At 29.8% G+C, this 285,682-nt stretch overlaps 4 protein-coding genes and 1 long non-coding RNA gene across 7 annotated transcripts; 3 read left to right on the forward strand and 2 right to left on the reverse strand.

Moving 5' to 3' along the window:
- The first annotated feature begins 23,597 nt into the window (after positions 1-23,597).
- Positions 23,598-28,811, forward strand: LOC147801262 (uncharacterized). Its single transcript, XM_087154465.1, has one exon. The coding sequence runs from the start codon at positions 23,598-23,600 to the stop codon at positions 28,809-28,811; it is 5,214 nt and encodes a 1,737-aa protein (XP_087010591.1).
- A 21,691-nt stretch (positions 28,812-50,502) lies between these two features.
- Positions 50,503-83,334, reverse strand: LOC107452637 (protein TRC8 homolog). Its single transcript, XM_016069179.5, has 2 exons — positions 82,963-83,334; positions 50,503-52,292 (listed from the first exon to the last, which is right to left on the reverse strand). The coding sequence occupies exons 1-2, from the start codon at positions 83,189-83,191 to the stop codon at positions 50,734-50,736; spliced, it is 1,788 nt and encodes a 595-aa protein (XP_015924665.1). The 5' UTR covers positions 83,192-83,334; the 3' UTR covers positions 50,503-50,733.
- Positions 83,335-100,350: 17,016 nt separating this feature from the next.
- On the forward strand, positions 100,351-136,172 carry LOC107452621 (F-actin-capping protein subunit alpha). Of its 2 annotated transcripts, none has more exons than XM_087155215.1 (9): positions 100,351-100,774; positions 105,286-105,349; positions 106,003-106,054; positions 106,239-106,302; positions 110,251-110,537; positions 110,710-110,794; positions 120,420-120,491; positions 124,349-124,411; positions 135,592-136,172. In XM_087155215.1, the coding sequence occupies exons 1-9, from the start codon at positions 100,736-100,738 to the stop codon at positions 135,733-135,735; spliced, it is 870 nt and encodes a 289-aa protein (XP_087011341.1). In that variant the 5' UTR covers positions 100,351-100,735; the 3' UTR covers positions 135,736-136,172. The 2 variants fall into 2 exon arrangements, with proteins under 2 accessions (XP_087011341.1, XP_087011342.1); XM_087155216.1 differs by lacking the exon at positions 135,592-136,172 and adding an exon at positions 131,316-131,457 and having other exon boundaries at positions 100,624-100,774.
- Positions 136,173-145,123: 8,951 nt separating this feature from the next.
- Positions 145,124-221,875, reverse strand: LOC107452624 (uncharacterized). Of its 2 annotated transcripts, none has more exons than XM_087155017.1 (2): positions 221,801-221,875; positions 145,124-145,490 (listed from the first exon to the last, which is right to left on the reverse strand). In XM_087155017.1, exons 1-2 carry the CDS (start codon positions 221,862-221,864, stop codon positions 145,189-145,191), a joined length of 366 nt encoding a protein of 121 aa, XP_087011143.1. In that variant the 5' UTR covers positions 221,865-221,875; the 3' UTR covers positions 145,124-145,188. The 2 variants fall into 2 exon arrangements, with proteins under 2 accessions (XP_087011143.1, XP_015924647.1); XM_016069161.4 differs by lacking the exon at positions 221,801-221,875 and adding an exon at positions 154,220-154,401.
- Positions 156,036-161,951, forward strand: LOC147801263 (uncharacterized). The gene is made up of 2 exons (XR_015430322.1): positions 156,036-156,491; positions 160,996-161,951. It is a non-coding gene; the product is annotated as an uncharacterized LOC147801263 (long non-coding RNA).
- Positions 221,876-285,682: the final 63,807 nt, after the last annotated feature.

The raw sequence follows: 285,682 nt of genomic DNA on the forward strand, positions 1-285,682 counted from the left end.
GAAGTTTGCCTTCGTGGAGGACTTTTTGATGGAGCTAACCCACATTTGCGTTACATGGAGAGGAAGACCACGAGAACTTCCCACGATCAGCCTAACGGCAAGGGGACTCTAACCCATGATTCGTCTACCACTGAGGATATTTCACGTCAACACTGTGGTCGGTGCAAGTCGGATGCGGCATTCGTATCGACTGGGATTCAAACCCGGTTCGCCTCATTGGAAGGCGAACGCTCTATCCCCTGAGCCATCGCAGCTCAAACGATGGTACTTCTCTGTTCCGGAGATATCTGGTGACGAGTTAGAATAAAAAGTTTGACATACAGGGCTGCCGGAATTTAGCCAGGCCGAAAAACGCCAGTCGGTTTATTTTAATTTAAATCCCTTAAAAAAGACCGGCTAAAATTAAAAAATTCAGCTTTTATTCGAACCAATATTTTTCAAAAACTGTAATACTATAAAAAGAAATATTAAATTGTTAAGTTAATTTCTACGTTTTCGTGATTGTTTGTTAACCCTTTGACGCAGAATTTTCATTAATCATATTTTTAATACTTTTTTCCATCATTTTGTATTCATTTAGGTCAAAAAAAGAAAAAAATATTATATTTAGCATTTTAATAATTTATGGTTATAATAGAGCGCATGAAACGCTGGTGTCTTTTTCTGAGTTTAAATCTTCCAAAGACGACTCACTTCGAAACAATGATTTTTAAAATTTGCACTTATTTGCAGCTATTTAGATATACGAGTAACAGTTATTCTTATAACTTATTATTATAACTTTTTGATGAAATAACCCGTATTTGAGTTATATGGAGAGGAAAAACCACAGAAACCTCTTACGGTTAGCCCAATGAAAAGTTTATTTTATCTAATGATCCATGTACCACTTAGAATATTTCACGTCAGTGCTGCGGTTGGTTGATGCAAGTCGGGTGTAGAATTCGTATTAACCAGCCACAGCTTGGATTCAAACCTGAGTCACATTATTAGAAGATGAACGCTCTATCCCCTGAGCAATGCCAGAATGTGCATAATGCCAGAATGTTCGGTTAATTTTTACTACTACAGCTATTTACTATCTTGATTTTCCAGGATCATCAATTCCATTCAATTTTACTGCTTTCATTCTCATTCATTCTAATTCTCATCCACTCTAAATATTTACAAAACGTGCATTTTGTTTTGAAACATTACGTTCATTAAATTTTTAATTATTTTATTATTAATTTTTTAATTATTGCATAATGAGTTACCATAATCATAATAAGGAAGGAGATATTTTATTGTTTCTGGAATAGACCAACCGTGAGTTAAAGTCATAAAAAATTCTATAAGACCATATAAAGGCTATGAAGTAACGCTGGACAGCAACACATAAAATCATTTAAAGAACATGAACCGAAGAAACTAAATAAAATGAGACAGAAAAAGCTTACGTGCTTATTCTCATTCATCTCTTTCCTTCTCATTCATTCTAATTCTCATTCTCTCTGAATATTTCTAAAACATTCATTTTGTTTAAGAACAATATACCCATTAAATTTTTAAATATGTTTGAATTATTGCATAATGAGTTATCCTAATCATAAGAATGAGGGAAATATTTTACAGTAGCTGTTACAAACCAACAACAGCCTGTTAAAACCATAAAAAAACTTAAGAAAGACATAAAAACCCTAAAGCAGCGATGGAAGGGAACGCAAGAAACCATTCGAAACACATGGGCTCATGAAGCTAAAGGAGATAATGCACGAAAAGCTCATGTACTCATGCTCTTTTATCTCTTTTATTCTTAATCATTCGAATTCTCATTTACGCTTTATATTTTTAAAATGTTCTTTTTAATTTAGAACAATATGTCTATTAAATTTTCAAATTATTTTTTAGTTGTTGCATGATAAGTTGCCTCGATCATACACAGAGAAAAAAATTCTGATAAAATTAACGTACTTGGTAAAGACATTTCTGATTTAAAAAAAATAACACAATTCTAGAAATAATACCAAAGTATACGGTATTTAAACCATCCATATGGTAACGATTTACCGGATATTTTGTTTTCCAAAATTATAGTTTCCGCGCGTGTATACTTATTCGCACGTGTATTAAAAATATGAAACTGAAAAGCATATTTAATCAAATGAATGGTCTCTATGCTGTGGAGTGGATATATTTTCTAAATAAGTCTTTCACAGAACGGATATAAATTAATACTTTAATCTTCGTTCCCGTAGGTCCTCATAGATTAAAAGAGTAACATAATATGTGCATTTGCAACGAAATAGCTCAAGGAAAAGCATTATATTAAAAATTCATTTCAATTTCCCGAACATAAAGTGAAATTTAAGCTTATTTGCTATTAATTTTCGTAGTACCCGCACCGCACTCCGTGATCATTTTACCCGCTTGCGTTTTCGAAGAATTCACTGCGTGGCATTTATTAAAAAGCAACATTTAAACGAAAACAACCCAAAGGCTGCTTATTCGAGGTAAAGAGCTTGTAAATATCCTTTAGCTGGAATTAATGCTTCAGAAATATTCTAATTTTAAATTTATGAAATGAATTATATTTCTCGAAATTTTTAAGTCAGGAGGAAAAGTAACTTGGCTCCAATTACTTTTAATTTCAAAACACAAAATATTTGCTAAGACATCCCCAGGCAGACATGCATCAGCACACTTTTGAAAAACGAAACTACTTTAGACGCCAGTAAAATTTCAATTTACTTTAAAGTATTGATTACTTTTATAATTAGTAAGAAAATGTTTTTTGGAACATGGAGAACACAATTCTGGTAAAATACTGTACTAGGAATTTTCCTCATTTCCTCATTCACTGTACCTTTCTTTTTTCTAGAAAGCATCCAATTATTTTAAAATTAATATTTCAATGTGTATAATATTTCAATGTATGTTCAATGTCACTCTTTGTTTGAAAATGTCTAATTTTAACATAGATACCTTTTTGGTAAATTAAAACTTCCTCTCTCCCTTTCCAAATAATATCGTCTTTAATGAAATTCCTTTAATTGCATTCAGGTTTAACATTAATAAAAGATGCGAGTTATCAATTATTTATGCATTTATTACTATTGTATTCACACTATTACTTTCATTTCAATGGAGTTTTTATGAAATGAGAAAAAAATTAACTAATGTTTAATACGTGTGTTAATTAAAAACACGCTTAACATCTTCCTTCTTTCTCCATCTTGAAGTGATAACATTATATCTGAACAGCTCATAACCTCTTTTACATTACAATGATGTATAAATGTTTATCCAGAAATAAATAACTGCGAATTAGAAGAAATTATTGTTTGAAAGTGAGCCATATTTGGAAGATTTTACCTTTAACGCAGAAAAAGACGCCAGTGTTTCATGCTGTATATCATAACTATAAAGTTTTAACATCTTCCTTACACTTAACATCTTCCTTGCATTCAATAATTATCAAACGATGTATACACCATTTCTCCATCTTGAAGTGATAACAATATATTTGAACAGCTCATAACCTCTTTTACATTACAATGATGTATAACTGTTTATCTCAGAACTAAATAACTGCAAATAAGGGCAAATTTGAAAAAATTATTGTTTGAAAGTGAGCCATGTTAGGGAGATTTTACCTTTAACGCAGAAAAAGACGCCAGTGTTTCTTGCTGTATTTCATAACTACAAAATATTAAAATGCTGAATATAATTTTTTCACTTATTTTGATCTAAATTAATATAAAATAATAGAAGAAAGTATAAAAAATATGTTTAACAAAAATTTTGCTTCAAAAGGTTAAAGAGCATTTGCTAAATATTCATTTTTAATTAATGCTTTATATTTAAGCTTTTTATCATTTTCTTCACTCAGAATTATATTTATGAATAGAATTTTTTTTCGTACTTCTTATAATGATTTTTCACTTTTTTTTATGGTGAAAAATAGCACAACTATTCGTATTGAGGAACGGGCTTTTGCAATTTTGTGATAATTATCATTTGTATTTTTAAATTATCATAAATATTTTTACTTACTATTACAAAAATTTAAACTTTTCCCAGATATAAAGGAATATAAACAACTTGATAAGCACACATTATGATTTTATTACTATTTATTTAATTAAAGAATTTAAAATAGTTTAGTGGTAAAAGATCAAAAATAACTCAATTTATTCACTGAATTATTATATATCTTAGTAATGAAAGGTATTTCGATATGTTTTGAGTTGAATATAATGGAAGTAAATTATGCGTATAATATTATTTAGTTGAAACAGAATATTATAATTATATTTAAGCATTTGTAATGGGAAGTATGGTATGTTAAAATAGTTATTTGTCTTAGAAACATTGCATGTCAGATGAGACCTGTTTTAATGCAGTCAGGATTGTTAGGAACACATCTATTCTTATTCGTAAATGTGTGCTTATTTATCCTAAAATAGAATAATGACTAAAATTTTATATAATAAATGATATACTGAACAATGAAATGTAAAATAATGGGTTAAATTATATAAATCATCGATAAAAGCCATTTTCGTTGGAACAATTTTCTCCTAAGAGCTGTAAATAATTCTTCATTGAAATATGGAGAAAGGTACCGGCACGCAGGGTATTAGTACTTTTTACCGTAAAAGCAATCTTTACTGGAATATGTAATGGAACAAAAAATCTGATAAACCATAATTTTTACAGTAATAATTGCCATACAGTCACTGAATCACTCTAATTAAATAAATATTACTGTAAAAACCACTGTATAATATTTTGTGGTAAAATGGATTTTACGGTAAAATAGGTTTTACTGATGGTACACCAGAAGTACTGTAATTTGACCCGGATTTTTTAGAGGGTGATATAGTTTTCCTTTTTTTTTTCCTTTCAATATGTTGATTTGAATGTCTAGTATTGAATGGAAATAACTGATTTTGAAATATTACATTAAGTAAATGAATTCGTAAAGATTATAAAACATCAGCATAGTTGTTTTAATTTTAGTCATTCGTGTTACTTATTTTTTTGAAAATTATGAATTACAAGAAATATTGAAAAAAATAGAAACAATACAAAAAATTAGTTTTATTACATTTAAATTAAATTAAATTTCCTTAAAATAGTTTTCAGAAAAAGCGTTAGAAATCAAGGTAATGAAGACAACTTGCTTTTAGCTGAATTCATAAAATATTTATTGGTGTTACGTTCTTGTTATTTTTAGATGTTTTATATCAAGATTCTTTAAGAATTGTAGGTGACTTTTATAATTAGTGGCTTAAAATTATACTTAAACATTTTTAACATTGTTTCCTCTTCCGATTAATAACTTTTAGAAAGCATATTTCGTCGAAGTCAAAAAGTTTTACATAATTTTTGAGTATTATTTATTATTTAAGAAATAAACTAAGTAATAAAAATAAGAAGTATAACAAAAGTCTGAAGAAATAATATTTTTCTCCATACATAAATATTTAAGTTAGTTGACGAAGTATGCAATACAGATTTTTATGGATGATTGGACGAAATAACGCTGATTTTGGATCTTATGAATATTTATACACCATTTTTTAAAGCATTTTTATGGATTTTCAACATAAGAAACTTTATTATTCTTTCCTATTGATTAGTATAACAGTTTTCCTTGTATAGTATATTGAGACATTTGATTCCATTTATATGAATATCATATTTGTAATAGAAATAATCAAAAATAGTCTATTCTTCTATATTGTCTATTTTTAGGGGGGGGGGAGTGTCAGGGAACCATAACCATCCATCAGGGAATACTGAACATAATTTTTTTCTTTTTTTCCTTGAGACTGTGAACGTTCCCACCAATAGGCTAGTTGGCTGTAGATTTTTTTTAAATGGGAGAATATTATGTAATTTTAAAGAATTAAATATTAAGTCTAATCTATAAATTGAGTTAACACAGAATCATTTAAAAGTTTTCTCTCAATGAATAGCAAAAATATTTACGTAATAAACACATTTAGTCGATAACAAGTGTAAAATCGAGTTTGTACAAGACTCAAATATGATAACATTAAAAAAAAAAATCTCACCAATCATTATCTAACACATTTCGTGACCAGCATAGATGATGATACATCAAAATCGTTGTCGATGTAATTTAGAATATTTAGAATAATGTTTGATAAATTACTTTCGAAAGTATAACTCGGACATAAAACATGAGTGCCAAAATTGCATCTTTTTAAAATATTTTCCGAAAAGAGGCAGATGACAGTAAAAACCGACAGAAAGGTTCCATTAGCGAAATAGAAAGGTATGGTCGGAGATAAGGGAAAAAAACATAATAAAGAGATCATTGTTAAGTATGTAACGAATGAATGATGGTTAGTTTTGATCTACAGAATCCATTAAATTTATGTGCATATTTTATTCGTAACAAGTTGAATGTTATTTTCTTCACTGGAATGTTGAATATTATTTTCTTCTGAATATTATACACTTCCTTGAATAATTAAAAAAGCGCCATGTGGATTTATTATATGCAATATATTATTCGAATTTGCTCCAGGAAAGCCCTAAATAAATTTAATTCATTATTAAGAATTAAAAAAAAAATGATTTCATGAGATACATGTACCAAAATTAGACAAAATCATTAAACGGTTTTAAAGACACTTTTATAGTAAGGTGACTTAGTATCTTACCTTACTTTTATAGTAAGGTGTCTTATACCCAAATCTTTAAGAGCAGAAAAATATATGTAAGGGCACGAATCAGGAATTTTTGCGAAGCCATAACTGTCCACTGCGTGCGTCCAGAAAATGTTTCTCAATGCAACCAATTTCATTACTCGATAAAATCTCTACTAATTGTTTTTAAATTTAATCTGTACATCTAGAATTGCATTCTCTGCAGGATTATTTCAGTTTAGTGCTTAGTGTTGTTGTTAAAAAAATTTCTGGAGATTTTATATGCAAATCTTAAATTTGGAAAAAAAAAAAAACGCCTTCTTATAAAAATTGATTGATTAGAAAGCTGGTACATGAAAAAACTATTATTTGCATTTGCAGAGTGAGTTTTAAGTCACGCACATCAAAGTTTAACGGTCCGTAAAAGTACCAGTTTAGGAATTCATACATAAGTAAAGTATCACAGAGACTAATGACTTTTATTTTTTGCAGAGAAACCTTAGATTTTACAATAAATGTTCATCATGACGCCTTTTTTTACTATTTACAGGGAATGAAATCGAAAATTGTAGTGCATTTTTGCTGAATTAGAAGCCATTAAACTTTAATGTGAGCGACTTTAAATTCACCACACTGTAAAAAATTTATGTAATTTTTACAGTAACTTTTGATGTATTAACTACAGCACCGGTGTTGTAATGATAGATGCAAGCATTTTTAGGTGTGAAATCGGTTATTTCTTGTCACGTGAGCCAGATAACCAATCGAAACTTTCATTTTCGACATTTCGAAATTGTTTGCTGCCATTTTCGTTTGATTTTAAAATATTCGACTTGATTAGTTTGTGTAAGCAAAATGTTAATTTATGAAGCTGAAAACTTTTTAAAAAGAATCATCTGCTAATTTGAATAGATCTATAGAAGAACGTACTTAGGAATAGAGTTGAGCAAAACGAATCATCAAAGGGATTCTGATTCGAATCAGTCATTTTAATCATAGTGAGTATAGTAGTCAAAAAACACTATCTGTTTTGTAAAACACTACATATTTTGTAAAAAAAAAACTCAAATAAAACAACATTAAAAAAAATGAAATGAACACTAGAATACATGAACTAAAGCGGTCAGGAATCTTTTAGAAAAATAAGGGGGGGGGGAGGTTTCATTTTTCTTCTCTGGGGGAGGTGAGGCTTTCCGACCCATTAGTATATAACTTACTGTCACTCTTTTTATCGTAAACAACCGAAGTTCTTTCTTTTTTTTCTTTCAGCCTCCCAGCTCTCAAGAACATTAAATTTCGAGAGGGGGGTTGATCGACATACTAATTTAGATGACAGTAGATATTTTAATGTTGTTTTTTACTTCAATTGATTTGCTTTTATTTTTTTCTGAAAGTACTGTTTCCAAACAAAAAGGGTGATTCGCACTTTTTGTCTTTAATTTAATTTTATTCTAATTTATTTTTGTTCTTATGCTATACTTTTGTCTTTTAGTGTTCTAATGTCACGTTTTATATTCAAAAACATTTACATTTCCACTCTTAGCATATCTGCAATAATTTTGTGAATATGCAATTGATATATATATATATATATATATATATATATATATATATATATATATATATATATATATATATATATATATATATTAAATCAAAAATGGGGTGTGAGAAAAATTTAAGTGAAATACGCCGTATGAGCTAAAATGAAGCTGTGAGAGAGCCGAATTCGAATCAAGTGACTCACTGATTCGAATGATGTGATTTTGATTAGTGATTAAAGTCAAGGGGCTCAAATCAGTCATTCGAGTCAAACGATTTTTCAGATCAGTGATGCAAATCAAATGATTTGGATCACTGATCTGAATCAAATGATTTGGATCAATGATTCAAATTATGCGATTCGGATCATTATTCGAATCAAGTGATTTCAGCTCAATGATTCAAATTATGTTATTCGAATCACTGATTCTTATGAAGTGATTCAGATCACTGATTCAAAAAATGCAACTGGGATCAATATTCGAATCAAGTGTTTCAGATCACTGATTCGAATCAATTGATTCAAATCATGTATTTGGGATCACTGATTCTTATGAAGTGATATGGATCACTGAATCAAATAATACTATTCGGATCACTATACGAATCAGGTGATTCAGATCAGTGATTCAAATCATACGACTCGATTCACTATTCAGATCAATGTATTCAAATCACTGATGTAAATCATATTATTCGAATAACTGATTCTAATGAAATGATTGAGATCACTGATTTGAACAATGCAACTCGGATCAATATTCCAATCAAGGGATTCATATCAGACATTCGAATCATATGTTTTGAATCAATATCCGAATCAATTGATTCAGATCATTTCTAATCATGCGATTCGTATCAATGATTGAGTCACTGATTCCTATGAAGTGATTCGGTACACTGATTCGAATCATGCGATTTGGATCATTATTCGAATCAAGTGATTCAGATCTCAAATTCGAATCAATTGATTCAAATCATATGCTGCGGATCACTAATTCTTATGAATTATTCGGATCACTCATTCGACTCCCGTGATTAGGATCACTATTCGAATCAATTTATTCAGATCAGTGATTCGAATCATGCGATTCAGATCACTATTTGAATCACGTGATTGAGATCACTGATTTGAATCATGTGATTCGGATCAATGATTTGAATTAAGTGACTCGGATAAGTCATCTCAATCAAACGATTTGGGTCATTGATTCAATTTACGTGATTCAAATCGTCATTCAATTCAAGTGATTCGGATCACTAACTTAAATCAAGTGGTTCAGAACAGTGATTCAAATCAAGTGATTCGGGTCAGTAATTTAAATCAAGTGATTTGGATCAGTGATTTAAATCAAGTGATTTGGATCAAGAATTCGAATCATGTGAATCGGATCAGTGATTTGAACCAAGCGATTCAGTTCTCAATTCAAATCGAGTAATTTGGATCACTAATTCGAAGATCATGACTTAACGTCTTAACTGCGAATCACGTGGTTTGAATCAAATGCTTCAAAACAACATTCAGCTTAGATTCTAAGTACTGTTGAACTAACTGCACTCATTTTTCCCTTACCAAATGTCTATAGAAAAAAAAGTTTTATTTTTTCTTATTAATAAATTTTTCAAGCATATAAATATAATTATCATATATTTCATATAATTATATTGTATATGTTGTTAAATGCTATAAATACTTTTCACTAAGGTAATTTTTAAGAGACTACAAAAGGAATCCATTATTTTATTTTTTTATTTATCTGAATTAATCGAATTGTTTGATAGGAAATTCTTAAGACCTTAATAATGAATGCGCAAGAATCTCTAAGGATATACACGAAATTTTTAACCATATATGACATAGCATCACTGTGAAACAAAACTGAAAATTTAACAACCTTTAATTCATTATAATTTAAATCTACTCCGATAAAATCAACAGATTCGATCAATCCTGATTCGAACCGCAATTGATCCGAATCATTGATTCGGATTGCTGATTCGAATCACTGATCGAGTTTTTTAAAAATAATAATGATTCTTTTTAAGAAAGCATAAGCGGTGTTACAAAAAAGTTATGCCCATTCTTTCGTGTGAAGCCGGTTTAAAAGTTCGGCAGGGAAAAATATTGTAAAAAATTCGCCAAGTGTCTGACAGATGTTTAAAATTAATCAGACGTAAGCAATTTAATCAAACTCCGCAAGGACATGCAAAATAACAATTTCGAAAAAATACGGCGACATCATTCTTCACTTGACTCAAAACAATTTTATTGAATTTTCGGTTTTTCGTATGAACGAAGCTTTTTATGATGTTTTAAAAATATTTCATGACACATATAATTATTTTTAAAATGTTTGACTTTCATTCTTTCCTTTAAAACAAATTTCAAATTTATACCGTGGTGAAAGGAATTATTAAAAATTCGTAAACTGTCAGCCAAACGATATAAATCAATTTAGACACACTTAACAAATTAAGTATACCCGGTAAGAAAGTGAAGAATAACAATTTCGTATTCAAGTAATGATTACATATTTTTATAAATGGTGATGTTGTCGCCGTCACCTACCTGTGTCCTACTTTAGGGGTCGTTCAAATATTACGTACACACCCGTCGGGAGGAGGGTGTGGTTTGCTTATTTTTTGCTGACAAAGGAGGAAGAGGGTATGAGCTATGCTTGCGTAAGACATTAAAATCCCCTTATTTTCAAAATTTTATTAAAAAGTAAAATTTTAAAAAATCAGCAACAAAAAATTACGCATGAAAACATTTAAAATGTGGAACAAAAGTTGAATTCGAAAAAGTAAGAAACTGGGAAAAAGAGTTTCTGAGGTGAACAATTTTATACACAAAATATTCTTAAGAAATATTCTACTAAAAGTTTTATAAATTGAATAAAACGAAACATTTGTTTAATGCAAAGTTACATCTTTTTTATTAGAATTTAATCCTAAAACTAGATAACTACAGTCAAGGTTAAAGCGAAAACCAGGGGGGGAAGGGACTTTCTCACATAAGCATGGGGGGGGGGGATTGTGATTAGCATATTTTTGCTGACAAGCGGAAGTAAAAAATTTGGCAAAAATATGTTTAGGTAATATTTGAATGACCCTTTATGCTGTTTCGGGAAAGGGGAAAAAAAAGGGTTCTCGAAGTATTCTTAATATTTCCCGATATATATTGGTAAGTTTCATTTTGGGGGGGGGGGGAGGGGTATTTAGGAAAATTGATTGGGTAATGTAATAGTGATATCCCACAATGATTAATCCTATTTCCAGGGCCTGGTATAGAAATGAAGAGCCCTAGGCACAGAACTGTCAGGGGCCCTCTGATCTCTAATTTAAACAAAATTTACCTATTGTTTAAATCATGAAGTGGTTTTAAATTATTTATAACAAAAGTAAATAACGATATATCAGTAAATTTGATTCAATCTTTGTTAACTCATAATTCTGATTGAAAATTCTTAAGGAAAAATACAAAAAGAAATTGTTTGTAACATTTAGGAGGCCCCCAAAAAAGAGGAGGTCCAAGACCCGGGCTCTCAGGCCTTTAATAAATCAGGCACTGCCAGCTTCTTTTCTCTTCAATAAATTTAAAAAACAGTTTAAAAACACCGAAAAGTTCAAAAACTTTCAAAGCGTTTATATTAAAATGTTTATATCGAAACATAGTTGATACGAACCTGTGTTCTGTCAAAAACTTATCAAAATATGAAAGAATTTAAAGTCAGCTGAACGCTGTAACGTATTCTGTTGTTTCGTTCGTTTATTATTGATTATGAAAAAAAATAAGGATTTGATAAAATCGCGTTTAAATTTTATTTAACCAATATAAAATCAGTGTACAATGCGCATAAAAATACGGATAACTTTTGATCTAATGATTAGATATTCTCATTCTGGGACACAATCTTAATGGTTCGATGGGTCTCAAATATCCTTGTTAATTTGTGCAGACGATATTTTAAATTACGAAATCAGACACAAAACGCACTTTCTCTGAATAAACATACCCTTTTTCCGACGGACTCGATTTTCACACTTAAAATATAGCGGGTAGCCGTAATTTGGGAAATATGGTCATAACAGGGTCAGGAGTGCGGACCAAAGTTTGGGCCCCTTAAGGCGAATTATATTTTTTACGTATTTTGTTATATCTCGAGAACTTTTCAAGAGAATTGAAAAAAAAAATTTACAATTATAAAATTCTTTTATACAAAGATAATTAATTCCATGCAAAAAGTAACTTTTAGTAAATATTTATCATTTTTTATTATTTTATATAATAATAGCAGAAAAATTTTTTTTATTGTAAAGTACACAATTTTTTACATCGTCTTAAAGAATTTAATTTACATAACCGAATACAAAATTTGAGCGAAATCGGCTGAATAGTTCTTTAGAAATCGAATTTTAAAGCTATGTTTTTTTTACAAAAAAAAAAAAAAAAAAAAAAAAAAAAAATCGATTTTTTAGGAACAATTCAATCCATCTCGCTCGAATTTTGTATTTTTCCATTTAAAATTGCATTCTTTAACATGATGTAAAAGATTGTATACCTTACAATTCAATTTTTTTCTCAACTATTATAAAATAAAAGAATAAAAAGTAATAAATATTTATTAAAAGTTACGGAATATTATTTTTGGATAAACGAATTTTATAATTGTGTTAAAAAAATTTCAATTCTCTTAAAAAGTTCTGGAGATATGGGGAAATATGTAAAAAGTAAAATTAACATTAAGGAGTACAAACTTTGAACCACTCTTTTCAACAAACTATTGGAAACATATTTTTGATTGAGGCTACCCTTAATATTTTGGGGGTCAGAAATCTAAATCAGCCAAAAAGAGGGTCGTTTATTCAAAGAAAGTAAGTTTTGTGTCTGATTTCATAACTTAAAATATTTGCGTTAGCATCCCATGAAACCTTTAAGATTGAGTCCAAGAACGTAAATATCCGATGATTAGATCAAAAGTTATTCAGGGTGTTCCGCTTTTTATTTTACACACTTTACACCGTTTCGGATTGAAACTCTAAACCATATATTTTACCTATTTCTTAACATTTCTATGTAAATTGGAAATAAGTAAAAGGCCAGTAAAACAGTCGAAATAATAATAAATGAACAGCCAGAAATTAAAAGATAAATTGCATTCACCTTAAATATCTTAGGAGAAAAACAATAAGACGAAACCAAAATTAATCAACCAGCACTATTTTTTATTGAATCAATAAATAGAAATCAAACAACGTATATTGCACTATTAACTACAAAAGAAAAATATTAACGTCTAAGAAAAAGGATTAGCCTCCTCAGGGACTGTCTTATATCTTGCATCTAATAGATTTTGAAACAGGATAAACAAATAAAGAAATACACTTCACTCGATTACTCCTTACGAAACATTACTGACTTATCGATCCCTTTTTTATTATTCCCATAAACGTTAGATGCCATTGGTCGCTATCGTCAAAGCAATTATGTATACATGAAAAGCAAAGATAAGAATAGAATATTTACTATGATCATATGAAATATTTGCCAAAAAATCACGTCCAATTTATATATTTTTAGAAATATTATGAATGTTAAGTTATATTGCATGAAAAGTGATTTTTATTATGTTTATTTATTATAAGTATTAATGTTATTATGAAATATAGATAATTTAAATACTTGCAATCGTAGATCGGTTTCGTACTTTTAATTATATATCTACAATACTTGCTATAACAGATGTGTAATACTTGTAATAGTAGATTTATGTTATTATAAATCTGTAATAATAGTAATCGTAAATCTGAATCGAAAATCATGATTTCTTATAATCAGGATTAAGCTTGCGATTGGTGACTATGATTAGTTATATTTTACTGTTTCATCTTGTAAAAAAAGTTTTGCAAAGGGCAAAAATATTTCGCGAGAATAAAATTTGTTAAGCGCAAAATAATGTACTATTTCCTTCATAAAAAACATGAATAACAAAAAAGGATCTAGCAAAAGAATAGCAAACAATTGGTCAAAGTAAAACCAAACAATATCTCAAATGACTAGACTATTTGTGTTTTCTTTTTTACGTTACTGTTCTTTAATTAATACAGTAGCATAGAGATATACCTTTTATTCCTGACATACTCAGTTTTAAATGTAATATTTTTACTCCTTTACTTACTACAGATAAATGTAATTTAAAAAAAAAAAAATATTTAAAAAAATTTTTTTTTTAATATTTATTTTGATCAGTGAGCCAGTTGTAAGAATGTATAATATGTGATGAGGTGAGTCAAAAGTTCAAGTCTGGGGTATATCACATCTTTTCTTTCCTTGAAAAAACTGTTATAAAAAAATATATTTTAGACTCGCCGTAGGATAGTTTTTTGCAAAATAGCATATAACTATGCAAACATCAAATTTATTTTCTGCTTGTCTTAATCTTTTTCACACCAAGAATATTTATGTTCTTAAATGTGAAAAAAAAACTCCATATTTGCCAGAAAAATAGGTTTTGAAAGTTGAAATTTTCTATTTAATTCTTTTTAAGAAAATTATCTTACAATATATATATAAATATATATATATATATATATATATAAATATTACATTTAAACTTTTTGACAAAAGAAATGATTTTAAATTTCCAGTTAAAAAATGCATAGATTTCAACTCTAACTTAGCCAATAAGGTTTTTTCTAATATTATTGCCAATCAAATTCATAGATTTTACAGGAATAATTCTAACTATAACGAGTTTTTATTAGATACTGATATATATAAAAACGATTTAATTAATAGCCATTTTCCTAGTTCATTTCTTAATTTCTATTTTAAAAAAATCTTAAAAAACTTGGTACATTAATTTTTAATTTTTATTTAATTTTTCTGTTTTAAGAATAAGCTCTGATTTTTTCAAGGTAGGAACTAACTATGATAAACTATTCCTAAAGCCACTGGACGGAATAGTTTGGATGTATGACCTTTTATACTGGATTAGTTAAATATTTTTTAGTTACTTTTTAATATTTGTAGCCTCTTAAAATTAATTTAATTTTAATTGTCCAGTATAATAAACAGTTTATTTATTTATTTATTTATTTATTTAATTATTTATTATTTTTGTATAAGTGGAATGGGCTCTGGTTCGTAAAGAACCACCCCAAATGAATGCAGGTGATACGTGTATACTTTAAAATTATGTAAGGTTGTATGAATGAAGAATAAAACCTATAAACAGTTTTCTATTCCTGTATGCAGGCTCTGATTTTTAAATAAGTCACCCTATGAAAGATGGATACGTGTATTCTGTAAAATTATGTTAGAATTTATGAATGAAGGATAAGTCTATAAACGGCTTTCTATCCTGACAGACTGACTTTTAAATTAATTTCCCTATAAATGATTTTTTTATTTTTTTTTTATTTTTTTTAAGACTGCTAATTTATTCAATCCGTTAAACATTTTATTATTATTTCAATTTTATTACCTTTTTACTAATTGTTTCTCATAGATGGCAGCACTAATATTTTACCTAAACATTTTTTTCCTCTTCTTCGATCAAATGTTTTTTTTAATTTTATTATATTCGATTCAAGCTATAAGCAATATTTTACATCTTCGCGATTTTTGTTAACTGTTTTATTATTGTACTTTTAAACCTAAACCGCGTTTTAATTCACGCCGGTAAGTTTGATTTCCTTTTACATTTTTCTTTTATTTCATGATTTTTTACAACATAAGGTTTTTTGCGATATCGACACATATAAAGAATAATTTTTATCTTAGGATAATTATTCTTTATTCAGAAATATCGCATTTATAGCAATAGATTTGTCTTGACAACGACTATTTGCTTTTACCATTCTTGTTTCTCTACCATTTAGTTTTTATTTTATTCATGTTTTTCATGTTAATTTGTGTGTATATATATATATATATATATATATATATATATATATATATATATATATATAACGAAAAAGTTATTCATTAGTATATCGGCAATAATTAATATGATGGATACTGTAACGTATTCAGGGCATACTTTGAAGCCATAGCAGACTCAAATTTGATGTTTTATATGCTTTAAAAAAACCATAGAAGAATTTCTCGTTTTTAATCACTTTCTACAAATGATAAAGATTAATCTACATTCAAATTTCAAGTAATGGAAATTATTAAGGGGACATGAACCTCCTTCTCCCCCTCAACACTATGCTTATGCATAGGTGGCTCGAAAATCATAAAATATAAATTTTTTTTAAATGGATGTAGACGAAGTGAATGGTCAGACATATCTCATTACGAGTCTGTAGTCTGTCGTGTTTATAGGTTAAACGCATTTTACATGAAACTATATCAGATGTATTTTCCAAATTATCCTATGTATGCCTAAAAATATTTACAGAATGTTTCCAAAAAATTTTTTTTAACTTAGACCAAAACATGTCATATAAGTTATTAGATGGAAAACGTCATATGGCGGGTATTTATTTCATGAAAAATTTAGAAAGGTCTTTAAGAGTAATATTTTGTATTTAACGAAGGAGTTACTCAGCGTAAATAACACCCCGCAACCCAGGGGCCGCACGAGGTTTGAGGGCGCACAATCCAGAAATAATGCACTATGATAGGGGTCAGGTCTGGATTACCCATTAGGCCAGACTAGGCCATGGCCTGGGACCCCAATAGGGGCCCCTTAAAATGGATTTTTTGAAGATAAATTTTAAAAAATTAAGAAAAACAATGATTTTTCAAAATGTTATGATTATTTTTTAGTTCTAATTTAATAAAATAAAGTAAAATTTAATTTATTATTATTTATTTTAATTTTAAATATGCTTTCTTAAATAAAAATATACATAAATACTTTTATACTTGAATAAATAAAAAATATACGAGAAAAAAATTTAATCTAAGGGCCCCAAAAATTTGATGGCCTAGGGCCCCCCCGCGTACGCTTAATCCGGCCCTGATAGGGGTGCACAATTTGAGGCCCGCAGCTGCATCTGAATATGATAAAAAAAATTATTATAATTTTTTTTTTTGGAAAATAAAAAATATCGGAAAATATAAGAAATTTAAAAATATAGGAATTGCGCATTTTTTAATCAAACAAATTTAAATCAATGCAGTTTTTCGATGACTTTTTTTCTGTTGTTATTGCAGCGAATTTCAAAAGTTTTAAAAATCCCAATACTTTTACTTCGACAAAATTATGATAAGTGAATTTCGAATTTTTGTAATCACTTTTAAAGCTTTTTATTTGTGTCCAGTTTATAGGTAATGTGACTTTTTCATCTGGTCTTAGGCGGTAATTTCAAGTGTCGGATTTCAAAGTGTTTTTTAAAATGCCGATCTCTTTTAAAGCATACCTTATAACCACTTGCGAGTTTCTAATTGTGCAAATAGTAACCACTTTTGACGGGCGTTATTTGTGTAAATATTATCGTACTATTTTCTAATTATTCTCTTTCTCTAAGTACTCTCTTTCTCTAGGTACTATTTTCTAATTATTCTCTTTCTCTAAGTACTCTCTTTCTCTAGGTACTATTTCTGTATCGTTTCTCAAAGTACGTATATCTAAGTTTAACTCGTAACTACATGTTGACTTATACTTGAATTTTTAAGTATCGTATCGTTTCTCTAATTATTTTTATTATTGTTTTTTCCGCACTTATTGCTACGCATTTCCACACGATGCCGTTAATCCCGATATTTTTAATATGTATTAATACAACACTATACCAGGCGTCTCTTAAAAAAAATTATGCTTTGAATTTCTGATCTACCAACTTAAAGTCTTTCTCACACTTCCGCACTTTAAGTAAATTTTTTTGAGTAATCAAACCATTTTCTGGACTACAAACTTCCTACGTTTTGGAGGACAAATTTTTCTGGTGATAAGGAAAATTATGTTTTTTTTTTTTCCATTTCATATATATATTTTTTATAACCGACGTAGAGCAGCCGACCCAAATCTGAGTTTACGACTATCAATATTCAACTCCGTATCATTGTATTTTCGAACTCACCCTAGAAGACAAGGGTACTCCTGGACCAAGTATTGGTACAAACTGGACTATGTGTAGGACTTTTTTATAGAAATACCCTGTATTTGCGTTACAAGGAGAGGAAAATCACGAAAACTTCCTACGGTTGGCCCGATGACATGGGCATTATAACTCATCCTTCTATCAATGAGGATATTTTATGTCAGTACTGTGGTCGGTGCGAACCGGGAGCAGAATTCGTATCGACCAACCAATGCTGTGATTCGAACCTGGATCATCTCATTGGAAGGCGAGCGCTCTGTCCGCTGAACCACCTAGGCTCAAGTGTTTGTTTTATTGCATGATCCTTTGTTTTGTAAATTTGATTTAAAGTTATTCTCCACAACAGTTTTTGTAAATGATTTAAAACTTTATAAGAAACGCCATTTTGTTCCAGTTCTCACGTGACGAGGCTATTTAAAAGTTACCTCCACCGTCGCCACTGTTTCAGAAAAGTTTCGTCAAGCTTGCTTCCTTACTCTCAAAACTCAAAAACTATTTGATGAATTAATGTGAAATTTTGCATATTTCTAGAGAAAAGTTTAGGGAAGATTCTGATGTCAAAATTGTATTGATGCGATTGAATCACTTTATTTCAAAGTTAAATTTTTTTCTTCCATTGCGTAATTCAGTTTTGAGAACAATATTTACAAGGGGATTATGATTTTTTTTAAACCACAAATTCTTGCGTTTTAAAATAAACGAACTTCTCACTTTGTTTAAATTTCGTATTAGCCTTGGAGTAATTAAATTGTAGGACATGTGAAATTAGCGAACACAGCTATCTAAAAAGAATTGGGCAAGCAGTCACAAGAATCGGTGAGCAGGAGGAGTAGCCTCAAATATAATATAAATAATACATTGGTGTTTGAGTTAGTTTATGTCAATGTTTTTTTTTTCCCTCTGTTCAACCGAGTTAAGTGAAAACTATTTTCGGCAGAATAATGAACTTTGACTGTTACGTACTCAGGAATCTTACTTCGTTTAAATTTCGAATTAGTTTTGAAGTAATTAAATTATAAAGTTGCATTTTTTAGTAAAGAATCTTGGTGAGAAAAAGACATTTTCATTACTTGAAAGTAATTTATTTTTCACCTTATTTAATTTTCTGAATATGAATTGATACAACTTTTCAAATGAATTTGATTTGATAACAGATGGGAAGATTGTTTAATGCTTTAGGTTTGAAAAAAATTATGATAATTTATTCATATCAACAAAAATTAATTATGATAAACCCTAAACCATTTTTCTTGGAACAGTTCAGCATATCGCGCCTTGAGATTTTTTCCAAGATACAACATTTGCATAATTTTTTAACATACTGAAGGTTGCAATGGAATGTCTTTCCAATAGAGTGGTTTTTCTTAACACGAGGGAATTCTTTTTTCGTCAACTCTTTCACGGGACCCCTAAAAAAGGCACCGTTTGGTATAAAAGTAATAATAAAAAGTAGTCAACTCCACTGGCGTCATAACCACGGGGGTCCGAGGGATTCAAAAGCATCTATCTCCCCAATACTTGGGAATTAGAGTCCATTATTTTGAGAAAATATTATCTAGATCTTTATTTATATCTTTTACTCTTTACCTATATCTATATTTTTGTACTTTTCATCTCTCCTTTACTCTCCCCCTTTTTACATAGTGCAACTAATTATATTATTATCAAAAGAAAATTAATTAAAAATAAAATACACAAAAAATGCGCTGCATTAAAAAATAAAACAAGTCTTTAGAGAACTACAAGAATTGTCGCTGTTATCCTTTCCTTCAATAAGCAAAAAAACGTTCTTGGAACAATTCTTTCTCTCCATGCACTTAAGTGATTAAGATTGATTCTAATGCATCCCTTAACATTCAACATCACCCAGGAAGAGTCATTTGATACCTCAAAAATAGCCGCCTCAGTTTACGTTATGGGGAAACGTCCTTTGCATTTTCAAATAGTCTTTATCGTATTTCTGGAATCCTATATGTCATCTTTTAAAAATATCGGATATCGACGGAGCCATCTCTTTGTTGGCTATCTATTTATAATTATCTTAAGCAGGTAATTATCTAGAATTTGTAGGGAAAAAGAAGTATTAACCTTTTAGGGAATTAAGTAGGGGGAGACTCTTGATATTTCCTATTTTTTGGTGATTATGCCAGGGAACTTTCTCTGACATTCTAAATCTTCTCTTACAAAGCACTCACATTTCTTTTCCGCCATCATTTAAATGAGCTATTTCCAGCCATTAAATCATAGCTAAAAAGGCAGAAGACTAATATATCCCCTATATTAGTCCCTGCATTAAGTAAAGTTTATCTTTTGATTACAAGAACTCATTAAATGAATCTATTTCTTGAGAGGTAAGCAAATGTTTGTATTAAATTACGTTATGCATTTATAATTGTCTGCTTATGTACTGTCAGAATTATTTTATATTTTATAATTTATATACCTAATTTATTTATATAGTACATTAGTTCATGATTTTACCTATCATTGTTTGCGCAAAAATATACATTTAGCGAATGGAGCCTGTTCTTATTTTCTTATTTTATATTTATGAAATTAATTAATTTTTAGGATTTTTCAATAACTTTCTTTTCATTCATAAATAAAGTGTCGCGTTTAATTTTGTAAAAAATTTGCATATAATTTAATAAACAATTTTGTATGTATGTATAAAAACCTACCTCTATTCGTTTTTCTTAAACTTGTACATCTCGACAAAAAAATAAATAAATAAGAAATATATTTTTGAGGAAAAAGAATGTGTAGCTTTACGAACATAGCTAATTTCTGATTTCCCTTTATCCGAATTAGGTAAGATCAAGCATTCGTATAAATGCAATTAAAAATTAGAGCCCTAGTGTTTATTTTTCTTCAATTTTAAGAAAATGCGTAGTTGAGAGTTAAGAGTCTTAATCGTCTTGTTAAATACTATACTATATATATTAATTTATATACATAATTTCATTCGAATAAATATTTTATTACTTTTAATTGCTGTTCAACGAGCCAATTGAATCGGCCCGTTTATAAATAAATTCATATAGTAGTTACTTTATGAAGTTTTTTTTCCAGGATCTTTCCTTCAAGTGCTCTTTTTTCGGCTACCCTCAAAACTAATTATTAATTAATATCAATTTGTACGGTTTTAGCCATTTCTATGGTACAAATCATCTTATAATCTCTGAATAAATTTTCAGTATTTCATATATTCATACCATCATTCAAGTATAATCAAACATAGAATACAAAAATATGAAAAGTTCAAAAGTAAAAAAGATGAAATTTATGACATTTTTTTAAAAAAAACACAATACTTTATTAAAAATGTACTAAAAAAGAAGAAATAATCATTTAGTGAGGAAAAAACTAGAAAGTAAAAACAGAAGTTGTAAATGAATAAATTTTTTGTTGTTGTCAAAATGCTGTTACTATACACTATTCCGAGTTTTCTGCCTATATACTAGCAGAAATTTGACTAATTGAACTCTGTTTTTTTTTCTTCTTTTTTGTCTACTGTAATTAAAAAATATATATTTTTATTAAGAAAGTAATTTAGTTATATGCTGGACTAGCAGGCCTAGCTTTCAAGGCCCTTTTTGGGGATAAATGTATTTCTTCAACTACAGTAGTTTACAAGCTCACAACAACTCAACTTTTATAGATATTAATGCAATAATTCTATTTACAGCTTATTCTATTGATTCCCTTTTGGAATCACATCTTAACATTGCACAACCACATCTGCATTAACCGAAAAAACTCTCCATACCAGTTCAATTTTTTTATTTACCTACTAGCTGAATACCAGTTCTTCACACAGGGTAGAAAACAGAATGCTAAATAACCAATAAATCGATATTAAACAGCAAATATAGTTTGTCTACGGTAAGAACTCCCCTCGCCACAAAGTCTGAAGCCGTCTACTGGTATGGAAACAAGAATAGCGCATTTCTGGGAGGGTAGCGTCCCTTCACTCTAGGGAATTTCCTTAAAAAAAATTCCCTTTCTTTCGCTAATCCGAGTCAAAACCTGTCTTAAACAATGACCCCACACCCCTACTTGAAAGAGTTATACCTTGTTACCATGGTCACCGCCACGGGTCCAGGCAAATGGCTAGGGGAGTTCTTACTTTAGACAAACTATATATACCGAAACAATAAATAAAGTTAAAATAATCTATTTTCTTATATATTAATATTTGTTGCCCTTTCCGATGACTTTACGTAATTAAATTAAGCAATTTTTTTAAGAAGTTCAATTAAACAAAATAAAGATTAATAGTAGGGGAGAGTGGGGTCAATTGTAACAGGGTACGATTGTAACAGAGCAAAAATTTCGAGTGTCGGGTTCTAGATTTGGTTCCTAGGTGGTGCACAAGATGTATTTAATAAATCTAAATGTACACCCGTGCTGGCAACCATTTTTATGTACTTTTAAAAGAGTTGCATCACAAAAGATATTTTCACGCTACGTAAGTACTTTTTTTGGTATTAGAATATTATATTATAACAAAGTAATCTTGTTTAAACAAATAAAAATTATTAACCGAATATGTAAGTGGGCACCTTTATTAACATTTTTAAAAAAAAGATTAGTTTTGCTAATTAACTAGCATTGTTTTTAACAAATGAAGCTGAAATGGCGTCTTGGGGACTGTTCACGCCTTGCCTTGCTACTTAATAGATGGCGCTGTTAATATACATATACATTTTTTGCTTCTCTTCTTCTTTTTAATAAATACAGTCCATGTCGTCGTGAAGTGTGGTGCTTTTGTTTCTTGTGTAGAGATTTTCTTGTGTGTGTACAAAACATTTTTGGTCCGACATGAGCTCGGAGGTGTTAGTCAGTGACTAGGGAATGTGTTTTGTGAATTTAAAATTGTGATAGAGGTCAGTGAAGTGTCCTTTTAAAAAATAAAATGAAAATCGTGATTTCACATGTGTTGCGTAGGAAGTTAAAATTTATGGCTTATTAATTAGATTCTGAAAAGGTAGTGGTGTTAGTTTGTTGTGATTTTCAGGGTAAGTGGAATTTCGATTAGTTGTAATTTGAGAATTGTGTTGCTTTGTTTTATTGAATTGAATTAGTTGTGCTTTCGTTTCTGCCTAGTTTGGTTTATATCTCTTTTTTGTTTTATTCGATTGTGTTTTTTGTTTCTTTCGGTCTGTGTTGAGTGTTTTTGATATGTATTGCCTTAGTAGAGTTGCTTTCGTTTTGTGTGTTGTTTACATTGTTAAGTAATTTCGTTTAGTAATTGCTTTCGATTTGGGTGTGGAGTTTAAGTGATAGCATTTCTAATTTGAAAGTGTTGTTTTTGCAGTGACGGATATTAATATGGCACTTAAATTGAATTTTAAAAAAGATGAGTTGATTATGATTGCTCAGGAATTAGGTTTAATAATTCCAGATAATCCTAAAATAGTAGATTTAAAGCTCTTAATTGAAAATAGTGATATAGTTAAAACTGATATTGAGTTCGTACGTGATTTAATTGGGCATGTTTTAGAAGAAAAAAAGGAAAAGTTAGAAAAAGCTAAACGAGAATCGGAACAGGAAATAGAATTAGAAAAATTAAAGTTAGCTCAATTAGAAAAACAGTTAGAGTTGGCGAAAATTAGTGGTAACCTAGCTAATGCATCTCAGACTACAGTGAATGGCGAAACAGATTCAGATAGTTTGGAAAGTTTAATCAAAAGTGTTAAGGTTTTAACAATTTCAGTGCCGGCTAAGTCAGAATCGTTTAATTTATTTTTCAATTCGTTAGAAAAAGCATTCGAAAATAAATCAGTGCCTAATAAATATAAAGCCGAAATTCTGTTAAATCTTTTAGGAGATAGAGTTAATAATTTATTAGTGTATGTTAGTCAGGGAGATTTGTGTGATTACGAAAAGTTAAAAAATTTGGTTTTAAAAGAATTTGAACCTACTCCCCAAGAATGCCTGAATAATTTTAAAAGGGCTAGAAAATTACCGTCTGAAAGTTATGTCCAGTTTGCTTCTAGACTATGTGCATCCTTTGACTATTACTGCCAAATACGTAAAGTTACAGATTTTAAATCTTTATGCGATCTTATTGTTTCTGATAAAATTTTCGAAACCCTTGATCGGGAATTAATGACTCACATTGGGATTAAGCAAGGTGAAACCTTTTTCTTACCTCACCAACTTGGACGTGAATGTGATATTTACTTATCATCGAGAGGTAAAGGTACAAATGAGTTAATCAATCGGAATAGTGCTGGTGAAATAAAACGCGTGGGAGGAAATAAATTTCAGAAGTATTCCCCTTTGCGTGCTGACAAAAATATATCTAAAGTGTTTGTTGCAGAGACTAATAATTCGAAGTGTGTTCTGTGCAGAAATATACATCCCCTCGCTACCTGCCCCCAATTTAAGACTATGTCAGTATATGAGAGAATTGAGGTATTGAAAGGGAATAATCTTTGTTTTCGTTGTTTCGCACCCCACAGGTTAAGTGAATGCCCTTCAAAGAAAAACTGTTTCTGCTCTAAGCCTCATCATACGATGATTCATTTCCCGCGTGAATATTTTAATCATCCCACTTCTCAATTCAAATTAGATGCCCCAGCTTTCGTTCCAAGGAAGAAAGAGGAAACTTCGGAAGTGACATCGCAACCGCAAATTGTAGCGACTAGCCTTGAGAAAAACAAACCTAAAAACGTACTTCTGAGTACAGTTCGCGCACATGTTAAAAATAAATTTTCTGAATGGATTGAAGTTAGATGTTTGCTGGATGTTGGGTCTCAATCATGTTTGTGTACTAAGGCGTGCGCGCAGAGGTTGCAATTAAAATTGGAGAAAATAAATACCGTGGTTTCGTGTGTTAATGATGCAACTATGGTAGTGAACAATTGTGTTAGAACTTTAGTGGCAAATAAGGATAAGAGTTTTGTTAGAGAATTATCGATGCTAGTGGTTGACAAAATTACTGATCTCATTCCAAATAGAATAATTGATGTGGATGTTAATGTTTCAGAGTTCGTCTCATTAGCTGATAATAATTTTAACAAACCTGAGAAAATTGATATGTTATTAGGTGCAGAGGTGTTTTACGAATTGTTGAGGCCAGAACGATTTTATGCTCAAAATTCCAAATTGTTGTTGCAAAATACTGTGTTTGGTTTTGTCGTGAGTGGCAGCGTTGATCAGGTAGAAGATGTTGGTCATGTTCATTGTGGGTTGATTCTTGACGATGACTTGAATAAAACTTTAAAACGATTTTGGGAAATTGAAAATGTCGAAGTAGAAATTGCAAAGGATACAGAGGCGTCTTTTTGTGAGGATCATTTTGTAAGCACCCATAGAAGAAATGCCGATGGTAGATATGTAGTTGCAATGCCCTTGAGTAAGGATCCGTCATGTCTTGGACAGTCTAAGAACATAGCTTTGAGGCAACTTAATTGTTTGTGGAAGCGTTTGTCTAGGGACTCAGAGTATTTGTCGTTATATACGGATTTCTTGCGTGAGTATGAGGAACTGGACCATTTGGAAAAGGTGATTGAAGAAAGTGAGCCGCCCACACATTACTACATACCACACCATGGAATATTACGCCCTGATAAATTGACTACAAGGATGAGAGTCGTCTTCAATGCTTCATCTCCTACTACAACAGGCTTAAGTTTGAATGACATTTTAATGAAAGGTGAAGTAAAGGAAGATGTGTTTGAAACAATTTCTCGTTTTAGAAGGCACAAATATGCCTTTACTACGGACATAAAAAAGATGTATAGACAAATCTTGATAGATCCAGATCAAAGAGACCTTCAGAGAATAGTGTGGAAGCCTGGACTCGATGCTGAAGTTTCAGTTTACAGATTGAAAACAGTAACTTACGGAATGTCCAATGCCCCCTTCCTTGCAATAAGAACTCTGCAACAACTGGCCGAAGATGAAAAATATAGATATCCTTTGGCTTCGGAAGCTCTTCTGCATGACACCTACATGGATGATGTTGTAAGCGGAGCCCAGAATCTAGAAACTGCCCGTCAATTACAACTCCAATTGCGAGATTCTCTGCAGTCATGCGGAATGAAACTTCACAAGTGGTCTTCGAATTCTAATCAGTTGTGGAATAGTTCATCTTCATCTGATGTCGAGCACTCATTTTCTATCGATAATGACTTATCGGTCAAAGCTCTGGGCATCAGCTGGAAGCCATTCGAAGATAAGTTTGTTTATAAGGTGTCAACTGCAGTAAAATCATCGTACACAAAGCGTGAAGTTCTCAGCGTGATAGCTAAATTATACGACCCTCTTGGTTTTTTAGCACCAGTCTTGACAAGAGCTAAAATCCTATTACAGCGATTGTGGCAGCAAAAACTAGATTGGGATGAAGTTCTGCCAAATCCAATGAGCGAGGATTGGAATGACTTTGTGACAACTTTAAAGTGCATCGAGGATGTGAAAATTGATAGATTCATTCTATCGGACAAATTTCAACGAATTGTCTTTCAGGGATTTGCAGATGCATCTGAAGCAGCCTATGGAGCTGTAGTCTATCTTCAATGCTTCACTTCAACGCATAGTGCTAAAGTGACTATTCTCGCAAGCAAATCACGTGTATCACCAATTCGAGTGATTTCGATTCCCCGTCTTGAACTGTGTGCCTGTGTTCTTTTAGCCCAGCTTGTACAAAAATTACGTGCATCTTTACGATTAGAAATTAGTGAAACGGTACTTCATACTGATTCTACGATTGCATTAGCGTGGTTAAATACACCTGCGAACCACCTGAAGACATTTATCGCTAATCGTGTGTCCAAGGTTCAAACCTTGACAGAAAACTGTCACTGGGCCCACGTGCCGTCATCTCTTAATCCTGCCGACCTTGTTTCCCGTGGGTTAAGCCCTCGTGATATTCACTATCAAAAAATTTGGTGGAATGGCCCACCATTTCTGGAACAAGGTGAGTTATTCAATGAGCAAACAAGCTCACCCATGACGAACGAATATGACTACTCTTGTGAACTAAAGACAGGTGTTGATTCTGATACTCCAGTTTTTAATGTTTGTATTTCAACTAACTATAAGTTATCTCTTTTATATGATTTATTAAGTGTAAGTAATAACTATGTGAAAATTCTTCGTATATTTAGTTATGTGTTAAGATTTGTAATTAATGTTAAGCAATCTAATTTAAAGGAATCTGGACCTCTTAGTGTTTCAGAGTTAGACCAAGCTGAAAAGAGTCTGATCAGAATGGTCCAAGAAGAGGTGTTTTTAAATGATATTCAAGGTTTAAAACAACAGAAGGTTGTTCCCCCTAAGAGCAAATTAAAAAATCTAAATCCCTTCCTTGATAGTGATAGAATATTGAGAGTAGATGGACGACTGGGTAATTCAGATTTACCTTATGATGCTAAATATCCTGTAATTTTACCCCATAAACATAAATTGACAAATCTAATAATAGTGCATTGTCACATTAAAAATCTTCATACTGGGGCATCTTCCCTTCTGCACTTAGTTAGAGAAAGGTTTTGGCCTTTGGGTGGTCGCTCTCTTTGCAGAAAATTAGTGCGCGAGTGTATTGTGTGCTTTAAAGCAAAACCAATTGCGATGACTCAACTAATGGGTAGTCTTCCCAGAGACAGAGTAGTTCCAAATTTTCCCTTTAATTGCTCTGGAGTTGATTTCTGTGGTCCTTTTATGATCAAATATCGAAATCAGAGAAAAGGTGTGCTCCATAAAATGTATTTATGTATATTTGTATGTTTTGTAACAAAGGCTCTTCATATAGAGATGGTATCGGATCTAACTTCGGAGGCTTTTATTGCCACTCTTAAAAGGTTTTTTGCTCGCCGTGGTAAGAGTTCTAAATTGTATTCCGATAACGGTAAAAATTTTGTTGGCGCAAATAGGGAAATTAATAAGCTTTTGAGATTAGTTAAGCAGCCAGAAGAAGAGCTCTCTGCCTTTTTGTCTAGTGAAGGTATAGAATGGAAATTCATTCCGCCGAGAGCGCCTTCCTTTGGTGGCTTGTGGGAGGCTGCCGTAAAGTCTGTAAAATACCATCTTAAGAGAGTTGTTGGCAAAGCATTTTTGACCTATGAAGAGTTTTTAACTGTCTGTATTCAAATCGAGGGAATTTTAAACTCCCGACCCTTGTGCCCTTTATCGAGCACTGTGGACGATTTAAATGCTCTTACACCAGCTCATTTTCTGATAGGCAGATCAATGAACTCGATTGTTGAACCTAACCTAACCATGTCAAAGGAAGGTACACTCAGGAGATGGCAAAACGTGACAAAATTAGTACAGCTTATTTGGAATAAGTGGTACCGAGGATATTTAAGTGATTTACAACAACGTAATAAGTGGCAGTTCAAAAAGTGTAATATTAAAATTGGTGATTTAGTGATCCTCATCGAAGATAATATGCCTACCTTTAAATGGCCCTTGGGTAGAATCGTAGAGATATTTAGTGGTACTGATAATTTAATCAGGGTCGTTAAGGTTAAAACTCAATATGGAGAGTACAAGCGAGCCATCTCGCGAGTGTGTCTTCTTCCTATGCCAAATTAACCTTATTTTATTGTGAAATATATTTTTTCAATTTATTTTGATTGTTGTTGAATGTTAATAACATGTCAACGGGGGGTGAATGTTCACGCCTTGCCTTGCTACTTAATAGATGGCGCTGTTAATATACATATACATTTTTTGCTTCTCTTCTTCTTTTTAATAAATACAGTCCATGTCGTCGTGAAGTGTGGTGCTTTTGTTTCTTGTGTAGAGATTTTCTTGTGTGTGTACAAAACAGGGACGATTGTAACAATAAGTAAAGGGATGAATGTAACAGCTGAAAATAAATAATCTTATGTTTACAAACCATTACTTAACTCTTCCAGAACCACCAATAGTTTCCTATGTCATTTATATTATGTTGCATGTGCATTACTTTATTTGTAACCTTTCACAGCATAACCCCTTAAAGTTAAAAGTTTAACCCTTTAGGTCTCTGCTCATTATTATTTTTACTCCTAAAATATCACTACTATTTTGATCAATAAAAAAATATATCGCAACTATGATAATATGTATAATTAACTATATTTTAGTTGAAATTATGAACTGTTACAATTGACCCCGTAAGTGGGGACAATTGTAACAAGTGCACGACTGTCAAAAATTGTTAATAACTAATACAGTAGGGAACCGATTATCCGGAACGATCAGGACCATCGCTATTCCGGATAACTGATTTTTCCGGTTTTCTGAATCGCTACAAAAAGCCGTTTTTTTATTGTTAAACCCAACTAAAAATGGAAAAATATTTAGAAATAATCTTAAAAAGAAGAAAAAACGATGAAGTAATACACTAATAATTATTTCTAAAATGATGGTAAGGTAAACATCTTTCAAAAAAGAAAGAAAAATCCTAAAATCTCATGAGGAAAAAAAAAATTTTTTTTTTTAAAATAGCGGGAAAATTTATCGAATTTCTTTCCGGTTTTCTGGTTTTCCGGTTTTCTGATTTCCGGATAACGGGTTCTGTACTGTATAATAACATTTAAAATAAGGTATTTATTTTTTTTTCTAGTAGAGGATGGTCTACTTTACTCGTCTGTCAATTAATACTAATAATATATAGGATTTTTTGTTAGTTAAAAATAGTTAAGTAAAAAATGTTACAATTGACCCCACTCTCCCCTACATAGCTGCTGGCATGCTGCTATAACTCAAAAAACTGGGTTGGCTGTTCAATGGTGGTTATAAAATCTAACTTGATTTAAAATTTTCAATTCCGTTTATCTTAATAGTGATTCTTCATATTTTCATATAGTTTTTTCCTGCTCTTAAATAGTAGTTTGCAACCCTTAGTTTACATTTTTTTAAACTTAATTCGTAAAGAAAAATATGATTCTAAAATTATGTATGACGTAGACCACGGAACACTCTGCGTTGTATCAAGACGTTTCCGTTTTCATAATTATGCAATGAATATTTGTAAAAGATATTGACTTGATCGTTAAATATAATTATTTTATGTCTGATGTCATGTTTTTGTTATATATTATTAAGAAAAAGTTACTTTTATCACTCTATGTGTGTGTGTACTTTACAATTTTTTACAGTAAAAATTTTAATAAGGACAAGGTTAATTTTTTTTTCTCAAGTAACAGTCCAAGTATGGTCCCCCTAAATAAATTTTATCTAACGACGCCCATGGTCAGCTCCATAAAATAACATTCAGACCCGGCTCCAGAGCGTTAAAGCTTGAAAAAAAAAAAAACATGTTTTTTCTCAAAAAATTTCACAGTTTTTGCTATAAAATTCGAACAGGTGAATGTCGAAACAAAAATTTAGACTCATTTTATAGATAATGTTTCGAACTTTATATTTTATCATTTAAATTTGTTAGTGAAACGAGTAGATCAAAAGATACAAGAGTTCTTCTATAATCCACCAAGTAAAATCAATTTTTTAGAGTGTTGAAAAGATGTATTCAGAGCGCAAAATTAAAAACGGACCACTCTGAATAACTTTTGATCTACAGATCGGATATTCACGTTATAGGTCTAAATCTTAATGGTTTGAGGGAGAGATCTCAAATATGTTAATGAGTTAGTGTGGAAGATATATTAAGTTAGGAAATCAGACACAAAAAAGTACTTTCTCTGAATAAATATGCCTTTTTTTTCCTACGGATTTAGACTTCTGACCCCCGAAATATGGGGGGGGGGGTAGCAGCAGTCTGGAAAATACGGTCCACATAGTGTGGACTGTAGAGCGGTCCAAAGTTTAGACATCTTGATATTAATTTTATTTTTTGCATATTTCGCATTATCTCGAGAACTTTTCAAGCGAATTGAAATTTTTTTGCATATATTTATAAAATTCGTTTATCCAAATATAATTCCATGCAAAAATTGATTTTAATAAATATTTATTATTTTATTTAGAAATAGTCGAAAAAACTTTGAATTGGGAGGTATACAATTTTTTACATCATTTTAAAGAATGTAATTTTTCTTGGCAAAATGCAAGATTTCAATAAAATCGGTAGAATAGTTCCTGAGAAATCGAATTTCTTGTTTGCCAAAAATTTTCAATTCGCTTGGAATGTTCTCGATATATGGCGAAATCTGCAACCTCAGTGGGTAAATACCGTTTGGTAACTTTAAGCAGTATATTGCTATAAAATCTCGAAATTCAGTTACTTCACACTTTTATTTTACTGTCTTAAACCTAACGTTAACAATGCTCGTACGATACAGTTCTTATCCACAAAAAAAAAATTTGGAGTATAGTTATCACTATTTTTAGTGATGAGGTAAACTAAAATATTTTACAGTGAATGCAATCACATTTTTTATTTACTTTTCAAGTTTTATTTATTTATTTATTCATATTTTGTTTGTTTGTTTACCGACAACATATATTTCCATGCGCATTGGAATCACTTTAATGGCTCCGTTTCAAAAACATTTCGTTTAAAAAACAAATGCAAAAAGCATTTGTTTATATTATATTTGCACTAATTCTTCTAAAGCACTAATTCTAAAAGGTATTATATTTGCACTAATTCTTTCAAAAAATTGTTATTTTGTCAATTTTTCAAAACTTTTTTTTTTTTTTTTGCAATATAACTACAGTTTGGTATTAAAAATATATTTACTTTACCTCAACACCAAAAATAGTGGCAACTATGCACCAAAATGTTTTGCATTGGGCGAAAAACCATGCTAATTTTCATAAATGATAAATTCCTTGTTTTATACAAAAAATATCTCATTTTAATTAATGCATATTTAAAAAGCAAAATACATTTTAAAAAAATATATTATTCTTTCAGCTTCAAATGTGTCCCGCAGTAGACTGATCGTTAAGACACGGTTCCCAGCAGATCTTCGAAGTCAAGTATCACTGGCTGCGGTCAGTGTGCGGATGGGTAACCACTTAGATTAGTCTGCGTAGGGACCGAGGGTGTGCGATATTGGTCCTCGTTAAACTGTTCTACCGTAAAGTGCTCGACTTCGCGTGCAGGTGGTCAGGCTACCGAAGCGGGGGTGCCATCCCCTCTGCAGAGGATCAAAATTGTGATGGCATGTTTTCGGATCATCCTCAGGGATGCTTCCCAGACTGTCGCCACTAGCCCATTGTGCAACTCTTGTGTGACGTAAATGAACTACAACAACAACAGCTTCAAATGTAATTTAAAATCAGAAAGATAAGATTTACCAGATACTTGTTTGCGATTCAACAACTAACGGTGGACAATGAACAACTAATCAAATTTTCATTTTGTGACGTAGCTAAGTTAGCTGTTAACCGAGCTTCAACTAAAAATATAAATATTTACTTCACAAAAGTTACTTCTTTGCTCTGAATGTTAACAAAAATCAGTTCTGAAATGTGCGAAGAGATTTTCTATTCCTCATAAAAACGCAAAGCAATGCTCGTTACTTAATAGAACCGGTTAAAACTCTTTCTTTGCTTTAGAGATCGTCTTTCTTATGAGGCAAACATAAACACCAAACCAAGACAGTTAGAGGCTCCCTCCAGTTGGCATTGAGCATTAGTCATCTAAGGGGAAAAGTTTGCATAGTTCCTAGATTGAACTTTTAAGCTTTTTTATTGATAACATAAGGATACGGGAAGGCTTACAGTCCAAAAAATTTTGATTTTAGGGGGGGGGGGAGAAAACAAAGATATCAACAAAGCATATTAAAAATACCTTGCTATATTTAAAAATCTATTACGAGTGGAAGAATTCTCAAAGCAAAATTAGTCTAAAATCTACCGAAGTTGCAAGTTGTTGTTGTAGTTCATTTACGTCGCACTAGAGCTGCACAATGGGCTATTGGCGACGGTTTGGGAAACATCCCTGAGGAGGATCCGAAGACATGCCATCACAATTTTGATCGTCTGCAGAGGGGATGGCACCCCCGCTTCGGTAGCCCGACGACCTGCACGCGAGTCGAGCACTTTACGGTAGAACAGTTTAAGGAGGACCAATACCGCACACCCTCGGTCCCTAAGCAGACTGATCCAAGTGGTCACCCACCCACACACTGACCGCAGCCAGTGATGCTTGATTTCGGTGATCTGCTGGGAACCGTGTCTTAACGATCAGTCCACTGCGGGACTCGAAGTTGCAGAGATACGTGATTGGTAACCAAAAGAATTTTGGTCCAACCTTGATGTTTGCTTGAGGTAGTAAAAAACTGACGTTTCTAAAGCACACAATTGGACTCAGAAGTTAAAAATATAAGTAATGCAAACACTACTTAAACTCTACTTCTTCCGTGTTGACAGTCCGTGAAGAACTTGCGTTTTATTAAAGTAATTGTAGGGGGAAAAATTGCTTTATCTTTCTTGTTATCGTCCCATATCAATTCTGAAATCAATTTTTGATTTAAAAACAGAATCAAATATAAGCCTTTAACTTGAAATTTTCCAAGATTTAAGGTAATTTCACCTAAAGTTAGCAAAAATCAGTGAGAAAAAAAGAAAAGAGAGAGAGAGAGATTGATGAGCAACTGTCCAAATAAAAAAAATTAATGGCACGGAAAATGTTATATAGCAACTGTTTTTAGACTGTAATGCAACTGTTTTTAGTCTATTGCGCAGCCTAAAATATATCTTACTGGAGGAGACTATAAAGAATTCTTGTAATTGTATTTGATATTTTATAAAATTTGTCTCACGAAACAAGACATTCTTCAGAGATTAAAATAATAATAATAATAATAATAATAATATTTCAGCAGTCGATGGTTTTTTAAAATTCAGAAATGAGTTTTCGGAGATAGGTTTTCAGGAGTATCTGCTTTTTTTCTTTACTACCATCTACTATTTAAAAGTTGAAATAAATACTTGAAATGCTGCATTAGCTTCGTATCAAGAACGAAAAGTAGCCAAGGAGTCTGTCAATTAGTTTGTAAAAAATAGAGGCAGGAATATTAAAAGTAGCAATACCAAAGTTTTTAGATCATTTGTGAAACATAAATTCTCGACTAGTCTTTTTTTTTTTTTTTTTTGCGGAAATTTTTAAAAAGAAAGGAAAATACCTTCAAAATTATTGTCACATGAGGAACATGAAATGGATAAGGAATATAGTAAGGAAACTAAAATAATTGTTACTCTTTCTTAATTCATAGATTTGAATCAGTAATTTTTTTTCTCCAAAAGTTAGGAAGCATTAAATATACTCGGAGTATTAAATTTGCTATTTTTAATTAGTTTATAGTTCCATGATTTGTATCAATGAATTTGATTTATCTGAAATAATTTCACTTTTCTCATAAATTTGTTAATTTTTTCAATTTGACATTTTATGTTTATCCTGTTTTATAAAATTATTATTTATGGCTTCTTATTTTAACCATTTTACGATAGCTACCAATTGCACGCAAATTTTCACTTTGATTAAAAAAAATTTTTTTCGGGTGTTTATAAATACATCTTTTATCCTTTTATCTATTCACTTGACAACGACGTTTAATTTATAAAAATTTTAGCTGAATGCATTATCTACAAAATAATCCCAGGCTTGTTTTTCTGCAGCTATTTCATAGTGTTAAATGTTCCATTTTTTTGAGGAAAAAAAAAGTGTTTTTCTCCTTCAAACTTGGTTCTAAATATTATTTATTTATTTTTTAATCTTAAACTTTCATAATATTAGTTTTATAGCAAATAGCACCTTTTCAGAAGGCGCCATCAAAGAAATTTGAAATTTCGTTCCTCACAACCAACCTAGTATTCCAATCTGTTGCAATATTTTAATGCTGAAAACGATATTTTCCATAAGTATATTTCGGTATAATGTATTATCTCTCTATTATTATTTTTTTAATTATGTACACTCTATAACAAAAAAATCGACGTACCAAGAAGGAGTTGTCCGATTGAAACGAAAATTGGTGGATAGGAAGACAATGTACAAAATAGTAAATGATTAAAATTTCAGATTAATTGAATGATTTATTGCAGAGTTACAGTAGCAAGTTCAATAAGGTGTTGACCCGCCTCTAGCCTGGATACAAGCTGACACACGGCGTGGTGTAGACCGATAAAGCTCCCGGATGGTCTCTTGCGGTATTTCCTGCCAAATTCGATCCAATTGTCGAACGAGGTCATCAACATTCCGTGCCAGATGCAATCGCCTTCCCATCATATCCCAGACATGCTCGATGGGAGAGAGATCTGGTGATCTGGCAGGCCAAGGAAGAGTTTGACAAGCTTGCAGACAGTTCATAGCAACACGTGCCTATGTGGTCTGGCATTGTCCTGCTGAAAAACCAGTCCAGGGCGCTGCAAAAGGCACGGTAGCAAAACAAGTATTAGGATGTCGTCGACTTACCGCTGTACAGTAAGTGTACCTCTAATGACGACCAAAGGGGTCCGGCTTTCAAAGGAAATGGCACCCCAGATCATAATGCCTTGTTGAGGCCCGGTGTGGCGCCATAGTGAAGGCAGGATCCCCCATCTGCCCTGTGCTTCTCCAAACACGTCTTCGATGATCGTCAGGACACAATTGGAAGCGGGATTCGTCGCTAAAGACTATACGTCCCCAGTCGGCATCATTCCAGCCTGATCGAGCGTCGATTTTGCGCGTCTTAGTGCGTTCTTGGTGCGTCGATTTTTTTGTTATAGAGTGTATTTTACTTTACATATTTTGAAATTTTAAGTTAGCTTTTTTTGTCTCATAATCAAATAACATTCTTCAGTTTACCTAACCTTTAATAAAGCTCCTATTTTGTTAATCAACAATTAATCAGATGTTTCATTTTCGTTCTCCTTTTTCACTAATAAAAAAAATAATATCTAATTAACATATTGGAAACGTGAATTCTGAAGAACTTAGTGTCTATCTTGGTGCTAGAATAAATGCTGTACGATATGTGCCATAAATGCTCACTGATCTCAATTGTATATTGGCTGTTTTTATGTATTAGCTGTAAAACCGGGACATCTTATCTTTGAGAAATAAATCTAAAATATCATTTGAAAATTTTTTTTCTTCAAATTTTCAGTCTTAAAATAATAAAATGCTGGTGTGTTGGCTATAAAATTGGTTCAAATAAAATTGCCCTTGGTTCAACAAGTTTGAAATTTCTAGTTTAAGTAACTAGGATTTTTTTAACTTTAAATTATTTATGTTGGAAAACTGTGTAACAGAGGAAAACATGTGTATTTAAAAGATGCTTTTAAACTGAAAATTCAAACTAAGAAAGAAACATAAAAATGAAGCGCAGGGCAAGTTTAGGATTTTTGGTTTCAAGGAGGTGCTGTTATCAAAAGGTAATAAGTAGGACTCCATGCGATTCACCTATGATATCGTATGTCAGTGCTATTCGCACATGCACTAGCAGTTCGTTTTACATTTAGTTTTGAAACATTCACACGTGCGTCTAGAGAAATTGCATTCATTGTGAAATTACCTTGTATTGCTAAACCACGGGAGCCATATTTATTTAATGAGTAACTACGAGAGTAGAATGTAAGTGTTTCCGTTGCGTAATTTATTTCTTCTATTTGATTCACTGATCAGTTCTGTATATCTAGTGATTTTGTTATCAAGGTAATGGCACATGCATATTAACATTACAATTACAGTTAGCTAACTGTAATTGTACAAACTTTAAACACATACTAGTATATGCTTGAAGTTTGCTTAATCGCCTTTTGCTTAGTGTTGTTAAACGTTCTTTTGCTTATATTTCTCGAGTGACCTTACCTTTTAAATCTGAACAATCACCTATTCAGCTTATATTTAATTTGTAAGACAATAACTGTGATTTTTATTTAAATTTAAAGTAATTGTTACGAGAAGAAAATGTTCTTTTAGTTTAAACATGGATAAAAGTTAAAGCATTACCATTTTTGTCACATTTATAGTATCTTATCCATCTTGTCTAGCAAGCTTGGTGTTAAGGGGTTTGATCCCTTAAAACCTGCTCTTTTTTTCAAAATTAATTTTCCTTACCACCCCTCTCTGTCCTATACTTGAGGCTGGTTGGTGTACTTCATATAATCTTCTTTTATGAATAAACAAATAGTTATTGTGTATTTCAAAATGCGAAAGTAGAATGTATTCTCAGAAATATTTTCATATTTTTCTTAATTTATTGTTTTATACATTTAAAATATCTTTTAAACTAAGTATCCCATTCTACCTTATCTCATTCCCCTCATAATATATAACAACTAGTGCACTGTAAAATAGTAAACGACTATACATGTGATATATAATATTTCTATTATGCGCATTTATCCTGCATAATAGCTTTATTATGTTATATATTCGTCGCCATGTGTATATCAATGTTTTTAGTTGTTTCGCATTAGCATTACAATTTTGTTATCAGCAAGACCTTTCTTATTAGTTTTATTAACTGTCACTAGGTGGTGTCTTCAGCGAATACAGTTTTCGATAGCAATGCAAAGTATTGTAATCGTTAACGCTGTGGGTGGGGATTAAAGTTTGACGTATATCCGTTGCAGAATTATGCTTTCAGTAGAAGGCGAATAAGAAATCTCTATTGGTTTCACGGCATTACTTCCGTTGACGTTTATGTTTTATATTTTGGTGAAGAGTGATCTATTAGCTGTTTGTATGTTTTGGTTCTTGTTTGGAAATAACATACTTACATTGGTTTTGTTCTTGTCGCGTTTATTTATAAATACATGCCTGATGTTTTGACTAAATACATCTTTATAGCCATTTTCATTGTACCATCGTATTACTGTATTCTACATTTGGCGTCGTCCATTTTATGTGATTTGCGCAAGTGTACATTTTCATATTTTTATTGTTTCTAATCGTATTTGTTGTTAAAGACATTTAAAATGTGCTCAACTGAGTGCTATTATATTAATTCTCAATAGTGCAAATATTATTGTTCTTTCTAAAATATTAAAACATATTTTTCTCTTCAATATCGATTTACTTTATTCTCAACAATTGAATTAATTTTTTTAAGAGTAAAAAAAATGCAGAAAATTGTTATTTTTGGATATTGAATGCATTGTTTTTGTGTGACATGTGGTTACTTGTTTTGATTTAATATAGGTTTCTGTCAACATTTAAATTTCTTTATCCACTTGTGACAGTTTTCTGTTAAAGTGCATATGAATTTCTTCTATTCAATGAACACTGTTTATATGGAAGTTTCATTGCACTCTAATTTTATCATACTTTCCCATGTTTTTCCTATTTATAAATTGGTTCACTTTACGCAATTTTTCGTTACTTGCTTATCAAAATGTCATCTATTACATTTTTCAAATAGAGTACACTACTCACTACATTAACAATTCATACCCGTAATTGTTCCAGATAATAAAGTTTATTTAAAATTTTTTTTAATATTTATTATCATAAAGTTAATCGAAATATTAATAGTTTATCAATATTTCATGTGTTTATGTTTGCACATAGAAATTATAAGTAATACTTAAAAGAGTAGGTGGAGAAAAAGTGATTTAACCTCCAATAATGATATGATGGAATTGTGTTTATTTTATTTATCAAAGGGATATTAAAATAGTGATTGATAACTAACCAAACAGTTTAACTTTTTCTAAACTTTCCAAAAATTCATTTTTGTTTAACGCAGGATATTTTGTTCCCAATATATCCTGGGTTAAACCAATATGAATGTGACAGTTGGCAATTTTATTTTGCAATATAATATAGCTCTGCAATATAGTCTTGTGTTGTGGTCTTCAATTAAGGGCTCCCAATGGTGTTTTAGTGTCTCATTCAGTTTAAAACAACCATTCAAAAAGAAAATGAAAAAAGCAGTTGAATAGTGATAGTTATTTAATATAGCTAACTGAGCATAATTTGTGGATGATGCCTTAAAAAATTATGGATGCTTTAAAAAAGGTAATAGGATGGAGAGAATTCTTTCCTGTAACTGGTAGAGCAAAACAAGTAAATGTTTTTTTTTTGTTGCTTTTTTTACTAATTAGTTTGTTCAGTATTTATTGCGATTGAAATAAGGATATTAATTCGACAAAGAAAATTATGGAAAACATAGCGTGAGAATTGCAAGCACAAATTTTTCACACATTAATGTTTTTTTTTTATTATTATTGAAGCAAAAGCAATGTTAAATATTACATCAAAACTGAAATTGCATTTATGTTTAAAAAAAATAATATTATACTTATGAAATAATATTATACTTTCATAATGCCAAGATAAATACATAATTTGATGCATAGGTTTTAGTTTGCAAAATAAAATAAGTTATCATTTAAAAAGATAATAGTGAGGTTTTTTCGAGGAAAATTTATGCAGAACATTTACTTTAATTATGAAAAGTCTTATTTTAGAACATAAAAGGCATTTTAATATGAAGAGCATGAAGCATTTAAGACTTTTTAATAAAATGGTATTTATTAATTTTTTTCTATTTTCGATTTTTGCTTGCACTGAAGTTTAACATATCTGTTTAACTTACCTTTAGTTTAACATACCTTTAAACATATCTGTAAAGATGGTTTTGATTCTTTCTACGTAATATACTTCATTGCCACAATAATCTTTGTAGAGAATAGAATCTATGGAAATATTAGTTGAATAGATTAGGTGAATATCTGAAATTTTTTCTTTTAATTTTCTGAAGTGTCTGTTCGTGGTATTTGGGGGAAAAAATGCCTTTTACATTGTCTAAATATGGATATTGTGCTTGACTTTCAACATTAAGTTAAGTCGGTTGCTCTGAGTGCATCACACTTATTTGTTGGTCACATTCTCATTGACTCGCATAAAACTTCATTTATGCATTGTTTTATCTAATTCAGATTAGGCTTATTTTAAAATCGTTAATTAAATTTAAACTTATTTAACTTTTTACCTGATTTAGTATGCCTTTTTTTTCTTCCAGATATATTTGTTGGAAGTTAATGTGAAAGCTCTTGGGAAACAATGTTGTAAGAGTTAACAAACATTTTATCTCGAGGGCTTATGCATTAAACTTTCTTGATCATCTTATACAACTGAAGAATGTATTTTAAGCCAATGATGAAAGTATTTTGTGTATCAACTGAAAAGTTAAGATGCATGTATTGGTAATTATTTTTATGCTTTTTTTTTATTAGTTTTTTTTGTATGATTATTGATGGTACGCCTGCATTCAAACACGGCCAAACTTGTTTATTTTTTGTATGCTACTTATATTTTACGAATTTCTTTTGAAATATAAATTTGGATTTTTAATACTTCTCGTAATGTTAAACATGCCTGTTTTTATTTTCTTTTAAATCAAATTAAAAAAAAGTTATACACAATGTCTTCAATTTGAAGTTAAATATATCCGTCACTATTAGATTAATATGGGAAAATTTAATGCATATTCACCTTTTATTCTTTGTATGTGCAACAATTCTTAAAACTTATAATAATTTATTTTGAATTTTAATTCTTGTTATCCATGTTTCCCTAAATAAATTTGTATAGTTATACATAGATTAATGATGTATATTTTTATTATTTTCAATTTAATGAATATTTTGCTTAATGAATGAAAAAAATATTACATAGTGAAATTTTAATTAAAAAAATATTTGTTAAAATTTTTTCAATTTGTTAAATTTTCATTGCAGATATGCTATTGTTAATGATTTGAGATCAATGAGTGATTTGTAGTATAAGTTCATATGAAATTTAATTACAAGTTTATTAGTTTTTTATAATTTTTTTTTGTGCAAATTTTGTTATTTTATTTTCACTTATTTAAAAATGATTTATTAAGTGGCTTGGGAATTAAAACTATTTTGTAATTACTTTGTACAATATGTAAAGAATCAAACAAGGATAACTATAAAACTTCAAAGAATCAAACAAGGATAACTATACTTATCCTGTAAGGAACATATTCTTTCACTATAGTTGAAGAATATCCAAAATAAATATATGAAATTGATTTGACTTTTTTCAAACTTTTTTTTCTGTTATAGTGCTTACTGGAATGAACTTGGGGTTTTAAGAATTTTCTCACCTTTTGTTTCGTATCAAAAGTTAAGAATTTTTTTTTCTGTTTTATTGGGATGACCCCACTTACAAATTAGCAAAGATTGAAATCTAGGTTCATTTTTTATATTAGCAAAGAAGAGAAAACAATTTTTATAAAAATGTCTGTGACATATTTTAATAAATAGAACTAATTTTAAAACTCTTCTATTGTTGTACATAATAAGTTTTTATTCTGATTATTCACTTTTAATATTATTTAAAAAGAAAAAAACTGCTTGTTCTGTGGTCATCATTATAAAAAGATTTGACTGTATATTAAGTTTCTTTAGTTGTACTATGGCAAATCAAGTAGTTAATGGATTAATAAATTTAAAAAAAACATTAAAAATATATATAAATAATACTCATATTGGCTTTTTATTTTATAGTTGTAAAATCCTTTGCATGATGGGACAATTTCCTTCAAAACGAGTCCATACTTAGCAAAAGACATTACCATAAAAAATATTTTTACTTAGAAATCCTTTTAAGTTTTTCTAATTAAATTAATAGCATAAAAATTCTTTCATTTTTGCCTATTCTTTTATTTAACACATATTTTAAAAATCATTTAACTTTATCACTAATTTGTATACCTAACTTATAATTTATAAATATATTAAGAGTTTTTAATTCTTTAAAGGCTTTTCTTAACAAGTTTTTAGGGGTTGTCCATTAACGTGTTATAAAATAAGTCACAACTCTAAGGAGTGATAGAACTTGCTAAAATAAACAACTCCCTTGCACAATGTGGGGTTTAAGAGTCGGAGACATTTTTGATTTTGTTGAAATTTTCAGGATTTGTCCTTTATGTAAAACTATTAAAGACTGGTTTAAATATTCTTGCAATTTTTTCCCCCTCATGATTTTGGTGGCTCAAAACTGAAAATCCTTTGGAATTTTGTGATGAACACATCTATTTACAAGTGATAATACTTTTTATGAAATGTAAGTTTTTGGACAATTTACACTTTTATTCGATTTTAACGATGGTTTTATCTGTAATGTCAAAAACCCAAACTACAGTAGGGGACCATCACTATTCCGGATAACTGATTTTTCCGGTTTTCTGAATCGCTACAAAAAGACGTTTTTTTTTTATTGTTAAACCCACCTAAAAAAAAAATATTTGGAAATAATCTTAAAAAGAAGAAAAAACGATGAAGTAATACACTAATGACTATATCCGAAATGATGGCAAGGTAAACATTTTTCAAAAAAGAAAGAAAAATCCTAAAGTCTTATGAGGAAAAAAAAATTTTTTTTAATGGCGGGAAAAAAATTAACTCATCAACAAACATTTGTATTTTTTGTAAACTAAGTTCAGTTAACTAATTATTCCATAATACTGTAAAACCTCTCTTGGGAGCGACTCCTCTTTACTTCACAGTAAAATGTTTGTTAATGGAGGTTGGTCATTCTTGGGGGTTACCTCCATTGACTTCAAAGTGTTATTGAGCGTGCATGATTTTTCATTAACTATTTTAATTTTAGTCATAGTCATTTCCTTGCCACATGCCGCTTGTGTTGGCGTCGTGAAAATCTGATTGATGAATAAATTTTAGCATCAATAAAAATGATCCCGACTGATATAATTATCAATAAAAAAGCATTTACCAATTATGAATGATAGAACTATTCTAAGTAAATGAACAGTTGTTTTCTGTTTAAGTTTGCATTTAATTTTATATCATAAAAATTAGTTAGCTTTAAAAAAAGAGAATAGGTTTGCTTGTTTGAGATGCTTAGTTTTTCTTAAAATTTAATTTTTCAACTCTAAAAATTAATCATTAATAGCATCGTTTTTAGTGCTCTCTGACTGCAACATGAGGCTGTATATATCCTTCAGAGATGGTAAAAAAAAGCTCTCAAAATTAAAGCCTCACTCAAATATTTTAAATGCTTTTTAATCTACTTAAATTGCTTTAACATTTTTTGTTTTGATATTTTTTTGTTTCCTTAATTTACCTTTTACGCTTTTGGTCCGAAAGATCGCCTAGCCACTGACAGGTTTTTATGGTCTCCCTTGAAGGTTTTCTGTTACACAAAGTCTATGAAAAAAATTCCGTGCCTCCCAAAAATGGTCATAAATAAGGGAGGTCATTACATAGAGGTGGTATTTCTTGGAGGTTTCTATGTATAATTTACATTAGTTCACTAATGTTGGAAATATTCATGTACATATAAGCAGGAGTGCAATTCTTCTGTGAAATCTTTAAAAAAAATATGATTTAGGTTCAATATGAATATTGAGGTTAGCACCCACTGCTGAAGCCAGTTTTAATCTCTATCTAGAATTTCCTGAGAGCGAGCAGGAATGGAGAGAAAACATCCTCTAGTCAAGTAATATGTTTCCAGAGTAATTTTTTACTCTGAATCAAATTAAATTGTGCCCAAGTCCATTAAAAAAAAAAACTTGCGGTCCATTTTAAAAAGAAAAAACATGCTTTCAAAACACAAAGGGTAATTCAAGAAAACTGTTTGGTCAAAATAAAAAATTCAATAAAGACTGATAATAAAGAGCAAAATAAATCATATTGAAAACATTGTATTGAATTCAATATATTGAATACATTGTATTGAAACATTGCATTGAATAAGTGACCTCCAGCTGCAATCCAGGCTTCCCATTTGCAACCAAGTGTGTCATGGTATTTCACTACGTCTGGTATTTCATTGATGGTATTCATTAGTATTTCGCTAATGTCTGCTTTTGTGGTGCCAATTTGACTGAAAATGTTCATGTTCTGTGGATAATTGATTAGCATCTAATAAATAGTTCTTTTCAGATGTCTGCAGTGCGAAAGAATTCCTGGCAGGATATATGTTTGGGCCGAGGAGATGGACCTACCATGGTCAATCTTTCTGCTTGTAAAGGCAATGTTGAGGTAGTTTTACCAAGCAGTTTTTCTCTCGCAATGTACTCTTTGCTAACTTGCTTTCATTCTTTTTACTTTCAGGAATTTTATAAAATTAAAAGCAAGCTGTTACTGCCATATTTCTTACAAGTGTCAAAATTGTACAAAGAGCTATTAATTTACATATTTATAAGAATTATGCTAAAATTCTATGTGCAGGAGATTATGACCTTTTACAAAATGTTTAGCTTTAGAAGTTATTTAAATGCATTCAACTTAATAAAAAATTGTCAAAGACGTTTAGTTTTTATTGTAAAAATAACTTGTGGCATCAATTATTTACTTTAATACTTTTTAAGTTTTATGAATTTTTAAAAATTGAGAACTGAGTGTTAAAGCCATAAAGAAAAAACCCATATATTTAGGAGAAAATGAATTTTTAGAAAACATTCAATTTTTAAGCCCAGGAACAAAATTAATATCTAATGTTCTTTAACAAATTTGTTGCACACAGAGCTTCAATTTACACATTTCTGTAAGTTATACCTAAATTTTTAGGATAAAAAAATATATAATGTATATTCAGGGGATAATGACTTTTTAGAGAAAGCTTAATTTTTAAACCTAGGAGCAGAAAAAATATCTAATGTGTAGTAATATTTTTTTGGAAGAAGACTTGATAATTACAAATATTCCACTTGTGTTATTTTTAATATACAAATTATTACCAATTTTTTAAAAAATGATGTATAATTTTATAATAATAAAAAAATAAAATTTGTTTAATATCTAATTTGTATAAAAGTGTACACAATGAAACAAAAATGATTCTTGACTTGGACATGAATTATTCTGTGGTGAAGAACCTGTAGGTAGTTTTGTTCTGCGGGGGTCTAGTTTATTCTTCAATGTACATTGAAATTTTTAAAATTTATTCTACTTATGTAATCTTTAATTTATGTCTCTAATATATATGATGTCTGTGAAATGTAGTTCCATTTCAAGTTGAATTGTAGTTCCATTTAAAATTGAATTTGTGTGTGTGTGTGTGTGTGAAACGTACTAAATAATTAAAAAAGAAATATTGTTTTATAGCACACAGAAGTATTTTTTTAAACAATATTTGGAATTAAGTAACTCTCTTTAACATGTTAGTTTTTATAATGTGTAACTTTTTGTTCTTAACTTTGTTAAGCTTCAACATTTTAGACTCTTGGATAAAATATCAATGTATGTAAAGTCAGATCAAAATAATAATAAATAAATAAAAAAGAAAACAAAAAAAGTTTTTTTCTTTCATAGTGTTCTAAAAAATACATTTTTTGGTCATTGTTTCTAAAGTTTGCTTCCTGCAAATGAAATGTAGGATCTTTCCCTGTATCTTGCTCTTTTCTTAGGGATCATCTTTTATCCCATAGTTTAGATCTTTTTGAAATTAATTCCTCCTAATATAAAAGTCTTATTTTATAATAGATAATTTTATTGTATTATTAAAGAAATATAGTTGCATGTTAAAAATTATTAACTGTTAATTTTTCTTATGTTCTAAGCTTTGAATATATTTTCTTCTAGATTCTGAAATATTCAAGTTGGGTTCAATGTCAAAGCTCTTGGGAAATTATGTTCTTTATTTGCGTAACATGTTTTCTCCAGAGCTTATCCATTGAAGTCTAATCTTTCCTCTTTTGGTGTGAAGTTTGAGAAGTTGATCTGTGGAAGTTGAAAAGAGTGTTGAGAAATTATGCTCTTTGTGTTACATGATTTGTCCAGAGATTATCTATTGAAGTCTAATCTGTTCTTATTTGAGGTAAATTGAAGAGGTTAAAGTTTTTGATCAATTTCTTCTGTGATATGTTATTATTTTGTTTATGCAAAATGTGCATAAGGAAATCTTTGCAAAAAATAAATGTTTTTAATTGATTTTTGAGAGTTAAATTTACAATAGATATTTTTATTAAAATTTCGGATGTATTTAATTATTTGAGATAATATATATAAACCAAATTAGAAATCAGAATCACAAGTGACCATTTCTCACTTAAAAAGTTTCGTGTGTGATACACCTTGTTGCTGTTAACAACTCCATTATGACAATTGGTTGAACAATGGTAGGCAAGTGAATTACTTCAACTTTTAATGTTGGACAACTCTTTTACTTATCAGCTTTTGCATTTCAACTTTTTTATAAAGATTTTTTAGTTAAATCTATAATAAACTCTGGCTTTTTTTTGGAACCTCTGTTTTTAGTGTAAAGTTAATCAAGCATTACTCTTTTAGAAAGTACTGAGTAGCATAAACATACTGAACTCTATATTGGCCTTGGATAAGAAAAAGTGTAGAGTAGACCTCAAGTCTTTCTGATACAAAACAGATTAGATTACTGATTAAAGTATTTCATCAGGAATTGCTGAACTGGATTCTTTTTTATGTGTCTTGAGTCTGTTTATTTTAATACTTAGTTACTAATTGTAAAATTTTAACCATACTAATAAAAAGATAATTTCTCATGAAATAGTAGGAATTTCTTCTAAAATAGTATGCAAGTCATGGATCATTGTAAGAATTTCGGCAAGTTTGGGATTTGTTTGTGGTATTTAGTATCTCAATATTTTGATGCAATGTTACTGCAACCTAGTTAGAGTAGCTTAGGTGATTCTTTTAGTAAAAAAAAAGAAGCTCCTATTTAAAATTCATAAAGCCTCTAATATTTCTAGAAATCGAAATAATATCTAAAGTATAATACCAAATAAATATTAAATCTTATCTTGTACTCTAATGGTTTAGTTTTAATTTTTTTTAAACCCCGTATATTTTCTCAATTTAAATATGTATGCATTTTTTAAAGTTTCATTTTGTGAGAATTGAATTTTTTTTAGAATTTATATTTTTCCTCTGATATGTATATATTAATTCTCTGCAAATATACAAATTTTTTTGATATTAAAAAAATAAATAAATAATTTTAATATCATATTAATTTTGAAAATTTAGCTCTAGAATACTAACACTTATATAGAAATTATCTTATTCGCCAGCTAAAATGAGATAAAGGAAGCGTCTGATAAGTTGTCAAAATAACCCAACCAAAGACTTAAAAATTCTACAACCTGAAGATATGCAAGGCATTGGACTCGCTCAAAGCAAGATTAAGGGTACAACAACTGCTGTTACAACGAAAAAGAACAAAATTGTTAATAAAAGAAAACAAATTCTTATACTATCATTTATGTCTACAATGCCAAAAATTAAATTTTCCATTATGTTTAATAAAGTGCATTTTATTTTTTCTCTCAAATTTTTTTTTATTTTTATAAATTGTTTTTCCTTTTATCAATATTAGCTTTAATTTTTTATTGTTTTCAACATTTATTAAGGTATGCATTTTCTGTTGTGTACATTTTTTTAATTGTATAAAACTTTTTGTAGATGGAACATGGTAAATGACAATTAAGTCACTTAATAAAATTTTAGTCCTTATTTCTGCTACTATTTTCATGTTTCAGGCTACTAAAAGCAATTATTTTGTTCCTTTTTTTCTGTGGCAACATACATTTCTGTTTTTTCTGTTATAATGAATATTCATGAGCTCAACTGGTTGTTTTTTTTTCTTTTGCAATGATAAGTTTTATAACATTGAAAATACTAGCCCCAGAACCTTTTTGGAACATTCATGCTTGACTCATATGTTTTTTATTTATATATTTACCTTATTTATTAGAATTAATGTGAAACGCATTTAACTTTAAGGTTTTTATCCATAATCATATAAAAAGCACTGCAATGTTTTTATTTTGTTTTAATACATCAAATTTATTAATGAAAATTTAAATTTTTGTCTCATATTAATAATGACTAATCCTGCATTATTAGTTATCTTTTGTTTTTAAATTGAAAGCATTCAGAGTGCTTGACTCTCCTAATAGTTAATTTGTCCAGATGATTTTGATTAATTCAATAAGAAAAATTCCAGAATGACTTTAAATCAAGGATGCTCGTTGAGTATTTAATCTCCCCTTTTCTGCAGATCCACTTAAAATTATAAACTTTTTCCAAGGCCTCCTATAAATGAAAGTTTTGTCATTAAGAAGTTGTGCATATATATTGCACTAAAACTTTTCCTTGAAGCAATTTTATGTTCAGAAGTAGAAAACATTTAATTTCTTGATTAACTTACTTCATATAAGATTGCACGAGTTTTGGGTTCAATGAAGACTAACTTCTTAATTTTTTTAAAAATATTATTTAAAAATTGTGTTACTGAAATAAAAAAATTTTTAAAAAAAATCTTAAAACTTAGCCATTAAGAACTGATTTTCAGAGACCACTCAGAAAAAAGTATTAACTCGTAGTTGACTCAAAAACTGATTCCCGATCATATTCAAATTTGGCACATATCTATATTGAACTGTGGTTGAATTAAGAAAAAAAAGTTTTTTAAAAAAATGAGATTTTAATTCTTGACAAAGATTTATAAAGTACAGCTTGTGGTACAATTAAACCTTCTAATATTGCCTTGAAAAAAAAATTTCCTCTTTAACTACTAGTCATTTACACCTAATAAAAATATGCATAGCTTCAGTTTGAGGTTTTTTTTTAGTGGTTAACTTGAGAGAAAACTCATATTTTTTTATTTTTGCTCTCCTCAATTCAAACCTGATAAAAAGAGTTACCAATTACTCTCTAGAGCAGGGGTCCCCAACCTTTTTGTACCCAAGAGCAAGTACCAGAATATTGGTTGGATAACGGGCACCATTTATATTTTCAAGATAAATTTATAGTTAGTAGACATAGGCAATACGACGCACTACATAAGGGCCATTTAGGCCTCAGATGCCCAGTTCTACAACAACGATCGTTGAACGACGCACTACATACTATGCACAAAAAATTTAACTTGAAAAATTAATTTTACATATGAATATAATTAATGTATTAATATTCTTGTGCAAAATAAATGATTACTAAATGGTTGCAAAACATACGAAATATAAAAATTATTTATAAACATATAAAATAAAGTCAGTGTGATCTTTGGCATTGTATTTCACTGGCAAGCGCTTCATTACTGGGAGAAAATGATGAAATAAATGCTTTGTGCTTATATCTGGGGGATGGAGGTCGTTTACCTGGCGATTTCTATTTTGGATGTGTTTATCACCAATATTGAAAAAGCAAAACAAAAAATTTGCTTAGCATTTTAGAGGAAAATGGAAAACTGAAATAATTTATCGTTGGGCACAAGCAGCGAGCGCACCTAGACCGATCGACGGGCGCCATGGTGCCCGCGGGCATAGGGTTGGGGACTTTCATTCCAATTGACCTAAAATTTTGAAAATCTAGGCTTGACATGTTATGCTGCAGGTAAAAATTTATTTTGTGAAAATTTAAAACTATTTAACGAATGCATAGTAACAAGTTTTTCTTGTTGATGTATTATCATATAACAAAATTCTAAATTTATCCTTTAAGTGGCAGTTTTTTTTTCCGGTGCAGTATTTAACAAACTCTACAGACAATGTTTCATATGCTAATGTTCATACAAAATTTGTTAGTTTATTGATACTTACATAATTCACTGAATTTTTAAGCAAGCTGAAAAAGCTTGTAATTAATTATTTATTCATATCATTCATTTGAATATTTAGCAAACTTTATATCCCATCATATATAAATCGGTTATCTTAAAACAATCTAAACTTTTCTATTTTTTGAAAATCTCTAATTATGTGTATTGAAGTTTGTAAATCTTATTTTCTTACTATACATAGTGTGTAATTTATCATTATGCTTAAAACTTTCCCAATAAATACTTACCTCTTGACAAAATCGTTTTCTGACATTCAACGAACCTGAAATTGGATCAAAATATTTAACTCGCAATATTCAAGGAAAGTTTCCTACCTGGGGTAACTTACTTAGTAAAGTTGTAAACAGTAAAATTCAGTTTCTTTTTAAAAAGAGTATAATTTAAATTAAAAGGTATGACAAAATTTTAAAATTCATTGTTGTGAATAAAAGTTTTATCCATAGTTCATCAAGTATGTTTAAAGTTTTCAGAAAATCTAGAAAGAAAAAAAATGTAAAAGGGTAATTTCCTAAGCTTTTTCCCTTTTTTTATTTTCTAAGCAGTCTTGAAGAAACAGAAATTATTAAAAGAATCATTAGATTTTAAAAAGCCATTGATAATTGCTTTTGTCCTATTTAAAAAGTACAATCTTTTTATCTATTATTTAAACCAATAAAAAGTATTTCTTAAAAGGGAGGGAAAATGGAATAGATGGCTGAATAGCAGGCAGAATGTTATTTTTGATTTCGATAATTATTTAAGCAATAGCTGGAAAAATATGAAAAAAATCAATGTTAATGAATGTAGTTAAATTGCACATTCAGTTTAATAATTCTTTATTTGTACATAAATACAGGTTTACTTATTTTACATATCACAGGCTTGTGGAATTATTTTCCATCATGATAAATAACTTAGATAAAGCTTATACTTTTCTTTTGCATGGCATATTATCTATGGAACTATCACAGAGTTTGAGATATTAATGTGATGCAAATGATGGGTGAAAAATGTTTATAGGTCTAGTAGAACCTTTCAAAATGATACCAATTAACAGCGTAAATTATTGCCCTTACATAAGGAAGAATGACAAAGTGGACAGCTATTTTGCACATTTAACCACTTCCTAAGACAAATTCCATGAAAGAAATGATTACAGTGGGTTATACGTGCTGAATTCAACTCCTGAAAACAAATGGCACATACATCTTTCTTTTTCAGAAGTTGTTCTCTGGTTGCTATTTGAAGGAAATTTATTCTTTTCAGAGCAGAATTGCGCAATACATATGATTCCCATCCTTTTTTACCTTGTATCCAAATATTGAAATAAGCATGCAGACACATCATACAAGCACGGATCATCCCAGTTGATTCAAATAAAAATATCCATAATCCATTCAGAAGCAGATAGATTCCAATCAAAAATTCTGTGACTTTTATTGTTACTTTCAAATAATAAATATAATCGTCTAAGTTTTCCCATAAACCATTTTTATATGCATCAATAGTAAAAAGTGTATAAATTGTTAATGAGACACTTGATTTAATAATAAGTTCAATCATGAAAGAGGTAATAGCATATATCCAAGTACTTGAATTCTGCGTATTCCACTGATATTTTAAAATAATCGCGGAGGAAATTATCAAAATAGCCGACGTTACTAAAGCTCTTATATGGTCTCCAATGGAAGGATTTTTAGAAGCGCTTAAAGATATCAACATTGGGTTTACAATGTTGTATACAAAGTGAAGTAAAGCAGTGAAGAGAAGGCACAAATTCCGAATAATACGATTATACCTTTCATTTGGATCCAAACTTGTAACACCTGATTGTATTGAAAGAATAAGAAACAGAAGTGCTGTTACTCCACCAATATTTTTTTCCTTTGGATCATTGACCCTAAGAAAAACTTGAATTTGTTCACCTGAAAATTGGCACATAAAAGAAATTATGCTTGTCATCCCAAACAGGGTTATAATATTTTCGCTTCCATGTAGTATAATCCCCTTAAATAGATCACTAATTGAAAGTGATGCGAATCCACTTTCGTGGAGTGTATTAATAATATATTCCGATAGTCTTATGAGCCAATAGGCTCTAAATACTTGTGGTATATGAAGATTAAGCCAGTGAGTCTCAATCATTGTATAGAGACCATAGTTTTCAACTACACTGTGACACCAAGTAACACCTTTATATATGGTTTCACAAACTTGCAAACCATGTAACCATACACTATACGCTAAAAGAATTCCACATACAATAGCTGATAATAATGGTGTGAATTTTACAATTGGCAGAGGTACTGATAATGTGCAAGTCAACAAGGGTGCAAAGAAAAACACCCACACTACAGAATGTGGCAGTATATTTGCCGTATTAGTAAATGAAAATACAATGGCCAATATTAGTAGTAAAACATGATTTGATATGGCCTCTAAGCAGATAGTGTTTGGTTGAGATTGTTTCAGCCTTCTAGTTTTTAAATTAACAAGACTCGTATTAAGTTCATACGCTGTTACTATTATAAATACTGATGCCACTCTAATGTAAATTAAAATGAGTTGTTTTGTGCTGAAGAGGAAGACCAACAATGCTGTGAAGAAAACTGAAAGGAAAAATGCATAATATATATTATAATAGGTTACACAAAAGTTATTCAAGCACATTAAAATACTTTTTTTATGAGTGAGTTGTAAAGCTATAAAGGATATTCTTTGTTGCCAGTTTTTAAAGCACTAACAATAGTACTGTTTTTATAGTATCACGAAGATCAGTCTGAAAATTCATAAACTTTTTAAAAAATAAAAATTTGTTAAACAGTATTTTCAATTTTTTAAATTAAATTAATAGGATACTTCATTGTTTCTTTTCATCGTTTTTTTTCATTCGGCATTAATTTGGTTAAACTTGAATTAGGAACTAAGGATCAAAAACTAATCAAAGATTTTATGATTTTTTAAATCTGTTTTAATACGAGTGAATAATTCACTCTTATTAAAACAGGTTTTAGCTTACTAAATATTGATTAATAAAATTATGACTTATAAATTATACATAGTAAAAAAATATCAATGAAACATTAATTCTAGCTAAAAAACTTATTGATGAATTTATAACCATTGCTTATTAATTATTAAAGAATTACGAATTACTGTAATTGTCTTTGATTGTAAATCTCTAAAAAGTGTTTGAAATTATTTTTACAAATTTCAATTATAGCATTTTAAGAGAAGTGGAAAATGCAATTAAAAAAATAATTTTTTTTTTTTGAAATTCCATTTATGATGAAAATTTTTAATAAAAGAAAATGTCTGTTAAAGGGGATACTCTTTATTATTTAAGAGATACATTATTATAAACTTAAAAGCTATTACTGAACCAAGAGATATTAATTTTAAACTTTTCAATGAACTTAAATATTTCTTTGATATAATATAATAATAAATATTTCTTAAATATTACTCATTAAAAAGTAGTAATTTATATCATGAAGGTAGAGGTCCTATTCGTGAACGGCTCATTGAACATCTACTTTCATGCACAAATTTAACATTTCAATCTAATATATTGTGTAAGTAAAAATATATCGGGAGGAGTGGATACCTTGATTATGCGAAAATCAGTTCTGTTTTCTAGCGGACAAACTTTACTGGTAAGACATGACTTCACTTACTTTACTAGTCAAGAAGAAGGACCTGCCATATTGGCGTGTTGTTTCACATTAATTCACGGCATCTGTGTATCTTCCTAAGTTTATTTTTCTATGTCAACTTTCTAATGTTTTCTTGTTTTTAAGCTATTCTTATTTATTGGTCATTAGTGGTATAAAATTTAATTTTAATCCAGTTTATTATAAATTTACAAAAGATTTATACCCTAACAAAAGATAAGGATTTCGTTCAATTGTTCCACTGCTCTGTTTCGTTGCAATAACCCCTGCACTAGGGGGCAATGTGAGTCTATGCTGGTCCACGAAAGCTGCAGTACAGTGGAGAAAGAAGACAACTACATCCAAGGTTGAACAAAGGTGTTGGGTTTTACGGGACAAAATTGATTGCGGACCCCTTTTCCAAAGCATAAAAAGCCTTATTTTTATACTTATTATAACCGCAGTTCAACAGCCGACCCAATTTTTTGGGTTTACGACTGTTAATGTTCAACTCCATAGCCTTGTGATTTTGAACCCAATTCAGAAGACAAGGTAGCTGCTGGATCAAGAATTGGAAGAAATTTGCATTCGTGGAGGACTTTTTAATGGAACTAACCCGCATTTGCGTTACATGGAGAGGAAAACTACGAAAATAACCCGTTAGTCTGACGACAAGGGGACTCTAACCCATTATTCATCTACCACTGAGGATATTTTACGTCAGCACTGTGATCGGTGCGAGCCGAATGCGGAATTCGTATCAACCAGCCATCGCTGGGATTCGAACCCGGTTCACCACATTGGAAGGCGAACTCTCTATCCCCTTAGCCTACGGCTCTATTTTCATACTTTGACTACAGAACTAATTTCCATACAATCGACGTACCCGGTCTTACCCTCACTCTCGCCAATATTTTTGTATGAAAAACTTCTATCGCCTAATAAGCTTTCGTTTATAAAAATGTCTTATGAATTTTGTTTCGATTCAAAACCTTTTTTGGGATAAGTAAAAAGACCTTAATGAATAAATTATATAATTTTTGAAATTTCTAAACAGGCATTACCTCTTGAATTACGAAACCGAACACAAAATTACATTTACATTTGTTAAACACACGTTTCTTTTGATAAATTCAAACATGGATCCTTCAAAATGGGATTTGCTTATTGTTATATAATTTTTGATACATCAAGTAATAGATAAATACTACTTCTGAAGCTACTTATGCAAAAATAACCCCTCTTAAAATTTTTTCGTTAGCACGTAAATGTGGAATTCGTCCGTAAACCCCCCCCAAAAAAATACTTAATTTTTTAGTTCTCTTTAAATACTATTCATCACTGTACAGTGTATCACAGCGAAGTAACAAATAAAAAGCATTTTGTATTCGTTAAGTAACTGATATGAAAAGTATTTTGATATCAGTTACTTATCGTTTAACAGCACAATAAAATTCCAAATTATCCATGCACTTTTTTAAAATTTAAATCTTAACAATCTTTCTAAAAACATGTCCCGCATCTCTTAAAGCAACAAGCATGAAAAAATATTGAACAACAGAATAAGATTAGTAACAACATGATGTTAATGACACATTATTAAATATTTTTCCATTCTTTATCATTATTGTCTTACCTCACATTACATAAGTTAACGCTGAACGCACATAGAAAAATTACACACTTTATTACAATTTTCCTGTCATATTTCAAAAAATTATTACTTTGATTAAATATTTGCTTCAAGGAAATCGTTTTACAAATGATTATTTTCTACTTAACAGTCACGTTGTAGGTATGATATAGCCACAACTGGCTCTTGAACTAAGAGCTTCTAATGAATAAGGTGAGTGAATAATGTGTTTACTTATACAATTCAGTGAGTGACAGTGGTGTCACGGCCCATAGCATACAATTAACCACTTTGGACACTGAAATTTAAACTTCATTCCAATTATTTCTATCATGAAATTAAATTTTTTAACTGGCAAATTTTTAGTTCAAGTAGATATTTTATGAAGACTAAGGAAGCATAGTGAAACCTGTTAAGTTGATCTCTATTCTCTATTATCATGAACTGAATTTATCCTATACAATAAAAGAGTGCGAAACCTTTCGTAACAAATAGGCTTGTAAGTACTGATAACAAAATAAATTTAAATGAATATAATTTTAAATTTTCGCATAGATATTCTTGTATAATGAATACGATACTTCCAGAAATTATTTATAGTAAATACCAAGTAAAATGTAAATATTTCTTTCTTCTTTGAATTAATTAGTTTAATATGAAATTTATATAATAAATTATAGTTCATTCTGGTAATTAATATAATATCTTAAAATGCATGGGGTATATGATAGATAAAGTTTTAAAGTCTTGTTTAAAAAATTTATTTACATCTATCATTAATTTAATTGGTAGATATAAGAAATATATACGAACATAAATAACATGTTATACTTTATAAGAAAAGAATAACAATATAGGAAACGATAGGGGAAAAAACAGTATTGACTTATTCCAGTTGACCAGTAAAAGCAATACTACGCAAGTGGAAATTTTTTTTTTTGTTGTTCGTAAAACTGGTAAAAAATTTTTTGTACCGTAACAATTTATTTTTATTTTTTTGCACGAAATTTAAGGAACCTTGGATATTTTCACGTCGTTGATTTTAAGTCTGCAATCGGTTTCTTTTTCCAATCTACTGTTTTTTTTTTCTTTAATAAAATTTTAGGTCTATTTTTTGTCGAATTGTACAAGTTTAAAAACTTAATATAGAACAGGAGGTCGCTTAAATATTGCAACTGACTTCTAGGGGAATTAGGACATATTATCAGGATTAAAAATGTTTAGGAACCCATCCCCGGAAATGTCGTTATACATCACAAGGGGCACTCTCCTATTATGAACTGTATGCTTTTGAACAGGTTTTAATAGGAAAGTGCCCCTAGCGGTGACAGGGCCGTAACTACGCCGGGGCCCCGACGGTCAAGGGGGCCCCATATGAAGAGACCAAATCATGTTTTTTTTTTTTTCAAAATAAAGCACTATAATTATATATATGTAGGAAAGAAATTGTGTTAAGATAGAGTTGATGAAAATTTTCCTTTTTGTAATTGCGTACCTACTATAACATAAAGGGAAGGGTAAAAAACAGTAAAACACCTTTTCACAAAATGTTTCCCTTTCTTAAAAGAACAAACACGCTTTGCAGAGAAGGGGAAAGGCCACAGCTGCATGTAGTTGATTGCGTCAGACCCAGTGGCGTGCCAACCAGGGGGAGGCAGAGGGCCCCTCTAAAATTTAGATGACGGGGCAAACGATGCGTTTCGCCCCTCCTGAAATTTAGACACTCACAAAAATAAAGTCAAGTAAAATCAGTAATTTAAAAAATAAAAAAACGTTTCAATTTTGAAGCTATTTTTGAAATAGAAAACTTTATATTCCTCTAACATTTATGTGCCTTGCCTCTTTTGATATTTAGTTATTCGCCAAGACGAAGTCTAGTAAAATAGGTAATTTTAGAGGAAAAAAAAGCTATTCTTTTTCAGCTTTGAAGATATACATCAAGTTATTCTGTTATGGGCGATTAATATGTTTTTTGACTTTTGGAAAAGTAAAGTAAAAGTAGAAAAAGTATTTTATTTCCAATTTTTACTCTATTTTCTTCCAAAATAGTAATGAGGGGGCGAACATAGTGTTTCGCCCCTTCTGAAATTTCAAAGTGCTCAAAAATAATAAAAATTGGTAACTAAAAAAAAATGTCATCTTTGAATCTATTTTCCAAATAGAAAGCTTTATTTAAAGCTTCTGAAATAAAAGTGAGGGGGCGAAAAATTTGCTTCTCATCTTCTGAAATTTAGACATTAATAGAATAAAATCAAGTAAAGTTGAAAATTTTAGAAGAAAAAAATTGTTTTGTTTCATAACTTCGATGATATTTTCCAAATTGAAAACTTCACTTTCCTCTTAAATTATAGTAAGGGGATAGAAAACTTTAATTTCTTCTGATATAAAGTAAGTGGGGCTAAAATTTTGTATCTTCAGAAATTTAGACATTTGAAATAATAAAGTCCAGTAAAATTGTTTAAAAAAAAAAAAAAAAAAAAAGAAAAGAAAAAAAAAAAAGAAAGGAAAAGAAAAAAAAAAAAAAACTTTGAAGCTATTTTTAAAAAAGAAAATTTTATTTTCTTCTTAAAGTGAGGGGGTGAAAAATATACTTCACCCCTTCTGAATATCAGACATTCGCAAGAATAAAGTCGAGTAAAATTTATATTTAACTCTTATTTTCGACTTTAAAGCTATTTTCCAAATCGAAAACTTTAGCCTCCCCTTCTGAAAATTTGACATTCGCTACAATAAAGTAAAACAGAATTGAGAATTTCAGAAAAAGAAACTACTTTTTTTCCCAATTTAATAGCTATTTTTCAAATTGAAATAGAAATCCCCCCCCCCCAAGAAAAATGCTTCGGTTTTGCTTAAATTTTTTTCTACATATTACAACTCTTAATTTATTAAAAAAATTTAAAACAAAAACACGAAAAGAGAAGAAGAGCACATCATAAAAAAACATAACAAGTGTTTAGAAAACTAAAATAAGCACCACTGTTTTTCATCCTGAAAAATGTCTTCTACACTGAGACTAATAGATATATTTGAAAGCATCTTTTGACTGTGGGTGGTATGAAGGTGTTAAAACCTTCATATCCCCCACAGAGTTGATCCACAGTTATCTGACTCCTCAAAAAATAGCCATCTCCTTTTACACCATGGGAAAATGACCTTTTCCTTCTTTAAATAGCCTAAATCATTTTTATGACCCTGGGCCCTTTTGTGCTTTTATAAAATGTCATATATTTACAGTACCATCTATATGTCCCTTAAGTTGTCTGAAACTAGCAATTATCTAGATGTTCTAGGAAAACGGATGTAAGCTTTTAAGGGATCCAAGGGGATGAATCTTGTTAACATTTACTTAGGTCATTTTGTCAAGAGATTTTTTCTGAGACAAACGCAAAACGTTCCAGTTAAATTCCAGTTTTAACTCATTTAATTGCGTCATTTAAATTAACCATTTTTAATTCAGATATAAATTCTGTTACCTTTTATTTGGTCAATTTTTGAAATTAAAATTTAACTTCAATTAAGAGTTTTTAAAATTATTTGCAACTTCATTTTATCAAACATAAATCGTGATATCAATAATTCCCATTCTTAATAAAAATTTTCTTTGGAAAACAAGAAAATCAAATGTAAATTTATTTATAAGGAGGTAAGTAAATGTTTGCATTAACTCATTTAATACATTTAAATTTTATATTTATATACTGTTAGAATTCTTTTATAAGAATGGTAACATAAAAATTGCTTTTCTTTATGTTCGTATATAAAATTTAATTTGTATAGTACTTTTATTGATAAATTTACTGTTTATTGTGTGCATGAATTTTGTTCTTATTTTATATTTTTTAAATTATTAAGACCTTTAAATTTTTTAAATTGGAACTTCGAATTTTTAGGGTTTTCAACAACTTTGTTTTCATTAAAAAATGAAATGCAATCTTTATTTTATATAAAAAAAAAATCATATTTAATTTAATAAAAAAACGCATTTAATTTACTAAAAAAGCTATGAACATCAGCTTAGAAATCCGTAGCAATTAAAATTCATTGCCATGACAAACCATTAAAAAGAATTTTTTTTTTAATTAGCAAATATGCTTTGACTTTTTCTCATTTTTCTTTCATTAAAGAAAAAAAAAATTTACCCTTTGTCATAATTTTGCCACATATCGTTGGCTCAAAACTAAAACGACACTTCTGCACTATCTTCTCATGTTATTTGAATGAGAAGTGAGTGCAAAAGTGTCATTTTAGTTTTGAACAATCGATATGATTACAAGGCGTCATGAATACATAGGCCAAATATTCAAGAACGAATTCTTTTCAAAATATAGCTATATTTTCTAGGGACCTGTCCATATTGGAGTAAAGCAACTTTGTTTTTTGTTAATCGATGTATATAGAGAAAGAATTTCTGTATATTTTTTCAATTAGGACTTTTTAAAATGTGGATATATGTGCCGATAGAAAAAAAAGTCTATAATTTCCTTCAGTTTCCATAACGCAATCAAAAACTTTTAGTTTTGAAACTAAAAAATAATTTTCATTATTATAATGGTTTTGTCTTGAAAAGACCTTTCTAACGGTATAGTAACCGGATTCAGCAGGTTTATAAAATTGTTATTTTATGATTAGCATTATATTTAGAGGAAAAGGAAGCTACTGTGGACATGCGAGACAAGAGGAGACAACATGAATAGCTTCCCCCCCCCCCTAGTCATATTTCCTCAGTGAGATGCCGTAAATTGGTAACATTAACATGCAGTGAACAAAAAACGTACCACCCTGAATAACTTTTGATTTAATGATCGGATCTTCACGTTCTAGGACTCCATCTTAATAATTCGAGGGTGTGACTTCAAATATGCAAATTAATTAGTGCACGATATTTTATTTTAAGTTGCGCAATCAGACACAGAAACATACTTTCCCTGAATAAATATAACTTTTGTTCAACAGATTCGATTTTCTAACCCTCGTAATATAGGAGGTAGCTGTAATCTGGGAAATATGGTCCCAATAGTTGGGTCGGGTGGGGTATCCAAAGTTTGGACCCCCAAATGTTAAGGGAATTGAAAAATTTTTGCACACTATTATAAAATTCTTTTATCTAAAGATAATTAATTCCATGCAAAAAATAACTTTTAGTAAATATTTATTATTTTTTATTTAATAATAGTCTGATGTTGTTGATCATTTACGTCGCACTAGTGCTACACAATAGGCTATTGGCGACGGTCTGGGAAACATCCCTTGAGGTTTGATCCTCTGCAGAGGGGGGCACCCTCGCTTCGGTAGCCCGGCGACCAGCACGCGAAGTCGAGCACTTTACGGTAGAACAGTTTAACGAGGACCAATACCGCACACCCTCGGTCCCTACGCAGATTGATTCAAATGGTCACCCACTCGCACACTGATCGCAGCCAGTGATGCTTAACTTTAGTGATCTGCTGGGAACCGTGTCTTAACGATCAGTCCACATCCGGACAATAATAGTATGAAAACTTTTGAATCGTAAGGCATACAGTTTTTTTTTTTTTTTTGTATCATTTTAAAGTATCTAATTCCACATGGAAAATACAAAATTTGAGCGAAATTGGTTGATTAGTTCTTGAGAAATTGAGTTTTATAAATACGACTTTTTTAAAATTTTATTTCTCAGGATTAATCGATTTCGCTGAAATTTTGTATTTTGCCATGTGGAAAACTTACAATGTTTTGTTATCCAATTTATATTCGAACAAATAACTTGTTTTCATAAACATATTCGCTAACATATTACATAAATAGCGAAAATGACGATTAGAGATGGAGTACTGAAAATTTTTGAAAGGGCCTCCGCCAAAAATTTTTGCCCCAGGGCCCCGAGGGGTGAAGTTACGGCACTGAGCGGTGATGATGACATTTTCGGGCATGGGTTCCTGTGCACTTTTAATCCTGATGTGTCCTAACTCCCCTAGAAGTTTGTCGCAACATTATAAATAACGTTTTAGAAATTGTACATTTCAACAAAAAATGGGTTAAAAAATGCAATTTTAAAAAAATTCTGTAGCTTTACGAGCAACACTAATTTCAGATTTGAAATTTCCAGACCCAATTAGGCAAGATCAAGTATTTGTATAAATGCAACAAAAAAAATTTGTTCTCCATTATAATTATGTATATATTCACCATAGAATAATTTTCTCTACATTTACACCAGAAAAAGAATTTGAGAATGTGAATTCAGATTTTTTTAAAACATGTATATACTATTTTTAAATTTTTGCTTTTATGTTAATTTTTTTAAAATCGCTCATGAGACTGTCCTCCTTCTTTCAGGGAGCGTTAGCCCCCATGATTTAATTTCATTGACCTCTTCTGATTCAGGATTCGTGTAAACAGTGTGTTGTTTTATACGTTTTTCGTTTTAGTAAGCGGAAATTAGAGAAGAATGTAATTGTAATTATGTAGTTGTTTATTATAAGTGTTTTTCAAAGTAGTTGGTAAATGTGTTGATAGATGGCGCAAAAAAAGAGTAAGGATTCCAGTCAGACGCTTGACTAGTAAAAAAGAAATAAAAATAAACAAAGCAAAACTGATTTTCTGGTCGATTGGGTCAAAATTTGCTTTTTTCGTATTTATTTATTTTTAAACTTTATTTATTTATAAATTTTTTTCTTTTGTCTGGTTGATCAGATATGGATTTGGATTTGAAGGATTTATTTTAGTTGCATAACTTCCGTTTTTGTAAACTTCTGTTCTTGGACAAACTTGCCTTCATGGGAGACTATTTTCAATGTTATCAAACTCACATTTACGTTACATGAAAAACACTACGAAAATCTGCTTAGTTAGCTCGACATCTGATTATAATGTGTGACTTTTTTGCTCCTATTACTTCAAAACTGAGTATTTTTCTTGGAAAAAAAAAGTTGGTCTAATAAATGTTGATTTAAGCAAAATCTCTGTTATGATTTCATTATCAGAAGATTATGGCTGCAAAAGGAAAAGTTAATTATTGGTCCTTTTAACTAAAATAAACCCATTAATCTTAAAGATAAAATTATGTATACAATCATTAAATTGTGTGACATCGAGTAACAATAACTAAAATAAAATCTTACAATTTTATTAGTAGAAGTTGAGAAATTCTTGAAATTTAGGGCACTCCCTCCCCCAACTCTAAATGGCATTTTTTAATAATTTGCTTACGTACTAATTTTTTTTTAAAAAACTATTTTCAAAGCATTATTTTCTAGTCTCATCTTAGTCATTTATTTACAAGGATAGTGGGCTGTGGTTGCCCAGTGGTTAGGGAATCGGATTCCGGTCCGGAGTAGCCGGGATTCAATCATCGACTCCGCTAAGAACCACCGAGTACATGCGATATATGTGCTCGTAAAATCTGTGGACTCGAAAGTCACTGAGCAGTACCATGGGTACAGAGATCTGGAGAAAATTTCCTTCCCCTCCAGATCTGTGTCTAAATTGACGAAGTGGCCTCACAAAAATTGTGATGGCATGTCTTCAGATCATCCTCAGAGATGTTTTGGACCGTCACCAATAGTCCATTATGCAGCTCTAGTGTGACGTAAATAAAGTACTACTACTACATTACTTATAAGTACATATACTTCCATTTAAACTTTACATCAACTTTCAGAAAAGGATAGCTAATTTCTTTTTTCTATGGGAAAATGTTCACAACATCAAATTGCACTGCTTTATTTATCCTTATCTTGATAGTTAAAGGGGGTGGGGCATAGGCGTAGATAGGATTTATGAAGAGCTCCCGGAGACGTCAAGTCAGTTTTTGTTTCCCTTATAATATGGTGTGTGATTTAAAAAAGGGATTTTCAGAGATATTATGAGTTTCAGATAATGTTAAGACTTAAATCAATCGCACTTAGTATTTTTTCTTTCTTTTTTAACATTGAATAAAATTGTGTAACTATATATAATGATTTTCAAGACAGCTATGAAGTTATCGAATGATTTTCATTCGATAACTTCATAAATTTTCATACGTTTTGATTTAGAATTTAACAGTGTATGTTAGGAATGTGTATTTTTTATTGCATTTAGATGTTTTTGATAACGTGCATTGTTTTTTACAAAGACCTTTTTCGCTCAACCTATCGCAAATTTGTTTAAGAAAAGTAATAATAAAAAACTGCGTGCAAAGCAAACTACAATATTAATAGATCCTTTTCTATTTTTCGGTAAATCGAATAAAGATTTGAAGAAACTATGGGGCATTTAGCAAATAAAACTGTAGATATATAAAAGAGAAAAGCATTTTACCGAGGAATTCAACTTTAACTATTTTTCATGAATTTGGCTCCCCTCTAGGGCTGCACCCGGGAACAATTGTCCTCTCTTACCCCTCGCTTACTACGATACTGGTAGGGGGTCACTTTTGAGTGATAATATGGGATATTTATATTTAAAAGGAAGTGGAAGATGACTTATTTGTTTGAATTTCGATCATAAATGCGCATGAAAAATTTCCTAAATTTCGAGAGTTTTTTTTTAGAATTGAAATTTAAGGAAAGCTATGCAAGATGCCATAAAACTATCAAAATTTAAAATAATATGAGACTAAGAATTAAGAAAATAATAAACATGTTTTTAGTTGCAAATATTTGAAAAATTATTTGTTGAATAAATTAAAAAAATAAATAAGAAAATATGACGTATTAAAAAAAAAAACGTTCAATTCTGTTTCAGAAAAAAAAAAATTGCTTTATCTAAGAAAATGCTTAGAGAAAAAAAGATCGAGCTTTAAATGCGTGCTGCCACTTATAAAATTTAAAAAATATATATATAATTAAAAATAATTTATGCGAACTAGTATTTGACATAATAATTCCTGTCAAATCTAACAGACATTATTTGTCGAAGGAGTGGCGAAGGTGACTAAACCTTTTTATTAAATTTTGACAAACAAACTGAAGGTGAATATTTACTCCACTCGGCAGTATCTTTCGAAACCTGTTGAAGGCCTGTTAGAGCTCGGACAACTTTTCAGTCCTACTCATTCTGTCAACGAAATGTAATACCACCACAAAGACAAATTGAAAGATTATGCATTCTAATTCTTCATAATTTATAAATTCTTTTCACCGTTAACCCTGCAGATGGTCTTGTCAGCGTATGAGCCCTTATCTTCTAGAGCTCACCATTTTAAAAGAGGTCATCCACAACCAATTCGTAATTAGAAATTTTGGGGTGTATTACATTCAGAGTTGGGATTTTACCTTACCCGAAAAAAAAACCACCTGAAAAAAACCGAAGTCGGGTTTTTCAAAATAACATTTTATTATTAACAATCAGTTCAAGATATTAAGTTTATAATAGGTTAAAATACTAACTCCACACATATAAATATTTATATTTCCATTATTTCTAAATTCTTCTGTATTTTTTATATTCTACTGTATTTATATATTCTATTGTACTGTGTTGTTCTTGTTACTAATGCCACTGGCCAATATCAGCAATCTTGCTTGGAATCAGGCCCATTTTTAATGCAGAGAGTGTGTTACTTGTTTCTCAGTGGCGCCATCTATGGCCAAGAATAAGATTTCAGCCACACTCATGTCACAGACCGTTTTACAAGGCAGATCCAATCTCCATTCATTCAACCACAGATCGCAATTTTGACCTAACCCAGAGAACGATCAATCTCCAATTCAGTACCTCTAGTTGTATGAATTTATTTTGGGAACTTGGAGGACTTTTCGACCCAGACAGATATAACGTGCACCAGTCACCATTTAATACAAGAGAATTCTCGAGATTTGAACTCCTGTTCTCACGAACACGAGCCTAACGTCCTACCAACCAGGTTATCGCGACCCCTGCTATACTGTATAATTTTTATTAACTTTTTTAAAAACAACAACTCATAATTAGAAATTTAGTACAACTGAAAGTGTTGTTATAGCAAAATACCAGTATATGATGTTTTTAGTATCACAATTCAAGGAAATAGGAAATTGATTTATTTATAAAAATATATTTTAAATACTATTTTCCCAGAGATCTTTTAATAGTTTTAAATGTCACTCTGAAAATATAGTTAAACTAACACAAATTAAATTAATGGTATTCATTAATGCAACAAGACGCACTAAAACTACAAAAAAAAAAAAAAAAAATGAAAAAATAAACCTAATTAGCTTTGGAGGAAAAAAAAAACGAAAAAATAAGCCTAATTAGCTTTGGAAGAAAAATAGACTCCAGAAAAAAACCATTCTGTAAAATCCCGGTTTTTTTACAACTCTGATTATATTTCTTTCCTCGAAACAACAGGATTGAAAAGTTGTCTTTCTCGTCAGGAAACTTGTACTAAGATTCTAACTTTTTTTCTTCTTCCTTAATTTTGTTCTAACTTTTTGGCTATCTCCTTTAGTATATTAGTTAAGATTATTTTAATTTTAATTTAGTGAAATATTTCTTTTTTTTTTATTATACATTATTGCATTTTATTGATTTCTTATTAGCAATTTCATCTCTACATTTGAATTCATGCACTTTGTTGTGAATACGAATCATTTAAAAAAAGAAAAAAAAGAAATGGAGTTTCTTAAACTATTTAAAAAATAATCTTTAATAAATACTATTTGTTTGTAAGTAAGTTTATATTTAATTCAATTATATATGATTTATGTAATGGCTAGAACTAGATTAGATTTCAAGTACTAGTTTATTTCATAATTTTCTCTATGGTTTTGATTGTTGTTATATTTATTATAAAATAACTATTACATAAATAAAAAGATACTAATTTTTACAGAAGTTAAAATCTGTTAAAAAAAAGTTAAAGGTTTAAAAAGATTATAATTGTTTAAGAAAATTGGTTACATTTGTTAAGAATGGTTAATTTGTTAAGAATTTGTTTTCATTCAACATCTTAATAAATATGCAATAATTAAAAATGCAGGTTGACAACTGAAAATTTTTGCTCCGATTTAAATATTTTTAACTTAATATATATAAAATTAAAATATTTCAGTTAATTAAGAAAGAATAAAAATGAAGTTGTTATTAAATAAACGAAATGAAAGAAAACCCGATGCAAACAATAGTTTGAAGTAATTATTTATTATTTTTTATTATTTTATTTAATAATATCGAGGAAAATTTGAATTGAAAGGTATGCATTTTTTTACATCATTTGAGAGAACGTAATTTTAAATGATGAAATACAAATTTTGAGTAAAATTGGTCGAAGAGCTCCTGAGAAATCAAATTTTAAAAATACGTCTTTTTCAAAATGCGATTTTTCAAGGAATTTTTAACCGATTTTGCTGAAATTTTGTATTTTACCATTTAAAAGTGTATTCTTTAAAATGATGTAAAAATTGTGATACCTTACAATTCAAATGTTTTCGACTACTATTAAATAAAATAATAAAAACAATAACTATTTTCTAAAAGTTATATTACGCATATATATTATATTATGTTCTCCTGACCACATTTCTGCTCCCTATATATTTGGGGGTCAAAAATCTGAATCCTTCGAAAAACAGGTATGTTTATTCGAAGAAAACACGTTTTTGTGCCTGATTTCGCAACTTAAAATATCGTTAGTCCTAATTAATTAGCATATTTGAGTTCACTCCCTGGAATCTTAAGGATTGAGTCTTAAGAACGTGAAGATCAGAGTAATAGATCAAAAGTTATTCAGGGGGGTCCGTTTATTTTTAAAAATGCCAAAAAAAGTCATAGAAATAAAAACAGTTCAAATAGATTTTGCAATGCACCCTCTTGATTAGAACTACAAGTCTGTTATTCAAAGTTTTATAAGAATATTAAGGCCAAATATAAAGACGTTATATTTTCCTACAGCAAATTACAACACGATTTAATTTTTAAAATTGCTTACTTAGAATAAATGACAAAAAACGAAAACGAAACGAATCGCGGAGTAATCTATCTTGATAGTATGTAGATTATTCGAATAAAACTAAATATAAGGTAGATTAAAATATCTAGTTAGATCATACAGAAAAAGTGAGCATGCATACAAATTAGCATACGCTCATACGAAAAATTATAAAATATTTTACTAGTTTAGTCATATATAACTAACTCAAAAAACAAATTGAAATAGAAAATGTATAGAAACGATACTAAATGTTCCCGAAATGAAACAATACATTATATAATAGGAAGACAAGGAAAATCATTGAAAATTCAATGCTAATGTAATGTTATCGAAATAATTACCTATCATAAAGAAAATTATGCAAAAAATTTGAATAATTGTCCAGGGAGATAGTTACTGCTTTCAATTATTAAGCAAAAATACTACGCATAAGAAGTCTAGGCATGATTTAAATATCAATGAAGCAAATTGTACATCTGGATTTCATAAATGAGGTATTCTTTACAACTGTACGGCATATGAAACACAACAAATATTAAAAACAATTTCTGTACTCATAGTAGTCAACAACAGTAATTCATTCAGATCTAAGGGAAAAATATAATAGCGATTTCTTGAAAGGGTTATTTTACTTTTTTGTTCAATATATTAATAAAACCTAAAATTGAATTTTGATATTTTTATTTAATTAAGTACCGTAAAGAATAATTTTATGGTTAAAATTTTTTTCTTTAATTATTAAAACCTATAATAAAGAAAGTACATTTTTATATCATGTTAATCTACGCAAATATAATTCATTTTATGTTTTAAAATCTAAAGAATAAAATAAATTGGTTGAATCGTTTTTGAGAAATAGCAATTTTTTAAATCCCTTCCGAGGTCTAGGAGGGCTCACTGCTGCTAAAGTTTTTAGGTAACACTAGTATCACCTCATACAAGCTACAAAAGAATATAGATAAAGATAATGTTGGATTCCTTTTAAGTTTTAAAAGGGTTTTCACTCATATTTTCTGTTGGATTGTAAGTACAGTTTAAGCGCAGAAAATCCAAATAAGAGATATACTATATACTCTACATTTTAAAAAATTTCTGATCAAGTTACGGTTAAAAGTACCGGCATTCTGGATGAGGTACTTTTTACTGCAAGATCCATTTTTATTGGAATATGTTACGGAACAAAAAAAAGAAAAAATGTGATATACAGTACTTTTTACAGCAATAATTAATGTAAAACTCCTGAATCACTCTAAAAAAATAAATATAACAGTAAAAATTACGGTACAATATTTTCCGGTAAAAGTGGATTTACGTTAAAAGTGGATTTTACGTTAAAAGGGATTTTACGGATGCTGCACCCAAAGTGCGGTACTTTATACCGTGATTTCATCAGGAATGTTTTACAATATAAGTAAACGATATTGTGTACTACTCAACGGTATTACCCTAAGAAGGTATAATATCGTTGCGCATAAGTGATAAGGATAATACTGCATATTTTTGATAGCAGTAAAAGGATATGTCTTAAGATTATTGTATCTTTAATGAGAAAGTATCTGAAAGCTTTGCATAGATTTTTTCTATAGAAAAAATTGCTAATAGCATTTAAAACAGCTTCTAACTTTTAAAAGACTTTTAATCGAAAAATTTTTGATACTAAAAAAAAACCTCTCTCTCATTCTTTGTAGAAATTTTTTTTTCTGACGCTCTAATAAAAAGCCAAAAATTAGGAAAAAAAAAATATTTGCTCAAAGCAGTTACGTTTATTCTTATTATTTCTTATCTTTTTATATCTTATTTATTTATATTTTTAATTTTCATATATTATTTTTTCTTAATAAAAAATGCATTAAAATGTTTTTTAAGTTTCAAATAATTGTCCATCAGTAATTTTCAAGTTATGTATGAAAATTTTCACCTCTTTTATGTGTGCTTAAATGGTAAAATACAAAATTTAAGCGCAATCGGTGGAATCGTTTCTGATTTGAAAGGAAATGAAAATTTGATATTTGGTTTCTAATTGAAAATTTGATAATTATCAAATTTTAAGGAAGTCAAATATTTAAAATTTGATTTCTAGAAAATTCAATCGATTTCGATCAAATTTTGCTATTTATCATATAAAGTTACGTTCTTTGAAATAATGTGATGAATTAACGTAAGAGAGTGTGATGTAAAGAATTAAAGTAAGAAAATATATCGTAAAATTTGAAAATATTTTCTCCATTATTAAATTAAATATTAAAAATAATTAATGATCATTTAAAACTTTTTATTGTGTGGAATAATCTTTGAATTAAACGAATTTTCTAATTGTATGTAGAAGGTTTTGATTCACTTAAAAGATAACTAAATTGACATTAAGAGGTCCAAGTCTTCGACCGCTCGCCTGACCAAATAGTTAGGACCTTATTTTCCAAATTGTGACTATTAAAAAAAAATACCAGTCATATTTTGAGGGTCTGGAATCTGAAACCATTGAAAAATGGCATGTTTATTCGAAGAAAGTGCGGTTTTGGGTCTGATTTAGTAACTTAAATTATCATCTACACCAATTAATTAGCATATTTGAGGTTAGGCCCTCAAACCATTAATATTGAATCCTGGAGCGGAAAAATCTGCTCATTAGGTCAAAAGTTATTCAGGGTGTTCTGTTTTTAATTTGCGCATTGGACCACTTAGAAGTTCAAAATTAACGCTTTCACATTACGTAAACTATGAATGTGTATTTCGATTATATTTGAATTATTATAACTACACGCATTATGTTTAATTAGATTTAACTTGATTGAGGTATTTTTAAGTAGAATTAGAATTAGTATTAAGTAGAATTGAAGTAGTATATCGGAGTATCTATATTCTGGAAAAAAGATCAAACAAACAAAATGTTTTAACTAATTACTGACGACCGAAAACACTTTTAAATTAAATATTTTTGCAATTAGAGGTGAACGAAATTTTTTACAATAAACGAGCCCGACGCTGGCTCGGGCTTGTTTATTGTAAAAAAGTTTCGGCCTCGGGAGGGCTTGGACTCATGATAAAGTTTTAATTAAAAAAACCTTACTACTTCAGACTTTACAAATGTTTAGTTCAGTTATTAAGAATAAAAAATGTAAAATTTGGAGATCTACTACTTCTGTTCGGCGCTTTTGTTTTGCGAGGTTTAAGATTAAAATCTTTGGCTTATGATTTTTATTTTTTTAAATTTTTTGATGTTGTCATTTTGGAATTTTCGTCGGTACCAGGGTTTGAAGGTTCTTTCTTGGGTCGATTTGAGCAAAATGCGGTTATAGTAAGTCTAGTGAACTTACGGCTTTCAAATGGTACCGTGAGAGATAATATTTAGTTTGGTAGTAAAAAATAATATTCAATGTATCGCGAATGATCTGAAGCAAACACCCTTTGGGGGTTGGCAAGCGTTAGCGAGCAGAAGCTGAGTCTCCATTATATCGTAGCTCCAATGTATCGTAAGTGGAGCCTCCATATATCGTAGCTTGCTTGACGCTGATTTAAACACTAACTTAGTAGCTTGTTCGAAGATAATTTAAACATTAACTTAGTAGCTTGTTTAACGCTGACTTAAACATTAACGTAGTATCTTGTTTGAAGCTAATTTAAATCTATTGAAATGAAGCAAAATTTAATGAAGCCCCAATAACGTCTTATAATTATGACTGAACAATTATGGACTGAATAATTATGGGTTATTAATAATATTTATCATTTTGAACGATTCTAAATATTTATCATTCCGCTTTTCACCGAAGAATTTATGATCCTTTTACGAGAAGCTCTTCCTTCCAGTTATTTTAATTAAAAATTCCTGTTTTTTTTTTTTTTTTCATAATAAATATAATTTTATTATTTATGTATTCTACTTTACATTATTGTTTGAATGACATGAATTTATAAGCGAATTCATAATTTTTGTTTTGTTAAACCTTGTATATATATTGTTATTCTTTGGCAGGAAAATTAACCATTTTCCTTAATTTTTTAAGAGATTTTTTTCTAAATTTTACTGAACAAAAATGTGCTTAAGTAGTGCTTTTAGATAAAACCTTCTTACGTAAAGCGGAATGATTGTTACTCTGGCAGTTATTATAAAAAAAAAATTTAGGGAGAAAAAAAAAAGAATGATATTTGTAAAAGTTTTTGATTGCTCTAACAGAATTCAGACCTACTGCACGATGTAGGTAAAGTTGGTTAATTATGTAAGCGAAATGCTTAAAAAGCCATTTTAGATCAAGGATGACACATTTAAATTCGAATTTTACTTCCGTGTTTTATTTTCTTTCACTTCTCTTTATCTATAAGTTAGTTTTTCTTTTGACTTCCGGGAACCTGCTGCTTCGAACCCAGCAGCTGTCAAATTTGCAAACTTTGATTTAGAAATTTATTTAGTTATTTATTAGAGACATTTTAGAAAGGCATACATTTATTTTCCTTAATACAATGTTCAATGTCAATAAGCTGTCTATTGTTAGTCTAAGTTATGATTTAAGTGATTATCCCAAATGATTTATTTATTTGTTTCTATGCTTAAGAACCAGAAAAATATTTTATTAAATCTATGCATATTTAAACTTTTTTCTTCTTTAAATTCCAGGAATTGTACTGAAAAAAAAAACGTTCAAGAAAAAGGGAAAACTATATTTGTATGGAATGCATGATCTTCTATATTTAGTGATATCGCTCATTTACTGCATGGCTCAGTGAACTGTTATTGTGAAGATCTGGTCTTCGATCCCTAGTGGCGGCTTGTAGCCAACCCAGTTTCAGATCAATGGGTACTAATTTGTTTGAGAAGTAAAGGAGCCCGTGCGCAGTGCTGACCACATTGCTACAATCATGCCGTTCATAATTTTCAAAATGCCATGAAAAAAGTTTAAGAGCCGTACGGACACTACTAATTAAAAAATAATCTCAATTGCTTTTTAATCACAGTTTTAGTTATGTGTCATTTTGCCTTTTTTGACAAAATTGCAGATTACTAAAACTGTGATTGAAAACCGAACTTTTGCGTTGTTTTCGAGTGACTTCCAAAATAAGATTTTGAAAGGTTTTTAAGAGTGGAAATGAGTAATTTCTAAAATGACTCTTTAATTACCGATTTTAATTTAGCAGTTGTCTAGAATTCTTCACAATAGTATATATTTTTAATTAGAAACCCCAGCAAAGGCTCAACATATGTTTTTAATTAGAGCAGATTTAAGGATACTTAAATTTGTTTTTTGGCGGGAAATTTCTTTCCTTTAATAATTTTTATTGATGAACCTTTAGTTGCGTACAGAAATTTATGGATTGAGGAATTCAGATTTCGGTTCATCAGTTCATTAGTAAAAGGGATGAAGCTGTTGATAAGTATGTATATTTTAGTAATCCATTGAATTTGTATTTATATTTGTGAGGACGATATCAGTCTTAGTTGTCGCCTTGAAACTGCCCATAGCATACGAAATCAACTATTTTACTATACACTGTGCTTCGATAGCAGTGGAGCGCAGACAGGAACCGAACGGGAAACGGCCCCAGACATCCGGTCAAGCGGAGCATTTATTTGACCACTAAAAGCACTAGAATTGTAAATATATTACGATTATTTTTATGAAATTAATTATTTTTAAATCTTGGGTGTTTGAGTGCCGTGGTGGCTCAGAGCGATTGTCTCCGAATGGGGTGTCCCAGCTTTGAATCCCAGAGACATTTGGGGGAAAAGGACTTCTGCTCCTGGCTCACACCGACCAACGTGCTGACATTCAATATCCTCAGAGGTAGACAAATCATTGGTTTGAATCCCCTTACCGTCGGGGTAGTCATGGGAGTTTTCCGTGGTATTTCTTTCCATGTAATGCAAATGTGGGTTAGTTCCATCAAAAAGGCCTAGTATATCTCAATGATATGAAACTGAAAGCCTAGTATATCTCAATGCTTGATACAGAAGTCCCCTTGTCTTCTGGGTTAGATTCAAATTTACAAGGCCTCAGCTATGAACATTGATAACAGTGAGCTCAGAATTTTCTCAACATTGTATTGTATGTATTATATATATATATATATATATATATATATATATATATATATATATATATATATATATATATATATATATATATATATATATATATATATATATAGAATGATAGATAGATAGATAAGGAATTTTTTTAAAATTAAATTTGAATAGTTCTATGTTTTTTTGTTTTTCCAGATCAGTCAAAGGTTTAACGATTTGATCACTTAATTACGAGTAAAAATGCAATGATTAATATGTAATTATTAGCATAGTATATTATTGCTTAGTTGTATTATTATCATAGTATGTATCTACTACTATTTTTAGCATAGTATGTTATACATACAATATGACAACTCTCTATTATATTACATATTAGTCTTTGAACCGAGGGCTTATAACTTTTTGCGAAACAATTATTGCAGTTTTAAAATTAGTCAGTAAGTTTTACATATGTACAGAATAAATACGACTAATTATACCTAATTCTGTGCATTATTTATACTCGCTTTCGTAAACAAATCGCGTATAGTCACTTAGTATAGAGATAATAAAACTCTATTCTAATAAATTCTAATAAAACTCTACTTTTTGAGTCTCAAGTTCTTTTTTAGTAAAATTTAAGAAAATATTTCTGAAAATTTATGAAGCGCAAAATTTAATTAAAGGGTTTAAAACTGTGGAGTATTTTACTATGATTATGAAAAATATTACGTTAAAATTTAAAAAAATTCATTAGTTATGAACATTTGAAATAATAGTTTTTTAGCCCTCTGACGTAGATGGAATACCTGTGTCCCGGTTACCTCCTTTTTTTCTGACGCTCTAATAACAAGCAAAAATACATTTTTGTATTTTTCAATTATAAAAAACAGTCTAATAGTTACTAAGATAATCTATTAAATTATCGGAATTATATTTGTACTAAAATATAAAATCCAAAAAATGTAATTTAAAGAAAATATTTTTCATTCCTATTCAAAAATTTATGAATAATTGATTTTGAAAATTAAAGAAATTTAATGACGAATAATTGTTTGTTTAGCTCTAAATGACTGCGAATAAGTGCAAATTTTAAAATTATTGTTAGGAAGTCAGCCGTGTTTGGAAGATTTTACCTTTAACGCAGAAAAAGACACCGGTGTTTCATGTTGTATTTCATAATCATCAATTATTAAAATGCTAAATATAATATGTTTCACTTATTTTGATCTATATTAATACAAAATAAGGAAAAATATGTGAAAAATATGTTTTATAAAAATTTTGTGTAAAAGGGATAAATGTGCGATCTGTGCTTCCTTTAATTTTTTAGATTAATACTAAAAAAGGGGAATTTTTTTTAAAGAAATTAAAAGTGAAAAGTTAAAATATATAAATAAATCTTTATGCTTAATAAAAGAAACATATAATGATAATAAAATTAAAGCAATAATAATTTGCTTCATTGCACGGTCATCGTACCTGCATAAGCGTGAAGGACATCAACTCAGCATTTTTATCCAAAAGTTTTCATGGTTGCGTATGGTAGAACGCAATCACTTATAAATGAAATGGACATAGTCTGAGTCTGTGCTCGAACCTAGCAGTGACAGAATTTTTTTTAAAAACTATATTTTTAGATAAGCAATGATTACGTACCTTAGACAAAAATAAGCGATTATTATATATTTTCGACAAAGATAAGCGATGATTATATATTTCAGACAAACATAAACGATGATTATATATTTTAGACAAACATAAACGATGATTAGATATTTTAAACGAAGATAAACGATGATCAGATATTTTAAACAAAGATAAGTGTTAATTAGATATTTTAGACGAAGATGACCAATGATCATTTATTTTAGACAAAGATAAGCAACTATTTTAGACACTACGGCTGAATTGTCAGAACGCAGTCTAAATTCGGTAGTTTAAACCCCAGTTCCGCGGTTTACGTAAACCCGGTCTAAACGAAAAACTAGTCTTCGTTGCTCGAACGTGGTTTTGCAGAGGTTTAACGAGACTGGAGCAAGACCACTCTTATCGGATGTATTTGCACCAGAATTTTGCCTGGTTGATAAATTCACCCAATCAGGTGGAAGGAATCGTATCTGTCACTATTTGGAAAAGTCTTGGGATGTTTTGTTTACATTTTGTAGATACGATCATAATGAAAATAAAGTTAGTTATGTTAGAATCATTGCATAGTTAATCAAAAAAGAAATGTTTTTTATGAAATAGAATTCGGTTTTGTTAAATGTTGTTGTTTGTTTGTAAGAAAATTTCTCATGTAGAACATTCTATTTAAAATATTCAACAATGAACATTGGTCTATATTCTATTGCAAATAAAATAATACTTATCTGACTTATTTCAGAAAGAAAATTTTAAGAAATAATGAATTTTTAAATAAAAACTTCACATGGCAAATAAAAATCTGAATAAAAAAGTGCTTTATAAATAAAATTGATGTATAATAACTTGTATGATTGTTTTTATTACTTTATTTCTCTATATCTGTTATACAAAAATACATTTAATATAATAATCTGATTTTTTTTCATTCTATATAAATGAAAATGAGTGAAAAGTAATGTTTCTATCATGCATGAAACATTTTATTATTATGATTGATTTTGCTATGATTTTTGTTAGAACTTAACAGTTACCAATTAAGTGAAGGTAAGTAATATAAATATAATCAACATTGGTATTCTAGACATAAAATTAACTTGTTTATAAATTTGGTTTTGAAATAAAATTTCTTAAAGAAAATTTACTAATAATTAAGTTTTTCCAATAAATATACAAAGTAAAATTTTTATAGGACTCACACACAGCACGGGACACACAATCTTTGAACCTCATTTTAGTACATATTTGTTGATCACATATCTTTATAAATAATTTTCTTATGTGTGTTTCCCTTCAATGCACAACATTAAGGAATCTGCATAATTTCTATATAACAAGAATATATATATATTTAGAATATATATATATATATATTATTTCTATTTGTGTAAGCAACATTAATACTTGATTATGGGACTTAGTATTAAGAGGATAAACTATTTTACAATGATGTTTTGTAAGTCACTCATGCAACCATTGTTCGTTATAGACCTTAGGTTTTTCAATATTTAAAAAAGAATATGTTTGTCCATTAGCAGAAAAGGTTTATAGATTGCTCCCTGTGTACCTAAATCAAATTTTAGCCCACAACCAGGCAGTAGCTGACAAGAAAGAAAACAAAACATCATGAAAGAGTATGAAATTCAAGGGCTAACTCGTAATCTCTCCCGGGTAAACAACTACATATTTTTTAAGGTAGTTTTGTTTCTTTTGGCAATTGTTGTTGACACAAACAATTGTTATTGACTACTAGTTAGATTAGTACTGTTTGCCATAACTTTGGCACCAATCAGCGAAAGGTATTGCATCAGGTTGCTTTATTTACTTTGGTGATTCGAAGACATGCGATCTCAATTTTGATCATCTGCAGAAGGAATTTCTCCCCTGATTTAGTAACCCGACGTCCTGCATGCGAAGTCTAGCACTTCATGGTAAAACAGTTTTAGGAGAACCGGTACAGCACACCCTCAGTCCCTACGCAAGCTGATCAAAGTGGTTACTCACCCACTTATTGACTGCAGCCAGTGGTGCTTGACTTCAGTGTTTTACTGGTAACCGTGTCTTAACGATCAGTCCACTGCAGGATTAATAGCGATGAAAAAATGAGCTTAAGAGTTTAAATTTGTATTAGGGAAAAATTCTAATGTATTAGATTTTATTCTTGCAATTCAAGGGCATGCACATTCTAGAAAATTTACTTAAAAGCATAATTGGAAACTATTAATAAGAGAGGAAAATCATTTGTATGTATTTAAAAATGAATGAAGTAAGCTTTTGTGAACTTCAAAAGTTTTTTTTTTTTTCAAACAGCCCTTTTTATTACTCACATGCTTAATAACTTCTTAAACTTTTTTTCGGGCTTACTAACTTGATTTACTACTAAATTTACCACCATGCTGATATCTGTAATTTTTTATAACATATAAGATGTTATATATTATATACATACTATTTATATAACACAAATTTTTTTTAACTTACTTTTTAAATTGCATTATATTAAACAATAAAACATAAGCATTATTTGATCTATAAAATTTTTTTGACCGAATCATATTTTTACTGTAATATAAACCAACATGAATGATAATATTATGGTGTTTAATTTTTAATTCCATGGAATGAAGTTATTGAGCCAATCAATGTCATATCTGTTGTCTTTTATCATTGACTACATACGCAAAGTTTGTTTCTCATATTTTTTCTATAAATATATCTCAAAAATGTAAAATAATAAAAACATGAACACGTCTTCATTTATTAAGGAGTCAATAAAATTATACTTAGTTAAAACAAGCTCTCTTCAAAGAATCATGTTGTGGTGTTCACATGCTCAGTTGCAAAAGTCTAGAAAAATAGCAATTTTATAATTCATTTGGCACATTACTCATTTTAGTTGGCCCGATAGATCATGTTACAGAAATATCCCTGAATTGTGTTAGTTCATTTAATAGTCTATTTTCCCTTAAGAGACAACTGTTTCTGCCACTCTTACAGGGCAAGAATCACTCGTTTCCATAGCATTAAAAGTTTATCTCCTGGTTATTTGGTTATTGACAATATACACAGAAAAAATATTTAAATGCAACCTATTTGTCAAACTTAGTTGATAGTGCCAAGACGAACCAGTTTTCAGCATCTTAAATGACTTTCAGTCAATTAAATATAAAAAAATTAATTGTGATACATAGCTCATAAAGCAGTTCAAAGAAAAATTATTGCTCTCTCATATTACAATAATGAAAAATTCTTTTTCATCTAGTCTATTTGAGCTGTACTAGAAACATGCAAATAAAAATTTAAGAAAATTCTACTAAGTTAGTCCATTCAAGTAAATATCTCTGCACTTAGTGCTACAAAAACAGATATGTTGTCTTTAACAAATTAATTTTCGCTTATATTTTTCTTATAATTTAGTTGAAATAAAAAATATTCTCACCAATTCACACTAAAACTTCATCAATAGTAACAAAATAAAGTGAAAAGTGGCTGTGAATTTTTTTTCTTCTAAATTAAGTTTTAAAAACACAATTTTTTTCAACTTCCAGCTACTAGCATTCATGTAGTTGAAATTTATAAAAAGGAGAATTTCAACATGCACAGTAACTTTTATTCACGGCATGAAGTTGTTATACTCTGTTTTAGAACATTTTACTAAGTGATGTTTTTTTTAATACTTTAGAAAAATGTAGCAAACAAATCAAAAAAGATAAATTAATGTATGTGCTTTGAAAATCTGTTGATTGCTACTAAAAACATATGTTAAGAGATAAGAAATTTTATAAATAAATGAAACTCCCCTCTTTAAAAAAATCTAATCAATGTTTGAAACTATCAAATAAAGTAAATAGCAATAATTATTGTCAACATGTGAAGAATCCAATACTTTTTATTAACAATAGCACTATTTTAAGATTAGTAATTGGTCTATTCAAACGTTCATGATTTCTAATTTTAAAAAAAGTAATCTCACTCTTTTTAATCCTTAAATTTGTAATTTCGTATCCCTCACGTTTTATTATTCCGATAAGGTCTATCCTCTGAGTGGTTGAATATAATATACAAAATCACTCAAAGCGAAAGCCCCATTCAGCAAGTGAGATATTAAATTATCTCAATGTTTATTTTCAAGAAAACAAAAATTACTGAATAGTATACTATCAATTCAGAAAATAAAAGAGGCATTATTTCATAAGATTTTATCAACACTTTAAAAGATACAGAAAAAAATATACAATATTAACACTAAATTATATTATGGTTTCTCAATAATATGCACGTATTTACATTTTAAAACTGATAAAACAATACAGAACTAAATATCTACGAAAGCGAAATTGACGTTCTCCGATTTTAAGCAGAAGATCGAGGTTTAAAACTCGTCTGCCTGGTTTAAACCTACCTCAGACTAGGTTTAACTTAGACAAGGCTGAACTAGATCTTTAGAACCGCGTTTTTCCTTAAACTTCGTTTGTGCAATGCGGCTTGGTTTAACTCCGCGGTTTAGACCAGGTTTAAAGTTAAACCTCGTTCTGACAATTCACCCTACATGACATATTTTGTGTAATATTTTCCCCTGTGGCAGCAAAATTTATGCTTAAATATTTGATTTTTCGTGGATTCGTGTAAAACTACCATACTGCATGGGAATGAAATTTCCGGAAAAAAACCCAATAATTTTGGCTAATAAAACCAAAATGTACGGTACTTAATCTATTCATTTGGTAATTTTTTTTCGCATGTGGGAACGGTTTATCGGAAATTCTGTTTTTCAAATTTATAGTTCGTATTATCCCACATTTACTAAAAAATTCAAAGCTGAAAAGTAAATTTAACCGAATAAATGGTTTTTATACCCTGCTCTAAGGTATCGTGTTAAAATTATGAAATTTTACCACATGTTATAAAACCATATTTTTTGTTAACTTTAACAAAATCATTAGTAAAGCTCTTCGATAAAAACTACTGAGTTTTTTGTGTTCCCATTGAGCCAGAAACACGGTACATTTTACCATATTTCGGTAATTTAGACCATACTTTTTTCTCAGTGCATGTAATACTGCACAAATACTGTCTGAAGATATTTCGTTAATTAGTTCTTATATAACTCAGTTTTTTTTTCTATAAAGAAAACATTAAAAAAAGAATATTTTAGTCTCCTTCCAAATAATTAAAAAAATAGATAAATAAAGAGGCGTGAACTACATTGAAATTTAAAATTAAATTATTGATTTTGCGTAACTTGAATTCTCATTATTTAGAAGCTTTTATATTGCATAATCCTCCAATTACTATGAAGTGATGAGAATGTCAGCTTAATACGAGTTTCTCCGCAATGCTTGCTCTTCCTTTCTCTCTACCTCTCTCGCGTCAATTTGAGTTGTGTTGGATATAAATGAATAATAATTCAATGATATAAATGAACTCAAAATAAAATGACTGTGTTTTACCTATGAATACGATGCAAGCCCTTTCCAGTTCCATGATTTTACTTTTGACAAGGGCTTGCAAACAGATTTCTTTAAATCAAGCAGGAGGTCTTAAGATTTATCTTTGGAATACGTAAAGTATTGTAAAATTTCCGTTAAAAGTACTCATCATCCTACATAATATCTCAACTTTTTTGTATTACATACAGTCTTATTATAGACATAATTTTTTCCTGAACAGAGATTGCAGGAAAACTGAATAAATAATTAATAATTTGTTTCTATGATAAATTTAGGAATAGCTAATTGATTTTATTACTTAGTAATGATAATTTGATTGTAGTATATTGATTTTATTATTTAGTTTTTAATAATTTGATTGAAGTTCATTAAATTTATTATTTAGTAATTGATAATTGGATTGCAGTTTATTGTTTCTATTATCTAGTAATTCATAATTTGAGTGTATGTTATTGGTTTTATTATTTAGTACCTAATAATGTGATTGTAGTCTTTTCATTTTATTATATAGTTATTAATAATTCGATTATAGTTTATTGATTTTATTATTTAGTAATTGATAATTTGAGTTTAGTTAATTGGTTTTATTATTCAGTAATAAATAATTTGATTCTAGGAAGGATTTTACTTTGACAAGACCTTGCAAACAGATTCGTTTAAATTAAGCATGAGGTCCTGAGATTTATCATTGGAATAGGCAAAGTATTATAATATTTTTCATTAAAAGTACTGATCTTCCTTCGTAATATCTCAACTTTTTCTTGTATTTCATTTAGTCTTTTTAGAGATATAATTTTTTTCTGAATAAAGATTGTTGGAAAATTCAATGAGTATTTAATAAGCGAAATTTTATTTTTTAGAAATCATTTAGTTATGATTAAGCTCGTATTAATGATTATATTAATTCATCAAATGATTAAGTTCATATATTAGACTATAATGTACGTGTTTTAACAACAAAAAAAATTAATATTTTATAATTTTTATTACACTTAAGATTTTATTGTACCATTTTCTGAAAGTACTTCTTTCTATTTTTAATATAAAAAATTCCTACCTTAATTGCAATGGCGCTAGCGTCATCAGTAAACTAAGAAACTAAATCTCTAAATTTAAGACGAAAGTCTGAATAAATTTTATTTAATTTTCTCAAAGAAAAATTTTAATGCCAAAAAAGTCATACCCTATCATAAAAGGAGTCTTTAAAATATTTTTTTAGACCCTTTTAAATGAAAGGGACTGGGAAAATTCCATTATTTTTTCCACACACATTCTTTTGGTGGAGAGTTCTTTTTACTTTTCGAAGTAAATTTTCAAAACCTACTTGATTAATAGAAGAATAATGGTAGCAAGCAGGATTTAAAACATTAACTCTCTTAAAAGTTTCAGAATAGATAATAGTGGTAAGTAATATCTCGTTGAAAAAAATATAAACGCGCCAAAACCAGTTAGTTCTTATAATAGTCATTTTCATTTTGTACGCTATTCCCATAAATACTTGATTTGATCTACACTTAAACACCCTCGTTTAAAAACATAACCCTAATTTGAATTTTCTATGCAAATAAGGAATTTTTATCACCTTAAACTAATTTGAGCATTATTTAGTTATCTTGATGAAAAAAGTCATGAAGAGTTTATGTTTTATTTATTTAAAATTAAATGCATGTTGGCAAGGAAAACAATTTTCCTATCGAATGGTACGAGAAAACATTATAAATATATTCAGAAACATGAATTTCAAGTAAATAATAATAATAAAAAAAGCATAGTTTGTGTTACTCTTTAATTTGTAGATGAAATGAAATAAAATACAAACAGCATATTAAATTAAAACACGGTAAAAAGGTTGTACCTTTACATTTTTGATGGGTTAGATCAGAATGGTTCACATTCAGTTGAGAACGAGATGTCGTGTGCTCGATTTTGATGGGACGTTTAATGGGAAAAGTTGATTCGGCCGAAACTCGTGTCTTGTGTACTGAAGACCGAAAGATGTATGTATAGTTTGTCTAAAGCAAGAACTCCCCTAGCCATTCATCAGGACCCGTGTCGGTGACTATGGTAACGGGGTGTAACTATTTCAAGTAGCTGTGTAGGGTCACTGTTTGGGACAGGTTTTGGCTAGGGTCGGTGAGATAAAGAGAATCTTTTTCTTCGGTCTATTGTGGATAAGCCCTAGGATGAAGAGAAGGCACCCTCCCTGAAATGTGCTATTCTTGTTTCCATAGCAGCAGACGGAATCAGATTTTGTGACAGGGGGAGTTCTTACCGTAGACAAACTATAGCAATTTTAACCACTGACTGAAATCTTCTTGTTTTGGACTTAGTCTCTCATTTTCCTTCCTGTTTCAGACTTTATTGGCTAAATCAATACAAGGGTCTGCTGGGTATGACAAAAATATAAGATACCACCGGCATCTTCAAATGGAAAACACCAAAACCATTCCTTTCGTTAAAAATAAATCAATGAATGAATAAATAAATAAAAAGTGCTAGTGCATGAGGAGGGAAGAATCCTGATGCGCTATTAAAATTGTGGCAACATCTGCATAAGATATCCTTTTATACATTTTTTGCTTATTTTTCAAAACTTCTATGCAAAAATAAATTAATAAGAAAGTAACAAATAAATAAATGATAAACCTTTCTGTTTTTAAAGATTAAATAATTATTTTAAGGAATAATTCTATTTAAGTTATTATTCAGGGGCTGGAGTTTGCCCCCAGAGCATTTTATTTCAATTGATTTAAAGAATTTTGTAATGTATTATCTGAAGAAAAAAAAACGTTTATTAGTTTTTTTTCTTCTTAAATATTGAATATTATTAAATCTCACAAATAAAAAACTTTACTGTACATTATTTGTTTTAAATGAGGTCAACATTAGAAAACTAAGATAAAGGTTTAGGGTCTTAAGATGATGATATTGAATTCTGATAAAATACTTTTAATAGAAAAAAAAGAGTAATTTTCTTTCTAGTTTAAGAAAAATTGCATATATATTTACATTTCTATACATACCTTGTATGTAAAGTAAAGTCCAAAATACAGAGATTCCAATATCTTCTATAATTGGAGACCACCGGTGTATTTCACTCTGGTTTCCTAATTTTAAATCCAATAATGATGAAGAGTTTTCTGATTTAGTTGTGGCTTTAACACCATATTTTAATGCAGTATCGATGAGAAAAATTGGTGGAACCCTCAAGGCAATATCCACTAGTGTCCAAACTTTCAATTTCAAAGACATTGCCGTTTAGTAATCGTTCTCATGGATTCTTAATCTTAAATGAAACAACAGACCGTAACGCAAAGAAGAAGGAATAGAGAAGGTTGCCACAAAACGTCGTGCCTGTCGAAATTTCTTCACCAATTGAGAAAAATACCTGTTGCATGATTCTTACCTGCGCCACGCTTGACCTAGGAAGGAAGCCGACTTTGAAGAAGAAAAAGTTACACGATATACAGTTTTCTCTTTCAAATCTCTTGCATTTTTCATTGAGTATCGTATATGGCCACTTAGAATACTATTTTAAAACTCTTTCTCGATTGTTTAACGTTTTCCTTCTGGTCTTTCATAATAGACGCGATATTATGTATAAAAAGGGATATTATAAAATAAAGAGGCGAAATGACAAAATGAATTAGAAATAATGCATTAATTCTTTCACTTCTATATTTTTATGTTGTAAGAATGCTATTATATGATTTTGTTTTAGTTTTTCAACTTTAGTCTGGGTAAAATTGAAATATTTAATTTTCCAATTTGATTGCCTATCTATTATCTATCTGTCTATCTATCTATTTCTATCTAACTATCTATCTATCCATCTCTATACATATATTTTCCTAGAATTTTCTTTTTAAGTTGGAAGACTTAAATATTTTTTCAGTAATTTAAAAAAAAAACTAGTTGTTAAAAAAATGTTTTATTATTATTATTATTATTATTAACCTACTAACCTATCTTCTGATCATGCTATTTATCATTATATCTCTTGGTAGGTCTCTTACATTCTTACTTTTTTCCAATGTTAACTGCGGTAATTGGTAAAAATTTTTTAAATTCGCTTATTTTGAAGTGAAATAAGTTGGTGATAAACCCCATGATAATCTTTCCTATTACCTTGTGGACATAAGAATCTATAGCTCAATGTAGTTTTAAATTAAAAACTGTTCCTTAAATTAAGGTATTTGTTTCGATTTTCCTTACATGTTATAGCTATTTCTGGCTCTTGCTCCAAAAACTGCAAATTAACTAATTGAAATTTCATTAACTTGGGCAGAATTTTTTCACTTTTATGCAGTTATCTAATTATAAATGAATAAGAATGTGTGGCTATAATTTTTTTTAATTATGTTAAATCAGTTTTTAGCAAAAGTGCCTTTTCAAATTTCCTTTTTTCTGTATACAGGACGTTTCGTAATCATTACCCTTAATAAATATTTAAGAAATTTTTTTTCATTTAGTATGAAGTAAAGTCATGCATATTAGGAGGACGCAAGTCATTATATAAGTGAGCAAGAAATTAAAACGCTATAGAAATCTGTTGAATCATTTGAGGGGAACGCGGGAAAGCTACTTCGATTGCCTGATGAACATTCTGTATAAAGCATTGAAATATCTAAAAACAGGTAAAATTCACGCTAACAAATCTGATACTCTTTATATCTAAGCAACATTTAGATATTATACAAGAATACTCTAAATCAGGTATGGGCAAACTTTTTTGGTCGAGGGCCAAAAATCGAGAAAAAAAATGTTTGGTGGGGCAAATAAAACTTTCAAAATTTAAAAAAAAAGCGATATACAAGTTTTAATTTAAATATTTAGTGAGATGAATGAAATTGCGATTTCGTTTTTAAAAGTTCCTTATATTAAGGTCCGAAGCGAGATGTGCCTATTTTACGGAACAAGGCGAAATCCTTTTCTGTTAGTCCACTTCTGAAATGATTCTTTCTAAGGTTCAAAGTTGAAAACTCTTATTCACATATATAAGATTAAGCAAACATAGAGCTGATTTTCTGGGCATGAAATATTAAATTTTGGAAACTAGCTTTTGGTAATGATTTGGCATATTTAGAAACAACTGCTTCAGATGATTGTTAGATTGTCCGCTCGTTGGATCTTAAAAGGCGTAGTCTGCCAAATGTGAAGTACAATTTACCTATATTAGATTCCTCGAGAAAGACAAACGCTAGTTAGAGCCAATCTAAGACTATTCTATGAAAAACTTCTGCTTTCAACATTTTACCAATTGAAGCTGTCTGTGCTAACTATTTCCATCAATTTATGTTTTGTAGAACAAAAATAGAGAAAGTAAAAAGGTCATCAGTACTTTGTTAAAAAAGGAAAAACAGAAATAATTTTAAATAGTTGACAAGAAAATGGATGTATATTGTTTATGTATATTGCCACTGATCGGCAAATTAAAATTATATCCGCGGGCCGGATAAAACCTTCCGGCGGGCCACAGTTGGCCCGCGGGCCGTAGTTTGCCCATCCCTGCTCTAAATAGAGCAAAAGCTTTGTAAAAGGCAAATGTTCAAAATAATTAAGGAATTTGTTTTTAGTTGCTTTTCGTTGTTCAATGAATCTGAAATAATCTGCACCAGGTATTTTCAACGAACTTAAACATTGAATTCATTTGTGGTAAACATAAACTATTAATATTGTTTCAATGGGTCAGTTCCGCGACACGGAGCTTTTGCAGTCCGCTCCAAGCTGTTCTGATGATGTCGTTCGAAAACAGACTAAAAAGTTAAATCGGTTTTTATCGGTAAAGAGTAGGGTTATTCCTTCCTTCTCTTTCTGTTATAAATAAAAGATTCTATGTAGAATTGAAATGTTTTGAAGACAAGCTTTTAATTTTAATACAAAATATTTTCCACCTTTGCACCGACAATATTTTTTTGTTAAATTTTAATCAAAACAAAAATTTATATAAAATATACATTTCGAAATTGAGAATTTGATTGGAGTATTTAAAGTAGGACGATTTAACTACGTTTAGTAGGAATGTTCCTTAAATTTGTAAAAAATTGTGAATTTTATTCTTTAAGATTTTAAACTTTTTTTATTGTAATCAAACTCTTTGATGGAAGTATTTAAAATATTGATAAAATAATTGTTATTAAAAAGAATAATCAAGTCCCGTGAAAATTATGAATTGAATCAATCGAAAAATGAACAAGATTAACAATATAATTTAAAGATTGTTAATCTTGTTGATTTTTCGATCAACAGTTAACTGTTAAATAATAAACTTCTCAAAAGTTAAAGAAATTTGGAGTGGGTTCCAAAGCTCCGTGTTGCGGAAATGTTTGAATAAACATAAATATAATTGAAGCAGCTAGTAAAAGCCTGTTATTAACGTTTTATAAAGTGGATGTGACATAAATTGTGTTCAAATGCGAAGTTATGCATGGAATTTAATATACTTTAGACTCGATATTCCTTTTTTCCAAAAAGATTTCATACGTAAGCTCTATGGTGCTCTAAAAAATCTTAACTGGTTGCTGTGTAAAAATCGCAGTAAAATCAAAAAATTATCATATTTTAGCAATAATTAATACTATAATATTTTACTTATATTTTGTAATCTGCAAACTTGTCACGAAATCAATTTTGAAAAATGCTTGTATGTGCAAATACATGTGAATTTGCTACTCGCTTTATATATTACATTTTGAATTTTATTCTGTAATTCTTTTTTCAGTTTTTATAGTCTATTTTTGCTTGATTGCCTTTTTTAATTTTATTTTACAATTTTTGTTTAATAAGTTCCATTTTCGCTTCAATTTGTTTCGGTGCTCCTCACACTATTGTATTGTTTTTTATTGAACACTATTGTTACACTATTGTTTGTATTGAATATTGCCTCCACCTAGTCGCATAGTTAGTATGTACTACTATTTTTAGCATAGTATGTTTACATACAATATGCCAATTATTTGGTGTAAATGATCGGCATACTATTACTTGTTGAGAGAAATTTTCACATTTTTAAGCCAGTCGTTTTTTACTTAGTTTTAAAAGTTTATTTAGTGTTGTATTTGTTAGTAGTGATATGCATGCATATAATTTCTTTTGCGTTCAAGTTTCATTTTACAACAGAAAATTCGATTAAATTTTACGAAGCATTATTTAAAATGTTCATGATTTTTCAATAATTTTGCATATATGTTGTACTACTCCTATTCAAAGTCAGAAATGTAAATTAATAATTTAAGTGGAAGTCATGTAATATATCTAGGATTAAATATATTTTTTGCGTGTATTCGATCTTATTGTGAAATATATAAGGAGAGAAAATTTAAATACACACCTGGAAAACTTCAGAATTTTTTTCGAGTAAATGATTTTCTCTTTATTATTTTCAATATAATGACTTAATTAAAAAAAAAAAGTATATCTATGAAATGATTTGATTCCATTCTTCTTTCCCGTAAGCTCCTTAAAATACCAACATTTTAAAGATAAGATGATTCCTCGAAGAACTCATCTTCCTGAACTGGTTCAATTAGTTGCGGATATAGCGGGTCAAGGTTAAACCAAAAAGAGTGACTGACTTTTGGTATCAGCCCGTTTATAATTCTTACCTTGTTTTGCCCCATGCCATTGGAAGGAATAATTCGATAAAATTCAGTTGCATGCTTCCGATTAAATTTAAATCTACCCATGAGCAAAAGAAAAAAATGTTTTTCAGTGATGATGTCAAAAAAATAAATAAATAAATAAATAAATAAAGGAGAAATTTTTTACGGAGAATTCTGTTTCAACTCCATTGGTATTTTAAAATTAAAAGAAAAAGGACTCTGTAAAAAATTCCGAATCAAATTACGGTAAAAAGTACCGACACTCAGAAAGCAGTTACTTTTTACCGTAAAATCCATTTTTACCGGAACATGTTACTGAACAAAAAATCTGATATACCGTGATTTTAACAGTACCGTAAAATCACAGAATTATTCTAATTAAATAAATGTAACTGTAAAAATTACGGTATAATATTTTACGGTAAAAATGAATTTTACGGAAAATGCACCCAGTATTTTATAACGTAATTTGATCCGGAATTTTTTACAGTGTTGAGTAAACCACGAAAATTCAAATGCTGTGAAAATATTTTCAAAATACAGTCAATTCGCTATAACTCGAAGTACGATAACTCGAATATTACTATAACTCGATTTTTTTATGAGGTCCCGACCCTTTTATCTTCAATTTCATGTTAATTATTCTCGATTCCTCGAATTTTACTCCTTTTAACTCGATTTTTTTTTGGATCTTTTAAAGCAAGAAAAAAAACCTAGGAACTGATATCTTGTCCCTTCCTTTGCAACACACACACAATGTCTTTCGCACTCTTCATGGAGAAGGTAAAGCTGTCCCTCTTGAAGTATGTGAACAGTGGTTAAATGAAACGTTACCAAATTTACTTCAAGGATACAGTGAAAATGATGTTTTCAATATTGATGAAATGAGTTTATTTTTTAAATGTCTTCCAAATAAGACTATGATGTTTAAGGATGAAAACTGCTCAGGGGGTAAAATGAGCAAGAAACGTTTGACTGTCCTAGTTGGAGGGAATGCGTCTGGGACAGAGACATTGCCCTTACTTGTTATCGGAAAATACCGAAATCCCCGATGTTTCAAGAATGTAAAAACGTATCCTTCGGATTACAAGTCTAACAAAAAGTTTTGGATGACATCAGTTTTATTTGAAGACTATGTAAGAAAATTGGATCGGAAATTCTTCGCTAAAAAAAGAAAAGTGATACTCTTTATGGATAAATGCACAGCGCATAGTGATCTACCTAATTTGAAAGCAGTAAACTTGCAGTTTCTCCCGCCAAACACAACAGCAAAGTTGCAGCCGATGAACCAGAGCATCATAAAGTGCTTCAAACAGTCTTATCGTAAATGGCTTGTCAGAAAAATGATCTTAAATATTGTAAGCATTTAGAAGATTTGTAATTAATAAGCATTAATTAAATAATCCGACAATATTTTGAAAGTCCAAAACCGAAACTAACGGTAAGTCGAACTTCCGATATGTCGAAGTTTTTCGTCAGTCCTATCAAATTCGAGTTATCGCGAATTCACTGTATCATATTGCCAACAAATCAATTTAAGATTACTTCCAAACTGCGTAATTCGTATAATCTTGACACAATTTGTTTGCGTTTTCATATTTTGAAAAATCAATCAGCATTTCAGACTTCATGGTTTACTTTAGGTTTTCCTGAATTTACTTTTTCTACATTTTAAATTTCAAATTACTTATGCAGGTGAAAGAGAATTTACCACAAATAGTTTATTCTGTGATAACATGTAGCGTCCTTTTAACCACATTTCATCTCTACACTGAATTACTCTAATTAAATGAATATCCTTGTAAAAATTACAGTTCATTATTTTACGGTAAAAGTGGATTTTATGAATGATACATCCAAAGTACCGGTACTTTATAAAATAATTTAATCTGGATTTTTTTACAGTGCATCCTCAGAAATTAAAAAAAAAACGTTGAAATTTGAAAGTTTCTGATTATTTTTGACATCCACGCAGAAAAATAAATTACAATTTTCGTTGATTATTTGTAAGAATCTATGTTATTTGAGTATCGTCTTTGTACGATATTCCTTATACGATATTTTAAAAGATTATCTATTTAATTAGAATTAGGAATAGTTATTATAATAGGTTTTTTCGGTTTTTCATGAAATGGCTGAAGGAGAATATTAAATTGATAACAAGCATGGGAGGTTTAACCAGGCTCAAATCTGTCGTGAAATCTCTCTTTATAATAAAACTTTCATAATGCGATAAAATGTTAATGAAGTTATGTGGTTTTTAAAATTACCAGAAGTTGAATTAAAATTTAAAACAATATCCTGATAGATTTTCATAATTTGTAAATGATTTTTCAATGCTTCTCTTTTTTATAGAGAAAATTAACCATATTATTTTTTAAAAATATAGAGTATATTTTACCTTTTTCGCCATTGTCAATTTTTCCGGAGTTGATTTTGGCAGGCTACTATCTCCTAAAGTTGATGGAGAACACTTAATTTCTTCAGGGTTAAAAAAAAAATTAACAGTTCATGGAGAATTTTTTTTAAATAAAAGTCACACGCATTATGTTTTTAACTGCACTTGGTTACTAAATCTCTAAATTTAAACCTCTTTTCCCATTTATTTTAAGTTCAAAACATTTAATGCTGAATAAATAAAAGTCAAAGTGTTTGTGAAAATGGTTCTTTAAAATTTACTCCATTATGTGGAACGGGAAAACGTGATCGAAGATGAGGATCCTTAGCAAGTAGCTTTGGTATAAAGTGTTAAAGAAGCTTTCAATGCAGCAGTAAAAAAGGCTACTGCACATAGAACTTTTACTATTTATCCAACTTTAAGGGAACGAAACATTTGCATGAAAAATTTAGAAATAAACAGTACTTAAAAAAATACATAAGTACACAAATTTGATATTATATAAAAATTTGTCACTTATTAGTACTAAAAAATGCAAATTTTGCGAAACATCGGAAATTTTTTTGAAAACTAATGGGGTTATACGAAGTATCCCGTCCACTACACAGGGGCGCCCACTTAAAACTTGGGGGGGGGGGGAATTTTTACACTAAATAAAACGAATAGTTGGAGGGGGGGATTTAGAATTTGCCCGAGAATGCGCCCAAGAGCTTGGGGGGGGGATGGGGGCTACTGCCACTACATACCTATATTTTTCTTTGTATTTGCTGTTGGCGCATACTGTAAAAAATTCCGGTGAAAAGTATCGGCACTCAATGTGCGGGTACTTTTTACCTTAAAATTCATTTTTACCTGAACATGTTATGGTACAAACAATCTGATATGCAGTAATTTTTACAGTAATAATAGCTGTAAAATCACCGAATCACTCTAATCAAAACAATATTACTGTATAACATTTTACGGTAAAAATGGATTTTACGGATGATGCACGCAAAGTGCCGGTACTTTTTACCGTAATTCGATTCGGAATTTATAACAGCGTAAAATTGGTATATTAGCAAATCAGCAATGAGATTATGAATTTTTATAGTCTGTATGACATGGATGCTGAAAAGCAAAAATAAAGAGAAATGCGTTTGCCTTAGTGATAAGTTTAATGCGTAATTAAAAACTTAAAAAAAAGCTATCTGTGTGAATATTATTTCAGGAAGTTCAAATACGTAATTAATTTTTTGTGAATGCTGTTTTAATTTAAAAAATAAATATTTGACCGAAGAACAATTCTGACAAACAAAAAATACAAGCGCCAAATAAGCGATGAACTATTTGTTGATAAGAATTTGATGTAAGACAAGTTTCTGTTGTGACCCGTTAGAGGAAGTACCTCTTCTTCCGGTAAACTGTGCCGCAGACAGACACATTGAACTACTGAAATCCGGTCATTTCTTATGTAACCTTTGAACGCAGGATATTTCCCCCCTCTATATAAAGAGAACGTTTTTCTTCTTTCTACTTTTATTGATAAGGATTTAGTATTTTGACAGGAATGTTTATATTTTTGTTTGAATGCTGTTCATCAAACAAGATTTACCTGCATTTATTAGTGCATATTTGTTTTGATTTTCGAATTGGCGTTCCTTTATTTCTTTAAGGACATACATAACAAACCTAAACTGAAAAAAAAAAAGAAAACAGAAAACATATTTATTCAGCTCAAAAATAATGCATTTTATAGAAGTACGCACCATAGATTTTAAAGTAGAACAAAACCAAATAAATGTATCACGAAAAGAAAAAAAAACATTAATAGTTGGTATTTTAGAACAATATGGAATGTTTTTCTTTAAAATTGTGCATAAATTTATAGGCAAATAGTATAAGATGAAAGTGGGTTATTAATAGTTAAACAGCCAAATTAGTTTTAAAAATTACTCTTAATTACTCTTACGTTCAAAATTTCGAAAAATCCGCTTAAAAATAAATAAATAAATAAATTAAATTGATAGCGCAACTTTTAAAGAACAATTTTCCAAAATTTAAAGTCAATTGGAGAATAATAGAAAGGAAATTTCGGAAATTCTTCGATTGAAAAGCCAAATGCGCCTTAGCTTAATCGGCCGGGAGTCCTTTCTTAAAACTTTATTTTTGAAGTTGGTTGATATGCACTAATTCACTGATTTTATTAAGATTTTGTACTTTTTTTCTAGGGGGAAATTTACTTAGAGCTCAATTTATTTTACAAAACAATATATGGTCCAAGTTTTACCGAAAAAAAAAATTACTTTTTGGATTCAGCTCTATGAAAAACTAAAATTTTAATTTTTTTTAAAATTTAAAATCTCTCATTCGATCATGAGTTATATTTACTAATGAAAAAAATATATTCACATAAATACATTTACATAAAAAGCTATCGTGAGCACCAAAATTAATTCTCAACGGTTGAGTTTTCAAAATGTTTGTTTTAATGGAAAATTTATTCAATATTGTTGAAATGTTGCTGTTTTTTCTATGTTTAAAGTTTGATTAAAATAATTATTTTATTATATTAAAAAGTTATAGAAAAATATGCATTTTTTGCCTTTTGAACCTTGCAACCTTAAAAGAAAAAGAATATTGCTACACAGAAATATTACTGCCTCGAGAAGAAATTAAACAAATTATAAAATTCAGTTTAACATTTTTTAATGAAGATAATATTTCTATTTTTAATGTTATTTTAACCATTATTGACAAAACTCCTTAAATTACTATTTATCGAAAAGAAATGCTTTTATTTTATTCAACGGCGAAACTAATTTGACATTTAATATAGTAATATGAATATTTTAAAATTTCATTTTCATTTATTATATTTTAGAATTATTTTCGAAGTTCACTTAATGTAAAACGAATTATTTATTTTAGTTTACTCATTAAAAATATTCCACTTTTAAATACAGAGGTAGTGAATTAGTTGAATAATCTCATTTGAACATGTGAGTCTCTGAGTGATATAATTATTAAAAAAAAAAAAAAAAAAAAAAAAACTATAATTTGAAAATAAGAAACACAAGTATTGGATAACTGTTTGAAAATTAATTGTCATCAAATTTAACTTAATGAAGAATCAATTATTTATTTCAATTTATTCATTGAAAATATTTCAGTTTATAGTACTAAAGTGGTGATCTAGTTGAAAATTCTCCTTTAAACTTTCTCACTGAATAAAAAAAAGAAGGAAAAAAAAAAAAAAAAAAAACGATGATTAAAAAGACAATAATTTGAAAATAAGAAACAATAAGGGTCGGAAAACTATGAAAATAGAAAACATAGAAACATAATGGCTGCTAAGTTATTAATTTAGATTTAGATCTTTCCAGAAACAAAACATTCTCTAACGCAATCATTTGATGAAAATCATATAAACACGCATATTAATGTGGCGTAACGATATATATAAAGGAATCTATAAAGAAAGAAAATATCATGAAACTATCAATTACTAGATGTGACTTGAATCTTAAACAGTCATGGAATATTCGAAATTCATTCAATGAAAAAATATATCCAAAAAAGAGTTGAAAAAGGTAGAAAAATCTTTTCCTCAAAATCTATTCACTACATTTGAAATGAATATCATGATGGAAAACAAAACTCTTCACCTTGAATTTATCCATAGGAAGGTTAAAACAAAGGTTATTATAAAAACTAGGTTGCTTTAACCATGACTCTTAGTGATTTATTTAAGAGGACATTGGAAAGACATGTCAACATATGGTTGTTTTTTCAAGGACTAGTTAAACGACATTACAGTATATAGTGAAAAATAATATGAAACTAATAGTTAATCATTTAATACATGAAGTATTTTTTTTTATTAAGTTAACAACTAGGGGATAAAATAATACGGAAACTGTAGTTAATTTCAGTTTACGGACACCTGGTCCTTAGTAAATATGCATTGAATTTTTTGCTTTCAAATATAGGAGGTAGCTGCAATCTGAAAGGGTCCAATAGTGTTGGTAGAAGGGGAATCTAGAAAAAGGCGTCTAGTAGATCTTGTTACATCTAGTATTTATAAATATATATCCCATATTTATTTATATATACATATCTCGTATTTATATATATATAAATATATATCTCATATTTATTTATATATATATATCTCATATTTATATATATATATATATATATATATATATATATATATATATATATATCATATTGATTATATTTATATATATTGTTGCATCTCATAAACAGGCGACAGGCGTGTTTATATGGCATATGTGATGGAAAAAGGTTCTTGATAAGAAGTTAATGTTTCGTAGTTATAACTTTTAAACAAGCTATTTTTTCCTATTTCAGTTATAATATTTTTCATAACTAAGACCTACTAAATCATAATGCTTACATTTTCATTATTTTTTATAATAGATGGTTAGATAGTGGTAGTAATTGTAGTTTAGCTTTCAGTATATTGGAATAAATTTAAGTAGCGAATATTGATAACTATTTCAGTTATACGCAGTACTTTTCAGTTATAGTACTTTTCAGAACTAAGAACTACTAAATCATAATGTTAGAAGCCAAAATGTAGTTAGGTTTTACTACATTTTTATACTTTTTATAATGAATGGTTATACTAGTGGTAGTTATTGTAGCTTAAGTTTTCGAACTACTTTTAAAAGTACTCTTCACTAATGCGGAAAACTTAGATAAAAATCAGCCTTCAGAGAATCGGCATAAATTTAGGTAGTGAATATTGATAACTATTTCAGTTATAGTACTTTTCAGAGCTAAGAACTGCTAAATCATAATGCTAAGTTTTTATTATTTTTACAATAGATATTTAAAATAGCTGTAGTATTTGTAGCTTAAGTTTTCTAGATACTTATAAATATACTCTTCATGTATCTGGAAAACTTATAAAAAGATCAGCTTTCAGTGAATTCGTATTCAAAATAACTGTCTAATAATTTTTAAATCTTTTAGTCTATTAAAATTAGAAACGGAAGAATATTAGAAAAGGCAAACCTAACTACAATAAAAGATTAAACCGAAAAGAAAAGATGGAAATGGACGGGACTCGTATAAGAATGCAAAGAGAAAAATTAACACATGTTTCTCTTTCTTGGGCCCCTGAGGGCAACAGAAAAAGAGGGATGACTTTGCAAAAATAAATGCAGGCGAATTTCAAGAGTGCAAAATTTAAAGAATTGGAGGAAGCCAGATCCCGATCCAAGGACCGGGGGGCAAGGAGAAGTAGGCTGGATGCCTTGTACGTCAAACGGCGTAAAGAGCCCAAATAAGTAAGTGAATATTGATTTATATTTTACAATTATTCAGTACAAGTGTTTTATTCTATTAAGTATATCCAACAATAATTATTATTTGTTTTAATTTGTCAAAGTTAGAGGTAAAAAGCGTAATTTTGCAAACCATTGGAAATCAAGATATTGTAGCCTTGGTAATGCTTTAAGGTTTCGAGGCGAGTATATGTAAACTACTTCAAAACTATATTTTAATATGTTAGAAAGAGCGTTTTCTTCCCTATCATTGTCTTGAACAGACTTCATGCAATTGATATACAATGCGCAAATAAAAAAGAAAATAAAAAACTGGACTATCTTGAATAGCTTTTGATCTAATGATTGGATCTTCACGTAATGGGACTCATTCTAAATTTTGAATTATAAGGTACACAAATTTTTTCATAATTTTGAAGAATGTAATTTTATATGACAAAATTTGAATTAAATCGAATGAATCGTTTATAAAATTACAATCTTAGAAACGGTTTAAAAATTGGTTTTGAAGGGATGGATTACATACATGTTTTTAAAATTATTCTAAAAAAAAGTTAATTGTTTCGAATATTTCTTATAATTTTATAATACACTAATCATAAACAAAAAAAAGCATAAAAATTTAATAGTCATTTTTTTAAAAAATTAATGTTAAATATTTTTAAAGCTATTGTTAATTTTTGATATAACTGATAATATTAAGCTTCAATGTTAGTTATTTTTTATTTATTTTAAATAAAATGTCCATAATTTAATTCGTCGTTGGCAATTTTCCTATTGGTGTCCAAGAATTTAAAAAACAAATTTCTAAAACTGAAATGTGTTATTTTTAAATTTCTTTATTCTTTAAAAAAATTACGAAACTATATCTGAAAACTATTTGAAAATTTCTTGAAAATAAATTGAATTAAAATAACTCAAACATACATAGATCCTAAATTTCATGTAGATACTTTTAAAATCTTTCGAAATAAATTGCAGCAATTAAATTTGGAGAAACATGAAGGAAACACAGATTTTCCTTCGAAATTTCAGCAAGACTTGAAGTTCAATTCGGGGTAAAAGTTAAATTTAAGCAGTATCTCACTATCTGATTTAAATAAATAAATTATTTCACATTTCGAAGGATTGTTAACTGCATTTCTTATTCTTTTAGTGGTGAAAATCATTCTAATTAAAATTGGTTATTCTTTAAATGTTTTGAAACGTATGAATTTCATGATGCACTATATTATGCCAATTAATATAAAAATATCTGTTCTAGAGACTGAACATAAATTTGTAATAAAAAAAAAATTTTTGTGAAATTTTTTTATTTTTTTTTTATTTTTTAAAAGAAATTACCCTACTTTTTTTCAAAATCTACCTTTAATATTTGAAATAGTATTCAAGTTAATCAGTTTTTGGATATTATGGATATTTTTAAATAAGTTTAAGAGTTAATTAGCTAAGAGTTTCAATTCTAATGTCGAATGTGTTAACATAAGTGTATCGTGACACTCAACTTTTTCAAAACATACAAAAAAAAAATAATCAATTTCAATTAGAACATTAAACTGCATTTTTTTTAAAATGAAGTACAATGTACAATTAAAACCCTTTATTTTTATCAAAATCCTTAGAGCTTGTTATATTTATTTAAAAGAGGTCCCTAGAACTTTTTATTAGGAAATCTCTTAGAACTGTCAATATACAGGTGTGTAAAATAGTTTACTTCTTCATTAAGTTTCTTTCAGATGACTATTTCATGGTTATATGTTAAAAGTGAAAACCTTACAAATAGACTTTGTCTTTAGTTGCATAAAGTTGTAAGAACTATTCCACTTGCTGTTCTCATTCCAAAAATATAGTTAGTGTATTTATTATGTCTCCACCCAAGTCAAAATTCATGACGGTACCACCAACAAAAATATGCTAGTTTCTAAGCAAGCAACTGATGGTAGAATTCTCATGCTAGGAATAGCTACAAAGAAGCATCTGTTGCTTGTGAATTTTTGCTGGAAAAACAGAGAAAGCTAGCAAGTGATGGTCGTGATTGCTGCTACGCCAGCAAGATATTCCAGCAACACAAGCTGGTATCTGCATGCTGGATAAGCAATAAAGTGTGCCATTACAAAATTCGATTTCTGCATACCCTATTTCGACGACATCTTAATATCATCCTCTTCGGAAAGCGAACACATTGAGCATCTAAACCAAGTTTTTTCTCGCTTAAGAGATTGTGGCCTTAAGCTGAACCCAGACAAATGTAATTTAGGAAAACCCTCGGTCAAATTCCTAGGCTGTCTCATAACTGCCGAAGGTGTTAAACCGCTTCCGGATAAAGTAGAGGTCATTAAAAATTTTCCAAAACCTGTAACTATATCAGAACTTCGACGTTTTCTCGCCATGCTAAATTTCTATAGACGGTTCTTACCTCACGCAGCCAGGATTCAAATTCCTTTAAATAGTTTACTTACAAACTGCAAAAAGAACGATAAGCGCCCTGTTCAATGGAATAATGAGGCCGAACATTCTTTTACTCAATGCAAATCTGCATTAGCCGCTGCTACAACCCTTTCTTACCCCACACCGGATTCGAAATTATGTTTAATGGTGGATGCCTCTAACAGCGCAGTTGGAGCCGCATTGAATTGCATAACACAAAATGGTCCTAAACCAATAGCATTTTTCTCTCGTAAACTAAGTGCTACTGAAATTAAGTATAGCACTTATGACAGAGAGCTTCTAGCCATTTATCTCTCCATTAAGCATTTTAAGCACATACTTGAAGGGCAATGTTTCACGATATACACAGATCATCGCCCTTTAATTTTTGCTTTCACTAAAAGTTCAAATAATTGCTCACCTCGCCAGCTCAGACATCTCGATTTTATTGCACAATTCTCAACTGATATCCAGTATATAGCCGGTGCTGATAACATAGTCGCAGACACATTGTCTAGAATAAGCGAGATCGAAAATTCCACCATAGATTTAACGGAAATCGCCGATGCACAAACCAACGATCCAGAACTCCAAAATCTTCTTAACACAAGTCAATCATCGTTGAACCTTCAACCAATGACTTTAACGACAAACAAGAAAATATATTGCTGCGTTGCCAGTGGAAAAATACGCCCATTCGTTCCGCAGAACTTTCGAAGAAGAATATTTAAACTATTACACAACCTCTCACATCCTAGTATACGTTCTACCAGAAAACTTGTCCAATCTAGATTTGTTTGGCCCAACATGTTGAAAGACATTTCGGAATGGGCCAGAAGTTGTCTGCCTTGCCAACAATCCAAAATCACTAAACATACGCACAGCCCGATCCAGAGTTTCCAGCTGCCTCGCCAAAGATTTGAGCATGTTCATCTGGACCTTGTCGGCCCACTCCCACCTTCAGAGGGTTACCAATACTTACTGACTTGCATCGATAGGTATACCAGATGGCCCGAGGCCATTCCTATCGTCGACATGACGGCTGAAACTGTCGCACATGCATTTCTTTACCATTGGATTGCAAGATTTGGAGTGCCATCCATTATCACAACAGATCAAGGCCGGCAGTTCCAAAGTAATATGTTCTCTACCCTTAACAAAATTCTTGGTGTTCACCAGATACGAACTTCACCGTATCACCCTTCAAGCAACGGCATAGTGGAACGATTCCACAGAACATTAAAACAAGGACTTCGTTGCCACAAAGCTAAATGGACTCAGTCACTACCTCTCATTTTGCTTGGACTCAGGTCTACATTTAAGGAAGACCTCAAATCCACCTGTGCAGAACTTGTTTACGGCACCCCATTAAGACTACCATCAGAATTTCTGGAGGCTCCAGCTATCAATACGGACCCCTATGACTTTTTGCAACAATTAAGAAAATCCATGCAGTTGTTGAAAGCCACACCAACATCTGCACATGGCAGCAAAGGCATATTTATTCACCCATCGCTAAGCAAATCCACACATGTATTTGTGAGACATGATGGCGTTAAAAAATCTCTTCAAATGCCTTATGACGGTCCCTACCTCGTTTTAAAGCGAACCGATAAGACCTATACATTGAACATAAATGGAAAACCGTCCGTCATCAACATTGACAGACTAAAGCCAGCGTTTTTAATAGATGACGAGCTTGATCACAAACAAACAATTACTCCCACACAGCAATTGGATCTACCACCTGTTCAACTGCCAGATACAGGAGCTGCAGACATCACAACTCGCTCCGGCCGCAAAGTACGGTTCAACCCCAGATACTTATAGCCTCTCAGTGCTTAGGCACTTGGGGGGGAGTACTGTGGTGGACTGTAACTTCAATAAATGCCAACAGATGGCATAACTTGTTCTAAGAAAACATTTTATTTTACTCATTCTATTTTTCTTACACATTCTGTTGATTCATATATTCGAGCTAGAATTGCTAATTTCGAGTTGTCAGTTTCATTTTTTTGTTATTGTTTTTCTATATTATTGTTATTAAAAAATGGTTTAAATTAAGTTTTTTTATTGTTTCAATATAAAGCACGCAACCTGAAATAACTTTAATTATGTTTTAAATAATTCCAATTTGGTGTTCGATCTAGAACACCTAAACTCTAGTTACTGTTTAAACTTAATCAAGACTCATCGTTGAAGAGAACCCGTCTCCAGTCCCAGCCATCCTCTGTGTCCATGACAACTGTTTTTGGTCCCATGCTAAATACTCCTTTTTGTGGTTCACAGTTAAAGGGAAACAGAAAACAGGGAGTTTGGTTAACAGGTCACCTGCAATAAGTCTCTGGGTGACTGTATTCGTGAATTGGATGTTCCTGTTGCATTGCACAGGTTGCGAGATAGTTGTGTCGCTGTCGACACAACTATTGATAACAACTGTATCGATAGTTGTGTCACTGCCTTACGACGTCACAGGTAGCCGTGTGGCAGAGGCTGAACTGTTCCTTCCTTTAATTGTTTTCAACAGCATAGATGAATTGTTAGGTAATTGAATGAATTATTTGCATCTGACTCACGTGACATATGGCACGACACGAAGTGATTTCACTGACCAATTAAAGGTAGGTACTTTATTTACGTCACCCTTGAGCTGCAAGATGGGCTATTGGCGACGGTCTGTGAGACATCTCTGAGGATCTCTCTCCCCCGCTTTGGTAGCCGGACGACATGCGTGCGAAGTCGAGTACTTTATGGTAGATAACGAATAAGAGTTTACCGCACACCCTCAATCTCTAGGCCAGCTCATCAAAATGGCCACAAACAGCTTGCTGACCTCAACCAGAAATATTTGACTTTCGGTGTTCTACAGGGAACCGTGTCTTTAAGATCAGTCCACTGCGGGACTTGACCAATTTATGGTTTCAGTGAAAATATTTGCAAAATTTGGCCATCGCGGTTATATGTCAAGTAAGCTGAATTTTTCTTTTCAACTCAACTCGTCATGTGGCATGAAAAGTAAACTCCGATTTGTTGTGTGTTGCTTTGGTATTGGTTTGTGTTTTCTCAGAGAGCTATGGCTGATATAGATGAAGCAGTTACTGATGATGAAAAGGTTATAATAAATTTTTTCGTTGATTATTGTCATTTCGATCTAAAATTTCAGAATGTCATGTGAATTTTGAATTAAATTTCGTCTTTACATCACATTTCCCCCTCAAATTTCTTCAAAATAAAACCTATTTTTCCCTGCTCGTGTGCTGTCATTTTCAACTTTTTAGTTTCCCTTTTTTACATTAGCTATTGGCGTGATAAGTTTTAATATTTTACATAAAAAATCCCTTAAGTATTGTGTGACAAAAGTATTTACTTCATGTCTGATAAATTTCATCTACCGGAACTTTATAAATTTTTTCTTATAGGTAGCACATGTTTAAATTAAAGTGTTTTGATATTCAAGATTGTTGATATTAAAAGTTACTGACAAAAATATTTACCTACTGTTGTATTGATGCTCTTGAAATAAAACTTGCTTTTTTCTGTTTTACCGTCTTGTATTTAGTATTGTATTATGTAAATTCTTCTGTTGTGTATTAAATTTTGAAGTGATAAGTGCAAATGTTTAGTTTGTCAACTTGTCCTTTTAATCAATTTCTCAAATCGTAATTTATATGAAGTTTATTGATTGACAGGTCTTGTGTGTCCGATTGTTTTTGCAATTGGATATACTTTTAAAAGTAATGCCTACTCTTCTACTTTGATTTCTACTCAGAAATACGAAATATGTTTAATTTTAATTTATTTAAAATAGCACATGAAACAGCATAGTTATAAGGTGTTAAAACTTAAGAAAATAAAATTAAGAAGAATGAATTATTGCAAGATGGATGCTATTAAGTATTTTTAAAAAGCTCTTGGAATTAAGCAAATAATTGTACTGTCAACCGGCAAGTGTCCATGTTTCTCTTTAGTTTGAAAAACATATCCATGAAACTCTATTAAGTCCATGGGGATATTTGCATATTGATACATGCATCATTCTGCAAATGCTAAGTATCATGTGCTTGGAACTTGAATGAGAATTTTTAAATGGATTGTCCTGAGCTGGTTACGAGTTTTCCTTTTTCATTTTTCCTTATTTTGAGATTTTGAGTTTTTCTTTTTGTCATTGTCAGGACTTAGTCTAATGGCATTATTGTACAATGTGGTTAGCATTGCATACAGAAAAAGGACACTTTTAATTCCCAGACAAGTAGGTACCCATTGATCTGTAGTTAGGAGAGCTTCAAGCCGTCCTGGGAACCGAACCCCACCCAGCTCTTCACCATAACAATGCAGTATCTTAATTGCTGGGTCACTGTTTCTTTATTAGATAGCATACTTATAGAATTACGAAAATTTTGAGATGTCAGTTGGGGTAATTATGGCTCCTTTTGGTTATTTGATATGTTGAACCTTTTTATCCATTAGAAAAATGTTTAATGGTTTAGGGTAATTATTTGACTCTTTAAAAATGTAGGAAATAATTAACCAGCGCTCCAAGTCTCTTACCTGGGCTTTTTAAGGGATGGTCATAATTTCCCTATTAAAAATCTGAAAATAGGAGATAGATAAATATTTGGGGGATTCAGACATGAGGAATATTTACCATCAACTGATGCACATATTAAAATGTTGATCCACTGTCAGATCTTCTAGAAACCCGGACCAATGTTTTTGACTTCTCATTTATTCATATGTATGGGATGTGATTCAATCCTCATTCATCTGTTTTGAATACATTGCAAGCTTTATCCTCTGACAATATCTCATTTCCCCCCTTTACGCACCACTTTTAGTTTTTGTAAATAATATCGAAAATTGTGTTAGATTGACTGAAGATGCTCAGAAGAGAAAAAGTGAATTTTCTCTAATGCAATGATATATCAGGATGCAAAAGTTCCTGTTGTCACAATGATACTTTACTGAACCTGACTTCAGCCAACAAACATTCTGAAAGTTTCAGTTCTTCTTTAATTCAATTTATATATTTGGCATCCAGCTCTTTGATTATCTGAACTAACTTTTTAACTAACCTGCAACTGGAAGCTGATTTTGGTATGCATTATCTTCTTTCAGCTTCTCGCTCGTTGATTCTGTTTCTTATATTTTATCACAACAGTTTCCTTCAATATCTTAGAAAGATCAAAAAGGAGATGGCTTTTTTGTGTGGATATCTTAGACATTTTTCTGAACTGATTGGTCCACAATCATTACATTAATAAAAATCAATTTGTCCTTATCACAAAAATTTTTATTTGAAGGTTTAAATTATTTAAAATCAACATGCATCGTAACAATTTCTTAACCATTTGTTTAATCTTTAATAATTACTTAAATATTGATTCAATATTTCATTTAGCTACTATTTAAGGGTTCTTGAAACAAAATATGTACATTAAACTTGAAACATGTGTTTTTAAATTTTGACTTTGAGTTTTTTAAAATTGTCACTGGTCTGCCCTCTGGCCTTAGTTACCTCATTTGACTCTAAAAGCTTTTGATGCAAAAATATATAAAAATAAGTGCTAAATTGGCCTAATATATTTTTTGTTTTATTCTCTTATATATGACACATTTTACTATTTCTTAGTCTAAGATAAGTAATATACGAAGAACAAATTTAATATTGTAGAACATATATGTAACAGAATACTATAAAAATCAATTCTCCATAAACCACATTAACTTTGTAGCTGTAAACAGTGAAAATTACAGGAAAGAAATTTCTGCAATTAAGCAAGAACCATTAACTAACTGCGCTAGCTACTAGAAAAAATTACATAATTTTTTCTAGTAGCTACAAGTGATTATAATCAATATAGCATACAAAAATGTGAATTTTTTTGTTTACTATTATGTTCTTGATAATTTCAGTTTTCTTTTTCCTGCCTGTTAATAAGAAATACTTAAATACAAGTACATGTTTTTAAGTAATCTGCATTAAAAAATTATTTTAGAATATTTAAGCATTGATCTGCTCCAGTCATATATTGATAATATACAGTCAGACCTTGATATAAGGTCACCCCACGTATAAGGTCACTTTTCCTAAGTCCCGGCTCACTGAATAGAAATTCTTTGTTACAGATTATCGGATATATGGTCAAGTTTTAAAAATGGTTATCGCTTATAAAGGTCATTTTTATCCAAGGCTAGGGGAGCTCTTTTCTTACAAAAGCCTGTTTAACTTCTTTACAAGGCAATTACCCTCTCGAGTTCTATGAAAATGTTGCAACCAACGAACCAGCTACAATTTCTGAAATTGTTTCACAGTGATCCTGAGACTGTAGCTGTAACCAAAGCGGAAGCCTTCGATGCAATAAATGTCATACAAATTTTTTTTACGAACCTTGAGGGAGCTGAGGAACATTTTGAAAAGTTAAAAAATCTAGAAAGCATAGTTCGAAAAACGAAACCAAAAACAAGACAGACCGGCATAAATGATTTATTTTAAATAACGTAAGATGTAATGTATGTAGACGCCCGGTGGCTGAGCGGTAGCGCTTCGCGCTGTCGTGCCACAGGTCCTTGGTTCGATCCTTGGGCCGGGCAAGGCCGACTCAGCCTTTCATCCCTTCAGTGGGTCGATAAAATGAGTACCAAGCATGCTTGGGAACTAACACTGGGGGTTCCGCGTTCGGCTGACCACCCGACCGGAACATATGCTCCTGCACCCCAGAGCCCAAGGTCAAGAAAACTGAGATGGGCACAGTCGGCCTTGGCCCTCTTAATGGGCTGTCGCGCCACTGAGTTAGTAATGTATGTATGTACACTTTGAGGAAATTTGAAAACAGCTTTATTTTAAATTAAAATTTTCTTAAAAATCTAACTTTCTTTAATCTTTACTAATTCTGCTAAAATTTATTGACTTATATATTTAATTTATGGCCGATCATTTTCGTTTGTATTACCATTTTTAAAAAATCATAATGTGTACTACTTACGTGCTTAGTTCCGAACTGCTAATGAATCGGTTAAAAGGTCGTCCCGCTTATAAGGTCACTTTTGCGATGTCCCTTAGGGTGAACTTATATCGAGATCGGACTGTATATCTTGAATAATAGGTAAGCTTGATAACGTGTGAAGTGATGTATATTATGCAAAATTCTATGTAATGTAAGGCTTCACCTTTCGAGGTTTGCATTATGAGTAATTTTTTTTCAATCAAATTGTAAAATAAAATACTATAGTACTGATATTAGAAGGTATATTGTAGTACTAAGGTAGTTAAGTACTAAAATGTTATTTTCTTAAAGATAAAATGCTGTTTTTTAAGAAAAATTTTTTAGGCCTGACAAAATCTAAGTCTGTGCTTGCTGTGCTTTGGGTCGGTCCAACTTATTGTTCCTTGGGATGGTCCCAGGTATGTGCTACTGGTCCAGTTAGCAGAAAGATATTTCCCTGTAGACTTTGTCACATATAATATGTAAAAATGTTATGTTCTTAGTTAAGCTATAAATGTTTGTTCCAATAAAATATTCTTAGGTATTTTGTTTATGATTATTGATTTACTATAACTTACGTAGGATACATGAAAATGAAGTTTTAATTGCATGAATATTAATGTAATCATACTTCTTCTAGATAAGAATTGCATCTGATTTTATTTTACATTCCCCTCCTGGTGAATTCAATGAAGTTTTTAATGGTAAGTTATTCTCATTATCCGTCTGAATAATTTAATTTTTGCTTTCATCTGTGAAATATACTGGGTTAATAAACTAAGCATGCTCAGGGGCCCCCATCAGGGGGGAAGGTGGGTGCACGATGCGCCCACTTAAAGCTTGGGGGGGGGATTTTTACACTAAATAAAAGGAATAGTTTGGGGGGGGGGGTTAATGTTATGGTTTTGTAATTTTCTTTCTTTTCTCTTTTTTGTTGACATTTTTAATATCCAGATTATGGCACTTAAAAAACAGGTCTAACTCCAGACAAAAAGAAAAAAAAAATCCAATGAGATAAAGGTTTTGTGTAATATTCAATGGATAACAACAGAACCATTGTTGTTAGGGTTCCTTTATTGATACAAAGCAGAAAAAAAGACATTTTTGAGTAAACTGGCAATTTAATGTTGACAATTTGAGTTCTCTTTTAATGGCTGAATTTTCAACAAAGCAGAGGATGGTTGCATTTAGAAAGTTTTGCTGATAATTTTTTTTATTACTTCAAAAATAGGGTCATAAAATGTTTGCTTAAATATTTAAAAGTATCTCTTTTAAAAATTAGTATTCTTTGTTTTCTTGATATTTGTTTTCAGTTAAATGTTATATATAATTAATGAGTATTTGTTTGATGTTTTAGATGTCAGAGTTCTCATTAATGATGATTTTTTGTTAAAAGAAGGTGCATCTGGGTAAGAAAAAACATTTTTATGCATACACATTTGTTTTTAAAGTTCTTTGGTTTGAATGTCTTTTATATTTTAATTATGGTATAAAGCTGTTTAAAAGAAGGCTTATGTACTTTTATTAAAGATCTGTTGCAATTTTAATTATTAGCGATTGCATGTGTCACTATATAAAATTTTTTTTTTTCAGTGCCTTTGCCCAATATAACAAGGACCAATTGACGCCTGTAAAGATTGATGGTTCAAATTTTCTAGTAAGCTCTAAAACTTTCTATAGTTGCTTTTTATCTTTTGTAATGGTCTTTTATGAAAGTTTATGTGCATAACTTGTAAGCTGTTTCAGTATTTATGGCAGAAGAGGTTATATAAATATTATAATTTTGCAATTCTTATTTGAAAATTTCTGTAAGAAAACAATCTTAGTTTTCAAAAGGGAACAGATTTGTTTCTGCTTAGGCTCTTTTATCCCCATTTTTATTATGACAATAGTCATTTGCTAACATTGCAACACATACCTTTCATTAATAGAAATTTAACTGATCTGTAAAAAATGTTATACCTTAAGTAACAGTTGGGCTGAAAAGTTCGTAGGGTGACACATAGATGAGGCTACTGCTATTAAATACATATGATTTTTAGTTAGTTCTAACCTTCGAAAGATACATGCATAAATTTAACAGCTGTCGGACTATTAGTTTGTAAGATATAGTATTTTTAGTGAAGCAACTTTTGTTAGTTTAAAAACAATGGATAAAAAGGAATTTCGTGTGTTTATAGAGCATTGCTTTTTAGCGAAAAAAATTCTCTTGAAGTCAAGGCTTGGCTCGAGAAACATTATTCGGACTCTGTACTAGGAAAATCAACCATTGAGAAGTGGTTTGCTAAGTTTAAACGAGGCGAAGTGAGCACCGACGACGATGCATGCAGTGGACGCCCCAAAGAGGCTGTTACCGACGAAAACATCAAAAAAGTCCACAAAATAATTTTAGATTACAGTAAAGTGAAGTTGATCAAAATATCTGAGACTCTAAAGATATCAAGGGAACGAGTTGGACATATCGTGAATGAATATTTGGGTGTCCGAAAGCTCTAGGCAAAGTGGGTGCCGCACGAGCTCACAATAGACCAAAAACAGCAACGAATTGATGATTCTGGGCTATGTTTGAAGCTGTTTAATCGTAATAAACCCGAATTTATGTGACAATGGGTGAAACATGGCTCCATCATTTTACACCGGAGTCCAATCAACGGTCAGCCGAGTGAACTGCACGAGAAGAACCAACTCCAAAGCGCGGAAAGACGCAACAGTCAGCTGGCAAAGTTATGGCATCAGTATTTTGGGATGATCATGGTATAATATTCATTGACTATCTTGAAGGGGGAAAAACCTTCAACAGCAACTTTTGCATAGCATTATTGGAGCGTTTGAACAACGAAATCGCAGAGAACAGCCCCATTTGAAGAACGAGAAAGTGCTGTTTCATCAAGACAATGCATCGTGTCACAAGTCAATGAAAATGATGGTAAAATTATATGAATTAGTCTTTGAATTACTTCCGCATCCAACGTATTCTCCAGATCTGGTCCCCAGTGACTTTTTCCTGTTCGCAGACCTCAAGAGAATGCTCGCTGGAAAGAAATTTAGCGCCGATGAGGAAGTAATCACCGAAACTAAGGCGTATTTTGAGGCTAAAGACAAATAGTACTATAAAAATGGTATCGAAAAATTATATGAAAGCTATAATCGTTGTATCGCCCTTGAAGGAAACTATATTGAATAATAAAATGAAATTTTATCAAAAATGTTTTTTTTCTGTGTTAGCCTACGAAATTTTCAGGCCAACTGTTAACTGATTTGTAATTACTCTACCTTAAATTTCATAAATATTGAGCAGTTTCAGGAGTGATTGTATTTCGGGTTTTTCGTATCATTCTTCCGGGTCTAAGAACTAGGAGCAGGGCATGTGATTTTTCTGCAAATATTTCGAATACTGCATTGTATCTCATGGCTATTGGTTTGAGGACTCCACAAATCAAAAACTTATAATCTGACAAAATTTTGAAACTTTTTCTAAATCCTGTTAACGAGACGTTAGCATACATACACAAACTTCTGCCGATTTGATTATTTTGGTTTGGCAGATTTCTGCCATTTTGAGTATTTGGAACTGCTCCGGATCCTGCTAATATCACAATTCTTATTCATGCAATTTTAGTATCAAACGTAGATTTTCGTACCTACCAGATTAAAAAAATGCGTATTAAAATTCTTATTCACCTAATTTAATAATCGTAAATTGCAATTCCTATTAACGTAATTTGTATTTACGCGTTTTTAAAATCCCTTGTTGTGATTTGTGTTAATGTTTTTAAAATTCAATCCTAGTGATTGGTATTCATGTGTATTTAAAATCCATTAGTGTGATTAGTATTCAAATGATTGTAATATCAAACATCAATTTTCGTATTTATACCTGATTTAAAAACTTCACATTGCGTTTTGTATTCACGCAAATTAAAAATTATGTATCATGATTCGTATTTGCACGATTTAAAAATTTAATGTAACAATTAGTGTTTTTTTAAGCCCGATATCTCTCTTCATAATCACACGGGTCTAAGAACTAGGAGCAGGGCATGTGATTTTTCTGCAAATATCGCATCATGTCTCATGGTCATTGGTTTCAGGTCTTTCACAAATAAAAAACTTATAATTAGACAAAGTTTTTAAACTTTTTCTAAGTCCCGTTAATGAGACGTTTACATACATGTCATATGTCTGTCAATTTGATTCTTTTGGCTTAGCGGATTTCTGTCATTTTGAATTTACAAGTTTTTGAAATCCAATGTTGTGATTTGTGTTCATGGGTTTTTAAAATCCAATCCTGGTGATTTGTACTCGCGTGTTTTTAATTTTGTGATTAGTATTAACACAGTTGTAATATCAAACATCGATTTTCATATTTGTACCTGACTTAAAAACTAAGTGTTGTGCGCTTCTTATTCACGCGATCTAAAAATTATGCATTGTGATTCGTATTTACGTGATTTAAAAATGTAATATTGTGATTAGTGTTTCAGTGTTTTTGATGTCCAATATCTCTATTAATATTTGCACGATTTTAAAATTCAATATCGCGATTCATACTCACACAATTTTAAAATCCAATATCACGATTCTTATAAGAAGTAAGTTTCTTCTTGATTTAGTTACTATAAAGTTGTGATATTCTTCATTAGTAGGTAATTTAATTATATATCTTAGTTCAAAAAATTATGTTAAATATGGAACATATATGGTATATAAATTATTATCTTGATATCTATTTTATGCACATTAAATTTTTAGGGTTCTTCACTTTTTTTCACAATTACCCCTGCAATATACATACACAAAATTTAATTAATTTTTATTTTACAAATATTTTATTTTTATTTTACAAATATTTTATTTTTATTTTGCATATATTTTTTTAGTAAGCAAAGATATTTGGGTTTCTATTGATATTTGTAATAAATAGAGATATTTGTATCAAATGTATGTTCATCTTGCACAGTCAAATTTGAATTGACTAAATGTTACATGTATTTCTGTTATATGAAAGTATTTAAGAATAAGGTAACTATTTTAGCATTTACTTTATTTGGGATCTGGAAAAGATTTTATAATTTTCAAAGCAAACAAAATTTTCAACTTGTTGATAAAGTGAAACCTCAGTTAAGCAAACACTCTCGGGATCAAAGGAATAGTCAGTTTAGGAGAGCTGTGCATTTACAAGAAGGGTACACTAATAAAGAAGATTACAATAATTAAGAAGGCTAAAACTATAAATTGTTTACAATAACTGCAATGATTCAGAAGTATTTAAATGTTTTATAATAACTACAGTGAAACCTTTGAACAACTGCCAGTTGCAGGACTCAGCTTTGGTTGGCGGTGTTAAGAGTTGGCCTCTATTTTGAGTTATAAACAAATTGATTGTTCAAAGAAATGAAAAAGTAATTACAAACTGCATCAAACAACAAAAATGTAAAAAAAGCTAATTATGAGCAGGATGACTCAAATGAATAGTTAAACTTACGTACTATAAATTATCATTAATATAATTCATTATAATGATACATTATATTTTTATATGATACTTTATATATTTTTTGCTTTATAAAGAGGGGGAATTATTTTCTTTATATTATTCTTTTAGGCTTTAATCACAGATCATAATGACCTTGGTGGGGGAAGATTTTATGATCCTCGATCTGGTCAATCTTTTAAGTATGATCATTTGCGAAAAGAAGCATTGGACTTTAAGACATATGAACCAGATAGAGTGACAGAAGTTTGGAGAAGGGCCTTAGAGGAAGCTTGCACACTATATACTCAGGATCATTATAGAAATGGAACATGTTGTGTTTTTAGCAATAATCAAGATCAAACCATTACATTAACTGCCTGTATAGAAGATCATCAGTTTGAACCTAAAAATTTTTGGTATGTAAATTGCATTGATTTTTTTGTATTAAATTTAAGTTTGTTTTTCTTAAACTGTTTTGGAATTGTTTGCAATATATAATATAGTATTATAATATCTAGCATGTTACAGTTAAACATATTTCAATTTTGAATATATTAATGAATTCTCAAAACTAATATTTTTTGCCAGGAATGGAAGATGGCGTAGTGTTTGGTCTGTAACTTTTTCACCAGATTCAACAACTGCTGATTTACAAGGCATTGTTAAAGTTCAGGTAATTTAAGTGTATTTTTAAAGATGATGTGGAAAATATGAGGTAATTAGTATTATTGAAAAAAATTAATAAAATGGCAAACTTTAAGTAGCTATTGTTATATGCAATTCTTTAAATACCAATGAAAAGGATCATTTAGCTTGATTTCTTCTACTAGAAGATTTTCCATTAATATTTGAATAATTTGCTTACAGAAATATGTAAAAAGCAACACTAGTTATCCTTTTCCAAACTTGTTCTTAGTTGTTTATTCTGAATTTTTTGTTTTGACTGTATAAGCCTTTATTTTTGGTTTATTCAAAATAGTGGCTTGACATATCCTTAAAAATTCTCTGTAATTGTTTTTTTAGTTTCAGCTTTTCTTCAAAAGGTAAATTTTATTAATTGGATTTTGTTGATTTTGATGCAAGCAGGAGAAAAATATTAGCAGAGATCATTTTTTCAAATTTTGGCTTGAATTCATAATTTTTTTTTGTTGAACATTGTAATTAGGTATCATACTTATCACCATAATCATCTGTGATAATTATTTATTGCAACCAAAAGGGAGCAAAATCTTTATATGACAGCAGCTTAAATAACTTTATGCAATCACATAGAGGAAAATTTCACATAATCTTCATATAGAGGAAAATATATGTAATTTTTTATTATTACGTGCCTCGGTCATCTCTGTAGTGACATTTCTTTTTTAAGATAAGCTTTTATAATCCTAAACTAAAATTATTGAAAGTTTGCCATATAATTATTCTGAAAGTGGTCTAAGTTCCTTTTTATACTTCACTCAGCTAAGTTTAGAACTGTTTAATATTCACTTTCTTTTAGACCTTGTTAATGACGCAAGAAATAAGCAAATTAAATTTTTTAAACAAGAAGAAAAAGTGTAAAAAAAAGGTATTTTAAATTGTTTAAACATCTAAATTGTACTTCAAAAGAATGCCTAGTGGATTATTAGATAAAACATTAGTTAAGAAGTGCATTTCATGGCAGAATACTTTCTAAAGGGAGGGACATTTAGTTTTTATGTAGAAAATAGTTTTATTTATTTTAAGTTAGACATACTATGCTGCATTCATACTGTCTTTTTTTGCAATAAAATACAGTAAAACCTACTGGAAAGACCACCTCTGTATAATGACCACCTATTTATGACCACTTTTGAGTGGCGTAGAATTTCCCCCATAGACTTTGTGTTGAAGAAAAGCTTTAGAAGATCATTAAAACCTGTCCCAGAGACCGGGAAAACATCTGCACCAAATGCGGAAAGGTTAATGAAGGAAATAGAAAAAAAAAAAAATCTAAATAAAAAATTTAACAAAACAAATAAGTAGATTAAAAAAATGCATTCAAAATATTTGTATAAGGATCTTGTTTAGAGTGCTCTTTTTGACTATACAACATGATGTTTCAGTCATAGTGCACTAAAGACAATGCCATCTATGATTTACTATGATAGTTGAAAGTTAAATTGGAAAAAAAACAAGTTATTTTAGAAAAAACAAGCAACTCAAATAAACAAACCTCCTCTCACCTTATTAAGCAAACTAATTTTCATGGTATAAGATTAAATGCAAACTTAAACAAAAAACATAATGGTTTATTTATTTAAAATAGCATTATCATTCATTATTAGTAAATTTGTTTTTACATATAATTATATCAGTTGCGATAGTATTTATAGGTACTGAATTTTATTCATCGATTCGTTTTTTCATGATGCCACATTTCTGCATTAAAAAATTGACTACGACTAAATTTAAAATACAGTAGAAAGCCAATTATCCGGGATGCTCGGGACCATCGCTATCCCGGATGTCTGAATTTCCCGGTTTTCTGGATCGACCAAAAAGTGTCGTTAATCAATGTTTTATCTAACCCGAATAACAAGGTAAAAAGTGTAATACATTTTATAGTAAGAGAAAAAAGAAAAGTACTCTTAAATTTAAAAAAAAAAATAGGAAAATAACATCTAGAAGAATAAAAGAAAATTGCAAGTTTAGACAAGAAAAACAAGTTTAAAAAATACAAAATTCTCATATTTTTTTAAAAATAATTACAATTCCTAAATTAACTAATGTAAACAAAACCAATGCTTAAATTACGCAATATATTCCATACCTAATTATACGAGGGGAAAAACGATAAAATAAAAGGAAAACTTATTAATCTAAATAAAAACAACGAAAATTATTGAACCCAAACGATAGTTAAAAAGGCACTAACATAAATATTAAAACCTGGAACAAGGCAAGATTAATAAGATCAACAGTATTAAAAAAAAAAAGGAGAAAAAAAATCGTAATGATAAAATTTAAGAATAAAAGGAATTAGTTTATTGAGTGCGAAATTTATCGTGGAAGGAAAAAAAAAAATCAAAACACAGTGGAATCAGAAAAACAAAACTGCAACCTACTTCATGAAATAAATTAATAAACAATTCTCGTTTTATTTTTTTAATTTTTTTATAAAAACACGATTTTTAACGAAAGCAGATGTGATCCCACATCAAGAAAAACTTGCAAATGATACCGCACTTCCCAAAAGAATCAGAATTTATTCAAAAGAAAAATATTTTATTTTTATTAATCGATGTCAAATAGATAAGTATATTTCTCTCTTTCATCTTCTGTTCACTGATATGCCTGTGCAATGCATTTTCCCCACCCCCTCGTAAATCAAAGAGAAGACGAAATCAGCATGCCACTCCTTTGAGTTTGATTGACTGATTGACAGCCTAAATTAGAAAATAAAACATTCATCCCTTCCCTGCCTCCTCTCTATCTGAAGATCTTCAAGGTCAGTCATGGAAAAAACGACGTTTTTCTGGGTAAACGGGGAAAAAAAATTCTCCCCTTCCTCACATTTTCCTCTACTCAACTTCAAGGATGAGTTCAATTTTTGCTTTTTTTCATAATCGTTCTAGTTTAAAATGGCGGGAAAACCAAGCAAAATTTCCCCCGGTTGTCTGGTTTCCCGGTTATCTGGATACCGGATAAATGGTTCTCTACTGTAGTTTGCGAAAAATCATGTACTTTCGATAAAAATTTTAAAATCAATGGGGGTAACCTCTAAGAACGACCGACCTCCATCAACGACTATTTTACTGTAGAAAAGAGAGTGGTTACTCCTGAGAGGTTTCACTGTATTATATAAGAGTTATATGAGGAAAAAAATATTTACTTGACTTAGTTTTAATATATAAAAGAGAGCGTGTATCTAACAAACAGTTAATATTAATACTTGTATCAGAAATAATTTCAAGCTAATATCCAGCAACACTTACATACCATGGGGCATATCTGGAAACAGTGACGGGTCTAAATTAAATTTTTTTTTTATTCTTTGAAATAAAAAAGTAGTTGCAAAGGACATTTGTTTTAATTTAAATTTTGGAAAAGGTCAAAAAATATACTTCAATTTCAAGGAATGAATATAAATAAAAATGCAATTTTCGGTGTTCTTTAAGTGTCTCTACCACAAACCATATTTATTGGGTACATGATTTAGACAGGCTCTTAACAGAGTTGTTCAATTTAAAACAATGTGGTTTGAACCAGTTTAAAAAAAAAAAAAACGCTGTTTTTTTAATAGAAGAAATCCTTTTAATAATTTAAATTTTCTGTTATTTTATGCTCTAAATATTCCTAGTTTGAATATATCCAAACAGAAGAAAAATAAATTTTTCCATAAAATTCTTTTCAACTTTGAGTTCAATAAATAACATGAGTTTTTGTTACTCTAAACAGACATTAATATGTAGTTTTATGATGTTTAAGTATTGTTGCATTTATGCAACAATACTTAAAAATAATAGCAGTATAAAATAATGGCAGTAGATTAGTAATTTACTGCATTATAAAATAATGGCAGTAAATTTAAAGTTATGTTATAAAAAGTGCTTAAAATAAAGCAGACCATTACCAAGTTCATGTTCTGATTATTTTTAACATTGGGGAAGTAATGTTAAATTCAAAGTTAATAGCAAAAGTTTTTTTATTTTATGTATAAATTTTTTTATAAGCAAAATTTGTTAAATAATATATTATACTTTCAGCATTCAAAAGCATAAATGGGAATGAGGTGCAATTTGAATTTATATTTTATTTTTTAGTTTAATTTTGTTAATTTTTTATGTTACCCATCTATACAAATTTTCACTGCATTTGTGCATTATGTTTTGAATTTGGATTTTAATATTTTCGAAATACAATGTTTATGTTAAAAAAGAAATAATCAAAATTCATTTAAAATATTCTCAATGTATATTATTTTATGTAATGCTACATTGTAAGCATATTGACATGCTTTTGGCTTCATTTTGTTGAAAAAAAAAAGTTTATTCTTTATTTACGATTAAATCATTGCTACAAAAAGAAACCTTTGCTTTTTACGTACACAAGTGTATGCAGCCAATTTGATGTTTTTAGTCCTTTCCATCATTCAGTTATTTTCAAATATTTTTCACTAAAAGAATATATTACCTTAAATTTTTCATGATCTCCTTAAAATTTGTATAATTTATATTATATTGGTTGAAAATTATAGGCAATATTCATTTCATGAAGTAAATTGATACTAATGTTATATGTGAATATTGCTTAAGTATAACATTAAATAATGACACATTCATATTAAGAAACACTTTCGTAGATGCTGATAAGCAAATGGAAACTCACTCTTTCAGCTATTTTATTAAGCAATTCTTTGTAACAATTAGGTATTACTGCAAATTTCTGAATATAAGCCAATCAGTGTTTAAGCTGAAGAGCACTCTTGTTGTTTGGAAATTCGCCCAAAACTCAAAATTTGTGTATAAGTGGACATAAAAAAAGGCATGCTATCCTTGTAAATAAAAATGTACCCATTCTCTACTTCACAAGCATTTCAGATGAGCATTGCAGATTGGCATCATATCATCAGCCCGACTTTCTTTCCCCTTCTCTTCTTCACCAGGCTTTTCAATTACTATTAGGGATTGAAGTCTGCAGCACTTCAACTTTGCAGAAAGCCAAATTAAAGCATTAGTAATTTCCGGTAAGTAGGCCGCGGCCTATACGTGTTTAAAAGTTGGCCTGTCACGATGTGCTGCCTCTACGCCGATGCGGCCTATTCGTAGAATTTTTTTTTATCCCAAGCCACATGTGAGAATTTTTTAATCACGGTGGTTTTATTCAAAAACAGATGTTTACCGAAAATTTTCCGAAATAACGAACCTAACTCGTAATGTTTACTCTGAAAACGTCTTTTTTTCTTATTTTTTTAAATGAAATTATAGTTTAACACTAGGTTTATGGATGTTTCTTATATATCTATCTCTATGAACACACGTCAATTTTACGCAATAAAAATCTATAACTACCAGATTTTTAAAATTTTTTTTTTTTACGGATACGATGCATTTATTAAACGCTTTTGAAGAAAATAATCTTCAAAATACATTTACCTCGATCAACAGGTAAAAGTCATTACAAGAAATAAAATAAAAATGCAAAAGGGTTTTGTAATTTTCCTTATAAAATTTGAAATGTGTCAAAATGACACATCCCGTAAATCTAGTGTTAAGGAAGTTTTCGATTGACAAAAAACAGCAGGATGCCATCTACAAATGGCACAAAGAAACATTTTATCTCCTCCTTCCGAGTTCACCATTAGAAGAGGAGAGGGAAGTGATTCATTCTTATTTTTACTCACATCTTGAGCTGTCAATGTCATAAATATTTTGGACATCCTAGAATCCTTCTGCAAGTTCCGCCCTTCCTACGACTGCCGTGATCATTAACTTTCTCTTTAACAAATATTTTCTTTTTAACCATTTAATTTCTTTTTCTGAAGGTCACTGAAGGGTCTACATTTCAAATGCACTCTTACATTTTACCGTTAGTGAATGAAATAGTTATTCTTCCTAGTGGAGTGGGAAAGGGAGTCCGTGGGAAGGGGGCCTGCATGTATTTCAACATATTGCACTGCTTTCATCACATTCTTTAGTTCGTCTCCCCTACTAGTTCTACAGAATTCCATTCATACATTTCCTTCTCTTTCTTTGAGAGGAAGGGTTGGGAAGTTGTAGCTTTCTATCTTACAGCTACGCCTTCTTTTCTTCCCCTTCCCCTTGTTTTCAAAGCATGAGAAAATTGTGTGCGTAAAATTGACATTTAGGAATTTGCATTTCTTGTTGAAGTTAGCTATCGTTTGTTCTATTCAAAAGTTAATTACATATTTTATTATAGTTTTAGTATAGTACTTGTCTTACATTTTAGTACTAAATGTCTTCAAAACACCGTAAAAGCTGCACTTCAGCTTTTAAATTAAAAGTTGTTGCTAGAGCGGAACAAATCGGTAACAGAGCTGCTGTGCGAGATTTTGAAGTGGATGAAAAATGTGTTCGCAGATGGCTAGCGAATAAAGATATAATTGCGAAGTTACCCCAGCAAAATTGTGCAAGAAGATCTGGAGTGGTAAAATTTCCTCAATTGGAAAATGATTTAGCGAAATGGATTGAAGAGCAGCGAGAGAAGGGATTTCCTGTGTCTACAATCAAAATTCGTTTGCAAGCAAAATTAATTGCGAATCAGCTGGATATTCAGGGTTTTAAAGGTTGCCCAAGCTGGTGCTATCGTTTCATGAAGAGAAAAAAGATATCAGTCAGAACAAGGACCACTGCTGGACAAAAACTTCCAGAAAATTGGGAGGAGAAAAAAAATGACTTCTTGAAATTTGTGAAGCACCTCATTGATGTGGAAAAATTTTCTCCCTCTCAAATTATAAACTTGGATGAAACACCATTGACATTTGATTGCCCTGCTAGTAGAACTGTTGATAAAACAGGGACAAAGAGTGCTCCAATAGTTACTACTGGGAATGAAAAAACATCGTTTACTTGCGTATTAGCTTGTACAGCTGATGGGAAAAAACTAAATCCAATGATTATTTTTAAGCGCAAAACAGTACCAAAAGATAATTCCCCCCCCCAACATAATTGTGAAAGCAAATGAAAAAGGTTGGATGTGTGAAGAAATTATGGTAGATTGGCTGGATCTGGTGCGGAGAAGACGACCTGGGGCTTTTTTTCAAAGCAAAGGTTTGCTTCTAATGGATTCAATGACTTCCCACCTTTTCGAATCTGTGAAAAGCAAATGTAGAAAAGTAAACGCATCGCTCGCCATAATTCCCGCTGGTTTAACGAAAAAATTACAACCCCTTGATTTAGGGGTTAATCATTCATTTAAGGTAGAAATACTTAGTAAGTGGGAAAAATGGATGAGCAATGGACTGCATACTTACACTAAAAGTGGAAAGATGCGCCGTGAATCTTATGAAGAAGTTGCCTGGTGGGTGTCTAACGCCTGGGAGAGGGTTAAGGAAACCACTATAATGTCCAGTTTTAAGGATGCAGGACTGGATTTTTGCGTAAAAAATGTTCCTTCCTTAATGTTGGGTGAAGAAGATGATGTAGAAAATGAACTGGATCATGAATTACAACGTTTGTTTTGTTCTGACAGTGAAGAATCAGATTTCGATGGTTTTGAATAAATATATGCTCAAAAATATTTGAAAAGTATAAATAAATAAATGCTGATTTATTTTGTGATTAGTTTATTTCTTGTCATATATACATCCTCAACTTATGATTTTAATTGGTTATACTTGTTTCTTCTGTAAGTAAGTATCATTTTCAATTCTTTCTTTTTATGATAAGTATACATAAAATGATAATAATATAATGAGTATATATAAAAAAAAAAGATATATCAATAACTGTTTTCTAAGTATAGAGTTTATGTTTTGAAGATTATTATTTTTTCTGTGTATTTTCACGCACGTGTTATTTGATAAAAATAGATTATTGATCGAAAAAACGAAAGTGCGGCCTATAAGATGAAAATAGAAATTTTTAAGGATGTTTTTTGCGGGTGCGGCCAGTACGGCGGTTCGGCATATTTACAGGAAATTACTGTACTGAGGACCAAGGGAAATGTGGATCGACGCCGTATCATCAGCCCAACCTGATTTGTTTCTCCCTGTCTTCTCCTTCAGCCTTTTCACTTATTTTTAGGGATTGATGACAGCAGCAGTTTAATTTGGCAGAAAGCCATAGTAAAACATCTCAAAGTATCAAAGAAAAGGAGGAGCCATGTTTAAAAAACTGCTATATTGGTAAAAGACTCATTCTCAGCTCATAAAACTGATACAGTAGGATAAATGCAATAATTTCAATTCTTATATTTAGACATTCCATTTTCTACTATTTTATGTATTTTCGTGTTTTGTATATACATTTCACGATATTTACTGATTTTGTTTTATTTTATAACCGTCGTTGAACAGCCAACCCAATTTCGGGTTTATGACTACTATTGTTCAACTTCGTAGTCTTGTAATTCTGAACCCAGTCCAGAAGGCAAGGGAACTCCTGAATCAAGTTTTGCGAGAAAAATGCCTTCAAGGAGGAATCTATGATTGAAATAACCTGCATTTGTGTTACATGGAGAGAAAAACCTCCCATGGTTAGCCTGTCACAGCAACACTGTGGTCAGCGCAAGGCGGGTGCAGAATTCTTATCGACCAGCCACTCGCACCCGGTTCATGTCATTGGAACGTGAATCCTCTATCCTCTGAGCCACCTCGGCCTGATATTTTCTGATTATGGCTGACGCGCGACAAAAGAAATAATATTTCTGTTAGCAATGCCCTTCAGGATATTTTCAATGTTAGTGGGTCTGATTATAAGCAGACTTAAAATCCACCCCTCTTAAGCTTTCGAAAATGTTCAAAAAATTCTCAACATATCTTCAGATATATGGTAAATTTTTATTTGCATGTAAAGTGGAATTGTAAAGTTATGTATAAGCATAATCAAAATCTTTAGTTGTTCTTTTCTCTTCAGTAAATATGCTAATATGTTATATTAGCATGTTTATTAATAGAAAGTTGATACTTTTTAATTGTTTAATAAAAATATTAATAATTGAAAAAGTTATGATGAAATACTTTTTAATGCTTTAATTAATTTTAATTTATGATATAAAATATTTTTTTAGCATTTGTTTTAAATTAACCAAAGAACTGTTGAAACTAAAAAATATTTTTTAAAAAAAATATATAATAAAAAATATACATTAAAAACATTTTTATAACAGTCTGGTCACTTATTCCAGACTTTTTCTAATAGTTTTTAACTTTTATCTAGTAGATTTAAGAGATTCGTACAACATAAAAGTGATAATACTTAAATAATTTTGTTAAATTATAAAAAATAAACAATCAAAATTTAAAATAAGTAAAAAATTTATTTTGTTGTAGTTAAATAAATAAAAAATAAATTTTAATAAATAAAAAGTATTATCTTGTAAATTTACAATGTATGCAAAAATATATAATTTAATAAAAATACTAAGTTTCTAAGCAATAAAAAATAATGTTTAAAGTTTTTTTTTTCTTTTAAAAAGTAGGAAAGAAAAGATAATGACATTGATAAAATTCTGAAGTTTTAGGAAATTATTAGAGGAATGGTCTCTATGCCCTCCAACTTTGCACCCATGATTGTTTTGTAAATTTTATTTCTGTATTTTGATAGTTAAGTAGATTTATTTATCGAAAACTTCCTAAAGTTTTTTAAATTACACAGGTTCATTATTATGAAGATGGAAATGTTCAGCTTGTTAGCAGTAAAGAAGTTAAAGAAACTCTATCAATATCAGTAATAATTTATTTTATTTATACCTTTTGACTACTTGTACAATCAAAAATTTTTCTTTCCTATTTGATATTTTAAAGTTTTAATTGTTTTTCATGAAACTCTTTATTTATTAAAATTATTCTTATTTCAATTTCTAGTGTTGTATATAATTGTCTTTACATTAAAAATACCTTTTTTTAAAATTTCCCCCCCACTAAAACAGATTATTTTTTTATATAGCATTTGTTTATCAAACTACCTGTGTTATTGGGAATATTTTATTTTGTCAAACAAGTCTTTGAACACGTTTGCCATGAAACATGCAGAGATTATTGCGCTCCGGAAAAATCCGGAAATAAGTATAAGTGCGGAAACAATCCTAACCGTGATTCGAAAGTTTTTGGGAATCCAAGGTCCAGAAGTTTCAAGAAATCATCGATTACATTTATCTATAAAAATTCTTCTGTATTTTATTTAAAAATATTAGAACTGGAATTTATACATTTGCATCTCTTTCATTTGTAAATATTTTTTCTGGTAGAATAATAAATATGATTAGAGATAAAAGTAAACTCATACAAAATTATTCATTTAAATTATGCTGCATATAATTTATTTAGAATTTCATGTTTTGAAAAGACCATTGATTTAAATTTATAAAGACATTAATTTTTTGAAATGCGTCATTAATGATTTTACTCAAGAAATTTTCAGGAATTTTGAGCTTGGCTCACAATCACTACTGAGCATGTTTCTATGTCTTGTCTCAGTTTCATTTTTTTCAACATTATGGCTGCTAACTTGTTAGGGGTAGCTGATATTGATATTTAATGTTATGTTAAATCAAAATTAGCAAAAAAAATTATCAAAGCAATACATTTTAAGTCTAATTTGATTTTTCCTTTTGGTGAATTTAAAATTTAATCAATAGGTTTTTTAACAGAGTTAGTTTTTTGATGTCAGAAACTAGTTTTGATATGACACATCAAAAAGTGTAATGAACTGTCTATATCTGACAAAAATTTCGGGCAACTTCTTTTCAATTATTTGACATTTTATTGAAAGTCAAAGGTTTGTATTATAGTTCAGTTTTGTGTTATATAACTGTTGAAATAATAAACATTACTTGCATTATATTTACTTCAGAATTATGATTTATATTATATATCATGTATGAAAAATAGTCAAAATTATTGAAACTATTAATTGCTTTTTCCGAAAACATGGTACTATTTATACTAAATGATAATTATATTTTTATGTATTATAACTATTCAGTTTAGATTATATGCAATAACTTTGAGTTGTTAATTATATTATCAATTTAAATATTGATTTTAATTCTTTTATGTCATAATTTAGCCAGATTTTTTAGCTTGAGTAAAACTAAAGTGGTTTCCTATAATTGTCAGATCTCAATTTGTAAAATTATTTTTAATTCTCTATATTTGTTGTTCATGCTTATATGTACATGAATATTACTCATAAATCATGTTCATAATATGTATCCTGATAAATAAAGTAAGTACGTACCTGACAACTTTTAATCCTTTCGAGGATGATTATCCCCAGTGGTAGTAAAATGGAATTTAAATTACATTTTTTAGGCTGAAATATATGCTGTATTTTAAAAAAGCTTATATGGACAATCACGGCAGTATTACATATTAATATATATGCTTCATTTTTTTAAAAATAGTGGTGGTCAAAAAGATTTTAAATTAAGTTTGTAAATGCAAGGAATATATAGAAAGCATGCATTTTACTAATAAATAAAAATAGAAATTAAATTTTATGCCAAATGCATAAAAGTTGGCAGGTATGTAAGTATAATTTACAAAAATATACATTTTTAAAACAGTTATTATTTTTTTATTCAATCAATTCAAGTGTTTAAGTTTTTATCCAGATTTAGCATAGTCATTAGAATAAATTTCCTAATGCATATTTATTTCAGTATGTTATAGTAGTTTTTGTACATCTACATTCTAGTCCATGCCGCTCATCATCAAATTGAAAGAATATATTTTTTTGAAGTTTGGTCTTATTAATTTAAAACTGAAAAATAAACTTTGATTGTAGCAGGCTTCAAAACTGGTATTTTGTAATCGCATGCTCCAGAGAAAGAAGCTAGAATGATAGTAAAATGAAAATTGATTTTAAACATAATGATCAAGATTATTAACTGTTTTTTATAGGATGATTGTTTTTATATCTTAATTTCAAAAATTAAAAAAAATTAGCGGTTTGGATAAATTTTAATTTTACATAATTTTTATTTATAATTATTTAAAAAGTATAATAGATTATGAATTTTTACACCAAAAGTTTGAATTTTTGACAGTAATTATGATAACTAAAAGGGTGTTTAATGTCAAAATGATTAAAGAACACTTGTAATTTTAATATATGTTACTTTACATATACACCCTTGTGCAAATTAATTGAAACAAACTCAATAAATTCAGAAATTTTTAGTACATAATATGATCTCCACGACACTTTATTAACATTTGGACACGATTCGGCATGGATTCCACTAATTTTTTACAGTCATTTATAATATTTGTGTCCTGCACCACACATGAATTAACGCTGTGATTAGCTTCTCCATAGTTGTACAGTCCATATTTAATAGGCGATTCTTGCATATGGCCCAGAGATTCTCAATTGGGTTGATATCCGGAGAGTTCCCTGGCCATTCCAATGTCTCAATTTGATTCTCAGACATGAATTTCTTGACAATTTTGGACGTATGGCAAGGAGCTAAATCCTGTTGAAAAAATCCCTGTTCCATCAGGGTATCGTTTCTTCAACTCTGGAACAACTTTTTTACCCAGAATAGTAATGTATTGCTCAGAACGCATCATACCGTCAATAGGCTGCAAGGGTCCAACCCCATTGTAGCCGAAACAACCTCAAAACATCTTCTTTAAAAAACACGAAAAAAAAAGTTTGTTTCAATTAATTTGCACAAGGGTGTATAATTAACTTTTATTCATAGTTACTTTATATTTATAATAGCTTATAATTGTTTTATATTCTAAAATTTTGGATTTTTTACTAAACTGGGTCAAAAAGAGGTTTTTGCTTAAACTATGTTGAGCAGAAGTTTTTGACTTAACTATGTCAAAAAGAGGCTTTTGACATGGTTGCTAAAGCCTTGTTTAGAAACAGATAATACTGTTAATCGTAAAAAACTTGCCAATTCTTTTTTAAGTATCTAACTTTATTAAGTTATATTAAATGTTAAGATTTTTTCCCGTCGAACATTACGAAATTTAACATTTTATGGGAAAAGCTGATTTAAACACGTGTTGCGACCAATGCTTGTTAGCCTTGAGTTTTTTTTTAAAAACCATTTTTAAGTGTTAAATAAAATTACTAGATTATAAGTGATTTAAAAAAAAATGCTACTAGCATTTCGTTTGATTAATAAAAAGTTTCATTTTTATTAGTATGTGCTTTTAACTGAAACTAGCTCATTTTCTCTTGTTCAATTTTCCAGCTTTTATAATTTTTTTATACTTATATGTGTTTGAGGCTGCGGTTAAGGACTCCCCCCTCCCCTGATTTCCCCTTAGATTCTTCCTAATTGATTCTTTGATTTCCTCTAAAAACTGGAGGATTCTTTCAACTCAGAATTTCTGAACTATCAGAAAAATGAGGGAGAGTGGTTGCTAGCATTAGAACTACTTTGAATAATCTATTTTTCAATTTGCACAGTTATGTAATTTTTATTTAAAGTGCTTTAAAACCTATTTGTATGCCTAATGTTAAGGATAGTGATTATCAAACCCCCAGTATTATAACCAATATCAGTTATAATTTTAATTCTTTTTCGAAGGTTTTTATAATTTTATTTTATTTTATTTTAGAATGAGCAACAAACTGCAAATGAATTTATGCAAATTGTAGAAGATGCAGAAAGTGAATATCAGGTTTGTATTTTTGAATTATTCCTTTGACTAATATTTAAATTCTTTTAAGTGAATTGTGCTGATAATTTAAATACCAGTGTTTTAAAATTCTCTTTGTTCTGTTTGGGTTGATAATTATTGAGAAACTTAATAACTATATTAATGTGTAATTGAACTATCTACTAAATTGATAACACTTAACGAATTAAGTTTAAATTTCGTTTGAGTTGTGTTTGAGTTGTGACCATCAAATGTCTATCAAAATCAGAATAAGAGTATTTCTCATGTTTCAAAGTGCTATGTACTTTTCTTTGAATGAAACTGGTATCATAGGTATTAAATTCGTATCACATTAGAGTGCTGAATCAGCTTTACAGTTGCTAGAAAGAGTTGATTGTATGCCTAATTGTATGCCATATATATATATATATATATTTAATATATGTATATATATATATATATATATATATATATATATATATATATATATATATGTATATATATTTAATATATGCATATATATATAAATATATATATATGTATATATATTTAATAAATGTATATATATATATATATATATATATATATATATATATATATATATATATATTTAATATATGTATATAAATATATAATATATGTATATATATATATATATATATATATTTAATATATGTATATAAATATATAATATATGTATATATATTACTAAATATACATTGTTTAAGTACTAGAATTAACTTATGTTATTAGGATAGTTCTACATGGCTTTATTTTGGTGAAAATTTGTTGTTAGAGTTTTTTGACTGCTATATGTTTGTAAGATATACATCTAACAAAACATTAAGTACATTTCATTTGAAAATTTTGTTTGCATGCTCACTGTTTGTGTAAGGCATTAGTTTAAAGAGTTAGGTTTTTGATATGGCCAGCATCAAAAACTGGCTTGAACTGTTAAAAAGTAATCAAAACCATCAAAAACTGTAAAAAATTTAGGATGAACTAGCGATGTCATAGTGCATGTGAAATTTTTATAGTATATTTAAAACATTAATATAAAATACAAAATACTTTATATATATGTAACATAAAATATATATGTAACATAAAATACATGAAATATATATATAACATATAAGTTTCAACTAATCTTTGTTATTCCTTTATCTAAATCTTCATTTATTATTCAAAACTAAATGCTTTCTCGCACTTAAGTATTCACTTCCTCTTTTCTTATTCTATATTTAGATCTCAAGTATGTATGAATTAACATTTTATAGGTTTCCTGTTACTGACTGAGAGAAACATATTTTCCCCTTGACTTACTTATTGGACCAATAGTAATTACTTTCCCTTTTCCTACAATTCCCATGTTAGACTATTGCATGAAAATCAGCTAATGAAATAACACTACAAAGTAGAAAATGTGTATTTAAATACTGAAAACAAATTCCTTGATTCGAAAAACATGAGAAAAGCTTTATTTTTGTTTTATTATCTTTGAATGCTAAACTTTTCAGTTACAAGTTTGTAATCACGGGCACAGTAGGCTTTGGTCCTCAAAGGGCTGTCGTGCCACTGAGTTCAGTTTGTAATCAGCCTTCTCAGTACATTGAAGCAGGGCTAAAGAGAATAGAAGGGCTGGTTCACTCCTTTGAAGAAACTCTCGCCGTGCCAATCCTCCAATTTTCTCTAGTGACGTCACTTTGGCGCAAATCTCTCACTTTTACTTCAAGAACAGAGTGTTCGGCCTTACTAGCTCTATCTAATATTGGAGCATTTCTTTTTGTGACATAATCTAAGACATTTGTTACTTTCTATAATGACTTTCCTCAGTTTTTGCCGTGAATTTACAAAATTTTAAAACTATTAACGAAATGCCAGTTTGCGCGATTGCAACTTGCAAAGATTCTGATAGAAAAACAAAGGGAAAAAAATATAATTTTCCGCGTATTCCCTAAAGTAAATGAACAATTATGTAAAGAATGGATTCCAAAATGACACAGTTAATATAAAACAGCAATACGTTTTTTCTATCGTTAAGAACTTTTATAAAAATTCGTTATCTAAATAGAAACTGCCTCGTTACTTCAAAAAGAAAGGCATGTGAAAAAAATTAAAAAATGGATGAAGTGAAAGAAAATTCAAACGTAAGTAGAAAGTATAAATAAAATATATAGCGTACAGTTGAAATTCTCCTAATTTCATAACTTATTTTTTTAATGTAGTTATTCTAAATATTTATGATTCTTTTAAAAATTATATTCTCTTGAATTTAAATATCTATAAATTATATCATCTTAAATTTAAATATCTATAAACAATTGTAAAATTTCTAATGTCATTATGAACCTAAATTATTATTTTGTTTCAGTAATTAGCGTTTAAGGTTGATGTTTCCTAATGATTAAGTATGAACAAATTGCTATTAACAGCATATTTTAAAATCCGGGATTCTAAATTTAACTCAACTTATTGTTATAAAAGAATATGTAGATAAAAAAGTTTCGATATATTCTTTCATTTTTCTTAATAATTAAAGTTAAAACTGAACTTTTTAAAATAAAGTATTTATAGTGTCATTTTCGCCAACTAGTAAAATTTTTTTATAAGTTTAAAATGGTATTTTTTTAATATAATGGCCAAGAAAGTTTTTTGAAACTATGTTTATGAATGGAAATAATGTGTTAATTACGTCAAGTTTGAAAGCTAATTACCAGAAAAAGTCTAACTTACTTTTACAAAGAGAAAGATGCAAAGTTATCATAATATCTTTGCGTGCGATCTTCCGAGATCTGTGGACACAGTGACGTCATGAGGAGGGAAATCGTAGCTTCAGCTCTAAGAGCGGAGTGAACTAGCCGTCTATTCTCTTAAGCCCTGACATTGAAGTATCCTCATATCAATAGCTTTGGAGAGCTGATTTTTTCTTTATGTCAGCCAACTGGAAAGCAGGAATATCCTTCTAATCAGGCTTGGTTTCATAGGTTATATTTACAAAAACTTTAATCTGTACTATCGAAGCCAAAGAAAACAATAAAAACAAGTGTCAGACATTGGTAACTGTATACTATTAAAGATACTATTTTGACACTTTATTTTTATCATATAACTGGATTCATTCACAATTAAAAATTCAGACATAAACAATTTATTTAGTCTTTAAAACAAAGGTACACAAAATTCTTAGAATTGCAAATTGGCAAATTTTTAAAAGTGTCCAAAACTTTTGAAATACCCTCAAATAGGATTCAAACTATTTTTTTAGACAAATACTCACATGTTTTGTTTTTGCAGTACGGAAATTAGCAAATATTTTTTTTTGAGTTGGTCCAAAATAGTCTGTTAACAATATGTATGATTTTTCAAAAATTTTTACATTCAAGAGAGGTAAAATACAATTAATGAATTTTTTAAAAAATACTTATTATTAAAATTAATCTACCGTAAAATACAGGTAAAGCGCCCCCTTAATTTTGACGAAAATCGGCGTGATATAGAGGGGGGCCGATAAACGGTACTCAAGAAAATTCTAAGCATTGTTTATTTCTAAAAAATCGTCTATATTGGTTGGGCATTAATAATTATGAATCGCAAAATATACAATAAAAATAATCATAGCAAAAGGGAGAAAATATAAATTTTTATTAGTAAAATCACTTACCTTTACAGTGATCCTTCATTTTTAAATTTCAGTGCCATTGCGGCACATGCAAATAGGTGAAAAAATAAAAAATATATACAACAGCATATTTCATAAGAAGAAAGATATTTTATTTAGTTACTTTAATCATTATCTGAAAATCCATTAAAAGAAATATCAGAATCGTCATCCAAAATAAGGTTAATACACTCTTCATTCAGTTCATCAGTGATATCATTGTCTATATATCCAACATTGACTTCCGCTAATCTGGAATGAAATAGCCCATCTTCGCTTCCATCTAAAGCGTTCGATATACCTCAACGCTTGAAGGATTTAGAAATAGTCTCTTCGGTGACCGCTTCCCAAGCGGCTGACACAAAACCAATCGCATCTTGCCGAGTTGACCTTTTTAGATTCCCAGCAAGAGTCTTTTGTTTGTTCCTAATGAAGACGGCCCATTCTCTTCGCAGTGCACTTTTAAAGGGCGCCATCCACAAAACATCTGCTGTCAGCAGAAGGCCTGTGCACCCTGCGGGAATCAAAACCAAATTAGTGTCTAGATCTTTTAATTTTTCTTGGAGACTTGAAGTTCTATGGATTGAAGCTCGATCTAAGATAATCAATCTTCTTACATCATCTCCATTGGGACCCCAAATCCTTGTTAACCAACTTTCCATAAGGTTGGTCGTCATCCATCCATTGATAGAGCAGGTAACTTTAACATTATGAGGAATTTTTAAGTCTTTCAGCACACGAGGTGGGATGCGTCCTGTTGGTTCTTTTAAAATCACGAAAGTGGGAAGCTTATGCCCTGAGGCAGTTGCTACTAGCGCTACGGTAAAGCCTCGTTTTTTGCACCCTGTGTTTGTGATTCTTATTGTACTTTTCCAGTAATATCATTAGTCCGAGCGTATGGCTCATCAAACCGCACCATCGTTTGATCCATATTTCGAATATTATATGGCGTGCAGTCATTTTTTATTCTTAACGAACGAATAGCTTGAATGAAGCTATTTGCAGCTTCAACGTGATCACCTGGCAACTTCTGGTTTTCATTTGTTCCTCTTCGCATGGAAATGCTGAACCTTTTTTTCCATCGTTTTATATACATAGAGGATGCTTTGAAATCTATAAGTCCAAGAGAAGCTGCTATTTTTAATGCTTCTTCATCTAGCATTCTGTTGGATACAGCAAAGCCATTTTCTCTTTCTTTTCCTAAAAATTCAAACAGGGTATCACCTAACTCTTCTGATAAAGGTTTTCTCCCAGTGATTAATTTCCGCATTTTCTTTTGTTCCCCATGATTATTAGCTAATAAAATTTCTTCTTTATTAATCCACTCTCGAATTCTTTTTCTGTCGATGCCGAAATACCTAGAAGTTCGGTGTATAACAGAACCATTTTCCTTATGCTATTGGATGACTTCCAACTTTTTAGAAACAGTATAAGAGCTGATTTTAGGCATCCTGCTTGTTAGGGATTGCAATAAGGACTGATTCTAATCTCTGTGAACAAGGGGAATGTTCAGTCTCCACCCCCAAAATATTCTGATTTTTCTTGCCTCTGTAGTACAATTCTAAGAAATGATAATTCCCTTTTACTCCTTATCTCTTTCATTCAATTCCACCCCCTTCCAATTTACATTCTTCTTCCCCTGCTTGGCAAAGGACATTCTTTCTTTTCTGCTCAATCTTTTTACATTCAACTCTCCCACTACACCCTAAATTTTTTTCACATTCTTATCAGTGAGTGTACATTCCAATCAAGGTGACCTTGACCTACCTACATGCAACTGGGAGGAAATGTTGACCACACATACAGAGGTTGCTTCCCCCTCTCTTCCCATCACACTTAGCAAACACCTGCACTTTAGTTAGCTATCTTCAATTCAGTGATTGTGATTGATTACCTACCTTTTTCTATCACTCATTGTTCTCTTTTACAGTCTAACATTAATCCTCTACCTTAAACACCAGGATAACTATTTTTTATAAATAAAATCCTAAAGAAATTTTTAAAATAAGAACTTATAAATTGTGGTGTAGAGAGAGGAGGGGGGGGGCGTTTTTTGGGTACTGATTGGCAATCTGCATAGATGTGAAACTACAGGGGGGGGGGCGCTTTATCAGTATTTTACAGTACATACTCTTGACTATCATGTGACACAGTTGAGCGCAATATACACATATATTTGATGAAGAAATTAATAATTATATTGATTTGGGTAATGGAAAATGTTTAATTGTTCCTTCTACTATTTTTAGTATTTTTAAATGAAATTTTTTCAAAATAAAATTAAAACAACATAAAAAAAAATTATTCAAAATAATAGCTCAAAATTATTATTTTTTTACTTACTTTAGTAAATATAAAATTTTCCTGCACATTCTCAAGAAATTCCATATTTTATAACAATTGTTAAATTTTTTTTCATTTTCTCAAAAAAGTTCTTTTTTTAACTTAATTTATTCATAATTCATAACCTCAGCTAACATACTCAAAGAACAATTAAAATTTAACTCTATTTGTCAGTTTAAGACTATTTCTTAAGTACTTTATTAAGTCCTCATTGGAAATATTTGTTCTCGTGAAACACTTGCACAAGTTGCATTAATTGTTTCAAAATAATTTATTTCTAAATACCAGGTTAAGAGAACAAGGTGCAAGAATTTCACGGTATACTTCTCTTCTAGACACTTCTTGTTTGACACTGAAATCTGATAAAAACTCCTGCCTTATCTACTTGAAAAACGTTTCTTGTCTAACCCGATTTTCATACTTTATTTTTTCTGACCTTCAGAAATTGCAAGTTTTGTTTTGAAGTATTTTTAGGATGTAAATAAATACTTGTGATATTCATGTATATATTTTTTTTAAGATTTGAATCGTATGCTAGCTCCTGCTCTATCTCCAACCTTTAAATTCATTATGTCACAGAATCATCTTTCATGGACGTAAAGTGTCGCCCCCTCACCCTTGGTCTTTAAATATTATTATTTTTTAAATTCTTTTTCTATTATTCGAATGCCTTCTTTAAGGAAACGTTACAATTTGAAAGCTTCCAGTGGAATTTTTGTTAGCATGTAGAGGTCTATATTTTATGTAGTTGAGATTTTCTCAAGACATTTTCTTTTTACAGAAGTTAGTTTGTGTAAGGAAAATAGAAATTTAATATTTAACCTACATATGCTATGCTTTATGACATATAACTAATTATATTTACACTTATACGTAAGTGCAATTTTTTTACTTTTTTGTTTTGACACAGGCTTTTTTCAGGTTTTTGACACTGGTTTCATGACTGCTTTATCCGTAGTTATAGCCACCAAAAACTGACTTATGTCAAAAACTGGCCAGCCATGATTTGTTATCAAATTTTCTCAAGGCCATAAAAATTAAGACTCAGTTAATAAAAAGATGTGTACGTATACAAAACCAGTTTTGTTTGTTTGTAACAATGGTTTTCATTAACATTTTTCCTTTTGCTTTACCAAAAGTATTTTTTTTTCATGAGTTTTTTAAAATCTTTTTAGCACACTCTACATGGTAAGTTTTTAAATCTAAATGCTTAACTTGATAGTGGATTTGTTTTTATGTGCTTAAGGAAAATTAATCAAAATTCTAGTTATCTTGTAAAATAAATATTTTTTTATTATCTTTTACTTATATTTTTAAGTTAAGAAGTGATTTTCAATTTTCTGCTAAATTACGTGGGATAGTCCAACTTGTCAGTACATTTTGTATTTTATTACATTTTTTTTCTGGCAAAAACACTCAGTCTTATGTCAGTGATGTAATCTCTGTTCACATTTATATTGTCTTAACACTGTTTACTTTTATTAATTATGATATAGTTTAGAATCTTTGTTTCCTTTCAATTTAACTGGTTCCTTAACATCTGTCTACTAGGGGGTTATCTCCAAATAAATGCAGGTTCCTTCACCTTAATGTTATCTAAAAACATTTTCTTTAGTTCTTGTTCTTTTTTTCAATTTTGTGTTAATGCATAGTTTTTAGCATTGTTTAATTTTTGCTACCTGGAATAAACAATGTAGTAGTTTTTTTTCCTTTTGAGTTTATGTAATTTGATAGTATATGAGAACACTATTTTATGAGTTTCAATCAAAACTCATACATTACCATTGAATGTTCACTTGATATTGCTTTGCAGAAAAAATGAGTTAAACCTGCAATGACAAATGTATTTTGACCCATAAAATAGGTTTAAATAGAAGCTAGCAAACTTAGAGAGCTTGGTGTATATATAAATAAATATTGTATTCATGCCTATTAGGTGGACTGAAATAAAGGTTTTAAAAGACTCATTTGTTGAAATAAACGCAGGCTATCTATAAAAAATGCATATTGGTTTTATTTAAACTGCTGTTAGGTTTTGGAAATCTTTTAAAATTATTATTTGTGAAACATATTTTTATAGTAACTTTATTTTTATTAATAAATTTTCTAACTATTTTTATTTTCAAGGATAATTGCAATAAAAAGAAAAACGCGTATGTGTGTTCTGTATGTATTGTGTAACCCTGTGGCAGAATTTCTTCGAGCTATCTGCGATAAAACTGTCTAGCACTAATATCTTTCTGCAAGATACTTTTAATAATAACAAACATACGTTACTAATTTAAAATAACTTAAGCGCTGTGTTTCCAAAAAAACTAATTTTTTTTATTTGAATGTGTAAATTTTTTTATTCTTATATTATGGGGGATATTCTCGTATTTTGTTGGAAGGGGGGGGGGAGAGGGTGGTGCCGCACAAATTATTTCCTTCTTTGCATTTTGTCAAATCAATCAATCCCAATAAAAATAAATAAAAATAATGTAATCTGTTATCGAAAAAAAGATTGATGATGAAATCATGCGAATTGGACTCCTCAAAAAAGGGTTACTCAAATGCATAATAAAAAATTGTAATATCGTATGAAAAATATCAGATATAAAAACTGTTGAGAAATCAATAGCCGCCAAAAATTAGATAAAATTATTGCCTTAAAAAGTAAGTACTCAAATGCACGATTCGAATTTTCCATATTGTGTGAAATATATCGAGATATTTAAAAACCGTGTGAAAATCAATGTCAGTAACTGCCGAAAATACAATCAAAACATTACATTGATTAACCATAGTATCGACGTTAATTAAGCCAATCAAAACGTTATCTAAATGCATGGTTCAAATATTAATGTGTAAGTTTCTGTAGACAAGAAAACTGAACTTTTTTACTTTTCAGAAGAAAAATCTTTCTGCAAGAACTCTAACATTCAGCGACAATGTCGCTGTGTTACTGCAATTCTGCCACGGGGTTGCGTATGAATTTGAAACATTTTGATTTAATGATATTTCAAAACTTATGCATTGCTTTCTTCATTAAAAGGTTCATTTAAATGATTAGTTAAATAAAATGTTGCAGTGCATATTTTCTACTGCATGAGAGATGTACACTGGTTATCATAAATTAAGGAAAATTCACAAAAATCGCGATAACTCAAGAAATTACACATGGAATTTTATGAAACTTACCCACAATATACAACACATAGTAAGGTATTAAACAACATAAAAAGAAATTATCAGACATTAATAGTAGTATAGAAATTAGCACATGTATAAAATAAACAAATTGGAAGTATCGGTTTGCAATAGAAAAAGTACCTTTAATATGGAATATGATTGCCTCTAGAAGCAATACAGCACAAACAGCGATGTGTGATGCTTTCAATTATGCGGTCTATCAGTTCAATAGGAAGTGAGAGCCATTGCTCTTGTAAAGCAGTTGCAAGCGTGGCAAGGGTCTGAGGGGGCGGATTGATGGCAGATACACGCCTCCCTAGAGCATCCCAAACGTGCTCGATAGGGTTCAAGTCCGGGGATCGAGCTGGCCACTCCATGCGAGTAATTGTTTCCTGTTGAAGATAATCATCAACAATGCGAGCTCTGTGTGGTCTTGCATTATCGTCCTGTAACAGGAAGCAATCACCAATTGCCCCGGCATATGGGCGCATATAAGCATCAAGGATGTTGTCTCGATAAACCTGAGCATTCACGGTTCCCCTTGGAAAGACATGGAGGTATGTGCGCCCTCCTAAGGATATGCCTCCCCAAACACAGACACTGCCTCTTCCGTATGCATCTCTTTCACGGATGTTTGATGGATGATAACGGGTCCCAGGTTCTCTCCATATCAAATAACGTCTACTGTCACTTTCTAGACTAAACCTGGACTCATCCGTAAAGAGAACAGGCCTCCATTGATCTGACGTCCAGTGGACATGTTGTCGGGCCCACTGCAAACGGTCTCTCCTATGGCGTGATGTGAGCGGCACGCAAATGGCTGGTCGTCTCGCATACAGACCACCTTCGTGGAGCCTTCTGCGCACAGTTGACGTTGACACCAACCTTCCGGTGGCTGCAGCAAGAGAGGATCTAAGATGTGTCGGAGTAGCGGTTCTATTCCTGCGTGCACTTAATGTCAAATATCGGTCATCGGCACTGGTCGTAACAGTTGGCCGTCCTTGACTGAACCTCCTAGATGCCGAATCTGTGGTTTGAAATTGCCTCCAAAGTCTATGAACCACAGATGGACTCACATTTAGCCATCTGGCCACTTCTGATTGACTCTGCCCTGCCTCTAGTCTCCCGATGGCTCTCCATCGTAGTTCTTCAGGCAAATGATGCCTAGAGGTCATTATTACGAATTGGCTATCTCAGATTTTCAATGTCGCAATCACAGTAAAATTTGTGTGATTTCTCTCAAACTTGGACTTTTATGCTCCAGGCAGATGACGTAAGCCGAGTGCAGCACCACTAATTTGCATATTGCAATTTTACTCAGCTACTCTTAGTGGACAACATATGCAAATTTTGCACGGTTTGGCTTACTTTTGAAAGAGTTATCGCTATTTTTGTGATTTTTCCTTAATTTATGATAACCAGTGTAGTTTGTGATAATTGAATCATAGAGTAACTACTGAGAGTTAATTGATTAGAAATATACAAAATAGTAAAATATAGTGAAAAAAAATTAAGTAAAACTAAATCATTCTAAAATAATTTTTTAAAATTTATTTAAATTTTTTTTTTAAAGAATGAATCTTAGATGATGCATAATAAACTAAGTTATTGTCAACCTATAAAAAGAAAAATAAGTTGCTTTCATCTTCTAAAAGGAGCTTCTAATTGAGAAAAACAATTTGCTCAGTGTGTCATTTTTTTATGAAGACCCATCTGAATTTTTGAAAGACAAAATCAGCAAATATTTTTCTTTCTATAATCTTTTAGTAATTTTTCTGTTTTTAATAGAATATTAGTTTTTTTACAAAATTATACTTACCCAAGCCATAATGTAAAATTGATTTAACTCATTCCGTAATTAATGTAACATTTCGTAAATGAGAAATTTTTTATTTATTTTTTCACTATTGAACTCTGAGAAATCATACAAATTTTTTAATTTATTTGTAATGTTATATTTTTAAGGCGATGTCTTTTCATCTTAATAATAATTATATATTTAAAATTTTTTTATTATTTTTTATAGATGGCAATTTCAGAGAATTATCAAACTATGTCTGACACTACATTTAAAGCTTTACGGCGTTTACTTCCAGTTACAAGAACCAAAATTGATTGGCAGAAAATTTTAACATTTAAAAAATTAGGAACAGAACTGAAGCATCATTGATATTAGTGCATATTGAATTAGTTTGAACTACATTGTTGAAAACAAATTATGTCTTAGGATTTATACATTTGGAAGATGTTCCTTCTGAACTTGTGTTAAAATCTTGTTTGGTATAATGTGTTATTATTGTTTAATCATGTGCTTTATGAATAGTGCCTAGAAATAGCATTTAATTCTGTTATTAAAAAAAAAAAAATTGAATCCTGTTATATGATATATTCTATATTTTTTTACTATGTTGATTAGAATTGTATTCTTTATAATTGACCATTATTTTTGTCACATTATAGTGACATAAATTTTATTTTTTATCATAATTTTGTTTTTAATTATTTTCTTTCAATTTTGGGTTTTACTTTGAATTTCTTTTATGTATTATCTAATTTCATATACACAATTGTTTAAATACGCCAATTAAAATATTTTGAGTTTTTTAATTGTGTCTTTTTACTGTTGTGTTTATTACAAACACTAATTTATATATGCTTAGTCGCGCTTCAGATTAAACTTATACATAAAGATTTAAATATTTTTTTAAATTATAAAATAGTCTTTAGTTAAGTCAGCTATTTAATTATGCGGTATTAACAAAATACAAAAAAAGAAATGAAAGGAAAACATGATGTTACTTATTGTCTTTTGCAGAAACCTTAATATCTAACTTTTAAAACTATTCTATTTTACCAATAATTTGGTAATAACTAGATTTTTAATTCTTCATGTTTTATTTTTCAGTAGTAGTTATTGTGATTTGTTTCCGAAAGTTCATATTTTGAGACATTTTTTTCAAAAAATATTATAGATGGAAACAAAATTTTTATTCTTCCCCTTTAAAAACAATTTAAATAACTTTGAGAAGCAGAATGAGCAATTTAAAAGCACTTTGAAAATAAAAAATTTAGATTTCAGAGAGGTTCACTATTTTAGTAGCTTCAATCCATTATTAATTTTATTAAATGAAGATTGATTATCATGCTAAAATTTTTTCTTATCTGAAGGATATAGGTTTTTATTCATCAATGTAACTCCAAACTAACTAACTAAATTTGCTGTTAAAGCCCCAAGCATGTTTCATTGTGAACATATCAAGACATAAGTTTTTGATGTTTTCATGGATTTGAATTTTCTAGATAAATTCAAACAAAGATAAGACATGTTTCAGAACTTATATTAATTTTAGAAAAGTGTTCTGTATTGTTTGTTTTAATGTTGCTATAAGTAAATTCAAATAAGGGATGATGTCCATTTTATTACTATTTCCCAGCATGTAACTATCAAAATTATATTTATAGTGTTAGATAAACATTAGAAATGTGCAAAAATCTACTTCTGCAAAATATCTTGCATTGATTATTAGAGCAACAGGTCACTTTTATGATTCAAATTACTCCTCAGGGATTTTACCTATATTCTGGTAAACACTGGATCCATGTTCCTGAGGTACCCGGGTGATCTCTTTACAACATACTTCAGTGCGGCTAAATTTTTCTAGTTAGAACCAAATCTTTTTTCATTATAACCTAGTTCATTTCTAACTTATAATAGAAAAATCATGAATTTTCATATGAGGCATGTGATTTTATTTAAAATAATAGAAATTCTAAAAGTTTGCAGTTTTATTTATTAAGATCGATTCTATAATTTCGAATTTTGTGATTCTGTATTATACTGATAATTTTCAACTTATTTTTCCAATAACCATTTTACCAATTTGTTTCAATTAACTTTTTTTTTTTTAGTTAATGACTTTAATTGTTCAAATTATTGTGCTTAGTAGATCAAGTGGATTTCAGCAGATTTGTGATCAAATTAGGATCAATGATGTATAACCTTAATAAACAGATAAATTAGCTGAGGAAAATGAGGAATTAGCCTCGGAAAGCAGCAGCTTGGAAAGATTTTAACCAAGGAAACAAAATTAATATTCATGAAGCCCCTGACCTTCAGCTTTATCTCCAAAAAATATAAAATAAATCTAACTATAAGAACAAAGTGTTATCTCTAATTCTTCTAAAAATAATATAAACTTATCCACCTAAGAAAGTGAGTAAACTCACATTTCTACCAAAAATTGACCAAACTGAGAATATTCTTGAAATAGAAAAAGATAATGATCACGATGACTTTGATAATGAGGACATGCATTCACTAAATGACTTCCAAGTTTTCAAACTTACAAAAGGTGTATATCATAGTGAAAGACTCCAGCTATGCTAAAAATCTGAAAAATCTCACTGAACTCAAGGGAAAGGATTAATTTCCATTCTGCATAAATACCAAAATAAAACTATAAAGCGCGTTGGGTTATATAATAACACCAGAGACATACTTTTGTGGTACTTGTACTAATTACTTAATAAAGTGATGAGAGTGATAACATAGCTAACTTAAGAAGCATAGTGAACAATCATGTTTCATTTTTCCTCTCAATTTTCCCCCTATATATATTGCTGGATACATAGATGTTAAATTTTGTGTTTGCCACATTGCAAGTAATATGTACCTATTTTAGAAATAATAAATATGACATTTACCCTTCCCTTAATTTTCAAAGTCATTATTTTCTCCAAAGGTATATCGGCCGGGATAGCCTGGTTGGTAGGGCACTGGGCCCATGTACAAGAAGTCGTGGGTTTGATCCCTTCTGGCCGAAGACTCATCGTGTAGTAAATGGTGACTGATGCACGTTAAATCTGTGGAGTCACAAAGTCCTTCATGTTCCCATTACAAATCATACCTCTGGAGGTATTGATCCAGGAGTTTTCCTTGTCTTCTGGATTGGTTCAAAATTACAAGACTATGAAGTTGAACATTAGTAGTCGTAAACCCAAAATTGGGTTGGCTGTTCAACGACGGTTATAAAAAAAAGCTTTATCAGTCCTGGACATAGTCCAGATAAACTAAAGGCTGCCTGAGGCGTGTGGAGCATCTCGTCACCTGAAGCAGAATCCAAGTAATCAGGCATTCCAGTAGCATTTTCTTCTGCGTTGTTATCTACAGCTTCACCCGTCGGTGCCAACTGTCTAATCGAGACAATCAGCAGGTTTAACATGGACATAGTCCAGGTTTGCTTCAACTGCAGTCAGGATGATCCAGGACAGCCAGGATCCTCAAGGATAAAAAAAACATACCCTTGTGAGGAGTAGTATTTGTAATTGTGCACAACAGGGAGCGAATATAGTGAAGAGCTGACTGAACTACTTCTTTCTATTGGTCAATCCTCATATTGTCAAGTAGAATGAATCTAACTCAAGTCCAGAAGGTTAAAGAGATTTATTCAGAACCTTCAAACGTACAGGGAACAAAGTAACTGTCTTTTCGGCCTGAAACAATTGATCTTTTATGGGACTAAATTACGAAACAGGAAATGACAAATTAGAACGTTCTAGAAGATACAGAAATAATAAAGAACCAACTTTTTCTTGACGGGAATCACAGGCGAAGACCAGGGGCAATTAGATTTCAGAATAATGTCTCGTGCAAGTGTTTTGTCTACTTCTTCCTGCATAAGGAGTCGCCCAGCAACAGAAACTCTGTATGGTCTTTAACTCAACGATGAATTATTTCCGGTGTAGATGTGATGTTTCACACTGTTCTTAAGCTGATTTTTCTAGACTTCCTCAAACTCCATACGAACATGGTTCACTCTGTTTCCTTATTCTGTGGTCAGGGATGGTTTCAAAATTTATGATAGAGCATTTTATCTCTCTCTCTTTTTGCTCTGGAACACTTTTCTCAACGTCGAAACAACAGCGACTGTTTTCGTCTATTTCTTCTGCATGTCCAATGCATATATTTTTAGGAAGGCAGGTACGGTGATTGGCAAAATTCGGAATCCATACGCGGAGTCCTTCTTTATCATTCAGTATAATGGAAGATGGGAATACTACGTTTCGTTGAAGTGTTAGGAGCCCACTTCACTGAAAATATTTTTGTTCGTCTCTCATCTAGTCTTGTCTCATCATCTCTTGTCGTCACTTAACTCTCCTTGTTGTCGAAGGAGGAATTTCGCAATCATCTACCACACAAAAGCGACTTTGCTGAGGTTCTTTCGTTACAATATTTTCGTTCCACATATTTTCTAAGACTAATTCTTTGCGACCACAATCAATGATAGCTTGTGAAGCTTGTAGAAAGTCCCGGCCTAAAATTACATTATGACATCATTTTTCAAGTACCATGAATTCACGTGGTTACGCCCAGTTGTTTACTGTCAGATGTACTGTGCAACGGCCTATCGGATAATGAATTTACCGTCAGTTACTTTTATAAGAGAGTTATGGTTTTCCATTAGCATAGTTTTTTTTAAAAACAGTTTTAAGAAAATAATCAGATATAACAGAGAACGATGAATTTTTTTTCTGTTATTGATGTATTGTATTTTGTACTGTATGGTGCAATTTACCACACATTGTAAGCTTAAAAATTTCTTCTGTAATAAAGAAAAATTGTTGTCACCGTCATCAATATTTTAAAAAATTTCCACGCTTCTTATTCTCATAACGAAAAAATTATTCGACAATAAAAATTTGGAAATTTCATGTACATTTACCAACACGTTTAAGGAACATTTTGATATCAAAATTTTATTTTTGTACGCATCGATTGGCTTTGAATCATTTAAATGTTAAATTCAGTTTTATCTTCTGTACCGCGTAATAGTTCAGTTTTGCAAATTAAGCAAATTTTTTGCAACCACGTATTCTATCTAAAGATATTCTGCCCCGTTTTATACAAACTTCAGAATGGTTATACCCGTTAAATTGTAAAATTCAAAATTTTTTTAGTTGTTACATAGTATAATTTAACGGACAAAAAGGGGTTATTTTAATCAAGGGACTCGATGTTAATATATATAGTTAATATATATATATATATTGTAAGTAAATATAGAGAGACTTTTAAAGTTTCTCCTTATGATTCCTTTTCTTTTCGAAAATGTTTTTAAAGTGAACATCTATGTTCGGGAAAATGCTAATTTCTCCATTTGAGAAAAAGAGTGAATCCATCGGCTTAAAATATAAAATTCATACAATTTAGAGAAAATTTTTAATGATTTTTCAATTTACGCATTTATATCTGCGTCTCAGAAACGAATATTAACTAACTTACATTTAAAAAAAATTTGCCCCGTATGGCTGCTGTTTGTCTGCCTATGTTTTCTTTACTCTGCAGAGCTAAAAGCAGACTTTCCACCAAGATTTCTGCTTCGCTCTTCAGATGTTTTTTACTTATTGGCATGCTCCTGCAATGAATAACCTTTCATACAGCTAATTAAGTATTGTTTACAACACATCAACGCGAAATATTCTTTCCTCTATGATTTAAATTTACTTTTGTTTTTATAGTTATGAATTTTAAATCACAAGAGATAGACACAAAAAATTAAGGAAGTAGGGGACCGAATTTCGAGAAATACGAATTTTTTTTTATCTCTCAGGAACTATTTGACCGAATTTGCTCAAATTTTGTATTTTACCAATTAAAATTACATTATTTCAAATGATGAAAAAATTGTATACCTTGCATTTCTGAAGTATTTCGACTATCATTAAATAAAATAATAAATATTTACTAAAAGTTATATTTTGCATGAAATTATTTTTAGAAAAACGAATTTTGTAAATGTATGCAAAACTTTTACAATTCGCTTCGATTTTTTTTGGGATATAGTGAAATACGTAAAAACTAAGGGTCCAAACTTTAAACTGCCCTCCTGAACTAACTATTAAAACAATATTTCCAGGTAGCAGCTGCAATATTTTAGGGGTCAGTCATCCGAATTTGTCGAAAAAAGATATGGTTTAATCAGAAAAAGTACGTTTTTGTGTCTACTTTCCTAACTTAAAATATCGTTTGCATTAATTAATTAGTATATTTGACGCCACCCTCTCGAACTATTGAGAATGAGTCCTAGAACATGAAGATTCGATCTTTAGATCAAAAGTTATTCCGGTAGGTCCATTTATTTTTCTGCGCACCGCACGGTACATTTATTTGAAGTATATGTCAATAATTGCCGATAATAGCAAGAGATGTTTTCATTTTTAAATAGGAAGATAATTTAGCTGGTGGTTATACGCTTGCACATGCTTTGATAACTTAAAGGATTATGATTGGAAGAGGAAAATAAAGTCAAATGATGTTCACTTTCTATATTAACATCAGACATAATTAAAAACGTCTTCCATTTTGTCCTCTTTCGCATAACTTTGTTAATTTTAGTAACAGAAAAATTAATTTTCCACAAACGAATTTTTGCCGCTATAGCGGAAAGCCAATACTTTTTTTTTAAAAAAAAACTCGTTATAAACAAGCAATTTTTGTATCCTAAATATTAATCTTTTGAAGACGTCGAAACAGCTATTTTCTAATAATTATTTTATTAAACAGATTGTTCAGTATTTTTTATTTCATACACATATCTTACAGATTAATATCTGTGCGGTACTAATAAGGTTATTAAAATATATTTTCCAATGAAAATGCGCTTAATTAACTCATTTATATGAAAAGAACTGCCAGTCTTGGGCTTTATTGCGCTGATTAATGCTTCATTTTTATTCAGTTTAATCTGTCATAAATTTTGACGCATAATAACCCTCCAAAACTTAAGGAGGAATCAAGCATCTACTTAAGCTTTTCATCACTAACCATTTAGGGCTTTTTAAGAGCCTTTTAGAAAAATCGAAGTCTTTTAAAGACGACTAAGAGGCAGTTCATTTCCTTAGCTGCATCTCATTTCCTGTTTCTCACTATCTGAATGATGGGAATCTTTATTACACACTATCGTTCAGTTATACCAAATGACGAGAAAAATATAGGCCACCAAGAAAAATAAATATGATAAATTTTAATTTACAAGTGTTATTATTGTTCTTAGCTAAAATGTATTAACTCCTGTTTTAAAGTCAGCCAACATACCTCATCTTTGCATTATCATTTTTAATCAAATCGTTTTGAAACATATTTTCTCGGAATAATTAATTTGCAATACATTGCATATCTCGCTTTTATATTTTATTTGAAAGGAAATAATTAAGTTCCTTTTTAGATATTTATGTAGGCGAAGTATTTATCCCACCTATTTTTATTCGTCAACAGCTCATTTCAATAAAGCGCAGGATTATTGCATGCTTTCATAAAAAAATTGAGTTTGTGTTCTATTTGTTTATGTTTTAATCAAATTGTGGGGGGGGGGGGTGGAGCTTTAGACGATGTCAACTGTCATCTATGAAAAGGTACCTCACCGTAGAATCGAGTTAACATGTCTTATATACTAGTAAATTGTATTTGTAATTTTGTAGTGGTAGATACGCTACAAAATAAACATGCATAGTCAGTTGAAAAAAACATCAAACATTTAGTTATAAGATTAAAAAATATTGTTATACATCTATACTGTATTAATCTCCTTCATATTAATTAGCGAATTGCCATACGCTGTTAACGGTTATGCAACTGCTATGTTTTTTATCCATGTATTAGCTATGTTTATGTTAATTCAATGTGGTACTCTTATGATATCGTAAAGAAAAATGTATTTCCTAAATTAAAAGGAATGAATCATCCTGTTAAAACAACATTAACTGTAACTTTGAGCGCAGTTTTGGTACGAAAAATATGGCTTATTAATATAATTCCATGGATTATGTCAATGATAAAATGGAATTCCATTTTCTTTAGGATTCCATTGGCATACCATCTTGAAATTTGGAGCATTGCTTAAAAAAAGTACTTTCTTTATTGAAAATTAAAAATGTCTTTTTCTTGTTTTTTGATTTTGATTTTGAGTTCAAGTATTATGTGACTCTATCTCATTAATATCATATTGGATGCCTATACATTTCGAGTTAGAACCTTCAGCAGAATATGAAACATATGGTTAGGACTGGGGATTAATGAATTTCGCTTTAGCTTCAGTATAGTATAAATTTTGTAATACCTTTATGTTTAGGATTTGTTTTTCTTGTTTCCATTTAAAACAATGACGAGAATCAGCAGAGAGTGATTCGTTGCAGTTCATACATTTTTCAGAGAGTGTGCTGATTTTAAACACATGATTAGGTTGGTTACATCGTGAACAAATTTCCTTTCCTCTGCAGTTATTGAGTGACTGAGTTTCTGCTCTTGAAGCAGCGTAAGAGATTAGATATATATAGTCTCACTTTGCAGTTGATATAGCCCACTTTAATGTCGGTAGTGTGGCTGAGTTAAATGTCAAGATCAAATATCAAATGCCTTGCCTTTCTTAATAGCTATATGACGAGCATCGATTACATCCTGATTAGAGAATTCTTCCTTAGCTTTATGCTACGGTAGGGCCACCCTAGTATTGAGAGTTCGGTCCTCCATCTCCTAACGCAACTCTTCCGAGAAAAGAGAAGTTCTCCACCTCCTAAAGTAACACTTCCTAGAAAAGAGAAGTCCTCCGCACGGGTTATAACAAACGAGAAATCCGATCCTTTGGCAGCCTGAATTTTTTCTTCATCGTATTTTCCTCGTCGTCTCGTATTTTTTCCTCACTGTGCAGTTTAGTTGACTAAACGTTTTGACACCTTTTCTTAAATCCCTCACTCCGCAGTTTATGTTTGCTAATTCGGACTACTAAAATCCGTGTGGAAGCCATCTCTTATCCAGGAGGTCTTAGTTTAAAGCAAATGCCACGGTAGCCTTACCCATGGGCCAGCCTAACTTATAGTACCATGTGGAGCTTCTGCATAAATTTTGAATTCTATTTCTCCTACAGTATTTATAAGGTGTTTTGTGACATCATGAGATGATCATTGATTTCTGCCCGTGTGAAACTAAGTTTATGTTCAAAGATCCAATATGAAGTCATCAAAAATTGACTTTACAACACAATCATGTCGAGCAAATCAAGACAGAAAAGGGTTATTGACGTAAGAGCCATTTATGATCAAACTGCATAAAAAACTTGATTTATTAAAAGTAGTTTGTTAATAAAATCGAAATCGATGCATGGAAACCTATAGCTTTGAACGAGTTGAGTTAGTTATATGGTTTAATACACCCGACCCTAATAGGTTATGCTAAGCCAAACTAAACGACGTGGTATAAACTAGACAGTAAAGCACACTAATTACTTTTCTTATTATGATTATAATAATAAAAATCATTATTACGACAAGATGTTAGAATATGGATCAAATAAATACCTACTTATTTAGAAATATTTGCTTGTAAAGGGCGTGCATGCAAATTGTAGTTTGTTTATAAATATTCTATGTTATATTTAATTATGTACATGATATTTTTTCCCAATTTCTCATGCAGGATTTTGGAATGTCTCTAACGCATACTAGGGTTGAATAATTTTAAAATGGTTAGGAAATTATAATCAAGTACTCAGTTCTACAATTAAAAATGCAGATAATATAAAATTTTTATTCAATAATCACACTGGAAAAAAAAAGTTTTTAAAAAAATAGCTCAATAATCGCTATCCATCTGTGTTGTGGAAGAACTTGAATCCATGGTAGACCTGCGATTGTTTCCATTTCCTCGTCTTCTTCCTCCTCCATTACCATTATTCCCTCCAGTACGATTTGAATTCCTCCCACTTCCTCTATTGTTTCCAGAGCTTGACGAGTTTTGATCGTTGGAATTTCGATTTTGTCTACGACTATTACCACCACCACTAGAATTGGAATTTGATCTAGTACTTGGACTAGATCGATCCATTGACCGTCTGTTTCTGATTAATACATTTTCCTCAAGTCCGTCTAAATCTCCTGTAAAGGTTAAAAGAATGGATTGACCTTCATAAAATAATCTTTGTAAATTGTTTAACTTTAGAATTCCTCTTTAATAATGTTATAAGTTTATGAATAGACATTTAAACAGTTAGTATGCTGTTATGTTTGAATCACAGTGTTATATTCAAATTCTAAATACTTAGAATAGATTTATATCCACTCTATTCCATCTTCATTTAATTGAATTAGAATTTTAATTAAATTAGAATTTTAACTAAATTAAATATTTACTGTCTCACTTTCGCAGTTTCGCGAGTTCAAAGTTTTCACAGTTTAAACGTAAGCATAAATATAAAACTAAAAATATCCAATTAAAAATGTTCTATTAAAAATATTAAATTAATGTTCATTTTAAAAATATTCTATTACAATTTAACTCCATACCTGTCAACTTTTTCGGATTTTCCATGTGATTTTATTTTTATATTTAAGGTGGTAGCAAAATTTATGCATTCACACTTTATTCTTATTTAAATAAATGTTATATTAAATGATTTTGACTACCATTACATTTATATATAATATTTAAACATGTATATATAGTAAGCCTGTTGGCTCTCGGAAAAAGTGTTTAAGTATTGACGAAATTTTAACGAAATACCATCTTATAATCTCAATTGAAATGATATTGCCCTACCACTAGGAAAAAACTTTTTTTAAAAGAGTGAAAATTGGCTGGTATACAACTCAATCTGTACTTTCTTATTAGAGTAAACAAACACTTATCGTTAGGGATAGAATAATCGTTGAAGCCACAGAAATGTTGTTTTCTTTTTCTTCTTCACTAGTTAAGAAAAGTTACACAAAAATGCCAACGGTTAATTACAACAAAAATTAATCTATACTCAGTTTAACATTTTCGTTTCTTATTTTATAACCGTCGTTGAACAGCAGACCTAACTTTGGGTTTACGACTACTAATGTTCAACTCCGTAGCCTTGTAATTTTGAACTAAATTCCGAAGACAAAGGAAACTCCTGGATCAAGTATGGGGAGAAATTTGCCTTCGGGGAGGACTTTTTGATGGAACTAACCCACATTTGTGTCACATGGAGAGGAAAACCTCGAAAACTTCCCACGGTTAGCCTGACGGCAAGGGGACTCTAACCCATGATCCGTGTACCACTGAGGATATTTTACGTCATCACAGTGTTCGGTGCTAGCTGGGTGCGGAATCCGTAGTGACCAACCATTGCTAAGATTTGAAGCCGTTACACATCACTGGAAGGCGAACGCTCTATCCCCTGAGCCACCGTGACTCTAATTCTTATTTTTTATTTTTTTATTTTATAATCGTCGTTGAACAGCTGATCCAATTTTTTGGGTTTACTACTACCAATGCCCAATTCCGTAGCCTAGTAATTTTGAACCCAATCCAGAAGACAAGGGAACTCCTGGATCAAGTATTGGGATAAATTTGACTTCGTTTAGGACTTTTTGATGGAACTAATCAGCATTTGCGTTACATGGAGTGGAAAACACGAAAACCTCCCATGGTTAGCCTGTTGGCAAGGGGACTCTAACCTATGATCAGTCTACCACTGATGATATTTTACGTTAGCACTGTGGTCGATGCACATTGGAAGGTGAACGCTCCCTTTAATTCTTATTATAAATGTTTGCTTCAATCTTATTTATGACAGACGCCAAACATTATAGAATTTTATTTGCAGAAACTGCAAGTACCATCTGCTCACTGACACAGCCATAGCTTTAACGCTATTCTTCTTAAATGGTAAAATAACGTTGGTCCATATAATTGTAGCATACAAGTTTACTAAATTGTAACCAATATTGTATTATAAATTATGACATAGTTCGTACAAATAATTAACTTTGCTGTGCTGTTTTATACACAATTCAAAACTGAAACTATTTGTGTTATCTGGTGTTTTTCTGTAAATGACATCTTCAATAGAACATTCAAACACTACATAAAAAAAATTATAAAAAAATGTTCTTATTTCGTACCTTTTTCGGATAACCTGTAAAATACAAATTTACGCAAGATTGCTCAATCAGATTTGAATAATGTGATTCAATTGTTTTTGCTTATTAAAGACGTCTGTGCAATTCGAATTGAGTGTGGGATTCAAAGGGTCTAAATAGGACATGCTGTGCCAAGTGATTAGATATATAATAGTATGTTTAAATGTTAAAGGTACCCTTAATTTACAAAAGAAGAACATACTAGCACTAGTTGGTGACCTATACGTAGCTCCTACCTATGCTTTCATACTTTAAATTATTACTAACAAATTAATTGACTGCTTTATTAATTTCATATAGCTCATTTGCCTCGATGTTCAAAAGCCAGGGACTGACTATGATTATATTACAGTTTATAATTATGATTATAATACAGTTTATTATTAGGATCATATTACAATTATACTAAGATTATATTAATTTTCATGCGATAATAATATTACCGTTTAATATTAATTTCTTGGACTTTACTGAGGTCTCACATTTTTATTGAGGTGCTTTGAATAACGTTTTTAATGACTGTATAGATTATACTCCAGTTTTAAGAATTTTGTGTGATTTTTTTTTATCACAAACATACAACGGCGCCATAAAATGCGACTAACATTTTTTTTCCTAATTACCAAAATATAAAGGCCTGAGCTAATGCTTCAATTTATGTCTTTACAATTTTTTTTTCTTTAATTGGTCTTTTTTATTATCAGATAATTATATAAAAAGAGAACCGTAACTACGTACGTCAAGAAATGTGTCTGAAGCATAGCTGCCAACCTGGATTGAATTATAATAATAATAATAAAAAAAAACATGCTGCACTAAACAAATGGTTTTGAAACAAATCAAAAGTTACAAATTTTTCTTACTAAACTGCATGAAATTGATAAAACAGTACGAAACAGATGCTCTTACACTATAAATAACTAATTTGAATACCATATTTGGCTATACTACAGTTGGTATCAATGAATCAACCGTAAAAGAATGTCTTTGGCTATACAGTAAAGGAATGTCAAAAGATACAAATCGATTTAAATCATTTACATTAGGTATCAATGCATCAACGCAACTCTAAGTTCGTATATATTATCCATTTTTTGTATTTTTGTTAAGAAATGTGCTTTAGGGCGAAAGTGAAATTGTGTTCAAAATTTTGTCAATGTGCTTGAAAAGTTCTCGAGATGCGGTGAAATACCCAAAAAGTAAATTTAACGTTAAAGGGTCTAAATTTTGGACCTATCTCCTGACCAAACTATTGATACCATATCTCCCTGATTACGGTTACCCCCTATTTTTTGGGGGTCAGAAATCCAAGGCAGTCGGAAAAAATGCTTATTCAGAGAAATACATTTTTGTGTCAGAATCAAAATATTGTCTCATTAGCATATATGAGGTCACCTTCTCGAATTACCGAGACATAGAACGTGAAGATCCATTCATTAGATCGTAAGTTATTCAGCGTGATTCTGTTTTTCTTCTCGCACATTACTGAAATGTTATTAATTTCGAAATTTCTTTTCGAAAAACAAGAAATTTTAGAAATGTCTCAAAATTTAAATAGAATTAATAGTAATTTTTCTTATAAACTACAAAAAAATTTAAAAAAAAAGTTGCAAAAAAAGGTCTGTAAATATAATTGAATGATTTAAATTGAAAGCGTCATTATTCATTATTGAAAGTGCCGCATCATTCACACAATTTGCAAAGTTTTATTCCTAAGAGGCATTCTTTAAATAGCTAAATGTCAATTCAAGAATTAAAACAGCCAATTTCGTAAGGAAATTACTTTGAATTATATATTTTTAATTCCCTGTTGGCAAGATAAAACTTAGAGCTTGAGCAGAATGAAAGATTTAAATTTTAATAATTTTAAATTGTTTTCGATGGACTTAAAATCTTATGTTACTTATTCGCCAAATAATTCACTGTCGTTTTCCCTGCTCCAACGAAGATTACTTTAATTACAATATTTTGTCAACCTAATTCCTAGTTTATAAGTTAAGAATATTTCAGTTTGAAAAATTCTTTGAAATATATATTATTAGGAGAAACTAATCTTTGCAAACAAACACATTAATTCTTTAGAAGTTTAATTCTAGAATTACTGTTACGGGATTTAATTTTCTTCGAAATTGTTCATGGATTATAATTGATTGTTTATAGATTATATATGAAACAGAATTGGTTATATTACGTCAAACGTAAACGATATTATATATTCACTTAGGTAAGTGAATCTGTCTGTGCAGTAAACTAAATCTGATTAAAATGATTAATTTTAAAGGTTTTAATTACGGAATTTGTTTTTCTTTTAACTTACAATTGAAACATCCAGTTAAATTTATAAATATAATCTACTAATTTTTCTTTTAAAATTTGTAATATGATTACTACATCTCTTATATTTTCCCATTTTTGCGAATTTTATCTAATAAAATATTTATTGATGTCATCAAAGAATTTACTGAATTGAATGTAGGTTTTAATGACGAATGTAGTTTTTAATGGCATAGAGTCCAAAAAAGGGCACACAGCGGCACACAATTAACTAAGTAACTGGATCCTTCGTTTTTTTTTAGACATTTACCATAAAACAATTATAATAGTGAGCATGTCGGAAAGAATTGAATTGAAAGTATGGGTTAATGGCACAAGGTCCAGAAAAAGACATGCTGCGTCAAACAAGCGGTTTTAAAACATTTTAGAAAGTGCATGCTTTACATTTACATTCTTAAAATACATAAATATAAGAAGCTAAAATGGTGATTACTAATAAAACTGCACAGGCAAAACTGACAAAATTAAATAAAATCTGATCAAATTTTAATTAGAATGAAGCAGTTATATACAATTTGAAATACCAATAGCTCGTAGAAATGCAAATATGTTAGGATGATGGGTTTCATTCAACAAGTCTTGATCTAACAAGTCATACATAAAATGAAGCTACCAAAATATTTAATACGATATTGGTTAAAACAAGGGCAAATGCTTAGAATATGATGGAGGGAAAGTAAAACCCTACAAGTATTGCGTTTTGGAGGTAGATTCCAGAAAAGCAAATGAAGTTGAGTCAGTCGGATATGACTTATGCGTAGACGGGTCAGCTTGACATCTGTCTTTCGCGTTTGCAACACAGGCCAAGGCCCTAGCATAGATTTAATAGTGTGTAATTTGTTTTCACTTTGAAGGTCCCAGTGTTGTTGCCACAAAGTCATTTTAGGCATGTTGGGAAAGTTGTCATTCTTTTTCTCAGTTTTGAAAACCTTGTTAGTTCAGTAAGCTAGTTTCAGTTGAAAACCTTGCGGTATTTTGTCAACTAAATCTCATCATCGTCCAGAATAAAGTGTCCTAGCCAATGACATTGGAAATAGCGATAGTAACACAATATTGAAACACATATTCCATATATTTCTCTTTTCTGTTTGATGTCTCTAAAATGATATATGTTTTGAAACTTCGCCACTAGTTCTTACGTTGTAGGCAAACAAGACATTTATTCATTCAATTGAATATAAATCATTATTAAATCTGCAAGTTACTCGAAAATCATCAACGAATAATTCTCTGTTAACCTTGCTCGATAATTGATTGATTGGTGTATATTTTTGGCGCAAGAGCTATGTCTTGGCGCTACCGCACGTTAAACTAGGTTTAAAACAAAGTCTCTTAGTTGAAATTTAGAAAACTCTACTAAAATCAAGACAACAAAGTTAAGTCAGAAGCGTCAGGTCAGTAATATTGAAATTATTATTAAAGATTGAAGACTACTAAATAATTGTTAAAAGTTAGTTAACCGTAAATTCAAATCTAAGTGAGATCTTTAAGGCAGAAAATAATATTTGAGTGTGGAGGGTCTCCAAGTAAAATAGACAGATCGAGGAAATCAGAATTGAAATGACGTCGTCTGCTTGATTTATATGTACGGCATGGGCTCAAACCGTGTTTTGAAGTTATTAGATCTTTGAATGTGGCATATAATGAATCTTGTTCATTAAATAAAATGTGCTTATGAGTGAGACGAGTATGACCGATGCGCAGTCTAATAATTATTACTTTCATATTTTCTACATATTTTCAACACATTTTCTACATATATTGGGTTAATTTTTTAATTTGATTTAACTTATTGTTTATATCTGCAATCGATTTAGCGTGGCTGTTGTTGTTGTTCATTTACGTCGCACTAGAGCTGCACAATGGGCTATTGGCGACGGTCTGGGAAACATCCCTGAGAAAGATCCGAAGACATGTCATCACAATTTTGATCCTCTGCAGAGGGGATGGCACCCCCGCTTCGGTAGCCCGACGACCTGCACGCGAAGTCGAGCACTTTATGGTAGAACAGTTTAACGAGGACTATACCGCACACCCTCGGTCCCTACGTATACAACAGACGATGCGGCATGGTCAATTGATTTAGAACCACCAGTAAACAAAGGTTTAAAATCATTATACTAGTTAGGATGAATGTGAAATTTTGTCTCTAAATTAAAGGCTCAGTATGATGTCTTTGTCTTATCCTTAAAAATGTCAATAACATGAAGAGATATTTGAGTACATTAAAAAAGTAAATAATATCAAATAAAAACTTCAAACGCCAATCAGTTATATGCTTGTGCATGGTAAAATGAATAGAGCTTAAATATGTAAACAGTATAGAATGAATGTAGTGTTTAGTTATAAATATTTATGCTCATTTGAAAAAATAAATGAATTTCACTTAGAGATTGTGAGTAATTTCTCACATTTTCAGAAATTTTTTAGTTGCTGTTTAATACAAGTTCTATTACTATTTTGAGCAAAATAAAAGCTATTATTCATCCAAAAAAACCCTATTTTCCGATTTCAGAAATTGAAACTAATTAATACTAACATATGTACTGCATTATTAACGTGAAACATTGCAGTCACTTGTATAGTAAATAGATATGACAAAACCAATTCATTCCGAATTATTCTAATCGAAATATAGAAACGAGTGTTTTAGCAACTGTTCAGAATGAACTTATTCACGTCAATATCTTTCTGAGTAATTACAATCCCGAATTTCAGGATAATTTGGAGCTTGTAAATTCTATTTTAAGCACGTATCTGTGCCTTGAATAGAAATATTTTCCAAACATTCTCTCTCGGCGCTCTTTTTCAGATTATCTTTCATTTTATTTCAACGAGAAAAAAAAATCAAGAGTCGCAAACACTTTTATATATTTGAATTTTATCGAAAATAGGAAATTTTGAGCTCCTAACACTGTACAAACGTTTCAGCTTGAAGAAGTTTCAGTAAAGTTTCTGAAAACGCCGATTATAAAAAAGCCATTTCAGACCAAGAAAAGTAAGAATTTCACACTTTTAGAATAAATAAGGTTTACCTCTAGTAAGCATTTCTTTCAGGAGACGCTAAAAGTAAAACATTTATAGATATTTTTTAAAATTAAAATGTATTATTTTTCAAAAGAATTTTGATTATTTGATTAGTTTTAATTTATTGACTGAATAAATGGTCTAAGTTTTTGTCTCAAGAGCCGTGATTTGGTTATATCGTGCCTAAAATCCTGTTAAAAGAAATAAATACATTTAAATCAGTATAATTAGGTTAGAACTTGGCAGTTAAATAAAAAAATCAAAGGCAAATCACACAAATAATGGCTAATAAAAAAAATGGTGGTTAGATAAAAAAAAGCTAGATTAAAAGAGAAGTGACTAGTTTTAAAACAGGAACAAAAGGTTAAAATTAGTACTAAATGAAATTATGCAATCCGATGCCTAAAATTAAACACTAAACTAAATTTTTGATGCGGCAAACTAAAATTTTTGATGTGGTATGCCACCAAGTAAATGAAATAAATTATTGAAATTTTTAAATTTAATTTTCAAACATCGAAGGAATTTTGATTAGTTTATTTGTTTAAATTTATTGACTGAATAAGTGGTGTAAGTTTTTGTCTCCCGAGCCATGATTTGGTTATATCGCTCCTAAAACCATGTTAAAATCAGTAACTGCATTTAAATCAATATATTTAGGTTAAAATTTGGCAGTTCAGTTTTAATCAAAATAGCTAGGTTAACAGAAAAGCGACTAGTTTTAAAACAGGTTAAACAAAAGGTTAAAATGAGTACTAAATGAAATTATACGATCCGATGTCTAAAATTGAACTCTAATTTTTGATGCGGTAAGCCACCAAACAAATGAAATAAATTATTGACGTTTTTAAATTTAATTTTTAAACAAAACGTCAAAAAATGTAAGTTTTGGAGGACGTGCCGAAAACTACCGCGCCTATCACTTGATAATATTAAAAGTAGAGTTTAAATTTTTTTAAACAGTTATACGAGGGGAATTGTAACCAAATAAAATTCTCTGAAAACCGAAAATTATTATATAAAAAAGAAACCCTCAAATTTTCATTTTTTTCATCCGTTCAAATAGACATTTACTAGATTATTTTACAACCAGGTTTAAACATATCTGGAAAAAACTGTTTACATCAAAGTGACGTATCACACAAAAAAATTGTTTAAAACCAGGAGTATGACGTCATTCTGCCGCAACTTCACACGATTTCTTATAGTTTGATCATAGAATGGGTCAAGCAAAGTTTAAATAAAATGAACAAGCATCAAAATATAGATACTAAATTTGGAAAGAAAATTATTATAAAATCGCTGTCAAGGAAGGAGCATCACATAGATAAAACTAACGTAATTGCATTAATTACCTTTCGGATGAAACATGGCTAAACATAGGTTAATAGCCATTAACAGCAACAGAAGTTGGAAAGACTGCATTTCTTTCCAACAAAGATAAGTACTTTTACCTCTAATTTCAACTTTCTGCTATATATACTAAGGGAAAATTTCCATCTATCTCAATGAAAGAGAACAGGAAAAATGTTCAAGTACCTTTTCATACAGCAATATAATATACAAGGAAAGTATTCAAGTGCATAGTTTAAATAGGTCATAACTTCATGCAGAGTGATATATAATATACAATGAGTCATAATTTGTTGAGGAAATATTTAAGCATCCTCTTCCTACGGCTGTTTTTTAAAGCTTTTTCAACATTATTTCAGCACTTTTTTTTGTATTTATAGCCTACTTGTCAAAAGTCATATTGTTAACTGTTGCTGAAATACAATATTTTTCTGCATATTTTTAACATTATTAAAATACAAGCTCTCAAAGTTTAATATTTTGGGAACGCGATTTCTTCATGGAAAATAATTTCATTAATGAATACTAATCAACAGCGGTTTTCATTATGCTTATCAAAAAATTTTGTAAATATATAAATTGAACCACAATGAAACAGTTATTTATAGTTTAAAACATCAATAGCGTGATGGAAAGCAAAGGTATTTGGATTGTCAGTCAACAAATCCAGTCTACATAAAGTGTTAGATAGTTAGTTTGTAGCTTTTGGCACAAAAGAGAAAATGTTAAACTCCGTTTTTTCGAAACTGTGGCTTTCTTATTTTCCACCAAGGAATATAAAAAAGCCATAGTTTAAGTGTCTTACATTTGAAGCAATGCGATGATTTTAAACTATATACATATATTCTTGTCGTGAACAATTATAATGGCTTTAGAACAGACATATAACAAATATTTTAAAAGTTATTAAACTTTTTAAAAAGCGTCAATTTGGCGACATTTCCCCCCTAAATGAAAATTGTCAAAATAACTACCTTATTCACATTTTTATGAGCCCAGAGGTAAGGCAGCATTGGAGTAAAATTTTAAATATTAAAAATTAAACCACAAACACTGTCTATTTTCACAAAGCGTTCGTGAATAGCTCTGGCTTTAGATAGGATAAACTTCACCTAACAGTTATAAGTTAACAGTTGCAAACTCAGAACAGTTATAAAAATAGCAAATTATTCGCAAAGAAACGTAATTTCATATTGCAACGGAGCATTCGAAAAAAAAGCCTTAAAATATAATGTGACAATTGCTTTTTTAAAGCTTAAACCTTCGAAACAATAGTTCAATATATAGTTTTCTGTTACTTTTGAAAATCAAAAATCAAATCTTAACAAAACGAGATTCTCAAAATATTACAATTAAAACTACCATCATAGAGAATTAAAGTGAGAAAATAATATCAAGTAAAATACGACGCTTGGCAGTTTGCCACATTTTAATATATTTTGCATAAAAAAATTTGTTTATTTTAGTCAAGCTTAATATTTTATAAATATAATTTACTACGTAGTTTGATCACAATATAATAATCAATAATATAATATCACTTATTCCATTAGTTGAGTTGGTTGGTTAGTTGAAGTTTATTAGCACAAGAGTCAGAATACATTAGTTAAGAGCTTTGGTATATTCATTTAGCTATTGTTATCAATTACATTCATTTGTTATGAAAAAACGCATCAACGACCTTATCCGACTTACAGAAGTATAAATTTTATTTGAAATAGTTCTTATCAAACTGAATTGTTTATCATTTTTAGATAAGAATGAAATAAATTCATATAAAAGATAACAAATTCGTATAAATTTATGTTAAAAAAATTGTTTTATTTCGTAGTAGATCTCGGTTGAGAATATTTCTCTTGAAATAATATCTTTTCAAATTTATTTCTGTCGTTGATATTTGCGATGAGTAGCATTTACTTTGGTGCGTCCGATATTCTAGGACCGTGGATAATTGGTGTAGTATCCTTCATTTTTGTAATATTGGGCGCGTCTATATTTTATGCCATTGGTGCAGCAGTCAAATTGCGACACAGGTTAGAAAAGATTTCAAGTTATGTGCAAGAAGAACATAATAAAATATTAGAACAACAAGAATACGACAAATCAAGTCTATACGAGGAGTACGAGCAGGCTAAACTCATATCTTTGGACGAGTGATATTAGAAGTAATTGCTTACTTTCAACAATTCTGTGTAGTTTATATTCAACCAACGAACTGGCCAAAATAAATCATCCCAAGCATTTTTCCAATAATATAGTACTAGATTTGCTATGGTAAGTTCAACGTTTTCGTTTAATTTTTCTAGTGGCAAACTTTCCAGTGGTATATATACACTTATGGACAAAAAAATTAGCGCACGTAGAAGGAGTCGTCAAAATGAAACGAAATTTTACATACGTAATGACTACTTTGATATAAGTAAATGATTAGAAAATTAAAGGAAAAGGATAATTTATTTCAGAGAAAAGGGCAAAAGAACGGAGGAGTTAGTACCCCGTTGGACCCTCTCTAGCGCGAATGCATGATGCGATACGATCGGGCATTGAGACATACAAGTTCTGTATGATGTCTTGAGACATTTCGTTCCATATTTGCGGTAACCTTGCCTCTAGTTCGTTCAAACTCGTGGGATGCCCAACTCGCCGTCCCAAATGATCCCAGATATACTCGATTGGAGACAAATCTGGGGATCGGGCAGGCCAAGGAAGGGTAATAACAGTACGGAGATAGTCTTGTGACACCCTTGCCGTATGAGGCCGAGCATTGTCTTGCAGAAAAATGGCTCCTGGAAGCCGTTGCATGAGTGGCAACACATGTGGTTGCAGAATTTCATGGACATACCGCTGGGCTGTCATGGTGCCACGGAACAATACTAGGGGGTGACCGTGTATTGTAGGCATGGCCCCCCATACCATCACACGAGCTGTGGGAGGGGATTGAGGCGTTCACCACGGGGTCTCTACACACGAACACGATTGTCATCACTGCTGAGATTGAATCTGGATTCGTCGCTAAAGACGACCTGGTTACATTCTGCTGCAGTCCTGCTTCTTCGTACACGGCAAAACTCCAAACGGAGGAGTCGATGGGTGGGCGCAATTATTTCTTGGTGCGCTAATTTTTTTGTCCATGAGTATATATATATATATATATATATATATATATATATATATATATATATATATATATATATATATATATATATATATATATATATATATATATATATATATATATATATATATATATATATATATATATATATATATATATATATATATATATATATATATATATATATATATATATATATATGTATATATATATATATATATATATATATATATATTAGCATATTGTTGTTGATTAATTCAATGCGTCTGTACAGATAAGTTTTTTTTTTACTATGTCAGCTCTTTAATGTTCTCGTTTTTAAGACATTTTCATTATTGCTCATTGTTGCGCAGTTGTCAAAACTATTTTCAGTCCAGTTTATTACTTGAGTAATTTAAGGAAAAAAATAAAATAAGGGCAAAATATAAATCCTATTGAAATATGTCCTTCAGTATACACTAAAACATATCTAGAATGGATTTTGGATCAATGAATAAAAAATAATATTTTTTTCAAAATTTCGAATAGGGCGGAGACGTGAACTTGTTCGAAATTTTTGACTTTGTAAATACTTAACTTAGATTCCAGGACCCCTCTGGTCATTCTATTGTCTCATTCGACGTTTGAAATTTCAATTGTAGACGAAATTGCTTAACACTCTAAAAAATGTTTTTCAGAGCAGCAGTCAAAAAATAAATAAATGAATAAAACAAAATAAAATGAAATATAAAAATTAATAAATGAATAAATAAAAATGTACTGCTTTGAATTTTTTAGAAAGTCTTGATGAATTATATATTATTATACTTTTTTTCAATCTAAGAGCCATAACCATTATTTTACGTAAAACTAATTTTAATACGACATATTTTAATTTGACATAGTAAACATTCTGACGTAGTAAAAAAAAACTTATCTATACAGACGCCTTGAATTGATCAACAACAATAACAATGTACTGTATCACTAAATGAATAATCCCCAGAAACTGAAGAGGGAAGATAAAAAATTCATTATCGTCAAAAAATATGAAAATGAAAGTCAACATGTTTTGAGCTCTCAAAAATTTACGCCAGGAGTCATGAACGTCTGGAGAGCCCTGGGAATGGCAACGTTTGAAGCAAAAGTTTGGCGAGCTAAAAAAAGGCACCGATTTTTAAGACTCGGCAGACGTGAATGAAGAAAATTAAAGTGATTTAAAATTAAAAAAAAAAAATTGTATGGTTGCGAACGAAGAAGGAGAAATAAAAACGATAAAAAAAAAACTAGAGAAACCGTGGTAGCCGAGAGTGAAACAGGGAATGAATTCTTCGCCAGCGAATTCTTGGCTAGTTTATAAGCTAGACGGGTTTTAAAATTCAGACTAAAGGAACACGGCGATTAAGTCCCTTTTCAAGAATGCGATAAATCTATTGCTACTCATTCTTAGCATTTTTGGGATAAATTTAATCTCAATAATGCTAAAATTCTAACCACCCCTGCCACATCAGCTCATCTTGATACCCGGGAATCTTGTTTAATATATGAGTGCAGATTCCCTTGTTAACGATATTAGTTTCGCACCATCTTCCATGGAACGCGGAAATGCATTTTGCCATAATTTGCCTTTTCCGGCTATTGCAGTTTTCCTACTTTTGCTTACGTCAGTATTTAATTTTTTAGTTTCTATTTCACTCTTGGGGTACTGCGGTTCTTCCAGTGTCATTTTCCACTTCCATTTATGCTTTCTCGCATGCAACTTCGCATTTCAGTATTTGGTGATCGTAACTGTTGAACATGTTGAGCGACATTTTGTCGTGAATAAACGAAAAACCGTTTCAGAATGTATCAAAACATCAGGATGCTATTTTCAAATTATCTTTATTTACGGAAAGCCACGTAAGTTACATGTTTGGTAGAATGAAACGATTTCTTTAAAAAAATGAATTATACAATATTCTTAAATATACACATTTCAATCTTTATAAAATGTCACTTAACATCCACTAATTATTAAAAAAAGAAATGTCGTGAAGTATGCAAATCCTTGTAAATGAGCACTATGATATCTTCCTGATATTTTGCATTTTTTACGGGATCTTTTTCGCGATTTTCCCAACAATTCTGTATATAAGTAATGCAGATTTGGTTTTAGTATAAAATCTTCATACTTAAATAAGTTTAAAACAATTTAAAAAATGCAAATAGTGCCTCATAAAAAGTTCATGTGTTCAAATACTAAAATCTGGGAAAATTATGAATAATTTATAAATATATTCAATTTTTATTTTTAAAGGAGATGAAAACGAAAGCAATCTTTGCCTTTTTGAGCAGAAATCATCTAAAAACAAATCTGTAGCCTAGAAATTTCAAGATGTTTTTCGATAAAAAATTTTTTTGAACAAAAACGCCTTTCCGACCCAAGCTAATCCAAAAACGATGAATGGCTTCAGTTTTTATTTAATCTTTCTTTTGCTTGGTTCTCAGCTTGGTTGCTTAGCAACGGAGTATTTCTCGCTTGTCGATTGCGCAGTTAGAGTATGGTTATGCAAATTTTTCCTCCTTCTACGGTGATAGTCCTTGGCCTCTTCTTGGGGTGACTCCAAATATATGTAACTTCCTAGCACCCCAAATTTTGATCCAATTTTTGCTAACTTTTGTCAATTACCCTGTCCTATTTTGAGAATCAGGAAACCAGATATGTAAAAATAAATATATAGATGTTAATTCAGAGAAAGTGCGTTTATTGTGCCGGATTTTGTAAACTTAATTAATAGTTATCACTAATTAACTGGCATATTTGAAGTTACTGCCAGAAGCCATTAAGATTGACATTCAGTAAGTGAAATATATATATATATATATATATTATTTTTTTTTGCGCACTGTACATACACCGGTTCATCGTCAACTACAATACGCTGAATCTTGACGATGGCGGAAAGATGGCGTAACAGCCTCCTGCCAGGTTTTCAATCAAATTTTATGGCTTTTAGTAGAGCCAAGTAAGCTATTAAGGGCATTATATCAATAAATAAATTATGGGTCTTTAAGATGATATTTATCACTTCATCAAGTTACCTTAAATATTAAAGAGAGAACGATTTAATAATCATAATTTTTTCAATAATTTGACAACTATTATCAGACAATATCCGTCAGTGACAGTCAGAATTTTTGTAAATAAAGTTATTTTTATATAGCTGACAACTTTTTGGGTCTTTAAGAACGATTTTGATAGGTGGTAGTTAATTAATATTAAGGTAGGAAGAATTTTCTTAAAAATTAACTACTTTACCAAAGGAACATAAGTGTCGCTACCACTGAAAAAAGACCACTCTGACCTTTCATGTTGACAGGTATGCTTTTTATGTTATTTTTCATTTCTGGTGCAATAATTAAAAAAAAAGCTATACCGCGACGACCACTTGGTCTATATAGAAGTATGATTTAAATGAAGGACAAAGTATATGTATTTGCATTTTGTATTCAGGTGTTCTAGTCTCATAAAACATTTTGTTAATATATGTCTAACTGAAAACGTAATTTGTATGCTTACGTAAGGTTTCAAAGGTGAAATAGCTCTATAGATTTAGGATACGTCCAGTATAGTTTATGGTATTTCAAAAATCAAATATAAAAACCAAATGGAAAATCTAATTTAGATAATTTTTTCTTTAACAGGAACTTCAAAAATCGGATTCAGAAGTCAACGGACGCACTAAGAAAAACTTCCATGCAATGACATTTCGCCAGTTGTTTATTTTATTTCTAAACAAAGCCAACAATTGGATATGAACGTATATGCTATTAGTTTAGATGACAAAAGGTAATTACCTATTAGTTGAAGAAAGGGCTGAAAGAAAGTGTAGTTTTGTTGCCTTGCTTTCAATATTTGGGGGAGAGTGTTGAATCTTAAACCGCATGTATCTCAGACCAGAGTAATTAAAACTAGAGTGGACTGGAGGAAAAATTCTATAATTGGATAATGTAATCGGTACCTGAAACAATAGGTACTATCCTGCTGTGTTGTGAATCATTTCAGAATCTCTAGGCTAGGCCTTTGATTTTCCAGTGTCTGGTTGATTATTTTCATATCAATTTAATCGGAAAATAAAACCCAATTGCTCTTAGGTTGGAAAACAGAACTAAAGTAAGCAAGTACCAAAATATCACTTGCTTCAAGAGAAAATACCAAATCTCTTTAAGAAAAGAACAAAAATAAAAAATGTTTGTTGTATCGTTGATCAATCACATTATTTTATATCAGACCAGTCCACAATGTGCACAGCAGATGCTTCTGAATATTTTGCATAAATGTAATTTCTTGTGAATTTGGTCCTATGCAAGTTGATAAACTTTAACTCTATAAAACTTTCCATATATTCCAAGAAAATATTATTTGTTTTTAAGTATTTGATTCATTTGGTTTATTTTAAATAATGTAGGCCACTTGAAATCTTAGATATAAAATCTTGTATATTAACTTGTATTGTCTATATAATCTTGTATTGTTTATATAATCTTGTATTGTTTATAGAATCTTGTATTTTTTATAGAATCTTGTATTGTTTATAGAATAATGACAGTAATAATGACAATTATTTCGATGAATAGATTGCATTAACAAGATCACAAAATATTTTTCATAAAATGCTTTAAGAACGATGGTGTTAAAAAAGCTATGCATGTTTAACAAGATTTAGTACCCTAAGCTTTAAAAACAATCGAATTTTAAGATTTTTATTAAAAGTTATTCTGCAATTCTTAACTTTTTAACGATGTATTGTTAGTAGGTGAAATTCAATTTTAAGGATATTACATAGCAAGTTTAAGACATTTAAAACTATATTTTTCTGGCCATGCCCATTTTGTTGGCGTTTTGAGCTTTTCGAAGGTGCTATATTATTAAATTCAATTGAATGTATTGAATTTCATTAAATGACAGAAGTTTCAAAAGGAACATGCGACTTCAAACACACGATTTTGAAAACAGATAAAAAGGTAAAGTACATATATAAAATAAAATAAAATGTTCACCATTTTATTTGATTGACATGAGACAGAAGAAAACAAAATGATGATTTTCGACTGCATGAAGAAGAGAAACTCTTTGGATGTTTTCTTCTTGCTTGCTATTGTAGTTTAATTTTTTTATTAGATGTTAATTAAATTCAATATGGCAAAACAGTGACTTTGATACAGTGAGGTCTGGCTTTGATAAAGGTTGACTAATTACAAGGTATATTTTTGAATCATTTTACTCTAATAATTTTTATTTTGATTTTACTCAAATTATTTTTATTTTGATTTTACTCAAATTATTTTTATTTTGATTTTACTCAAATTATTTTTATTTTGATTTTACTCAAATTATTTTTATTTTGATTTTACTCAAATTATTTTTATTTTGATTTTACTCAAATTATTTTTATTAGTTCAGTTCAATGAGTTTAGGTAAATAATTATTTGTAAGTGCTGCCGGCCTCTCTGAGCAGGCAGCAAAGTTCTTTACAAAGCTGCTTACTGTCTTTTTACTTTACTTTATTTTTACAAAGTTGTTAACTGACTGCTTACTTTTCTGACTTTACGGACTGTTCACTTTACGGACTGTTTATTTTACTGACTGTTTACTTTACTGACTTCGTCTTTATTTTGGTTGTAATGTTTATTCAGTTGAAAGAATCATATTCGTGTTTCACTCCTTTTCAAATAAAATTTTCATTTAAATTCCATAAATAATTTTTGATAAATTCTCATAATAGTTGAGGCTTTCCCAGAGATTTTCAGATAAGAAAATATAGATTTTTTATCTGAAGCTTAAGGGGAGTTGGGGGGGGGGGGTCATGCGCGAATAATGCTAAAACCGACCTTTTACGATGTACATTTTCTCAGCACTTAAACAAAATATTGCTTCAGGGATTTTGCCCTGAATCTATACATTTTTACACTGTGATAACTGCTAATACATATCTTCGGCAGAATTTTTTTTTAATGAATTAGGAACTGATAACTTTAAATTTTATACAAAGTTTCATTATGTTTTATTCTATTTTGCAACTGTCGTTAAACAGCCGATCCAATTTTGGGTTTATGACTACTAATGTTGAATTTCAAAGCTTTGTAATTTTGAACCCAATCCAGAAGTCAATCGAACTCTTGAATCAAGTATTGGGAAAAATTTGCCTCCGTGGGGAACTTTTTGATGGAACTTACCCGCATTTGCGTTATATGGAGTGGAAAACCACGAAAGACTCCCACTATTAGCCTGACGGCAAGAGGACTCCGACCCATGATCCGTCAACCACTGAGGATATTTTACGTAATGCTGTGGTTAGTGTGAGCCGGGTGCGGATTTCGAATTGATCAGTCATCGCTGGGATTCGAACCTGATTCACCTTATCAGGAGGTGAGACCTCTGACCTCTAGCCACCATGGCTCAGCGTACAACCATTTGTCAGTATCGGTGTTTAAGTAAGGGGTTGGTGTTAGTACCTATCTGTTTTTTTTATAGAAATAACCTATCTTTCTCTCATAACTCAAAAAGTATTCCAGTTAACGCTAAAACATTATCACAGCATATAACTGATATAATCTTATATATCGCCAAAAAATTTCAAAGCCATATCATAAGTAGTGTCTTAGAAAAGGTACATTGAAAAAGATCAGTTTTATCATTATTTATATATGCATTACCGTCTCCCCTTAAACAATCTAGGGCATTTTTTATCATATTTTTAGTCTGAAAAATATTTTATCATTAACTCTAAAAAAATTGTTTAAAGATTTAAGATTAGTTTTTTGATCAAATAACTGGTGTTTAGTGCTTACGAAAAAAAATTTCTTTGGAATTAATTCGCAAACTTTAAAGTAAGAATTTATCTTAATTTTAGATTCATTTTCATCCATGTTGTCATACACTAAATACTTTTTATTAACGAACAAAATTAACATTAGTCTGTTTCGAAATACTTTACTTTAGGAAAAGCGATCTATCCAATTAAGCTGTTTACCCCGCATCTAGAGAGCTATGAAAGTTTACTAGTTGCATAAGCTTAGTGTAAATAAATGTAAGACAGGCCTTGTATAACAATTAATGACAACAACAAGTTTTCCGCTCACCCTTAGAGAAGAGCGGGAAACTTGTTGTTGTCATTAATTCCTATCTCCCGAGACTAATTTACCTCTTAGAAGTATCACTTAATTGTTTCCAATCTCAGAGAGAGTTTCTCAGCTACAAACTTATCACGAAAATTTGAATTAAGAAAATAATAAATTTTGACTCTTCTAACGTGTTTCATTAGAGTGCAGAAAATTTAAAAGTAAAATTCTTCGCATGCTAAATATAAACCTAATAAGCATTTTTTGCAACTAAAGTGAATTCTAATTTTCTTTTATTAAAGGTAACAAACGTACTTCTATTTAATTATTATTTTTCTTTTCAATTTTGTTTTAATGATGCAGTTGACATTGAAAAAATAGCTCAATTCATAATTTTTTATAAATATAATTAATTATCTTTCATTAAAATTTTTTTAGAAATAATTAGTGTTAAAAAAAGGTTTTTTTTTTCAACTTAATTAAATTCTAATTTTCACTTAGAAAAGTTTACACACGTACTTCTATTCAATTATTTCCTTTTTCGTTTCTAAACAAAATAGTTGACCTTCAAAAAATACTTCATTCTTGTTTTGGCTCTGATTTACTTAAGTATTTTTTTAGATTCAACTAATTTAGTGTATAACGAAAACAACAAAATATTAAAGATGTTGACTAAGTTTTTAGTAGGTGTCTGTGTTTTTTATTATTTACAGTTATGCATTTTTCAAATAGCTGTGGATATTTTCCTAAGCTGTTATTTTTTTTAGACAATTAGACTATAAACAATTTTAATTGGTAAGTAAAGCTGTTGTAATTAGTGATCTAAACTTGATGTTAAGATCTAAATTTGTGTGAATTAATAGTTCATCCAGGGCTGTTTAGAAGAGGGGATGAATTTTATACTTATATTTTTTACGAAGATTTATAGAGTGTTATTTATTTTAAAATTTACAATAAGAATTAACGCTTAAAACAATTAAGGTAAACTTCTCAAATCATTTCATTTATTGAAATTTTTTAGAGTAAATTGCAATTACAAAATAAAAAAAAGTTTCATAAATAAAGTTTTTACAATAATGGCATTTTATTAATCACCTTTTTAAAAAAGATGCACTAATTTTTTAAGAAAAAAAATACGTAGACTCAAAAGAGAAAAATTCTAATTTCAGGTTATTGCAAATCAGAACATTTAAAGTATCACTATTATATAAAGATTTAACAATATTAGATCATTGTAAAATAAATTTTTCTCCATTTAACATAACTCCCAGGGGCTCAGTTCAGAATCCGATGCAATGAGAACTGACGAAAATTGTGCAGATGAGTATGATAATTCAGGAATGATAATTGAAAAGGGGATGGATTCACCAACTAATCTAAGCCCTAAGAAAACAAATCTGAAATTGCTAAATAGTGATTAATAAAGTTTTATCTTGGAACTGTCGTGGGTTTTATAGTAATTTGCCAGAACTAATATTGACAACTATGCTACCATATGCTTTGTTTTGCAAGAAACGTTTCTGAAACCTTCTCATAAAGCAGCTATAAAGTTTTATTCTCACATTAGAAATGACTTTATTCTCGGAAATAAAGCACGTGGAGGAGTTTCACTTCTCGTATCCAAACAATACCCATTTTCTGTTATTCCATTGAGTACATCACTACAAGCTGTTGCTGCTCAAATAACAATTAAATCTCTAATTACTGTTAGCTGTTTATACTTACCTCCAAATAAATTAATTCCACAGATCGACATAGAAAATCTTGTTAATCAACTACCGACTCCGTATCTAATAATAGGTCATTTAAATGACCACAATACACTTTGGGGAATCAATATTTCTAATTCTCGTGGTCTTCAAATAGAAAAATTGATAGATGATATTCAACTTCGCATACTCAATACAAATGAAATTACCAATTTTCACTTTCCCTCAAGAGCTTACCATTTCATAGACCTCGCCATCAATTCTAATCATATTTTCCCATTTTAAAGTTTTCAATAGAGGATGACCTTAATCAAAGTGGCCATTTTCCTCTAATAATAAATATTTCTCAATCAGTTTCATACAGTATACAGCGAATTCCAAAATTACGTATATCTGCTGCCAATTGGTCTGTATTTCAGTCATCAATTGAATTAAATTCAGAACTCATAAGTAATAGTAGTATCTATTTTGCAGCACTATACGTAACTAATGCACTTATGTCAGCAGCTTAAAAATCTATGCCTTATACATCTCCGGAATTACCTAAGCATCCAAAGCCCTGGTGGAATAATGAATGTCTGCGAACTCGAACAGCACCAAAAAAAAAAAAAAAGGCTTGCAGGAATTTCTGTAAATTTTCTACAGTTGAAAACAAATTTAATTAATTTCAAACAAGCTTGATCAATAGTAATCAAACAAATCAAATCAATAGTAATACCCCTTCAAAAGAAATAGGGAAAAAGAACAAAGCAATATCCGGATATTACTCTAATTTATCTATCCCGCATTTAGAAATAAATGCAAACAAAATAACAGAATTAAAAGAAATAAAAAATATTGTTGCCAAATTTTTTTCGAATGCTTCAAGTCGAAATAACTACTCTCAAGTTTTTAAAAACTATAAGTCTCAAACAAATTCTCTAAAACCATCCCTATTACCAATTGACGGTTATAATTCAGAGCTGACCATGACCGAATTGAAAACATCCATTAATCGTTGTGTGAATGCTTCTCATGGGCCTGATAAAATTCACAACAACATGCTTAAACATTTAACAGAAACCCAGCTCGAGACTATATTACAGGTATTCAATTACATCTGGACCAAAAAAGTGTTTTATACAGCATGGCGAAAATCATATGTCATCCCTATTTCCAAAACCGACAAAGATACAAAACCCCCAACTAATTACCGACCTATTGCTCTAACCAGTTGTTTATTCAAACTACTTGAACGCATCATAAATAATAGATCAGTACATGTACTCGAATCTCGTATCATTTTATCTCTCAAATAAAGTTGATTTAGAAAATGTCACTCTACAATAGTTAATATACTCATACTTGAAACCGAAATACGAGATGCCTTTTTACAACGACAACATTTGTAGCTGTCTTTTTCGACATAAAAAAGGCTCATGATCGCATTTGGCGGTACGATATCTTGAAAGATCTCTTCATATACAATATAACCGGTAATATGTTTTATTTTATTCAACATTTTCTAACATTCCGAACTTTTTCAAGTTTTATTAGACCAAGTCACTTCTGATATTTTCGAGCAAGAAGAAAGAATTCCATAGGGCAGCAGCGTCATAAGTGTGACACTGTTCCTCATTAAAATTAATGAAATGTTAGCTTTATTACCACCAACAGCTAACGGCAGATTATTTGTTGATGATTTTCGTATCTCTTGCAGATCTTCTCATATACTCACTATAGAGAGCCAACTCCAACATACTATAAATAAGAATTTACAATTAGCAGATTCAAATGGTTTTACTTTTACTCCGATTTGGACGTCCTACGTTCACTTTGTAGAAAAAGAGGTATCCATTCCGATCCTGAAATATTTTTGAACAATTCAATTATTCCAGTTACAAATGAAGTTAAACTTTTAAGATTGATTTTAGACTTAAAACTGACATTTTAACTTCCTATCCAGTACTTAAGAAAGACATGTGCGACAAATTTAAATCTGCTAAAAGCTTTATCTAATTGTTCATGGGGAGCAGACACAAATTCGATGATCAAAATATACAGAAGTATCATCCACTCGAAACTAGATTATGGTTCTGCGGTTTATTCATCTGCCAGATCATCTGTTTTACGTTACTTAGATACAGTTTATAACAGCGGCATGCGTATAGCAACCGGTGCTTTTCGCACTTCATCTATTAAAAGTTTGCAAGTCGTAACGCTTGAACCATTTCTAATCTCACGACGAACTAAGCTTGCATTAAATTACACTTTTCATCTAAAGAGTCATCTTAATCACCTCATGTTTGACAAGGTTTTCACACCCGATTATGAATTCCTTTTTAATAATAGACCATCCTGTACTCCGACTTTTAGACTCAGGATGAAAGAGCTTTTATCTATTTTAGATTTAGAGGATTATGAAATTTTACTAGCATAGTAACAACTAACACTTTGGAATATAATGTATTTTAACACCATTTATATTTTTAAAAATCAGACAAAACAGGAGACATTTACTTTAATGTAACGACTAATATTTAATTCACATCGTAAACAGTATCAGGATTTTAATCCCATTTTCACTGATGGGTCGAAGATGGACGGTCATACAGCATCTGCAGTGGCCACGCAGAATGAAATCATCACTGAAAAACTCCATCCATCTTGTTCAGTTTTTACATGTGGAGCTCGAGCCATCTTATTAGCTCTATAATTTATCCTAACTCAAACACACAAAAAATGGCACATTTATACAGATTCTAAAAGTTGTCAGGCAGCATTAAACAATATTACCCATATGTCTCGTTCGATCGTAGTTAATGTTGTTTATACTTATGGAAATTTACTAAGTTTGAGTTATTCTGTGATGCTATCGTGGATTCCTGGTTACTGTGGCATTCTGGGTAATGAATAGCTTGACGAATCAGCTAAATTGATCCAAAACCTTTATTTTAGAACATTATCATATTCAGATATTAGAAAAACAATTAATCTTTCACTACAGTCAGAATGGCAAAAGAGTTGGAATGAGGAGACAAATAACAAGTTACACAGTCTTAAACCAAATATACAACCAGTAATGAAACAAACTTTGCCGAGAAAATACGATGTTATACTGAATATTGGTAATACTGCTTATTGGTAATACACGTATTACACATAAACATCTTTTACTAGGTGAACTTGCACCAGATTGCTCCAGCTATAATGAATCATTAACTACTGAACACATTCTAACCCAGTGCCACAAATTTAAATTTCTAAGACAACGCTATTTTCGCTGCAAATATCACATTTACCTGTTAGCGATAAACCACATTATAATCTTCTCTTTTCTTTAAGGACATTGGATTTAATACCTCAATTTAATTCCACCTCTTAAATTACTAGTATCTCTTATTTAAACCAAGTACACGTTTTTTAGACCAAGTTCATGTATAGTCATTTTTGGCTCTTGCGCCAAAAACACCAAATAACTAATCTTTCAACTTAAATAATTTTTTTTAGAACGGAATTTTTAAATAGAGAGCCGGAAGCGACTTCATCGTCCTAAACTCAGACATAATTACATACTTAATGTAACGCTATTAACAGTTTTGATAAACTGATAACTGAAAAAAAAAAAAAGAATTTTGATGAATGTAGATTTTAAAGATACTAAGTCCATAAAAGCGAAATTAACAAAATAAAAGAGAGAAACATCACTGAATTGCCTCAGGGCTCTGGGATTAGTGCTCACTTGAAGTAATTAAATTTTCTGAGAAGGCTTGTAAAAAATGAACTAGATTTGCGATTAAATCATTAATTGGCTTTAGAAATAGGCACTTTTAAGAACTATTATAACTTATTAATTAGAAAACTGTTAACTAATTTTGGTCTTTGGAATATTTTTGATAAAATTTTGAATATTTTTAATCGTTATATAGAACTAATTTTGAAAACAAATGTTATTAAAATTGCAAAAAAAAAATAAAAAAAAAAATGAAAGGTCTCTTCATAATAATAGAAAGGAAGAAAAAAAATAGAAAGGTCTCTTCATAATTACTTACTGTCGATAATGTGTAGAAAGGATTTAAATTATTTTATTAACTAAGGTGTCCAGATAGTAAAATTCCTTTAATACGTGTTGAACATTTTTTCTTCTTCTTTTAAACACAGGATGTTTAAAAAAATAAGTATTTATAAAGGATCAAATAAAAATTAAAATACCAATTATAAGAATTATTCATGACTATTTCACTCAAAAATTGAATTGAATGTGAAGTTTACTAGTACAAGGTTCATAAAAGAGCTTGTTACAGCAAGCAATAGGTTTTGAAACATATCAAAAGATAAAGTACGTAATGAAAAATTCTCCTTTTAATACATGAAACTGATAATAGGATACATTGAGCAGATAAAAGAATAAAGTACCTATTATAGGTTTTGTTTCATGAAATGCACAGAATTTATAAGAATACATAGGGGTTGCATTAAACGGTTTAGTACATACTACAAACAAATTTTCCTATAATTCTTTAAAAAGGTACATTCAAAAGTTAATAAAAATCTGATAAAATTCTTAACGCAATAAAGCAATTAAGTACAGATAAGAACACTAATGCAAGTATAGAAATATAATTCAAAAATCAAATATACACAAGGAAAGAAAAATTCTGGTGAAATTGCTGTTCTGTATGGTAATGACATTTCTTGTAACCCTCTTCCCCCATAATTCAGGTTAATAAAACTAAACTATACAGTATTTAAAGCATTTCGTAATTTCTCTATTCATATGGTTATGGCTTACAGGAAATTCTGTTTTTCAAAATTATAGTACTTATTACTACTTATTTAGTGAAAAATGCAAAACTGAAAAGTAAATTTAACCTAATAAATGGTTTACATACCCCGCTCCAAGGTAACATGATATAACTACAAAATTTTACCACATTTAGTAAATTTCATCACATACTATTGAACCATATTTTCGTAATTTTACCAAAATCGTTACCAAAGCACTTCGGTAAAAACTACCAAGCTTTATGGTGTTCCCAGAAACACGGCGAATTTTCCTATATTCTGGTAATTTTGACCAGTCTTTTTTTCAACACGTTTTTAAAGAATTTTAGTTGAAGTGGTACATGAAAAATTTCAGATAAAGTAGATGGTACTGAAGGGGTGACAATGTTGGAAACCGTTGCTCTTTAGCATAATGGCTTAATGAACACAACAGTTTAAAATTATTTCTTAAGAAAATAAAATTTAAAAAGAACGTACCTTCTTTTTTCTACTATTTTAGATTTATTATGAATTCCCGAGAAATCTAATGAACAAATAAGTAGCAACTTTATTTTGTAGCTCAGGCGTGTGTAATATTTGTAATGATACCGCATCATTGAACTTTATATTACAATAATAATTCAAGTTGCTCTCTTATGAGAACATTAATATCACTTGAAATACTCCTTTGAAAACGCATATGTAATTCACAATGCTTGTTTAAGAAAATGGATATAGCATTTGATTCTGTTTTTTAAAAGCTTTAAGTAGTAAATACTGATTATTCGTAGTATGTCAAAAAAATAAGCGAATTTTCTTATTGATTTCGTACGAGTTTTCTTCTTCAAGAGTAAATTAGATGTATAAATAATCGACCTCTTTTTTCCTAACATTGGTTGGTTGGTTTGTTGGAGTTTATTGGTGCAATACTCCGAAATTGCTATGCTGCGCCAGTCACTAGGTAAAAAAATTGCACTTTTATTTAAATTGATGAATATAGTCCTATTGTTTTGATGAACTTGATGAGATGGTGATGTGTAGGGTAACTAAGTAAGGATAAAATATCGGGATAAAACCTGCCTAAAAGTTTCTTCCTCAAATATTTGAATCGTCTGTAGTCTGTTATCATCCGTTTAATGGAAATGTCGACTTGACAACTGGGGGAAGATTTGGCTTTCGGTAAATGCATATGGATAAAACAAGTGTGCCCAAAATACGCAGTTTATTAATTTAACCTGGGTTTTGCAATCAACTGTTAATGTTTTACAATTATCAGGATTAGGATAAATTTCATGTAGTTTATTATTATTTTGTGTTTTCCAATGCTCTTTCTAGGCCTGATGAATTGAAGATTTATAAATACGTTTAAGATCCAAAGATGTTAAGAGATAACTGCTTAAGTTATGAAGAGTTTTAGCTATAATATCGGCACGGCCATTCCCAAGGATCCAAAAGCAGGCATGTATCCAACAGAATTTTATGTACTGAATCCTCGAACTTGAAATCTTGTAAAGTGACTTTGAGTTTTATGAATTATTGAACATTTTCCAATGGGAAGAACACAAGATATAGTTTGTATAAATTATCCACTTATTCATGTGGTCCGAAAAAAATTTTTTTTCATTGAAAAAGAGAGTTTTTTTGAGCTATGTTCGTATTTTCAAATGCGCACTTCAATAAGCCATGTCTTTTTCCTTAAAGATTGGCGCATATGTTCAAACCATTACGTCCATTTTCTTAAATGTATATTTTGAGCGCGACCTCTAAAATAAAACGTTCATCCACGATTTATGCTTGTTAGTAATAGTAGTTATGACAAATTTATTATTTTTCTGTTTTCCCAAATATTACATTGGTATTACAATTAAAGCAATCAATAAAGAGGACATTTTGAAGGAAAAGATTCTATTTTAACGCAAAAATATATAAATATTTTTTTTCATACAAAAGAATCAGTTAAATAAATAAATACTTCAAAAAGTAACTCAAATTAAAGAAGATTATTTTTATTTCTCAATTGTCAAATATTTGCTTTGAAAGGTATTCTTCTAAATTAATAAATTGAGATGGCTTATACTCCCGATTAAAAATAACAAAATATGATAGCTTAAAAAAAAAGGCAGGCGCACCGATAAAAAGAAGCAAAACGTAATCCTAGGAGAATAAATCAAAATATAAGCCAGAGGAATCTGGAATCATTTATTTGACTTCAGATGAGTTCCAAGTATCTAAATCTTTTTTTAAAGTAATGATTTACTTTTTAAGTAAAAAAAATTTTTTTTTTTACTAAACTCTCAGAAAGAATTTCTTTCTCCTCAATTTGAAATCGGAAGCACGATCTAATATTTTTTCCTTAAAAGTTTTGATTTTACACAAGCATTTTTCAAAACGTAACTTGTTTCTTAAGTAAACTTTTAATTTTTTCAATCCCAGATAAGGTTTTTACTTCTTATTTTAAAAAGTTTTTTCCTTAAAGGAGTTGCCTGAGTCAAATATTTACATTATAGTTTAGCTAGTATCCTTGAGTGAACTTAGGACAACATAAAGTATTTCTAATTAATATGTTTAGCCTCATTAAGTAAAGTTTGGCTGTGACATAATATGTGAAATTTAAAAATTTAAAAATGAATTGTAAAAATGAAAAAGGGGAAAAAAAAGATATAATTATTATTTAGAAGGTTATAATTGTAGTATTTAGTATTACGCATTATTACTGGACGTAGTATTTAAATAGTGCAGCAGTAAAAAAGGCTATATTCCGTAGAGGACTAGGTCAATATTAAGAGTCCGATTTATTTTAAGTGAGAGGTGTATCACTAATTCAGTAGGAGTGTTAACTTATCATTTTAAAGCACAGTGAAGTGATTTTGTTAAGTTATTATTTTAATGAACAGGAATTGAATTAAAGTTAGGATTTAAAGACGCAAAATCCAGTTGCCGTTTTATCGACACCACTTCATCGACAGATCATTTCATCGACAAGGTCATTTCGTCTACAGTGTCCTTTCATCGACAGGTCATTTCGTCAACAGGGTCATTTCGTCAACAGGGTCATTTCGCAGACAGGATCGTTTCGTCGACAGGGTCATTTCGTAGACAGGGTCGTTTCGTCGACAGGCCATTTCGTGTACAGGGTCGTTTCGTTGGCAGGCCATATCGTCGACAGGGCCATTTCGTTGATAGGGTCGTTTCATCGACTGGGTCATTTCGTTGACAGGTTCATTTTATCGACAAGACTATTTGTCGACAGGGTTTTCGCCGGCAAGGTTGTTTCGTCGACAGTGACATTTCATTAACTAGTCATATCGTCGATAGGGTTATTTAATTGTCACGCGCAATTCTGAAACTATTTTTAGGGTTTGTAAGGTTACGGGTTACGCCATTTCTTTTTCTTCATAATTTAGTTAATTTTTTCGTGTCTAAATTTTTAAAACTTAGTCTAAAGCGAAATGAGTATCCTACGCTGCAATTGCCAGAGAAAAAGCATTTTTTAAAATTTTTTTAAATTGCCTACTCTTTTTGCTGTACATCACGTTACAGAAATGAAACACTTGCACACTTTGTATTTAAGTTGCCGTTTAAGCATATTTATTTCTGAGTTTGATAGTTTCGATTTAATTTTATAATAAATTTTTATAGATAAGCATGGTAAAGGCATTTGCAGTAACTACTTTGAATGATTCTTTATATAGCAAGTAAAGTAAGAGATAAACACGGGAAAAATATAATAAATTAATAAATCAACGAGACATCAATCCGATATTGTTGGATACAGAAATAATTTAAGAACTGAAAATTTTATTTTTAATTCTTTTTTTAATAAACTGACAATTAGATGGGGAGCGTATAACGGAAACCTAAATTTTCATAAAGCAATGCTCATTTAAGAGCAAGGATTATTTTCAGATGATAACTAAGCATAATGAGACCTTTAGTCAACAGGTTTATTTTGTGAAATTGTTTTTAGTGTACTGGGTAGTTTTGTCGATTCATTGATTTTGTCGACTCATTGATTTTGTCGACTATATAATTTTTTGGGTCATTTCATCGATAGGATTGGTGAAAAGAAATGAATAAAAAAATATCGAACGAAACATTGAATTATGGTAAATAAAAAACAAGTGATTCAATTTACTGAGAAGTAAAAATAAAAGTTTGTAAAATCTTTAATTTGTTGCAGAGGACAAGCAACTATTTATTTTTGTTAGCATATCAGCGACGAGTTGTAAATACATGGATTAGAGCCAAGGTACATAATTTTATTTTATTTATAATATTATTACATTATTTTTAAAATTTCAATCTCTTGGTTTATATAACAGGTATATAAGTTGCAAATATGAAAGAAACTAAAACATTAATGAAATTCACCATCTTCTATATGTTTATATGCATGAAATTACTTTGATCTAGTTAAGATAGTGGAGCTATATATTTTAAAGATTTATCATAATTTTTAACAAAAAAAAAAACAATAAAATCTTAATTTCTGGGAGTTCATGATATGAACATAATTTCAAGTTATTGGGGGTATTTTATATTATATCTCCGAAAGTTATGCTGAATTGAGGACAGGGGTAAAAGGATATAAGTCTTACTATTTGGAAAAGTTTGGTGTTGTTTTGATGTTTTTTTCAATGCTGAATCGAATGAAATGAATGGAATTAATGTTGTTTTGCTAGAACTAATAGTTAAGAAGTAATGAGGGTTTCATTAATAAGTAATGAGGTAATTAAGTAATGAGGGTTTCATGTACACTGTTATAATTACACTAAATTTACGATAAAGTAACCGGCAGCAGTTAGTCCATCCAATTAACCGTTATGTTTACAGTAAAGAACATTTTTTCCAATAAGGTTTTAGAACCGAAATGACCTTGACGAAATGACCCTGTCGACGCAACAATCCTGTCGACGAAATGGCCTGATGACGAAACGACCCGAACGGCTAGTCGATGAAGTGATTGTCGCCGAAATGAATGCGACCCCCTTAAACAATGTGCCTTTCATATGGAAATTCCATTGCTTGTAAATTTACAAAAAACCTTTTTACAGAGCTCTTCAGTTATGGTATATGAATAATACTGCAGATCATTATTCAATAATATCTCTGAAATTTTATATTTTAGTACAACTTTTAATCATTTTAAATTATTTTTTTCAGCACTATATTTTTCTCAATAATCCACAGATTTAAGTTTTTTGTAGTTTATACTAAATATGACATTTATTATTTCTTTATTGAGTTTTTAATAACGTAAGTTTTAATATTTTCATGTGCAAAATTTTATCTATCGTTTTTAATCGTATTTTTCCGCTTTAATATTTTTTCAATGTAGGAGCATTTGTTTTACACATAAATTGTTTCTTCCTTTTTATGGTGAGCATTCTCGAGATTATTAAATGTTTAAATTATAAAATTTTTTTTAATATGGCTTTTTGGATCAATATGGCTTTTCGGATTAATATGGTGGATCGGAAAATTTGTGTGTGAGCTCACTATCTCTTCTACAACACTGTCGGTTTTATCTTTCATATGTTAAACTTTTATTATATTTTATCATAAATTTAAGCTTTTCCTAAAGAAAAACTAGATATTAACAAAAGTTCACGTTGCGTAAGAAAAGTAATTACTTTTCCTCCTTGTCATTCTCAAAGCTTTAAAGTTTTTTCTTATACTTTAATATTTTTCGTTTGAAATCAAAATATGTGAAATAAATATTTTAATATTTTATTCTTTTTGTTCAAAGTGAACTATAATAGTGACTTTAAATTTAATTATTTGCTCTTTCATCTCTTCCCTTTTAGTTTAAAAAAATATATATTTAATGAGGTTAATTAAAGAATAGTTAATCAGTACACATTTAATTAAATTTAATTACACTTAAAGATGAAAAGAATGATTTTTTAAATTTTAAATGTAGTTTTAAAATGCGTTAACAGTTAGTTGATAGAAAATAGATCTTTTTAGAACTAAAAAGAACATTCAATATTTTTAATTACGTAATTTTTCAAATGTGTTTTATAACTTTTTAGTTAAAATAAACTATAAAAAATGAAATCTTTTGTTTGAGATAGATCAGTGCTTGAAAAATAATCTGAAGATACTAGTACTACGTAACTGCCAAATTTGCACTTTTAAAGATGGATTTTCCCAAGCGGTAGTAAAGTCAGAATTGAAAAATTATTTCCAATAAATAATTTTCACGTACACGTAAAAAATAGACACTCAAATTTCACGAAACGTTCCTCGTTTTTGACGAAACAGTTTCCTGGGTAGCGAACATTTAGTCAAAAATAAAGTTATATATATATATATATATATATATATATGTAACATAAAAAGCTTCTATTAATCTTTTTACGTTAGTTTCTTTGCTATAAAACTTCATCCTAATTAATTATTCTAAACGAAATACTTTCTCACACTTTTAAAAGCCACATCCTGTTCTTAAATCTATTTTTGGCTCAACTATGCATTTAATTAAGAGCAGGACATATCTCCCTATGCTCTGTGTGGGAAAAGCTAGTTTTCTTTCATAAACCAATAGTAATCCTTATCACTTCCCTTTTCCCCTCAAATATAACAAAATAGAGGGAAATTCCTTTGCTACTTTCCCTAGGATAAAAACTTAAGCACACAGTTTTTGAGTGCGATTTGGAGCTCCGCCTTTGCTAGAAAATGTCTTAAATATACTATGTGAAGTTAATAAAATATTTTTTGCCTTCCAACTGCTATCTGCGTGGCCTAACATCACTCACCATGACTGCTACCCTTTCAAGCCTAGCAGGATAAATTTTGCAGTTGGTTTGGCACTTTTTTTTCACTGGCTCCATTAAAAAAATGCTTTTTTCAAATAAGTAAAAAATATATAAATATAAAAGGAAAGAAGAAAATAATGGAATGAAGTTTTAGGAGATGCCGGCGTTGCTCGTGAAACAGATATCCTGACTAAAAGAATGAGAATTTCGGGACTTTCCTTCATAATGGGTCCAGACGTTGCCTCTACACCGTTGTACCGGAATCGCCGTTAAAGAATTGATGTCTTCGCTGTTTTGGTTTCGTTTTCGCCTACCGTGTGTTACCATCAACAATTAGCTTCTTGCGGATTTACAGCAAGTGCTTGCTGTGTTGCCCTACTTGCTTGCTGCTTGTCGGTCTCATTGAGGATTGATAAAGGTTCAGCATATGATCGAATTGATTTCGTTTTCTGACGATTTTCTCGAGTGTTCTGTGTTTCCTTGAACGGAAGATGACCAAAAATGTGATCTCAAGTGGTAGCTATGATTCCGCTCGCGTGTGCGCGTGATTCATCAAATATTAGAAGTGATTTATTGGTGATTAATTACAGATGTGATAGGTATTTACTCTCAAAAGTTTAAGTTTTTAAACGTGAATACTTTTGAATCATTTACGCTCATATATTGAAATAGGAACATATAATTTTATGTTTATTGTTCCAAAAATTTATTCCGGTAATATTATATTTATCTATTAATATTTTTATTTTGATAATAGTTCCATTTATTGATGCCATTATTCAACGGTTTATCATATTATTTGTTTAAATTAAATAATGATATTAAAATTTAGTGCTATCACATATTTTTTTTTCCACTTATGATTCAGTATGATTATAGTTTTAATTATTATTTAAGGAATCACTTTTTATATTGCATTATATATCACAGTGTATAATATATTGATTGAAGAAGTAAAATTTAAATTTTTATTTAATTATGGTGTTTAAAAAAGCAAAATATGTGTTATTCATAAATTTAAATTTTTTTCCTTCTAAATGTTATATTTAATTATTGAAATTTATTTTGGTTATTTTAATGCCCTTACTGAGTGGCAAAAATTACAAATTTAATATGCATCAAAATGTAGAGGATAAACCAGACATACTAGTCTTTGAGCCTGACATTGGTGTTCAATTCACATCCTGGCTCAAACACTTCGAAAAACAAACTCTAGATGCTAAATGTAATGACGAATGGAAAGTTAGAAATTTTCAAAAATTCATTAAAGGTTCAGCTTTGAAATTGTATATTAATAACTGCCTTAATTGTAATTCATATCAGGAAATAGTTGAAATTTTTCAAGAACATTATTTTTCACCTCTCTTTGGCTTAAACGATTTTCAAAATTTAAAATTTTCTGGCCAAGCTAAAGACCTTAACTCATATTTTACTGAAAAGGTAGAGTTAGGTAGAAAGATAGGTTTAAGTAATGAACATATAATTGAGGGTCTATCTATAGATTTGCCTCCCCAAATTAGGACACTTTTGGTTTTAAAAGAACCCAAAACCCCGATTGAATGGCTCACAATTGTTTCGAAAATAATTCATGATGTACCTACGGTCTTACCCCAAACTGAAACTAAACAAAAATTACCAGAATCCAAATTTAATGGGTATGGACCACAATATCAAGGCTGGGTACCAAGGCGGCCATTCTTTAACAACTCGGGTAATCCAAATTATAATCCTCAACAAAATCAAAATTTTTCCCGGCCTAGTCAAAGTTATAACCAACAATCCCAATTTAGACCTACAATTCGAAATGAAAAGTTTCATATAAATGAACAACAAACAAGTCATTTCGCCCAGGCTTCCCAGGAGTTGCCTCCTAAGCCATGTAAATACTGTGATAAGCTTGGTATAACCAATGCTTATCATTGGGGCCAAAATTGTATAAACAAACCTAATATTTTTACGGTTGAGAATCAAACTCAGCCTAAACAAGAAAGTGACCAACAACAAAATTGTCAATTAATAGTAACTGGATATTTACAAAATAAAAATGAAAACAATATAAGTGACAAAAACCCAATTTTGACAAATAAAACTATCCTGTTAAACATTGATACAGGAAGTACTTTAAATATAATTCCGGCTAAGCTTTTTGAAAAACTTAATGTCCTAAAAGAAAGAAAAGACTTTGTTAATGTAAAACAAACAAAAGGTATTTTGCAACTTAACCACACTTGTACTTTAAATTTAAAAATTGGAGATATATCTAGGTCAGTGGAATTTTATATATTAAATACTGATCTACCTTATGCCATACTGGGTTTAAAGGAATGTAATGGGTTTAAATTAGTGATAGATTGTGTTGAACGAGTTGTAATGCAAAATCAGAGAAAGCTGATAATTTTTTCGGATTATAAAAGCAACTTGTCTTTACATATTTCTCCTGAAATCCAGGTTAATGATTGCAACAAAAATACCAATAAAGAAAATAAAGCTAAGTATAAAAATAAGGAATGTAAAAACAAAAGAATGAATGTTAAATCAATTAAAAATAAACAAAATGAAATGATTATGGAAAATAAAATTTTGGACATGAAAGTAAACAAAAATAAAAATTTAAACAAAGAGAATTTAAAGAAGAATAAAATAACAAATAGACTTAAAAATAAAGATTTAAATAGCAAAACTGAAAATAATCTTGAGTTTTCAAATGTTCTTGAGACTAAATGTGATAATGGTGCGCAACATTGTCAAAATCATGTTGACGGAATTATGCAAATTCATGATGATGAAAAAAATTCCCAACTTCAGGAAATTTTAGAAGATTTTTCAGATATTTTTGCTAAAGATAAATATGATGTAGGGACAATAAGAATTGAACCTCAAAGGGTAAGATTAACATCAGACTTACCAGTATCCTTACGAGCATACAAAACTTCCCCAAAACAACAAGAGGAAATAGATAAACAAATTGAGGAATTGTTAAAGCATAATATTATTAAAGAAAGCTCTTCTCCCTATTCTGCTCCAGTAACTTTAGTTTATAAAAAAGATGAAAATAAAAAAAGTAGATTGTGTATAGACTTTAGAAAATTAAATCAAATCACTAAATCGGATGCAGAACCATTACCTCTTATAGAAACTCTTATAGATAAATTAGGGAACAATGTTTATTTTAGTAGACTTGATATGGTAAGTGGTTATTGGCAAATTCCAATCAACCCTGAAGACACTGAAAAACTTGCTTTTGTCACCAATAGTGGGTTATATGAATGGTTAAGATTGCCATTTGGGTGGAAGAACGCCCCTAGTATTTTTCAAAGAACAATACGTAGAATACTCACTAAACATAAAGTTTCATTTGCAGCTAATTATTTTGATGATATCATAATTTATTCTAATAGTTTTGAAGAACATTTAAATCATCTAAAGGAAATTTTTGAAATATGTAGATTTGAAAATTTAAAATTAAGACCTTCTAAATGTTCTTTTTTGCAAACTAAAATTCAATTTTTGGGTTATGAAATATGTCATGGTGTAGTAACTCCTGATAACAACAACATTGAAGCAATTAAAAACTTGAAACCTCCAACTAATGTTAAATCTCTTCAACGATTTTTAGGTTCAATAAATGTGTATAATAAATTTATAAATAATTATGCTAAAATTAGAGCACCTTTAAATAATCTCTTAAAGAAAAATACAACCTGGTGTTGGACTCCCAAATGTCAAGAGGCATTCGAAATTTTAAAGAATGCTTTAGTTTGTAAACCTATTTTGAAAATATTTAATCCTAAATTACCATGTCATATGTTTGTTGATGCAAGTCAAAGTGGTGTTGGAGCAATTTTGAAACAGCCAGATGTTTCAGGTGTCTTACATCCAATAGCATTCCATTCTCGTTCTCTTAGAGACTATGAGAAAAATTATGCTATCACAGAACTGGAATGTCTTGCTATTGTTGATGCATTAAACAAATTTTATCACTATTTATTTGGAAATAAATTTACCATACATACAGATCATGCGGCTTTAGTTTGGTTAAAAAATGTTAAAAATCTGAAAGGTAGATTGTTCCGCTGGTCTTTACTATTGAGTATGTATGATTATGATATAAAATACACAAAAGGCACCTTAAACTTTGAAGCTGACATGTTATCCCGAGATATTCCTGACAATATTGAACACAATAGTAATGTTGATTTAAATAATGTAAGACATTTTTCACATCTTTTGCAATTAGACGAAATTCGCGAAGCCCAACAAAATGATAATTTAACTGGAAATTTTATTAAAATAGATAATGTTTTGTGTATACGTAAAAAGGGTTTTACCAAAATTGTTGTTCCATTTTCTTTAAGGCATAAATTACTTGAAATTACTCATAAAAAATTTGGCCATCCTGGAATTCAAAAAACTATTAATTTACTTACTCCTGTTTACTATTGGGAAAATATTACTTTGGACATTACAAATTTTAACAAACATTGTCATACTTGTCAAATTAATAAAAAACCTAGACAGAAAAGATTTGGGTTACTTCAGGAAATGCCCCCAGTTGACAAACCTTTTGAAATAATTGCAATCGATAGTGTAGGTGGTTTTAATTATTATAATTCTACCAAAAAATATTTAACTTTAGTAATTGATCATCACACTCGATATATGTGGTCTTTTGCTTCGAAATCAATAACTACGGAAACCTATGTAAATTTTTTGCACCAAATTTTTCAAATTCAAACCCCTAAAAGTATTTTGAGTGATAGAAATGCCGCATTTACTTCTTCCCACTTTAAAAAATTTCTTAAACATAGCAAAATCAAACAATTGTTAACTACAGCCCATAGACCCGAAACTAATGGAAAAGTTGAACGTTTAGGACAAACCATTGTAACACGATTAAAATGCAAAATTAATGATTCTTCTAAAAAAGTTCCTTGGCCTAAATTATTAAAAGAAGTAACCGAAGAATACAATTTAACTCCACATTCAGTAACTAAATTCCCACCAGCTTTTTTAATGTTTGGCACAGTCCCATTTAATCATCCTTTATCCGAAGAAATTTATCCACCAGTAGAAGAAGCAAGAAAAATTGCAGTTGAAAGAACTAAACAATATCATGAGAAAAATAAAATTTATTATGATGCAAGATTTACTCATATTGAATTTTCCCCTAATGATACTGTAATGTATGAAGATTTTAAATACCCCAATACTAGGAAACTTACCCCAACTTTTTCCGGTCCATATATAATTCTTGAAAAATTTTCTGATGTTAATTACAAAATAAATAAAAAGAATATTCATAATAAAGAAAATACAGAAATAGTTCATATATCAAAATTGCGAAGGTACCACCCACCTGACAAACTTAAATTATGTCACGAATAAAAAACATGTAATCATTTAAATGGAATTGACTATATTTTATATTAAAATTAATGATTTTTCATTGTTAAAATAAATTAAAAACACCGAATATGACAACATTACACATGGTTCAATGGAACATGCGGTCCCCTTTTTTCTGGAAGATCCGACCTTTCAAAATTTTTCTTCAAGTTCAGCGTTACCCAATCTAGTAGGTTATGGGGCGATGGTAGTTTTGTCTCTGGTGAAAACCAAAAAAATAAATATTTATGCACCTTGTTGAATCTAGGATCTTCCAGCACATTATTGTTGAGAATAGGGACTGTTTTCCTCCTTTTGGGGAATACAGCCCCTAATCCAACAAAACAATTTCCCCTAATAACACTGAAGTCTTAAACTTCAGATTAAAGACCAAGTGTCAAACTTTTTATTATCTCATTGAAATAAAAATACTGAAGTCTTAAACTTCAGATTAAAGACCATTGTGTCAAAAATTTTTTTACATTTTATATTGAAAATTTTTTTGATAAAAAGTGTCAATTTGTATTTTTATATCTCATATCACTTGCATTTTCATATTTTTGTATCTTTCTTGTTATTGAATATGAATATTTACATCTTTTAGGAAATTTTTATAGATTTTCTTGTCTTAAGTGAAAAGTTTATTTTAATTGTGTTAGTATGAGGAATAACTTTATTTACTGTGATTATAAAGAAGGACTGAAGAAACTTAATCACAAAAAATTTTTGAAAATGGTTCTAACACTTCATTTCGATAGTAGCGCTACTTCAATTTTTTTTTCTTCTTCTAACACTGTATGAAAATTTTTTTTACATAGTGTGCAAGTGTGTTTTTTTTATAATTCATGTTACTTTATATCTTGTTGATTTTACAAATATTATTATTATTATTTTAATTGTGTCATCATAAGGAAAGTTTTGCAAAGGGATAATTTTAAAAAATTTTTTGATGTTAGTTAAAATTTTTCGGCGAGGGGGGATGTAACATAAAAAGCTTCTATTAATCTTTTTACGTTAGTTTCTTTGCTATAAAACTTCATCCTAATTAATTATTCTAAACGAAATACTTTCTCACACTTTTAAAAGCCACATCCTGTTCTTAAATCTATTTTTGGCTCAACTATGCATTTAATTAAGAGCAGGACATATCTCCCTATGCTCTGTGTGGGAAAAGCTAGTTTTCTTTCATAAACCAATAGTAATCCTTATCACTTCCCTTTTCCCCTCAAATATAACAAAATAGAGGGAAATTCCTTTGCTACTTTCCCTAGGATAAAAACTTAAGCACACAGTTTTTGAGTGCGATTTGGAGCTCCGCCTTTGCTAGAAAATGTCTTAAATATACTATGTGAAGTTAATAAAATATTTTTTGCCTTCCAACTGCTATCTGCGTGGCCTAACATCACTCACCATGACTGCTACCCTTTCATATATATATATATATATATATATATATATATATATATATATATATATATATATATATATATATATATATATATATATATATATATATATATATATATATATACAGGGTGTCTCAGTTAAGCGTTTCAGAACTTCTAACAGGGGTAGGGGGCATCCTGACGACTCGAAATCATATAGCAATGTGGGGTCGGAAATGCTTTCCTGAAGCGGTGACGTACGCAGACGCACCATAAAGAAAAGAGACCGTAAGTGAAAAATCGCTATAATAATACATTGAAAAAATTATATGGTACATGGGCCAAAGTAAGTGTTCGAAGTTTCTGCCCCCGGCTACAATGTACACCTCACATCTCCGGCGCATGGACATTTGAACATTCTGCAATACTCCAGGCATATCTCGCAGGCAGCTACTGCGATTCTTGCAACCAGCATTATCAACAGGGGTGTCATAAACCAGTGTTTTCATTTGGCACCAGAAGTCAAAACATGATAGGTCGGGTGACCGAGGAGGTCATATAATTTTTTCAATGTATTATTATAGCGATTTTTCACTTACGGTCTCCTTTCTTTATGGTGCTTCTGTGTACGTCACCGCTTCAGGAAAGCATTTCCGACCCCACATTGCTATATGATTTCGAGTCGTCAGGATACCCCCTACCCCTCTTAGAAGTTCTGAAACGCTTAACTGAGACACCCTGTATATATAATACTTTGAGGCACTTGTGGTGCCTCATGGTATCTAAACAGACGGTATTGTTGAAGACTTGATCGTGGGCCACTGTATGAGTGGATCAACATCCTCCCAACAACATAAGAAGGACATATAGAACAGCGATATAAATTACATAAGTTGCCTGAAGCGGGATTCTTACTCGAGATCTTCCTAGTTTGAGACCAACTCCGTAACCACCATACAACCGGTCGACTTGTTTCTTTCTTTTATTTCCAATCGTCTAGTCTTCATTCTATTTTCGTCATTCTAGTTAACAATTTCCCACAATGCACTTTGATGAAGTTCCGAATCGAGGAAACATTTTCGTAATACATTTGAGAATTCACGTTTCGTCACAAATCAAAGACATGGTTCTCGAAATTAACGTAATTTAGAATTGCTGAATTATCAAAAGCTTAAGAATTGAGTAGCTTAAGAACTGCTGAATTATCAAAAGCTTGAGAATTGCGTAGCTTAAGAATTGCTGAATTATGAAAAATGAGAGTTTTGTTTCTGAGAGTGTATTACTAGAGCTTCGACGTTTTATCGTATGGTTATTATGCATTGATGTTTATTTTTTCTTGTGTAATGTTGGTTAATATTATTCTAAATCTAATATTATGGGGTTAGTTTCGGAATTGAATTCATAAATTCAGGAAAGAAATTGAAAAGCGTAAGTTTTACTATCATGTTAAATATTAAAATAAATCTTCTGGAAAATCAGGAAGAATTTACAGCTTTGGTACTAAGCTCAAAGAAAAATGAAATGAAAGAACGATTAGCTAAAGATAATTAGAATAGGAAACTTGTTTTAAAGGCCATTTATTCTTTCTTTATTGAGTTTTTAATAAAATTTTAATTAAAATTTTTTTTCTACACTTTTTCCATTATTTTACATTAATTTAGGCCAAAATAAGGGAAAAATATTATATGTAGAATTTTAATAAGTTATGGTTATGAAATAGGGATACGTGTGTCTCTTGGCAAGTATGGACTAACGGCTCATTTCCAAACTATAATTTTTCTAATTTTCACTAATTTGCAGTTATTTAAATGTAAGAGAAGCAGAAATTGATCTTTGAAATTTTTTTTAATTTACCAAACCAATTATTGATATATTTTTGAATATAAATAAAAAAAAAATTCCAACTAATTTTTGGGGATTTTATATTTTACTACAAATATAATTCCGATAAACAAAAAAATATTTCAACTATTAGAATGCTTTTTATAATTAAAAATACCGAAATATATCTTCGCTTGCAATTGGAGAGTCAGAAAAAGAATATATAAAAGTTACCCTGATGTCTATCAGCCCTGAAAGATTAAGAATAGGTTTTATGATTTATTTTAATAAACTTTATAATGAGCAAGAGAGAAAAGATAATTGAGGGTATATAAAATTAAATAAAAATGAACTAAAAGAGCCGAGATCACGTCTACAGCGCAAAACCAAAACGATGTTATCTAATAAAATGTTAAAATTATGACCTATGAATAAATAAAAATAAGAGAAAAAAACTTGAATGAAGATAAAACTGGAAAACTGGGGCTCATGTTTGCCAAAGTGTGATCTAGAATTGGAGGCACACAGGAGAAACTGTTTTGATTAAAATTTTTTTGTCTTATTCAATTACTATTTTTCAAGACGTTAAAATGGGTTTATACGCTCCGTATTAATCTCAGACCATTTAATTAAAAATTTTTTTATTACCTTCTGCTAATGTATAATGCATTAAAAACATTGATTGCCTAAAAATTCCAAGTACTTATTCAAAAATTTCTGAATTCCACAAAAAATAATTTAAATTAAAGTATGCCACAACAGCCAGATGTGAGCCAAAGGGGTCATGGAAGTTAAGACTACATAATTCTGACACTAACGGCGTGATTATAGTAATGTGTTCATTATTAACGTCGACTGTCGACGCAGTCTCCAGACAATCTGGTACCTATAGATCTGAAGCTGAGCTGGCTTCAAATGTCCACTGGGGATCGAACCCGAATGCTTCATAATGACAGCTCAGAGCCCTTACCCACTGAGTCATTGTGGCTCCTTACAGTCTCAAAATTAATTAGAAACCAAAGCGAGTGTGTGTCACTATTCTGATTAAAGTTTTAAATGCTCGTACTCTTTGTAAAAATTTATTGGCTCCAAAGAAGTTTGCTTTCGTTTTGAAAATCTGGTTTAAAGCTAGACGTTTAACACCCAAGAAATTTAATAACCGATTTAATACAAAATAACCATTAAGACAGAATTTAATTGGATTTTCCGTAATGTGAGAATGATAAAGATCGTCGAAACTCGAATACGAGAAATGCTGAGTTAGTTATGTTCCTGCAAAATTCGTGACCCATTTCTACAAACAATGCTTGTAGCAGATGTTAATAGTTTAAGTATATTTCAAAGAGCGTATTTCAAAACAAGTTAAGTTAGTTCCAGTAATTTCATGTTACGCCTAAATTACTATTATTTTACTAATAGTTATGACTAATAGTATAATAGTAATTATCAATAGTTTGATAAATCTATAAATAATTAAGTTTTAAAATTATTTATAAATAATGAGGAATATTAAAGGGGATAAATGATTGTAATATCATTTATATTTGTGGAAAATTCATTACTAGAAATGTTGATTTTTGAAATATTTTCATACTACATATTTTTAATGAACGGTGTTTCACATGTGCACAAAATATCTTATTGCAATTTTAAAAATAAATAACATTAAAAATATACAATATTTTGGAAACTGTTTTGGGTTGAATGTAGAGTTTTTTTTTAAAATTTTATATTATAACCATCGTTAAACAGCCTGCCCAATTTTTTGGGTTTACAACTACTTATGTTCAACTCCATAACCTTGTTATTTTGAACCCAATCTGGATTATTGGGGGAAATTTACTTTCGTGGTGGTTTTTTTTTGATGGAACTAACCCGCATTTGCGTTACATGGAGGGGAAAACCACGAAAACCTCTCATGGTTAGCCTGATGGCTAGGGGACTCTAACTGAGTATATTTTATGTCAGCAATGTGGTTGGTACAAGCCAGATGTGGAATTCGTATCAACCAGCCATCGTTGGGATTCGAACCCTGTTCAATAATTGGAAGGCGAACGCTCTATCCCCTGGACCATCACGGCTGTGAATGTAGAGTTTGTTCAAGACACAGGTATGATTAAAATGTGGTAAAATCGTTGAATATCATTTTAAAAACACATGTTCAGCACAGCAGCCATGGATGGCTATGTCGTGCTAAATTCTTGGTTAATTATTGTTATGTTGATTAGTTAAAAATATTATTCTTGGAAATATTATGTATTTAAGTTAGTAGAATTAAATCTTACTATAACTAAATCTACGGAGAAGAAGAAGAAATTTCACCATAGTATTTTGACATGTATTTTCATTTATCGATATGGAGTTTCTTGACAAGACATAGTTTTAGGACAAAACTCTTAATGACCAAATGTGGGATGAATTTAAAAAGATTATCTTTATAAAATATATGAAATTGATTCAATGATACATAACACTAGTACAAGTACTTCAAAAGTGAATAAAATCAGATAAAAATTGCAAACTTATTAAATTTGCAAACATACGATATCTAGAATGTGGTGGTTCCTAGTCAAATTGAATGAGCAAAAAGCAAATTCGGTTGTACTGCGCTAAACTTAGACAGTATTACATATCATGGCTTGGAGTAAATGGAGCTATAAATTAAGTCCAATGCAAAATAACAAACCAATTATTAATGAAGAAAGAAAATGAAAGTGAAATAAGAAAGATCATTTAGTTATCTTGGCGTTATGAGATCTGTATTCACGTGAGAAAGAAAGATAGTGAGGGACTGTGTTTCCTTTAAAAGTAAATTATTAACCAGCTCTATTAAACAGGAAGCTTTTTTCTTTATTTTCAAAATATTATTCATTTAATAATTATTGTTAACCATTCATTTAATAAATGTCATTTAAATTCATTGTAATCACCGCGATAAAGTAAATGAAATTCCCTTCAGACTGTGATATCTTGAACTGCCAGTGAAGCTTAAGAGTTTTAATAATATTTTAATACCACTTGAAATAATCTTCGGGAAAAAAGGGTATAAATTGGCAGGTATTCTATGTTATGCAATATAGTATTATCCTATTGGGTGTTTATAGCAGCCACATCAGAAACTAGCTGTAAAAGTGATGATTTAATTGCTATTTGATATCGATAATAATCATATTTATATCTATAATTAAAATATTAATCATAATAATTAAAATTAACTATGACGAAATATTCCTCTAGCATAGTGTTTCATTAAGTATTACACGTTGCTCATCATTCTTTGCATAATTATGAATACATGCACCGCCAGGATTGGGAATCAATTAAAAATTTAGAATAAGTACTTAAATTTACGTAGTCATTGTAGTCATCATGTTTGTCATGTTCCTTATCTGAGTATTTCATTTTGCTTATTATATTAACAGAACAGTAAGTACAAGAGCAGCACTCAGGATTATGGATTGGTCAAAAAATTTGCAGCAATATTTAATTTACATAGTCATCGTGTGTTACTTATTCCTCTCACTAAATTATTGAGCTATGTTATATAACTTTACTGAGAACCTCCTACGCATGGGTCATAAACGACTCAGTCGCCTTCATTTGCTGTTCGGAGATTCACCTCCTCAATGCAATACTTGCAAGGTTTTACTTTCCATCAATTATATTTTAATCATTCGCCCTTATTTTAACCAACATCGTATTACCTATTATGGTAGCTACATTTTATGCATAAAAGACTTGTTAGATGAAACCCATAATCTTAGCATATTTGCAATTTTACGTGCTATTAGCATTATATAGCTGTTTTATTGCATTTACAATTTTATCAAAATTTTATTAATTTTTATAATTTTTTACCTATGCAGTTTCACTACTAATCACCAAGTTATCTTTCAATTCAATTATTGATCTTGAATCACATAGCTAGAATAGTCATTGTAATTAAAGTATTAATGATTATGATTAAAATTAACTATTCCGAAGCCTTCTTTTAGAACATTGTTTCTGAAAGTATTACATGCTGATCATCATGTTTTGCATTGAATTAAGTACCCGAGAGTGCATACACCTTCTAGGATTGAGAATCAGTTAAAAATTTAGAATCAGTACTTAATTTACATAATCATTATAGGTAACTTATTACAAGTTGCTTATCTAAGTATTGCATGTTGCTCATCATATTAATAGAACAGTAAGTGCAAGCAGCACTTAGGATAATGGATTAAGTACTAGTTATTAGTAGTTAGTTGCAATATTTAATTTACACAGTCACCGTGTGTTACTTATTCCTTTTACTAAATTATTGAGCTATGTTATGTAACTTAATTGATTCTGAATCAGATAATCAGAATAATGATTATAAATTTGGAATAAGATAAATCAGAATAATGATTGCAATTAAAGTATTAAAGATTATAATTAAAATTAATAATACATAAAATTTTTTTCCTCGCAGTGTTTCCCTAAGTATTATATTCTGATTATCACGTTTTGTTTATAATTAAGTGCAAGCACCTGTTAGAATAGAGAATTAATCAAAAAGTTCGGAGAAAAATTTAAGTTAGATATTTATTGAGGTAGATATTGAGGTTAGATATTTATAGATATTTATTAAGGTAGATATTTATATGTTATATATTTTACTAAGATATATGGAGGTATGTGATAAAGCCTTGTTGCTAAATTAAAAATTTTTTTCATCTAATTATTATTATGCCTAGAGTTTTAAAGTTTAATTTTTTAACATCTGTTAGAAATTTGTTTCACATGAAAATCTTTTTTACAGGTTTCGTAATAAATAGCACTTTTTTTTGTTGCTCGAAATACCCTAACAGCTGAGAAATATTATGCAATAGTTTTGCATATTTAAATAAAGGAACATTTTAAAGGTAAGAAATGAAAATTTTATAATAACTTCAAAAAAGCTTTTTTTAATACTTGATGTGCGTCACAATATAATTTTACCAGAGCACTGCGTTAAATTTTTTTTCTCCCTAAAATTAGAACGACTTTCCATATTGTTTTGGAAAAGAAAAGAACTAAAGAAACACCCGGAGAGAAAGCTGACAAAGGAATTTTGTTTAAGAAAACTTTTGAAACTTTGCTTGTATTGTAAAAAGAAAAGAAAAGTTTCTTTGAAGTTGTTTTGATATGTTTCTATAATTCTTTTTAAAATTTATTAATTTCGAAAAACTGTGCTTGTTAAAAAGCTGATATGAAGAATAGTAGCATGAAATTTGTATTAGAAATGACACATTGTATTGTTCGATTTATTTATTTTTGAGCATATTTTTACTTTTTCAAATTAGTACTTTCTTAAAGCATATTTTTTCTTATGTAAAATTTAAATTAATTAATTAATCATAAATTTCTTTAAATATTAGAAGAATGCAAAACAGATGATACCGTTTATAAATATAATCAGTTCGACTTGCAATACATTACTCTTATTTTTTTTAAAGCAGCTAATATTTAGTGAAATATATTTAAACGTCAAATTAGAGAGTTATATTTAAAACCGAAATTCATTATATTTTAAAATCTTTGAGTTATGTAACAAAACAGAAAAGACAATAATCATACAAGTAAATAAATGAATACAGGGAGTTAAAAGAGAGAACAAGTTAAAAAAAATTAAAAGCCTTAAAGTTTTTGAATAATAAATGTAAAACTTTTAAAAATTAAGTTCAAGATTGTATGCTAAAAATTAAATCAGCCTTTCAGGCAAAATTTATTGGAAGTGGGATTGTATTGTATTGAATGTAGAGTTTAATGTCACAAGATCCAAAGAAGGATATGCTGCTCCAAACTGTACGTTAGGGTAGCACAAGATAAAATGTAAACTATAATTTTATTTTTTTTTTAAAAAAAATACATGAATGTAAGAAAACTATCGGAAATCGGCAGAGCACAAACGTTTCAAATTCATACAAATAACATGGTGCTGCCCAAGATTAAAATCATAAAGTGGATGTTAAAATATTTTCGTGGCTGAGTTTTTTTAGAGAACAGCAAAGAGTTTTAATATTGTGTGACGAGACAAAAATCTTATTTACTAAACGAAAAAAATATATGAATTTCGATGTGTACTAAATAATTATTTCAGTTGTAGCTTAAACATATCAAATACCTCTCAATTACATTGTTAAAAATTTCAGAAACTAATTTTGTCTCGACAAAAATGTTTCGGAAAATCTCAGAGATCTTCATTTAATAACATGTTTTCGATTAATTGAGAAACATTTCTTTGACGAGACTGAATTGTATTAAAACCGATTCAGTTTCAGAGGTTTCCGAAATATCCAGAAATGCTTTTGAAAATTACATGCACCGTAGTTGCCCCATATATTTAGAAACTTTTCGGGATTTGTTGGTAACCAATGTTCCAGAATTATTCAAGAAATAAAACAGAATTATTCAAGGACTTTTCAAGGACTAAACAAAATAGTTACGAACAGTAATTATTGCCTAATTTTCCCTTGTTCATAATGCTCATTAGCTTCTTAATCAAAATGTTTCATATTTAAATTTTTAATTTAGTCATATGGCATTAAATGTAATTATATAATGTATATACTATGAAAATAGGACCAAAAATTTAAAAAAAACTATGAAAAGCATTTAAGTTATTTACTCGATCTGGAACTTTTCAAACATATTTTGTGTATTATTAAGGGATTTTATAGAATAATGTACTATAAATCAGCAATTTATTATATTAATGAATGCAAGTTACAAAAGTTAGGAATTCCACATAAATTAATAAAATCTAAATTCTTGGATAGCTATTTTCATTCAGTTTATCGGAAAATGAGTAAAGCCATTGCCTTTCTTCATAATTGTTTAAAAAAATTCTGATTTTTTTTTAATAATATTTCTTTTTTATATTTCAAATTCTAACCAGCTCTAAAGACGAGTAAATTTTTTGTTCCCTTAAATATGCTTTTAAATATTTTCGTTGACTTACCAAATAAATAAATTTACCTTTGCTTCAGGAAAAAATGGATATCCAGATACTCTAATTAAATTCCTCCTCGTTATCAATTCTTTTCTTTTTTCTTTTTGAAATAGATAAACAAAATAGCAGATAAACAAAATAAACAGATCAATAAGCAAAAGTTTAAAAAAAAGGGAAAAAATCAGAAAAAAGTGAAGTCTAATTCCTTTAAGTTTATAACAAATTATTATGGTCGAATGGATCTTAATTTTTCTTAAAATTAAATTATCTTATACAATTAGAAATAATTCTTAAAGCAAAATTAAGTTATAGTTGTGGTTTCTGCACTTTTTACTCATTACTGTATCTTAAACCCATTAAAGATGATTTAATAAGGAATAGAATTAAGTTCGAAATTTAATAACACAAAACAAGCTGTATAAAGCTGAAAGATTTCAAGCTAATAATCTAGTTAAATATTACAAAATAGTATTAGGAACGATTTAAAATATCTAAAATGCGTGAATTACTCTCCATAAAAAATTACATCACAGAAAAGCCGTAAAAAGAAAAAAGTTAGCCACACAGTTAATCACACCAATTGAACGAAAATCTATAGGAATAAGTGTCAGCAATTCATTTTTCACACTTAGTCATAGTCTTTGTGTTATAAATCTCCAGAACATTTATTGATAAAAAATAATCAAATCACTGCCGTAAGTTAATAAGTATCGATCGTAATTTGTATTCTGCCACTAAAACATAACTAAAAAAAACCTATTGGTGGTGGTTATTGTCGCGATAAAATGTATTTTTTTTAAATTTTTTTTTATCAGAGTTCTCATTTTGCCACATACGGATTTCAGTTTTTTTTCAGCGAATTTGTATTTTTTTAAAAAAAAATTTTTTTTAGATGTTTTTATATTGTTTTCTTTCAATTGATTTTTTCATTCTGTTTTCGTTTTCAGTTGAAAAAGTGTTCTATATGAAGCATTTTTCTTCGAGTTTGAAGAAAATTCGTAAGGTCGAATAATTCAAGAGTTATATCAATGAAATGGATATTTCTTCACAATGCAACAGCTGAAAATTTTAAAAAAATACAGCAGTGAAGCATAAAATCTTACAACTTTTCTTATATCAGGGCATTTTCGAGTGGAAAAACTTAAATAGAAATAAATATTTTTTAACAGAAATACCATTGCTCTATACTAAGTTTATTATCATACAGTTGGTTGTAAATTTGATATTAAAAAGTTAGTAAAATCTGTAGAATTTTAAAAATTATACAATTAGCACTATAATTTGTTACTATTGTATACATTTTAAATTTTTCGTAATATACTAATCTTATCGTAATATATGAATTGTAGCATAAGTACCATACATTTGGGGAAATCGCATATTATACAGTAAACCGAAGTTCCTAGAAGCAAACAAAAAATACTACACAATATTAAATCAACAACTTCAGAAAATTTAAACTTCAAAATATTAATTCGATAACTTAAAAACATTTAAACTTCAAAATATTAAATAGTTAAGATTGCAAACAATTTTCACATATTTGGCCATTAAGTAAGTGGAGCAAAAATATTGTAGAACTTAATGAGATACAAAGCCAGATTGAATTAAGACATAACCAAAGCATTCAGGAAATGAGAAAAAGCTTGTTGATTACATAAAACAGTAGTATCAGTAAAATATAAAACGTCTGTATTGGGTCAGATAAGCAACCTACATGCAATATTGATTAAATGATATATAAATAGTTCAATAGCACAAGAGCTGGAAGAAACTATACAGCTATAAACATGAACAACTTCTAGGTAAACTCAATAAAAGCTGTGGTAAACTAATTCTGACTCAAAACTAGGAGAAAAGAGATTGTGGGACCTGTTCTTACCCAAAGAAGGCAAATCCATGGAGGGATTAACATCTTTTGCATTTATTAGCAATAAAGACGGATAACAACTTTATTAGCAATTGAAACTTTACATTCTTAATCTTAAAATTTCAGTAAAAGTAGGCCGATATATTATCTCTGGTAATTTTTAATTATTTTTGTACTGTTATTAAAAAAAGTATAAAATTATGAATCTTTCACTCAAATATTTTTATTAGTTTTCGATGATGAACATGCTGTTTTTCCTAATGCCACTTGCAAGTTTGCTTGGCAGCAAGTTTGCTTGGGGAAACCAAGCAAATTTAATTCAGAGTGTGCGTTTCTTGTCTTTCAGTGACGCCATCTATGGCCAAGAATGTGACTTCAGCCACAAACACACGTCACAGCTCGTTTATAGCATGCACCCATTCATACATCCATTTATTCATTCACAGATAGCAATTTTGATCTAAACCAGAGAATGATCAATCTCCAATTCAGTACCTCCAAAGGAATAGATTTGCTGTGGGAACATGAAGGACTTTGTGACCCAATAGATTTAATGTGCACGATTAACCATTTACGACATGGGGAGTTTTCTGCAGACGGGGATTGAACTCACGATCCTTTTTACATGGGCTCAACGCCTTACCCACCAGGCTATCCCAGCCCCATGATGAACATTTTTTAGATAAATAGATTATATTAAGCACGTCTTTTAAATATCTTAGAAATAAATACACATATCAAATTCGTCATAACTTCGAATATTTGAAATTTCTGCAGAAGTAAACCAACTCATCTTATCCCGTAATTTCTAACAATTCTTGTATTGAAATTACAAAATTTATAAAGTTAAGCAGGTTTTACATTTGCATTTTTAATAGCATTCGCGGTAGAGTTATTTCGTACACTGCGCAGAAATATATATATATATATATATATATATATATATATATATATATATATATATATATATATATATATATATATATATATATATATATATATATATATATATATATATATATATATATATATATATATATATATATATATATATATATATATATCTGTGTGTGTGTAATACAGAAATTATGAATACTTTTGTATTAATAAAAGCATCAAAACTCTTTTGTTTTCATAAAATATCTTTGGTAAAGGATAAGTGAAGAAATTCTATTTTGGGACTTCAAGGTTGAAAACATACCAATGAATAATAATTAGATTTATATTTCAAAAGAGAAGTTATTTTAAGATCTTTCACTTCCATATAAGGAAGGATTAAATGATTTTCTATGAGTAATAAATAATTTGATGAGACGTAAGAATACACAAGGAAGGCAATATGACTGGCCTCTTCACACAGTTTAATTATCGTATAAAACAGAGGATCAATGATTTTTGCGTGCTTCTTGGTGTATAATGTTTACCAACTAAACTCCGTCGGATCTGACTGAAAATCTGTCTTTCTCCCTCTCCAGCTGGAGAGGGGTGAAACTGCAATTTCACCATCGTTTAGTAAAATAAAAGATTATGTCGAAACTGGACTCGTTAATCATGCTGTTTTGACTCATTATTAACTAAAAAATATCGGTGTGGATCCACCGTTATTTCAAGCCGGCAGGATGTTGGCTTCGCGGAAGAAACTTAGCAATTCTATATATTGGGAACTAGGCCTAAAGTGACTGCTACCTCGTCGAGAAGGATGCCCCCCTAGGATTGAAGAGAAAAACTTCATTCTACTCCTGATAGAGATTAAAAAGTTTTCGATTAGAAATTCCATTCCTTTACAAGTGACCTACGGAAAGTTTAGCTATGCCAGTGCTGCTCTGGATTTTACCGTCGATGAAGTGTTTTCATACCCCGGAATGGTTTACGATGGTCTACTTAGATGTTCGACATTCCCTCCCTCCTACTCAGAACTCAAAGAAAAATAAGCTTCAATTTCTCCTTCACTCTCGGTGTTAGTTTATGAATCATTTTAACGAAAAGAAAAAAGAAAAAAAAAAAAGAATAATTTCTTCCTATCAACTTTTATCTGATGTTGTGGCTTTCAAGATATATTTTGGATTAATTCGAACTTTATCCAGCTACGTATCCTTTGAGTATTTTTTTAAAACAGTTATTTCTTTGATTTTTATTGATTAATAAGAAAAAACACTCATGTAAATAAACAAAAATCATAGATTATGAATCAATTGAAACTAATACTTTTATACATTGATCGTATTTACTGTTGAAAATTTTTTTTTCTTGAGAAATGTTTATTTTTAGTGAATTTGTTTTGATTGGCTTAAAAATGCTTCGAGAAATTATTTTCTTTTTTATTGTTTTATGTGTTACAGTTTCTAAGATTTATTGATTAGTTGAATTTATATTCCTGTTTTACTGGTGTTTAGGGTTAAGATATAAATGCCATTTAAAAAAATTTTCTCTTCTAAATGTAACTGCAATATTTATTGAAATTCAATTTTAATATATGAATTACGGTGTGGCAGAAATTAAATCAAGAAATGATATAACTAATACAAATAGTTTGTGAAATGATAAAACACAAATTGAAATGTATTTGTAACTGAATACACTCAAGATAAATACAAAAAAAAAGAAGAGAAAAAAAAGAAAAGAAATTTGTGAAATTCTTACTTTTTGGGACTTGGTCAAAGCTAAATATTCCTATTAAAAAATGTGAAAACTTAAATGTTACCCAAACAAAAGGACAATTAACACTTAACAAAATTTGTGAGTTTCCCTTATAACGATAGGCGAAATTTCTAACTCAGTTAAGTTTTTATACTTGATACTGATTTAATATATGCTTTAGTAGGGTTGTAAACTGGCAAAGATTTTTGTTTGTTTATTGATTGTGCCGGGCCAGTTGTTACTTAATTTGGTAAGAGATTGATCACCTCTGCTAATTCAAACAATGACAACTTATCTTTGCACATTAGACAGTAAACTTCTAAAAATGTTAAGGTTAAAAATTGTGAGGGAAAAAAGAAAGAGTTTGATGTTTCAATAAAAGTAAACATCGAAAAAATTAAAAAGTTGAGGATGTTTCAGTAAAAGTAAACATCGAAAAAACAAAAGGTTTGATGTTTCGGCAAAAGTAAACATCGAAAAAAGAAAAAAAAAGGTGAAGGGTAACAAAAAGAAAAGAAAAAATAGGAAAAAGAAAGAATGACCAAGAAACTGATTACAAAAAAAAATAAAAACAAAATAAAAATGTAAGAAAACAAATTTTTAAATAGTACATGTATCAAAACTTAGGAAAAATCACAACCCACATATGTTAGAATTAAATCATGAATAGTGTCCAAAAGAAAATTTTTTTTGCTTTCTTCAAAGGAAGAAGTAATCCCTATATTTTTGAGAGATCCGAATCGCGTGTGGAGATGTTTGGCGAGGAAACTTGAAAAAAAAAATTTCTCAACACAGTGAGAAAAAATTTTCTAAACTATTTTTGTATAGGTCCAATCTGGATCTCAATTTCAATGTGCTTCATGAAATTCTGTTTTCCTCCATTTTAACGGGGAATACAGAAGTTCATCTAGTAAATAACCTCATTAACCATACAGAATCTTAAATTCTGATTAAATGACGCTTGTTGTCCAGGTCGTTTTACATAAAAATTTTGTATATTTTTGTGTGAAAATTGTTTGAAAAGTTTAATAGAATAGTTATATAAAATGTTTCATTTTTTCTTTCTGTTTAGTTCACTAAACAGATAAATTTTATTATTATGTTTTTATTGTTGTTGCTGTAAATAATTTTTTTCACATATTGGAAAAATGCTATTTATAGTAGGAAAGAGGACAGTCATACCAACATAAATTTTATAAATTCGTAGTATTCTAAATTTTATAATTATTATTTTTTTTTGGCTTACCGAAAAATTTTTTTTTTTTGGGGGGGGGGATGTAATACAAAAATTATAAATAATACTTTTGTATTAATAAAAGCATTAAAACTCTTTCGTTTTCATAAAATATCTTTGGTAAAGGATAAGTGTAGAAATTCTATTTTGGGACTTCAAGGTTGAAAACATGCCAATGAATAATAATTAGATTTATATTTCAAAAGAGAAGTTTTTTTAAGATCTTTCACTTCCATATAAGGAAGGATTAAACGATTTTCTATGAGTAATAAATAATTTGATGAGGCGTAGGAATACACAAGGAAGCAGGGTTTCCGCTACGGTAGCTTTTTTCGCAAAATGCGAAAAGACCCCTCAAAAATGCTAAAATTCAGCAAAGCATTTTCGCATTTTTGCTAAAGGATTTTACTAAATTCCATTAAAAAAAAGCTTAGTAGAAGATTAATATTGAGGGTCCTGAAAATGCATTTAACTTTCAAGAAGCATTTGTAAAATGGGCAAACATGAAAGAAAGGAAGATTGTTAATTATAAACCAAAATGTTTTGATAAATAATAAATGTGTTTTTTTTTGTTATAGGTATTCTTTTTGATATTCTTGTACATTAAGCTATATTCTTTGTCAGATAACTTACAGTACTTGTTTGATATAAAGTAATTTTATAAGCCTAATGGCATTTTAGCATTTTGCTAAAACTTTTTTTCAGATTTTAGCTTTTTTGCTAATGAATTTTTAGACTCAGCTTAAACCCTGCAAGGAAGGCAATATGACTGGCCTCTTCACACAGTTTAATTATCGTATAAAACAGTGGAACAATGATTTTTGCGTGCTTTTTGGTGTATAATGTTTACCAACTAAACTCCGTCAGATCTGACTGAAAATCTCCCTCCCTCCCTCTCCGGCTGGAGAGGGGTGAAACTGCTATTTCACCATCGTTTAGTAAAATAAAAGATTATGCCGAAACTGAACTCGTTAATCATGCTGTTTTGACTCATAATTAACTAAAAAATATCGGTGTGGATCCACCGTTATTTCATTCATATATATATATATATATATATATATATATATATATATATATATATATATATATATATATATATATATATATGAAAGAATATCAAAATGAAGAATAAAACAAAGAAAAATTATAGACATATGAAAAAAAAGGGGGGGGGAATAATAAGTAAAAAATAACAAACAACAGTTTAAAAAATTAAAAAAAAAGAAAAGGATTAAATTTTATTTAAAAAACCTGAAAAAAAAAGATATAATCTTTTCATCAGCCCACACGATTATATCCGCAAAACGGAGTGCTTTCTGATATTGTATCAATAAAGCCAAAGCAAAATATATTAATACAATAGTGTGAGGAGCACTCAAAAATTTTTTTTATAAAAATTACTACAGCTAAAATAGAACACTAAAAGTAAAAATAAGTAAAAATAACAAATAAAAACATAAAATAAAAGAAAAGAAAAAGAAAAAACAGCTTAAAAATGGACTATAAAGTGAGTAGCGAAATCAGATCAACTTACATGGACAGGAAATTTTTCAAGAATGATTTAAAAATGTTTTCGCAGAAAGATTGCCAGATTACAAAATATGAAAACAAAAGCGCAAATTGAGTGTAACAAGAGGGTTTTAAAGTGTCGTTCTTACTGCACTGCTGAAGTGATTTGTTATTCTGTGCATTGATTTGTTAGTTACCAAGGATGGGCCCGAAATGGATGTGCGCATGGTAATATTATACTGGATAATTTTAAAAATTGATCATAAATAGTTTTAAAAGATAGATGTTTATTTAAGAAAAATATAAAATAGAAAAGAGAAACATAAATTGCCTGTTTTGCAAATAATTTTAGCCGCGGATATATATATATATATATATATATATATATATATATATATATATTAACAAATTATATAACAACAAATTATTTACCCTCCCCCTCAATTGATAAAGACATCAGTGCGGAACAAAAAGTGGCGGCAGAAGTAAAGGGATAATTGCGAAATACACAAAAAATAAAATTAACGTTAAGGGTTCCAAAATGTGGACAGCTCTCGTGACTAAATTATTGGGACCATATTTCCCAAATTGAAGCTGCCCCCACCCATCCCCATCTTATGAGCAAACACGTATCCTAATCCGTCGAAAACAGGTGCATTTATTCAGAGATATTATGTTTTTGTGCCTTATTTTGTAATTTAACATGTCGCCTGCACTAACTAATTAGCATATTTGAAATTACTGCCTCGAGCCATTACCTTTCCTAATACGTGAAAATCTGATCTTTAGATCAAAAGTTATTTAGGATGATTTTTTATGCCTTTTAATTTTTTTCAATATTTCCAAAAAAAGCAAAAGGAAATTTAAAAAAGAGCAAATATTAACTGTGTGTAACACCGATGTCTTCACAACAATGAAACAAAGTGTATTTGTGTATATTAACGTTTATTAAAATTTGCCGTCCATTACTTTATTATGGAGTTTTTTATATTGTAGGTAAACAGTAGCAAGTGGAAAGCACTATGTTACAAAAATAGTAACAAGCAGTTCTTGCAAATGATCTAAGTCTGTTACAATTCAGGTAGGGAATTCAGAAATCCTAATCATGTTTTTATCCACCAGAATGACATGTGACTCAAAAACAGCTGTTCTTTTCCTTTGGCTTAAATAGAGCAAATCCTATCGGAATTATTGGTTCACACATCAGTGTTTTTTCATAAGGAGTGAAAAGAGTAGAGATGAAGAATTTCTTGACAACTCTCATCTCATCTGTCAAAACAAGAAGTGTCTGGAAAAAAAACACGAATTTCTGCACATAAAATATTGTTTGAAAAAAAAATTGAAACATTCCTTGACTCTCAGCTTTGATTCTTAAAAAATAACGGAGAATATAAACAGCTCGTCAGCAACAAGTATATCTATTTTTTTGAATAATTTTTTTTTACATAAAATCAATACAGTAGTTGATTTGCAATATTGTTTGACGCTATAACAGAAACTTAGTGGATCAAAAAGCAAAAGAAATAGAAAAACTTTTCCCTATTAGTTCGAAAAATTAGATAAAAGTTATGTTTATGGTTCAGTACCTAGATTATCCATACAATTTTTTTCTCAGAATTTTTGCATAGATTGGAAAAAGTAGAATATAGTCCTCATAATCTCTCTCGAAAGAAAAGTACACTGAGAAAAAAGTATGGTAAAAACTACCAGAATGTGGTAAAATTTACAGTGTTTCTGGTTCTATGTGATCACCAAAAAGCTCGGTAATTTTTACCGATGTGCTTTGGTAGTGGTTTTAGTAAAATTAACAGTAAAATATTGTTCTATTATAAGTGATGAAATTTGGTACCTGTGGAAAATTTATCATGATACCTTGGAGCACGACATAAGAACCATTCATTCGGTTAAATTAACTATTCAGTTTTGTATTTTTTACTAAATGTGTGGTAATAAGTGATATGATTTTGAAAAACAGTATATTTCAAGTTAACAGCTGATATGAGCTGTAAAATTACCAAATGACTGGTTTATCTAACCTATATATATATATATATATATATATGGGTTTTTATTACCAGAATTATGCTTTTTAAAATTTTTTTCCCCAGAAATGTCATTACCCAAGATTACTGTAATTTCATTAGAAATGTCAATACATTTAAGTAATTTTACCAGATTTTTTTCTCCGTTTTGATGTTATAACAGTAACTTAGTGGAATTAAAAGGCAAGAAGAAAAAACTAAAAACTTTTTCTTATTATTGCGAAATGTCTGATAAAAAATTATGTTTATGGTCAAGTACCAAGATCATTCATGCAATTTTAAAGTAGAAAATAGTTTTCCTTATCCTTCTCGAAAAATAGGGCGCTAAGACTGAAGACAGAGATTCATTTACACTCACAAAAACTCAAATTTTATAATAGCATAGAAAATAGGTTCAGCTTTCCATGTCTGTGTGAAGAATGCTTTTACTGGAGGGTTAAAATAATTTTATTTATGTAAATATTAAAGGATAATAATTTAATTTGTAAATTCAAATCAACTATTTAAGTATTTCAATTTAAAATATCTTTTAAATGCCTCTTAAAAAATTGAAATTTTGTAGCATTCTTATTAGCCAATAAAACACTAGACGATTTCACACTTTTGCTTAGACGAGATGCAGGAGGTTTAATAATATATTTATCAAAATTATTTTGCAAATATGCATCCATGCCTGAAATATCAAAGTATCTAATTTGAATAAATAAAAGTAATATATTTATATTCGTGAAATACCAAATTGTATATCGATTTGCTCCTCCACAAAATCGCCCCAATACAAGAATGAAAACGGGACATGTTTTTTGAATGTAAATGTATTAACGAATTGTAAATTTACTTTATTCCTTCTTTTTCTTCTTATTTACGGCAAAGAATTATAAAAGATAAATAATTAACAAGAATTCGATAGACTAAAAATATTCAACGTAATTCAATTACTTTTGACTGGCAATACATTCACTGTAGATTTAATATTTTTTCATCAATTAATTAACACAATTTTTAAATAATATTTTTTATTTAACATTAAATAATGAACTTATTTTCGTTAATCCACAATTAAAAGTCATAGCACTTTTATTCATTAATAAAAGCACTTGCTTTATCAATATTCACAGCAAAAATCTTACTCGCTGTTCCTTTTAATAGAATTAATGTGTAAGTTTAGCTGCTTGATGATGGGGAAAAAAGTACTTATTAGAATTATGTTTCGCTCTCAAACAAGGATAATAAAATAATGTTACGCCGACTTTTATCTTCTTATCTGTATCTTGGCGTCGCTCTTTTGTTAACAGAAAGTAGCCTTCTTGTTTCATTTTTTAGAAGAAAAAAATACTTTGAAGAATTGCAGAACCTTTAGGGAACCAGAATCTCTTTTATATTTCTTTTAATTTTGTAAGCATTATTTACTTTGTTCGGCCATCAGCCCGTTTCAACGCAAATAAGAAAATCTGAGTGTTTTTGAGTCTTTAAGGCGAAGTGCGGTTTGGCGTCTTTCTTGGGAATAACTCAATTTATTTGTATCGTTAAAAAAGATATTTGGCGAGGAAAATGGATGTAAAAAGCATTACCTTTTCTGGACAGAAACAACATTTTTCTAATCGCGATCCTGTAATAAAACAGATTTTTCATTTTCGAATTTTTGAGGATGCGCTTTTGAGCAAGATTGAAAGATAGAGCTCTTCTTTTTCTTTTCTTTTGAAGCTAATGTATTTTAAGGAATTTTTTATGAGCTTTTTTGTTCAGCTTTAGAATGCTTGTTCTTCATTTTGAAATGATTTATGAATAAATGTTAGTTTCAAATTTGTTGCTTTCATATTGCTGAGTTTTCTCATAAATCAATATACTTTTAAGCAGCTTATAAAAGATTCAAAATTTTTAAAGGATAAAAAAAATGCTTTATTTGTTACACGGAAAAATATTATGTTACAAATGTGTATAATAAGGGGAAAGTTGGGCATTGAGATCAGTTGAAATCAGATCTTTAAGTTCTACTTTTATATCAAGAAGAATTTTTTTTAATGATAAATTAGCCCTTTAGTTCAAAAAAAATATATATATACTGAGAAAATGGGTGAATATTTAGGAGAGTAAATTAATTCTTTTCCAAAAGAATATCAGTACTCGGCTTTATTTAAACTGGCTGTATCATACTGGATATAGATTGAAATAATGAAAAAAATTGTTATTTTCCTTACTGAAATATTTATGTATAACATTAAATTATAAAAAAAAAATTATGACCATTTTTCACATATCAACACACAAGAGTTAAAAAACCGAAGAACACAATTAATTTTGAATTTAATATGTTTGGATTTGTAAGTTAATTAAGTTAATTGATCAGATTTAAGAGCAAAACTTTCAAATAAAACTTTGATTGCGCTTCTCTGCAGTGCTACTTACTTCATGTGCCCACTTTTGACAGTTAGTTATTTTCAACCTACCTGAAGATAACCAGCTTTGAATGCTCAATTCCATACCCTTGTAATTTTGAACCCAACCCAGAAGAGAAGGGAACTCTCGGTTCAAGAATTGGAACAAACTAGATTTCACAGAGGACTTTTTGATGGCTTTTGCGTTTCATGGAGAAGGAAACTACGAAAACTTTCCAGGGTTGCCCGACTACAAGCGTATTTTAAATCGCGAACCGTCTACAACTGAAGATATTTAATATTAGCACTGTGATTGGAGTAAGCCGAAAGCAGAATTTTTATTGACCAGCCATCCCCTGAGTTACCGCGGCTCCTACCTAAAGATTTGACCTTTAGCTTAGTTTGTATTTATTCTCTGTATATTAATACCTGGGTATGTCGAACTGATAGGGTTCCAATTTTATCTTACTATGTTATTCAACAGGAAAACAAAATCAAGCCTATTTTAAAAGTGATATCAAATTTATTTAAACATTTTAAAATAATATACAAATTTTATGTTATCAGTTGCTGAACTGACTTAAAATATATCTTCAAGCAATTAAAAATTAAAGATTAATATCATGGAGTAAAGACATAACCATTCAAATAGAATTTTTCAAAATATTGGCATTGGCAAATAAATAGCCAACACTGTCTGTCTTTCATATACCAATAACACAGGGTCTCTCTGCAACTAGTTTCATGAGATTTCATATAAATGGCAGCAGAGCCGTGGTGACGTAGAGTGCTTGCCTTCCAATGAAGTAAACCGGGTTCGAATCCCAGCGATGGCTGATCGGTTCGAATTCTGCACCCATCTCGCACCCCCACAGTGCGGACGTAAAATATTCTAAGTGGAAAACGGATCATTCGTTAAAGTCCCCTTGCCGTCACGCTAATTGTGGGAGGTTTTCGTAGTTTTCCTCTCCATGCAACGCAAATGAGGGTTAGTTCCATCAAAAAGTCCTCCACAAAGGAATATTTCGTCCGATATTCGATCCAGAATTTACCTTGTCTTCTGGGCTGGATTCAAAATTATAAGGCTACGGAGTTGAGCATTAGTAGTCGTATACCAAAAACATTGGGTCAGCTGTTCAACGACGATTATAAAATAAAATAAATGGCAGCAGTAAGCTAGTCAAAATTTCCGGCCCTGGTTTAATTCACCAATCCTGTGTGTTCTATTCAACTCTCCCTCGTCTAAAAACTGAGATATCTTTTCTTTTAGGAAATCTTAAATATTGGATAACGCTCAGGTATAAAATTTTACTCCAGTCTAAAAAATTACTTCCCAGCTTTAATAAAAAATGAAATAAAGAGGTATAGGTCTTACAAAAATGAACTAATTATGATTTTATATTGATCATTACTAGAAGTTGCATATTACTATCTTGGAAAAAAAATTTAATTTTTCTTCATGGGATAAATTACAGCAATTACTATAAATTATAACAAAATAGATATCGTATACTAATGAGTTCATTTCTATCGATCTCAGTTTGAAACATTAAAAAATCATAGGGTGTTATTTCTTCTTTTTTTTTTTAAATGTAACATAAATTATGTACAACACTTTTTAAAATGCATATTAAAAATAACCATTGAATAGGAAGTAATTATTCTATCCTACTTCTAACTACACTGTAAAAAAATTGCGGATTAAATTACGGCATAAAGTTCTGGCTCTTTGTGTGTATTTTCCGTAAAATTCATTTTTACCGTAATTTTTATAGTAATATCTGTTTAATTATAGTGGTTTAGTGATTTTGCGATAATTATTATAGTAAAAATTATGGTATATCAGATTTTTCGTTCAGTAACATGTTTCGGTAAAAATGGATGCTGTGGTAAAAATACTAGCATCCTGTGTGCAAAAACTTTTGACCGTAAATTGATCCTGAATTTTTCAAAGTGTAACACTTATTATATGTTGAAATCTCAATGATCGCTCTTAATTTCTACAAGTGAATTCAAATAAAATTAAATTCCACAATTCCGATTATATTAATTCGCCTTAAAAAATAGCACATTTTATAAATGTCGTATTTGAAGCTCATTTACAAAAAATATATATTTATTTTCGGTTATTTATTAATGATATGTTGACTCCAAAAATAGCGTTATCTGTACGATAAGTCGAAATGGCTTTCTCAGAAAGCCAATACTTTTAATCTTACTTTTTATAACCAAAAATATTTCACATCAAACTTTTTTTATCTTTAACTATCGTTAACAAACACTTTTATGCGAATAGTTTGAAAGTTTCCAAATTTAACTTTTTTCATACAGAAATTCTGATTACAAATGCCTGTATATGAATTGATGTTATCAAGTTTTTATTTGTTTAGAAAAAAAAGAAAATAAAGTGTGTCGCACTGAATGGTTATAAGATTTTCAGCTTTCTCTTGCTAGATTATAAATGACAATGGTTGCTAGTTAAAACTTGAAGGAGAAAAATAAAGAAAATGAATCATACAAATACATATCGAGATAAATATCATGTTTTTTTTAATGTTTCTCATTGAACTGAAATTTCTCTTATAGGATTTCAAACGCTTCAGATTTTAAAGATATGTTTTTTTAAACATATTTTTCCCAGTTATGCAAAAAATTGAACTTGCATTTCCAGAACTTATGAAATGAATCAAAATAATTTTAACACAACTATAAAACCTGCTTATCCAAAGGTTAATCTCACGAAAGAAATTATTTTTTCGTAATGATTTATTGTTGAGTTTTCTAATGTTTGAACAAATTTTATTTACATGATATGCAAATTTTTACTCCAATTTAATCAACATAATTTTAAGTGATAAAATCAGAAATTTAAGGGGAATCGATTGAATAGCTTTTGAGAAAAAAAGATTTAGAAATATAAAATTTTTGAAATTGCGAAATGAGCAAAAGAAAGTGAAATTAACATCAAGGAGTTCAAACATAAGACTTTGTACCATTTTACTTGTTTCATAGGATTTTATTCAGTTGACAATTTTGACTGATTTTATTTCATTATCACCTTGGATTGTTCATGTGCCACTTTATCAATGTTTAATGTATTTTATGAAAATAAGTGTAGCCTTTTGATCTGTAAAAATATGTTGTTTGTTGCAGCATGCTCTCACTTGGACCTTGTGCCATAAAAACCTATATTCAATCAATCAATACATTCAATCAATCAGCAAGTAAACCCCAATACGTGAACATCTGATCATTAGATTAAAAGTTAAAAGGCTGTTCTCCTTTTAGCGCACAGTACAATGCTTGTTTGTTTCAAAATTAATAAAAAATATTAAAACTACTGCATTAGTTAAGGAGATATCCCTAGTGGTACTTACTTTTTCTAAATTACTTTTTTTGTATTTTCATAATTCTTTTAAAGTTATTGTTATATTTTTCAAATTAATGTATTTTAATTTTTTTCTTCTAATTATTAGGATACATGATCTAAATAATTCGGCTTCTAAATCTAAATCTCTTTAGCTAATTTTAGTTTATTTCAAAGAATCCTTAATGTCATCAACACTTCCAAAACTGACTATCTTCAAGTACCCTCTTTGTCAATAACATAACTAAAACAGTCTTTCATTTGAAGGACCCTCTTTGTTTCAATACTGTCAAAACTATTTTTGTCGACAGAACTGACTTATTATTAATGGATTATTTTCTGCCAATTAACTGTATTAAAGTTTTATTTTATTAAAATCATTCATAATTAAAAAAAAATAAAAATAAAATAAAGAAATATCGTCTATTTGATCCATTTTTTCAACAGGAATATAATTGTAAAAGTAAGAAAGAATTATGTTTTGAATTATGATGGCATTTTTGCAGATTTAATAAATGAAAGAAATTTTTTTTATTGAATTGCTCAGAAAGAAATTTCGTTTTTTTTAAATGAAAATTAAAGGCAATTTTCTTATAGGGAATAAATATTTTTACGAATCCAATACTGCTCATTCTTGTAAAATACCAATCGTTCTCTCAATAGCATGATTCAACGAGCATAAAATGTTTGTTCTTCACTGGATAAGAACTGATCCAGTTGATTTGAGATCTCTTTATTGGTAATAAATGTTTTATCTTCCAAAAAAAGTTTTAGAGTTTGAAACATTACTGTAGACAACCCATTTTTAGTCCTCACTGATGTTGCGCTTTAATCATCACAAACGATTTAATTCAACAAATTTAATCTCTCAACGATTTCTGCATCAATTAATGCCTCTGTAGTGTTTTTGTCGGCCTAAACTGGCGGGGTGCACATTCGCGTATCTTAATCGAAATTTTGCAAACAAGTTTTGGCACTGGCGTACTGCCAGTACAGCTTCTCCATACACATCAGATAATTTTTTTTTTCTTGTTTGAACTGCATTTTTATCTTTTCGATAGTAAAAATGTAAAATATATCAAAAATTCTGCTCTTCATTCTCCATATTTGAGATGGCTTCAACCAAAAACTACTGCTTTTCGCAAACAAGCCTCGCTATATCAGCCGTCAAAATGTGTAATGATTATGCGAAGTGTGAAAAAATATAATTGAGTCATAAATAAAATATGAAAACAAAATTACTTTCCGAACCATCCCATACTTTAAGTCCAGTAATCCCACGCGTCGAACGGTGCGATAGCAATAAACACTTGAATAAGCGCAAGAGATAAATGCACTTTTGAAATAGAGGATTTTATACATTTACTGACCTAATTTCAGGCAATTGCATCGATTAAAATGAGAAGAATAGAATTAATTTAAAGATCTATGGCAAAATATGAAGATATTGAAGAATTGGAGATCAAAGATAAGTCAAAAGTCGTCATGGAGAAATCTTCAGAGGAAGGCATTGGCTCACATTGGGCTGTCTGGCCAACTATGATGAGGGAAAGTAAAAAGAGCTGAAATCGATAACGCTCTGTCAAGTCGTGGGACTCGCTTTTACCTGGAAAGCAAAAAACACAAGAAATGGTCAAGTAATGGAAATCAAAAACGGTCTAGTTATGCATTTAAAATCCATCAAATATCATTAAAGCAAACGCGCCTTTTAAGAATCATTTTCTCTTTTAATTATTTCAAAAATCCTTCATAAATGTTAAATCTCAAAAATGGCGAAAAAAATAAAGGTCTTTACATATATCTCTCTCTACCTACGTTGGATTACAGAAGCTTATTTTCGTTAGTAAATATGAATCTTCAAAAGTTTAAATCTTATCACATCTTTGCGTTTAATCCCCAAATAACATTCACCTGTGAAGCTTTTATAAGTATAGCGCAATCCAATAAATTTTAATAAAGTTTGTTCAAAAGTATTAATGGTTTAGAGAACTGTTATTAAAATATGTTATTCCACACATCTTTTGAATTGAGACTTGAAATAGCTTATTTTTAAATTTAAAAAAGTCACATAAGTAGTTGCATAATGAAGTAAATATTCTAGTTATGAGTCTGATTCCATTTATTGAGAATACAATTCTTAATTTCATTAAATTTGTAAAATGCAATCTATTTCATCGGTGCATATAATGTAATCAAAATTCCATGATCTGAAAACTAAGACATAGTAATTAGTTTTGACAGAAATTACTTTCAAAATATTTGTTTTATAATTTTATAATAGTGTTGTTGTTTCTAATGATACTTGCACAATCCGAGCTTGCCAGACAATGGCCTTTTGCGAAATCAGTTAGGTGCGCTTTTTGTTTGACAAGAAAGCACAACAAGAGTGAAAGTGCGCTCCACAGATAGACGGCAGTGCCACTCATTCGTGAGACTACTTCCTCAATTTAGACATAGATCTCAAGAGGAACGAAATTTTCTCAAAATTCCTGTACTCATGGTATTGCTCAGCGACGGTCCACAGGACTTTTAATTCCACAGATTTTATGAGCATGTATAACACATCTGCTCGGCGTGTCTTAGCGGAGTTGAGGATTGAACACCGACTTTTCCAAACTGGAATCAGATTCTCTAACCACTGGGCTGTCACTCTCATTTTAAAAGCCGGGATATGCACTGAAAACAAAACGTAAGTTATTACATTTTGTAGTTTATTGTCCTTAACATGTTTCATACATTGACAATTATTTTTTAGAAGGATATGTATGACACAGCATAATTATTTTTCTTATTGTTAAGATCTCATTTTCAAAAAAATAAAACTTTTCCAATTCTCTGAATTTTAGAATAATAAGTTTTTAAAATCACGCTGTATGACATTAACATTTTTACGTACTCTATGTACACTGATTGAACAGTGTTGTAAGTTAAAAAAGAGAAAGAAGAAAGGGAAAAAAGATTGCTCTGGTCAACTCAGCTTGATAGGTAATTATCACGATTGCTGCATTTTAAATCTTTCCTTATTTTAAGTTATTAGTTTGTATTTATCACAAATTCTATTATAAGTAGAAGTGGTTATTTTCTTAGACAATTAAGTCATTTACTATTTTAGGCGTTTTTCAGTTTTCAAGCAGTAAGTTTTAGTTTTATTAAAAAAAATTGGAAGTTTTTTTTTTTTAACTCAGTTTGTCTCTTTGTCTATTTTCTCCTAATCGAAATCAAAATTTTCTAAGTTGCGAAAAATTAAATAAAATTATTAAAATATATCATTTTTACTGATTTTACCAGATATATTAACGTATTTTATTATTAATTATTAATGTAAAAAATAATTTTATTCAATAATATGGTTTTAAACCTTTTCACAGGATTAAATTGGTTTTTAATAAGATTAACATTTGCAACAGTTACAAGCAAGAAACGTAATAGACGGATGAAATAAGTCAAAATCTTTGTCAAAAATCTTAACTTATAAGCAAAATTAGTAAAACAGCTTTAAATATTAAAATATGAAGAATAAAATAGAATAAAAAAGTGCTTTTATATTTCGAGATATCAAAAATATGTATTCGTCTTTTTAACTTATCTGACGTAGTTTTCAGTTTACATATGAATATTTTTCAAAATGTATTTTTAAAATTTATTTCTGAATTATCTTTTCAAGAACTATATTTTTGGCAATAAATAATTGCCATTAATGAAAACAATCTGCATCTAAAATGTGGTTAGCTTGTGAAAAGATACGAAAGTGTATCAAGTTTTTGAGTTGAATGACCATTTCCTCTCATAGAAAAAGATCCTGACACTTCTATAGATGGTTGACAATAATTCTTGTTCCACCGGAAATGGAAGATTTTCGCTCTAAGGCATTAATCGTAGCAAGTGTCAGAAGATCTGGGATATCTGTAGATGTCTTTGTGAAATTTCCTTCCGCTTTTCATTGTATCCAAAATAGGTATATATATGAAACACTTTGCTTGCTTGGATATTGCATGACTTGGTCGAAAATGCTTACGTTGAAGAATGAGATCTTCAAATCTTAAAGAATCTTTTTGACAACAATGTGTATTATTTTAAACGAAATTTCTCAAATATTGTATGAAGAATACAGAATGATTGTATTTTATTTTTCTGGGATTACAAATCGACGTAGTTAGTAACCTATATTTGTTTTTTCAATTTTAAAGAGATTGTTCTAAGATAATGGCTCCCGACAAGTGGTCTCTAGATAAATAATAGTCAGTAAGGTAGGCCATCATGAAAATATTTAAAAAAGGCTTTTAACCTCAATAGTTCAGCTAGAAGAATTATTTTTAAAAAAATATTCAATATATTTTATTTTGTAATTACAATAAAATCGGAAAAACGTGTCATTACGCTTCTTACTTACTGTTAATTATGTTTTCTCTGATGATGGGGTAATAATTTAACAAATAATAGCCTGCGAGATTAGCTATTAGTGAAAAAAAATGCATGATTAAAAACAAATTATTTGAAAAAGTTTTTCACTTCAATAGTTTAGGTAGAAGATTATTTTGGAAAAAATATTCAATATATTTTTATTTTGTTATTGCAATAAAATTTTAAAAAATGTGTCGCTAAGCTTCTCACCTATTATTCAATTATATTTTCTCTGATGATGGATGAATTATTTGATTTGGGAAAATCTGTGATAAGGGAATAATTTCATACACTTATCAAGTTTGCCCCCTTGCCAGCCGAATTGTTATTTCTTTCAATTAATATTGTATAATCATTTAAGCAATATAGTGTAGAGGGGCTATGGTAATAGGCTTACCTCATCAAATAATTGAATTGAATATGGGGTTTTATGGCATAATGTCTAAATGGTACACGCTGAGCCTAAATAGTTAGATACAGATCAAACTATGAAAAGCATAATAATAAGACACACGAAATAGGCAAAATTCGAGAACTTCTTCCAAAAAGAAATTTAAAACTAAAGTCAACCATACATTATAGCAGCAAATGCATTATAACACTAAAACAGTCATAGTGTGTTCCACTTAAATAAAAGCCACCTTGATTTTGTGCAATAACTGGAAGCAAAGAAAATTAATGAAAAACTATATGTATATATAAATATATGTAATATTACAAAAATCTGTATTTGAAATATATTTACAAGATATAACTTAATTCCTGATCCACCTAGACAGGAAAAAAAACCATCGAATAAGGGGAAAAGAAGGAAAAAAAGTGTCATGCCGAAATGAAGCCACATCTGATTATAGCTAATCCGCCGTGTTTATATGACTTGAAATATATGATGCAGCTTACCCTTTACTATATACCTTAGAGGACATTGCCATCAATACTATTCCAGGTTTCAATGATGGTAGCCTTCAATTCTACCACAAATTGAAACTGCTATTTTTAGTCATATGTAATCTCACTGAAGATAGCTTACATGTTTTTTTGGGGGTATATATTATGATTTGTAAAAAGGATGGCCATTTATGAAATGCACCCTATTATTCGAAAACTAACACTGCTCAGATTTTGCAACATATATAGAGGCATTGTCCTGCTCAAAAATTCGACTTGGGCCACTAATTCTCTCTGCAAATAACAGTACATGAATTTCTAGAATTTTTGATTATCTGCAACCTCCATAGAGGCTGGACGAGATGCTAAGTTATGTTTACCACCATAACTGTTGCCTTTTCCCACACTTAACGAGTCTCCACCTTATCATATAATACAGAAGAAATCCTCTTCTATTCTCATGTTGCAATAGTTAATTGCAATAGTTAACAAAACTATCAGGATCAGCATAATTCCTTAATTTTCTACTCTACTTTGCTTCTAAATAACTTTCAACATGGGTTACTGCTAATTTATTTTCATTTCGCAAATTTCTTCTAGAATCTATAAAATTAAACAGTGGACCAGCGAGAATAGTAAGTTTTTTTTCCACATATACAACAATGCGGAGGCTCGTAAATTCTGTGGGAAGACTTCGGCTATAATGGTAAACCTAACGTGGCTTTTCCTCCAGGAATCTCATCGATACCAACCTTTTCCCACAATACAAAAAAAAAAAAAAAAAAAAAAAAAAAAACGAGCAAAAGTACATAGAAACTCAAAGGTGTTATTATCTCATCAGGTATCTTCATTGTTTTCTGAGTTCGATTTTCATGACTGATGTTACTTACACCTTCATTAATATTATTTAAATATCGCATTTGAAAAAAGATACATTATTTTTTTGAACGTAAACTTATTCTAGTTTGCTACCTAAAATGTTCTAATCAGATAAGATAACTATTTTGAATTCGAAAGTTAATATCGAATTCAATATCATCTAATTAATATCGAATTCGAAACTATGTTTCGAGAGGAAAAAAGGATTTTTGGAAAATTCAAATTTTTAACTGTTATTTTTGGTGGAACCATTTCATTATTAAAGAATTCATAAATGTTTCTAAAAAAAATAGCAACAAAAATATTGATTTTGAAAAATATCTCTTAAAATGAAATGAGATATTTTAAAAGAATGGGATGTAAAACTATAGCTAAATATTTTTCATAATGATTTCCTGATTTTGAAAACCGAAACCTGTTTAACAAACTGACAAAGTCAAAAAGGCTGTTTTTATGAATAAATTATTATTATTGACAATTTCAATGGATAGAGGGCAAATTAGATGCTTATATCATTAAACCTTACAATTACTAATTAGATGAAGAATTTAAACATTTAATTTGCTGAAGATTTTTTCTCATCGTAAATATACTATTATCGTAGAATATATTGAAATAACATAAAGACATCAAGGTATTATTTAAGAAAAATAAACACACTAAAATTATTATTTAAAATATATTCAAATGTTTGTCTTCGTTCTTTAACTTCAGTGTGTTCAAAATTTACATAAAAACATGTTTAACTTTTTCTTGAAGATTTTTCAATATAAGTATTATTTTTCAAATAGTTTTATTTAAATACGTGAACTAGATATCATAGAGCAGCTATATCTGTTTAAAACAAGCATCGTGCTTATGTTTTGAAATATGATTTATAGCGAAGCTTTATTTGGCTATTTATCAGGTTCTTGGTAATGATCGTAGATTTCAGACTTTAAAATGCACGGAATAAATATTGTTTCTAACAGAAATAAGAATTGTTCACTTTATATATTTAAATCAGAAAAAAGACTTTTCAATGTCCGAACTGCAAAACTACCATTTTAATCGTCTCAGAAGTAAGGTAAACTAAATGTCTTTCACTAATCAAGGTTTTATGTCTCTTACTTTTTGGTTATTTAAATATAAATTTCTAAAAATATATACTTTGCCAAAAGAAATTTTAAAACAATCAATGATCTTTTTCTAAATAAATGTCGTAAATTGATGGGGGACAATCATTCATAGGGTTTTAGAAAACAAACCATCAACGCATAGTGCAATGAGCATTATTAGTTTTCAAATTAAATAATTTCAATTAAATGAATTAAATTTGTAAAGCAAATAACACACTAAATAATTTGCAGTACAGATTTTTTCCATAGATAGTAAAATCAAATTCTGTGTTTAAATTTAAACTGAAAATAGGACAGCAAAAATGTGCACATAGTGTACATAATATTTTTCTGAAATTTTTTTTTTCCTCTTAAAAGTAGTTTTAATTTTTTGGCTTAGCATCGAGAACAGCTATACCACGCAACATTAAGTTGATATAAAAAGTCCGATTTTATCAAGGAGAAATACCCAGAATCCTTCAGATAGAAAGATTTCGGTGTGGAATGTCATCAAGAAAATCCGATTTTACATTTTAAAATATTGAGGTTAAAATAGATATATAAATTATACCATCGATTTCTGGTAGATTGTTAGTTTTCAATTTCAAGCGCTACAGTCAAAAAAGGTTACCTTACTTCGAAATCTTGGTTAATTTAAAAGTACCGTTTAAATAAAAGAAAAGTATCCGGTGTGGACAGTCAATTAAATTTCGACGTGGAATGTAATTGATTTCTGGCGCAATTAGCCAAAAAGGGCTATAATTACACCTGGTCAGTATTAAAACTGTGGTTTAAATTTTCGGCAAGTACCCAATGTCTTAGAGATATTTAATTAGATTTAATCGTAAAATAGATTAGAATTAGTTATTTTGTGTGGAACAAAGTATAGTTAATAAATCGTTTAAGGAACTATAAGGAAAGAATAAAAATTGATTTATAACTGTAGTTAGTTATCCCACAAAGGATAGGGTATACTTTGTGCTATGTAGACTAAAGCAAAAATTAATGTGAATAAAGCACAAATGTAAGTACATAAATGGACACACAATAGTTTCAGTTCTATTAACAAGAAACCTCCTCAGTGTATAAACACTAAATAATGGTAGAGGAAGTAAAAAGACAAACACATGCAAAGTGGTTTATATTTCAAAGTAGTTTAATGTTATTTCCTTGCTCAAACTTATTCCCCTGTCCCTATTGGTTAAAATGCTTTGCATGTGTTTGTTTCCTTACTTTCTCTACCATAATTTAGTGTTTAAACATTGAAGAAAGTTCCTGTTTATAGAACTGAAACTATAGTATGTCCATTTATATATTTTCATTTGTGCTTCATTCACGTTGATTTTTCTTTAGTTTATAGTTAGTCAGTCTTAAAAACTCTAACAGCTAATTTTGAACTTATCTTATTAATACCACATGAATGAAAAGTTTTTTTCTTTAAATTAAGACGACAAATTTGCACTCAAGATTACCTTTCGCTTTCCAACAAGTCATTTGAATGCAGAATTTAATGCCACAAGATCAGAAAAAAGCATGCTGCGTTATATTTAGTCTACTTAGCTGGCAAGTGTCCTCCTAAAACTAAAAAGTTGGTAGTAAAATTTCTATACAGATCTTTGAAAATTCACTGTTCTGCCTTTTCGTTTTAATATTCTAAGAAAAGAAATCTTTCGCAGAGATTCTCTAACAGAAATAATTTTTTAAATGATCAAAAAGGTAAAGTAAAGGTAAAGAGTTTTTGAATGTTCTTTGAGAAATGTTGCTACCCGCTTCTTTAGTTTTAGTAGAATGCTAGTCAGTTTAAGATTACAGCAACTTATAACTTTGTAACTATTTTAAAACAGATATAATTTTTTATACATATTTTCTCAGTAGTTTTTTAGTTATTTCATTTTATCATATTTCATATTTTGAATTTACTTTATCAATAACGACATGCATGTAATGGTTTTTTAAATTAAAGCTACAGTTTTACACTTAAGAGTGCCTTTCGCTTTCGAACAATTAATTTGAATACTAGATTAAAGGGCAACAAGGTCCGAAAAAACATGCTGCACCAAACGCACAGTTTTACAAATTGGCGTTATATTTAGGGTGAATATTGCAGTCTACTCAGCTGGCAAGCGTAATCCTGAAACTAAAAAAGGTTGGTAGTAAAATTTCTATACGGATCTTTGAAAACTCACTGCTTTACCTTTTCGATTCAATATTCTAAGAATAGAAATCTTTCCCAGAGATTTTCTAAAAGAAATATTCTTTCTAAATAATCAGAAGGGGTGAGTTTTCGAATGTTTTTTTTAAAGTAGTTTTGCTACCCGTTTTTTGGTTTTAGTAGAATGCTGGTCAGTTTAAGATTACAGCAACTTATAACTTTGTAACTATTTAAAAAGATGTATAATTTTTTTACACATTTTTACAATTATTTTAGTCATTTCATTTATCAGATTGCAAGATTCAAACTTTGTTGGCGAGTGGTAATGAACGCACTTTCCTTATTGAATTTAAGTTAAAGATCCTTTGGTGATGCTTATAACAACAAAATACATTGATAAACAAAAAAACACGAATATAGTTAAGTGAATTTTCTTGAAGATTTTTAAAAATATACTCGCATATTCACACATATTCTACTATATGTTTAAAATTAGATTAAATGGTAAAGACATGCTTTGTTTGATTAGATTATTAGAAATTCTCCAAACAAATTTCTTTTGTGGGGAGTTTTCCATTGCAATCTCAATTTCTTTTATTTTTGGAGAAATAAAGTTTATTGAATTAAATGTTATACTTAAATTGTATTGCACGAGGATTGAAAAAAATATAAATTACCGAATAATAAGATTGAGAAACAAAAATTGGAAGGCGATCACAAAGGAAGATTACAAACAATAATATAGGCTTATTTTTTGAATTATTTTTACGTAATATTCAGTATATTATATTATTATCACTTATATTATATTACGTATTATTACATTATTAATGATAATTTTTTAGAAATCTATTTATATAATATTTAACTTGTTCGTTTTATTCTTTTATTGTGCAATATTTTGCCTAACTTTTACTTCAGACATATTTTTTAGACATTCGCTTGAAACTTTTCAAAGATGCAAATATTGCTTTAAATTTTGTATCTTTGTACAATACAATAATTCTCCCAACCCAAATCTTCTGAGACTTATTATTAAAATAATTAAAAAATAAAAAAAAAGCATAAAAATTGATTATTCAAATTTTTGATTTCACTGAAAATAATCTTCAATGTTAATACATTTTTTGTTTTGATCAAAAGTGCTCAGACTACAATTCATTTCATATGTTGTTCCTTGAGACATGTAATAAGGTATAATCATAACGCAGTTTAAATAAAAATTAAAACTTAAGTCAATCTAAATAAGCCATCAGTTTTCTATATAACAAAAGCATTTAAATACATATTTTCTTCAATAACCAAAAGAAAATCAGTTATTATTTTCTTAAAGAAGGAAAACAGAATGAGAAAAAGTGTAAAGTATAAGTTTAAAAATACCCTGACATCAATTCATTTTCATATGTTATACCTAAGGACATGCAATAAAATATAATGATAAGACAGTTTAATTGAAAATCAAAATTTTAGTCAGTTTAAATTAACTACAATTTTTCTTTATAACTAAACCATTGAAATATCTTCTCTTTCATAACCAAATGAAAATCAATTGTCATTTTCTCAAGGAATGAAAACAGAATGTAAAAAATTACTTTGAAGTGAGGAAATTTTTTTTAAGTTCACCAAGACGAAAACTCCATTGGGACATACGTGTCCCGTCTAAAAAATCTGGTGGGACACACGTGTTCCACTAAACAACCAATTACTCAAATAGCTATTTTGTATTTTATTTCTGCATTTTTACCTTATTTAGTACACTAAAGTTGAAGTTTATCGTTCTGTATGAAAGGAAAAAACTGGTCTTGAAAGGGTTAAATTAATTAGTTTTAACAATTCTCAGGAAAAAGGTCAAGAACGGCGCATAGGAATTTTAAAGTATAAAACTTAATTTCATATATTTTTGAGAATTATTTACGGAATAAACAAACACTTATATATTCTGCAAAAGTTATTTTTTTATCATAAAATGTTAAACTTGCAAGGATAAAAAAAGTCGGATGAATGTTATGGTACTCGATCAGTTATTCTGTTTTCGCAAAATAGATACTTTATTTCGTACGCAACAATTTCATAGAAGTGGGAGAAATAGTTGAGACTGTCACATTTATCTTGTTTCCTAGCTACTATATTTGATCTTTACCCTTATTTCTACTTACTTAAGATGGCATTCGCAAATATGTACCTAAGTTATTCGTATATGAGGCCTGACTTTCATTTATCACTTTTGCATGGAAGCTGCAACAGCATTACTCCTTCCGCATTTTAATGCTAATAACAAGACCGGAAAAATCATGTTTACACTGTATCGTATGGGTTTCACTTACTTTCGCTGGGAACAACAACTAATATAAACAGCTTTAAAAACATTGGATTTAAAGTGCGTTTTATCACAAAATTACAAAAACTGTATTCTATAAGATTAGACAGATAAGTTATAGAAAATATATTTATTATTTAAATGAAAAATCTTGTTTTCCATTTAGTTTGGTGGGGGATATTTGAAATGTTTGCTTTCAGACTGACTGTTGGACAACTGTAAGCTCAAGGTTAAAAGGATAAGGTTTTAAAATCATTTTAATACATGGGAAACTGAGGCAAATATCAGAAAAATTACGTATTCAGTAAAAAAAAAAAGCGTTGAGTTCTTTTTAAATGGCGTTGGAAACTATGTCTGACGAAAAAAAGGGAAAATGTCAATGGGGTACCTGAGGATTCTGCGACCACTGTGCTTACTACTATGAATTATCAACAGGGAAACATCCGGAGGGAAAACAATGCGTTTTTTTTAAATTTTCTCATTGCTTAATAAATCGTAAAAAATTATAGTAATTTAGCATTTAATAACTATATTTTCGCTAATAATTGACAATATTCAGCAAACCATTTTTATGATGCTATAAGAAAAATCTAATGGTTTGAATCTATATTAATAAAAAATAAGAATTGAGAAAGTTTGTGAAAGAAGAGAGTAATAATTATATTATAATAGTAATTAATTTGAAGCATTCCGAAGCATGCAAATAATTATCCATTAACATGAAACATTATCCGAGAGAGGAAATTATTCCCATGTTTATTTTCACGTAATTAACCTTGAAAATGCAATATGCGTACCACTTAAATTTCCAGCTGTAGAGATTCTCTTTCGCAAAACTTAATTAATCATAATTTTTGTGAGAAACTTTGTTAGCTTATAATTATTGATGTAGTAAATGTTCCTTTCAATATTAGAGATAAAATTGCACTGTCAAATTCAAATCATAATAAAAAGTAATTGTACTCAGGGGGATGATAATTTTTTACTGTAAATTGTTTTTTACGGGAACATATTAAGGGAACAAAAAGTCTGATATACCGTAATTTTTACAGTTATAATTACCGTAAAATCACTGAATCATTCTAATTGAAGAAATATTACTGTAAAAATCACGATAAAAATGGATTTTACGGATGATGCATTCAAAGTGCCGGTACTTTGTACCGTAATTTGATCTAGAATTTTTCACAGTATATGAATACGAGTTTTAATTTTGAAGTCATTAAAATATGTTTAGTTATTATTCCCGTTGAACAATCAGTGGGCAGTTGTCTTTTTGAAGTCAAATTGGAATGAGCAAATTAAACTTATATTTGAATAATTCTTTCATGAATTGCTGTTTATTAATGGTTGTTATTGAATGTATTGTTGAAAAGTCAGCTATTGGTTGCTTTAAAATGCTGAGCTGTATTAGTGACGCTAATCAATTTAAAGATTCCTGATTGGTTGGCTGAAGTATATTGGCACAAGAGCCAAAAATGGCTTTACCGCGCCAGTTACTGGTAAGTATTCATAAATCGAATCTCAATGCTTGCATGAAATCTGCTTGAACTAAAAAAATAATGCTTTGTATTAAGAGAATTTAATTATAAATCATTTCGAGTAATGCTAGATATAGTTCAAACTATCTTAGATTATAAAGAAATTCAGTTATACTTTTAAAAGAATAAAGCTAGTAATATTTTCTGTCCAAAAGTAATTACTCTATTTATTGTTCCCTCATTGATGAATTTAATTAATTTTGAATCTTCTTTAAGTTGTACAATAGACAATTGTTGGGAAAAGCGCAATACAATTATAAACTCTAATTAGGGCAAATAATGGGTAAAGAATAAAGGAAATTTGCTGATCTTACTATAGGACAATAGTACCAATACAGCCAAAAGGAAGATTTCAATTAACGCTGAAATACACCACATCTCCAGAAGTTTCTGGAATAAACTGATAAGAATTTATTATCTCTATCCAACTAATGAGCTGCAAGATATTTATTCCCTTCCTTTATCAACCAAAAAGTCTAGATCTTTTCTTTTCTATTTTGATTATTCTCTCAATGCACTTTATTAGGATTATTGACCTTTTTTAAAAAACTTTTTTATACCAGATGAATTCTCATATCATTCAATCATTCATTTTAAAGATGCAAAATATCTTTCAAATTTATAACTGAGTAGCATTATAATGAACTTTGAGGCTCGTTTTTTAAATAAATATTTTACTGAATGAGCATGGGAAATATTTTAAATATTTCACTGATTTTGAATTTTTGTGGTGGCAATTATTACAAAATTTGGTAAATTTCTTCCTGAGCTAAAGTAATTAATCTTTAAAAATTTCAGTTATTTGCTTTTAACAAACCCATTACTAAACAGATTTGAAGGCATTTTTTTTTCAATTTTTAACCAATATAATTACATTATCATCACCCAACCATGGCCAAGCACATAATCTCATTTCTTGTGCTCCATCTCTTAACGATAATAGTGGGAATACTACGTAGTTTTGACCTGGTCAGTTGACCTAGACATCGCCGGAGCTCTCCAAAACCCACACCACAACCAATGAGAGAACTTTCAGTCACAACAGATTTAACGTGCACCTTGCCGCATATAGAGGCGGTTTGCTTTGTCAGTTGCCGGGATCGAACTCAGTACTTTCAGCTCACCAATCATCTGTGTAAGACAATATAAAAAGAAAATGTGTGCCTAATTGTTTTTATTTTAAATTATTTGGACTTTATATATGTTGATTTCATTTTGAAAGCGCTATAAATTTTCTCTTTTGGAAATGAAATTACGCTGGCTGGTTTGCTGACGTGCGATATGTATGTGAAATTTTTTTTTGCTTAGCCAATTTAGAGTTTATGGAGCATTGAATTGAATTGAATTGAATTGAATGTAGAATTTAATGGCCAAGATTCAAATGAGGATAAGCTGCTCCAAACAAATGGTTTCAAAATAAATTTAAAGTTGAATACTAAAATTCCTTCTAGTTAAAAACACATTAAATTTATAAAACTGTACACAACGTAACAAAAGTATTCAAAAGTGAATAAAACCTAATAAAATGCAAACAAGGTAAAACATCACTAAAAATTTGCATTTAAAACCGAATAAAATCAGATAAAATTGTAAATAGGATAAAACAGTTATATACCGTATAAAAGACCAATTTTCGCGTTGAAACGCGAAAATGTTAGGATGATGGGAGTCACCTAAGAAATCCTACAAAAATAAAATAGAACTACCGAAGGAGGTAATACGATGTCGGTTGAAACATTATACACTGAGAAAAAAGTAAGCTCAAGATTACTAGAATATGGTAAAGTAAATTTTACCGGTTTAATCCGTTTTTCGGACTCTATGTGAATATCAAAAAAGCTCTGCAATTTTAACTTTGTTAATAATTTCGGTAAATTTAAAAATAAAATATGTACCATAAAAATTGGTAAATGTGGTAAAATGTGGTAATTTTATCATAATATATTAGAACTAGGCATAAAAACCATTTATTTGGTTAAATTTTCTTTTCAGTTTTGTATTTTTCACTAAATGTGTAGTGATAACTAAAATTTTAAAAACCAGAATTTCCGGTAAGTCATTTCCATAGGAATGGAAAAATTACTCAATTAATGCTTAAATACTGCATGTCTTGATTTTATTAACCAGAATTATGGTTAATATTTTACAGAAACGACATTACAGTGCGGTTATTTAATCAAAATTTTTTTCTCCCTGCATGCGCCAGAGGGAAAAATATATTGCAAATATAACTCTTCAAGCACTTTATATAGAATCACCCCCCCAAAAAAAATTGTTAGTTACGTAAAGAAACGTCAATTTTCCTGAACTTTCTTTTGATACTCTATAGACAACCATGAAAAAATTTAATCACCTTGAAGACTTGAAAACATCCTTGTCTCCGCAGTGGCAAAAAACTTTAGAACATTTCTGTTAATGGAAAAGTTCCAAAAAGGACAGTCAATCTGTAAAATCTGTTAAATAAATGATTGTAAAAAATATGCGCAACATTATTTTTGTATTTCGAAATTATTTGGATTAATAGTTATTTCTTTTAATAGCTACTTGAAAAATGAAGCAAATGCTTTGTCTAATTTTTTAAGCACGCATTTTAAACCATGTTCATAAAATCTGATGAAAAACGATGCTTCCGTGTTGTTTCGTTCTAAATATGAATCACAATAGCATTCCTTGCTTATAAAATTTTTATCTAAAAGTCGAATAATGAGTATCATTACATTATATGATAAAACTAGACTTTCTGTAGATTAGCCTACATAAATAAATATATGAAAATATTTATCCATTTGGAAAACGTTAAATTAATTGATGAAGTATTTCCGCTTCCAGTATTTCTTTAAGATTACTGTACAAGAAAACATTCAAATGAGATGATTAAGGAATAGTCAAATAATAATTTTAATCCCAGTAAATGGAATGGAAAGTGATCATTTTATAAAGAAAATTATTCCTGCTTATTATTTAATAAATAATGTAGTCTTTAAATGAAATAACCTCAATATTTATTATACTCCAATGTTGTTATTTAGGGACCAATATATATTTTAAATCTTTCGAGATCAATTATTTTGAAATACAACAAAAATAACATAAAGAAATAACAAATGTTTCATAAAATTTCAGATCTCAACATATATAGTGGTGTCTAATGTGTTTAAAAAACGAACGAATATTTTTAAATTAACGTGAAAACCTTTTAGAAAGAAATTATCTAGGTAGAATTAAAGCAAGAACTTTCCGTGAAAAGAAACTTTCCAGAACAGAAGGTTTTACGATCTCATTCGCAAATTGGAAACTTCTGGTACAGTACCAGTACAAGGTGGTCTTGCCACACCATGCTCTAAATCAATCGCAATTTATTTTCCCCTTGTGGTATCCTAAAACTGTTCTTTCCACACCATTTTATACATTCTCAATAAAGCATGATCATTTTTGGTTTGTACCTTCTTGTATCGTTACTCTTGCTCTTTTTAACACTTTCATTAATTTTTTAGTAAGACCACCAAAAAGAATTCTTTTATTTCTATAATTTGCTTCACTTGGTGAAAAATTTCAACTTTATATTCGATGTAAAGAAAACTGTAACAATCACACAAAGAAGATAACAGACTCTTAATTACACACAACTATTGTATTTCTTCTGGTATTTTATGAAGATAAAATTGTAATGTGCATTTTACCTTTTGATCTGTTATAACGCATTGTTTAGCGGAGCATATCCTCCTTAGGATTTTTTGCCAATAAACCTTACAATCAATCCAATTCCACTCTATGTAATACGGCTTTCTTTCACTTTTTTTTAATTTACAGAAGAATATTTTTAAATCATTTTTATATAGTTAAATATACAAATGCTTTCATTTCTTTTAATTTACAGACGAATATTCTTAAATCCTTTTTGCATAATTAAATATACAAAGTTTTCAACTGCACAAACAGTATTTATAATTTCGCTTATTAAATATATCTCTTCACAATAATTCATTTCGTGTTACCTGCAGCTATTTTAACCAGCAGTCATTTAGATTAAGTGGAACTCGAAATAATTATATATATTTATAAAAATGCACGTGTGAAAAAAATAATTGAGTTAATCTCCCAGAATCTAAATCCATTGAGTTCCCAGCTCAGGCCGATCACATTGCTAATGTAATAAATATATCACCACATGTGGAAAGATGATGAGTTTGAATTCCATCGGGCTAACTGTGGGAGGTTTTCATGTTATTTTCTCCATGTAAAGCAAATATGGGTTAGTTCCATTAAAAAACATCGAATGAAAGCGAGTTTGTCGAAATACTTGATTTAGGAGTTTCCTTACCTTTTGGTATAGCCCTTTTTGTCCCTTGTGCCAAAAATTTCCACAACCAACCTTACCTTCTGTGCTGTACTTCTAACTGCAAAGCTACGATGATGAGCACTTATAGATGCAAATCAGATATAAAGCTGCTGTTCAAAGGCAGTGATAAAATAAAATGCTGAAAAAACACGTTTAGGATTCTAAAAATAAAAACTTGGATGACCAAATTACTCTTACTGACACAATTCTTGTAAACTAATTTCGAGAAATAGCGTCCGAGAAACATGATTAGTTTAAGGTTATTACTATTTATTATTACTTTCTTATATCGAATACTTTTGTTCTTGTTATTGAATAGATATTTGGTTGAATGTTTAGCGGCACAACATAGTTTTTACATTTTCTGAAAGTTTATAGTTTTTAAAATAATATGTCCGATATACTGCTAGATAAATTACAAAATAGATCCGCAAATTTCAACAGACTTTTTAAAGAAACCATATTACTTAACTTCGCCTTATCAACAGAATATAAATTTCCTTATCCAACTTTTATTCAGCGCTTAAGAGATTATGAAAATCAGATGCTCAACAATTCATCATAAGATATTTTAATCCTTTAATTTTGAAATTTTCATAAACTTCAACAGTTTTTTTTTTATATTTTTCCTTAAATTTAAGTAGTTGCTGATTTTCTCAATGTCAAATGTTCAGTATTTTGTAAAATTATATTGCAAGTGTTCTGCATTTTGTTTAAGAGTTTTTAGTTTGCTGAACAGTAATATTAAGATTTTTATAATCAAAAAAATAATTTTACGAAATTTCATTGCTAATTAAAAATTCCACAAAACCTTATTAAATTATAATTTAAAAAGGAATTATATGCAATTTAAAATAATCATATAAACATAAATAAAAAATATATTGCTGAAATTATGAAAATAAACAGAAAAAACCTATAAAAGAGCTTAATTTATGAGCTTATACATTGAGAAAAAAATTCGGGAAAACTACCCGAATATTGTAAAATTTACATTAATTCTGGCTCTATGAGAAAACCTAAAAGCTCGATAATTTTTGCCGAAGCGCTTTGGTAAAGATTTTGGCAAAATTAACAAATAAATATGGTTTTATAATATGTGGTAAAATTTGGTAATTTTTATCATGATAAATTAGATTTTAAGCATAAAAACCATTTATTCAGTCAAATTTACTTTTCAGTTTTGTATTTTTTACTAAAAATGTTTTACTAACTTTTAATAAAAGAGTGGTAGTAAGAACTATAATTTTGAAAACCAGAAATTCAAATGAACTCCATTGCCATGTGAATGGAAAAATTACCAAATGATTTAAATATCGTAAATTTTAATAGGTTTTCATAGTGGTTCTTCTTCTTCTTCTATTGGCGTGACAGCTCTTTGTGGGCCAGAGCCTTCTCTTGAACCTTCCTCCATTCCACTCCTTTCTTTGCGATTGTTCTCCAGTTAGTAATTTTTAGTATTTTGAAATCCTGTACCACACAGTCAAGCCATCTGATCTTAGGCCTACCTCTAACTTTAGTTCCCATTGATTTGTAATTGAAGACCTTAAAGGTCAAGGAAGAAAGGTGGGTCTATTTGGCAGATGTGACCCGCAAGCTTTAAGAGACTTATTTTGATGTATTTGTCGATAATCCCTGATTATCCTATATAGTTCAAAATTATGTCGCTGTCTTCATGAGCCATTCACATTTATAGCACCGAAATTTTTTTTAAGACTCTTCTCTTAAAAGCACCTATCAGATCTCTTGTTATTTAGTTAACGACCAAGTTTCGGATCCATAAGTTAAGAAAGGTCTAATGACTGTTTTATATTGCTATATTTTTGTTCGTCTTTTAATTAATTTTGATCTTAGAAATGTTCCTAAGCGGTGAAGGCATCGATTTGCTGCTGTAATGCGTATTTTTATTTCCATGCTTATATCGTTTAGGGCATTAATATTTGAACCAAGATAAGCGAAAATGCAAACAAGTTCAAATTTAGAATTTCTGGTTTCCAAATCTTTGTAATTTGCAGGTGTAATTGGCATGTATTTGGTCTTGCCTTCGTTTACAACTAAATTCATCTTTTCAGAAGAGCTCTTAAGAGCGATAACTGCTTATTATAGTGGTTTAAATACCGTATATGGTATATATAGTAGTCGTTATTGCTAATCATCCATCATCCTTGAAACCACCTACTTCCGTGTTGAAAGGTGCCAGACTGTCTACAAGGGAAAGGTCCCGGAATCCATGGTGCCAGAGTGTCTGAACGGGAAAAGTCCCTTAATATTGAATTGGCTTGACTTTTTCTTAAGAATTATTTAATTTAGGTCCTCAGTCTTCGTTCTTCAACGCTGCGTGTAGGCAGCTCTCCGCTATCGATGTCGCTGTTATACTTATTTTCCTTCTTAATTAAATAATTTTTTAAGTTTAATTCTTAAATTAATTATTGTCTTTTTTTCTTCCTTTGCTCCACAAATCACTGTATATATATATATATATATATATAATAATAACAGGGCTACATCCCTGTTATCATTGGTTACAACTAGCTTAAATAATTCAGCCGTGAACCAATTTACGGGTAGGCTGGTGGCAATAACATTTCACATCCACTCTCCACAAGGGAGGGGGTGGGCAAAACTCCGGATGGTTCGGGCAGATCTTACATAGAACACATCATACAGCAAGAGACACGCAAAAACAATCGCTCCTGCTTTAAATACTAACAGAGAAGGAGGTGAAAAGGCTCAAATCGTACATACCTTGTAACTCTACGCATCAAGGAAAATCATTTACTGCTTCCTAATATGGAAGTGAAAGAGGGAAAGATTCTAAAAATAGCTCCTTTGAAATATAAATCTAATTATAATTCAGTGGTATGTTTTCAGCATTGAGTCCCAAAATAGAATACCTCTACACCTATTCTTTACCAAAAACACTTTATGAAAAGAGTTTTAATGCTTCTATTAATACAAAAGTATTTATAATTTTTGTATTATATATATATATAATAACAGGGCTACATCCCTGTTATCATTGTTGTATTCAGCTTTAATAATGCAGTCAAAAGCCATAATACGTTATAAAAAGATTTATTTAAAGTTAGGCTGGTGGTTATAACAGTTCACATCCCCACTCCGCAAGTGAGGGGGTGTGGACAAATCTCCGGATGGTTCCGGCAGTTGTTTATTGGAACACGTTATTCAGCAAGGGACATGCGAAAACCATCGGTCCCGCATTAAATACTACAGGGAATGATGTAATTAGGTTCCAGTCGTACATACCTTTGTAACTCTGCGCATTATGGAAAATCATTTAATGCTTCCTAATATGGAAGTGAAAGAGGGACAAGATTCTAAAAATAACTCCTCCTTTGAAATATAAATCTAATTATTATTCAGTGGTATGTTTTCAGCCTTGAATTCCCATAATAGAATATCTCTACGCTTACTTCTAACAAAGGCATTTTATGAAACCGAAAGAGTTTTAATGGTTTTATTAATACAAAAGTATTTATAATTTTTGTATTACACATATTTATATATATATATATATATATATATATATATATATATATATATATATATATATATATATATATATATATATATATATATATATATATATATATATATATATATATATATATATATATATATATATATATATATATATTATACAGAATTTTTTTCTGCACAGAAATCATGAATGTAAATAGAAAATATTTAGAAAAGAACTTAAAATTTCAAGAGTTAATATGATGGTATAAAATATTTAAAAAATGTTTTCAGAAAAAGAAACATTTAACTTCGATGAAATGCTTTCAGTGTGGAAAAAGTAATCTATTTACTCAAATTCTCCGATATGTAAAACAATAAAACGAACGTAATATTTTATGAGCTTTTGTTGAGATGTTTACGACCTTTGTTGCTTCATAAATTAATATATTAAGATATTGAAAGAACTCTAGGCAAAGAAAAAATAAGTAATTATTTTTTTAAGGTAATGCTTACTCATTACTTTTCAAAATATTTACTTCATTTAAAATTTTTAAACCTCAATAATTAAAATTTTTAAATCTCGCTTTTATTTGCTGACAAATTAAATGTATTTAGAAAACAACTCGCATTGATTTTTATCCCATTAATGGAATGAAGTCGTTTGAAGATTTGGCGTTTTCTTTAAAAGTGAACGGAGAACTGAATTTTGGCAAAACTACTGCGCGGTTTGATTATACCATTTCTGGTAAATGAAAAGCGCAATTTTGCTGAATGAAATCAAATTATATGGTATTTGAACCATAAATGTAGAAATTGTTTCTTTCATATGGTAACGGTTTACCGAGAATTCTGGTTTTCAAAATTAGTTCCTATTGTCACACATTCAGCAAAAATACAAAACTGAAAAACAAATTTATCTAAATAAATGGTTTTTATGCCATGCTCTAAGGTTTCATATTAAAATTAAATTTTTTAAATCACATTTTGTAAAATTATACTTCGTTGTTAATTGTACTAAAATCATCACCAAAACACTTCGGTGAAAGTTACAGAGATTTTTATTGTTTCCATTTTAAAGTTTACCATAATCTGGTAGGTTTGACCATATTTTTTTCTCAGTGGGAGAAATTGTTTATAACAGAAAACTTGGGGAAAGGAGAATGAGATTTTAATGAATTTAAGAGAATCAGATGTAATATATATATGACGCAGCAGGAGGCTGTTTCCAAAACAAATTTTCTCATAAAATGTCTCCTTATTGAGTTAATGTTTATTGGCAGCAATGATCATACTAAGCCACGTACTGGGTCAGGTTTTACTGTAAAGTGGTTAAAATATATATATGGGTCATTCTCAAGAAAAATGTCATTTTTCGTTCATAAAATCCCAAAAAAGTAAAGTGAATAAAAGACTCTGAAACTTTTTATATTAATAGAAATATGTAATGGCATTATAAAAAAAGTATATATCCTATAAATCATACTTACGATTTAAATTAATTAATTTTTTAAATAATTAATTTATAATTAATTAATTAATAATAATTAATAATTAATTAATTAATTTAATAAATAAATTAATTATTTTAATAAATTAATTTATAATTTTTTAATTCATTTTTCAAATTAATTAATAAGTAAATTAATTATTTTCACTATTTAAAAAGGGAGGGAGTGATATTTTATTTTAATACATGTTTCTATCTAAGTTACATCTACCTAAAGTTTGAAAATGATAACATACTAAGTATATCCAATATTTATTATAATTTAGTCTTATATATTTAATAGTTTTTACAGGTTTGGGAAATAAAATTGGCTGGCACGATTGAACAAAAAATAATTTGATAATATACTCATCTTGAATCATTCCCTCACTTCAGCGTCATTCCCTCACTTTATACACTAGTGAGGGAATGACGAATTCAATAAAATTTAAAAATAACAGTTAGGCCTAATTAATTTCTGAAGTCAATCACATACAATTATATTCATGCAAGAAAGCAACATATAATTATCCACTTTCTCGACGAAATTGTATTTTATTTTACTCTAAAAAATGACATGAGGGAATGACAAATGTAAAAAAAATTTACCTGGTTTGATTCATTCAAATTTATTCCACACCAAAGCTTCTTTAAGTTGAAGATGGAAACATACTACAATTTTGTTCTATGATGCCAGTTGTTAACTTCTGAAGTTTTTATTAAAATATTTTTATTCTAAGAAGATTGCAGGTGATAAGAACATTGTTGTGAGGGAATGACGCGAAACACTGGGGACAAAGTTTAAAATAGTGCTGTGTTAATATTTTTATCAGAAATTAAATTTAAAATTTATTTGCTGAATTCTATATTTCAGTATTCTAAAATAAAAAACACGAATTTGTAAAAAAAAATTTTTTTTTTCAGAAACAATTTTTTTCTTTTCTTAAATCAGCAGTGGGGACAAGTGAGGGAATGACATATTGGTATATTTTAATTACCTAAAATAAATAAAAAATAAAAATTGATAATTTTATTTTTATTCTTTTGTTAGGTTGCATTCTGAAGGACACTTTCCCTGAAAATTTTTTCTTCGTAAGCTGTAAAACAAACATAAAATATACTGGGGACATGAAAATGACTGTTTTTGTGAGAATGACCCATATATGCTTACACTTTTACACTTGTACTTTTACATTACATATATACATTTGCACTTGTTGGAGAATTTTTTTCTAGTGATAGTGGAATTATAATTACACTGATATTTGTAAGCTAAATAATTTTTAAATTAAATTAGAATCTAAAAAATCGAATTTTATAATTACTAAAACTTTAACGGGTCTAGTGTGTTTTCAGTAACAAGATTTTCGACTGTTTGATAAAAAATATATGTTATGACCAATTTTTTTTTGAGCAATTTGATAATACTCAAAAAATCTGCATAATTCAAAGAAAATGCTGAAACCCACTAAATGAAAACAGAGAATAATATATCCACCTATTTTTTAAATTGGAATCATTTGCAAACTTAAATATTTTATATAAAGTTATTTATTCAAAGTTTTATCTTAAAATCTATTTTTCTCTATTCAAATATTTTCAACTTGCAATCGAAGTTTCTAGACCTCAAATAAACCTATGAAGTTAAAACTTGGTCATTTGTTTGAGTTTATACTGACACTGTTTAAATACTGCTTAAATTCATACAAGCAATTGAATACATGGTAAATATTTCATTTTAGGTTTTGATCAACAAGTTTCATCCATAAAGTCCTATATTTTTATTTATTTAGAACTAGTATGGTTTTTAAAAGAGCATATTTGACTGGTTATTTAAATTTATTCAAATTATTAAGATGATTTTTATGACCTAAATCATGAGCGGAAGACTTCATAGTATCTTTTTTCTCTTCAAATTTTATGTCTAAGGAAAAAGTTCTTTGCATTGTTATAAAGAAATGTTTGCATTCAAATAATGTCTCTGCTTATGTTAAACTCAAACTTTGCTAAGTTTAATTTTAGATGAGTTACAGAAAATAAACTAAAAATTGTACAGTGATGCTATCTTGAAGAAATCAGAATTATCTATACACCTTAATATAAAAATATCATACATAAGGATGATCAAGAGTACAGTACAAGACAAGTACAAGATGCATTGTGAAACCACTTTAAATATAAGAATAAAACTTACACAAAAAACTGTAAGACAACGTTAGAGAACAATGGAAAAAAAGTGGATGGAAGAAAAAAAGAAGAGTGTAGGATAGTTATTTTATGGTGCGATATAAAAAAGCGTATGGAATATACTTACACTGAGAAAAGTGCATGATCAAAACTAATGGAATATAGTAAAATTTACCGTGTTTCTAACTTTATGGGAACGCCAAAAAATTGGTAATTTTTGTAGAAAAATTATCTTTAAAAATTGAAAATATTAAAATTGAACTTGTTCAAAATTAACAACAAAATATAGCTTTATAATGTGCGATAAAATTTGATGACTATGGTAAAATCCGGTAATTTTATCCTAATTTAAAGCATGGCATAAAAAACATTTATTTGGTTAAATTTATTTTCCAGTTTTGTATTTTTTACTAAGTGTATGGTAATAAGAACTACAGTTTTAAAAATCGGAATTACTGGTAAACTGTTTGGATATGAACGGAAAAATTATCAAATGAATGCTTATATATAAATATTTTGGTTTTATTAACCAGAATAATGCTTTTTTTTTTTATACCAGAAACGTCATTACCATATAGTACGGTAATTTTAACAGATTTTTTTCTCGTGTATTATGACAAAAATTTTTCGAACTGTCATTATTACAACTTTTTTTTTTATTTATCTTAACCACGATAAAGGTATCCCTATCAAATAAACAAGACGCATACAATAAAATTTACAATTATTCACTTTATTGAATAATGATATCTTTTTACGCATTGTTAAAATGTTCTTAAAAGCTCAACAATAGAGTCAATCAATAAAAACTAACTTTTCGGATATTTTCTTTTAATGGCTTCCGCAAGATATGTGGGGAGAAAAACTTCAGAAAATGATATAAAACTAAGTTTAATGAAACTCTCCATTAAATAGGCTCAATGGGATCTGTGAAAAAACCAGTAAGAGTGATTGAGAGTTTACCACTGATTTGGGAATAAGAGTAGCTACAGCTTTCAAGCATTTTGCAGCACTTAAGGAAATGTTTGAAATGGAAGTATAGGTCTCCAGGGAAGTGCCAGAAAACCATTAAAGTCAATACTGAAAGATTAGTAGGAGAAGAAAAAATAGTGATAACATTCACGTGGATGTTCAAGTTGTGGATTTTTTTCTTCATTTTCTTAAGCTTTGTATTGTTTGATGTACAAACAAAGAAAACTGTGTCGACTCAAAACTCTAGCTTAACACAAGGGATTCAAATAAAAATGGATGGGAAAATATGTCATTATTAGATATTAGAATATTTTAATAAGTATTTTTACACTGAACATTTCCTCGTAAAATTTCGTGAAGTACTATCTCGCCTTAAACCAGTAGCTAGGTTGTCTGTGAAAAACCGTAAAATTTACGAAGTAAATCCGTAACCTTGACGGTTTTTAGCCGAACAAGAAATAACAACAACAAAAAAAAAACTTCGTAATTCAACTGGCTTTTTCACCGCGACAAAATAAGCTTTAACAGTAAAAATAAGTTAGTTGTCTCAACGTACATTTACCAAAATTTTTCTGTGAAAATTCCAAAGTAAAACTTTATTCGTAATATTTTGTGTCGGCAGAGCTTGCATCAACCCGTCATCGTCGGGATTCGGAACTGGGTAACTTCATTCGTGTTCCGTTCCCTGAGCCACTGCAGCTCAAGTTTTTTATTATGAAGAAATAGTGAAAGTGAGAATTTTGCTTCAAATCGCAGTTTTATTTATACGATTGTAAAAATCCATAAAGTAATTGTCAAAAAATAAGAGCAAGTATAGAATATTATTGTAAAATAATTGGAGAAAAGGTAAAATTACAGCGCAAAGCTACATGGTAAAAGCTAGAATTGCAATTGACGGTTTTAATCCTCCTGTGAGTAGAGTGAAAAACGGAGAAAAAACCTTTTTGTTAGTAAAACGGTTTTAAACCATTAAATAATTATTCTAAAACAGTGCAATATAAAATACAGTGTAATATAGAATATTCTTGATAATAGTCTTGTTATTTGGTAGTCAGCACAACAACTTCATTAATATTTTGCGAGCATCCTTTTAAACTCGAATACCAGTACGTGTTTATTTCAGAATATTAAGTGGAACAAAATTATGTAAAAAAGAAACTCATACACACACACGAAATAGATTGAATTGGCAGTTAAATAAAATTGAATTAAAGGAGATACAACCAAAGACAACAAAGTGAATAAAAACAAATAAAAGTCGTAAATACAATTTAAAATATCATAAATGCGTAAAAAATATAAGGTGGATTTTACCAAATAAATTCTATAGACGTAAAAAAAAATGAGATGAAGCTTGTAAAAATCTGAGCAAACAATCCTGAAAATCCTGAAAATAACTCTACTTGATTGGTTATAGCAGCACAATGTAAGACATTCTGCACTAACGATATTATGAATGAAATTGAATCTAGGATTTAATGGATAGACAATATAGTATTTTACATTGAGTCAAATAGTAGATTAATTTGGGTTTCAAAATTACATTTGTAACTGTATTAAACTGTATCGAACAGTAAATATAATCAGATAAAAATCTTAAATACTACTCTAGGAAACTTTTATTTTGTTTCGTAACAGGTGTTGAACAGTCAATCCAATTCTGAGTTTACTACTATCAATGTTTAATTCCGTGGCCTTGTAATTTTCAACCTAACTCTGAAGACAAGGAAACTCCTGAAGCAAACTTTGAGACAAGCAATTTTTAATGGAAATAACCCGAATTTACACCACATGGAGAGAAATGCTGCAAAAACCTACCCCGGTTGACCGACAGCAAGGGGATCCTAACCTATGATCCGTTTATCACTGATGATATATTATGACAGCACTGTGGTCGATGAGAGCCAGGGGCGGAATTCGTAACAACATGCTACCGCTGGGATTGAAACCACACCTGAGTGAGGTTTGACCAACTTACCTAGAGTGATCTGCGGTGGCTCAGTTAACTGAGCCACAGCAGATCACTCTAGGTAAGTTGAACATATTGTGTAAAAACTAAGTCTGACACAAAGAAGAACGTGAGAAAAAAAGATTACTGAGGTTTCTCTGGATCGTGGATCTTTGTTCACTTGAAAAGAAGCCCAATACAAGAAATATTTTAGATATAAATAAATACTTAAAGTACTTAATTGAATAGGTAGGTATTAACAATAGCACTACTTACACTATTTACAATAGAGTTGGTGAGCATAGTGTTTAATGACACAAGAGTTGGAGTCGACTATATAGTGCCAAACGTAAGGAGTATGACATTACTCTAAATAAGGTGATCAAGAAATGTTGTAAACTATATCTGAACTATAACTGGAATACAACAATTCAACCAATAAGGTAGATGAAATTAAATTTGACAACAAATTTAATTAAAATATTCGTGAAAACAAAATCTTTTGAAATAATTTTATTTGAACATAAATAGAATTCTAACTATACACTATGTTGCTCAACCATTCATTTATAAGCATTTCATTGATTTTTGTATTTGTTTTTATCACGCCTGATTAACAAAACCTGAAAAGGAAATAAAAAAGTTTTTTTTAAATGCACTGTGAGCCGATAATTAGATTTTGAAACAGTTAAATGGATCTCATTATTTTTAATGAAAAGTTTTCGAAACTTCAATGAATTGGATATAATACCCAATTCGTAACTGATTTTGAGAAATATGATTCTAAAAATATTTACTGAAAGACGTCAATGGTAATTACTGTAATAAATATAATGAGCTTTGTATAAAAAATCTTAGAGATGGTGCTCAAATATTTGTTAAGAAGATAAATGAAACGCAATTCATATTCATTCAGAAGGAAAAAGCAATGAGTGAAATTCGCAGTACAAGTAATTATTTCAACAGTTTTAATCATGTATAAAAATAAATTTATCTTAAAAAAGATAATTGAATATTTTTTTAAACACATTGTTGGAATGTATCGGCAATGCGTGAAATTAAAAAAATAACCAGTTTACACTTGATAATTATGTTTTGCTATTGATTCTGATATAAAATAAAATAAGACTGTTTAACTCTTCTACACGTGGAAAAAATTTAGGAAAAATTACCATTCTCTATTATAATGACATTTCCGGTAAAAAAAAGTATAATTCTTGTAATAATAACTAATAATAACCAAAATATATGTTATTCCAAAATATATATTTTTCCATTTTTATGGCAACTGTTAACCAGAAATTCTGGTTTTCGAATTTATAGTTCTTTTTGTCACACATTTAGTAAAAATGCAAAAGTGAACAAATTAAATTTAACCGTATAAATGGCTTTCATGCCATGCTCTAAGGTATCATGAAAAATTACTGAATTTTACCATATTCACCAAAATTTTATCACATATAATAAAACTATATTTTGTTAATTTTATTAAAGTGCCGAGTAAATATTACCGAGCTTCTTGGCGTTCTCATAGCTCCAGAAACATGGTAAAATTTTTGCCCTATTCTGGCAGTTTTGATCATAATTTTTTTCTTAGTGCATGAATGATTCAATTTCCGTAATTACTAATATCTATTATGCGAGTGTATACCATATTTATAATAAATATAATTAAATTAATTAAATCGTTTAATTTAAAACAGCATTTTAATAGATACGAAACTAATCACATTTATTTGCCCTTTTTTTAAAACTTTGTAAATTTATTCATTCTTTTACTAATACCATGAAAATAAATGATGAAAATTTATATTTGCTTTCAGACAAATTTAGGAGTATTATTTTTATTAGGCGTTCAAATACCCTTCCTTCTTCCAAAAATTTTTAGCTAAGAGACTAAAAACATCAAAAGTAGTCACCAGCTGGAGAATTATAGAGATTCTTAAATTAGTGAATTGATGTCAATGTTTATACATATAAAGCTTTTTACAGTGTTTTTTTTTAAAAAGAATGTAAAAAAGCAGCAATTTAAAGGAAGGTTGCATTTTTTAAAAATATTTATTTCAATGCGGGTAATTGAATTTAGAATGTTTACGAGGATTGTAAAGAGCATTTGTAGAATGTGGAGGCCAGGGGCTCTTTCATAAAAAAAGCCTGACAGACTTTACAAAAACTTTCATTTACACATAACTAATGTTACACAAAACTAATGCTACACATAACTTTCATGTTACACATCATGTTACACATAACTTTCTTTTAACATAAATAATACCTCATTAATTTCTCCTATATCAAAAGAAAAATAGCTTCCATAAAGACAGACAAGTCCAATTTAGATATTAAGTTGCTATGAAAACTCGTGTTAAACTTACAGACTACTATATATATCATACAGAATATCACACACGAGTCTTTTTATTTTAATTTATAGTTAAGAATAGAGTCTCTTACTAATTTTAAGACTTAGAAATCGATTTTTCACAAAGAGCCAAATAAATTCAATATTCCAATTAAAAGATTATTTCCTGAAATTAATGAGGAATAATTCTTGGAAATATTCTCATTAAGGATATCCCAAAAATTCCCTATAGTCTGCATGGAGTTATCTGCTAAAACGAATCAAGATGGTTAAATTTCCCCTTTTGGATGACGTTCGATTACGTTAAAGATTTTTTTGCAACTCGTTCCCTTTCATAATCTCTGAATAAAGACGGGAAAGACTAATTTTGTATGTCATTTTCATAATGTAACAGTTAGTTAAATTACGACCCAAAAAGCAAAATCTCAAGATCCTGATTGCGGAAACCTCTTCCTTAACGAAATTCGAGCTGCAGTTGGCACCGCAGTGACACAGCAAACTGTTACAAATCGGCTACTTCAGGAACAGCTCCGAGCAAGTATCTTGCATTCCATTCACTCCAAACCACTGCTGTTTACGACGAGTGGTGTCGAGATAGAGTTCACTGGAGGACAGAGTGGAGGTCTATTGTATTTTCTGATGAAAGTCGGTTCTGCTTTGGTGACATGGTTAGTTGAATATTGCTCCGCACTTTAACTGTCAGTTTGTACGTTAATCTAGTGATTCAACCTATTTTGTTGCCATTCATGAGCAGCATTCAAGGGGGTATTTTCCAACAGGATAATGCTCGCCTTCATACTGCTGTTGCAACCCAACATGTTATACAGAATATCGACAGGTTGCCTTAGCTTGCTAGATCACCAGATATCTCACCAATCGAGCACGTATGGGACATCATTGGACGACAACTTCGGGGTCATTTACAACAAGCATTCATTATCCCCGTATTAACTGACCATGTGCAACAAGCATAGAACTCCATCTCGTAAAATGACATACGGCATCTTAATGACACAATGCATGCCCGTTTGCACGCTTGCAATCAAAATTCTGGTAGGTACACCGGTTATTAATGTACCAGTATTTCACATTGGAAATAGTTTTCTCACAATTGCATTAATCTGTGATTTTGAAAATGTAATCAATTAAACATGTTACTCAAAGAAGCGCATTGCCAAAATTTCCTTACTCTACAATAACTTTTTCTTAATGTTGGGATTCTTCCTCATCAGTGTATATATATATGTAGTATGGATAATACAGTTTGAAAAATGCTTATTTTGTTTTTGAATTAAACTTAAAAAAATATTTTACCATTAGTATTAATAATTAATTAAAAAAAGAATGAAATGAGCGACAATGTATGCAAATAAAGTGAAGCGAAATACATATTTCTCACTATAAATAGATTGTTCAGAAAACGGAAGGAAATAACATTTTATGATAAAAATACAAAGTTCAATGAGTAGCAAGCTGGATTTAATGCATTTAATTTTATTGGTTGTTTATTTACTAATAGAATAAAATGCGAAACAATGTAAATATAGAGATTCGCTTCTGATTCTATTCACTCCATTGGTATTCTTTTTATGACGTCATAAAATTCTTGCTCTTAGTGAGTCCTTCATTTAACCTTAAGATCTCTTAGAAGTATTGGAAATATAACTGGTTTATAAGGAAAGTATAAACTACTTTTTAATTATGATATCAAGTTCTATAATCCTCTTTTTGCTTCTAAGCATTTATTTATTTACTTTAAAGCAAACATTTCTAAAATACTTTTTTATTTTCGATGATTTTTTTGAAGTATAACATAATTTTTTTTTACATATAAAGCATGAATAAATTATTGTATAGTAGTGATTATGGTATGTTGAAAGTAGAGCTTAGCTTATATGAACTGGGAACGGTCACACTGCTCCAAGCACAAGCGCTAACCCGCATGCAATGCAATTAAAGAAAAGAAAAAAGGACAAGATTAGTTAGTTGTTTTTAGCACAAAGCATAAAAGGGCTATATTATTACTTAGACTTTAGTTATTGGTCTGAATGGCAGGTTCCTTAGTCTAATTAACAGATTTCTTGGTATAAATAACAGGTCTCTTGACTTAAATAACACAAATTTTACTCTGTATACTAATTGAGAAATAAAACCCAATGAAAGAGAAATGCTTGAATTGAACATGACTTTTTAATTTTTTAACATTAAATATTGCAATATTAATTCCCAAATTTACCTCATTTGCTTAAAAATATTTAAATAAAAAAGACTGAGGGAAGCTTATGTTTTCTGAAATGATGAAGAAGTAACAAAAAATAATTGTTTTGTTTGAAATCTTCAGGTTTATTTAGCAATTGCAACAAAATCAAGAGAAAATAGAAATTAGTAACATAAAGCATAAATGCAAATAAAATATATATATATTTAACTTAAAAATAACAAATAAAAAGTAATCAATGAAGATTATTAAAATATAATTTTATAAGCAAATTCTATTTCGCTTGAAAATTTAATGTGCAATCAGTTTCAAAAATTAGCGTGCTCGTGCAGGATTGACGTTTTTACGATAAAAGTATTTTTCACTCTCAGCATAAAATTGAAATTGAATGCGGAGTTCAATAGCGCAATTCCTAATAATTTCGAAAGAAATTGAACTGAATGTGGGATTTAATGCCACAAGATCTATATGTCCAAGACTGATATGTTCTAAAAGGTTAAGTTTATACTACAAATTAATTTCATAGCAAGACTTAACTTTTCATACTTTTTTTAACATACCTTAAAAAGAAGCTTTTTAAAGTATTGTGACTATGAAACGTTAAACATTTTCCTGTGGATTTAATTTGTAGTATAAACTTTATATTTTGACCTTTTTTTAACAAAAGTTTTTAAAAAAATTGCATTTTTTTAATTTAATGCAAATTTTGCATTGGCTATTTTGCAGAAAAAATTGCGTGCTTGAACTAACGTGAATGCTGAACCAGAGTTTTATTTTATTATTTTGTAACTTTAATGTTATGACCGTTGCCTGTATTCTTGTATAAAGCCTAATTTTATCTAGCTTATAGAGTTAAGTTTAAATTTTAGGAATAATCTCAACAATAAAAGTTATAAGTAACAAAATAAGAAAATAAAGAGGTTAGGACGAATACAAGCTTACACAAAATAGGCTATAGACTATATATTGTTATTTTATAGCATTTAAGTAATACATTATGGTACATGGTTTAACTAAGATAGATTTAAGATTTAAGTATAAAAATATTTATTCGGGAAAGAAATTCTTCTATTCTTACCAACAGAAGAATGAAAAAGCATTCGAACAATAAAAAGAATGCTGTTAAGTTCAGAACAATAAAAAATAAGCTATCAAATACCGATATAAAATTGACTATTAAGCATATAGAAGCCCCGTGAGAAAGCTACAGATGAATTTAGTCTTGCCATCTTCTAGCTTGCATCTAAAAATTTTATAAAAGTTATTTTTCTCGTGCAAAAGTGACAGTTCTTTTTATGACTGTTTCATCTTCGTGAATATATGTTTCAAGACCACAAGTAAAGAACAATTATACTAGCATAATAAACGTAAAAAATAGTATATAAATATTTTGTATTCGTAAAAAAAAAAAATTTCTCCACTTTTTGACTTTTATTTAATGTTGTAAAATTATCCTGCTCATTAATTTGGATCTTTTAAGATTTTATATGAATCGGCAAAATGATTATTTTTTTTGTTATTGATTTTCTTTTATTCTACAATATTTATTAGATAAAAAAGACATATTTCATTTACTTGGGATCACATGGGTTCTTAATGCTAACCATAAAAACTATAAAAAATAAATTCACACAAATAAATAAAAAGGCAAAGCATAAAACTGAATATACAAAATTACAACGTATGTAACATACTACACTGAAAAAGAAAAAGATGTCAAAACTACCAAAACATGGTATAATTTATCGTATCTGGCTCTATGAAAGAACACCAAGAAGTTCGGTAATTTTCCCGAAGTGCTTTGATAATGATTTTGTTAAAAGTTAACAATAAAATAAGGTTTTATAATATGTGATAAAATTTAACACTTTTTTCATGATTGCTTAGAGCATGGCATAAAAACCATTTATTCGGTTAAATTTATCCTTCAGTTTACAATTTTTTTTTTTTACTAAAAGTGGGGCAATGAGAAGTATAACTTTGAATACCATAATTTTCAATAAACTGTTACCATTATTAGACAAAAAAAAAATTACCAAATGAATGGTTTAAATACCGTATATTTTGCTTTTATTATTAGAACTGTGTTTTTTTTTTACCAGAAATTTATTCATACCATTAAACAATTCGGCAGAAAAACTCTTGAAAAATTTAGGAGCTTAATAAACGAAGTTCTTGCATAATATATCTTTGTGATTTACCAGTATGTGGCTAATTTTGTTAGATCTCCAAGGATTAATAGTTTTGTTAGTTTTACACTTGTTTGGGTTCATACTTAAATATCGACAGATTGTGTAAGAAAGAACATTTAAACAATCGGAAGAATTCTTAAAGATTTTAAATGACTAATATTTATAGTGTTATAGAGATCCAGTAATTTCTTTATGTATTTATTTTGAAGGCAATCAAGTCATTTAATATTTGTGCAATAGTCATCCTAATTCCTTAGACTATAATTTATTTGCAAACGAATCCACGAGTAATAAAGGACTCTTAAACAGTTTTTGCTAAATTTGCATTTTAAGTAATAAAAATTATTAAATACTTAATTAAGTATTGTAAATCTAGAAGTGATTAATCCGATTGTTATAATAATTAGAGGATAATAATTTGGATTTTATAATAAAGTCTTCGGATTAAAATGAATTGTTTATTTACTGTTGGTTGCTAATTGGTTGCTTAATTGACTTAATGTTGCAAAAGCCTGAATCGACAATTCCACGTTACTCGAACGACATTACCAACTCGAGGAAACGAAATTAAATGCAAGACAACTTAAATGCTGTCAGGATTTTCTAAGGTACCTGAATAATTCAGACACGACTTCCGATGATTATACTAGACTAATTTCACATTCTAAGGTGAAAATTTAAAACATTAAGTTACTGCTGAACAACGTGTTAATGCGCTGCAAACCTCATATAGGCCAAAGGAGACTTATTTTGAGCAAGAAGTTAAAAATACTCAGGAAATAATTTGCTGAATATAAAATGCGTCATTAAAAAAGAGGAACTAGTATGATAATTGACAAATTTTGATGAATTTGTAATTCTCCATCAAGACTCAGAAAAATTTGCTTTCTGCATCTAGGAATATTGTTAAATGTATAAAGAGTCAGAATTCTATTAACAAAGAAATTATGTTTCCATAATATCATCAAAAATACACTCATGTACATAAATTAAGGATAATTCGGAATCTTACGGAAAGTACGGAAATCTCACGGAAATTAATTTCTAAAGTAAACATTACCAGTAGAATTATCAGATACATCTTCAAGAATAATATTCGAATTACAGAATGCCACCAGCGGATAGTACGTCACAAAGACGAGAGAGTAAGAAGGATAAGTAATGGTGACAAAGGAGTAAAATTGTTCTCAAGCATTCTGTAAGCCGATCAATGGTATAACCGAACAGTTATCTCACAGAGAACGTATGAGGATGATTTTTTATTAGATAGAACTATTGGTCACCTGGAATGTAGGGGTACTCAGAGAAGTATCTGAGGAACTTGGAATTACACAAAGTGTCATCTCCAGACTTTAGCAACGATTCCAAGATGATGTAAATGTTATGAAACGTTATAGTACAGGTTGCCCTCCAGTTACAACGGCGAATGAAGACCGGTATTTAGCAGTAACTGCCAAAAGAAGCAGACGGAGCAAGCATTCGACATGTCTCGTCAGCTTCTTGCAGTCATGATCAGCTACTTGTCGCGTACAGACGTTTGAGAAATATTGGTCTATATGCTCGCAGGCATGTCAGACGTTCTCCTTTTACAGAAACTCACCATTAACAACAATTGGAGCAGTAGAGAACATGTAAGTTGAGGATCATCAGAGTGGGTTTGTATAATGTTTTCCGATGAGTCCATAATTCGCTTGCAGTCTGATTCACGTCGAACTTTCATATGGAAAACGCCAGATACAGCAATTTCTACAAAGAGAGCATCATTGAACGACACGGTGATGTGAAATTGCTTGTTTGGGGTGGAATCATACTGGAATCCAGAACATATCTGCATGTTCGAATAAGAACTGAAACTGGTCAAATTTATTAGGACAGCATGCATACTTGTTTAGGGAAGCACAGAATTTGTGTATGACAACGTTTGTCCTCACCGAACAAACATCGTAAATGAAGGCCTTCAATATGAGGATATCACTTGTATGGAATAGGCAATATTCTCAACAGACTTGAACCAGATGGGTAATGTGATTAGGACTTGCTTGGTTGCCGAGTTGCAGCCCGTCTAAACTCTCCTAAATGTATCCTACATCTTCTGTGAGCATTGCTTGCTGACTGGAGTAATCTTTCCTACCATCAGCTCGATAATTTAATACTCAACATGCCTAGATGTTGTACGGACTGTATTTCATCGCATGGAAGGCATACAATGTACTATCCATTATACCAACCTTGTAATAGTAGGTTTTTGTAGAGAATATATTTTTTATAATTGCTCCAGGGAGCGAAAATCGTAGTTTTTATGAATGGTATCACACATACACCATCTTTTTGTTCTATATCTTTTGTTTAATCAGTAGACTTAATGTATAAGTCACGTTTGTTTCGTTTCAGAACCTTCATTTGCCGGAGTTGGCATTATCCTTAACTTACGGACATGAGTGAATGTATTTTGTGGGGAAGTGTGCCCAGCTTTCCCACCATGAACAATGTTAAGGTCGTTGTATAGCGTAAAAGTATGATTTTCAATCAATTTTTCGTGATTTTTAGCTTTGATAAACACTCATCTATATTTTCTTAGCTTTTTAAAAGAGTCAGAATTTCAATTATACGAGTCATAGTTCTCGAGCAAGGACAATTAAAAAAATTATTTCTAAAGCATAACATGCAAGAGGAAGTCGTTTTTAGTTTGTATTTTGTTTTCACAACTTTCGCTCCTCGCAAAACTTAACTTATTTTTCTAGAATCATCACAAAATTTTGCCAGAACTAGTATTGATACTGAAACTACTGAACTGCACCAGAATTACGAAAAATTTCACAAAATAAAAATTTATTATCGATTAGTTTCCTATTTAATGAAGTTAGTTTGGTATAATTCTCTACATTTCCAACTATGATTCTTTTAAAAACAATTTTTAATTAACATTATAGTTCAAAAACGTGCATTGTTGTTTATTAATGGTAAATCATTTTCAAATTTAACCACTAGTTTCTGTTACTCCAAATAAGTATTTTTTTTCACTTTTAGAAGTTTAAAGTTTTCGTTCAAAAAAGTAAATAATTGTATTTCTACAGTAAGCTCCCAAAAGGGAGCATACTTCTTACTCGTCAAACAGAAGTTATAAAAAATTATCTTCTAAATGAAATAAATAAATAAGCTTATCTATTTTATTTCATTAAGTTTAATTTTTCTTCAAATCCTGTTTGATTTGATATACCAATAAACATTCCTTACGAAGGTTTATTTTCCCTCTAATGTACCAAAAGAGAGTATTTTTTTTTTTTACCAAAAATTACATCTAGATTGCTTGTAACCACTTTCTTTCAAATCGTAAATCAAAGAAGTAGTTTGGCCTTTGGCGTAATGCGTCTTCGACGCACATGATACCCCCTCCTCATCTTATGCGTTTATGAACTATGAAAAAATATTTCGTGTTGTGAGTTCACTGCTTTACAAACAAAGAAAAAATGTTAAATAATATCTAAAAGATTTCCAATACACCAGATAAAAAAACCTAATCTGCATTCCAAAATTGTAAATAAAGAGAACCGTACAATACCATTGTATTTAATTTCGTTGTCAAGAGTCGTATAACAAGGTTTCCAGTAGATCGCAAAAGTCAAGCATCGGTGGCTGTGGTCAGTGAGTAGGTCGGTGTTGTTTTTTATTAGCCTCCGAAGTGACCGAGGTTGCGCTGTATCGGTTTTAGTTTAACTGTTTCAGCGTTAAGTGCTCGATTTCACGCGCAGGAAGTTGGGCTACCAAACCAGGGATCAATCCCTTCTGCATAGCATCAAAATTGGGATGGCATGTCGATTCGGATTATCGTCAGAGATGAGTGAATGTTTCCCCGACAGTCGCCAATAGCTCATTGTGCAGTTCCAGTATTAAGTAAATAAACAACTACTACTAAATGTCAAGAGGTAGAAAGAGTGAGTAAAACATGTTCCATGGAAGATTGTGAAACATGGTCCTCTGTCGTTTTGTGCTCAGTGGAGAAGATTTATGTGCATGCGGAAAGATAATAACATCTATCCATTGCATAACAGAATATCCATAAGCTATCATTTATCTGAAATCTTTAGCAGCAGCATTAGACATATGGAGAAATTTATAACCAAAACATAGATAATCAAATGAAGTTAGAGATTACAAGCAATGAAGGTATGAAGATTTGAAAAAGGAATTAGAAAAAAAAATTGATCATTCCAACAACCTAAATCTTTCTTTTTGATCAAATCAAAGAGCACCAATTTGCATACACAATAAAGCGAGTTGAATCCTACTGCATCAAAGTGTTTCCATAATCTAATTTTTATGTATTCTTGGTTTCATTTCTTTAGATACATTACATATCCGATCTTTAACTTAATAAGCCAGGGGTTTCCAACTTACATGTGGCGGAGGGCTGCGATTAAAAACACCAGTCAAATGGCGGGCTGCAACTTTATCAAAATTTTATATAGGAATCTTTCATGTTTGAAGGAACATTAAATATTACTGTCAGATTTTCATCTAAGTTTTTTTTAATATCAAAAAGCAAAATAACAAGCATTACAAATAATGTTTGTTACGTATCATTTTGAATCTTCTCTTAATCAGAAACTTAGTAACAAAATTTTTTTTTCCTTTAAATTTAATACTGTGATAAATTAACAGTGTTCTTCGACTTATTAGGAATTATAGTAACAAAAAAAAATTCTCGAGCATCTGAAATTAATTTTTCTTTCTTTTCGATATTCATTTCAAGGAATTTAAATAAAGCATGATGTTCTTTCCCTTTTTTATGCTTTTCAAAATTTACAAATGTTAATAATTTCGTCTTAAATGAGTAGTTTCAAAAAGTTAAATGGGAGAATTTCTTCGAGAAAATTTCTGATACGCACATGCTGAATTATATTCACAAAATAAGAAAAAACGAAATAAAAAAGATCAACATACACGATTATTTTAGTATTTGAATAAATGTTTTCTTGGGTGCAAAACCTGAGAGATAAATTTTTTTGAATCACTGGTTTGTTAAATTTCATAGAAATGAAAAAATTAGGTCTTCTTAAACGAAAGAAAAGTATTTTAAGCCCATATAGATTTTTTACAAAAATCGTCCGCATAAAAACGCAACTAATATATTTTATTTCGCGGGCCACAAACCCGCGGGCCGCCAGTTGGTAACCACTGTCATAAGCTATCGCCTGCTGCCAACAGGATGAACTATTTTGTATTCATTACAGTGCTTTAAGTTAAATAAATGCCACGAATACTTTTGTAATCAAATAATTAAGTGATATAAGCTTGCATTAACAAGTTATCTATCGCAATTGAAGAACACAGTGGTTGAAAATTCTTAGTGAAATTTTAGTAAATTTGAGTGAATTAGTCTTTAAAGTTAATTTTTTAATAATAGACATATATTTTGCTCCAGTTTTTTATCCACGAACTCATAATTTGAAATATCCAAATTTGCTCCTAATTTGCTGCCTGATATTTTTAGCTTTAGCGTTCGCACTTTTAGCGCTTACAATTGCTCTTAAAGGACATATTTTCGTTGGTAAGTTATCAATTGTTTCGTGATGAATGCACATGAAACCATCTTTTATTCATATCTTTGAGGTTTATTGGTTTAGCAAAATAATCCTATGTTTTCATGTTAAATTAAACTAAGATAAGATTTCTCCTCACGCCCATGAAAGCTTAATTTTTTTAAAATGTCACTGAAAACTTTCTTCCACTAAACTCCTCATTTATAAAATATATCAATAAATATATACATATACAATTCTATAAAACTTAAAAAATAACAATACTATTTAATAATTATAAAATGTGTTTTGATAAAATTTTCAATTTTTTAATGATTTGCTTATTTTTGTTTATTTATATTTTTGTAATAAAGTGTTATCAGTCTTTAAAATCTGAATGATTGGAAAGAAAGAGAAATTTACGCAAGTTTTAAAGTAATTGGTTTCAAATTAAACTTTCCTTATTAAAAAACGAATAATTCATTAATTCATTGTTCTAATTTCGTTAAAATTAATCACGAAATTATCTAAGAAGCATATTATAAAACGTTTTTTGAGACGTAAAAGTTTTATTGTTATTTGGGAAATCAAATTAACTTTTTAATTTGAATTTGTTTTCAAAATTCTTTATTCAATATTTAATGCTAATAAACAATTTAAGCTTTGCTGTCATCTTTCACTACTAATTAAATTAGTTTTAGATCAAGACGTTAAATACCGAAATAATAATTAAAACGAATAATATTACATGGCCTTTTAGTTACGAAACAATAAATCTGATGTCATTTTTAATGAATGTATGGAAAAGCGGATATTTTAGCGACGGCTTTCCAATTTGAATATAAATGAAATTAACTGCATTTATGCATGCACACGAATTCATTTTGTGAAATCTTAGTTTCAGTTATTAAGGAGCTTTTCATTTAAATGTTGGAGAGCAATGATTTATATTATTAAATTCAAAGGCGTAATGTTGAATTATAAAGGCCAATATCCAATTATAATTTTTTTCACACTTCATATTTTTCTTTGAATTTTGAGAATATTAGTACAAGTTTCAACGAAAGTATTCGAGAAAAGAATAGTTTTTTCTTGTAGTATTTAATAGTAGATTACGTTAAAAAGCTGGTAGGAGAACAATTTATTTAAATTTTTCTCTGTTGTATATATCTCTATATAGTATATATCTCTACATAGTTTTTAGGATTATCTTTTTAGAGATTAATAACAGGGACAGCACTCGTCATTTTTTAGAAAGAATAAAGAAAGTTATATTTTTTTAAATTTAATTAAGTTTAGAAGCATGTGCTTCGTTCAGATAAAACTGTAAAAAATATTGAATTTTTTTAAATGCTCAATGCACAGTCTGTTGATAAGAACCTGTGCTTTTTAATTATAGTTAGTGAATATGCAAATGGCTTAATATCTATTTTAATCTCATCCAATTTGTTGTGTATTTCATTATTCCAGTTGAGAGGGGTAATAAAGTCTGCCACTAAATCTCGAATGTCAAGTAAACAGTGTGGCTTGTTTGTAAAATTGTGCGTCGATTTGGCCATTGAGTCTGCTGTTTCGTTACCCAAATTGATACTAATTAATAGCTTATAGATACCATATTTTCACAACACTTTCTCCACATAAGTAGCAGGGTTTTCAAGTAAATGGGATAAAATCCTGGCGGAAGCGAGTCAATAAATTTCTGAAATACTAGTTTTGCAGCATTTTCGGAATGAAATTGTTTTCTTATCAGTAAGTTGTACAAATTTAAAACAGAGCAGCAGTCAGTGGGAACTAGGTTTGATGAGTATGGATGATGATGAAGATGTTTTAAATCAAGTTTCTCTAGATTTGCCATAATCATTTATGCAGTGTGTAGTTAGGCAGTGCAATGCAATATGAACATGATCTATTCACTTAGACTATCATGATCTATTCCTTAGGCTATTTTTCTTCACACTTTTGCATCAATTCGTCTATTTAGTTGCAGTATATGCCTATTGCGACTAATGAGCTAGGTTTAATAAAATTATAATGGATCCCACTTGCACTAGAGCACCAAATACTCACCATCAGCTTTTTTTTTTGGAGAATATTGGCACTTTGAAGTATATGTTTTGGTTTAATTCCTGTTTAATCAGCACTGAAGTCAGCTAACACTAGAGCCAAATCCACAACATAGCAAAAATTCAGAATCGAATTACGGTAAAAAGTACTGGCACCCTGAGTGCAACATCCCTTATAACCATTTTACCGTTAAATCCATTTTTACAGTATAATATTATATCGCAATTTTTACGGTGATATATATTTAATTACAGTGATTCAGTGATTTTACAGTATATATTAATTCTGCAAAATGAAAAACACTAATGGTAAATTTATTTGTTAAGTTTCAACTAATTATTACTATGCTTGGAATTCTTTAATATTAATTTCCTTTACGTGCTTAATATTATTATTTTTTATCTAAAATTTAAAACTTGTTCAAATAATCCGACAACACTAACTGTCAAAAAAATATTTCACGTTTTTTTATACCACTAATTATGCATCGGAAATAACATTATTAGTTCAGTCAAGCAATTAAATTTGTACATTTTAATTACGATCAAATTACGATAAAAAGTACCGACGCTCAGGGTTACCGTAAAGTCCATTTTTACAGGAACTCGTTACGGAACAAAAAATTTGATAAACCAAAATTTTTGCAGTAATAATTACTATAAAATCACAGCATCACTATAATTAAATAAATTTCACTGTAAAAATTACGGTATAATAATTTACTGTTAAAATGGATTTTGCGAGTGATACACCCAAAGTGCCGGTACCTCATACCGTAATTTGACCCAAATTTTTTTTTCCAGGGCAAGACTTTCTCGCGTTTGAGTTGAGATAAAAGCAAAATTTTTTGAAAAAGAGTTAATTGAATTAGTTTTTTTTGGTCAATAAAGAATCCTAAGAACTTTTCGCGTTTCGTATTATCAAAACTCTATCGGACAGAATTCTTCTAAGCAAAAACAACAATTGTTTCATCGGTTAGAAAAACAAAATGTTAACTTTTTTACTTAATTAAAATATTTCATAATAAATATCCTAGAAATGTTTCATATATACTACCAAAATGTTGTATTTCAAAGAATACGTACGTCATAAAATCATTTTTGAAAGCTGATTGAATTATTGATTGAATATAAGGTTTAATGGCGCAAGAGCCGGAAGATGTTATTCCTGATTTACAATTCACCTTAAATTTATTTCAGATAGTTTGGAATAGAAGTCTTTAAATATATAAGGGAATTCAATTTTGTAAAAAAAAAGAAATTATGATTATTATGAAACAAAAAATATTATGATTTCGGAGTTCCGGGGTGTTATTTCATTTATTCATTTTCTTTAATTATTTTCCATCTTTGAAAATGGATTTTACGGATGAGTCACCATAAGTACCGATACTTTATACCTTAATTTGACCTGGAATTTGTTTAGTACATTCGTTGGATTCGGCACTGAATAAATTATTATCATTTTGTTTAGTATTGACAGTAACTATAATTATAAAATATATTAAACGTCCACACATGTGGCCAAAGCCGGGGAGAGGTTAAACTAGGGTAATTTATTTGGCATAAATAAAGAATGTATAAAAATACGCACGTTTTATATTCGAACCATTTAAAGTATTTTTCTTAATTTCTTTCCGAGGAATTAAAATTAGAGAGCACTTTAGAATTAATTTCTGATCTTCTATTTGAGGTATTGAGATTTGGTTTGTAATATTCTTCCTTCTCTCTATATTATTTTTTGCTTAAATCGAATATGGGTAGATGACATGATCTGTACCTAAATTTAAAGCTCTTTTCGCGCTTTTGTTCATATTATTTATTCTAATTAATATTGTATACAGAAACACTATAAAAGTCTAAATATTTAACATAGCCTTCTTCTTTTTTTCTGTCTGATTCTATTTTCTCTTTAAATTCATAGCAAGGCTTATCAATCTTCTCTCTTCAAAAGCCTTTCTCAAAAATAAGCTCATTACTCGACTTGTAAGATATAGAAGGGGATTTTATGCTTAAGATGGAAATTATAAAATAGGGACAGGTTTATAGCGATTACCAAGTAAAACTAAATTACTCTACTTGGCTTCACCATTCGCATTTTAAGTAGATTTGAAAAAGAAAATAAGTAACATGATCCTGTAGAAATAACCTCATAACTTCCTTCAACATCTGTCTTCGAAAACTAGAAGAGCTTAAATATAGTTTCGTCTGCTTTAGTTTATTCTAAACAAATAAAATCGTATATAACATTGATCGCATTTATTTATAAATAAGATATGCGTATTCTTATATATGAGGCCAGATTAACCCTTTGGAGAATTTAAGTTTTTATGAGACAAATAATAAGCTTAATCTTTTCTCAGAGTTATATAAGAGATAGATTTTATTTTTATTGTTTTACATTTTTGTATTGGTTTGGTTAAAATTAGCACGAAGTAAACTTTTTAAATTTTTCAAACTATTTTTATTCCTATATCCCTCAAAGATGAGCAACAAAAATATTGATTACTAGCAAATTTTAAAATGCCTAAATGCTATTTATGTGACTAAAAGCTGCTTAAATGAAGAGTTGTTTATTAGCAAATAAGCAGAAAACTCTAAAATAAAGGGTTAACTTAAAAGCTGTGTTTCTGTGTTATTTAAAAATTCATGTTCACCCTACTGCTAATAAAAGACTTCTATTTCTCACCTGCCTTCTTCATGTAACCTATGCATTCAATTTTCCATCTGCCGTCTTTAAGCAATCTATGCATTCTATTTTCCATCTGCCGTCTTCAAGCTACCTATGCATTCTATTTTCTATCTGCCATCTTCAAGCTACCTATGCATTTAATTTTCCATATGCCGTCTTCAAGCAACCTATGTATCTATACTACTTTCCACCTGGCATCTTCAAGCAACTTATGCATTTTATTTTCCATCAGCTGACTTCTAGCAACATATGTAGCTAGATTGTTTTCGGTTATGTCCACCACCTCCTTCGGCTACAATAGGGGTGCCGAATATTAAGGAATTACAGTATATTGGGCACGTTTCCTCTATTTAGTATAAAATCTAATCGCACGTAAAAACGCGATTTCAATTCAGAGTGTCACAAAGTTAAGTAAATACATGGTTAAAAAAAGCCCACGAAATAATAAAATAGAAAACATTAACTAAAATAAAATATCGGAATACAGATGTAAAGAAATTTTTGAAAACATACATGATTTAAAAGATTTTCTAATCTTTTTAAAAACTAAATTTTTGAAGTAACCCCATGTCTATTTAACTAAAACAAAAGACGGAGAAGCAATTCAGAATTTTTTCGTTAATAAGTATAGCAGAATATTCGCTATTAAATACAGCAGAATTAAGTATAGAGTTATATTGTTAGTGTTTATTAATTTGACGATTTATTGGGAAAGACTTTGGAAGCAAGAATACAGACAAGAAGTCTATCGCAAGGAAATGCATTTGAATTTGCGTCCTTTAATGAGAAACAATGGCAATCTTTCATGGATAACTTGACGGTTGTGAGGATTAAATCTGCATGATATCTGTCTACCATATAGAGATCGTTTAGGTCAGCGCTGCGTCAGCGACAAATTCAACCTTCTCAGTTGAATTCTAATTAAGATCATCTTGAGTGGAAAATATTTTGGACGAATATATTTAAAAACGTTATTGTTGACTTAAATTACACACCATTCTGTCCTGCAAACATCTTATTTTTCTATTGAAATGCTTTTAAAAATGTGTTTGAACTATTTAGTGTTGTACTTAGATTTCAAAATATCTTATTCAGGGATAGTGTTTTTAATTGAATGGGTCACCCATTATATAGCACAAGGTGGAGTATAGCACAAAGTCAAAGAAAGGGTATGTTGTGTTGAATAATGAGTTTTCAAACTTGTTAAGTTATACTAAATGTATTAAAGTTATACTAAATTATAGTTTAAAAGTTAATTCAGTTCTATAAATGTAATTTTTTCGTAAGAAAAGTGTAATTATACATACCTTGAAATGATTTATCATTTGATTTATTACTTAAATGACAGTTTAAAGTCAAAAAAGCTAGATGCAGTTGTACTGCGCAAAACTCTAAGTTACGCTCTTAAATTGATGAAATCAAAACTATAAATTCAGAAAAAAACCCATTTAAGTCCGTAAGTCCATTGAAAGATTTGCTTGTCCTTTCATTTTAAAATCATTTGATGAAATTGATTTAAACAGCAGTCATTTGAATCATTAATACACTGAGAAAAAAAGTATGGTCAAAACTAACAGAACATGGTAAAATTTATTGTGTTTCTCGCTCGATGGGAACGCAAAAAGTTTTGGTAATGTTTTTGGTAAAATTAACATTAAAATATGGCTTTATAATATTTGACTAAATTTGATAAAATTTCACCATGGCGCGTAAGTTAGCTTAGTTAAATTTTAACATTGTTTTACGCTTGCATGGTTTATTTGCAAATCATTTTTAAACCTTGTTAAGGTTTGTGATAAAGGTTGCTACAACATTAAAAACAACCTTACAATGCTATCTGAGATATATTTATACTGCTTTTGATCACATGAACTTTCTTATACTGCTTAATACACTAAAACTAATATTAAAGACCATTAAAACTACTAAGCAGTTATTAATTAGGGTTCAAAACTCTTTCCTCACGTCCTCATCAAATTTTAAATTTCTGAAGTTTAATATATTGGTTGGTTAATTGCTTGGTTAAAGATAATGTCAAGAATTTTTATTGCTTTTTGATGTCATAGACGCGAATCGATAAAATTTGAATTAAATTTCTAACAAAATTGCTTTAATCATTTTTACTTCATTTCAGCTAGTTATAAGAACTAACTTTAGCAACTAACTTGCAATGGAAGGTAAATTAACTGCACTTGAATTATGGCTCATTTTATCGAATTCATATTAAATAAACAAACATCATCCATGATAAATATTTTAAATTTGAGCAATTTTTTCATATCCACTGAACAAGTACACTTAGTTTTTTTTAAACACTAATAATTATATTCATAGAAAACTTTATCCAATTCTTTTTAGCTATTTGACTTCGTTTTGATTCAAACAGAGATTAAACTAGACATTTGTGATGAAGCTTCTTTGCTCAAAAAATTATTTACTACACCTATCGATTCATATAAAGACATTTGATTTTAAAAAATTTAATGAATTATCGTAAATTAAAATGATTTATTGTATTGATTTTCCTCCGTTTAGCGTTTAGTAAACTGCACAAAAACATTTATTCTCAATTAATTAAAAGATCACATCGTGGCAAATATTTCACAACTAAAAAATGCATGGTATGGAATTTTAATCTTATTAATTTTTGAGTAATAGAATGCGTTTAAAGTAAATTAAAAAGGCATCTCAATTCCTTATTAACAAAGCGAAATGCTGAACTAATTTTAAAAAAAAAAACTATTTGAACTTTGATTTTAGAATTTAATTAAATTTATTTTTATGTATACATAAAATTTCATTAATTAATTTAATAAATTGAAATAAAACAAAATTGTATCATATATATTGAATTAAAGTAAATTTTGTTTTTTAAGGCAAGTTATAGTAAAAGGAAATGGAAAGAATTTAGAAAAATTTGTTATAACAAATTCCAGTTATGGTAATATTTGCATTTAAGGATTCTTTATTGTTTTAGGAAATTATTTCTGCTTTTTGAGACATTTGTGCTTATGTTATAGGGCATTGTTTAGTTATTGAAAAAATTTACAAAAATTTCTTTCATGTGCAGGCAAAAGTGTGGTTGCTTTAGCATTCAGCATTCTTTTCAAAGTCTAATGAAAATTGTATCTAAATTTCTCTTAATATGCCTATTTTTTGAAATATGCGTATGTAAATTGAAAGAAATAATGCCTCAGACTGAAATTCATTGTCAATTGTAAAGAAATTTTCAACGCATTTTTTGGTGCATTTAATTTTTGACGTGTTAGACTTTTTATGAGGATATTTTAAGAAATTTTTATTTCCTTAAAATCCGGACCCTGATAATAACTATAAGAAGTGCTCTGTTTTCTTAAATTGGGAAATATTTAGGAAAGATTGTACTAAAGTAGATTACATAGGCTATTTAGGTTTCAACTAATCGCCTTAGGTTAATAAAATTGTCATACATTTCTTTTATTCGACTAAAAGAACTGGAAAACTGACGTTTTACTATCTCGAAATTGTTCTTTATCCAAAACTGTTTTCTACTTAAGTTTTGGCAGTACAATCATAAGGAACGTAAAATTTGAAGACAAGTACATTGTTTCATTGCAAACTGAAATGATCGCTTGAGTTGAGAACTATAACATCGGTGACGTCTTTTTAGATTGATTTCTTTCATCTCTAAATGGAAGATTTTAAATTTAATTTCACGCTATTGTCTTTTATATTTCAGAGAAAAGAAGTTATTTTTGGGAAGCGGACTTGTTTTGACTCTGCAATATTAGAAGAAGTATTGACTTGAATTTTTAGAATTATAAATAACACCGCATAAACAAAAAAAAATGTAATTTGTTCAAGTTGTATTGAAAAAAAATAGAATTAGTCAAAAGTTAGTTTAGTATTAGTTTGCTTAGATTTATTAGAGCGAGAGCCATCTGTGGTTATGTCGCACCTACCTCTACACACCTACAACGGAAGCCTCTCACTGCTAGCTAGGAGACATGGGGATTGTAAGACCTGATTCATCTATCACTAAGGATATTTTACATCAGCACTGTGGTTGATGCGAAACGGAGGCAGACATCGGGTGTAGAATCCCTGCTATCGTTCAGATTCGAAATTGGGTCTCCTCATTGAGATGTGAAGGCTCTATCCCCTGTGCCACCGTGATTTTATTTTTGGTCTGAATTAAACCTTAAATCAATTGAATTGAAATGAATGTGAAGTTTAATTGCGCATAATGCAAAAGAGGACATTTTGAGTTAAATAAACCACTTAAATCAGTTCTAACTAATCTTATTAAATATTCACTTATAAAACAGTACATAGTAAATAGATAAACGGATATATTAGGTAAATAAATTCATTTAAAAGTGAGTTAAATAAGATCACAACCATAAGCACAATAAAACAGTTATAAACAACTTAAAATTTCAATAGTACGCAGAAATGAAAAGAAGTTAAGAATATGGACTTCATTTGAGAAATCTTCTAGAATTAAACTACTAAAAAAGGTAGGGCATTGTCTGTTATATAATGGTCATACAATTCTGTAAATCGTAACAATAACGTTATATATATCAAACTACTAATATAACTATATCAAACTACTAATATACTTCTCGAAAATAAGTTTTTAGAAGTAATGCTTCAGTTAAAAATAGTTTGGGCAAGTCAGTTTTCTAAACTCTTTAAAATTTAGATAAATATTTTAAAGAAAAATCATTGATTTTTCTTTGGCAGTTGATAAAAAGTTGTGTTATCTAATTAAAGGAATAAATCAAGTTTCTATTAACATGTGAAAAAGTCCAGTTGTCTTTAAGACGGAGTATGAATTTAGGTGTGGAGGGGGATCAGAAGAAAGGGCAAGTTGCTCCCAATAATGGATTTTTATCATTTCAGAATCTAAAGTAGTAACAATTGTGCTAAGTAGGTGAATTCATTCATCAAAAAATGAATAAAATCAGATAGAGAGAATCAAACTCCATATACAATACTAATAGTGCCTATACTTCAAACACTAATAGTGCCTATTATAATTAAATAAAAATTAAAATACCAATACCACATATTACAGTTGCATACTATTTAAAACACCAACAGCGCCTAAAACAGTTGTATGCAATTTGAAATACTCATAATTACTCTGAAACGGTTACATACAATTTAAAATCTCAAAAGCAAAAACGTTTGGATAATTCGTGTCATTTAACAGTTCAATAGAATTAACAGCAGAGTTTAATGATGCAAGGTCCAAAAAATGACATGCTGCGCCAAGCACAAAGTTCTTAAACAGATTAAAAAGTTAAGTACAATATATGAGAAGAATCGGATAAATTGGATGGTTGGTTGAGAATGTGGGGTTTAGTTGCACAAAGTCCAAAAGAGGACATGATGCGCAGAACAATACGGTATAACAGTTCAAAAGTCAAAGCCAAAGTACATACAACACTTGTACAATCATTTCATTCAATTCACTGTACAATCATTACAGATAAAATGGTACACGTAAATTAATAAAATCAGCTAAAAGATACAATAGAAAATACAATACAGAGATACATTATAAAGACACGATATAAAATATACGAACTGAGTAAAATGATAGGAAGGTGAATAAAATTGTAAATGCATTAAAACATTTACATACAATTAAAAATACCAACAGCACGTAGAAATGCAAAACTGTTAGGAGGATGCATGTCATTCAACAATTCCTGTAGGATCTGGAAAGGCAGGCGGAAGATCAGGGCAAGGGCGTAGACGTGCAACAACGCCCAATGAAGACCATTATATAACGTTAACAGCTCGGAGACACTGAAATATGAATGTCACTCTTCTTCAACAATACCTTAGCTCGGCTATTGGCTCTACAGTTTTGACACAAACTGTCCGAAACCGCATTCAAGCTGTAGGCTTGTATGCTCACCAACCAATGGTGTGTTTCACGTTAATAGCAAGGCACTGTTGCGCCCGCAGGGAGTGGACAAGAGAGAATGTGAACTCGAAGAGAAATGAATGGAATAATATTCGTTTCTCTGACGAAACCCGTTTTTCTGTTCCTCCTGGTAATAGGCGTATTTTCATCTACAGAGAACGTGGCACTAGAAGCAATTCTGCGTTCTCACAAAAGTGTAAGATTTGGCGGTGAGGGAGCGATGGTTTATGCTGGCATCTCCATCGTTAGGCGTACCGATCTCCATATCATTCGAAATGAAGCTCTGACCGGTCGCCTATATAAGGATGAGATTCTGAGATCTATTGTAGTCCATTACACTGCAGAAATTGGAGGTGACTTCATGTTAATACCGAAAATTGCAAGCCACATCGTGCTAACTCGGTGAATGATTTCCTTTTGGAGGATGGAATCATACGAATGGATGAGCCAGCGTGTTCTCCGGGCATGAACCCAATCGAGCACGCGTGGAACTTTCTAGGTAGACAAATTGCTGGACACCTACCACCCCCACAAATTTTCCAAGAACTGGAAAGAGCTCTTCTAGAGGAATGGGACAGAATACCCGAGCCCTTCATTAATAACCTTATTGTCTCGACGCCTCAAAGGTGTTCAACGTTGCAGGCCGTCCGGGGAAACCATGCCCACATACTAAGAACGTTTTTCTTTTAGATAAACACTTTTTTTTAAATTGTTCTTCTCGTATGCACAAATTGTGTTTTTTTCCTTTTGTATCCACATGCTCAGCAAAACGCATTTTTTTTCCTACCAAACAAATCTAATTTTTATCTAATATAGATTATTATGTCTGTCGATAATGTATCAATCATTCAAACAATTCTCTAGGTGCAAGATCAACCCACAACCTCAATATCCTTTAATAGTTTAGAGCAATGTATACAACTCTCTTCAAAATTTTCAAAATATGTTTGTTTTGTTGCTTTTTTATTCTTTATGCGTTAATTTTAAGTTGAAGTTAAATTGAAGTCAATTGTTTAATTGAAGTCAAAGATGATGATGCAATTCTTAACATTGCTTAGAAGTAATAAACTAATATAAGCGATCAAAATATTATTTCTAATGTCTTAAATAATTGCATTTGAGCTTAAAATTTCTGCAAACTGAAATATGAAACTGACCAAGCGTTTCGAATTCAGGCAAGTAAGTATCGAAATTTTTTTTTCAATATGAATGTATGTATGAAATAACAAGAATTAAAATTGAGTTGCTTAGTGTTGTTACAAGATACGTTCAAAATTGCTTATTTATTTTTGCATTTTTGACTGCAGACAAAGCAATAGCTTCGATTAGTGCAGTAGCCAGGCACAAAATTTAAAATAAATCATTTTCTATATAGTGCGTGGAAAAACTATTAAAACTTCGCTTTGTTATTACATCAGTCCTTTCATTGGTTTTTTTTGAAGAAAAAACGAAGGAAATTTTTTTTATGCGCTGCAAAGCACAGTTGATAAACTTAGGGATTAATAAATTTTAAATATCTTTCGGTTGAATTATTATTCTATCGCAATTCCCGATTCAATAATGTGAAGAATTTAATGAAAAACACTTTTATATAGTTAAAATAATTCAAATAAACGCTTTAATCCTCTAATATGATAATACAAGCAGCTGGTACTTATAATACTGCGTACTTGCAAATCGAAAAGTTTCCAAACTTTTCTTATAGTTTCATTTTTAGGAGAAAAAAGTATTTTATCTTTGAGAAGCCCTATAAGATCCCAAAGTTATTAAAAAGTATCTACAATATTTTTATGATTGAATGGTATTATTTTCATTGATTATTTTCATAAAGATGTACTTTCATCATTTCTTTTATTTTTAACAATCAACAGGAAGCCAATTGCGTTTTAGTTTATTGGTTATTATTATTATGTGTGTCGGACAAATTGTTTTTAAGTCTTTGCTTCAGTTTTAAGATGCTGTATTAAATTATTTAGACAGTAAGAAATTTCTAACGCAATAGCTAAGTCTCAAGATCATCAAATAATGCTTTCTGAGTCAATTGTCAATCTAGGATTTCAGAAATCAAATTTTTTCAGAATATGCTAACGTTAAGTTTTTGCAATATTTAAAATTTAGTACTTTTATGTATGTACAACGATTTGAAATATTTTGAGGAATTAGTTTCAGTTTTCTTCCTGATTATTTAATCTCTATTAATGCCCGGCGACAGAAAAAGGTCAAGATATGAAAAGTGCTAATATAAAAAAGTGGTAAAGCATCTTTGTTTATACCATGTGGATAAAAGTTTTGTTACATACCATTTAGCTTTAAGAAAGCATTGCGCAATTTCAAATTCAAATACAAATAACTGTAGTAATGAACTGAGTTTAATGGCTCTATATCTAGAAAAGGACATGCTGCGCCAAATACTGCGTTAAACAGATTTAAAGAAAAAGTAAGTTTTATATTTAAATGATATATGAAATAGATGAAAACGGTACAAATGCAAAGCAAAGTATGTTTATTCAAAGCTGAAAAAAAAATCAGATAAAAAAGGCAATTGCAATCAAGTTTCTCAAGGTAGACCGATGCATATGTGATAAGATAGAATATAAGAATGAATAAAATCGAAAATGTAATGAAATATTAGCACATAGTTTAAAAAAGCCAATAGCTTCTGGAAGCACATAAATATAAAGTATTGCTCATTTAATGTTACCCCATGGGCATTTGTGAATCTGAGTCACGAAGACAAGCGACATTATCTGCGCCACTCTGCCATAGATACCCGTTCATAAGGTGTGCCGCATTCACTCATCACTCAACAGAGGACAAACACAAATCCATGCGCCAAGCAAGATACGAATTCGCCATCATTGGCTTCGCAGTCAGGCTATGCTCCAACAGATTCTGAGTGCAAAAAATAGAATTTCGAAGAAATGGTAAGATTATGTCAATTAAAACATGGGAAATTAATCAAAACACGCAGAACGATACTAGAAGGAGGCTTTTCAAACAGCAAAGGAAGATGTGTTAATCGGGCAAGGCTGACTCGAAGACTAAGCTTTACATCTAGACTAAACAAATGCGACAACATATAAATAATATTTAATCGTATGCAGATTATTATAAATTTAGAGATCCCACTGTTCATACTATAGTTACATTGATTATAACATTAATATATTACAATAGACCTATCCATTTTGTTCCTTCAATATAAATACTAAGTGGAAAGCTGTATTACCGATATTTTCTTTGAAAAAAATAAGGAAGCGTCCCTTTATGACATTGCTTGTTTAATGCTTTTTTTTCTTCTGAATAATGGATTGCATTATTCAGATATTTTTATAATGAAATGTACAGATCAATGGAGAATGGTCTCTAAAAGGAATAAAAAAGTTTTTTTTCTCGTTTATGTGGAAAGTTAGAACTTTGAAAATCGGCATAAATTAAATATAATTTTCATACCAGTCATGTAAAAAATGAATAATGTTTTTCGTGTTTAGTGATTTTTATACATCGTAGTAAGTATTGGATGAATTTCTTAGTATATAATAATAATATTTTGTTAAAATACAATTTTAACTAATAAGTTTAGGATTCACATATTGATTTACTGAGCCTTATTTGAAACTTTATGCGTATACTATTGTTTTAAGACTGACACTTGTTTTTGTAGAATTAGATCTTACATGACTCGAACTATATTAAGAGAACTACATAACTGCAAGCAGAGATTCAAATTTTATCCCAAGAAAGATACATTTACGATTTAACAACAATAATATTTTATTTTATAACCGTCATTGAACAGCCGACCCAATTTTATGGGTTTACGGCTACTAATGTTCAACTCCGTAGCCTTGTAATTTTGAACCCAATCCAGAAGACAAGGTAACTCCTGGATCGAGTATTGGGAGAAATTTTGTCTTTGTGGAGGATTTTTTGATGGAGCTAACCCGCATTTGCGTTGCATGGAGAGAAAGATCACGAGAGCCTCCCACGGTTAGCCTAACGGCAAGGGAACTCTAACCCATGATCCGTCTACCACTGAGGATATTTCACATCAGCACTGTGGTTGGTGCAAGCCGGATGCGGAACTCGTATCGACCAGCCTTCTCCGGGATCGAACCCTGGTTCACCTCAACAACAATAATATTAAAAATTACGCAATATCAAGTATGGCATATATTTTAACTCGATTAACGAACTCTACAGAAAAGGGCCCAGGAAGGTCAAAATACAGCCCACAGATTGATTGAAAGCTTTTCACGCTAGTGCATATTAAAAATTAATATATTGATGCTTATGTCTGAAGTCCCGCAGTGGACTGATCGTTAAGACACGGTTCCCAGCAGATCACCGAAGTCAAGCATCACTGGCTGCGGTCAGTGTGCGAGTGGATGAGCACTTGGATCAGCCTGCGTAGGGACAGAGGGTTCATTGCATCGGTCCTCGTTAAACTGCTTTACCGTAAAGTGCTCGACTTCGCGCAGGTCGTCGGGCTACCAAAGCAGGGGAGCCATCCCCTCTGCAGAGGATCAAAATTGTGATGCATGTCTTCGGATCACCCTCAGGGATGTTTCCCAGACCGTCGCCAATAGCCCATTGTGCAGCTCTAGTGCGACGTAAATGAACAACAACAACAAAAATTATGTCTGAAGTCAAAAGACAAGGACAAAGGCCCTTACGGAAAAAACAAAGAAACGGACAGAGACAGAAAAACCTTTATGAAAACTGCAACTTATGATCAGTGAGAGAAAACTGTCAGAAAGCTTTATAAAGAATCCTTTATAACAACTGTAGTCTTTATGAAGGTAAATTATCTGCAAAAAAAACAGTTTACAGTTTTTATGAAGGTTAAAAACTTTTATCAAAGCTGCAAATTTTATGAAGATTAAAAACTTTTATCAAAGCTGTTTTAATGCAGTGTATCTACCTGAACCCAAGCTGTAGCTTTCAAAAGGTTTTTTGCCTTGTGACAATTCTCTTGATATTTTCTGAGACGATTTTTTTAAAAGGTTTTGTACAGAATTTTTTACTTGGGGTAATATTTAACAGAACAATATAATAACAATATATCCAATTATCTAATAACTTTCGGTACGCTCGTACAAAAAACAAATCATTGTAAAGTTATGAAAATTTCTATGCTTGTACATATACCTTATTTACATTTAATTAACTATATAAAGTGTATTTTTTTCATTATAATTTTGTTATACAGGGGAAGTTTTTCAAAATTTGAACGAAATTTTGCATTTTTTTCAGAAATACAACATTTATTTTGCTTAGATATAATATATTCTGTACATATTATGGAACAAACTAGTTCACCTGATTTTTCAAACATATTTACATGAGTGTATGCCAATTTTTTGTTTATATTTCATGTAGAAAATTTTTTGAGCGTACCGAAAGCTATATCTGGTTAAAAAAAAATTATATATACATTAAATTTTCAAATATTTATAAAAATTAAATTTATAAACATCTTAAATTCCTTTTTATTGTTATTGAATGATATTAATATGTAGTTTTCATAAATGTAAAGTTTAAAGTTTTAAAATGTATTTAATATTAAGAAAAAATTGCTTGTCGATATGGTTGAAAAAATCATTTTTTCGACATCGAAAACGTCTTGCTTCCCTTAATCTGAATGCATATTCAATACGACTTTTTTAGCAAATTACATTTCGCATCATAGCATTAATTATTATCAAATATTAGGGCTTTAATGTCATTTCTTAGAAGAATTGTTCATAATTAAATAATATTCATGAAATAAAATTAAAGCCTGGCTAACTCCAGAACATTGCTGTTAATTAAATGAATTATTTTTATATTATTATTTTTTAATATTTTAATGCTTCCTATTCGTTTCTTCGATTCTTCTTTCATATAATCGAGTCTGGAGATGTAGAAACATTAATATAATTCTCACTCAAAAATTAATTTTTTTACCGCCATTGAACAACCGACCCAATTTTTGGGTTCAAAAATTAATTTTATTTTATTTTATGACCGCCGTTGAACAGTCGACCCAATTTTTGGGTTTACGACTACAAATGTTCAACGCCGTAGCCTTGTAATTTTGAACCAATCCAGAAGACAAGGAAACTTCTGTATCGGTACCCCCAGAGGTATTGATTTGTTATGGGAACATGGAGGACTTTGAGACTCGACAGATTTAACGTGCATCAGTCACCATTTACTACACGGGGAGTCTTCGACCAGCAGGGACCGTACCCACGAACTCTTGGACATGGGCCCGGCACCCCACTGACCAGGCTATCCCGGCCTAGTAGAGACAGTTTAATTTTACATAGATAACTAGCAGCGTTACATTACAGCCAAAAAGAATGGACATCGACAATAACAGTACAATATAAAATAGCTAGCCACGTCACACGTATTTTTTTTTCTTATTAATTTATTTTTTTTAATTTTTAATTTTTAATATTTTTTTTTTTTTTTCTTTTTTTTTTTTTTTTAAACATTTAACATAAATGGCCATCACGGGTAGCTGAAAAGCTCCGGACTCACTGTCTGTCCCCAGGGACTGGGAGCAGGGTCAGTGGTGAGGCTTGTGTGGTATGTATGTTTTGTTTATGTTGTGTTGCGTGTTTTACCTATTTTTCTTATGAGTAGTAGTTGAGGCAGTGTTTTAGCGGATCATGATATAGATTACTGTTTTTTATTGTGTGTGCATTTATAGACAGTTAAGCCACCTCTTGTTTGTGTGGATCGAGCTTAAGTTTTTTTTTTTTTTTTTTTTTTTTTTTTTTTTTTTTTTTTCTTTTAAATTTTATTTGCCTCACGGACAACAGCTTGTGTTGACTGACTGCCTGCCAAATGCTTGCTGGTCAGGGGTGGGGCCAGAGTGTGTTTTTATGCTGCAGCAATGGTTTGCCTGGAGCCCTGACACCTCAACATTGTATTTGCTGCCAGTATTTTTACAAAGTTATTATAAGGTTTATGACATATTGTCTGTGATGTTTCTGGTTATGTCTAGAATATTTATTAGTTTTTGCATAATATGCTTGTTTTTGAAACTGTCTGCAAATATCGTTCTGCCTTGTTCATTGGGTTTTTTGAGGTGGTATGATTCAGTTAGTGGGCAGTCATGTAGGTAGTGACTTGGGGTACCTGTGTCATCGCATGGGCATGTGTCTGTGTTTATTCGCTGCATCCTGTGTAAGAATGAGGGGAAGAAGCCATGTCCTGTAAGGAATTGTATTGCTGCTGGATGGCCTATGAGTCGGTCTGTGTCTACTTTAGGATAATATGATTTTGTTGTATAGCCTTTTTCATTTTCGTCCCAGTATGCTTGCCAAAGTTTTTGTGTGATGTTTTTAAGTTTATTTCTCAGGCTCGATGGTGGAAGCAGAACACCGCTGGGAATCCCGTGACCTGCTGCTGCGTCTTTAGCCGCTAAATCCGCTGCTTCATTGCCTATGTTTCCTGTGTGCGCTGCCACCCAGTGTATTTGTGTGTTGCATTTTCTGACTAGGTGTTCTAGTTGTCTTTGTGTTGTTGCCACGTGTGGGTCTTTTTGTTTCGTTTTTCTAATAGCGTGTATACTAGCCAGACTGTCTGTGAAAATTGTTGCATCTTTGCAGCTGTGTGTCTCTAACCAATTGATGGCTTCTTTGATGGCTAAAACCTCTGCTTGAAACACTGTGTTTTCTTGTTTTAACGTAAATTTGTATGTATCTGTATGTTGGTTGTTGTGGTAAACCTAGAATGCAGCTCCCACGCCATTGTCTGTTTTGGAGCCATCGGTGTAGATTTGTACCGTCGTTGTTTTGCTAGTACTAGTACTTGTTGGTAGGTTAGTGTATTTATGGCTAGTCTTATGGGCCGGGTGGACCATATGTGTTTTTATCTTTTGTTGATAATCACCCGCTTTTATATTGTATTGTGTGTTTTCTTGATTGAATCTTAGTGTGTTAGCTAGTAGTGCTTCTTTTTGGATTTGCAGGTGCAATGGCGGTAAACCTGCCAGAACATTCAGACCTGGTGTGGGTGCTGTTTTGAATGATCTTGTTATTCTGACTAGTAGGGGCCGCTGCACCTTGTGCAGTTCTTTGATCGCGGTTTTATTTAGTTCCGTACCCCAAGCTGCTGCAGCGTACGTAAAGGCCTTTTCTGCTACAGTCTTGTACCAATGCTTGAGCATTTTAGTATTAATGCCCCAGGTCCTTGGGGCTAGTTTTATGAGATTGTTGTGTAGTGTTGTGGCTCTTGTTCTTAGTGATTTAATGTGTTCTAGGTAGTTTAGATGATGATCCAATACTATACCTAGGTATTTGATGTGATTTACCGGTTTTATTGCGTTACCGTCTATTTTGATTATTGGTTGTCTCTGCTTGAAAGGATTATTAAAAGTGATGTAGTTGCACTTGTTAATTGACAGCTTTAGGCTTTGTGCCTTACAAAAGTTGCTGAATTGTGTCATTGCCTCATTAGCATTTGATTCTAGGTGTTTCCTTGTTTTGCCTGAGACAATGAAGCTGTAGTCATCTACAAAAGCTTGTGTTTTAACATGGTCGTGTTTGAACTGTTGTAAAAAGATATCCGCAATGATAAGCCATAGTAGGGGTCCTAGGCAGGAGCCCTGTGGACAACCCCTGTAGATATCGATTTTAGTTATATCGGTACCACCGTTGAACTCAACTGACCTGTGTGAGAGGTAGCTGTTGATTATGTTTGTGAGCTGAGTCGGACAGTTTATAGAATTTAATCTGTGTATTATGTGTGTCCACTGTATGGAGTCAAAGGCGCCCTTGATGTCGACCGATATTAGAGATTTATAGTATTGCCGTTTACAATTTTTATTCTTTTTGGCTGTTTTGGCCTCGCTAATTACAGTTTTTAGAGCCGACTCAGTCGATCTGCCTTCTCTGAAGCCAAATTGGCAGTCGCTGAGTTTGTTGTTTTTTTCCAGGTGATGGATCAGTCTCTGATAAATAATTTTTTCCAAGAGTTTCCCTATTGTTGGTAGAAGACATATGGGCCTGTAGGCATCTGGTTGTGTTAGATCTTTGCTTGGTTTTGCGAAATAAACTACTGTTGCTGATTTGATGTTGTTCGGAAAATGGTTAAGCACCAGACATTTATTGACCCAGTTAGTTAAGATTGTTGGGTCGGCATCAAAGACCCTTCTCCAGATCATGAAGTCCAGCCCGTCCGGACCTGGGGCTTTTGTTGTTTTGAATGCGAATAAAGCATCCTTTACCTCGTTTTGCTCGACCCTGGGTTCTGTGTTAGTGTTGTTTTGTATTCGAGGAGGCTGGTCTGATATGTTTGCGTCTTTGTCAGGGAAGTGACGTTTTGTGAGGAAGGTCATTGCCTCTTGTTTGGTTGGTTGACTAATATTAGGAATATGTAATTTAAGGTCGGTTGGCTTGAAGAGTTTATTATGGGCCATTTTAAACGCAGCCCCGTAGTTATTTGTTTGAGTATTGCAGAATGTCTTCCATGAGTGCTCTTTTGCTTTGTTGATTTGTTTTTTGTAATTTGCTTTGCTTTTGCTTAGTTCCAGTTTTATTTGTACTTTTAGTGTGGGGTCCTGACAGTTGTTGTATCTCTTACATAAAGCTCTTAGTCGGTTCCTATCGATTTTTAGCTTGCTATTAAACCATGCTGGCTTGGTTGGAGCCTTGGAAGTTTTTAGCTTGTAGATCTGCTTTGAGATTTTGGTAACATTATTTATTAATTGTTTGGTGTAATTATCTAGTTCTGTTGCTGTTGCAGCTGCTTCGCATTCCTTGTTGAGACTGTATGCATTGTTTTTAATTAGTCGTGTGAATTTCTTATGGTTACCGAAGTTTGTTTTAAGTCTGTTGGTTGTTGGTTGAATAGTTTCTCGGTTTACGTTGAAAATGATATATCTATGGTCACTCGCAGTATGTTCGTCACTTATGAACCAGTCATTGACTAAAGTTGCACCCTCGCGGTTACCAATAGTAAAGTCCGGGTTGCCTTGTGCATTGCTTGTATAAAAGGTAGAAAGGTTACTGTGTGTGTTTAGCCTGATCAGGTCGTGTTGGATCATATGATCGATTAGGATGTCGCCTCTACTGTCTGTATGTTTGTAGCCCCACTGTGTGGACCTGGCGTTGAGATCTGCACATAGAACCAGGGGATAGCCGGTTATTTGATCTTTCCACTCATCCAGTGCTGCGGACAGGTCTGCGTGGGGTCTAACATACTGCGAGCCAATGACAAGATTGCCTGATTGTGTTGTTATATTAGCAAAGACAGCTGTTTGGGTGTTCGGAAGAAAATTGAGTGGTATGCATTTTGTGATTACCAGCCATGCCTCCTTATTTTTAGAGTGGTACGTTTGCCATTGATTAGGATAGCCATGTAGACGGTTGTTTTGTTTATATGGGTCCTGTAGAAAAGCTATTTCTATGTTGTTGTCCTGTATGAACCTGGCTGAGAGAGCAGTTGCTGCTCTGCAGTTGTTTAGGTTTATTTGTATGCATGTGATGGACTTATTGTGCATTTTTTGTGTGTTGTTTGCCATGATGTAAAATCAAAAATTAATTATGTAATTCCTAATTGAAAAGCCAAAATAATGCTCACCTGAATATTTGCAAATACTAGTTAAAGTAAAGGAAAGAGAGAATCTCCGCCTACTTTAAATTCATCTATTGGTTGATTGGCTGATAGAAGTTAATTGATGGAAAATTTAAATCCAATTAGACTAGCGATGTTAACAATTGCTCCTCCCATTAACAAATGCATACATAAAAAATTCTGGATCAAATTACGTTAAAAAATACCGGATCACAGAGCGTTGGTACTTTTTACCTTAAAGTACAATTTGACCGGAACATTTTATTAACCATAAAAAACGGTAATTTTACCAGAATTTTTTCTCCGTGTACTAAGAGTCATCAACTCTTTTTGGAACTACTGCTATTAAACCTAACATCTTGTAATTAACGTCACTATCTAAGTTTTCGATTTTGCACAGTCAAATATATTTTATATTTTAAGTTCTCAATAATTCTTCTAATGAAATAAAAACAACAATTTCTATCGCTTTTTATGTATAGCTGTGAAATTTTTGATTTTGCCAGGATATTTTCTTTTGCATATTAAAATAGCAACAAAAGATATTCTTTAATTCTTTTTAATCTTGGTTTAAAGAAATTTAAATGTATTGATCATGACCAACCCTATAGCTAAATAATTTAAATATATAAGTAAAAATTCCTACATATTCATTGAAAGTAATAAGTGTTTGCAAAGTTCAAATAATTTCTGCTCAAAATTTTAATTTTAATTGTTGTATCGCTTCTACTGCAAAAAATCTTAAAGATTAAAAAGTGTAGCTATGCATCTGTAATAAAACGTTTGAATGAAAAAAATCTCAGACAAATGAAAATTATGTATAGTTGTAAGAGGATACGATGTAACATTAATGATAATGCAACATTTATAATAATTTAATGCGGTTTGCATTTGAATTCTATGCTTTGGGATAAATTCATTTAAATTCTTGTGTATTGCCAGTTAATATATAATATCTGTAAGCAAATTCTCTTGTTACTTATGGAAAGCAATTTTAATGTTTTATTTTGAAAAGAAACGCTAAAAAAAATTATTTTTTTTAAAAATTTATATTAATGTGCCACTAGCAGGATTTTTTTAAAATAATTGAAGCTATTTTTATTATTAAGTATTTTTTAACATAAAATACTTAAGTAAATAAGTAAAAGTGACTTTCAATTTGGAGTTGTTTTATAAAGTAATTCTAAATTAAATATTTAAAGGTTTTACACTGATATTTATACATCCACCTTTGAAGATTTGAAATACCCACGCAGAATTGAGTATGTTTGTTTAAATAAATAAGTAAAATTCATTATAATGGGTATATATGTATTATAAATTTACATACTTTAATATTAAAAAAATAACGTAAGCGGAACGTTTCATCTAAAATATAATTTTTATTTATGAAATGTAAAGTGCATAAACAGATGATTTTTTAATAAGCATTAATAAGTTAAGTCTTGAAAATATTTCTAAAATTTTAGTCCACCATATTCATCGGTGGCCGTGTACTCTAATTACTCATTCATAACACTCTCAATGTAATTCATTATAAAGAGCATTTATGTGTTATAAATTTGCGTAGTCTAATATTAAAAAAATATACAAGTGGAACATTTCCTCTAAAAATTTCATTTTTATTTTTGGAATGTAAAATGCATATAGGTGATTCTCACGAAACATGACATTTCGGACCAAAAAATTTCTTCAAATTTAAAGTCTTCAAAATAATTAAAAATTTTTTTGTATACTTCTTTAGCTACACTTATTAATATCTTATAGACAGCAGTGTAGTTTATTGACATTTGCTCGAGAAAAAAAAATAAAATAGAAATTCACCAAATCTTGAATGCCAGGAAAATGACATATTACCTTAGAAGTTTAAAAAACAGTCATTTTAAGTTAATAGTAAGTAACTCAACTTAAACCTTTATGTTAGATGGACCATAAATTGCTTAAACTAATTCTTTTTATCCACTGTAGAAAGAAACAAAAAATTTTTTGTTCCTGATATGTACAGAATAAAATTGTGTATAATAATCAATCATTAAATAAATAAATAACTTTGATTACATCCAGGCATATTACAATCATACATAAACTTGGTATTAGGTTAATATTTGCTTTCCCTCTTTACAGTATTAGCAGTTAAAAAGAATTTCTGGTAACACTTCAATGTCCTGCAGTTCATAAGCCAGGAAAATGACAGCCAGGATAATGACAAATTCGCCATTTTATAGCATATAACTTTACTTTAATTTAATATTTTGGCCGAAGACGCTTATATTCTGCAGAAAACAACAGTATTTCTTAAAATAGCTCAGATAAATCTATGTAGTTTTTGTTATTAAGAATTTCAAGAAGCCAGGAAAATGACAGCATAAGAACCTACTCACCTTGAAAAATTTTTTGAAATAAATTTTGAGCTAGAAAATTGGTTCTTTATTCATGAAACAAGAAGTGTTCAGATAGGAGGGTATCTAATCAATATATTAACATAAGATATTGATTTCTGGCGCTCTCTATTTTGGTTATAAATAACTAAATAAAAGTAGCCAGGAAAATGACAGATTTTCATGGGACAAGCAAATTATTGACAGAAAAAATTATTTTAAACGAAGTTTTAGTAACCAATACCCTCTGCGTATATTCTAGAAATGCTTTCATAGGATAAGATAAAAAAAATTAGGTTTTGAAAAATGTATGGGAAGTTTTGAAGCTAGTAATTATTGGAAATATTGTTTGGGACATGCCAGGAAAATGACATTTTGAAATTCACTTAAATTTTTTAAGTATACAAAACAGTCAATGCTAGTGCAAAGCCATTTTAAAATGCTAACAGCAATCCTATTTATTAATTTTTTTTAGAAAAGTTCTTTTAGTATTATAGTATTAGATCTTGGAGCAAGGGACAGTGAATTGTCATGTTTTGTGAGAATCACCCATATACCATTGATATTTTAATAAGTCAATCAAGGCTTTATAAATAAAGCTTTGAAAATACTAGTACTTTTTAATATTAGTACTTTTAAATATTAGTACTTTTTAATATAAGTACTTTTTAATATTAGTACTTTTTAATATCAGTACTTTTAAATATTAGTACTTTTTAATATAAGTACTTTTTAATATTAGTACTTTTTAATATTAGTACTTTGAAAATATTAGTAATGCTAGTAATATTGTACCTCTGTGCCATTGTTAGAGATCGTGCATTCTAACTGCTCATACATAACATGTTAAAATATTTCAATAAGAGTGGAAAAAGAATTAAAATCGTAAAAAAGGATAGAAAACATGTTAAAGGATAAACAAAAAGTTAATATTTTTTGGATTGCAAATAAGTTAGGTGGATATTTTCCAGTATGGTAGAAAAAGATTAAATAAAAAGATAATGATTTCGAGGAAAAAAAGCTCAATCTATTTGGAGTTGATCCTAAGTTAAATTTTGGAATTTAAGGTGAAAATCCACGTGGAGTAAATAAGATCTAGGTCAAGAAAGAATAAAAGCCACAGGGGAAGTAATCCTTTGTACTTAGAAGAAAGTATAGGAAATGAATGTTTCAGTAGCGATGCTTCAAAAACCGCCTATCCACTCTAATCTGAAAAACAGTAGATATCTTTTAAGCAAGTTCAATAGGATATTTGAAGACTTTTGAAGTTTAGACTTTTAAATTTTAAATAAAAGAGAGTGTACGACTTCATGATAAGCATGTGTAACTCTAGGAATAGCACGCAATACCAGTTAATGTAAGATGAAAACAAATAAAAGGTTGGAGTTAGTATTAAGGAACAGATTCTAAAATGAAGTCAATGTTGTAAGCAGCTATGTCTTAAAATTTAAAATGTTTCAAGTTTCAAAAAATTTAGAAATTTTTAGGAAATTTGATAACGTTTCTAACTTTTTAAGCTTTAATTTAGAATTTTGTGAAAAACGTGGTGGTATTTTTACAAACGAAGTCTTTCTGAGTCGTTGATGGATTAGCCAAATATGTTATTTCAATTATATATAAAATTTATACTTATCAATGCTGTGATGAAAATCGTCTTTAAAGTGATAGCATGCGTTAATCAGATATTTTTTCGTTGAGTAATGCAACTTTTAATTGCACATGATTCAACCTGTCCTGTGTGCATAATTTAAAAAAATAATTTATAATTTTTTAATTACGATTAAAGTATAGAACAAATGTACATTAAAAGATTTATTTCGATATTCGTAATTTTAAATGCGATTGTTATGAAATAAGACCATTTTTTATAGACTTTCGCGAAAACTCTTAATTTTTATCTATTTTTTAACAGCTTCTCATATCTTTAAAAACGTTGGAAGTAACATTTGTTCAAAACCTTCATTGTGACCAAATGTTTAAAAGATATTTTAGTATTATTAAAATATTTTCTTGAAACTTATCTTACAAACTTTGCATATGCTTAGTAAATTTTTAAGAGCTTTATATATTCAACTTTTCTTGAATTTTTAACTGACGGATAAAGAACTATGATTCTAGGATTAAAAAAAAATATTTTGAAGATTCACTTCCTCTTGAAGATTTGAATCACCTTTAGAAATTTTATTCTATTATTTATTTATTATTATCATTAAGAAAAACAGCGAAAGAAAAAATACTTCAAAAACTAGTTTATCATCCTGCGTGTAACAGAATCCTTGACGTTTTAACCTTTCCACATTTTAATTGGTTTATTGCATCCTTTCCTCAGTGTAATGAACAAATTCTGCCGCAAAATACACCATTTGATACATTTACCTTAAATACGGAATATAGTCTAAGTTAGGCATAATACAGAGATCAAAGATCTTGACTGTAATAAAACAACATACAATTTAAAAACAGTTTCAGAATAATTGCCTTCAGAATAATTCAGCTCAACTCCCTTTTTTTGTAATTTTACTGTATCTATAATACATGATGCTGTTTTTTGACACTTTCTGGTTAAAATGTTTTGTAGTGGTAGTGACACAATAATTAATTTTGAAATAGTTAACCGGACTTTTTTTTTGACCGTGTATCCCTTAATATTTTAAAAGAATATTGTTATGACTCTTATATAGATTTTTTAAAATTATTTGTGTGTAGTGGTAGTCAAAATCATACAAAAATAAGAAATATTTTTGCTTTCAATTTGAAGATAAGAATAAAATCTAATTAAAAAATCAGGCAACTATGACAATGCTGTAGCTTAAAATATTATTTGGTCACATATTGAGAAGCCAGATAAGAATCGTTTAATAAGTTCATCCAATGTGAATACAAATCTAAGTCAGTTTACTGTATATGTACTAATCACATTCAATGGAAAAATGCTGATTAAATAATGATTTAACAACCACCCCTTTAAACTAAAGCAAGCTTTTACCAAAATAATGATCAACAAGTTAATGGTGCTTTTACCAGTCATAATCATTAATGAAAGCTAATTTTTCATATTTTTCTTATCCCTGTCGTTCCTTGTAAACAATGTTTCATCATCATGATTTTCTTATAGAAACTAATAATTCAACAAAATTGTTCTACAATTTCTGGTTCGGAGAACTTTAAGCAAAGCAATTACATTGATGCAATATTGGAGTATATTTTCTAAAATGTTTTTCTAAGAAATATTGATTCACTATTTAAAAATTTATTTCCATATAATGAAAGTTCTTAGCTCGTAGATATCATAGTTTACAATATCTAAGTGATTGGATTCTACTGAATGAGTGAGTTTTAATACTCAAATAATCAAAATTGATGTACAATCTAAAGACCATATCCGGAATAAATAAGCTAGGCTTTCAAGGACAAAGAATTCCAGGAATTCTTATTTGAGAAATATCATTTACTTGAATAGACTTTTCTATCATAGAAGCAACTATAGCCAATATTCTAGTAGATGACATAGAATTGTTTTCTTTACACTCTGCAATTTATTCTATTATTTTGAGAAAGGCGTGAAATTCAACGTTTTGCTTAGAGACTTTATATCAATTTTCTTTTAAATTTTTAGGATATTGCTGCAAAAAAAAAAACTGCAACAAAAACATGTTATTTCTAAAATCGTACCACACATGTCTTAAAAATCGTCCTCTTTTTTATTATTTTCAATGGAGAAAAACTATGTTTAATTTGCTGTGTTGAACTCCAAGTGATGCTGGAATTTCAACGTCTCCAATCTCCATTATTTTTTTTCGTGTTTTTTTCCTCAAATTTAAAATGTATAAATTCTAAATCCCATTAAAGATATGTGCTTGAAATTAGCAATTGATATATTTTGATCTTTCTCTTTAATTTGTCTTTAGAAAATTGGCAAAGCATACTTCTATTATATTTTTTATGTTTTTTAAAAAAATAACTAAAAAAAAAAACATGAAATTCTAATTTTAGGAATTTTTTAAAACTACTTTTTTCAACACGGATGCTTAAAATTAAACAAAATATGAATATTTTTATTAATACAACAAAAACGTTTAACTTGATACTTTCAGTTATTAAATGTTAGAGACATAGATTTGTTTTTAAATTTAAAATTAAATTATGGAATATTTGTATGTGTTGTTTACAAAATATTTTTATGATACAACAGCGCGAAATAATAAAAAGAATCCATGCATTTTTAAAAGGATTGTAGAACGAGACCCAGAAATCTTTGAATGGTGTCTATAATATTTATAGATATAATCTATAATATTTATAGATATAATATTGTAGCTATAATATAATGTATAAAAACAAATGTATCTATTTTCGGAATTTTGAGTTACGAATATTTAATTTTAAAAGGAAATCTAATAAGAAGAAATCCCATTTTTAAAATCCTTCATTTGCATGTTATTTTCTCTTTGATATACAATGCTTGCAATAATTACATTATTTTCAAAACAGAATTCATTTTTGATAAAGTTTCAGCATAATTTATACCCATATACAGGTTCCGTTAATCGATTAACGCAACCAAACTTGGCATATCAGTAACGAGCTATGACATTATGGTTTTCACTCATAGTATAAACAGCAAAAATGATACACAAATGATACACCGCAGATTATGCGGTCGTTGAACTTGATTAAAAGAAAAAAGGAGTTGTCGAAAATGCTAATTGTTCTCAACTTCAGATTCCAATTTAATGGAATAAAATTAACCTTAATTAGCTTGAACAAAAAAAAATTAATTCCTGCGGAGCGGAACATTCTCTTTCGAATTATTTAAAAAATTATGTCGAAAATTTTTTTAATGACATGATGAATGCTTAAATTTAAAAAATCGGTGGTAGTTCAGCTAGTTGCAAACCTAATAAATTTGCGAAGTTACAAGAATAAAACGATGCCACGTTTATATCAAACTAGTAGAAATAATATTACAGCAATTTAGTTCAGAATTTTTCGATTGCAGAAAATGACTTTCCTAATTATGTTAAACAATTCATTTTGACTTTTAATCAGTAATCTAGATTTGACTAAGTTTTGGCTTCTCCTGTATTGCTGGAAACGATATATTTGATTTTAAATAGTTCTTGATTCGCAAGAATGATATATCAATACATTTTCATCATTCTTCCAACCAAGATCATGTTGGGTACAAATTGTTGATTTCCATGACTTTTTTTACTCTTTTTACTGTAGTGTTTTTACAAGAAATAGTTAAATGATTTCGATATTTCGATTGTAATTTTAATCTATATTTCAGAAAATTAACCTAAATCGTTTTTCATTGCTCGTTTTTATAAGTTCTTTATAACCTATTTGTTATTTTTTAGAGTTCTTAAACAAAAAGAAATGGAAAACTATGGTAGAAACGATGATACTGCTCAAAATAAATCCTAAAATTTAATTTGTATTGTGTATTAGCCATACAACATTTTCGAAACTTGTTCTTTACTATTTTCTCATACCGTGGATTATTGGAAAAGATTCGAGAAAGATTTACTCTGGATAAAATTTATTGTTAATATTATCTTGGGTTTTGTGTTGAGATATGTCTGAAGACATAAATTCGATTGACATGTAAGACAACATGATATTTCGAACAGTGATCTTTTTAATATGGCAGTGTATTTACAGTGATCCTTGTCTAACAGTAGCTGCACGACAAAATATGATTCGAAAGTCATTTCAGACAGTGTTTCATCTGTCATGTCTAAAGACATGAATTCGATTGACATGTAGAAGAGCATGATATTTTAATCAGTGATTTTTTTAATATGACAACGTATTTACAGTGATCCTTCTCTCACAATAGCAGCACGACAAAATATGATTCGAAAGTCATTTCAGACTGTTTCATCTGTAACACTTGATTACTTATTTTAGTAACCATAATAAGAAACACGTCTGTGATTATTGTTACTACACGAGGAAGACGTTAATAAACTATAGAAAATTGCTAAGGTTTATTTCTCACAGTTGTTGATCTTTTAGTAGCATGTCCCGTTATACTTTTAGGAGCAATCCATGACGTTCATAAGAAGAGTAATTTAAGAGGTGAGTTGTACGATTTATGTACAAGCTACGATGTGTATATGCTGTAGACCATCCATCTTCTTTGCTGCTGATAGATATTGGGTAGCAACAGAAAGAGATTATGTATGTCAAAGACAATATCGGCACATTGGTTTGACTATTGCCATAGCGTGGATGTTTTCTTTGGCAATTTCAATAGCTCCACATGTAGGTTGGGGAGATTAGTCATGCAAAACTCGTATACTAACTGAAAAATGCTGTTTGGTAAGTAAGGATCCCGGATGCTAACTGTTTGCAACTAGTGCAGCATTCTAGCCTTTTCTGGTTATCATTCTCCTGATTTATTGGAAAAAAATTAGAGAGGCATGAAAAGGGATTCGAAATAAACATGGGGCACTTTTTGAATCTCGTTTAGCTTCTGCCATTGCCAGGAATTCTTTTGAAACGGATCTAACATTGATTTGTACTGCTATTTCATTATCCTTTACCAATACAGAAAGTCATTCGAAACAGGAATCAATAACAAGAATTAAAAGGACATTAAAAATTGAAAGAAAAACAACCAAGACTCTAATCGTGATAATTGGTGTTTACGTTGTGTACCGGCTTACCTTTTTCATTATGGTACAGTTAATGCATTTGTGCGAAACCTATCATCCAAGGATGAGCTTTTTAATGGCTTGGTTATGTCAATTCAATGGTCAACCCAGCCTTTTTTACGGTTCCTTGTAAAGAATTTTGAAGGATCTTTAGATGACTCTTTTTTTTTTTTTTTGGTCTCGTAATTTTTACATCTAACTCTAACTCAGATTGAAGTTAAATTCTATGTTTATGTGAGTGATGAATATGCACCTTTGCTTCAAAATTATAATCTACATGTTAATCAACAGTAAAATATACTAATGTATTAAATAATTCTATTTGCTATCCCAAATTACTAGCTTTATATTAATTAAATCGATTGTACGGTTTGTACTTAATATTAGAGTCGACATTTCACTTTTAATAATTATGATTTAAACACATAATATTTTACACAGCGTTAATCTCGCTAATAATGTTATTTCATGATAGTTTATAGTGTGTATCTGAGTATGTATTCTCCTTGAATAATATAATTCCCTGGAAATTTAAAAGGTTTGAAGTTCTTATGATAATTCTATTCAGAACTAAAGCTAATTTAAAGCGCGGTTTTGCCAATACTGCCTTTAACTACACTGTCTTTTATTTTCTAACCAACCCCCTGCTTACATTATGAATATAATTATTTTTAGAATTTTATCTGGCCAAACAATGTGTTTCTGTTGCTTCAATGCTAAATGGATATTTGTGCGTCGCCTTACGAGAGCTGTTCTTCAAAGGCTTTAGTCCCTTTTATACATTACGTATTAAAATTGCTAACCATTTTTACATTTTGCTTTATATGCATTTTTATTAGAAAATATTAATATTAGAATATTAGTCTATGGGCAATTATCTTGTTTGAATAGATGTTTTTGTTCTTACTTTTAACTACTTTAAGTGCAAACTAGTTCAGAAAATAATTATAAAGTATGGATTAATGTTAGAAGAAATAACTCATTGAACTCATTCGCAAACATTTTAAATTTATTAAAAAAGTAAATTTTTCTTTTATTATTTTTGACTACATATATAAAACTAATTTTTGATTTTAAATTAATTAATTTTAATTCCATCTGTTAATAAGCAATGAGGCAAAATTCGATTGCAGGTAGAAACAGAGAGGAGTTGAAAGACGATTATTACCTCCAAGTTTCAACCTCCAATTAATCCTGTTTTGATGTTTATTACACGCGTCTTTCTGTACTTTAATGAGCCAGAACTTTCTACCAATTTTGTTTTTCCTAGTTTAAACATTGATTTGCGATATCAAATGTGCATGCTTTGTTTGTTTCTATTTTTGATATGGATTCTAAAAATACACATGAAGGGCAGTCTTTAAGAAACACCTGGTGAAAAGCTGGATAAGCTACTATGGATAAGCTAATCAAAGATGTTGAAATAAAAATGTTTTCAGTATTTCACATTAAAGTATTCCATCAATAAATTTAAAGATTCTTTAATTTCTTAGACTATGTAATCAGTGACTAATTTTGTTATGATAAATTTGTTATGATGAATTTATTATGATATAAAATATAAATTGTAGCATGTATGGGATAAGAAAACATGTATTTTAAGAATTCAAGGGGAAAAATAAGATTTAAAAAAATGCTTTTAACTTTCATATCATTTTTAGTGCTTGAGAAAGCAATAATTTAAAAGTGACATTTTATTAAAAACAATTAAGTGTATAATTTTTAATCAAGGCTACAGTTTGAATAGCTCAAAAAGAAAAAACAACACCAGTTACATTTTATGAAGTTTAAGGAGAATATATTTAATTTTCACTTGTTACAGCTCTTGCTTTAAAATACAAATAAACTTTCGGACAGCACACATTAGAAAATTTATTTTTATAATTTTTAGGGTGAACAATAGTATTTTTAATACTTAATTTCATTTACCACCTGAAACTGTCTGAAACTATTAAAGAAGTAATACTTGCTTTCCAATATGTAACTGAAATCTGTTCAGAACACAGCAAACATTTAACGCTATCTAAACCATAAAACCCACAATTGTTTTTTAATCCATTTTGTATGTTTGGGATTTTGTGTTGATTTTACGGTCATAAAACTTCATCATTGTGACACCGAAAAAGATATTATAGTGAGATTTAAAAAAATATTTTCAATTTAGCCAATTTCTGTTTAAAGCAAATGTTAGTAGTGGTGCATTAGAGAAAGTGATTCGTAAAAACATATATGGAATTACAGTAATTCTTGGAGAGGTATTTGTTATTTTAAAGATTTGATAATACGAATAAGCCAGGAAGTTTTAAGCATGGATGTTTTAATACCATTTTGCACTTTTTAATTTCTTTTTTAAGTGGAGCTGAAGCATGAAAATGATAATTTAAAATCTATTTACCTTGAATATTAAAAAGCAGTTAGATGGTGCTCAGTTTTAAGATAATTTTAGCCAATGAATCAAAATATTTCTTTTCAATTCTGTGTAATGGGTATTTAGAGAACTGAACTTAGAAATCTTGTCTTAAAATGACGTTCAATGAAAATAAATATTTTTTTTAACACAATTTTTAAAATAGCATCGAAAATATATTTAATTTTCTTCATAAAAACTAAAAAAATTATCTAAAACGCTTTACAGAAAATGTCGTTTCTTTCAAAAATCTTTAGATATTTTGAAGATTTTATTCTTTTTTTAAAATGTCTGCAGATTCTTGGTAATTATTAAAAAATACTTTATTGCGCAATTCTGACCTTACTGTCACCATCTTGCGTTTCTCTCTCCAAGTGGTTGTTATGGAAGTACTTTCCTTTTTTATAGGTAAATGGTGTATGTAAATGGTATAGGTAAAAGGTAAATGTAATATGTAGATTTAGGTGGATAGGTGTGAGCCTTTTTAATCGGTAGCTAAAGACTTCTAAACAAACAAATTCTAAAGAAAATTTGCAAGCATCTGATTTACTTTAAAAGCCAACATTTTCCCGAAAAATCTTAGAATTTTTCTTCACATTATCTGTCGACGATTAAAAGGGTTAAAATAAAGGTCAGATATCTTCAAAACATTTTTAAAAGTAGGATCAACCCTCAAATTAGTAAACAAATATGTAAATTAGGACAAATTATTGGAGATGCGGAAAGGAAAACCTTAATCCTTAAAAGAACAAAGTAGCAAATAATTTATTACATTAACCATTCTATCACAGTTTTCATAATACAAGAAATGCAGAACACTCTGCCTAAATGATGATTTCATTGCATTAAACTGTCCTATTTCTAGAAGATTTGATCTCAAACTTTCTTAGCATCTTGACAATTTTGAGACTTACTCTATTTCAGAAGGAAGCATATTACAAAAAGTGAGAAGTTGTCAATGAGTTGAACGTAGAGTTTAAAGTCTCAAGAGCCGGAACCGGATGCACTGCGTCAAACCTTGGGGCAGCGAAAACGTTTGTAGTCATAAGATTTAATTACTTTCATTTCAAGTGCAAGAGCCACATTTGGGTATACCGCACTTCACTCCTGGTAAAAAGAATGCCGAAGAGTAAAAATCGAACTAAAACATTGAATAAAGACCTATGTCCTTAAGATAAAATTCAACAATCTGGTGTGGAGTATCGCCAATTGAAGACTGTGAAGTTACAAATTGATGGTTTAAGTACCATTGTCCAAGTTGTTCATATTCCATGCATTAGGTTAAATCGTCTGAGTTAGTTAATTATTTATATTTAATGTACTGTATCAAAATGTGGTTTCACTGTTAAAGGTTCTTGGCGCCTAAAATATATGGAAGCTGGCTCATTGAATAGCAAGTGTTCATGGATAAAACGAGTGCGTCCAACCCCTAATCTATTTTTAATAACCTCTAGTTTTCTAGGGCTTTTTCTGGCTTATTTGGTATAGTTAATTATTAATGATAAGAGAATTCTCTGAAGTGTGGATTAATATAGGACTTAAGGCATTTGCAAAATTCTTAACTTGCTGTACAATTTATTACTACTTCACACAAAATGTAATGTAGAAAAACACAGATTGAGGCCTTTTTGTTCTCTATCTTAGCAGTTTTGAATGTAGCAAAAGTCGATCAAAAAACTCTAAAATGCCCTGTAATTAGTATATTTTCTGTATTAAAATAATATTATAAATAATACTTTTTGCAAATTTCATCATTTGTTCTTAAAATATTTGTAATCGGGAAATATTTTCTAATACTGGAGGAAAAATTGAATTTCTTCTGTTTGAGGATGGTTGACTGAATGTAAAAAAATAAAAAGCTTCTAAAAATCGGAAAATATATTACAAACTTCCGGTACTTCCCTCCGCTTATATTATGTTTACGATTTGATGCGTGATCAGGCTTGATATTTCAGTATGTTTTACGATTGTGATTTGTGTTTAAATTTACACGTAATTTTACCATTCATTAGAGTGTTCTGTAATTTATAAATTCTGAAAGGTCGTTAGCAGTAAGTAAATTTGAGAAAATTAATATCATAACATAAATAAAACGTAAGGTTTGCCATCTTTTGAGTATTATCCCCTATTTGGCAATATTTGTGCAAAATATAACTGTTTGTAATTTTTGGGTAGCATCATAGCATGCTTGAGGAGTACTCCGAATTCTTTTATTGTTTCTTTTTCGTTGTAAGTTAAATTGAAGGAATGATTCAAATTGTAAACACTGCAAGCATAATAATATTGGATGGCCTGCTTTTTCAAACCTAGGCATAAAAATAAATCGGAAGCAGTAACCCAGAACTCTTACTGCGAATTTTAACCTCTATCGCGACCTGTGCTTAGCTTTATATGGTTTACCATCCATAGAGAGTCGTGATGGCTCAGGAGAAAGAGCGTTCGCCTTCCAATGAGGCGAACCGGGTTCGAGTCCCAGTCGATACGAATTCCGCATCCGGCTTGCACCGCCCACAGTGCTGACGTGAAATATCCTCAGTGGTAGACGGATCATGGGTTAGAGTCCCCTTGCCGTCAGGCTATACGTGGGAGGTTCTCGTAGTCTTCCTCTCCATGAAACGCAAATGCGGGTTAGTTCCATCAAAAAGTCCTCCACGAAGGCAAATTTCTCCCAATACTCTATCTAGGAGTTCCCTTGTGTTCTGGATTGGGTTCAAAATTACAAGGCTACGGTGTTGAGCATTAGAAGTTGTAAACCCAAAAAATTAGGTCGGCTGTTCATCGACTGTTATATATATAAAAAAAAAACATCCATAGAAGCAATTTTTTTGCAAATTTTCTGTATGTGCTCATTGAATACAATTACCAGGCATCAAAACTTTTAACTAACACTAAAACACCGGAATTTAGAGAACGGCAAAGAAGATCATATAAACATTAAATACCTTTCTATTATAATTTAAAGTTGATACGGGATACCCTAAATTTGGCAGAAAGGGTTGTGAGAACATTAAAAGAGGTCTAAATTGCAGGTTGTAGCATCCAGCTAAAGACCCTTTAGTGGTATTAAAAGATTAATTATAGTTCTGATTGTTAAAATGGCTATTTTATATGCGAAGTAAATTGTCTTGTTAATTTACAAGATATATTTGCTATAAAATATTTGCGAAAAGGATAATAAAACAGTTATTCTTAAAGGTTTCAGCACATAAAATTTTTTAAAAAGTTTCCAATGGAGAAATGATTTCTAATATCAGCTGAAAATACATTTCCAGTGTCAGAAAAGTTTCTTAAGTTGATAAAAACTTGTTCGCCTGTAAGATATCGACATGCGATGATGAGAGTTATTTACTGATGTTCTGAGAATTTCAACTTTTCTTTTTAAGTTTTTAATAAAGAAATATTTTTCCATTTCCATAAAATTTTCATTCTTAATGCAAAAGATACCAACGTTGAATACTTTCAAAATACCAAAGTACTAAGATATATACGACAAGGAAAGTGAGAAAAATTACAGAATAAATTCTATATTATTAATGTTTTACGAATTTCGGTGTTTTCTTTTCCTTCAAAGTTTGTAGTAGAGAAATAATTTCTAATAAAAGTTGAAAAAATATGCATTTGTTGTTAGAAGCTGTTCTTTTTACAAAATTTTCATCATTAATGCGAAATTTATTTGCCTTCTGAAAACTACACTAGCACCAAAATACTAAAATCATTATTACAAAGTAGAAGATGCAGAATATTATTAAAGTTATACCATTATGTCACGTTGATCAAATTTTTCACGTATAGGGTAGAAAACCTAAAGAAAAAAGACCGATATCAATGCAAAAAATTAATTTAGGTCTTTTTTATTAAAAAATTTGAGTGCAAAAAATTTTGCTAAAATCTCTTATTGTTCTTTTAATATTGCATAAAAACAATGGAAGCTTTTTTGATCGTAAATTAATGCATCAAGCAAAAAAACTCCATCGTGCTGTATAATTAGTGCGCTTTTTAAAAGTGACGAATTTTTTTTCGGTAGTAAATTTTTCAGTTAAGTTTACAAAATATGTTTATGACTACATAATGCGTCAAGACAATAAAATAGTTAACAATAACTATTTTATTATGTTTCCTGGCAGTTCACATTCAACAAGTTTAGCATATCAAATATTTTTTTTTTAAAAAGCTTGCAATAGGATTAAATCCGAGCTGAAAAATTTATTGTGTCAGTAGATTTTCAAAATTTTTTTTTTATAAATTATTATACATTAATACAAAAGTTACTACTCTTCAAAACTTTTCGCTGGTTCCAAAATACAGAAATCATCACTTTGATGCAGACAATGCAAAACCTAACTAAACCTTATACCATTCTGTCATGATGTTTCTAAGTTAAAAAGAGATCTCATCCTTTTGGCGTATATGGTTATAAAGGTTTAAAAAAGACCTAAATTGATGCTTATAGCATTCAACTTAAATATCCATTACACTCTATAATTAGTGCGCTTTATAAAAGTTACTTATTTCTTTTATTTGCTAGCAAATTTGTCAGTTAAGTTTACAAAATATGTTTGCGTTAAAATCTTGCAACAAGATATTAAAATAGTAATTGACTATTTTATTACCATTAAAGGTAGTTTATCATGTTCAACAGGTTTCAGCAAGTGAAAAGTTCTTTAAAAAAAAGTTTACAATGGAGAAGAAAGTTCTAATCCATGCTGAAAAATATATTTGTGTTATTAGTAAACTTTTAAAAAAAATTAAAAGCTATTAAACATTAATTTTATAAGCTATTAGTTAGC

Source organism: Parasteatoda tepidariorum, chromosome 11 (genome assembly GCF_982258835.1).
Source record: "Parasteatoda tepidariorum strain Cologne lab strain chromosome 11, Ptep-v5.0, whole genome shotgun sequence".
NCBI lineage: Eukaryota > Metazoa > Arthropoda > Arachnida > Araneae > Theridiidae > Parasteatoda > Parasteatoda tepidariorum.

What these genes read in the sequence shown, in the direction of transcription:
- LOC147801262 (XM_087154465.1), top strand. Translation starts at nt 23,598, where the DNA reads ATGGCACTTAAATTGAATTTTAAAAAAGATGAGTTGATTATGATTGCT.
- LOC107452637 (XM_016069179.5), bottom strand. Translation starts at nt 83,191, where the DNA reads ATGTCTTTGAAATTGAAAGTTTGGACACTAGTGGATATTGCCTTGAGG. An exon ending in GACTTTACTTTACATACAAG is followed by an intron (nt 52,293 to 82,962) that starts GTATGTATAGAA and finishes TTTTCCTTTCAG; the next exon opens with TTTTCTTCACAGCATTGTTG.
- LOC107452621 (XM_087155215.1), top strand. Translation starts at nt 100,736, where the DNA reads ATGGCTGATATAGATGAAGCAGTTACTGATGATGAAAAG. An exon ending in TTTGAACCTAAAAATTTTTG is followed by an intron (nt 110,538 to 110,709) that starts GTATGTAAATTG and finishes ATTTTTTGCCAG; the next exon opens with GAATGGAAGATGGCGTAGTG. An exon ending in AAGGCATTGTTAAAGTTCAG is followed by an intron (nt 110,795 to 120,419) that starts GTAATTTAAGTG and finishes TAAATTACACAG; the next exon opens with GTTCATTATTATGAAGATGG.
- LOC107452624 (XM_016069161.4), bottom strand. Translation starts at nt 154,289, where the DNA reads ATGCAGTCTTTCCAACTTCTGTTGCTGTTAATGGCTATTAACCTATGT. An exon ending in AGCCATGTTTCATCCGAAAG is followed by an intron (nt 145,491 to 154,219) that starts GTAATTAATGCA and finishes TAACCTTTACAG; the next exon opens with GAGATTTAGACGGACTTGAG.